At 45.4% G+C, this 236603-nt stretch overlaps 3 protein-coding genes across 3 annotated transcripts; 2 read left to right on the top strand and 1 right to left on the bottom strand.

Moving 5' to 3' along the window:
- The first annotated feature begins 23297 nt into the window (after positions 1–23297).
- On the top strand, positions 23298–36193 carry SQLE (squalene epoxidase). Its single transcript, XM_075270109.1, has 11 exons — positions 23298–23620; positions 26044–26296; positions 27429–27609; positions 28230–28326; positions 28726–28839; positions 31533–31704; positions 32016–32111; positions 32618–32760; positions 33477–33573; positions 34368–34455; positions 35739–36193. The coding sequence occupies exons 1-11, from the start codon at positions 23369–23371 to the stop codon at positions 35929–35931; spliced, it is 1686 nt and encodes a 561-aa protein (XP_075126210.1). The 5' UTR covers positions 23298–23368; the 3' UTR covers positions 35932–36193.
- Positions 36194–41646: 5453 nt separating this feature from the next.
- WASHC5 (WASH complex subunit 5) lies at positions 41647–62925 on the bottom strand. The gene is made up of 29 exons (XM_075270104.1): positions 62790–62925; positions 61454–61686; positions 60745–60890; positions 60520–60604; positions 59100–59200; positions 58704–58896; positions 57249–57401; positions 56537–56650; positions 55949–56120; positions 55703–55830; positions 54347–54476; positions 53721–53833; positions 52112–52278; positions 51537–51612; positions 51176–51286; positions 49678–49818; positions 49139–49219; positions 48732–48833; positions 48332–48511; positions 47603–47727; positions 46999–47161; positions 46774–46876; positions 46216–46295; positions 44556–44659; positions 43969–44098; positions 43772–43868; positions 43288–43441; positions 43124–43211; positions 41647–41962 (listed from the first exon to the last, which is right to left on the bottom strand). Exons 2-29 carry the CDS (start codon positions 61637–61639, stop codon positions 41906–41908), a joined length of 3480 nt encoding a protein of 1159 aa, XP_075126205.1. The 5' UTR covers positions 61640–61686; positions 62790–62925; the 3' UTR covers positions 41647–41905.
- An 81-nt stretch (positions 62926–63006) lies between these two features.
- On the top strand, positions 63007–208241 carry NSMCE2 (NSE2 SUMO ligase component of SMC5/6 complex). Its single transcript, XM_075270110.1, has 7 exons — positions 63007–63081; positions 66455–66607; positions 114615–114721; positions 128058–128211; positions 202546–202646; positions 206394–206500; positions 208012–208241. The coding sequence occupies exons 2-7, from the start codon at positions 66469–66471 to the stop codon at positions 208121–208123; spliced, it is 720 nt and encodes a 239-aa protein (XP_075126211.1). The 5' UTR covers positions 63007–63081; positions 66455–66468; the 3' UTR covers positions 208124–208241.
- Positions 208242–236603: the final 28362 nt, after the last annotated feature.

Here is a 236603-nt window from a genome sequence, read left to right as displayed (position 1 = left end):
TGAGCGGCGCGCTTACGCCGCGTGAAGGGGCCCTTACTGTGGACATGTGGGACTCTTTTACAGCCTGGGAACCCACCATCAGTGTTCGGGAGTATTTAAAATACAAGTAAATAAAATAGTATTTAAAATACTTGTCAGGTATTTGTATTTTGTAATTAAAATACTTTTTTTATTCAGTATTTTGTATTTCTAATTAAAATACTTTAGGAAGTATTTTAAGTATTTTAATTACTGTCTAAATTCAAAACAAATGTTGTAATTTAAATAACCCGCCTCACCGCACTTAAAAAAAAACCCAGCGCGAGTCAAATCATCACTCTCGTTTCTCGTATCTTGTGCGAGGTGTGACAAGAGGAGGGAAAATTCCAGTGCGTTCCAGCAATGCAAGTGCGCCTTGTAGTGAAGCGTGATTTAGTTTTAGTTTTTTATTCATCCCGATCGAGTCATCCATTCTGTAAAATTACTTCAAAAATGGAGGAAAATCGTAATACCAGTGAAGGGGAAGCAACCGACAATGATTCAGATCTCGCACACCCACATCTCCCTGCAATTTTGGATGTAATTTTTTTCAAAATTAATAAGACTAAGTCCGAAACGGGAGGGGCAGGACAAAAAGTGTCTGCTTACTGCAAGGCCAGTCCAAACAAGTTCATCACGGATCAAATAAACTCAACGTCCAACTTCCTTAAACACTTAAAGGGATTCTACCACTAAAACACTTTTTTTTCTAGTTACCACGTCGGAATAGCCTTTAAAAAGGCTATTCGTCTCTTACCTGTGGAAGTGCTCTCCGCCGCGCCGTTCGTTCAAAATACCGGTTTGTACCGGTATGCTAATTAGTTCCTCTCGCAGCGATGGGGGTGTCCCCATTGCAGCTCGAAAACCTACACCGCACTTTCGCGCATGCGCAGTACGTTCGGCAAGCTTCGCCGAACAGAGAGCATACTGCGCAGGCGTCCGACAGACGCTGAAGAGGCAAGGGGAGGACACCGAAGACCAGAGAGGCGGCGCTGCGGTCGGTTTTCGAGCTGCAATGGGGACGCCCCCATCGCTGCTCCTGCGATGGGGACGCCCCCATCGCTGTGAGAGAACTAATTAGCATACCGGTACAAACCGGTATTTTGAACGAACGGCGCGGCGGAGAGCACTTCCACAGGTAAGAGACGAATAGCCTTTTTAAAGGCTATTCCGACGTGGTAACTAGAAAAAAAAGTGTTTTAGTGGTAGAATCCCTTTAAGGGTAAGTTATTGAATTACATCATGGTTTGGTTTTTATTTTACAATCCCCAACCCCGAAGCAAATTTTTAAAACCAGACGTATGGTTTAGGGCTGCGTGAGTTGAAAGTGATAAAAACCTTTTCCTTTTTTTTTGGACGATTAATTTTTTTACCACATTATTAAAAATTTAAATAAAAAGCCAATTTAAAATTAAAAATTAAATATAATTATATAAAATATAAAAAAACTAAATTAATATCCTTTTGTAAAACAAGAAAAATACGTTCAAAGAATTTTCTCACGTGTTACGAGATTCAAGAGAATTGACGAGAATCTCGCCCATGCTGCGTTAACTTGTTAATTTATTAATGATAAAAATGAACAATTTCTACGTTTTTAACATGTTATTTACCGTATATACTCAAGTATAAGCCGACCCGAATATAAGCCGAGGTCCCTAATTTTACCACAAAAAACTGGGAAAACTTATTGACTCGAGTATAAGCCTAGGGGGGGAAATGCAGCAGCTACTGGAAAATTCAAAAATTAAAATGGTTGGAGTTTTTGGGTGCAGTAGGTGCTGGGGAAGGGGAGGGGGTGTTGTGGTTGTCTGTCTGCCCCTTCCCTGAGCTTGAGGACTGTTTTTTTTCCCCCCACTTGGAATTCAGCCTGGCTGTATATAGGGGATCTGCAGTGCTCCTATTAACCCCTTCCTGACGGAACAGGAGCACTGCAGATCCCCTATATTCAGTAGACCGGGCACTGTCAGACACAGGGATACCTAATGTGTTTGTGTGTCACAGTCATTTTCTACTTTTATATGTATTCTAGGGAAAGGAGGGATTTACAACTTTTATTTATTTTATTTTTTTATTATATTTTTTTAAATCTTCTTTTTTCCCCCACTATTTTATGGGAAATTCTATACATTACTATTGCGGCTGGTCATAGACCACCCCCACTCTTTCAAAAAAAAAAACATTTTTTTGGCTTGACTCAAGTATAAGCTGAGGGGGGCTTTTTCAGACAAAAACAGTGCTTAAAAATTTGGTTTATACTTGAGTATATACGGTACTTGTTTTTTAAAAAGTATCCGATCGGGAATATATTACTGTATGATTATGTCATGAAATACAGTAAATTAGCTTCTTTTGCATATTCTTCCCGCATATTTTTTTTTAGGTTTTTTGAATGCACATTTTGTCCTTTTCGGGAATCGGGATAGTGTTGCCAATACATTTCAATAAAAAAAAAATCTGTATTTTTCCCATAAAATGATTAGATTTTTAGTTGCATTTTTTTTTATTAAACAATGTTTTAAACCTATATATTACGCTTTTTGGTCTATGTTCAATTGTTCCATTTTTTGTTTTTAACAAATTTTTTTGTTTAAATTTTTCAAGTATTTTAGTATTTTTAAAATACCTTTGAAGTAGTATTTGTATTTAAAATACTTTTCCAAAGTATTTTCCTGAACACTGCCCACCTGCCCCATGAGTTTATGGAAGCTTGGCAAGAGAGCAGCACCCTGTCTACCTGGATGGCTTCAGACTTCTTTGGGCAGTAGAACACAGTGGTAAGAAGAAAGGAGGAGGAGGAGGGCTTGTGATGAAGGACATTTGGGGCATTTTTTGTGGTTAAGGGACAATAGCGCTGATGCAAGATACCGAACTATCAGCGGTGAGCAGGAGATCCCCATACCTACCAAAGGAAATCGTGATAGCTGCCTATGTCCCCACCTCTGCAAAAAAACGTTTCTGCCTGTTATATCTACATGCTGTGACCCCCCTCCTCGTGTCCTCCAACCACGGTCAGGCCGTATTATCAACATCACTTCACACAGAACTGGAAGGAACAAAAATTTGCTTTGAAAATGGAAATGTTATAAAAGTATCATCCTATAAAATGTAGGGATTATACATCGTGAAAAGCAAGTGAAACCCTAAACCCTATATATTTTTTTGAAATAGACAACCTGAAGATGATATGTGTCTCGATGGGTTATCAATAGTCATGTCCACCTTCATGTAACTTTGTGACAAACACAAATAATGCACTAAAACACAGATTTGCAAATAAAACTTACATTCAATGTTACATTCACACACAAAATACATATAAAATAATAGATGAAGGTGTAGACAATGTGTGTGTGTGTATATATATATATATATATATATATATATATATATATATATATATATCACATGTACCGCAAACATCAACTACATCAAGAGCTTGGACTCTTAAATACACTAATACAGAAGACAGGAAGGATTTTTCTATTATTCACTAATATGTTAAAAGCCTATACTGCACCTAGCAAACTGTGACTATGACAACAAAATCTAACTTTTTTGAGATTGCACAGCATGCCGTATATACAAACACAACTTGATATTTCATATACACAACCACCTTCACGCAACTTTGCAGCAAATTACAAGAAAAAATTGCACAAAAATTCAGTCTGCCACTAAAGTGTCAGCTGAAGCAATCCCTTTCTGCAAACAAAATGTACTGTCCAAACAACTGCAATATGTGAGGAGTTCATACATACCACACATGTATATATACACCCCACACTATATATGTATATACAGTACATACCACACATGTATATATTTACAGGGGACTTTACATAAAAAACATAACTCTCTATCCCCCTATAAAAATTTTAGCAAGTTATACGTTCATCTGAAGTGATAATCGTTACTACTATTATTTTAGCGTGTAATGGATATTGCTAGAGATGTATTTTATTTCCTAGTTATGTTCAGAGGGGTATTACATTATCCCTCTATGTGACAATCAGAGAGCAAAAGTACAGAATGCTCTCTGACTGATAGCAGAGGGGATAACATGGACAGAAGTCCCTGCTACCCTCTTGGGGTCACATACAGGTTATGCACAGATGATGATGATGATGATTTATCACCTCTGTGCAGTCTGCAGGGGTGCTCCTCCCCCTCCTTCCTCAGTTCTTAAGATGTTACCTGAGACGGGGGGGGACGACACTTTGGAGCCCTATATCTTAGGACTGGTTAGGGCTATGAAGATGATTTTGGATTCATTATAAAGATGGGAAATCGTAATTAAAATGACAGCACTTACAGATTTGGAGCAAATCACTGTTAAGAATTGAGATCTGTAATGGGAACTCAATGCCATAGCTTTTTCAACAGTGAATCGTTTCAGATCTGTAAGTGATATCATTTCAAAGATGAGATTCTCTTCCTTAAAATTAATCCAAAATCTTCTTCATAGCCCTAACCAGTCCTGAGATATCGGCATTAGTAGTAAGGACGTATTAGATACGTCCTCGGCTACAAAAATGCCACCCTGGGAGGACGTATAGATACGTTGCTGGAAGCCAAGCCACTCCTGGCTTTGGCTCAACAAACTGCAGCAAAATCTGCAACAAAAAAAGTAGCAACGTGCGGCCTCAGCTTTAAAATTAATTTTGAATCGGTGGCGTCTGATGGGGGTTAAAGTTAAGTTAAAGTAACTAGTTTTTCTCTGTAAATAGGATATCCGTATAAAAAACCACCCTGGTGCTGGAAAAGCCCCTCAAGGCCAGGGCATGACGTGGCGCAAATGCAGCAGTTTGGCTGAAAAAAACGCCACAGCAAAAATCGCAAAGTTTTACAGTGCCTGCAAAGTGTATGGGATTGTAGCAAATTCCATCAATACATTGCAGAAAAATATGCGCAATGGAAATGCAATTTCCAAAATTGTTGTATGTTGCAGGATAACAATTATACCTACAGAAATGCCGGCGATTTCCCTATAGGATATCAGGGGCCTTAGAGTAAAGCTGGTTGCACATGGCTGTGAATGAACCAACAGGCTGCGTGAAATTCCTCACTCTATGTATATCTATATATTTATTTATACTTCTAACGCCAGCGTGCGACCTGCAGCATCCCCCGGGAACACTACACTGCGCCCTTTAGCTAACAGTCCCACTACGAGCAATGTCCTGCAACTTTCTGTTATTTTCACTGTGTAGCAAAACTGACATTTTACTTTTATTCGTCTGGTTATTGCAATCCCAGCAAGTTGCGGAAAAGTTGCAAATTTTGCTTAATTTTTTTTGAGCCAAAGCCAAGATCAGCTTGGAAAGGGTGTTGGAAACTGAAACTATAAAACTAAGGACCCATAAAGCTAACTGCAACAAAAAATGCAGGAAAATGCATTGCGGTTTTTCCCCGCAGCATTTTTTATTGCATTTTTTTTTCTGCAGTTTTTCTTCCCTTATCAAAGAAGACCTTTCACGTTCTCACACATTGGCAGTATTATATATCACTAGTGTTTGCGGGATGACCTGTCATTTTTATTGGCTCCAATATGGGCTACATTAAATAAATAAACTGTATAACTATCAGAGAGACAAAAATACATCCAGAGATGCCATTGTAAAATATCTCCTAGGTAAGGAAGGTGCTCATTTATAAAAGCCTCTTACTTCCCAAACATCGGAGGGCGCTATGCCATATTGGCTATTTTGATATTTCTTGTATTCCCAGCAATAGAACTGTATATAAATCGGTGTTTTATATGGGTTGTTCAAACTGGCTTGTAAATAGCAAAGTTGGCCACTAGGTGGAGACATGCGCTGTGTAATAGATATTGTAGTATAATTTCATATATGGTAATCCACATTATAGCTAAATAAAGAGACATGATAGATACATGTATGCAGATGTATTATCTACTGGGTGTTATTTTATGCTTTTTTATAGTCGTGTCGGACATTGTCATTTAGAAGCCAAACACTCAGTTCTATCCTAAGAAACCCCTGACGGTAGTAATAACCTCATATGAACTACCTGGACACATAACAGAAAGGACATGCGTTGGGTTGAGTGGTTTGATAGGTATAAATGTCTGCTATGTAAAGGCTGATGTTCCCTGTGTTGTCACTGTAAGGCTATTGAACACTTGCTGCTTTTTGGCCTACAATTTGCAAATACTCGTCAAGGATCCCTATTGTCAGGGCATTTTTGTGAAAAGTTGCAAAATATGGCATATAGCATAGCATATTATATAGCATATTTGTGCAATAACTTCTGACTTTTCACTCCTGCTTCCTTTATTTTCTTTACTAGGGCTAGTAAACACGGGGATAGTTGGCAGCAGATTTTGATGACGAATCCGCCTCAAAATCCACTGCTCCCAGTGGCGTAACTACCGCCATAGCAGCAGAGGCTGCTGCCTCAGGGCCCGGGACATTAGGGGCCCGGTGACAGCCGCTACCGCTGCTATCATTATACTTTGCAGACCCCCAAGTATAATGATCGGCAGACCGGGAGAGGTAAGAAACATAAAAACCACTGTTACTTACTTCTCCACGATCCTGTCTGAAAAGACCCCAGAGTATAATAATTGTTTATGGATGTCCACAGTGGAGCATACTACTGAGTGCAGGGGCCACTATTGGGGATAATACTGTTTGCAGGGGCCACTTTTGGGGATAATACTGTGTGCAGGGGCCACTATGGGACATAATACTGAGTGCAGGGGCCACTAAGGGACATAATACTGAGTGCAGGGGCCACTAAGGGACATAATACTGAGTGCAGGGGCCACTAAGGGACATAATACTGAGTGCAGGGGCCACTAAGGGACATAATACTGAGTGCAGGGGCCACTATTGGGGATAATACTGTGTGCAGGGGCCACTATTGGGGATAATACTGTGTGCAGGGGCCACTATGGGGCATAATAGAACGCGCAGGAATGCGTAGGAGGGGGTCGGTCGAGGTCTTCGGCGTCGGTGTCGGGGGGCATGTCAAAAGTTCGCCACGGGGCCCCGCCATTCCTAGTTACGCCACTGACTGCTCCCATTGACTTCAATGGGTGCTGCTCATTTCTTTTTTTCTGCTAGCTTTTAGGATGTTTTTTCACAGTTTTTTGAAGTACAGTCATGTGAATGTAGACTAAAGTCTCCACCTAGGGCCTGGCATATCTACAGATTTGCAAATTCCAACATTCCTGTAGTTTATCATTTGCAGGTCTTAGTGCTACAGGGAGCTAAAATGAACTACTGAAATGAAACATCAGGATATATAAAATACACAGGTCTCCATCCGGACTGTTCCAACATTTACGCCACAGTTTCCTCATATACAAACCTATCTGGTATTCCTGAGAAGTGATTTATAAGACTAATAATCTGTGACATCACATACACTACAATAGATTGTATACCATATAGATTGCAAGAATGAAAGTAAAGGAAAAGGATTCTGGGTAGAGATTGCCTCGCACTATTTTGTGTCTAGTGTACGCATTATATTGATCATTAGGGAAAAATTTTGATCCCAACAATAATAGTTTATAAAGGGTCAATATAAACTAATGCAGAAACTGGAATCCACAGACTATAAGGCAACGTTCACACTGCAATGTTTTCCACTTGACCAAATTCTGCATCAACTTTCACGCTCACAAGGCAGAATTTTCTGCCTCCCGTTCACTTCAATGGGAATTCTCAGACGGAATCTGTCTGAAGATTAAGGCTGGTCTTACATGACCGTAGTGGTGTTTGCGGCCTGCAATTTGCTCAGCAACACTTTATTACACTCCACAAAGTCATTCCACAGACGTCCGTGTCCAGCTGCACGCGCCCATAGAGTTCTATAAGACAATCCGTGCCGTGCCATGAATTCCCAGCCTTTGTGGACCTGCGGTATACAGTGCGGACCTCAGTCACGGCACGGCAAACCACGAATAACATATCCGGTGGTGTAAGAGGCCGCACTGAATACAATGTGTCCACAAATCGAGAACCCACAATTGTGGACCATTTGCGGACTACACTTACTGTCGTGTAAGACCAGCTTAAGCATGTCACTTATTTTTTCTGCTAGTTAAAAAAAAAAAAATTGGTGTCTGCCTCCCTTTACTGATTTTGGGATTGAATCCGCTGTGTGAACCTACCCTAAGAGTCCTTACAAGGCTAAGGTCCCACATAGTGAGCCACTGCCAAAAAAATTATGTGGAAAAGACTGCAGCGGAAACGCATCACTTTTATTTTTACACATAGTTTTGGACAGAAAGTCTGCAGGGTTTTCATCTGCAGACTTTCTACGCTATTATACCTATACAGAAAACACCAGAATTTCTGTGGGCATAATTGACAAGCATTTTTGAAATCGCAGCACTTCCGCTACAGAATTTTTTTCTGCAATGTGAGAATTAGATTAGTCAGAATCCCATCCACTTTCCAGGTACTGTAATATGCAGCGTTTTTTTGCCAAAATGTTGTATGTTGGAAAAGTGGGGCCCTGGTCTAAAGCAGGATATAGATTTTGATAAAGTAGATTGAAACGGAAAATTGTAGTGTCTGTACTAAAGCCAGAAAAATAAATGGGATTCAGCTGCATCTGTGAGTTACATATTTCCTAGTCAATGGAAAGAGGGCAATAAGCAGCTGTCAGACATTTCTGGCAGCGCCCATAGATACTCCCTCACACCGACTGTCAGGCTGCCCCCATGTTTTTTCAAAGTTCTTTCACTGCAAAAAATTATATTAACCACAAAAGATGCAGAATAAAAGTCTAATGCAAGCCCTCACCGAAACCAGAAGGGACCCTGACCATTGCCATCCTTTAACCCCTTCCCGACATCCGCCGTAGTAGTATGGCGCATGCCGGGTGTTTACTGTTTTATACAGTAGACAACCAGCAATAATGTCCCCGGTCGGTGCCTGCACCGATCGGGGACATTAACCCTTCCAGAGCCTCGGTCAAAGCTGACCGAGATGCCATTTTCTCAGCGGCACTTAGGCGCCGCCATTTTCCTTGTGATCGCCAGCACCTGGAGTAAGCACCGGTACCATGCTGTTATGACAGCCGGGAGCCTTGTGAAGGCTCCCCGGCCTGTCATTCTTTTGCTTATATTGCAGGCTATGCTAGATAGCCTGCAATAGAAGCACTGGTATTTTGCAATGTATTGCAATGCATTAGCATTGTAATGCATTGCATTAGTGATTAGACCCCCTGGGGTTCAAGACCCCTAGGGGGTCTAACAAATGTACAAAAAAAAGTTTAAATTTTTTAAAAAAAAATTCTTAAAAATATAAAAAAATATTAAAAGTTCAAATCACCCCCCTTTCCCTAGAACACATATAAAAGTAGTTAAATACTGTGAAACACCTACATGTTAGGTATCCATGTGTCCGAAATTGCCCGCTGTACAAATCTATAAAAATATTTTTCCTGTTCGGTAGCAGGTAAAGCCGTAGCAGGACAAATAGTCAAAAGTGCCAAACCGCTGTTTTTTCACTGTTTTGCTTCTGATAACATTTTTTATAAAAAGTGATCAAAGCAATAGCAATTCCCAAAATGGTAGAACTAAAAAGTACACCCAGCCCCGCAAAAAAAGACGCCCTATACCCAATAAATCTCCGTACACAGACGTATAAAATAGTTACGGCTGTCAGAATATGGCGATTTTTAGAAAAAAAAATTTAACACAGTTTTGGATTTTTTTAAGGGGTTAAAATGTAAATAAAACCATATAAATTTGGTATCCCCGGAACCGTACCGAAACACAGAATACCGGGGACATGTCATTTTGGCTGCACGGTGAACGCCGTAAAACCAAGGCCCATAAGAAAGATGAAGAAATGCATTTTTTCTTCAAATTCGCCCCATTCTGAATTTTTTTTCCAGCTTCCCAGTACATTATACAGAATAATTAATGGAGGCATCATGAAGAAAAATTTGTCCCGCAAAGATTAAGAACTCATATGGCTCTGGGAGCGGAGAAATAAAAAAGTTATGGGGTTTAGAAGGAGGGGAGTCAAAAACGAAAATCGAAATATGCCAACGGCGGGAAGGGGTTAAAAAAAATGGACATCACGGGACCATTATTCATTGTCATAGCTTTAGTCTGTGTTCACATCTGAGTTTCTGTCACAGTGTCCGGCGGAAATCCCCAGATAAAAAAAAATCCGGCAAGGCCCAATTTTTTGTATAGAGATGTCTGTTAAAAAAATGAATCAATGGAGTCACTCAGAATCTGTTGATGGACCAAAGTTAGATCTGGTAATGTGAGGTGAGGTAAGACCCTCGTCTATGCCATTATAAGGCTACGTCACCCTGAAAGATCTTTGTGACGGGCACATGTGAAAAGAGGACATATAATATGGAAAATAAAAAAATAACTAACTGTCCTGCCAAACTGATAGATTCAGCCATCTTTGCTCCAATGTTTACCCTTGCTACTAACTGGAGAGGGTCAGAGGGGTAAAATGTAAAGCAATAGCTTGGACTTACGTGCGTCTTCAGCTGTCGGTGACTGTAGACACAGTCTGAGCAGGACAAGTCTAAGACCTGGATAATACTGAAGCGTCTATATTATGTAAGGAATGATAATATCCTAGAAGACATTACACCAATGAAGGGAGTTCACGAAACAAAGAGATTTCAGCTCTTTATGAGATGCCGTCAGGGGAGTAACCAAAATAGCCTAAACATGTTTTTCTTCTTTTGTGTTTTTTTTCTTATTCACAGTTAGAAATCCAAAGGATAAGTCATCGCAACAATTACAATCCGATTTTGTAGATACTGGTTTTATATACAAGTGTCACAACAAGTTTTTCACTGTCTGTAGTTAAAGGAATATTGGAAAGTTTATAAGGGGGCATTCACACGGAGTAAAGTGGCGCTGATTCTGCCACAATAACTCCCAGCAGAATCAGCGCTGATAAAAAGCCTCCCATTGACTTCAATGTGTTCCGCACGGAAAAACGAACCCATTGAAGTCAACGGGAATCTTTTTATCAGCGCTGATTCTGCCACGAGTTATCGTGGCAGAATCAGCGCCACTTTATTCCCTGTGAATGCCCCCTTACTCTGCTCTGACAACCCGACACTCCATGCACATGAAATATATTTTAATTACCATAATCATGAATTTAAAGGGCTAACCCAGTCTTTGAGACTGATAGTCCATCCTCAGGATAGGTCATTTATATTAGATCTGCAGCGGTCCAACACCCAGGACCCCTGCAGATCACTAGTACCGAGGCATTGCAGTCTATGGGGCAGTGCAGCAGTACCTACATTTGCTGCTACAACTTGGTCAGTGAGCAGCGCAGTTCTCCCATGCTGCTCCGGTACCAGTGATCTGCAGGGGACCCAGGTGTAGGACTCCCATAGATCTAATATGACCTATCCTGAGGCTAGACCATCAATCTCAAAGACTGGATAAGCCCTTTAATGCTGCAATTGTCCCAAAGATGAATGTCCACAGAACTGCTTGCTTCAACCATCTATCAGTCGCCTGTAGAGGCGGATATGTCCTTACCTGGAGGACGCCTACTTCTCCGCAGAACTGCAGTACTCTTCTTCATCTTCCCAGGATCAAGACAACACAATCTGTTTTTTTTTGGCAACCAAAATATAAAAAGATATGTATGATTTATAAATGTACTTCTGTATTTACAATTCAGTTGTGCAGTCTAAACTGAAAGGGGTTATCCACTTTCTATTATTGATAGTCTATCCTCAGGATATATCTGCGGGGGTCCAACACCTCGGACACAGGTCCTTATGGACCTACAGCAATGCTATCCGTGTACACATTAAATAAACAAAAGTAAAAAAAACACATAAAAGAATTTTATCTGCAAATTGCGCCCAAGGCCTAAGGCAGATACAACCTACACTGCATTTTACAGTACCTGCAAAAGTGAATCAGACACTGGTCCCCTATCCTGACACAGGATAAGTATCTACACTGGGAAAAACCCTTTAAGGCTGGTGTTCCACCACTGCGGAAACGGCGCAGTAAAGACTGAGGCATTTTATAGTCACTGTAAAGTGGATGAGATTCTAGCAAATTCCATCCACACAATACAGAAAAATAGGCATAGTGGAAATACTGCAATTTCCAAAACTGACCCCTTTTCATCTATATATCACTCCTCCCTCCTCCCACTTTACATATGTAAGACTCTTTAACATTTTGAAAGATTATATTATTATTATTGTTCATTTATATAGCACCATGGTGCTTTACATTTGGGGGTTTACATACAGTACACAAAACATACTAACAGATATAATACTAACAATGACCGACTGGCACAGTGGGATAGTATTAGTTAACAATGTGTACCGAGTTGCTTCCTATGTGAAAAACACAATATTTTAGACAACAAATTCCACCCTTTAACTAATAACAGACCCCCACACCACACTGCCATTGGTTGACACAAAAGCTGCTGGTGTTCGGGTGCATTTCAATATTACAAGTGATATCACACATAAGAAGATAATGTAAGGATGGACCAAGTTGCCGATTTTGCAGTTACAAATCCGGAACAAGAAGGACCCGCGCTGAATGGTTAGGTGAATAACGACTTTCTACTGAACAAACACACTACGCGTTTCGGGCATTCACTTTGCCCTTCCTCAGGTGCAATAGTTCTTTGCCGTCCAGCCGAGAAGCTCCGAGAAGTGGTTTTGTTCAATAAAAAAGTCGTTATTCACCTAACCATTCAGCGCGGGTCCTTCTTGTTCCGGATTTGTAACTGCAAAATCGGCAACTTGGTCCATCCTTACATTATCTATACACCCATGAGGTGTGAGGTACCTCGCAGCTGCACCCAACTTAGGATCCTTATCCAGTGATCCTGTTGCTTTGTAGAGTGTTGTATATCCACACAACCCTTAAAGGTGAGCCCAGATTTGTCTTTGCATCTAATCAGTAAGTTTACAGATCTACACTACGGTCTGCTCGGTGTCTCTCTCTTCTTTTCTTTCGAGACACATAAGAAGATGGGAATGTAACAATGGGGCAAACCATGAGCTAAATGGTCAAGCTAAGTGCACAACTTTGTAGTCACATGTTTATCAAATGTATCTTAGGCCCCCATTCTTGTCATAGAGAGCAAAAAGTATCCTGTTGCTAGGTTAGGCTAGTATACATGGTTTTTGCAGTATGGAATAGCATACTTGACTACATTAGACTATACATAGATAATGAGTAAAACAATATGTAACATAGGAGCCTATCAGACATGTATACTACTGTATGCCTATACAATGGCATCTGTCACAAGGACTTGTTATACTTGAGAAATCCTTCTGACGTACAGATATAGCAGGGCTGGTCCAAACGTCTGCAATGAAACTGCTGCACCTTGATATCTTATCACAGAAGACTACAAAAAGCAATGAAAAGATTTTTCAACAACTTGTCATTGTTTTTTTTTTCACGTACGGTGCAGCAGTTTAACAATGGTATATACAGAAGGTCTTACCAGTTGCATGTTGATCTCGGTGAGGTTAACTTATCTATGGAAGAAGAAAAATATTTGTTTAAGGGACTGGGGAGGAACTCCCAACATTAGAGGAATGCTTATTATGTCATCAGCTTGTGTGATGAGATTAAATACAAAAAGCAATGTATTCCTACCTGTTCAAAGTATTCTAGGAAAATGAATCAAAGCTTCTGTAGCCAGTAGTCACCATGTAATTGTAGAGGAGGAGTCCACTGGGCTTGTCTTTATAATACTTCTAGGGAAAAACATATTAGTTATGCAGAATCCAAAAGTACGTCAAAATTTTCTTAAAATTTTTATACAGAAACAACAGAAAAAATCTGTATGTCATGAAAGGCATATGGAATATTATGCAATACAGTATATATGTAAAGCTTTAAATAGGACCTCTCCTCTCTCCTGTGTGGCGTATTCAGATCAGTGCACCATGTAAAAGTCTTATGCTGGGTTCACACCAGCGCTTCATTTCCGTTTTCAGGTTTCTGTCTTCTGCAGACAGAAGACGGAAACCTGTCAGACAGTGTCCGGCCGTGAGCGTTTTGTGGTCTCCGCACAAGTCCTGTATGTCCGACTTTGTGTCCGGCTAAAAAAACCAAAAACCGGTTTCGCCGCGGAGAGCATAAAACGCTCAGGGGCGCTCACAGCGGGACACTTTTCAAACCCATTGGGTTTGAAAGATGCCGGCAGGTTTCCATTTCCTGCCCAAAACTGGGCATTTTTCAAACCTGCATAATGGAGACCCCAGGCGCAGATGTGAACGAGCCCTTAAAGGGATTTAATATTTAAATTGCTATTTTTTTGTCCCTAACACGTAGGAATAGAATTAAGTAAGGCTATTCTTCTCCTACTTTAGATGTCTTCTCCACGCCGCCGTTCAGTAGAAATCCTGGATTTCTTCTGTATGAAAATTAGTTCTCTCGCAGCACTGGGGGCGGTCCTCAGCGCTCAAACAGCAATGGGGGCGTCCCCAAAGTTGCGAGAGAGCTCTCCAGCGATGCCTCTATCTTCACCTTTGTAAAGGCTATGCAAGTATGTTCTTGGTTAAAAATGACTTTTCTCAATGATAGAGCCCCTTTAAGGCTATAGCAAACAAACAAAAGGTAAGTATGACACTTAATGACAAAAAGAGTAGAAACTAGACTGTAATAGAAATTTATCAAAAAATAGTTTTATTTAGTATATCAGCATCATTAGTAATATAAATAAAGGGACATACACAAAAGGGAATTACTTGCACAGTAACCACCGGTCAGTAGAGAGCCAAGATGGAATAAAACCCTGTCTATGCTATGACACACCATAAAAAATGGACTATGATTCTAATAAAATATAGTGCATCAGTACAGAGTCGATATAGTCCAAAGTGTTGTACCTCAAGGATATAAGTAATAGGAAGCATAAGTGCATGAACAGTTTCAACAACACAAAACATGGAGTACAGCTATGCTCAGATAAGGGTACCCAGTATCAGCATGTAAACATCCAAATAGGATATAGTAAAGCTTACCCATGTTAATGGTGTAACAAGCGCACTAAGCAGGGAGAGACACCTACTGCCCGGAAACCCGGACGCGTGTTTCGGCACACAGCCTTCGTCCGATGTTGATATACTAAATAAAACTATTTTTTGGTAAATTTCTATTACAGTCTAGTTTCTACTCTTTTTGTCATTAAGTGTCATACTTACTTTTTGTTTGTTTGCTATGGTTCCTCATATGGTAAGGACACAAACGCTGTTAGGGCTTGCCCAACTGGTTAGGTAACACTATTCAAAACAGCCGTTTCGAATAGCACGCTCCCATAGAAATGAATGGACGTAGCCGGCACGCGGGGGGTTAAGCGGCCGGCCACTGGCAAAGTCTGCATGCCGGCCGCTTCCATTCATTTCTATGGGAGAGTGCTATTCGAAACGGCTGTTTGGAATAGTGTTCGCTCATCTCTAATTCCTACGTGTTAGGAACAAAGAATAACATTTTAATGATTGAATCCCTTTAATAACCTTCCCCATTGCATTGTCTTCATCTCTGGCACATGTTTTAGGCTGGGTTCACACAAGAGTTTTTTGGTCAGGAATTTGAGGCGGAATACGCCCCATAATCCTCCTCCAAACAACGCCTCACAATAGAGTACTATGTAATCTGCTAGCTTTTTTTTTTACGCTAGCGGAAAAAAGAAGCGATATGACCTTTCTTCAGGTAGACTCCAGCTGAAAAAACCAACGGGCGTCAAAACTGCGTCATGGTTTTTGACACACACCGCTTTGAAAACCGATAGCGGTTTTTCATGGTCCACACACTGTGCTGGAGGAAAAAACAAAACAAAAACTAAAATGCCTAATGTCAAAAAACGCTTCAAAAAACCATTTACTAATTCCTGAAGCAGATTTTTTCCTAACCAAATTCCTAGACACCAAACAAAGTGTGAACTTAGCCTAAACGTTACTACCAGGTTTAGTTTTAGTGGCTATTTAATGGGTTTAGGGTCAGATGTTCATCTGACACCAAAACAGATGGAAGTCTGGGAAAGCTGGGTTAGGGCTACAATGACAATATTGGTTGTCTGGGAAAGTTGTGAGGGGGTTGTAATGGTGGCATCAATTTCCTCAACTTTACCTAGCTTCTGAATAGTAAATCTGGCTAATGTCATGTTCATACCCATGCCCCTAGAGCTGTGCTTGATCACTTTTGTGCTCAAGCTCTGCCTTAGTGTCGCTTTCCAGCAATTTTTTTTGTTGTCTGCGGTACAATTTGGCGTATGTGCTCGGGCATGGAGGGGGGGTGGGGGGTGGGGTGGGCGAGGGAGGTATGGACCTAGGTCCTGGATAAATGACTGACATTTATTTTTGCTTCTCCTTTTCCTCCTCCGTGGTTCCCTAGGAGAAAGGCATCTTCAAAACGGAAACACCTAGCATGCGGGATTCCGTTACCTGATGGGTACGAGTACCAGTGCTGCCGTGGTTGCAGAGGCCCCCCATCAGAAGACACACCCCTTCGGGATGTTGTTGGCTGGGTCAAGGATTTCATGGAGCAGTCTATGAGGGAGGTGAAAGAATCCATTACGCACCTAGTAAAAGACCGCAGGTAGAACCCCGCCAGGTGTCTCTCCCCCCTCTGGAGGAGCTCCGCATAGTGGACGAGGTTTCCTCGGAGGAAGAAACGGAAGAAGTTGAGAAACCAATCTTCCCAATTGAGAAAATGCCCAGGTTGATGAAAACCATCAGGTCTAAGGACCGTGACGGGGACGAGAGATCAGCGAGAAGATCCAAGTTCTTTAGAGCTAGTTCGGACTTGACCCGTAGGATGGAGGCTGAATGGAGACGCCCGGAGAAAGCATTCAACTCTTCCAGGTGGTTTAGGTCCCTTTTTCCCATCTCCGAGGATCAGCAGGGATCCTGGGGGTTTCCCCCTAAAGTGGACATGGCCGTGGCTAAATTGTCCAGGCGTACGGTGGTCCCTGCAGAAGACGGGTCCAATTTACAAGATCCGATGGACCGTCGCGTAGAGGGCTCGCTGAGAAGAGTTTATGCAACCTCCTCCGCCCAGGCTTCGGTAGGGATTGCTGCCAGTGAGGTGGTGGCAAGGCTCCGGGCTGACCTTTCTTCCCTGGAAAAGGACATCGACTCAGGAATTCCCCGGGATGACCTCCATGTCGGATATATCTTTGATGGTTGACTACCTGTCTGAGGCGTCCTTCTATCAGACAAAGTTGGCATCCAGGGCCATGGCGCTAGCTAACGCAGCCAGACGCCCGCTATGGCTAAAACCCTTGAGGGCGGATAACGCCTCCAAATTTAGTCTGTGAGCCCTTCCCTTTGAACCAGGGAAACTATTCGGAAGGGAATTAGACCGAATAATGGAGGGCCTCTCGGATTCGAAGAGCAAGAACCTCCCTCAGCCCTTCAGTGGCAGACAGAGATCTTCCTTTCGTGGCCGTGGATTTCCCAAAGGAAGCTCTCGAGGTCAAAGGCGCCCTGGCTCCCAGTCCAGAGGCGGAGGTCGTGGGTCCTCCCATGACCCTCAGAAGAGAACATTCTTCTGACTATACCGCCCCTTCCTCCAGCGTTCCGTCGGCGGCAGGTGGCCACGTCTCTCAACATATGTCCATCTGGTCCCGTCTCATCCAGGATCCCTGGGTCCTGCAAGTGATCCGAGACAGCTACAGAATAAGTTTTTCCTCACTACCACCAGGGAAGTACGTAACAACCCGCCCTTTTCAGGGCACCAGACAACTTCATCTAGAAAGATCCGTTCAGGAGTACGTCGACAAGGCCATTCAGAACTCGGTCAAGGGGTCTACTCGCCGATGTTCCTAGTACCCAAGCCATCGGGCGGATGGCGCATGATCATCGATCTCAGATACTTGAATCGATTCATCCACAAGGTACGATTCCGGATGGAGACCATGAGATCGGTCCTACCTTTTCTGCAGACTACTTTGTCACCTTGGATCTAAGGGACGCATATCTCCACGTACCTGTCTATCCTCCTCACAGAAGATTTCTAAGAATTGCTGTATACCTAAATGGAAAGCTGTCTCATTTCCAGTTTACGGTCCTCCCGTTCGGGATATCGTCGGCCCCCACACCTTCACAAAGGTAGTGGCTCCGGTTGCAGCCACCCTGCGCCTCCAGGGGATTTTCATAGTCCCGTACCTAGAGGACTGGCTCCTAAAAGCCCGGTAAAAGGAGGTCCTCGCCACACAGTTGGATTCCACAGTGGCTTTTCTAGGCGAGCTGGGCTGGCTAATAAACTAGCAGAAGTCAGTAGTGGTTCCATCTACCTGGATTCAATTCCTGGGATTTATTTTGGATTCTCTCAGCATGATGATCTCCCTGCCTCCTCCTCAGAAGGAGAAGATTGGTCGAGCGGCTCATCACCTGTCCATTACCCGGAAGGTTACTATCAGGACAGCCATGAAGGTCCTAGGTCTCATGTCCGCAGCCATCGAGGCAGTTCCATGGGCGTTATGGCACATGCGCCCCTTACAGTGCGAGATCCTGAGAGTTTGGAACCACAGTCCTTCGGGACTACAGAAGCCTATCCAGTTATCCATCAGAACCCGTCGATCACTGGCTTGGTGGTCCCATCTCCAAGACTGGAAGTCCACGATCCAGACCTCCTGGACTCTGTTGACCATAGATGCCTCCCTCACAGGATGGGGAGCGCATCTAGGGGAGACCCCGGTACGAGGTACCTGGAACCAGCTGTAGAGAGCGCACTCATCCAATTGGCGCAAGCTTACGGCAGTTCACTGTGTACTTCTGATGTTTGCATCCCACCTGCAGGGACAAGCCATGAGAGTAAGGACGGACAACCTAACAGCAGTCTAATACATCAACAAACAAGGGGGAACCAGATCCCCCGCTCTCCTGCAGGTAACCAACATGATATTTCCTGGGCAAAAAAGGAATCTGTCCCAGTTGTCTGCAGTTCACATTCTAGGTCGACTGAACAATCTCGCGGATCAGCTCAGCAGAGGCCTAGTGACGTCAGGCGAATGGTCCCTAAATCAGGACATCTTTCACCATCTCACCAGGATGTGGGGTCTCCCCGAGGTGGATCTGATGGCCACCCAGTACAACGCCAAAGTAGAGACATTTTTCTCCCTTTAACGGGAAGACAATGCTTTGGCGGTGGATGCCCTGTCAATACCTTGGAGGTTCAAACTAGCGTATGTTTTTCCTCCGATTCCTATGATTCCGAAGGTATTGGCGAAACTCAGGCAGGACCAGACTTCGGCAATAGTGGTGATGCCGTTCTGGTCAAAAAGGGCATGGTTTACCCACCTCATCCTAATGAGTCGAGGGACCTACTGGAGGCTTCCATCAGTCCAAAACCTGGTAACTCTAAACAGACAGCTCTACCAGGACCTGGACAGGTTCAATCTCACTGCCTGGAAGTTGACCGCGCCGTATGTGGAGATAGAGGATTTTCCCAGGGCGTGATAAAAACCTTAGCCCATTCCAGAGCAGAATCAACTAGCCGGAGTTATCAAAGGATCTCCCGAATATTTCAGAGTTGGTGTGTGGATAATCAGCGCAACTCTGACATAGAATCCGTCGTGGAATTCCTACAGAACGGCCTGGAGAAGGGGTTATCACCAGCTACCCTGAAGGTTCAAGTTTCAGCTCTTTCCGCTCTCCTGGGAACCCGGTTATCACAAGATCCTCTAATCAAGCAATTCCTCAGAGGGGCCGCCAGGCTCCGCCCCCAGGTACAGCCTCCGGTCCCGAAGTGGGACCTGGCTGCGGTTCTACAGGGACTTTGCTCTCCCCCATTGAACCCGTCTGAAGTGGATTGGAAATACCTGTCATACAAGGTTACCTTCCTGTTGGCAATAACCTCCGCCAAGAGGGTTGGAGAGTTACAGGCCCTAGCGGCCTCCAAACCCTTTATTACCTTTTTCCCAGACAGGGTACAACTGAGGTTCGTCCAGGGATTCTTACCAAAGGTACCTACCGTTCAGAATATCAATCAGGTAATTTCCTTACCGGCCTTTTTTCCCTCTCCCACTTCTGAGTGGGAGGAAAGGATGCACAAGCTGGACTTGGTCAGGGCACTACGGATTTACCTGGATCGCACAGCTTCTTTCTGAACGTCGGAGAATCTACTAGTCAAAGTTTTTGGCCATAACAGAGGCGTCAGCGCATCAAAGGTAACCCTGTCAAGATGGATCAGGAAAGCCATCATCTGCTCCCTTCATGCTCAGGACCTGCCTGTGCCGGAGTTCGTCCGTGCCCACACTACCAGAACGGTATCGACTTCCTGGGCAGAAAGACGTTTGCTTTCCTTGGAACAGATATGTGCCGCTGCCTCCTGGAGTTCGCAGCTGACCTTTGCCAGACACTATAGGTTAGACTGGCGCTCTGCGGACTCTGTAGCCTTTGGTCAGTCTGTCTTGGCATCGGCCTGCCAAGACCACCCACCCTAATAGAGGTGATACTTGCTAAATCCCCACCTTCTGCTGCTGTTGGGCGTAGGGGGAATGGAAGATTATGAAGATAATCTGTTTTCCCTTAGCATAAACAGCAGCACAAGGCTCCCTCCCATTAATTATTGTAAGATTGGGTTATTGTATATTTGTATACTTTTGGACTAACACAGGGGGGAGGAGGTCTCTCAGCCTCTTATAGGGGAAAAACTGTTCATTAATTAAAAATTCCACCTGTCCTAACAGCACACAGGGGCAGGAATACCCCATTTTGTGCTGCTGTTTGGGCTAAGGGAAAACTGATTATCTTCATATTCTTCCATTGTGAAAAAAACACAAACAGTTTTTTTTTACCTGCAGTGTTTTTTAGTTGCAGTTTGCTATGTGGGCTCTACTTTACAATAACAGCAAAGTGAATGAAATTTTTAGCTGCAATTCACTATGTGAGGTTTTATTCAGTCTTTTCAATACCATGAATTTCTATGGGACTGTGTTTTTTTTTTTAACAATTTGTAATGCAGAAAATTTCTCCTTCAGGAATTTCTTGAAAATTCTTTTGCGCTTGACAAAAACAGACTTACAATTTGGAAAAAAGGGCCAATGCATTTTGCTTTTCTTGGGCAGATCCCAATTCCAAGAGTGCGTTTTCTTGCAGAATTTGTCGCCTTCTACGCTGACGGTTGAAGGTGTATTTATAATATAATAATAAATTTGATTTATATAACGCCAACATATTCCGCAGCGCTGTACAATCTGTAGGTTTCAAATACAGACAGAAAGATACATTACAAAGAAAGTCATTTCACACAATGGGACTGAGGGCCCTGCTCGCAAGAGCTTACAATCTATGAGGTAGAGGGGGTGACACAAGAGGTAGCAGGGGCGGCATTGCTTATGCAGAGGTCAGACAATGTTGTAATAGAGGTGACTGTCATTACACAAACATAAAACTTTATGAGCCGTCACTAGTGGTGTCCTGTAACATGTGGATGGAGCTTGGACAGATAAAGATAAGCCTAAAAAGGCCTCATATCATGTGGGGAAATGTGGGAGCGGGGACAGAGGAGGGTTACATTTTGGGGATTCTAATTGTAGTATAGAAGGGTTTACGTTAGAAATTGTGATCGGCCTGTCTGATAAGATGCGTCTTTAGTTTGCACTTGAAGCTGTAGAAATTGGGAGTTAATCTGATCGGGGTAGAGCATTCTAGAGAAGTGGTGCAGCTCGGGAGAAGTCTTGTATACGAGCGTGGGAGGTTCTGATAATAGAGGATGTAAGTGTTAGGTCATTGAGTGAGCGGAGAACACGGGTTGGGCGGTAGACAGAGATGAGGGAGGAAATGTATGGAGGTGCGGCATTATGGAGAGCCTTGTGGATGAGAGTAATAACTTCACTTCTGATTCATCTCTAGGGGAGATTTCAGGCTAAATCCACTTGAGGCTAAGGCACCACATAGCGAGGTGCGTCAACAAAATGCTACGAAAAAATGTGGTGGAAACGCATCACATTTTTTTCCCGCAACGTTATTCACAGAAAATCCATGGATTCTTCCTCTGTGGACTTTCTGCTTCTATTATACCTATATGGAAAACGCCGGTATCTCCATAGGTGTAATTGACATGCTGTGATTTACAAAAACTCAACGTTTTTTTAAATCGCCGCCTTTCCGTTACGGATCTTTTTCCTCCAGTGTGCGGATGGGATTAGCCAGAATCTCCTCCATTTCGCAGGTACTGTAATACGCCACATTTTTATAGATTTCGGGTGGATTCCGCATCCAAGTTGTGAACAATTTTCTCTCTGACAAATCCGCGTCTGATTCTCGAACTTGATTACTTCTTAGTGGGGCTAATTCACGTGTCCTAACCGGCTGTGGGACCCCGTTGTACACAATAGGACATGAATTTCTTTAAGACCTTGCAAAATACATCTTGAAATGTGTAAGAAAAATATAATGTAAGTAAAGAAAGTCTGCTGCACCTCCTTATAAAGCGATCACGACGTCGATTTTTCCTCAGAAAACAAGTTTTTACCTCAGGAAACTTATGTAACCCTGGTCCCTACACGTACTATGTACTGCGCGTCCCTCCCACCGTGTCACGTCATGGCCGTAGAGACTACACAGCCCTCAGTCACATCACGGCCATTCTATTCCATACGTCTACTGTAAAAACCGTCTTCACCTCAGCGCCCTCCCATTCCCGCCTTCTCGTCAGGCCCCGCCCCTCCCCTCTCGTCACATCGCACTACAGCTCCGAGCGTAGAGTCCGATCTGGAGCGAAGCGCACGACCCCTCCCATTGGCTGATCCGTCCATAGCGTGAGCTCTGCTCACCTTAGCGACGGCTTCTCATTGGCTGTAAACGACGGTGGGCGGGACTCAGGAACTTGCGCGCTGAGTGGGCCAGGCCTTTCTAGGAATCGTAACCACGCCCTCTCGGGTGACGCGGTACTGGTTGCTGGGCAACCCCGGCCGCTGCTTGCTGCTGAGGCTGAGTTTTGGCTCCGCCCCAACGCCTTGCTCGTCCATCCTTTGATGCTGAGTATTGGAGCTTGGCAGAGGGATCCATCCCATAGAGGAGTGTGCAGGGGAGCTGGTGATGCAGAGTGACTGTGAGCACACCCCCTGCATGTAACTAGAGCCGGTGCCTGCAGGTGAGAGCTGTCACACTGCACCCTGTTCACACCTGAGTGCGGCTCTGCGCCTCTCCTATGCCGGATCCCTGCTGCCTCCTCTATTTATATTTTATTTGAAGATATTTTCGGGATTTTTTCATTATTTATTTTCTTGCATATTTATTTAATTTTTGAATATTTTTTGCAATTTTTTGAAACCATTTTTTGCAATATTCTAGTTTTGCTTTGTATCGCTGGAATCACTTTAGAGGGTTTGTCTATTCCTCCCGGGTCGTCTAGAAGATGTGGACCTTCCTTGGGGTGGCCACCTTTACCTATGTGTATAAGAAGTGTGATGAGCTCCTGAGCGCCCCCAGTGTGGACGTGCTGGTCACAGTCTTGGGGTGCTGCACTATAGGCTTGGTGCTATCTCTGCTTCGCTATCGGGGGCGACTCGGGGCCCAGAAACAGGGGAGTCCGGGGATTATTTCCAGGATACTCAACCTCCATGGGCCCAAAGAGCTGGGGAAGGCTGGTGTGAATGGGGTCAAACAGGTATGAAAATCCCGGGGTGTCATATATGCAATGTATAATATATATATATATATGTGCGTGTGTTTATATGTGTTAATGTGTGCGTGTATATATGTACGTGTGTGTGTGTAGAATATATTGATATGTATAATATAAGTGTCTATCTATCTATCTCCTATCTATCTCCTATCTATCTATCTACCTATCTATCTCCTATCTATCTATCTATCTATCTATCTATCTATCTATCTATCTATCTATCTCCTATCTATCTATCTATCTATCTATCTATCTATCTCCTGTCTATCTATCTATCTATCTATCTATCTATCTATCTATCTATCTATCTCCTATCTATCTATCTATCTCCTATCTATCTATCTATCTCCTATCTATCTATCTATCTATCTATCTATCTATCTATCTATCTATCTATCTCCTATCTATCTATCTATCTATCTATCTATCTATCTATCTCCTATCTATCTATCTATCTCCTATCTATCTATCTATCTATCTATCTCCTGTCTATCTATCTATCTATCTATCTATCTATCTATCTATCTCCTATCTATCTATCTATCTCCTATCTATCTATCTATCTATCTATCTCCTATCTATCTATCTATCTATCTATCTATTATCTATCTATCTATCTATCTATCTATCTATCTATCTCTCTCTCTCTCTCTCTCTCTATCTATCTATCTATCTATCTATCTATCTATCTATCTATCTATCTATGTGTGGTATATTTATATATCCCTATCTGTGTGTCTTTTTTGCACTAAACCACTCCGTAATGTTATAGCTGCCATTGTATCAGATACAGAAAGATCTAGAACAAATGGAAAGAAGTTTCCTTTTGCATTAGAAGGCAGTAGGTTACATTGTATCATATGCGGTTGTCACTGTTACATATATATGTTTATATAAGTATATAGATGAGTGTTGTCTGCGCCCTGATGTAACGTCATGTAGTCGGTGAGTTTCAATGAGACTTAAAGCGGATAATGTTCTCACAGCGAGGATTATTCTAGAAATCAGGAATCACCAGCGATTACTGGACTGAGCCGAGAGCGTCCACATCACCTATCTATGAGTGGGACTGCTGTCTGTCTGTATATGTAAATATGATCTAGTGTTTTCTATTTTATCTAAATATTGATCTATTTCTAATTTATCTATCCACCTAATGTAAGTCTGACTTATTTCTATCTGTCTGCATGTATCTATGAAAATAGATTTTGCTGCACACACTGTTTTGTGATCAAAGGAATATAGAGATTTATTTTACAATATAGTTAACGCCTTTTGACACAATGCAAAAAATTGGCATAGAAAGACAGGCTAGATCAATTAGATATGACGTTTCGGTCCTTAGACTTTCATCAGAAGCGATCTAGTGTGGTAGCGGGATCAGTATAAGCACTTTCCTCATGACTATCAGTCATGTCCCATCCGTACATATCAGCAGTATTTATATTTCCCTTTCCTCCTCTTTCTGGCCCAGACCACCATGACAACTCTCCACAACATGTCTGTCCATACAAGCGTCTTGTTATTCTCATACCCAGTTGTTGTTGCCCCCCCACATATTCACTGTACCCTCTTTTGAGTCGCATTCTCCTTCTCAGAATCCCTTCTTGACTATATTCTACTGACCAGCTGATACTTTTACCATGAAAGGGTTAATTTTTCCCTTTCTGACAGTGGAAGGCTGTGTATCATAAATCTCCTCACTCCAGTGCACCCTGGTAAATAAATTTACCATGCACAGATTACTGGACATCAAAGGAAATCAGAGATGATCAAGGGAGTTATCCCTGCCGTCTGGACCCGGTCACAGCTGCCACCATTATAGTTACTCCGGTCTATCCCGCTCCCTCCCGTTCTCTATATGTAGACCAGGATTTATATAACCTCCTTTGTTTCTGACACCACCCTATGTAGATACAGCTCTTGCAGAGTCTCGGTTTTGCCGCTTGTATTTCATCCTCCGGTGTAGACTTCCTGCGTATAATATGTCTTTACTATCCTTGGCAATAAATGTAGGAGTCACGCCATGATCTGCACACAAACCTGTACAGGACGACTCCACCCCCGGGCACTGTCAGCTGCTTTGTTGTAGGCGCTGCGCAGTGGGAGCGGGCGGTGGTGTATTGAGATTATTGATACTATACATATCTGACAGCTGGATTTTCGGCTACCACTGACCCCAGCCATTATTACTAGACACTGACTTGCAGCTCTACAGGAAAGTGGTGACCTCTTCAGGAATGGAGCGTAAGCCGGTGTGTAACGAGTCACATAGTAATGGGAATAAGACTTTCTAATTCTTTCACCCTGAGCCTTCCCTTTCCATAGGTTCCTGTGTCTGGAAGATTTTGTTATGAGGGGTCTGTGAATAAGATGCAAATTATTTTGTCTTTTTTTTTTTGCAGAGGAAAGGCGAGAACCATTTACGTGCCTCTACTGACAGTAACGGTGCCGCTGTTTCAGCGAGCAGAGATGGTGACGGCCCCGATGTCATCATTGTGGGGTCGGGTGTACTAGGCTCAGCGTTTGCTGCAGTCTTATCCAGAGATGGAAGGAGGGTTGCTGTCATTGAAAGGGATCTGAAGGAACCCGATCGTATTGTGGGGGAGCTACTGCAACCTGGAGGGTATCAAGCCCTGAAGGACCTTGGCCTTGGTGGTAAGTGATGGCGCTAGACGTTTGATTTTGGCGGGGTCAGATATGCTTCATGTACATTGCACTGGATTAATGGGGTTTCCAGGACTTACATATTAGAATAGGTCAACAATATCTGATCGGTGGGGTGTGACACCTAGTCCCCCACAGAACTATCATGGCAAGATAGAGAAGATTACATGCTGGTGCCAATCCATTCCAACCTTGAAGATAATGAATAGGCTACATAAACTCTAAGTATATACACTCTACACACTCTAAGTGTATACATCGAGTAAAAGAGATAAGATATATACAAATAGTCAGCTGCATCTTCAAAAGATGAGACCCTTGAGATAGACAAAGATAAGGATTCATCCACACAGCATTCCTTAACCACCCAAAAGGGCCTCTTGAACTTTAAACAGACATACGTATACAGTTTATATGAAAAAGGTTACAAGATGGCTCACAAAATACAAAGATGGAGGACTTAACTCTAACAATGGCGTTGTGCTTGGTATTCCGGAAGGAGACTCAACCAAACCCTACAGTCACTTCAATCAGCTGATCTGTAGAGGTCCTGGGGGGTCCTTTAACATAAAAACAGCACTTTGAAGTTAGGAGAATGCAGAATTCTTGTGTGCTGGTCTACAAAATATACAAACTACATGTTACAACGAAAAATTGGGGCCGGCCTGATACAATGCTCAGCCTGAAGAACAGCGCTCACCCAGAAGATGACATGATGTTTGGAGCCATCCAGGCCAGAAATTTCTGTCATCTTCTGGGTGAGTGCTGTTCTTCAGGCTGAGTATTGTATCAGGCCGGCCCCAATTTTTCGTTGTACGTTCCCGTTCGTGTAACGGTCCTGCAGCTGCTGCCCTCCACCTTATTCTACATACCCTGGATTTGCTTGCTCTCAAGGTTATTTGGGTTGTTGTGACCTCCTCACAACCCACCCAGGTGAGCAAGAACTTGTCTCTACATTTAAACCACATTTTCTTCCAGTGGTAATACACGAGGATCGGCTCGGTGTTGTTTGTTTTTTGCCTTACAAACTACATGTTGACTGTTTCCTGACAGTTCATGATGTAGCCACCTGTAAGTGACACTCCTCATTCCTGTAGACGCTTATATGTTGCTCTCTTTCCAGATGCAGTGGAAGGTCTGGATGCCCACGTGGTTCACGGATATGTTGTTCATGATATTGAAAGTAAAGCAGAAGTGGAGATCCCGTACCCTAAGAACAAGGAGGAGCAGCTGCAGTGCGGCAGGGCCTTCCATCATGGACGCTTTATCATGGGGCTCCGTAAGATGGCCATGGCAGAACCCAAGTAAGTGGACAAACCTCCGGAGCAAATAGTGTTGTCCTGTTTATTTTCTTATCTGAGGGTTTGGGTAGATGCCTTCATACGCGTTTCCACCCGGTTATGGGAGCAAGTAGGTCTTTTTGGAGATCGCATGTCTGTAGATCAAGTGTTTTTGGAGATCATGAGGGTTTGGGAATAAGCTGGTTTTGGCGATCACATACTATTGTGTGGAAATGAGGTGTTTTTGGAAATTATGAATCGGTATCTGAAAATAAGAATTTTTGGAAATTCCTATTCAGTGTCTGTACAATACATCAGACAGTTCCTAATCGGAAACCAACATGGTGGGCCAAGGGGCGGTTGAGGTGGCCCCTGCTACCATAGGACCTGGAGTAGATGCACCGTTGGCCCTAAGGTTAAAATGGCCGTGAGTGTGAGATGTTTTTGGAGATTACTTGGAAGGAACTACAATACCAGGTGTTTTTTTGTAGATCATAAGCGCGTTTCTGTCATTTAGGTGTTCCCACATACTCACCCGTGCATCCTAGGTTCAGGTGGATGTCCTGTTATCCCACATATTCCATCATAGACATCACTTTGTACCTTTGTGACCACATTCAGGACCAATGTTTCTTGTTTTGCAGCACGCAGTACATCGAGGGAACCGTTCAGCAGTTAATTGAAGAAAATGACACCGTCTTAGGAGTCCAGTACAGGGACAAGGAAACCGGGGACGTGAAGGTAGGATGAGGGGTCTGTCTATCTGCTATAGGCCCATTTAGATGGCCACATAAGCTGGATATATTTCCTGGGCCAACCACAACTTGTATGGACCAGGACACAGTATCCTAGTGATTTATGGTGCTGCGAGTCTCCAGATTACCAAGGGGCAGGTCTACTGTCCTGTACTCAGGGCATCAGTATGGCGGCCATTGGGGTACTCTTGGCATCACAAATCCCTGTCACCCTGTGAGATCAGTTCCGACAAGCCGCAGTCAGTCCGGGGAATGCGGCCGTCATACGGACTGTAGGTCTCAGACTGAACATGGCTGTGTGAATAGGTCCTTAATGGTTGTCATCTCAGACTTGTTCTTCCTTGTATTAAGACCAGCGCATTGATAGTTAATGTATGTTTTGTAGGAAATCCGCGCTCCTCTTACAGTCGTCGCTGATGGCGTTTTCTCCAAGTTTAGGAAGGATCTCATCTCAGGACAGGTCACAGTGTCCTCCCATTTTGTGGGTTGCATCTTAAAGGTAAGTCCTTCACGGTAATTCCAGTAGTAGTTATCTTCTGGCCTGTCATTGACATATGGTATTACGTATACTGTGTCAGGGATGTGGGGGCGCTCTGACCGCAAGAGGTTTTGGCCATGCTACTAAGCACCCTGGCTTGTTTATACAGTGGAGGACTTAGGCCTCGGGATAACATCCATGTCCTCTGGGTTAGGATTTCTAGTTATAAAGAAGTCTGCTGAGGGTCCTTGGGGTTAAGTATTGTGGTTTGGGTAAAAAATACTAAGACAGGGCTTACATATAGAAGCAAATTTGAAGAAAATCCAGCACTGCAGTCAGGTATCCGTATAAAATAAAACTTAACTTTTATTGACTTGTAGTTGCTACGTTAAAAAATCTGTGTGCAGCAATAGGAGTAGCAGAAGCCTACGCGTTTCGGGATAGACCCTTACTCATGGCATACAGAGCTGTAATATGCTGCAATCTTATATAAAAATAAAAGAGACACACATAAAATCCAGGCCCCTCCCATCTGCACATAGACAGGAAGTTAATTAATTAAGCAACATCTGTGATACATGCGATAAGATGCAAGTGAAGCAGGAAAGAAAGCAGACAAAGTTGGCTGATTGTAGTCAAAATAGTTCAAACAGGTTAAGGTAAATAAGTAAATAAATCATAATTTTTAGTGACATAGATAAAACGTGACATGACCAAGAGATGTAACATCTTCATTACATAGTTGTGGCACCATACTGAAGAAACATAATGACAACATCCCTTTCTATGGTGCATAATGCACCAGGAGGATAGATCCTCCTGGTGCATTATGCACCATAGAAAGGGATGTTGTCATTATGTTTCTTCAGTATGGTGCCACAACTATGTAATGAAGATGTTACATCTCTTGGTCATGTCACGTTTTATCTATGTCACTAAAAATTATGATTTATTTACTTATTTACCTTAACCTGTTTGAACTATTTTGACTACAATCAGCCAACTTTGTCTGCTTTCTTTCCTGCTTCACTTGCATCTTATCGCATGTATCACAGATGTTGCTTAATTAATTAACTTCCTGTCTATGTGCAGATGGGAGGGGCCTGGATTTTATGTGTGTCTCTTTTATTTTTATATAAGATTGCAGCATATTACAGCTCTGTATGCCATGAGTAAGGGTCTATCCCGAAACGCGTAGGCTTCTGCTACTCCTATTGCTGCACACAGATTTTTTAATGTAGCAACTACAAGTCAATAAAAGTTAAGTTTTATTTTATACGGATACCTGACTGCAGTGCTGGATTTTCTTCAAATTTGCTTCCATTTGACCTCATCTCAGCCGAGAGAGATTTCCTGGCACCGGTCTTGAGGTTCCACGATTTACAGCAACCAGCAAACGGACAGAGTGAGTGCACAAGGTTTTTTACCTATTTTTGAATTGTATGTCACTTTGGATGAGGGCTGTAGCTATTTTTCTAGTTTTGGACTTAGGGCTTACATATAGCCATAGAGGCTGCTGGTCTGGGGCCTGCCGTACCCTGTCCCATGGTACCATGTAGGGTATTATGTAGACTGTGTATAATAAGTGTATATGGCACTGTATAGCGGTATTATGTAGAATGTATATATGGCACTGTATAGTGGTATTATGTAGAATGTATATATGGCACTGTATAGTGGTATTATATAGAATATAGAACGTGTATATATGGCACTGTATAGCAGTATTATGTAGAATGTATATATGGCACTGTATAGTGGTATTATATAGAATATAGAACGTGTATATATGGCACTGTATAGCAGTATTATGTAGAATGTATATATGGCACTGTGTAGCAGTATTATGTAGAATGTGTATATGACACAGTACAGCAGTATTATGTAGAATGTATATATGACACAGTACAGCAGTATTATGTAGAATGTATATATGGCACTGTATAGCGGTATTATGTAGAATGTGTATATGACACAGTACAGCAGTATTATGTAGAATGTATATATGACACAGTACAGCAGTATTATGTAGAATGTATATATGGCACTGTATAGCGGTATTATGTAGAATGTATATATGGCACTGTATAGCGGTATTATGTAGAATGTATATATGGCACTGTATAGCGGTATTATGTAGAATGTATATATGGCACTGTATAGCGGTATTATGTAGAATGTATATATGACACAGTACAGCAGTATTATGTAGAATGTATATATGGCACTGTATAGCGGTATTATGTAGAATGTATATATGGCACTGTATAGCGGTATTATGTAGAATGTATATATGACACAGTACAGCAGTATTATGTAGAATGTATATATGGCACTGTATAGCGGTATTATGTAGAATGTGTATATGACAGTACAGCAGTATTATGTAGAATGTATATATGACACAGTACAGCAGTATTATGTAGAATGTATATATGGCACTGTATAGCGGTATTATGTAGAATGTATATATGGCACTGTATAGCGGTATTATGTAGAATGTATATATGGCACTGTATAGCGGTATTATGTAGAATGTATATACGGCACAGTACAGCGGTATTATGTAGAATGTATATATGGCACTGTATAGCAGCATTACGTAGAATGTGTATAGTAAATGTATAAGATACTGTATTGTAGTATTATGTAAGTTCTGTGTATGTACATATATTTGGCCAACCACACTTCACCATTTTTACTTCTGTTTTCAGGACTCCCCACAGTTTAAGGCCAATCATGCCGAGCTCGTCCTGGCCAATCCCAGTCCTGTCCTGATCTACCAGATATCGTCCAACGAGACCCGAGTCCTTGTCGACATCAGGGGAGAAATGCCAAAGAACCTTAAGGAGTATATGCTGGAGAAGATCCTGCCGCAACTTCCTGGTGAGGACCTTGGGTAGTCATAGTGGGACATGGCATGTGACCATCACCTGGTGCTCACAGCAAATGTGAAGCTGCCCATGCCTGATAGAAGAGTTCTGGTCTGATGATCTTTCCTATAAACTGCGCCACTCTTAATCATAGGCTGAGTCTGGTATTGCAGTTCAGCCTCATTCATTACAATACCAGACATAACCCAGCCTTCCAAAGTGACATCTACAGTTGTAAGACTAAGAATGTGCTCGGAGTAGTTGTCGCTTCCCATCCCGCTAGGTTGTGCTGGATTTCTGACATCTGTTCTGACTTTATTGCAGAGCACTTAAAAGATCCCTTCCACTACGCTGTTGAAAATGACCGTCTGAGGACAATGCCCGCCAGCTTCCTGCCACCCTCACCTGTCAACAAGAAGGGTAAGTACACATCAGGAGGCATGTATACCAGCTGGGGTCAGGATACTGCCCACATACAAGAATTGTCTCTCCCTAGTGAGAAGGATATCAATCTGTAGGCAATGAGCGCCCCCTAGTGAGAGGGGTATAAATCTGTAGACAATGAGCACCCCCTAGTGAGGGGGTATAAATATGTAGGCAATGAGCACCCCCTAGTGAGGGGGTATAAATCTATAGTCAATGAGCGCCCCCTAGTGAGAGGGGTATAAATCTGTAGACAATGAGCACCCCCTAGTGAGGGGGTATAAATTTGTAGGCAATGAGCGCCCCCTAGTGAGGGGGTATAAATCTATAGTCAATGAGCTCCCCCTAGTGAGAGGGGTATAAATCTGTAGGCATTGAGCTCCCCCTAGGGAGAGGGGTATGAATTGTTAGGCAATGAGCTCCCCCTAGTGCTGATTTCAGGTAGACACAATGATGCCACAAGGCTTATGAACCCGTTGTCTTCTGTGTTTTTTGGGGTGCAGGGGTCCTGCTCCTGGGCGATGCATACAACATGAGGCATCCGCTGACTGGCGGTGGAATGAGCGTCGTCCTGAATGATGTGAAAATTTGGAGGAATCTCCTTCAGGATCTGCCAGATCTGAGCGAACACTCACAAGTCCTGAAGGTAAGAAACATTTGTTTGGCGCTTGTGTAATTCTCTCTGCAGTGGGGTCTCCATTTATCTCCTGCAAAGGATGATGGTTAACCGAAAATCTTTATATACAGTCAGTCCTCAGATTATAACCGTACAGCATACAGAAACACAATGCAGGCTGGAACACGGTACAATAAATAACCTGCACATATGATGTACCACAGAAGCAAACATGGAGTAAAGGCAGGGTCCACTCGGGGGCATCGGGGGAGGGGGGGACAGGTTAATGTCTGTGAAGCCATGGGGGAGGGGGGGGGCAGGTTAACGTGTGATGGGCCATTATATTATATGGGGCCATTGCAGGGGCACTTTACTGTATGATGAGTCACTGAGGGTATTATATTGTATGGGGCCACTGAGGGGCCCATTATAATTTGGTTAGGGCGATGATGGATACGGTGCCGATTTATGAAACCTTTGCATGGAGCCCACCAATGTGTTAAAATTGATCTGGGCATGGGAAAAAGGGGAATCGTAGGCCCAAAAATGTATTGAAAGACAAACACCCCGAGGAGGAAGGAGAACCATCCTCTTTGTCATGGATGACCAGACTATCCATGAACAGTCTAAGCAGGCTGAGGACCTCTGCAGAGGATCGGGGGAACGTCACGAGGGCTCCCACAATCCTTCGGGAGACCAGAGATGTATGGGCTTATAGTGACGTCTTGTGTCTTCACGCTTCTCAGGCCAAGCAGCGGTTCTACTGGTTGAGGAAGAAGACGCACTCTTTCGTGGTGAATGTTCTGGCCCAGGCGCTGTACGAGCTCTTCGCCGCCACCGATGGTGAGTGGGAGGAATAGCGAGACTGGACGGGATTTATAAAGAGCGGTTTTGGCATGTTAATAATTCTGTCGCACTTTTGGAGGTTCTTTGTGACAGAATTGAAATTGACACTAGACAGGAGCTGCTAGAGATTTCTGGTACGATCTTGGACAGAGATGTCCCTGGCCTGCCTTGGCCCCCTGACAGACACAACGCCATTTGAACAAATTCTGGCCCAAATTCTGCACCTTCGTTCTTCCGCTAGCTTAAAAAAAATCACCTCCTACTTCCTATTGAGGTTAGTTTCAGGCAGAATTTGGAGCTGATTTTGAGGTGGAACCCTTGAATGCGTGAACAATACCCTAAGCTAGAAGTCGTGCACCTTTGCGCACACATGGCCTGCACCAACGTTGCATTACAATTATTTCTATCTACCCCTGTTTTCCATGAATAGTAAAATTCCACCACGGATATGATGGAGAAACAAACATAGGGGCTTAGCGTGCTAAAAAGGGGGCATGGGGTTGGATTGTGCCCAAATTTTCGGTGCAAAATTCTGGTGCAAACTAAGCCAACCAATAGGAAGCGTAAAGGTAGACTGGATAGTATAAAGATGTATCATCCAGCAATAGTAACTGTGATAAATCTGGTGCATTTGTAGACAGTCCAGGCTGAGTTTATGCTGTACAACTATTAGACCGGATGAGTAAATTGGCCCCCTGGGAGAAGCACAAAAATAAGAGTCAATTTGGTTATCTGGTCGACAATGTGTCATTTGATTTCGTACATCTGAATATGTTGCTGTCTCTTCCCAGATTCCCTGTACCAGCTCAGAAGAGCCTGCTTCCATTACTTCAGACTTGGAGGAGAATGTGTGGCCGGCCCCATAGGACTCTTATCTGTGTAAGTGACCAGATACAGATACAGCTCATTGATTTACTTAAAGGGGTTTTCCATAATAATTTAATATATGACCTATATTTAGGCTAGGCCTTTAATATCTTAAAGGTGGGGGTTTGATAACCCCATCAGCTGTTTGGAGCGTCTTCCATTCCTTGTACTATACAAATATGCAAATCTATTCTCCAGGATGTAATTAGGAGAACAGTGCCTCTGTATGCTGCCCTCTAGAGGGCAGCCTCCTTAACATCATGCATGACACAGTTAATAAGCCTACTAATATGATGTGGATTTAATTGCCAAATTAGTATTTCTATTCCAAAAGGAACAGATTCCCAGCTATGGACAGCGCTGTTTTGGTCTTTTGGACCTCCTCAGCATAGCGCAGGGATACTGATTTGGCAGAGTGAGAGACTATAGACCAGGGTCAGGGGATAATCATACACATTAGGGAGAGTGTGTGCCTACATAGGCAGTACGGAGACTTACAAGTATCCCCTGACCCTGGTCTATAGTCTCTCACTCTGCCAAATCAGTATCCCTGCACTATGCTGAGGAGGTCCAAAAGACCGAAACAGCGCTGTCCATAGCAGGGAATCTGTTCCTTTTGGAATAGAAATACTAATTTGGCAATTAAATCCGCATCATGTTAGTAGGCTTATTAACTGAGTCATGCGTGATGTTAAGGAGGCTGCCCTCTAGAGGGCGGCGTACAGAGTGCACTGTTCTCCTAATTACATCCTGGAGAATATATTTGCATATTTTTTACCCAGAATCCCCAGCGGAGCAGGAATGACTTGTAAGTCTCCGTACTTCCTATGTAGGCACACACTCTCCCTAATGTGTATGATTATCCCCTGACCCTGTACTATACAGTGCACAGAGACGGAAGAAGGTATAGCGCCGTGTCCTGCTCAGCTCCCACTGACCTCAGTACCCATTCCCAGTTACTATGTAGTGCACAGAGCTGTATGCCTCTGGCTCCGTCCACTGTATAGTACACAGACTGAACATACCTCTTATTCATTTGCATCCACTTGTTGGTCCCCACATCCAATATTTAAGGCTTTATGGACTTATTGGTGGTTGTAGTTTGATAGCAGTGTAAGAGTACCTCAGGACATGCTGGGAGTTGTAATCCCACAACTGTATGGAATGGAGAATATATAGGCACAGCACAAGAATATTGCCGGTGTATACCAGTGCGTATAATAGCATTCATGTTCCGTCTATTGTTATACTAGGATACATTTCTATGTTACTGACCTCAGTTCTTCTTCCTACAGCTTGTCCCCCAAGCCCATGCTCCTTATCGGACATTTCTTCGCTGTCGCCTTGTACGCTGTTTACATCTGCTTCAAGACCGAACCCTGGTTGACCAAACCCCGTGCCCTGATCAGAAGCAGCGCCGTCCTCTACCGAGCCTGTTCCGTCATCTTCCCTCTTATATACTCAGAAATGAAATACCTGGTCTATTGATTCCAGACACTGAACAGTTAACCCCACCACAGAGGGCATATTATAGATGAAGGGGCCCATCACGGGACCACCACAGACTCGGGGGCCCACCTGGTCCATAATGATCCTATACAAGAAGAATGATTGCAAAGTACGGCATGACGGCTCGCACCCTGGCCTGGGATCAGATCCATTCCGCAACTGTGCCGAAACACGTGATCTACTATGTGAATCTTTACAGAACCAGAAATGTGCATTAAGATATATATAAGAATCCGCTGCTGAGGAACAGACCAATGACTAGACATAGGCCAATGGAGAGAACTCTGGAGCCATCGTCCCTGGATATAGCATCATTATAGTATTAATTCATGTTAATGGATAATTCCTTATTAAAGCCTAAGCTGTGGACCGCATACTTGAGCTGGTATAATGGCTGTGGGTTCATTATGGCGCCCCCTATGGGAAGCAGCATCAACCAGCAGACTGAGCGAGTATTATAGACTCCACCCCCTACATGTAATATTTCTTGGTCGGTCTTCTATAACCACTGCTCCAACCTGGGGCCAAACACCTCCGACATGCCTGTAATATTCCCTCAAGTGTGTTTAATACAGGGTGTGCCTGGGCTACGTATCGCCCCCTTGTGCCAGTGTGGACTTACAGCCTTGCCCTCGGAAGGGGCCGAGTCCTGGACCGAGATGTAAATGATATTTCCATAGGTGACGTTGCACATTGTGTAATGTGAGTTTGGCCGCAGCAGAAATGGCAGATACCAATGGTCTATATGCAGATATTTTTGTACAGTATAATACACATGTATTGTGGAAGTTCTTTGTTTTTATATTTTATATTTTGGAGATTTTTATGCAAAAAGTCATCCTGGATTTAACGGAGTTGTTAATTTTACAAATTAAATTGGTTTTGTGAACGGTTTGTTAGTTGGTGTCATGATAAGAGACTACGACAAAGAGGAGACGGAGATTTACTAGAATGTGGGCGATGTAACACGTGGCCAGAAGACAACCCCGTGGCAGCACGTCCTCCTGCAGCTGATAGTGTGGGTTATGATGGAGGCGTTACTGCAGCATGGGGGCCATTCTTATATATGGTAATCCTGCCTCTCATGCCTATCTTCCCGTGGCTAACTCAGCCGCAGCGTCTGCACCGCGAGACTAAACTCTCGATGAGGCCCATTATTCGGGGCTAATCAGGAGCGGGATGCCGATGTGACTAGCCACGTACAAAGTTCACATGGAGGAAAAGGTTTCCGCCATGTGAACATGCCCTAGCTCTTCAGTGTCAGAAGAGTGTTTCTGACAGTCTGTCAAGAACACTTCTCTTGACTGTCAGATGGGGCGTTCCTTACCGCCCAGTGATGATGAACACCCCCTCCCCCTCCTGACAGTACTCGTCAATAGACCAGTACTGGGGGGCATCCTGGCTGGGCAGTTAGGAATGCCCCATCTGACAGTACAGCACTATGGACTCTACAGTCAGGAAACACTCTTCTGACACTGAAGAGCTATGGTAACAGCACCAATAGCTCTTCAGCAGGGGCACATAATAGGAAAGCCGATAGTGCGGTGAATTCAGCGCACTGTCGGCTTTCTAGAGGTATATAATACTGCATGTGCCCCAAACCATGAAAGGTCTTCTTAAAGGACTTGTCCTTTCTTGGATTCATTATAAGTCTGGGGGGAGGTTTCTATCGCAGCAATATCCCTCCCAGCCAGGGACAAATTAGTCTAAGTAACACCACTTTTTCTAAACTATACTCCACAGCTGCACTCACTATTCTGCTGGTGCAGTCACTCTGTACATACATTACATTACACACCTGTATTATACTCCAGAGCTGCGCTCACTATTCTGCTGGTGCAGTCACTCTGTACATACATTACATTACATACCTGTATTATACTCCAGAGCTGCACTCACTATTCTGCTGGTGCAGTCACTCTGTACATACATTACATTACATACCTGTATTATACTCCAGAGCTGCGCTCACTATTCTGCTGGTGCAATCACTGTGTACATACATTACATTACTTATCCTGTATTATACTCCAGAGCTGCGCTCACTATTCTGCTGGTACAGTCACTGTGTACATACATTACATTACTTATCCTGTATTATACTCCAGAGCTGCACTCACTATTCTGCTGGTGCAGTCACTCTGTACATACATTACATTACATACCTGTATTATACTCCAGAGCTGCGCTCACTATTCTGCTGGTGCAGTCACTCTGTACATACATTACATTACATACCTGTATTATACTCCAGAGCTGCGCTCACTATTCTGCTGGTGCAGTCACTGTGTACATACATTACATTACTTATCCTGTATTATACTCCAGAGCTGCGCTCACTATTCTGCTGGTGCAGTCACTGTGTACATACATTACATTACTTATCCTGTATTATACTCCAGAGCTGCGCTCACTATTCTGCTGGTGCAGTCACTGTGTACATACATTACATTACTTATCCTGTATTATACTCCAGAGCTGTGCTCACTATTCTGCTGGTGCAGTCACTGTGTACATACATTACATTACTTATCCTGTATTATACTCCAGAGCTGCGCTCACTATTCTGCTGGTGCAGTCACTGTGTACATACATTACATTACTTATCCTGTATTATACTCCAGAGCTGCGCTCAGTATTCTGCTGGTGCAGTCACTGTGTACATGCATTACATTACTTATCTTGTATTGATCCTAGGGTGGACTGATTCCATTGGTTACAATAGGGTCTGTGGATTGTCTGTTGTTTTTAAATTGAAATTGGTGGACAAAAAAAAAAGCCAGGCATACACGACCTTTTCATCCTCCGGTTGCAGGTGGATATTGCAGTGGAGTCTCTGATGTAAATGTGAATGTAACCTCAGAAATGTTTCTGTATTTTTGGATGCACTGGAGCTAATTCCTGCTCGTCGTGTGGTGGAAGGCTCTCTGAAACTATTTGGGTATGAATCCCTCCTTACAGATCGCATACACTTATACATGCTGTTTGTCTTCCATTGGTAGATGAAATCTTCCAGAAAGACAATGTCACATGGCTAGAAATTTCCATCAGTGGTTTGAAGAACAAGACTAAGACTTCCTCAGCCTTGGATTCCACAGACTTGAACCCAATTGAACATCTGCGAGACCACCCAGATAGTCATGGTATCCTTGTGATTTTTTTTTCCCCCCATGGACCCTCCTGCAAATGTGGGGTGCACTGCAGTTGGCCTGGCTCCAGATACCTGAGAAAACCTACCTGCACCTTATTGAGTCACTTCTGTCTGTCTTAACGCCTAAGAGCAATTGCCGAGCACCAGGAATCTAATGTATAAAACATGTATGCCTGGGCCACAGTAAGGGTGGAGGCCATGTTAATCTGATGTGCATGTGCGGGGTTGCGTATTGTGGTCCAGTGCCCGATTAGCACCATGTTAGTATATGGAAAGAATTGGCACAAATACTTTCGGGGACATTTTACATGGAGATGTTGCCCATAGAAACCAACTGATTATTGATTTTATTTTCCACCGGGGCATCGCTGGAACAAAACATGTTCCTTCTGGAACGGTCAGTCTGAGAAGACTCTCATGGTACCAGAGTTGTCTGCAGACAAGATGTTTCTAGAACCATCGTGGAACTCCAATGGACATCGATGAGCCCGGCCTGTACTGAGGAGTGAGGACTGCACGTTACAACTTGGAAGAACCTGGACACAGAACAGCAGGAAGTCTCAGCTATTGTGATCGCTGATGTACTAAAGATCTGGAGATGTCCAACCTGGAGAAGTGGTCATCTACGTGGCATCAACTGTGGCCTATTAGTACAGCCCAGAAGACTGGCACTACCATCCAGTGCACTGGCAGAAACAAATGTCCACAAACCTCAATGACATAAAGCAATGTTGTAAAGGAGAGTCAGACAAAATTCATCAAGATCAAGGTGATAAAGTCATCCAGAAACCAAGATTACAGGTTGTGGTTCTTCAAGCTATGATTCATGGGGGGCACTTACTTTTTCCATTTTGGCATCATTTTTTTTTTTGCCTACATAATCCCTGCTAATTCGCTGGTTGCTCCAGGACGGTTGCATTAATGGTCCCTGCTGAACTTTCAGTTGTCCTGCAGCAGAGATGTGCTGTACCCCTGCAATTCTGTCAGATAATACTCGTGTTCTTCCAGATAATGATTACAAGCACAAACTCTTTGGTAATATCTTCATTTATTTTGCTTGCAATGAAAAAACACAAAAGACAATGAAAAAAAAAGTCAAATCATTGATCATTTTACACAAAACTCCAAAACTGGTGCGGACAGAAGTATTGGCGCCCTCAGCCTAATACTTGGTAGCACAACCTTTAGACACAATAACTGCGTACAACCGCTTCCGCTAACCAGCAATGAGTTTCTTACAAGGCTCTGCTGGAATCTTAGACCCTTCTTCTTTGGCTCCTGCTCCAGGTCCCCCCTGAGATGTGAAGGGGGCCTTCTCCAAACTGCCACCAAGAGATCTCTCCCCCTCCCCCACAGGTGTTCTATGGGATTCAGGGCTGGACTCATTGCTGCCACTTTACAAGTCTCCAGGGCTTTCTCTCACCACCATTTTCTAGTGCTGACCTGAAGTGTGTTTTGGGTCCTTGTCCTGCTGGAAGAGCCCTGACCTCTGAGGGAGACCCCGCTTTCTCACACTGTCTCTGGGTAAGAAGTGGGGTCTTCCTGGGTCTCCTTCCATACAGTCCCTTCTCATTCAGACGCTGACACTGGATAGTACGGGGTGACACTGTTGTACCCTCGGACTGCAGGGCAGCTTGGACTTGTTTGGATGTTAGTCGAGGTTCTTTATCCGCCATCCGCACAATCTTGTGTTGAAATCTCTGGTCAATGTTTCTTTTGCGTCCACATCTAGGGAGGTTAGCCACAGTGCCATGGGCTTTACACTTCTTGATGACACTGCGCACGGTAGACACAGGAACATTCAGGTCTTTGGAGATGGACTTGTAGCCTTGAGATTGCTCATGCTTCCTCACAATTTTGCTTCTCAAGTCCTCAGACAGTTCTTTGGTCTTCTTTCATTTCTCCATGCTCAATGTGGTCACACAAGGACACAGGACAGAGGTGGAGTCAACTTTAATCCATTTCAACAGGCTGCAAGTGTGATTTAGTTATTGCCACCACCTGTTAGGTGCCTCATGTAAGAAACAGGTGCTGTTAATTACGCAAATTAGAGAAGCATCACATGACTTTTGTCCACCCCCTTTTTTATGTTTGCTGTGGAATTATATCCAATTTGGCTTTTTGACAATTCTTTTTGTGGTTTTCCATTGAAGACAAATTAAATGAAGATAATACCAAAGAATGTGTGATTGCAATCATTTTCTGGAAGAAAATGAGTATTATCTGACAGGATTGCAGGGGTGCCAATACTTTTGGCCAACACTGTAGGACAACCCCTGTAAAGCTGTCTAAACGCCTGAGCTGTCCCCACACAGAGCTCCGAGTCCTCTGCACAGACACAGATCCTAGAACACTTACTGCATACTGCTGCTGAGCACACAAAAAACAACCATCAGATCCTAGCTCCCTCTAGTGGTGGCTAAAAGTACTTTAGAACCATAACATGTTGGTCAAGTCTATGCAATAGATTTTTCCTTATCGAACCACTCATGTTCACCAGGACACACAGAAATTCTTGGAAGTAATCAGACACCACATCCGTATCATTTTAATATAAAACTGTGTTAGTTTATTGCCCAAAAGTCATTTTGAGATGAATATGTTTGTATAAGTGCTATGGATGAAATGTTCTTCTGTAGAGATGTTAGATCTGCGAGGGTTAGACGACCATCAATGTGACCAGTCACCAGCTCCGATCTCCACTATGACTAGTCATACTATACAAGTTGGTCGCTCACAGGCCTGGCCCGCTATGGCCGTCGGTCACAGGGATAGGTTGTAAGCTTCATAGCCGTCTCCTCTTCAAAGGATTGTCCTAAACTCATCGAAGATGAAGTTGGGCACATGAGCGTCCACCACCTGCAAGAGGAACAAACATGGTGTAGGACTCATTAGCACAGGTGTATGCAGAACCTTTAGCAGTAGATGGTCCTGGCCGCAGACCATGCTCCATCATCTAGGTGCCCTAGGCAAGGCTCCTGTGTATAGGATAGGAAATTTTAGCTCTGTATACACAATTACTGTGAAAGGGAGACAGAGTTCCCCCTAAGGAGCTCCCCTCTAGCTCCGCCATGTGCATGTCTGATGATGTCACACTGTCCCCGGAGCCTGGCTTCAGATGGGGTCAGTATAGTCAGTACTGTGTGCTTCTTTGCACCGCCGTTTGGTAAAAATCCTGGTTTTCTTCAGTATGCAAATGAGTTCTCTCGCAGCATTGGGGGTGGTCTCCAGCGCGCAAGCAGCACTGGGGGGGCGTCCCCAATGCTGCGAGAGAAATCACCAGCACCGCCTCTATCTTCTTCAGGAACGGCCTCTTCACGCGTCTTCTTCCAGCGCTGGTGGATAAACTTCTAGGCCTCGGGCAGAGCCGACTGCTCTTGCCTGGGCCACAAGAAAATGGGCACTTACACCAGCTTACTATGTAAGCATCCATTTTCTTGTGGCCCGGTATGCACAGTCGGCTTTGCTTGAGGCCTAGTAGATTGAAACCCAGGAAAGAAGAAGACACAGGGAGAGGGCGTTCCAGAAGAAGATGGAGACGGCGCTGAAGATTTCTCTCACAGCATTGGAGACGCCCCCGATGCTGTTTGAGTGCTGGGAACCACCCCCAGTGCTGCGAGAGAACTTATTTACATACCGAAGAAAACCCGGTTTTCTACCGAACGGCAGTGCGGAGAAGACATCTAAAGGTAGGAGAAGAATAGCTTTCTTAAGGCTATTCCTACGTGCTGGTCAGAAAAAAGTGTATCCAATGATAGGATCCCTTTAAAGGAATTTTCTATGTTTTATAATCTTTTAATTGAACCATTATATTAACTTTATTGTAACGGAGCATATAAATACTATCTATACCACAGTGCAGTGACTTACCTCTAGATGGCAGTACTAGATGATCTAATATGCAGGGGTATACTCACACAACACCCTCTCCCAGCCCTGGCTGCCTGTATAAGAGGGTGCGCTCCAACATATACAGTATACAGGTAGGCATGTATATACAGTACCTATGCACACACTTACCCTCCTAGGCAGCTTGGTGAAGTGAACATAATCCTCTAGGAACATGAGCGCACCGACCACATCTGCCGGCATCTCGGGAATCTTCTGACTGTAACCAAATGAGTTTTGGTGATAATGATGCTTTTGTTTGGCTGGTGTACAGACTATGGCTGTGGTCGTCTTACCTTGTGCTCTGCTCCATTGAAGAGCGGATGAATTGCCCAATAAGTGCCAAGAACTGCTCCGTGTATCGGGAATGGAACTGCTTCAGTAACGTCAGGAGGCCCAGTACCAATGGCGGCCAGTCGATGGCGTCTGCTGGCTTCCTGCACGTCATACCTGGTAATAAAGGACACATATAAGGATTATGTCTGGTTTCTGCGACTGGAGTCAGTGAAGAACAGACACATTTGCCTTTTTTTTTTTTTTTTTACAAAAATTATTTGAATAATCCAAACAATAAAAAAAAAAAAAAAAAAAAAAAAAAAAAAAAAAAAGTAAAAAAATATAATAAAAAAATTCCTGAAAATATGATTGTGAGGTGTGGCCAGTGATTAATGGGTGTGGTCAGACATGAGTAGTCTGTAACCTAATGAATGCCTCAAGGCTTGCTGGGACTTGTAGTTTCACAACCTTTGGACGGACTTAAGGACTATTCCCGTACATTACCTAGATTTTTGTTATACTGCAGCTTGGGTAACTGAGCGATCAGGAATAAGAAGTTGACGATGGGGAAGAAGGCGACCTGCTTTGTGGTGATGTAAATCTGGAAGAAGAGACATTAACAAGAGGTAGGATCAGTCCAGAGAGAACCAAAGGACATGAGCGAACAGAAGGAATAATGAGGGTGAGGGGAGCAGCGTCACCTTGTTTAGGGGGTTGTGGGTCCCCGCAGCTTCTAAGTAGGCAGTGATCTCATAGAGAAGGGTGTTGTCCTCCTTAGGGCAGGGCAAGGAGGGGTCCTTGTAATGTGCCTGTATGTCCGAGAGAATGGCACTGCAAAGGACAAGAGAAAAGAAGCCATAAGTAATAATATGGATTAACCCTCGCTATGTGCACCAGCTCCATTCATAGGACTCTCTCGTGGCTGCCGTGACGTGAAGCCATCGTGGCATTCTGCTATGGATTAGACCCAAATGAATGGGCCAGAGCCTCGCGCCGTGGGGATGGGCTCAAATACAACCTCATTCCCTTTGCTGCATTTCTGCAAAGGCACCAAAATGCTGCAACACGGCCTTAGCCTCCATATGGAAATTTTGATAGAAAATCTCTCTCCGTATGTCCTGTGCTGCCCTCATCTGGTATCTCAATCTTTACCACTAGGGGCCACTAGTGCAATAATTGTGCAAATACAATACCGTCACCCAATGGAACTATTCAGCCACTCATCATTTACAAGTCATGCGTCAGATAATGGCGTGACGCAGAGCAGATACCGCGTCCTCTCACTTACTCATTGAAGTTGTCCAGAGCTGCTGCCAAGTGTTTGGAATCAAATTTACAGGAATAATTTAACTCATTTGCAATTTGCTGCCGTAGAATCTGCATCTGCCCGACCTGCAAAAACAAAGTGGAACCATAACTTGTGTTGATCAGGAGAAGGAAATGGATGTACTTAGCATGTACTTTCACCACCTCCGAGTCCAGCTCTTTGCAACATTTAATAGTTTCAGTCCCCTGATTCCGGCACAGTTGGAATTTGCTCTCTAGCGCCCACCATTCCTGAGCTATCAGTGTTGTTGTTTAGTCTTTGTACTGTCAGGGCGGTGTCAGGGGTGTGATTCTGAGCTCTGACACTGTCTGCCTATGATTGGATATCTGAATCACACCTCCTGCCTGACATTACAGAGCTTAAATAGCATATCAGGCACCAAAACTACCTGCATAGCTTGCTCAGGAACGGTGGGGGTTAGAGAGAAAATCCCCCCCCCCCCCCATTAAAGACAAATTATTGCACACAACTGGAGCCCCCTTGTGGCCAAGAAGTGTGAGTAAAACATTAATATAGAGCAGCATAAACAGAGATGGCTATAAACTCTGGACAGGTGGATGAATTGCATCCTTGTACAGCTCATTACATGTTCAGCATCCCTACAGTGGATTATTTTATTACTTAAAGGGGTTGTCCAGGAATTTGACAAACCACTATGGAGGTCGGTGGAGGTGTAACATAAACAAAACATAAAACATACTCACCTGTCCCCAGTGCTCTGTTGTCTGCCGCCTGCATTTGTTAGGTTTCATGCCGCGCCATTGTCGCTGGATGTCCTAAACCCCACGTGACCGCTGGTGACTGTATGTGAGTGATGTCACCTGTTCCTTACCAGCAACGACTGGGGACACTGGTTGGTCTTAGAAGTCACATAGGGCGCAAGGCTTCCTTCAGCAAGGGCATGGCACGAGGACAGACAGCAGCAGCAGCAGAGTAGCAAAGACAGGACAGTGATCTTTTTTTCTAATATTACACAGCCCTTGGTCTTGGTTAACCCCTTTCAGATCTTGCCTGCAGGAGTTGGGGCATGCTGGGAGTTATAGTTTTGTTATAGCAAGAGCAGGAGCTGTAATATGGTCAAGGAAAACTGTAGTCAGCCATTTTAGCCTGCAGTGTCATCTGCTGGGCAAATGTGGTATTACATAGGTGGCCATTGAGATGTGAGAGTCCCTGCTCAATATCAGCTTTAACTGAAGCCCATAGAGGGGGTGTCCAAATAGAGGACCAGAGGTTTCCCTTTTAACATGTGCCACACCATAAGCCAAACACCATATTTAATAGCCAACTGGAAACCTGAGGACTATATGTACTATAAAGTGACATTACAGTTTCTAATCCAGGGATTTGCAGCGTGCACAGTCCTTCTAATCATGCTGCAAATTTCAGGGACACAGCATCATGGCTGCCCAAGTCTGGGCCTGGAATTAAAGTTCAGGACTAGCCTTGGTATGGCTGAACATAAATAGTCAAACCACACCCACATGTCGCAGTGCTTGGCATTGTGACTTGGTAAAGTGAATGGCCACTGGCCAAAGCTGCCAGGAGGGGTTTGGACCACATGCTGCATAGGTCACCCTTAAAGACACACAGCATACAGAAACATAAGACGCTCTTCACTCACCTTCATTATCGCCTCCAGATAAGGGCCCCAGATCTTCTGGGTTTTGGCAACGGCAGAAGAATAGATTTTGGCAGAATTGGCTGCAAAGAAACGGGAGACAAGAGCCTGAGTCCTGTATACTGTACCCAACATATATAAAATATCCATTGCCTTCATGGTCCAGAGACCCGCTGAATGGAAATCCTGAAAATATCCTCGATAAGATTTATTTAGGTTGTATGGGGCAAATAATCTGTGATCTATGTAAAAGGGCCACATCTACCATGTGCCACTGACAACACTGGTCCTCTTATGTGGCAAAGGGGTCCACGAACCATTTGGATATGGTTGACCTTGACATTTTTGGAAATTTCCTAACAAATCCGACTCTTTTATGAATTGTTTCACTCATCTGTAGTATGGTACATGTACAGTATGTCGTACGGTTGTGTCCAAACTCTCCCCAGGGGAAAAGAAGGATTGGGCATGTTGGATTTCAACGTGGCTGATCCTTTGCTTACTCCCCTCTCCCGTTTGAGAACACATGTACATGGGGTAGTCAGGGGTATCACCACTTACCTATTATTCCCTTAATTGGGCTGACGACTTTCTGCAGAGCTCTAAGGGTTTCTTGAGCCGTCTTGTCCTTCAGAATGACCCTCTGATATAACCGGAGGAAGTTCTGGAGAAGGAAAGAAATGATGCAGTGTTAGGCTCCATTCATTTACCAAATCTGGTGCAAAAAGGACGGCCATTCATGGGAGAGCAGACAGGAGATCAGTCACACCCGGGTCGTCTCCGTACCTGTAGCTCTTTCACAATCATGAAGCAGAGTAACCTGTCCAGACCATTCAACCCAAATGTCCCCAGGGAGTCCTGGATCTCGGAGAAGAGATGGTTATTGGTCACCTCCTGGTGAGTCCTCATGTCGTACCAGGTGTTCATCTGGTCTATGTAACAAGTCACCCTGAAAGGTACAGACAAGACTGGCTGAATACCAGAAGGACTACAGAAGCCGAGGGCATAGACATAAAGGGATACCCAGAAATAAAGCATCACTATGTAGTAAAAGCTTCTGCAACTTCCTCATACACTTTGTGTTCCAATTTCAGGATCTCTGCTTGCTGTAACTAAAAGGACACATTGATAATTTACATAAGGTGGCTGAAAATACATATCTGGCACTGTGGAGGATCCCACCATGTTATTCTTCATATTCCCTGTGGTGGTGCTGCAGGGAAACGGAACGCTTGTTAAATTCCCTGCAGATTACAGCTGAGCGCAGGGCGTCCTAATAACAGGATAACCTTATTGTCTGGGAGAGTTTTCTAACAGAAGGGATCATATTGAGAATCCCTATAAATAGGAAAGGGTCTGACTTTGGTTCTAGATCAGATATCGAACTTACTTGGGATCAGTTATCCTCAAGATTTCCCGACACAGCCGTCCAATGAACGTCACAGACTCATCTACGGGAGGAAACTTTGGAATGGGGATGTGTGTGGACTGGTACATGCTCTGCCAATCCTGAATCTGAAAGAAGCAACAGGTCCTATGGTTATATATGTGCACAGGACACTCTCTATGGGTATATATATATATATATATATATATATATATATATATATATATATATATACACACACACATTGTGTGTGTATGTTAATATACATACAAATACATACATACAGTGTATATAAGAGCGGGTTCACACCTGCACCCGGTTTCTGCTTTGCAGGTTTCAGTCTTCTGCCCAAGAAACTTGACAGGAGACGGAAACCGGCGGTCACTTTCACTTGAATGGGTTTGCAAGGTGTCTGTCCGTGAGCGTTTTGTGGTCTCTGCGGCAAAAGTGTTTTTTTTTTAACCGGACACAAAGTCCTGCATGTTCAGCTTTGTGTCCAGTAAAAAACCCCAAAAAAACGGTTTTGCCACAGAGACCAAAAAATGCTCACGGGCGGACACCTTACACACCCATTCAAGTGAATGGGTTTGAAAACTGAATGCCGGTTACCGTCTCCTGTCCAGTTTCTTGGGCAGAAGATGGAAACCTGAAAGCAGAGACCGGGGCACAGATGTGAACCCGCCGTAACATATGTTTTTATTACTTGGTCCCATAAAGCTGGGAATACTGAACCTTGGTGCGGAGGAAGTTATTACACTCTTGTTCCACATTATAGTTCACAATACGGGACACTTCTTCCTGCCAAATCTTCAGGCCATAAATGCTGACATAGTCCTGAATGTACTCAAAGGAGCGGTGGAAACCATCCATGGTGGCCGCCATATCCTTCAGCTTTGGAAGTAGCTCGCTGGGCTGGAGGGACAGAGAGGAGAAATAACATCATCTCGCCATCACACATCCACAGAGGGGTACAGAGCGACGATAATATTCTGCTATCACATCAACATCTCTGCTTGCATTAGAGAATAGAAACCTCTTGAGTGTCCCTTGTCCCTAGTCGTAGGATTCTCAGTTGACCATTTCACTGCAGTAAGGTGATGCAAGGCCACATACACTATTGTACAGTAAGTACCTTTGCTCTGGGGTTGAAGATGAGGCCTTTATGTAGTGCTAACGCCACGCGTTTCACCAGCTCCTTCCGGATCCCGTCTTCCAGGAGCTGCTTGGGATCCACCTGAGGGCATATAAATCTGCAGTTACTAAACCTGCAACGTGTGATTGTTTCTGGGAGTGAGAATGCTACATAATAGGAGACAGGACAGGGGGTAAGTGCAATGGGGACTCGAGAGCTGAATGGAGCTCTGGTGCACATGTATGGCCAACACTCTACTCAGTTTCATGGGGTTTCCAAAGTTTGCCCCCCTGACAGCACTATAGAAGTGAATGGAGTGCTGGTCATGCATACATGCCACTTGCTATGTCTGTACATTGCCAGGGTATAGTGTACCCACTGGACCTGTATACTGTATCTCTTCTCACCTTTATTATTCCAACCAGTGTGGTCTTCATCATGAGGATTCCTTCAGTGAATATGGAAATGGCGTGAGTCAGCCGGGCGACCTGCGGAGAAACACAAGATCAATGCCCTAAGCCCTGACTGCAGCGTCTTCTAGGAAGTCTCATGTCATATCATTTATTTCACAATCATACCCATAGAGCAAAAATGAAGCCTTGCATCTTACAAGAAGGATGTAGGTGTGTAGCAGGGCAGGTACCCTGACTATTTATGGCCAATGCCAAGAGAACCCCTTAAAGCTGGCCACGCACATTAGATGTGGATGACCCCTTAATATATATGGGAACCCCCAACTGCAGATGCAGGGAGGGAGAAGGGTCTGGTATATAGGATTCTAACATGCTTGATCCTTTTGGTCAGTGGCAGATAGACGGCCACATGGAGTCCGGCAGCAGCTTTCTCTCCTTCTGAGAACACATGGGCAGGTGTATATGGGCTGGGGGGGGGGGGGGGTGAGTTCTTTTTAATGTGTATGGACACCCAGGGTAGACTCACGACTCACCTCATATCTGGCCCCGAGCTGCGCGTAGTCTCTCAGTTTATCCTTGTCGAGGCGCGTGGGCACTTCTATTATATCATGGGTCTGAAGTTTGATAATTTTAGCTAGAGAGGTGAACATGCTCTCCGGAATGATCTGAAGAACCTGCGGAAATAATGCGACAGAATAAAAGATATTTAGGTGTTATAGTGAGGGACACTTATTTATTTAGTAGTTTAGATGTAACGGGGAGGAATTATTTTTTTAATTATTGAATTGATTTCTCCATTTAGATATCCCTTTACATCTAACCTATTAAGGGATTTGGGAAGGACCGCCGTTCACGAACCAAAGACTGGAGAGCAGTTACAAAGAGCGTCCCTTACTCTGGAGGACCGGTCCTGTGTTACACAGTCAACCCATTGATATGAATGGACACTGTGTAATGCTTTATTCCTCCAATGGTGGCGCTGCAGGAAAACTCATCACTTACTGCCATGTTATTGTCAAAGGATCTTTCCTACAAGTAGGGCCTGTTCAAAGCAAATAAAGGAACTCAGTGATCAGATGGGAAGTTATGTTTGGCCATTCTTTTATTCCGGCTATACATATGGATACCATGACATGGAATTTATTTCCCACCGGTGCAGAATTCTCTATAAGCTGGATGTCTTTATGACTCATATTCCATTAGAGCAGACCTGGGCAATGTCCGGCCCGGGGGCCACATCCAGCCCTCTGACTGCTTCTATCTGGCCCTCATATCTAGTGGAAGTTTGTTCAAGGACCTGTGATGATGTCATCACAGCCTATCACCAGGATAGGCTATGACTCGTTAGTGGGCGGAGCCACATGGGACTGTGTGCTTCCTGCAAGCTGCCGGCAATGGGAGCTGCTGGATGATAAAGAGAAAAGAGACCGCATGTGTGAGCAAGAGGGGGGGGGGACTAGGGGCAGATGTAGGGGGGCAGTTAAACTGAATGCACATGGAGAGGGGACATTAAACTAGGGGGCAGCTGGAGGATGATATTAAACCATGGGGGGTAGCTGGAGGGGAACATGTCTGCCTCTAGTTGCCACCAGTTTAATGTCCCCTCTAGTTTCTGCTAGTTTATACTGGGGCACCAGGAGAGGGACTTAATACTGTGGGACATTTGGAGGGAAACATTATAATGTGTGTGTGTATATATAATGTACGGGTGACTGTAGGAGGATTTTACTTTGTAGGGCACATGGGAAAAATTATTGACTGGGCGGAGTCAGTGGGGAAGTGGGTGGAGCTAAATTTGCCACGGCGCACATGGCCTTCTAGAACCGTTACAATTTCTCATGTGGCCCCATGGGAAAATGAATTGCCCACCCCTGCATTAGAGGGAATATGTAAAGCTACTGGCATGAGGAGACTGGGCCGTCATGGACTAATGTTATCACCAGTGGTGAAGTTACTGTGCACTGCGCCCATTAACCCAAAATGGAGGTTCCTCTGTCTGTGTGACATATAAGAACTGGAATGACAACTTACCTTCCTAACATAGGACACCAACTCTCCAGAGTAATATTGGGAGACACTAAGGAGATCAGGGCTGTTGGCCTGGTTGATGCGCAGTAATGGTAAGTCAAGGGCGGAGGCCAGCTGTAATGCAAGACAAGATGGGTAAGAATATCAGTCCGCACTTCACACATTGTAAAAGCCAAAACACAATTGTCCTAGGAGTATCTAGTAGAACAGCTGCTGGTCAAAGCAAAACTGCGGCCCTGCAGGAGTTACGTGGTTTTGGGTTACCATACCATAATCCATCAGCAAAATGGGTAACCAAGATTTACCATATTGTTAGGGGGGGTTCACTCTTATAGTAGGAGGAAAGGTGGAAATAGGTTCTTACCTTCAGGAACGTGGCTCTGAGCTTGGTGACCATGGATGGATTGGCTCTTATGCTCTCCTGCATTATTGATGTGAAACTAGAACAAATTACAAGGTAAATGCTCAATGACAAGCAGCGATGTAAGAGATAAAGGGGGTGCACTATGGTTTGACGTTCTCGTATAGAAAGGATAGGGAATAACTTCATAATCAGGGGGAGTCCTACCCCACCGATCCGGAACACTAGGTTGGATCCCTAGCCTCATGGGCTACCTCCAACATAGAGAATGAATGGAGCGGCAGGACACTCGGCCTGTCACATCATCAGGACAGGGAAGACAGAGGCCGCCCCAAGTGATGATCTAGGAACTTGTAACCTGTGAGTTTCCTATTCCTTACTGAATCATCCCATAGTGTAGTAATAGGATAACAAAATGCCATGATGTGAAGATACGAGCTAGATATAAGGAATCATTGCGGTCACCTCTCATCTGGCATTTCTGTGGATTTATAGCTTTTTGGAACAGATTATGAAATAGTATTTGGTAGCATCATATAATCTACACATTAGGTGCCGTCTTGTAGGGTGAGACCTACCTGTCAATCAGCTGCCAGGCGTAGGAAAGGTCCCCCACTATCTGCATGGTGATCAGGACTTCTTCTTTGATGTTTATTGTACGAATCATCTGATGCAGAAACTTCCTGGTGTCAGCGAGAAACTGGCAAACCTGGAGGTTGTTCTCTAGCTGATGAAATTCTTGTACCTGGAGAATAAGTCATAGTGTTTTATTGTAGGGAATATAGGGGGGGGGGGGGAGACCCTGCATACAGGGTTTTATATATATTATATATATAATATATATATCTACAAGAACTCTTTTAAATGTTACAATGGGAACCTGTGAGTCCTGCTCCCCTCCTCCATAGAGAAAGCCTGTGAGTCCTGCTCCCCCCCCACTCATAGAGAAAGCCTGTGAGTCCTGCTCCCCCCACTCATAGAGAAAGCCTGTGAGTCCTGCTCCCCCCACTCATAGAGAAAGCCTGTGAGTCCTGCTCCCCCCCCACTCATAGAGAAAGCCTGTGAGTCCTGCTCCCCCCCCCACTCATAGAGAAAGCCTGTGAGTCCTGCTCCCCCCACTCATAGAGAAAGCTTGTGAGTCCTGCTCCCCCCACTCATAGAGAAAGCTTGTGAGTCCTGCTCCCCCCCACTCATAGAGAAAGCCTGTGAGTCCTGCTCCCCCCCCCACTCATAGAGAAAGCCTGTGAGTCCTGCTCCCCCCCCACTCATAGAGAAAGCCTGTGAGTCCTGCTCCCCCCCCCACTCATAGAGAAAGCCTGTGAGTCCTGCTCCCCCCCACTCATAGAAAAAGCCTGTGAGTCCTGCTCCCCCCCACTCATAGAAAAAGCCTGTGAGTCCTGCTCCCCCCCACTCATAGAGAGCCTGTGAGTCCTGCTCCCCCCAACTCATAGAGAGAGCCTGTGAGTCCTACTCCCCCCACTCATAGAGAAAGCCTGTGAGGACTCACAGGCTTTCTCTATGAGTGGGGGGGAGCAGGACTCGTAGGCTTTCTCTATGAGTGGGGGGAGCAGGACTCGTAGGCTTTCTCTATGAGTGGGGGGAGCAGGACTCACAGGCTTTCTCTATGAGTGGGGGGGGGAGCAGGACTCACAGGCTTTCTCTATGAGTGGGGGGGAGCAGGACTCGTAGGCTTTGTCTATGAGTGGGGGGAGCAGGACTCGTAGGCTTTGTCTATGAGTGGGGGGAGCAGGACTCGTAGGCTTTGTCTATGAGTGGGGGGAGCAGGACTCGTAGGCTTTGTCTATGAGTGGGGGGAGCAGGACTCACAGGCTTTCTCTATGAGTGGGGGGGAGCAGGACTCACAGGCTTTCTCTATGAGTGGGGGGGGGAGCAGGACTCACAGGCTTTCTCTATGAGTGGGGGGGAGCAGGACTCGTAGGCTTTGTCTATGAGTGGGGGGAGCAGGACTCACAGGCTTTCTCTATGAGTGGGGGGGGGGGAGCAGGACTCACAGGCTTTCTCTATGAGTGGACATGGCTGCTTATTAGAACACACATAACATATTATAACCAAACACCGTAAACAAATGGCTCAGCCATGAACACCAAACCTCGCCGATCTAGCTGCCAGAAGAGAAAACACATTAAGTCATCAGTTGATGGAACAGAGAAATCAGACCGGTCTAACCTCTTCCAAGGCTTGTATTAGCTGTACAGTTTTCCTTCCAGCAGCCGTGGAATCATCATAATTCAAGGACTGGATCTGTTTGGAGATTTCCCGAAACCAGGCCTGCAGGTTTTCTGTGCATGAATGAAAGAACGTTAAAATGTGAGCTTTAAAACCAGCAGGGAATCCAGTAAATGCAAAGTACACCGCTTCATCCACCACTGACATCTGATATATAAAGGGGCTGTACCAAGTTTTAAATTTATCTCCTATTGGTAGGATTGGGGATATCTCCCACCGATCCCAAAAAAAGGGAGCCAGTTCCACTGTCCTGATGGCGTGGCAGGCCGACCATGCGCCTGGTGCGGTTTTCATTCTCTATAGGAACACTGTACTCAGCTATCTACACCATATGAATGGAGCCGCAGTGCGATTGCCATTCCATTACTAAAGCGGACACGGGACCCCTGTTGTCACGATCACGGGGGGTTCCAGTAGCCGCTCCCCTAGCAAACAGATCCTATGTAAAGGTGAAAACTTCTTCAGGTCTTCCCAAGCATGGACTTGAGTAATATAAGGTAGACCAGTTACTTCAGCCTGGCAGCCCCTTGTTATGCTCAGTATCAGTGACTTTAGCGCCATCATACCATTCTTCTCCACTCTGGTCAGAGGTTTAACTCCGGAAAAGACATCGGCCAGCTCGGTCATACGCTCAGAGCCTTCCTTCTTATAGTTCTCCCACTTGGTCTGCTTTTCTGACAACATTTGCTTGAACATCTACAATTAAAAGAGTCACATGAAGCCGTGTCCTGAAGAAGTGGGCACAGTGACCGTGTAAGGTCTGACCACACGGGCGTCCACCATAGATACAAGTGGGAGCTGCTTTTAGTTAGCGCCTCTAAACTCAGATTCATCGGCAGACAAGTGGGGAAGAATTAACCATAAGGGTTCGTTCACATCTGCGCCCGGTCTCCGTTCTGCAGGTTTCCGTTTCCTGCACAAAACAGAGGCAGGAGACGGAAACCTGCAGGACTCTCTCACCCATTTATTTGAGCTGTCCGGCCGTGAGCGGCGGTGAGCGTTTTATGCTCTCCGCCACGAAATCGGTTTTTTTAAAAATCCGGACACAGAGTTGGACATGCAGTACTCTGTTGTCCGGATTTTAAAAAAATGGTTTCGCGGCGGAGAGCATAAAATGCTCACCGCCACTCACAGCCGGACCCGGTCTGTGCTTTCCGTCTTCTTGCATGCAGAAGACGGAAAGCACAGAACAGAGACCCGAACGCAGGTGTGAACCTAGCGTCAGCAATAAAAAGCACAATGTTCTTATAGGGAACCTGTCGCGGCTATCTGGGGCATTCAAACATCCACAGTTCTTTACGGACCGATGGTTTAGTGTCCCATATAGTCCTATGCTAATGCTGTCAATGGCCCGATTCCTTCACTGAAGCTTGAGCAGAACATTTCGGCTTCAGCGGGCTAGGCCAGACTTCAGTAAGACCAGATGGACTTCCCCGACTTCAGTCAAGAACTGCGCAGGCACCAGGCTCATCCATTGTTAACAGTAGGTTGTCTGGGACACTACCTCACCAGTCCATAAGGACCTGTACGAGGCTTAGTGCCCCAAACAGCCCTGGAAGGTTCCTTTAAAGGGGCAGTTCACGAGTAGATATTGATGGCCTATCCTTAGAACAGATCATCAGTATCAGATCGGATGGGGTTTGACACTCGGCACCCCCATCGATCAGCTGATATCTGAATAGTGTATGGCGTGAACAGCACAGCATGGCCACTACAAAGTGTATAGAACAGTCTGCTTCTGGCTCTGTACAATATGTAGATATCAGGAGATACTCCACCAATCTATTATTGACGTGCACTAAAGACAAGTCATATATAATATATATACTGTATTTAATGAAGTGGATAAAGCATTGCAGGAAGGTTTACGGACTGGACATTGAACAGCTACAAATCACAGTATCACATAAGGACAACATTACCTCCTTCAATAAGAACTCAAACTGAGCCGTGTCTAGCAGCAACTGGAACAGGACCTTGGAGTTGTACTTGGACTCAGCCAGAACTTGGTCTTTAACCTGTCGGAGCCGCTTATTATTTGGATCATAAGCTGGAAAATGAAAAACGCATAGGTTATAGAAACGCTATCTGTTATAATGGCCTCAGTTATACAAGAAGACATGGATTTTAATATTCAGAGACTTTTATCTTTTGCGCTATTGTGTTACCTGAATCTGCAGTGTGCAGCATCAGCCAGCGGATGGCGACATTACAGTCTCTCAGGCAGTTCAGCAGCTTGGGAATATTATCCAGGACAAACTCCTCTCTCAGGAATCCCTCCTTAAGGAATTGCTGTACTTGAGGGTGAAGACGCTCCGTGATAGCAGCGTATCGGCAGGCCTGACCATCAAATAATAACATAAAATATTCATTAGATTTTATAGAAATGCAAAGGGCATAAAAGAATAGTGGTCAGCAATGGAGTCCAGTTTTCAATGGAGGTTTAAAAATCTTTGTTTTATGGGTTTCTGAGCTATGAGCTACTAGGAGAGCAAGGACAAGTGCACAGGATGCCCCATAGTGGTGATAGCACCGTAAGTTATTATTGTATCTGCCCCTTCAGGCATGGCCGTCCACCGCACTACGTCTACACTGACATGAGTATATATTAGACAATAGCACTGGTTAAAGGAGCTTTCCAGGCTGATTAATGGATGACCTATCCTTAGGATACGTCATCAGTTGAAAATCAGCAGGAGTTCAGCACCCCTATACATTTCTATACACTCTGAACTCAATTGGTGCCATTACTCTACCTGCTCCTTGATATTGGGCAAATCCAGGGTGTAGTTCAGAGCAGTCTTTGCAGCTTTGTAAGGTTCCCAAGCCTCCATAAGATTGACTGTGATCCCCATGTAAATACTGATGACCTGGAAGGAAAGAAGACAAACCTCAGAAAGTTACAATCCACATCACAGGTCACGTCACATAGGGTGCATTGATGCTGCACCCTTCAATATTTCTTATGTAGTAGACAGGAGCACCATGCAAGCCTTGTAAATGTGTTTTCCAGGGCTTACATATTGATAGCTCATCCTTGGGATAAGTCATCCCCATGTGATCTGTGGGGGGATAATTCCCAGGATGCCCACTGAGGTGCTGATACTAGAAGTAGCAGTGAGGGCTGTGGCTACTTGTATGTACTGATGCCATCAAATTCATGGGTCACAGGACACAGCAGCAGCTCATCCCTGTACAAATGAATAGGAATGAGCTGCAATACCAAGCACAGACACTATACAAAGTAAGGTGTTGAACCTGGCGTAATGCAGCCTCTTCCACCTGATCAGCGGGGTCTCTCGGATTCAAAACCCCCAATGATCACATATTGAGGACCTATCCTAAGGATAGGTAATTAATATATAAGTCCAAGCAAACCCCTTTAAAGGTTTGGGTTTCAATTATTCAGCACTGAAACCTGTGAGGAGTGAAGTTAATAGTCGCCTACTGTTCACACTGTGCACTCACCCAGTTATCAGGGAAGTATTTATCTACTATCTCCCTCATCTTGGCTTGGTGGATTTGTAGGGTGGAGGGGTGGAAGTACAGGATGACGTACAGCATGGCAGCTTGTGTGGCAAGAGCGGTGCTCCGGTGTTCTGGGAGAGGATAAGCCGAGACCTAGAAAAAAAAAATATCAAACTGTTAAACTGAAGAGCCCATAGAGGAAAGACCCCTTATACAGAGCAGTGATATGGAACTACTGTCACCCCGACAGACGGACCATGGAAATGTACAAGCGATCGCCAGGCAAATTGGCAGAAATGGATCATATTGTTAATGTAACATGAAATCTGCTAATGTAACACCATCACATTGTTCCCCATAAATAGGCAATGTGATTTATACAAATGTAAGCGGCACAGAGATGAAGGATTTGTTCATCCCCAAACAGAACCAATGACCTACTCCATGGAAGAGCAGTAAACCAGAAGGCAATACAATGGAGGTTGGAACAAAATATTCCTGAGTAACATCCATTCATTGCCAATAGGTCGGTCCAAAGGGACCATATTATGTAAAAATTATGACACATTGGAGTCCATAGAAAGAGGTTTACACCGAACATTACATTACTTATCCTGCACTGATCCTGAGTTACATCCTGTATTATACTCCAGAGCTGCGCTCACTACTCTGCTGGTACAGTCACTGTGTACATACATTACATTACTTATCCTGTATTATACTCCAGAGCTGCGCTCACTATTCTGCTGGTGCAGTCACTGTGTACATACATTACATTACTTATCCTGTATTATACTCCAGAGCTGCGCTCACTATTCTGCTGGTGCTGTCACTGTGTACATACATTACATTACTTATCCTGTATTATACTCCAGAGCTGCGCTCACTATTCTGCTGGTACAGTCACTGTGTACATACATTACTTATCCTGTATTATACTCCAGAGCTGCGCTCACTATTCTGCTGGTGCGGTCACTGTGTACATACATTACATTACTTATCCTGTATTATACTCCAGAGCTGCGCTCACTATTCTGCTGGTACAGTCACTGTGTACATACATTACATTACTTATCCTGTATTATACTCCAGAGCTGCGCTCACTATTCTGCTGGTACAGTCACTGTGTACATACATTACATTACTTATCCTGTATTATACCCCAGAGCTGCGCTCACTATTCTGCTGGTACAGTCACTGTGTACATACATTACATTACTTATCCTGTATTATACCCCAGAGCTGCGCTCACTATTCTGCTGGTGCAGTCACTGTGTACATACATTACATGACTTAGCCTGTATTATACTCCAGAGCTGCGCTCACTATTCTGCTGGAGATTCTTCTTGTATGTGGCATCAGAAAAACAGCTCATCCACAATAATACAAAAATCTAATGCTGCAACAAAACTGCACTGTGTGGCCTCACTCCTATGGCATGGTAGATTATCTCACCTGGTTATAGATATCATCAGATCGGAGTCTGCCGATCACCATACTGATGAAGGTCTCACTTATAGGTACTCGGCTGAAGTAGCTCTCTGGGTAGTTTGGAGGCCGCTTAGACCCTGGCTGGCTGGAATATCCCGTACTACGCAGTAGTTTGCAGATATCGTCCATATTGGAATCAGCTGAAGATCGAGCGGCACTGAACAGTCAAGAAGACATTGTTAGTATATGAAGACATTTATAGGGTAGATATAAGAAGAAAACTAATAACAGGAATACATTATACACAGGATGGATAGACGAATACTCTAGAATACAAAGTATATAATATATATCTCTACCCCACACAGGAGCTTTTACTTCTGTCATCCCTTGGGGTAAGTATGAAGCTATGTGACATACCTGTATCTGTAGTAGGAGACCAGCATCCTCTCCCGCACCTCTCCCTCAATCTTCTGATCGATCACCAGCAGCATCACCCCGTACAGGTACAAGGCTTCACACTGCGCACCAAGAATGGATGAGAAGGTTTTAGAATGTCTTAAAGAGGTTTTCTGGACCTGTAATACTGGTGAACTCTGCTTAGCATAAGTTATCAATAATAGATCGGTGGAGGTTCATCTCCTGGCACCCTCATGATCAGCCGTTGTTTAGCAGGCACAGTGCTGTACAAGTTCAGCCGCTATATGTGGTACTACAGCTTATGGAAATTTAGTCCCATGGAAATGACTGGGACAGGGCTATGGACTGAATATGCACAGCCACTATAGAATATACAGTGCTGATGTGGGAGTGAAGGGGCCATCGCCTTATTGTCTCTACAAGCAGCTGTTTAGTGAGAGTTGTGGGGGTCAGATCTCCTCCGATATTATATCAGTGACCTATGTAGAGGACAGGTCAACAGGATAAAAATCCTAGAACACTGTTAAAGGGATCACTCCACTAATGTTTACTCACAAGATAGGGAAAGGTGTCTGACTGCAGTGATCTCAAGCCTTTACTGTATTAGTGCATATACACAAAAAAATGGCACCATGTATCAGTGGAATAGGCCGGACTCATCATCTCTCCTCAGAGTCCTGCTAGGACTTACTCCTGATTTTCTTCAGAAATCCTACTCCAGTTCATATAACCCTATACATCACAGAGCTCAGCTTCTCTCCACTATCCTATACCCCTATATATCACACAACTCAGCTTCTCTCCCTCTATCATATAACCCTATATATCACAGAGCTCAGCTTCTCTCCTCTATCATATAACCCTATATATCACAGAGCTCAGCTTCTCTCCTCTATCATATAACCCTATATATCACACAGCTCAGCTTCTCTCCTCTATCATATAATCCTATATATCACAGAGCTCAGCTTCTCTCCTCTATCATATAACCCTATATATCACAGAGCTCAGCTTCTCTCCTCTATCATAACCCTATATATCACAGAGCTCAGCTTCTCTCCTCTATCATATAACCCTATGTATCACAGAGCTCAGCTTCTCTCCTCTATCCTATAACCCTATATATCACAGAGCTCAGCTTCTCTCCTCTATCCTATAACCCTATATATCACAGAGCTCAGCTTCTCTCCTCTATCATATAACCCTATATATCACAGAGATCAGCTTCTCTATTATATAACCCTATATATCACACAGCTCAGCTTCTCTCCTCTATCATATAACCCTATATATCACAGAGCTTAGCTTCTCTCCTCTATCATATCTTGCATTCAGGTTGGGCAGCAGAAATCGCCTGAGGTTCATGTTAATATAGAAGCATACATATATATGACAGGATCTGTGTGTCACTATTGCTCACCAGTAGCTGTTTTCCATCTTCATTGAGCAGTACGGTTTCCAGAGTTTGTTGAATATAAATTCCTTCATTAAGATCATCAAGATATCTAAGAAGAGGAAACATACAAACACCTACGTGTAGAGATCACCACAGGAAGAATAAACTCACTTTTCCGGATAAACCTTGAGATTATGTTTTTGTTTTGCTCCCCATGAGAATCACTGGCCATGGCCTTGCAGCACTTACCTGTTTAGATCTACAATGTACTTGTGGACACTTTCAAAGGCCAAATAAAACCTTGTGAGGATTTCTATGTTGTTTTCTCGGAATTCCTCATCCAGATCCTGAAGTTCTGGTTTGGCCTCGAGCCTTCCCTCACAGTTCTCAGGGCCCTGTAATACAGGATAGGTTAACGTGGATTAATGCAGAAAAGTTATATCAAGGTCCCTGTAATAAAGAATGACGACCTGCCATGGCTACTGGGGAGGGGGTGTTGTTCTGTTACTGCTGAGGAGGGAGACAGGGTTGCAGCTGAGATTACTGGAGAGGTCACTGGTGGACTGTTACTAATATTGGGAACTTTGGAGGGGTGAAGCTGTTTTGCCTTCTTAGGAATTGGCACTCTGCTCAGATTACTCAGATTAGATCGATGTGAGGAGATCTGGAGAATTTTTAAAACCAGAAAGGGAGGCCCTGAAGTAAATACTAAAGGGGGCTTTATTTTGGCTACTTTGTGGGCAAAACCTCAGTTTAGGTAACACTAGGCCAGTTGGTGTGTACATGAAACCTCCAAATCCCAAAGATTTGTAAAGGCTTCACTGGGTTTTCTCACCACAGACAAAAATGTAACATAAGTAGCGTCCCCTTCAGGTTCCTTGCCAGACAGTACAACTCCCAAACAAAACTACAGCCCCTGGTTCAGGTCTTAGCAGTGACCACCCTTCTGCTTGTATACCTTGAAATAACTGAAATCGAATATGATCTCGCCATATTTTTGCTGGTCCGCCTTGTCCTTTAGCCTGAAGACCCCAGGAACAAACTCGGAGAGTCTCAGCAGTTCAGCAATGATCGCATTGCCTCGGGAGACGATGCGCAGGACCGCCTGTCCACACAGATTGTTTTCGGCTAAAAAGTCCACCATGTTGGTTCAGGTCTTAGAAGCTGAGCTATGGAAGGCAAAAGCTGAACCTGTGTAAATGGCAAATAGGAAGAAGCACATTAATACACATTCAGTCGTCCTGAAAATAAGGGGAGGGGGAGACTGATTTCGGACTGGACCCTTTTCACTGCATTTCCCTGCACATTGGGCCACCTGTTTGCAGGACAAGTGCAGCACAGCTTTAGAGTGTATTGGGCACCGCAGCTGTAACTCATATCCTCCGCTATGAATGAATTAGTGAAACTTTGAGAAGTAAAAACATGGAGGGCACAAGGTGCCATAAAAATGCTAAAAAAAAAAAAAAAAAAAAAGAGTCATGGGAAAACCTGTGTGTGAATGTAGCCTTAAATAAGTTCTCCGGGACATATATACTAGTAGTGACCTAGCTTTAGTAAATATCATCAATAGGTGATTGGAGGGGGTGTGACACCCAGGACCCCTACAGATCAGCTGGCCATACAGGCTGCAGCATAGAGGTGAGCAATGCGACCTCTTCACTGAATACCAAACATAGTGCTGTACATAACGCAGGGCCTGTGCTCCTCTTATTCCAGCTCTGCCCCTTTCACTTAAATAGGACTGAGCTGCTGCTGCCATCTGGGTCACAGTCTTGTTTAATACACTCTGCAGCTGCTGAAGAACCTCTTGGCGTACTACAAGTCATCGATATCTGTGATAGATTCCGTACCGCAAGAGCAATAAACTTGTGTCTCCTGCACAATGAGATAAGCAGCGGTTGTGGCGCTCTGTGGCGTTGTGCTGCTCATCTCTATATAACTGTCAGCTTGTGACATCATCATGTGATGTTTATACCTAGATTATCTACAAGTGGGACAATGCAACATATCTACTTAGGTGCAATAGATCCCTAAATTTACCACAAATATACAAAATCCATGGAAACAGAGAATCAGAGCTATAGGTGCAAACAGATAGTATATGGAGCAATGCATTGTGGGAGATTATATATACAGGTAATGGTCATATAAAAGAATAAGCCAAACTCTGGCCCTAAAACCATCTGGAAACTATATCTCCCAGCATGCTCTGACAGCCTTGGAGCTACAGGGCATGCTGGGGGTTGTAATCTGACCAGAGCACGGTTCCAGTGTGTTATCCTCCTCCTCCATACCTGTAGTTCAGCAGCCCTGCTCCAGAGGTTATGGAGGCCCCTCTGCACCATACACAAGACTCAGAACAGCCCCCACATCCCAGGGACAAGAAGGAGCCCGCTGACAGCTCAGCCCCACATCACATGACCTGCTGCTTCCCTCCTGTCAGGTGACTGCGGCGCCTGCTGATGACGTCACGCCGGCGCTCTCGCTCCCATAGTAACCACTAGCCCAGGCCTGGGGGGCGTGGCTTGAAGAGAGAGAAAGCGGCGCGCTAGTGCGGGAAGTGACTGTAGTGGAGCTGCCGTGCAGGTATAGAGGAGGACTACAAGGCCCAGCATGGTCTCCAGGCCACTAGGTCTATAGGAGGGCTGCAGGGGCTTCTAGGAAAGCTGGGTGACATTGTAAGCGATGCTAAAGCGGCCTCAAGAATTGTCACCCAGCTTTCCTAAGATCCTGAGTGACAAGTCTGGCTAGCAATGCTATCATGGAACTATATATGTCTGCATTGGTTGTTACCCAGCTTTCTCAGGAACACATATACTGTAACGGAGAGAAGAGACTGGACTATGTTCACACTATGCAGTTTTTGTGCTATTTCTGCTATTGTTATACTTATATTAAGATTAGTCTCTGCCCGAGGCGTCGTCTGCGTGTTGTTGGCGTCGATGATCTGCCTATATTCAGCAAATTGCTGCCGTCGATGGTTTGCCTGCTCCGTCGTTTCGGCAGCGCTCAAGCTGTCCTGCTGCTGAACTCGTTCCTTGCGCCGTGCCTGTGATTGTTCTGGCATCTGAGCAGCTCGCTGGGACGCCATATAATGAGCATGTTGTTGTCTTCGATGATCCCCCTCAGCTCTGCTTGAGGAGAACTGTGTGACTTTTTATACTTGTGTTAAGACTAGCCTCTGCCTGCGACTTCGTCTGCGCATTGTTATTCAGCAAATTGCTGCTGTTGATGGTTTACCTGCTCCGGCATTTCGGCAGCTCTTAAGATTAACTCGATCCTTGCACTGTGCCCATGATTGTTCCGGCAGCTCACTGGGACACCATATAATGAATGTGTTGTTGGCGTCAATGATCCCCCTCAGCTCCGCTTGAGGAGAACTCTGTGGCTTCCTTCGTAGTTCTCGTTGTTTGAGAATTTTGCAACAAATTAGATTTTCTTTTTCCCGGCATGTTTGGAATGAGCAAACTACCAATTTGGATGAGAGGTGTTTTTCCATCCAGTGTGTCAGCGCTGCCTGGAGCAGATCAGATAATATGCAATTGCATATACAGAATGGACTGAGTATTGGATGTGTGTTTACATAGAGAGATAAGAGACCTGGGGTCTGAGATAAGCTGCTGCAGGAGCAGTGTAATATAGTATGTGAACATAAATTCATAACAGTCGTGAAGCCGTGTCATTTACCGGGATAAAAAGTAGCCTATAAGTTAATCAAAGTTACAATCTATCTATGTGCCAAATTTCATTCACATCCGTTCAGCCGTTTTTGTGTGATTGAGGAACAAACATCCGAACTTTCACATTTCTAATATCAGTAGGAGGATGTTGAGCCAGTTTCTGTATCTGCTATAGAGAGTGATGGTGGATGTTTGCTCATGAGCACCCCCTGCATCTGTCAGCGCTGTAACTGTTATGCGTTGTGACTACTATGTTGGCAAATTCAAGGCCCAATAGTCCTCAGAATGGTGTTGTCTAAGGCTGCACTAGCGATGGGCGACCATTCCGAGATCCCGTTCCCCATTTAGCTTAAAATATATGAGCAGGACATTTTTCTCTGCCAAAAGTCGGGTGGAAACCTGGTGGGGTCTGTGGGTAATCGTTTTTTAAGCAGATAGTCTCCAATTTTTGGTTCCCCAAGCAGATCCGAAGGATAGAAACCCCAACGCTAAAGTGAACCTAGTGTAAGCTAGGACTGAAAGAGCGACAGAACGCAAGTGCAAACTTAGTCCCACCCACTTCCACTTTGATCCCGCCCATTCCCATCCATTTCTTTTTGTGCCCCCACACAGTGTAACAGAGGCTGTGACCTGATTTGCCCCACAGTATAATAACCCCCCTCCTGCTCTTCCTATAGTATAAAGGCCTTCTCTAGGTGCGACCGCTCTAAACAGTCCCGTCCACTTCCCACCACATATTAATGTCGCTCTCCAGGATAAGAATTTTTTAACGTAGGCGGGAGAAGATTACAAAAAAACCCAAACCATACTCCCCTGTCCCCAGTGCTCCGGGGCCTCCCAGTGCAGTCCAGTCCTACCACAAGAAGTCCTCACTGTGATGTCCAGTGTCCCTTCCCTTAGGTCATGGGTGGAGAGGACTACTGCCAGAAAGAAACAGCAGGACTGGACTGCCCTGGGAGGTACCGGGGGGGCAGGTTTTTTTTTGGTTTTGTTTTTAAAAATGTTATCCTAGACAACTCCTTAAATGCCCCTCTCCAGTTGCCCCCACAGTATAATGCTGCTTATATTATTTTGCTGCTTTCACGAAATATAGGATCAAACCAAAAACACTCACAAGATCACTAACCCTCCCTTCTCCCTGTTCCCCGCCTCTGTCGCTGGTCCCCGAGGCTTCAGGGAGCTGCTGTTGTGATGTAAGTAATGTCCCCACATCATACCCACTACCTCCAAGACATCTGGTGTAGAGACAGCGGCTAAATGGTGAAGTGTTGAGTGGTCCGCTCCCTGCTTCACCATTGCATTATTATTATTATTATTATTATATTGTTTATATAGCGCCATTAGTTCCATGGTGCTGTACTTTATTATATTAATTCCATGGTGCTGTACTTTATTATATTAATTCCATGGTGCTTTATGTTTGGGGTTTACATACAATACACAAAATATACAGGTAGATATAATACTAACAATGGCTGACAGGCACGGTGGGGTAGAGGGCCCTGCATTGAACACATTTCCATCTAGAGGACTCGCCTTCTGCGTTGGGACCGTGACACTGAGACAGCACCCAGAATCTGGGAGGTCTGTCCTAGCCTACTGTCCTGGGAATAGGATGAGCTTTCCTTAGTAATGGTCATCCATATTAGAACGGTGGGCTCCAACACCCAGAACCTTCACAGATCAGCTGATCACACGATTTCTACTTCAAAGGCCACGTGACGTCACCCAGTCCCATTCAAGCACCATCACTATACACTATATGGTGCTTTTCTGGATAAGTAGTGAAGAGACTGCAGCGCTTGTCCGAACACTGAGGACTCTTAAAACTGCTGATCAGTGCAGGTGCCAAATCCTGACCCCTGACTCTCTAATATTGCTGAACTATCCTAAGGAAACGCACTGTGGAAAAAAGATGAGTCAGAGTTGGCGCTTTGGCCTACCGACTCTTCAGTATTAGCAATCTATAGCACCCCCGGACCCTCATAAGGAGGCAGTCACTGACTAATTCCAATATACGAGACTCAGATGAAGCGATTTATGGCAGTGTAAGCAGTGACTATGACTAGAATACAGCTATAGAAATCAGAAGAAGTCAGTGTGAACAGGTCTCTAACTGCAGCTTTGAAAAGTACAATGCTGCAGGAGCAAGTCATTTAACTCTTTAATGGGGAGGGGATTATAAATGCCCCAAACCATAAGTAAGAAGTGTCACATGATTCATTTATTAGAATTTGTTATATAATCTTATATCTGCTCTCTTATATTCGCTTTCATAGGTGACTGTCACAACATGGCCGCTCACGGCTCAGGAATAATCTCCAACTCTGCTGTGGAGAACTCGCTGTCATCCCTGAGGAGCTGCCAGGCCTATATCGACACGGGAATGGATATCACCACAGGAGTCGCCCTCGACCTCATACAGAACGGCTGTAAGAATTTCATATCTTTATTATTACATTACATAAGGGTACGTGCACACGATCAGGATTTTGATGTGTAAAATCGTCACCGAAATCTGCGTGTATGTAAATGGAAACCCCGTCATGGCTGCAACATGGTGCTGAGCAAGGAACCGAAAAATTTCTTTCCAGGCCTTTTTCATGAGTTAGATTTTTTTTTAAAAAATTCTGTTGAAGCGAAAAACAAAGTCTGACTTTCATTTGTTCATTTTCATAGAAATTTTATGTATTATTACTTTAGTCAGATTCCAGTTATTTCTGTGACCATTGTGGGGTTTTCTTTCATTAAATGAGGGTGACCAACAATATCGTCCACGTGTGCGCACACATCTCTCTAACAGTCAGACGCAAACGTACTTTAACCCCTTCCCGACATCCGCTGTAATAGTACGGCGAATGTTGGGTGTTTAACTATGGCGGCCGCCTGGGAGTCCGCCTGGTGTCTGCTGTATCATAGACACCATGCGCTAATGCCCACGGTCGATGCCCACACCAATCATGGGCATTAACCCTTCTGGCACCTCAGTCAAAGTTGACCGAGGTGCCATTTTCCTGGCAGCGCATGGGCGCCGCCATTTTGCTGCTGATCGCCAGCACCTAGAGCAAGCTCCAGAACTGACGTCACGTTGGCATGACAGCCAGGAGCCTTGTAAAGGCTCTCTGGCCTGTCTGCAGTGATTTCTTTTGCAGGCTGCTCTGTGCAGCCTGCAAAAGAAATGACGATTTTTTGAAATGTATTGCAAATCATTAGCATTGTAGTGATCAGACCCCTAGGGGGTCTAATGAATGCAAAAAAAAAAATTAATTCAAAAAAAGTAAAAAAAAATAAAAAAAATTAAAAGTATTAAAATTCAAATCACCCCCCTTTTCATAGAACACATATAAAAGTACCGGATATACTTGAGTATAAGCCGACCCGAATATAAGCCGAGGTCCCTAATTTTTGACTCGAGTATAAGCCGAGGGGGGAAATGCAGCAGCTACTGAAAAACGTCAAAAATTAAAATGGTTGGAGTTTTTGGGTGCAGTAGGTGCTGGGGAAGGGGAGGGGGTGTTTTGGTTGTCTGTCTGCCCCTTCCCTGAGCCTGAGGACTGTTTTTTTTCTTCCCCCACTTGGAATTCAGCCTGGCTATATATAGGGTATCTGCAGTGCTCCTATTAACCCCTTCCCGACGGAACAGGAGCACTGCAGATCCCCTATATTCAGTGGACCGGGCACTGTCAGACACAGGGATAACTAATGTGTTTGTGTGTCACAGTCATTTTCTACTTTTATATGTATTCTAGGGAAAGGAGGGATTTACAACTTTTATTTATTTTATTTTTTATTATATTTTTGTAAAACTTTTTTTTTTCACTATTTTATTGAAGATTCTATACATTACTATTGCGGCTTTTTTTTTTTGCTTGACTCAAGTATAAGCCGAGGGGGGCTTTTTCAGCACAAAGACTGTTCTGAAAAATTTGGCTTATACTCGAGTATATACGGTAGTTAAATACTGTGAAACACATACATGTTAGGTATCCCCGTGTCCAAAATCGTCCGCTCTACAAATCTATAAAAATATTTTTTCTGTACGGTAGCGCGTAGCGGGAAAAAAAGTCAAAAGTGCCAAACCGCCATTTTTTCACTGTTTTGCTTCTGATAAAAATTTGAATAAAAAGTGATCAAAGCCATTTCCCAAAACGATATAACTAAAAAGTACACCCGGCCCCGCAAAAAAAGACGCCCTATGCATCTCCATACATGGAAGTATAAAAAAGTTACAGGTGTCAGAATATGGCGACTTTTAGAAAAAAAAAATTTGGCACAGTTTTGGATTTTTGTTAAGGGGTTAAAATGTTAATAAAACCATATAAATTGGGTATCTCCAGAATCATACCGAAACACAGAATACAGGGAACATGTCATTTTGGCTGCACAGTGAACGCCATAAAAATGAAGCCCGTAAGAAAGTCGCCCAAATGCAGTTTTTCTTCAATTTCCAGCTTCCCAGTACATTGTACAGAATAAATAATGGCGACATTATGAAGAAAAATTTGTCCCGCACACATTAAGGGGGCATTCACACGGAGTAACGCCGGGCGTGTATCAGAGCCGTACACGCCGGCGTTACGGCAGACTGCCGAATACTTTCCATTCACTTCAATGGGAGCGCTCGTAACAGCGGCGTTTACGAGCGCTCCCATTGAAGTGAATGGGAAGTGTTTGGCAGTCTGCTGTAACGCCGGCGTGTACGGCTCTGATACACGCCCGGCGTTACTCCGTGTGAATGCCCCCTAAGACCTCATATGGCTCTGAGAGCGGAGAAGTACAAAAGTTAAGGGGTTTGGAAGGGAAGGGGGGGGGGGGGGGAGTCAAAAACGAAAATCCAAAAATGCCATTGACAGGAAGGGGTTAAAAAAGGTAATGAGTTCATAGAGCAAACACGAAGTAGCATTAAGTTTAACAACTTAGTGCCCAAAGAGTTCATTGTATATTTATATAGATGACCTCTGACTCTCCCACCCCCTGACATTACTTGTATACACACTTACCAATGTAATATACTGGTGACTGATGATATATCCGTGTAGAATGTTATTCAGTAATGTTACAGACACGAGTTCGCTCCTTTCATTACCGACACCCTCTACTAGATGTCCTGTGAGGACTCCCCAAGATACTGCTGTACTTTATGGAGGACTTGAGGACAATTGCAGGGCCATGAAGGGTTTCTATCACTGACTTGTTCCTCCATGCTTAGATTACTGTACATTTTGTCTAATATACATAATGACTTCTCGTTTCTGTTATCACATTTATAGCCGCTGTCGTTATATTAGATGGATATGATTTCCCCTCTGGCGGCCATTTATATATGATTTGCATCTAGTATGAATCTCGCTCACCGTGTTATTACTTCAGTGCTTGAGGCCTCTGTTCCAATATAAGAAGATCTCCAATATTATAGATCGCACATAGTAAGTGGGGGCCCCATTACAGATTTTGCACTGGGGTCCTCTGCTTCAGACATTATGTGCAGTTGCAGATCTTTATTAAAGGAATTTTCCGGGTCTTTTAAATTAATGATCTATCCATAGGCTTCAGGGAGACCGAGCTATGTCAGGGGATAAAAGGCGGCTTCTTATAGGACTTGAATAAAGAAGTTCTTTAAGCAGCTCAGACTGTGTGTCTGGTGTATGGATAGGGAGTGTTATTCCCTTGGGTGCACTTACTTTAATACAGTCTCCATCTTTATCTACAGAGTGTAAGATGAAGGAGGCCTTAAGCATAAAAGGGGCAGAACAGAAATCCGCCAACAACCCTGTGTCTCTCCCCAGGTACACAGATACTTGTCTATAGTGATGTATAACTCTCTCCAGTCCTGTGAATACACCACCGACATCTGTAATGGGAATAACCCTGCAGGAAAGCGTGGTACTATATTACCCGGGCGGCCACTTCTGCTTGCTTTTCATGCCACCCCTGCCTACCTGACGCCAATACCAAAAGGGTTTCTAGGGCTCAGTCCTGTAATAATAATAATAATAATAATAATAATGTTATTTATATAGTGCCAACATATCCCGAACAGACAATATTAGACATTACAGTGAGACAATAAATTAAAGGGGTTGGCCACTTTCAGACAAATATTGACAAACAAATGTACAATAAAAAGATATACAATTATCCAATATACTTTCTGTATCAATTCCTCACAGTTTTCTAAATTTCGGCTTGCTGACAGTCATTCTGTTACTTCTAGAAGATAAAACTCTTACCGTGGTCATGTGATTTACGGTCCATGTTCATGTGATTTACGGTCCATGGTCATGTGATTTACGGTCCATGGTCATGTGATGAGCACACAGGTGCCGCTCGTTATAATCACAGCACAATAATCAGACATCTGCCTGGTAATCAGCTGTGCACCTGTGTGCTCATCACATGACCATGGACCGTAAATCACATGACCATGGACCGTAAATCACATGACCATGGACCGTAAATCACATGACTATGGACCGTAAATCACATGACCATGGACCGTAAATCACATGAACATGGACCGTAAATCACATGACCATGGTCAGAGTTTTATCCTCTAGAAGGAACAGAATGAATGACAGCAAGCAGAGATCTAGAAAACCGTGAGGAATTGATACAGAAAGTATATTGGATAATTGTATATCTTTTTATTATACATTTGTTTGTCAATATTGGTCTGAAAGTGGCCAACCCCTTTAATGCATCAAGCAATAGTAGTGAGGGCCCTGCTCACAAGAGCTTACAATTGCCCTTTACTTATTTATGGGCTAAGAGATTACCGTAATAGGGATAACACAATTTTGACTCATTCACAATACAAAGTACATCCAATTCTCCTATAAGTTTGGCTAACTCGTCATAAGCTATAGCTATCTGTAACCACCTAAGGGAATTCGCTCTATAAGGTTCACAGTAAATGAGGAGTAAATACATTTCCTGCAGGAAATGTTAGACTGATGCGCACGCCGACCCTCCTATATAAGGTGGGAGATACTGACTGCGATAAACATAGTACTAAATGCATATATATATATATTTTATATAGATTGTTAGCCCCATATAGGGATCACAATGTACATTTTCCCCTAGCAGTATGTCTTTGTAGAATGGGAGGAAATCCACGCAAATACGGGGAGAACATACAGACTCCTTGCAGATGTTCTTGGCAGGATTCAAACCCAGGACTCCAGCGCTGCAAGGCTACAGTGCTAACTACTGAGCCACTGTGTTGCCCCCTAAATGCACATATACTGTATACACGTTGGTAGGTAAGGTGTAACTATACAGCTGTGGCTTGGGGATTATTATTGGCCGTCCCACTGAAGCACAGGACACCTATATCCTACATTTAATGGCCACCGTGCCCTAATAGTCACAAACAAAACCATGTCCAGTCATAAAAATAAATGATACGCCCTAGGGTCCGCTCTTAGGGCTAGTTCACACGGGGGTTCCATGTGTGCACTTTCTGTCGCAGCTGCCGCGTTGGGATGCCAGTGCAGTGCATCGGCATCCCGTTGCGGCTTTCTGCTACGGATTAGGTCCAAATGAATGGGTTCAGTCCGGAGGGTGCTGTCGCAGGGTGGATGCCGTGGCTGAATCAGCTGCGGAATCCGCTTGAAGAAAGGGCAGCTCGCTTCTTTTTTGCGCTAGCGGGACAAACTGCTAGCGGAAAAAAGAACCCTGCATAGACCTCTATTGTAAGCGGGCGGATTTTGAGGCGGATTGCACGTCTAAATCCGTCCCATGTGAACTAGCCCTTACTAAATAATTAGGCTCTCAACGCATTTTTCTTCCTCTCAGTATATCTCAAGGTCATCAGGAGATGATGTATAGTGAGATAAATGAGGAAGGGTGCGGTAAAAACCAAATTTCCCGGAGCCTTGAACGTCGGTACGTACAACATAGCCAACGATGACTGCTTGTAAACATCGCTATTATATAGAGCATTAACTCCACCCACCGCCACACCCCCATCCAGAAGCAGCCAATCACAGTCCGTGTACCAGCTTCCTATAAGGCCTAAAGAGTATTATGTTTTATTTCATTTATAATTTTTTTTGTATTTTATTCTGTATGTGCCGCCACCAGCCGGTATCTCTTAATATACAGATAGTAAGTGCAGAGAAACTTCTAGAGATAGAGGAGTCTGGATCTGAGGAAGAGAGTAGGAGGGATAGAATAGGATAAGAGATATTGGTGTAGTGTGCGGAGGTGGAGAACAATGTGGTAAGCCTAAACAGATGGGATTTTAGGGAATGTTTGAAGCTTCTGTAGTTGGGGATTAGTCTGACTGTCCGGGGTAAAGTGTTCCAGAGCACCGATGCAGCTCGAGAAAAGTCTTGCAGATGGGATGGCATGTTTTTAAAGGTGCAAGTGACTGAATATGTTGGGTGAAGGAGAAGTCTAAGTCGAGTCAAATACAACCCTGAGGTAGCGGGTATGTTACTTAGATATTATAGTAAGACCACAGATGTAAATAGAGATATAGGGGTTATGTTGTGTTTAGTAGATGGAGGGAACATGAGAAGTTCAGTTTTTGAAAGATTAAGTTTTAGCTAAAGAGAAGACCTGATGTTAGAGACAGCAGATACAGTCACTGGAGTTCAGTATTCGTACAGGGGTGATGTCACGGGATGAGGTATATAGCTGAGTGTCATCAGGATAAAGATAGTTTGGAAGCTGAATCTGCTGATGGTTTGTCCAATAGGGACTGTGTAGAGAGAAAAGAGGAGGAGTCTAGGACCGATCCCGGACGGCAACAGCAAATGATACACTAAATGAGTGGAAGAAAACCAAGAGAGATCACCGTGTCCCTGATAGAGCGGAGCATAGTGAGGAAGGGTCGGTGGTCTACAGTGTCATGTACTGCTGAGACATCCAGAAGAATAAGATGGGAATAGTTCCCTTTAGGAGATTGTTGGCGCCTTTGGTCCTGTCACTGCCCCGTGTATCTTCTGCAGAGCTGATGTCTGACTGCAGAGATTGGCATAGAGAGGTACATTGACGTGGACGAGAGCAGTGCAGGACCAAGGTGGAGATCAACATGGGTTTTTGGAAAATTGAAGTTGATATATTAGCAATAACCACAGTATGAGCTTCTGTGGGATTTGTGTGCCCGGCACATAGGTAAGTCACTAGGCCCGGGCTGGCACTGCTGTATAGTCTTGGGTTACTTATGGGCACAGTGAAGAGGTATAGTTTTCTTGGCATCCTTAGATTAGGTTTCCTATAACCCTAGTGTGTGTAACTTGCTAATACCGCAGGCTACCTCTGATATACAGGATCATTTGGTACATGAATATTAATGGTGAGCAGTAGCATTCAGTAAGTGTTTAGATTGGAAACAGAAGAGCCGAAGAGAGCAGGGAGTCGCTCTGGAGCGCAGGAGAGGTGAGTAACACTGGCTTTTAGTTTTCTTCTCCCTCATCACCCTTCGCTTATTATAATATGGGGTCTGAAGAGACCCCACAGTATAATAACAGCAATTTCTGCGTTCCCGAAATATCATATGATGTTTTGCTGGTGACGTCCGTGCGTCCTTGTCTTCTTACCACGTCCTCTCTGCAGCTCTTCCATCTTTCTGCACTGTGTGACTGTACTAGTATGTTCTGCACATGCGCGATCCATCTCAGTTATACAGGGAGGGGGATTATATAAGAGTCGTACCCCACAAATCTAAAATGACCTGCTTTGAGGATAGGCTGTGCATGTTTCTGTCTAGAAAACTTCTTCTATTTGCTGCTATTTTGTCATTTCACTAATGTTTTTTAAATTTTTTTGGGGCTGCAGTTCATACAGGCCTCCACTAGGTGGTGACAAAGCCTTAAGCACAGGCCATGAGACGTTCCTGTGCGGTATTATCAGGGCTCAGGTATTTCGCAGTAACCAGTCACTAGACTGTGGTAAGCCTAGGAGAAATGTGCTGAGCTGGTGAGACTCTTAGATGTTGTCTTAGCCGTGCCATGTCATGGATAATACACCTGCGGTCTCATAATTCAGAACATGTTGGGAAGGTTACATTCAGGAAGGTCCTGTCTCCTGTCTTGGCAGAAATGTGAGAGTTTCTGAATAGGCTCTCTACATCTTGGGCAATATTACATGTGGTTGGCATATGTGGCCCCGGGGACATTTCCAGCATGTAAGAATCACAGCCTATCAATAACCGCCACTGTTTGGTTTATGTAGAAAGTTTTGCAGCTCTTTTCTAGGAATCTGGGCTCATTTGGATATACTTGACATGGGTGCAGCACTCTGTTTCTTGGTTGGGGTATATTCACATGCAGCAGATTTGTTGCAAAAATATTCATGCAGTATATCTTTGCACAATCTTCAGGATTTTCTGCAAAAAAAATCTGCACACTTAAACCTACACTACAAGGCTGTTATCCACATTTTCCACAGCAGATTTTGCTCTTACGGTGCGTAGACAGGGTTCAGTTGCTTGCAGTAAACTTAGTTTCATTTCATTAGCAGGTGATTCTGGACCAAAATATAATGCACTTTAATCAAAACTGTGGCTGCTTTCTAAAGTTCCTGTCACTAGGTGTCTCCCTCCTAGCTAAGTTGCAGTTCACTCCCTGTTGCTAGCCAGGGTCTGTCTATGGATACAGGAGGTAAGCAAGACGGGATGACAGGAAAAGAGGAGGTGGGTTTGTTCTGTTTGGACCCAGTGAATGCAGATTGGAGGGGCTGGTTCTCCTCACAGCCTGCACACGCGTGTCTGCAAACTGCCTGCTCTGTGCAAAGGACTGAGCATTCTGCAAATCTTACAATGCAAGAAATGTCTCCTATATACCTGTTGCTTATTTTTTTTGGCAATATTTGGATAGGATTGGTTTCAGTCTTGTCCACTTTTCTAGTACTGTAAAATCCTGCATACTTTCCACCCGGCAATCTCGATGTACACCCTGCCGCTTATTCGTCTCATGTAGACGTACCCTTCTAATGCTTGTTTCCCCCTGCTCATGCTCAGTGTCCCCTTCACCATCTTGTATCTCTGTGTGTGTAGATGCACCTTGTCCCACAACAAGGCCTTTCTTCTGATGTCCTTTGCGTCTAGAGATTTAGATCTATTGATGTTGCTGGACTTGTATCCCATAGTCTCTTTTAAAGGGACTCTCCGACCAGAATTACCTCTGAGAGGTGCAGCCCTGACCGTGATCTGATCCCCGGGGTATTGCTGTTGTAGCACTACTTGTTTTTTGTTGCAGTCATGTCCACATTTCGGTTGCTGCGCTCGTCACAAGGCATATAACGCCCAACCATCATCTATTCCTCCCCACCCCTCATACACATGCATGCTCGACTCAGCCAAGTATGTACGTGTTTTCATTGGCAGCTTCAGGACAAAAGATCAGACATGTTGGATTTCAGTAGGCCTGACCCTTTATTCTCAAGACAGATAATCTTCCGCATTTGGGGAAGTTGGGATACCCCCATTGACATAAGGTGGTTGACCATTCCTGCGCAAATCTCCACTTTTGATCTGCGTTAAGTACCTTTAAAGTGGCTTTTTAGGGAACTAGAGGGCACCATTTAGTGGCTACCAGTGGGTGCATAGATTATAGGGGATAACTTGTATATTAGGAGGGGATGAACCGCTCAGACCTTCACTGATCAGGAGGACTTTTGTCCCCCATTCTGAATGAACGGTGGTTGGGCTATGTCCATTGCTCCCTTTGAAATTAATGGAGTGGTGTCTGACTCTTCTGCAAAGAGGTTCCCGTTCTGATGAGTGGTGTCTGAGCAGCGGGACCCCCCCCCCCCCTCCCCCAACTCATCTGCAGATTATTCCCCATCCTATAACTTGCTTTTGTGTTAGGGCGTTGTTAACATGCCCTCATCTAAAATGAGCTAGAGAGAACGTATCCATCACCAAGGAAGAAAGCTGACCACAGGCTTAACGGATTGTGCAAGATTAGAAAAACATCACTGCGTTTTTCTAGTAACTGCAGCGTACCTAACCATAGGATGGACGAAGCTGATTCTGCATTTCAGCACATTGACGTAAATGAGGCTTAGGGTGGGTTCACACCTGCACCCGGTCTCTGCTTTAGCCAATCATGCGGGTTTCCATCTTCTGCCCCGAGAAACTGGACAGGGGACGGAAACTCGGCGGTCAGCTTTCAAACCCATTCACCTGAGTGGGTTTGCAAAGTGTCCGCCTGTGAGCGTCTTCTGCCTTTCCCCGGCGAAATAGTTTTTTTTTTACCGGACACAACGTTGGACATGCAGGACTTTGTGTCCGGTAAAAAAAACCAAAACTGTTTAGCTGCGGACAAGCACAAAACGCTCATGGGCGGTCACTTTGCAAACCCATTCAAGTGAATGGGTTTGAAAACTGACCACCGTGTTTCCTGTCCCCTGTCCAGTTTCTCGGGGAAGAAGACGAAAACCCACAGGATTGGCTAAAGTGGAGACTGGGCGCAGGTGTGAGCCCGCCCTTAGTTATATTGCCACATGCAACCATAGACAGAGCCCAGTCAGTGGGCAGCAGGGAACCTTGGGTACCATGGACCAGAAATGGGGCAAGGTTTTTCTCTATATTGACTGGTCTGAGGTCTCAAGTCTATGGCCAATATGCAGAATATATAATGTACTAGAGAAAGTACCTGGCGTTGCCTGGGTATAAAGTGTGGGTGCAAAAGATACCACCGAAGTCATGTCAGATCATCCGCCAGCTATCACCCCTCTTCAAGAGTTGTGACTGAAATCTTCATATGTGCTGAAAAAGAATAATATGCTCCGGGGGTGGTTAAAGTAATACAAGGCTGCAGCCCATAACCAACTGAAAATGAAAGTACTAATCTGCCCCTGTACCTGCCCGTGTAGGATTATGTCGTAAAGTGTATGACCTGATACTGGCAGATAAAAAGGTAAAAAAAAAAAAATGAAAATCCTGGAGACTGTGCCAGGTGAAGGGGTACATGAGTACTGTCCTCTGATAATGGATTGTAAAAGAGTACAGTAGTGAGGGGGTGCTCTGATAATCCTCTGATAATGGTGTATGTCAGTGAGGCTATTAAGAATAAAGGATCTGCAAGCTTCTATTGGCTAATACAGGTCTTGTGAGTGCTGTTCTCCGATAATGGCTGATAACATAGAGCAATTGTGTGTGAGTGCTGCAGTCCTCTGATTATGGTGTATGTCAGTGAGGCTATAAAGAGTGAAGGACCTGCAAGCTTCTATTGGTTAATACAGGTCTTGTGAGTGCTGTTCTCCGATAATGGCTGATAACATAGAGCAACTGTGTGTGAGTGCTGCAGTCCTCTGATAATGGTGTATGCCAGTGAGGCTATAAAGAGTGAAGGACCTGCAAGCTTCTCTTGGCTAATACAGTTCTTGTGAGTGCTGTTCTCCGATAATGGCTGATAACATAGAGCAATTGTGTGTGAGTGCTGCAGTCCTCTAATAATGGTGTATGTCAGTGAGGCTATTAAGAGTAAAGGACCTGCAAGCTTCTATAGGCTAATATGGCTCATGTGATGTGGAGTCAGGTCCTTGGTGTAGTAGCCAGGGTTGCCATATTTGCTTTTGTGCATATTTTGGTCCCAAAGAGTTCTAAATATTTGGAAGCATGTGATTTATCTATGTGTCAGATTTGGTGCAGATTAGTCCAGACGACAGAGAGAGAAGTCGATGCTGTAGATGTCCGTGACATCGGTCACATGGTCTGTTCATAGGTCAGTCCCATTCAAGCAAATGGGACTGAGCTGCAATACCAAGCATAGCCAGTATACAATTCTTTGAAAGGACCACAACCTTCACCCGAACACTATAGTCTCTTCCAATACCTTATGTGGGGGGTCTCAAGTGTTGGACCCTCACCAATCTTAAAATGACCTAAGGATAGGATCTCAGTCTAGAAAACCCCTTTAAGACCTCCACTAAGTACTCTTGTATTAGGGCGATACTTCCTTGACATGACAGCCCTTTCCCCGTAGTTGCCGGTCCCTTCTGTGGCCGCGGGGTCTTCTTTGCTCACCTAGTGGTTATATCTACTCTAATTCTTATTCATACTTGTGATTCCCAAGATGAGAACGGAGGAGGGAAGTTATTCACGGCTGCACACGCCGTCTGACAGGAGATGTGCCGCCTTGTTAGACCTTTTTTTCGGGGGATGTGAGTCAGTTCCATAGAGCGATACTAGTAATGCTGATATTTTAAGGAAGTTCTAATGATTTATTGAGAATGTTCTGTACTTTAGAAAATGTCAGGGGCGCAATGTCATATGATAGATTTATTCATCGGCTGAGGTAATCTCTATCGCTTTACACCTCCGCACCGCGGCTACAAATTGACACTTTAGTTCCCGGCGTCATTGCCTCCTGTAGTGGAGGTGTCAGGTGTACCCGCAGGTGTGCCAAAACCGCCACATACATTAACATACTGATAGCAAACCTTGTATGCAGGATTTAGGGTCGTGGGGTTCGGATTCCTTAAAGCCTTCATTAAAGGGGCCCTCTGAATTATTTAAAGGGTACTTGCAATTCTAAAACCGCTTTCCGTAAATGAGTATAAGAAGCTTTGTAATATATTTTATTAAAGAAATCGGTTTCCTTCTCCACTTATCCATTTCTTTAGTCTATGGAGAGGGGAGGGGGAGGAGGAGGCTGTTAGTTGATGTATTGCCTCATTCAGCGCACTGGTGGAGTTTTCTGTAGAAGATGTAGCAGTGTCAGAAGAGCTCCTTGACTCACAGTGGAGCAGCTGCAGTTATTTGTGTGTTTCTTTCCAGTAGCCTTCTCCTCCCCACTCCCCTCTCCTTAGAGTTCTGTGTAAAAAGTAACTCAGATGTATAAATGGAGAAGGAAACAGATTTCTCTAATAAAATATATTATAAAGTTTCTTATATTCCCCCATATTATTCATTCCCATCTCTAGTGCCACTCCTCCTCTGGTCCCCATCGGTACCGGCTTCTTGGCCTGAAGCGATGATTCGGCATATACAGTACAGACCAAAAGTTTGGCCACACCTTCTCATTCAAAGAGTTTTCTGTATTTTCATGACTATGACAATTGTAGATTCACACTGAAGGCATCAAAACTATGAATTAACACGTGGAATTATATACTTAACAAAAAGTGTGAAACAACTGAAAATCTGTCTTATATTCTCGCTTCCTTTTGCTTTGATTCCTGCTTTGCACACTCTTGGCATTCTCTTGATGAGCTTCATGAGGTAGTCACCTGAAATGGTCTTCCAACAGTCTTGAAGGAGTTCCCAGAGATGCTTAGCACTTGTTGGCCCTTTTGCCTTCATTCTGCGGTCCAGCTCACCCCAAACCATCTGGATTGGGTTCAGGTCTGGTGACTGTGGAGGCCAGGTCATCTGGTGTAGCCCCCTATCACTCTCCTTCTTGGTCAGATAGCCCTTACACAGCCTGGAGGTGTTTGGGGTCATTGTCCTGTTGAAAAATATATGATGGTCCAACTAAACGCAAACCGGATGGAATAGCATGCCGCTGCAAGATGCTGTGGTAGCCATGCTGGTTCAGTAGGCCTTCAATTTTGAAAAAATCCCCAACAGTGTCCCCAGCTTGACCCCCTCACACCATCACCCCTCCTCCTCCATGCTTCACGGTGAGAACCAGGCATGTAGACTCAATCCGGTCACCTTTTCTGCATCGCACAAAGACACGGTGGTTGGAACCAAAGATCTCAAATTTGGACTCATCAGACCAAAGCACAGGTTTCCACTGGTCTAATGTCCATTCCTTGTGGTCTCTTCTGCTTGTTGCCGGTCCTTAGCAGTGGTTTTCTAGCAGCTATTTTACCATGAAGGCTGGCGGCTGCACAAAGTCTCCTCTTACCAGTTGTTGTAGAGATGTGTCTGCTGCTAGACCTCTGTGTGGCATTGACCTGCTCTATAATCTGAGCTGCTGTTAACCTGCGATTTCTGAGGCTGGTGACTTGGATGAACTTATCCTCCGCAGCAGAGGGGACTCTTGGTCTTCCTTTCCTGGTGCGGTCCTCATGTGAGCCAGTTTCTTTGTAGTGCTGGATGGTTTTTGCAACTGCAGTTGGGGACACTTTCAAAGTTTTCCCAATTTTTCGGACTGACTGACCTTTATTTCTTAAAGTAATGATGGCCGCTCGTTTTTCTTTACTTAGCTGCTTTTTCTTGCCATAATACAAATTCTAACAGTCTATTCAGTAGGACTATCAGCTGTGTATCCACCGGACTTCTGCACAACACAACTGATGGTCCCAACCCCATTTATAAGGCAAGAAATCCCACTTATTAAACCTGACAGGGCACACCTGTGAAGTGAAAACCATTTCAGGTGACTACCTCATGAAGCTCATCAAGAGAATGCAAAGAGTGTGCAAAGCAGGAATCAAAGCAAAAGGAAGCAAGAATATAAGACAGATTGTCAGTTGTGTCACACTTTTTGGTAAGTCTATAATTCCGCACGTGTTACTTCATAGTTTTGATGCCTTCAGTGCGAATCTTCAATTGTCATAGTCATGAGAATACAGAAAACTCTTTGGATGAGAAGGTGTGGCCAAACTTTTGTTCTGTACTGTATGTGACATCACCCCCGAGGCCAGTAGCATGACGTACATGTGTCAGTAATGATTGGCTGCAACAGTTATATATGCATGTATGTCATGTGATCACTGGAGGACCAGTAAGTGGGGCCCTTGTACACCTGTGTGAATTGTGCAGTACTTGCTCTGCGGCTCCGTTCATTATTCTGGGAATTTTGGATATAGCTGAATACACCAGTCAGATATATCTGCAGTACAGTCTATGTAATAATGCACTTCCCTGACCGACCGCAGGTTGTCAAAACTGACCTGCGGCCCATTGAAACGATGCTTTGTGCATAGTACAGTAATTAAAGGGTTTTTCCAGGCATTATTAAGTAAGTTAGAGATTGGCATGGCCGACACCTGGGCCCCCTCCCATCAGTTAGCTGTGAATGTATGACCGCTGCAAACACTTGAGAAAAATCCAAGCACAGCGCCTGCATTGTATAGTGGCTGTGCTTGGTATTGCAAGGGATGATCTGCCAACAGGCCGTGCGACTGATAAATATAATGCTTCATGCAGCTGATCTGCAGGGGTCCCGGTGGCAGACCCCCCTGATGTTCAGTTGATAACCTATGCTAAAAATCCTGGAAAACTCCTTTAAGGAACTCGTAGCATAAAAAATCAGTAGGTCAGACGATCGTGGGAGATCCGAGAAATGCGTCCGTCCTATAATGTATTCTTTGTCGGACTGAACACCTGTCTAAGTGGATCTTTCCATCTGATATGTTTTCACTTTATGATCGGTGGGAGTCTGACCCCCTGGACTTCACCAATCCTGGAAATAGGGGTGCTCAAGTGCAGCGTTGCTTTCCCTTCAGCCTTGGCCTCAGTCACTGGCACCCGACCCTCTCCTGCACCTGCCAGGTGACTGGGGGGGGGCGCTGCAGTCCAGGGAATGAGAGACCGCAGTGCTGTGCCCTTCTTTGCAATACACTGTCACTTTTAACCTGAGAGTTCCCCTTTAAGGAACGTTCTGTACTAGGAGACCTGAACCTGTTAGAGACAAGACACAAGTACTTTGAGGGTTCGGTACAGACAGAACAAAATCTGCACAGGATTCTATGACAGATGCGAGGAGAAGTGTTAGAAATGTGTCTGGCACAAACAGATGACAAAAACTTCCACGAAATCCTGGCTGTGTCTCCTCCTGCCATCTGCTGCCACAGCGCCAACTGTCTGAGCGCCATCAGGAAGCCATTGTTATTCATCCTCCGTGTCACTGAACGTTTCGTCTTATTACATTGGTGCTGTATACATTTATACACCGCAGTGGCCGGGTGTGTTTGGGGGAGATCGGACCTTTACTTTCTCATTGCATTGTATTTATTCCTGATTTTCAGCCGCCGTCACTTCAGTGTCTGAACCGCAGGCTCATCCGTAGGAATAGGACCTGTCCTGAGATTTGAGCCCATGCTGATCAATACGATTGTGTGTATGTAGCCATATAGGGGATATGTAGAAGTCGCTATTGATGGCCTAGCTTCAGGATAGGTCTTCAGTATCAGATTAGTGGGCACAGTGTACAGAAGCAGACAGCTCTGTATACTGTTCAGTGGCTATACACTATTGTAGCTCTACATTAATGGGACCTAAGTTGCCATGTCCGACACACCCTACTACAGAGCTGGCTACTTCTGGCTCCATACACTGTGCTTAGAACTGCTGATCTATGACAATCTATGACAGTGTTTAATGTTGGACCCCACCTAAGGATAGGACATCTGTATTCACTCTTGCAAACCCCTTTGACATGCTTTTCCCACCATGGTAAGTGATGTCCTGTTTCACACTGATGGACCCCTCACACTATTCTCTAGGACAGTGGTTCTTAACCTTGTTTGAGGTACCGAACCAATCCAGTTTCATCTGCACATTCACCGATCCCTTCTTTAGTGATAAATCAGATATGATTTTTTTCCAAATTCAAGACATAGGTATGTTTTTTTTACTGGTACACTGTGAGGATTGGAGTCAGGGTCAGGCAGTGCAAAGTGACACAGCTGGGAAAGCAACACTGTGCAACTAATGACAAAAGGGGTCGGAGGCCCTGCAGCTATAACTATGCTGTAATATCTGAGATGAGGCAGACCAATGCACTTCCTAATTGAAGTGCGCCTACCAAGGCTCCTGACACTTCTATCCGGCGGCTAGGATAAGGGGAGAGGAGGCCCTGAAAGTCCTAGGGACTGGAGTCACAGGGTTACACCTAAACAGAAAGCACAGTGTCAATGCAAAACAAAAGACTAAACAGCATGGAACCAGGGAGGACCACAAGTCCCAGCAAGACACAGAAGAGAAGGCGAGGTCAGACAAGCAAGAGGTCGAGCCAGGAGGTATAATAAAGGTACCAAATAAAAAGACAAGGGATAGTCAAAAATACAAGCCGGGCAGATAAACCAAGAAAACAGACCGAATATTAACAGACAGGGAATCAGACTGAGCAGAGGAACCAGGAACCACAAAGTGAATGGCTGGCAAGGATCCATGCCTGGGTGGGGTTTAAATAGCAGCAGAGAACACACCTGATGGCTAATGGCATGGAGACTGAAGGCAAGGAAAAGATTAACCCTTAATGACCTAAGCACACCCAATAGAACTCCTAACACGTCTCCCAGGGAGACGCCGCGCAGCAAGGAGACCGTGGCGACTCCGTATCCTGACATACACAAAATGAACCATGCATAGGGCATAGGGTTCGATCGAACCCTGGTTAAAAACCACTGCTCTAGCATAGATGGATGTAAGAGGAGGGAGAGAGATGTGAGAGTAGAAAGGTCGGAGAGCAGAGAGAGATGTGGGTATATAGGTGAGAGCAGAGAGAGATGTGAGTATATAGGTGAGAGCAGAGAGAGATGTGAGTATACAGGTGAGAGCAGAGAGAGATGTGAGTATACAGGTGAGAACAGTGAGAGATGTGGGTATACAGGTGAGAGCAGAGAGAGATGTGGGTATACAGGTGAGAGCAGAGAGAGATGTGGGTATACAGGTGAGAGCAGAGAGAGATGTGAGTATACAGGTGAGAGCAGAGAGAGATGTGAGTATACAGGTGAGAGCAGAGAGAGATGTGAGTATACAGGTGAGAGCAGAGAGAGATGTGAGTATACAGGTGAGAGCAGAGAGAGATGTGAGTATACAGGTGAGAGCAGAGAGAGATGTGAGTATACAGGTGAGAGCAGAGAGAGATGTGAGTATACAGGTGAGAGCAGAGAGAGATGTGGGTATACAGGTGAGAGCAGAGAGAGATGTGAGTATACAGGTGAGAGCAGAGAGAGATGTGAGTATACAGGTGAGAGCAGAGAGAGATGTGAGTATACAGGTGAGAGCAGAGAGAGATGTGAGTATACAGGTGAGAGCAGAGAGAGATGTGAGTATACAGGTGAGAGCAGAGAGAGATGTGAGTATACAGGTGAGAGCAGAGAGAGATGTGGGTATATAGGTGAGAGCAGAGAGAGATGTGAGTATACAGGTGAGAACAGTGAGAGATGTGGGTATACAGGTGAGAGCAGAGAGAGATGTGGGTATACAGGTGAGAGCAGAGAGATGTGAGTATACAGGTGAGAGCAGAGAGAGATGTGGGTATACAGGTGAGAACAGTGAGAGATGTGGGTATACAGGTGAGAGCAGAGAGAGATGTGAGTATACAGGTGAGAGCAGAGAGAGATGTGAGTATACAGGTGAGAGCAGAGAGAGATGTGAGTATACAGGTGAGAGCAGAGAGAGATGTGAGTATACAGGTGAGAGCAGAGAGAGATGTGAGTATACAGGTGAGAGCAGAGAGAGAATGATGATAGAGTAGGGAGAGATGTGGTGGGTAGAGAGAGGTAGTAGAGTAGAGAGAGAGATGTGGGAGACTGGAGAGATATGAGTAGAGAGGTGAGAGTAGAGAAACATGTGAGTAGATGGATGTAATGTAAGAGTAGAAAGAGATTGAGAAATGAGAGAGGTGAGAGAGTAGGAAGATGAATATTTGAGAACAGACACGTGACGAGATATAACACAGATATCTGATCATTGCATTTCACTCTGCCAGAATCTCTAGAAATCCAAGGAATGGGGTCCTAGTGTGCCCCGTGTGAGTATTGGTGACCCCCAGTGATCATCTCCTTATCCTTCTCCTGTCTCTAGTGGGACAATACACATCTGCAGCTGAAGTTTGCTGCCATTGTATATTTGGTGCCATCTGCACTTCTGTTACGATTGGACTGATTCTTGCCGTTTTCTTCCCCCTGACATACTGACCCTTGGCCCGAGCAGTGTTGAGTAGACCTTAGTGCCCCGGGATGGATCTGGCGGTATGTATACCTCTGTAGATAGTTGTGTGCACACATACCGCTTCGATCTGTGTGTTGACCGTTGTATTCTTCATATGTTTCACAACTTTCTAATTCCAGCTCAGAATGTGCTTGTGTTACTTTGTGATTCGGTGACTCATGAGCCTTGTATTGTTCAGACCCTGCTGTTCCATGGCAGAATAACAGGATGATTAACCGTAATAACAGAGCCGAGTGCAGGGCCCATCTGAATCACTGTTGTTCACTTCCTTACTGCGAGTCTTATGGCTCAACCAGATTTTCTGTAAACTACATTTTATCTCGATTTTCTCTGAAGTCTTCATTTCACAATGTGCATTGTGTCCGCTCAGTCTGAGAGGGGTCGTACATTCACTGCGAGGGGCTTCTTGGATGATCCCTTCTTGGGGACCAAGTAACTCTATTTCCTGCAAGAAATTGAAATAAAAAAAAACAAAAAACTATCAAGGTCCAATCAAATGTCTAAAATAAAGACGTGTCCTCTATGTCCCCTTTCAATGTCCAGCTACTTCAGCACATGCTCCGGTCCTGAGTGGTGACATCATGTGCATTGTTTGCAGGCCCTGGACTCCGTGGTCACATGTGCATGTATGACACGTGACTGCAACAGCTATTGATTGGCTGCAGCGATCACATGACATTATTGCTGCAGGACTAGGACAGCAGGACACTTACAGGGGTTATCCGTTTTCTAATATTGATGGACTATACTTCGGATAGGTTATGGCGCTCCATTCACTTGTGGTCCCCTTCTCTGTGTTTGGGCTCCCAGTGATCAGACACTTATCCCCTGTCCTGTCCGTAATGGCACAACTCATTTTTATCGATGACCTATCTTCAGAATGGGTCGTCAGACACCCAGTACGCCCCCATCAGCTGTTTGAAGGGGTTGGCACAGTTTCATAGTGGCCTTGTGTTGTAATTGCAGCTTTATCCCATTGACTGTGTCTTGTAGGTCATGACACTCCTATAACCCCGTGTATGATGTATCATTGGGCTCGTAGTTGTTGGAGTCCTACTAATCTCTTATTGATGACCTATTCAGGGTAGGTATGAAAAAAGAAAAGAAAACTCCTTTATCCCTGGTGCTTTATTGTACGGCCCTGTCCCTCCCGCGTCAGAATAGGACCAAAATGAGCCTGTCGCGGCTTGCCGCTCCAGAGTAGGTTCAAATGAATGGGCCTAGTCCAGAGGGTGCTGTTGCGAGCCGGACGCCGGGGCTGAATCAGCCGTGGAATCCGCCTGAAGAAAGGGCAGCTCGCTTCTTTTTTCCGTGAGCGGGAACAAACCGTTCACGGAAAAAAGGACGCTAGCGGTCTCCATAGACCTCTATTGTGAGGGAGAGGATTTTGAGGTGGATTTGGCGGTAAAATCTTACTCCGTGTGATCGAGCCCTTTCATGCAGTGTATTGTGAAGACCTGACAATATACTCCGGAGCTGAATTCACAATTCTGCTGGTCATTATTAAAATCAGGACATAAAATCCCACTGCAGAGGGTGAACCGTACCATCTGAAGTAATGACACGTACTGCATGATCAGGTCCTCACAAACCAGAAGATTCTGATATTGGGTAAACCTACAGTCTCCGTTTTCTCAGCATTCTGGCTATTTGGTTGCACAGGTTGGTCTTCACGTTGGATATGTGATGGAGGGATGGGCAGACGCCTTGTGTCAATCTTTTCTGAAGCCGCACTCCTCCTGGGTCCCTTTGATCCTCGCAGCTTCCCCTTTCCTTCGGTGTATAATTTACCTCGCCGCGCCACTTTTTGGGCCCGAGATGAAGGCCAGTAATGGATGGATGTATTTGTATCTACTTCCAGGCCTTGGTTTATAGGGCGTCTTGGAGATCATCTTCAGTCACTGAGTGTGTTTTATGGATAGTTTTCTCACACCCCTTTGAATTGATGTTCCCGACGGCGTCTACGTACAGGAAAGCGGTTCATTTAGCTGCAAACGAGGAATATTTTTGTTTATTGCGTTACACTTTGTGGAAAATTTCACTATTGTTTATGTATCAGAAATGATTTTGGTCTCGAAGAACGTTGGCAGAATCCTCGCTTTCTGTATAGCGCCGGCGACTGCCAAGAGTGAAACGGATCCTTCTAATTAGAGGCAAGAGTCAGCGGCAGGAGGTTGCAGCTCTGGATGTGTGCGATGGATGGATATGGCCTGTTACACAACCACACATTATACGTTGCTCAATTTTAGTGGAAATGTTTTTCTTTTGTTTACACTTTTTACTTTGTATAGGTCTGTGATATGGATCCTTAAAGGGGTTTTCTGGCCCTTAATGTATCTTTCATACTGATGATCTATCCATAGGGTAGGTTTAGGTCGTCAGTATCTGATCTGTGGGGGTTCGACACCTGGACCCCACACAGATCAGCTATTTGGCAGTCTCTGAGTTCCAGAAACTACTTCATTGGGCAGGGAGTGGATGCAGTCTGTTTACAGGCTTCCTCTATGAGTGTGGAGGGCGGGGATGGGGGGAGCAGGACTCACAGGCTTTCTCTATGAGTGGGGGGAGCAGGACTCACAGGCTTTCTCTATGAGTGGGGGGAGCAGGACTCACAGGCTTTCTCTATGAGTGGGGGGGTCAGGACTCACAGGCTTTCTCTATGAGTGGGGGGGAGCAGGACTCACAGGCTTTCTCTATGAGTGGGGGGAGCAGGACTCACAGGCTTTCTCTATGAGTGGGGGGAGCAGGACTCACAGGCTTTCTCTATGAGTGAGGGGGGAGCAGGACTCACAGGCTTTCTCTATGAGTGGGGGGGGGGGCAGGACTCACAGGCTTTCTCTATGAGTGGGGGGAGCAGGACTCACAGGCTTTCTCTATGAGTGGGGGGGGGGCAGGACTCACAGGCTTTCTCTGTGAGTGAGGGAGGCAGGACTCACAGGCTTTCTCTATGAGTGGGGGGGGGGAGCAGGACTCACAGGCTTTCTCTATGAGTGGGGGGAGCAGGACTCACAGGCTTTCTCTATGAGTGGGGGGGGGGGCAGGACTCACAGGCTTTCTCTGTGAGTGAGGGAGGCAGGACTCACAGGCTTTCTCTATGAGTGGGGGGAGCAGGACTCACAGGCTTTCTCTATGAGTGGGGGGAGCAGGACTCACAGGCTTTCTCTATGAGTGGGGGGAGCAGGACTCACAGGCTTTCTCTATGAGTGGGGGGAGCAGGACTCACAGGCTTTCTCTATGAGTGGGGGGAGCAGGACTCACAGGCTTTCTCTGTGAGTGAGGGAGGCAGGACTCACAGGCTTTCTCTGTGAGTGAGGGAGGCAGGACTCACAGGCTTTCTCTGTGAGTGGGGGGGAGCAGGACTCACAGGCTTTCTCTATGAGTGGGAGGTCAGGACTCACAGGCTTTCTCTCTGAGTGGGGGGAGCAGGACTCACAGGCTTTCTCTATGAGTGAGGGGGGAGCAGGACTCACAGGCTTTCTCTATGAGTGGGGGGGGGAGCAGGACTCACAGGCTTCCTCTATGAGTGTGGGGGGCGGGGATGGGGGGAGCAGGACTCACAGGCTTTCTCTATGAGTGGGGGGAGCAGGACTCACAGGCTTTCTCTATGAGTGGGGGGAGCAGGACTCACAGGCTTTCTCTATGAGTGGGGGGGTCAGGACTCACAGGCTTTCTCTATGAGTGGGGGGGAGCAGGACTCACAGGCTTTCTCTATGAGTGGGGGGAGCAGGACTCACAGGCTTTCTCTATGAGTGGGGGGAGCAGGACTCACAGGCTTTCTCTATGAGTGGGGGGAGCAGGACTCACAGGCTTTCTCTGTGAGTGAGGGAGGCAGGACTCACAGGCTTTCTCTATGAGTGGGGGGGGAGCAGGACTCACAGGCTTTCTCTGTGAGTGAGGGAGGCAGGACTCACAGGCTTTCTCTGTGAGTGGGGGGGAGCAGGACTCACAGGCTTTCTCTATGAGTGGGAGGTCAGGACTCACAGGCTTTCTCTCTGAGTGGGGGGAGCAGGACTCACAGGCTTTCTCTATGAGTGAGGGGGGAGCAGGACTCACAGGCTTTCTCTATGAGTGGGGGGGGGGCAGGACTCACAGGCTTTCTCTATGAGTGGGGGGAGCAGGACTCACAGGCTTTCTCTATGAGTGGGGGGGGGCAGGACTCACAGGCTTTCTCTGTGAGTGAGGGAGGCAGGACTCACAGGCTTTCTCTATGAGTGGGGGGGGGAGCAGGACTCACAGGCTTTCTCTATGAGTGGGGGGAGCAGGACTCACAGGCTTTCTCTATGAGTGGGGGGGGGGGGCAGGACTCACAGGCTTTCTCTGTGAGTGAGGGAGGCAGGACTCACAGGCTTTCTCTATGAGTGGGGGGAGCAGGACTCACAGGCTTTCTCTATGAGTGGGGGGAGCAGGACTCACAGGCTTTCTCTATGAGTGGGGGGAGCAGGACTCACAGGCTTTCTCTATGAGTGGGGGGAGCAGGACTCACAGGCTTTCTCTGTGAGTGAGGGAGGCAGGACTCACAGGCTTTCTGTATGAGTGAGGGAGGCAGGACTCACAGGCTTTCTGTATGAGTGGGGGGGAGCAGGACTCGCAGGCTTTCTCTATGAGTGGGGGGGGAGCAGGACTCACAGGCTTTCTCTATGAGTGGGGGGAGAAGGACTCGCAGGCTTTCTCTATGAGTGGTGGGGGGAGCAGGACTCACAGGCTTTCTCTATGAGTGGGGGGAGAAGGACTCGCAGGCTTTCTCTATAAGTAGGGGGGGGCAGGACTCACAGGCTTTTTCTATGAGTGGGGGGGGGAGCAGGACTCACAGGCTTTCTGTATGAGTGGGGGGAGCAGGACTCACAGGCTTTCTCTATGGAGGAGGGGAGCAGGACTCACAGGCTTTCTCTATGAGTGGGGGGGAGCAGGACGCACAGGCTTTCTCTATGAGTGGGGGGGGGGAGCAGGACTCACAGGCTTTCTCTATGGAGGAGGGGAGCAGGACTCACAGGCTTTCTCTATGAGTGGGGGGAGCAGGACTCACAGGCTTTCTCTATGAGTGGGGGGGGGGGGAAGGACTCACAGGCTTTCTCTATGAGTGGGGGGAGCAGGACTCACAGGCTTTCTCTATGAGTGGGGGGGGGGCAGGACTCACAGGCTTTCTCTATGAGTGGGGGGAGCAGGACTCACAGGCTTTCTCTATGAGTGGGGGAGCAGGACTCACAGGCTTTCTCTATGAGTGGGGGGGGAGCAGGACTCACAGGCTTTCTCTATGAGTGGGGGGGGGAGCAGGACTCACAGGCTTTCTCTATGAGTGGGGGGGGGAGCAGGACTCACAGGCTTTCTCTATGAGTGGGGGGGGGGGGTCAGGACTCACAGGCTTTCTCTATGAGTGGAGGGAGCAGGACTCACAGGCTTTCTCTATGAGTGGGGGGAGAAGGACTCGCAGGTTTTCTCTATAAGTAGGGGGGGGGCAGGACTCACAGGCTTTCTCTATGAGTGGGGGGTCAGGACTCACAGGCTTTCTCTATGAGTGGGGGGAGCAGGACTCACAGGCTTTCTGTATGAGTGGGGGGAGCAGGACTCACAGGCTTTCTCTATGGAGGAGGGGAGCAGGACGCACAGGCTTTCTCTATGAGTGGGGGGGAGCAGGACTCACAGGCTTTCTCTATGAGTGGGGGGTCAGGACTCACAGGCTTTCTCTATGAGTGGGGGGGGAGCAGGACTCACAGGCTTTCTCTATGAGTGGGGGGTCAGGACTCACAGGCTTTCTCTATGAGTGGGGGGAGCAGGACTCACAGGCTTTCTCTATGAGTGGGGGGAGCAGGACTCACAGGCTTTCTCTATGAGTGGGGGGGAGAAGGACTCACAGGCTTTCTCTATAAGTAGGGGGGGGGCAGGACTCACAGGCTTTCTGTATGGAGGAGGGGAGCAGGACTCACAGGCTTTCTCTATGAGTGGGGGGAGCAGGACGCACAGGCTTTCTGTATGAGTGGGGGGAGCAGGACTCACAGGCTTTCTCTATGGAGGAGGGGAGCAGGACTCACAGGCTTTCTCTATGAGTGGGGGGGAGCAGGACGCACAGGCTTTCTCTATGAGTGGAGGTAGCAGGACTCACAGGCTTTCTCTATGAGTGGGGGGGGGGAGCAGGACTCACAGGCTTTCTCTATGGAGGAGGGGAGCAGGACTCACAGGCTTTCTCTATGAGTGGAGGTAGCAGGACTCACAGGCTTTCTCTATGAGTGGAGGTAGCAGGACTCACAGGCTTTCTCTATGAGTGGGGGGAGCAGGACTCACAGGCTTTCTCTATAAGTAGGGGGGGAGCAGGACTCGCAGGCTTTCTCTATGAGTGTGGGGGGGGGGGGAGAGCAGGACTCACAGGCTTTCTCTATGGAGGAGGGGAGCAGGACTCGCAGGCTTTCTCTATGAGTGGGGGGGGGGAGAGCAGGACTCACAGGCTTTCTCTATGGAGGAGGGGAGCAGGACTCGCAGGCTTTCTCTATGAGTGGGGGGGGGAGCAGGACTCGCAGGCTTTCTCTATGAGTGGGGGGGGGGGAGCAGGACTCAGGCTTTCTCTATGAGTGGGGGGGGAGCAGGACTCACAGGCTTTCTCTATGAGTGGGGGTAGCAGGACTCACAGGCTTTCTTTAGAGTCCTACTCTATTTTGTATGTGTGTTTTAAACTTTTTTTTTTTAATACCAGCCTTGAGCATACTCCCACTTATAAAACATTTTATACAGAACAGTGCAGGTGAATATAAGAAACTTTGCGATATAACTAATTTATAAGTGGAGAAGTAACCCTATTTCTTTATGCTGCTCACCATCTTATCTTCACTCAGACTGTTCCTTTAGAATCCATCTCTGTATCCAGCTATGGAGAGGGGCGGGGGAGGAGGAGGATGTTAATTGATTAGAATATTGGTAGAGCTGCTGCCATGTTCTTACTATGTCTTGCATATAGGCACTTCTCCATACAGCGGCACTGGCTCCTCCACGCTCCGCACTTCTCTATAGGTGACACACTGCAGGCCTGGCGTCCATGCTTTATCTGTATTCCATCCCTTATATCCGTTGCTGCCATTATCCATTCTGCCTTCCCTCAGCTTCACTGTTATGACATTTCTGTAAATTTAAGCTCGACCAGACGGAGAGAATAATATTGGGTGAGTCACCTATTTGACAGTAATATGGTAAAATGCAGCCCGGACAGCGGCGTCTTACACTAACAGTGTCATTTATAGTCTAGAAGACCTTCTTAGAAGAAGCAGGAGACTTGTGATGAGTCTTGTAGACCAGGAAAGTGTAATGCAATCCTGGACAAGTGCAAAAGTCTGCACGCACCGAGGAACAATCCTCTCACTGACTCGTCTGCTGCCATCAGACCTTCTGCACGCCTTATATACTTATATGATTGGGGGGGGGGGGGGGGTTAGTAATATAGCGAGTATATCCTTTGTGTGTCCCAGGGAAATCTTACTGTTGAGCATATCAATTTTTAAGGTGTGTGGCAGTATTTGCTGGAGCACCTGTTTTTTGACCTGAGGTCACTACCGGGATCTTAAAGGGGTATTCCCATGTCGCATACTCACCAGTCTTCGTTGCTGTAAAATCTTCTGTCTTCCTGCTTTGTTGCGTCATTGGTGGGCGGGGTTACATATGCAAAGCCAGCGGCGAGATGCTGCTGGCCCTGCGTGCACGCTCATAGATGGTGAGACCAGTCTAGCCTTCACAATTCCAATACAGACCCGGCATCCACCTCTCTCTATTACAGCGGATGTCGAATCTGTATTCGCATTGTGAAGGCTAGACTGGTCTCGCCATCTATGAGCGTGCACGTAAGGCCAGCGGCATCTCGCCACTGGCTATGCATATGTGAATACAGACCCGGCATCCGCTGTAATAGAGAGGCGGATGCCGGGGACGGTTAGACTCCAGCACAGATGCGCAGATACCTGTGACATCGCTATGCTCCTGCCCTGCATGAAGCCAGCAGCGGCAGGAGCGATGCTGTTATTTGTTATTCTGTTCCTCCCTGGCTTCATGCAGGGCAGGAGCATAGCGATGTCACAGGTATCTGCGCATCTGTGCTGGAGTCTAACCGTCCCCGGCATCCGCCTCTCTATTACAGCGGATGCCGGGTCTGTATTGCCGGCCCCTTCCCCCCAAAGGGTAAACTCCCCCCCCCCCTCCAGGCTCGCTCCCGTACACTTAGCCCCTCCTCCCTCCCCCCAGCAGATACATCACTTGACTTATGACCAGATAAGTCAAGGGATGTGTCAAAAAAAACATGAATAAAGTAAGATAGTGGCCAAACAAAGCAGTTTTGCTGAAGCAGTGTATTTAGGAAAAGTCTTACATTCACATTAACAAGCAGTATAGATAGGATCCTTGTGATGGGACAACCCCTTTAATGTTGAGACCTGCGCTCAGTAAATATATCACATGTAAATCTCAAGAATTTTTGCCCGTTACAGTTTCCAACAGACCCTCAAATGTGTCTAGAGTGGGAGCAGGGTGGCATTTGGCGAATGAGTCTTAAGGTCAAGGAGTTGGGGCTTAGCATATGGGTCTGAGGGTGGAGGGAGTGGTACCTAGTGCATTTGTCTTGGGGTGAGGGGGTATGACTTGGGTATGAGCCAGGGTGGAGGAGGTAGAACTTAGCATATGGGTTTCAGGGTTAGAGGGGTAAGAGCTAGTGCATGGGTCTTGGGGTATGCTCACATGGCAGAGAATTTTTGCCGCTATCTAGCAGCAAGATTAAGCAAGACATTTCTTTTTTTTACGTCCTGCTTCTGAACTCTGACTCCCATTGAAAACAATAGGAGGCGGATTCCACAAGGAAGCTGCTCTGGATTCGGGGGTGAAATCCTCCGCCAAATCTGCGGCAAATCCTTCCATTTGAACATAGCCTCGGGGTGGAGAGGGTAGTACTCGGGCTATGAGTCTTATGGGGAAGAGGTAGGACTTAGCATATGGGGGATAGGACCTGGTGCATGGGTCTTAGGGTTGAGGGGATAGGACCCGGTGCATGGGTCTTAAGGTTGAGGGGATAGGACCTGGTGCATGGGTCTTAGGGTTGAGGGGATAGGACCTGGTGCATGGTCTTAGGGTTGAGTGGATAGCACCTGGTGCATGGGTCCTTAGGGGTGAGGGAATAGGACCTGGTGCATGGGTCTTAGGGTTGAGTGGATAGCACCTGGTGCATGGGTCTTAGGGGTGAGGGAATAGGACCTGGTGCATGGGTCTTAGGGTTGAGGGGATAGGACCTGGTGCATGGGTCTTAGGGTTGAGGGGATAGGACCTGGTGCATGGGTCTTAGGGTTGAGGGGATAGGACCTGGTGCATGGGTCTTAAGGTTGAGGGATAGGACCTGGTGCATGGGTCTTAGGGTTGAGGGGGATAGGACCTGGTGCATGGGTCTTAGGGTTGAGTGGATAGCACCTGGTGCATGGGTCTTAGGGGTGAGGGAATAGGACCTGGTGCAGGGTCTTAGGGTTGAGGGATAGGACCCGGTGCATGGGTCTTAGGGTTGAGGGAATAGGACCCGGTGCATGGGTCTTAGGGTTGAGGGGGTAGTACGCAGAGTGTGAGTCTTGGAGAGGGTGGATCTGGTGCATATATCTTAGGGTGGAGGGGTAGGACTTTGCATATGGGTCTTATGGAATGGTGGAGATGGTGAGATTTAGGGTTTGGATCTAATTGTGGAGATGGCTAGACTTTTTTATGGGCTTTGTGGTGGAGATGGTGGGACTTAGCATATGGGTCTTGGGGTAGGCTAAGTGAGACTGAAGCCCCCTGAAGAAGCAGGGGCGAAACGGTCCGTCGGGGCTCAGAGTGGAGGTCGCAGCTGGTGAGCAGTGGTTTATATATATATGCTTCACATTTTGTCCTATGTAGGTTGGCTTATGTAATACTGGCATGTGTGTGTAACTTTACATTGGTTCTGTTACCTGATATGCTCTTACTATATAGTGGTGATAGGGGTATGATTTTTGCAATGCTACAGATATTTTTCAATTAAGTGCCCTGATCTTGTGATATTGTGGGCAATAGGAGCCTATTTACATTTATATATATACAAAATACTGGGCCTCTCTATACACACATTTATTGTGGCTGTTCTCATCCCCTACACCACTAGCAGATTATACACCTGCTGGAGCTGCTCAGTCCAGTGCGACCTCCACTCTTGTTGTGTGTTTTTAAATGTTTTTATGTGTTTGTTTTCCTGATACCAATATTTTTTACAATTAAAAACATTTTTGTAACAAATTTAGATTTAAAATCAAAAGAATTTTTTGTGTTATTTATACATTGATACTTAGTTGGTGCTTTAAGTGAGACTTGGCGTATGGGTTGTCCTTCTCATTTTGGTAGTTTACAACTAGCAGGCAGCATTTCCATGAGCTGTCAGGTGACATGTCTGACAACAGGGAGAACCTAAGTGTTGTCTGTTCTCAGGAGAAACCGCTCTGGAGATATATATATATATATATATATATATATATATATATATATATATATATATAAAATGTATGTATGTATATGGGAATGAGGAAGAGAAGAATCCAGGATCAGTATACAGTCAGTAAGCCGTGTCCTAGTAATGTTACTCAACTTTCTGAACTGCGAAATGTTCTTGAATGTGAAATTACATTTTATCAGGCGGTTCCTTAATAAAACGTTATCAGAATCGGGCGAGCGCAGGGGAAATTGAATTGCTTGTGGTTTCCCAGAGCGTATCTGCTTCTGTTTGACAGGATCCTGTGGGTGCGGGGGGTGGATTTATACACAGGAGTCACTGACCACCCCGAATATGTACTGACATCCTCAGCTCCATGACTATACCGCTGTCAGCACTGAACATAACACATTGTGCTCGCATTCATTCCTACATTTTGGAGATACGAAGGAAATGTAATGTATATAATATGCGGCCCGTGGCCTCCACCCTGGTGCTGCCCATCAAGAAACAAACCCCAGACCTGGTGCTAAAGGTTCCTGATCTTGTAGGCCAAAGCTCACGGGTTCTTGAGTGTCCCGCTCTCCGTCCAGGTGTTGGGAGCCATCGGTCAGATCACAAACTTATTTCGACTGCTATGCTTATTGTGGCAGCTCATACAGCTGACACTCTATACTATTAGGCAATATGACTTGATAGATTGTGTCTGTGGTCGTCTAAGGGGTTGGACTCCTAATTTGGAGGGGCCCAGAGCACCGAATGGGATGTCAGAAGTAATGAATCTCCGAGGCTGAAGATCTCCAGCTCCGTTCTCGTGCTTCACCTTCATTGGAAACAGTGGGTGGAGAAGACGTGTAGAATGATGTCTGAGATTTCCAGACACAGGAGGAATGCGGGTGCGCTGTGTAACGTCGGGGGCCCCTCCAAGTTTGACAATCCCATTGAAATACCAGAGAATGATTTATGTGGATATCCCTTTAATACAGCTCTGGATGTAACTAGAGAAGATAATGATGCAACTCCAAATCACTTCATGTTAAGCACAGAAAAGTGTTTGCAAAATTACTCAACACTTTCTGTAGATTTACAGCCCGAGACGTTGCGAAAGTGGAGCTGACAAGGAACGGGAGCCATTCAGAAAGCTGAAGATGTGCTGCATCATGTCCAGGCCCCGGCGTACAGCTGCAGCACATTGCAGACATTTCCCCGTGCTGCTCATACTGTCACATGCGTGTCCTGTGACCGCACAGATGTGAAATGGCTTTGCACAATTGAATGATTCAGGATCTTTCCAGCACAATGAGACCTAATCCTCGAGGTAAAACTCCTCGGCGGTCACCATGAGGATCCGTCACTAGACCATACAGGTTGTATACAATGGACGTCAGCACCTAATGAACTCTGCATTAATGTGTATAGGGTCATAAAGTTGTACGACAGATTTGATTTGGGTACCGGACTAACAGGATGTTGGATTATCAGATGATCGAGTCATCTCAGATTTATAATCCAGGGTTTCGCTCATCCAGTAATGCGCCAGTCTTCTCGTACAGACATTTTATGGCGTATTACTAGTTACGATTGTAGGGTCCAGTCTGTGAGTTCCCCCCTGACCCTAAAGGTATGTTTACAAGCTGGAATTTGGAGAGAAATTTGAGGCAATCCATGGTGGAAAACCAGAGGCGAACCTTTTTTAAAGGGATTCTATCATTGGATACCCTTTTTTTTTTCTGACTGACACGTAGGAATAGCCTTAAGAAAGGCTATTCTTCTCCTACCTTTAGATGTCTTCTCTGCGCCGCCATTCGGTAGAGATCTGGGTTTTCTTCAGTATGCAAATAAGTTCTCTCGCAGCACTGGGGGCGTCCCCAATGCTGCGAGAGAACTCTCCAGCGCCGCCTCCATCTTCGTCTGGAATGGCCTCTCTGTGCGTCAACTTCCGTCCTGGGTTTCAATCTTCTAGGCCTCGGGCAGAGCCGACTTCGCATGCCAGCGCCCACAAGAAAATGGCCGCTTACTCAGTAAGCTGTGTAAGTGGCCATTTTCTTGTGGCCGCTTACACAGCTTACTGAGTAAGTGGCCATTTTTCTTATGGCCACGGGCATACGCAGTTGGCTCTGCCCGAGGCCCAAGGCCTAGAAGATTGAAACCCAGGACGGAAGAAGACACAGGGAGAGGCTGTTGCAGAGGAAGATGGAGGCGATGCTGGAGATTTCTCTTGAAGCATTGGGGACGCCCCCAGTGCTGTGAGAGAACTAATTTGCATATTGAAGAAAACCGAGATTTCTACCGAGCGGCGGCGCGGAGAAGAATAGCCTTTCTTAAGGCTATTCCTACGTGTTAGTCAGAAAAAAAGGGAATCCAATGATAGGACCCCTTTAAAGACGAACTGAAGGTTCAAACTTTTTATCCATGCACAGGATACCCGATAAGTGTCCAATTCCATTGACCCCCATCAATCATGGTAATAGGGGTCCTGTGTTCCCCTGGTAGTACCATGTGGATGGATTGAGGATACTCAGTTGCCACACAATATTCCCTCATGTTCTCATGATCAGGTGGCGTCTTAGCACTTGGCTTCTTAGCCACTGTCCTATGTATCTTGGAACAACCCCTTTAAGGCTACTTGATGGAGCGTATAAGTCACCAGATGATATGGGCCTACAGGCGCCAGGTCATATATGTTTGACCATGACTCCTGTTGTATGACCAAAGATCGCCATGTTGTACCGCGACTTCTTCACTAATGTAAGTGGATGGAGTTGCAGTATAACCTTGGGGTTGTCGGAACACGGCCAAGCAAAATAGGGCAGTGTTCACTTTTGTTTTGTGACTCCAAGTCACAGTCGCAACTCCCTCAGGTCTCCATTCACTTAGAGAAGCAAAGAAATCGCAGGGTTCCACGTCGGTCTTTAGTTATCTGACATGAGCCAAAGTTGCCACGTAGCCCTAGCCTAAAGCTATTCTATTTGGACTCCCTATGAATCCCACATCTGACGACCATTTTGTATCGTTCCTATGGTTAACTTTTTGGTGAGCCAGCACTGGCACCGAACAGTCTCCAATACCCAAAGTGGATTACCCAGTCTTTAGGTGTGTACAGGATTACTGTAGGGGCCTGCTTTCTTCCAAAAACAGCGCCACAGGGTGCCTACAGGTTGTTTCTGATATTGCAAGTCAACCCTACTCACTTCAGTGCAGAGAGCTGCAGTACCAGATACCGCCATGGACAGGTGCACTTCTGGGAAAAGTCTCCATGTTTGTCCAGTCCCTGGAGAACCCCTTTAAAGATCCGTTGACCCCCGTATCTCCTAGATCAGCAGCATAGAGCATTATACATGGATACTGATGCCTGCCAGACTCGCTGATCCTCCCTGGCTCCTACACATCCTTAACACATCCTACACGATTGCAACACAGCTGAAATAAAAGGGCTGACCCGCATTGCGTAAGTCAGGTTCCAGTTGCGTAACCCGAGTCTTTCATTTTGCTGCGTATGATAAATCTACCCCACGCTGTATTGGCTCATCTCATGGCCAGAACCTTCTCATAAACAAGCCCGTCCTATTTACACCGAGCTGACACTTACTTTAGTAATCCCTGGAAGAAATGTCATGCAAAAGAGTAATGTCTTACCAGTAATGTGTAAGGTAAGGAGCAGAAGTCACATGACTCGCCACTGAAGCTTGTTCGTTTGGGTTAAAATCTACTGCACCTGTTGGCGGGTGCTGGTACTGCTTGTGGAGAGCCAAGTGGAGTGTGGAAACCTGGGAAATAGTATGCAAATGAGGGGAAAACTGATGTCTGACCGATGTAAAGAACCTTGGAACTTGGGACCCTCTCGATTTCCACTGCGCTGATCGGACTCACATGAATGGGGCTGAACGACTGACGCCACGGGTTATTGGTTGTATCGGCACAGTAATCCACGGCAAGATCTGGGGCTAATTTGGAGGTGGAATCCTCCTCAAAATCGACGCCAAATTCCTAGTGTGAACTTCCTCTAAGGCCCCTTGCACACAACGTGGCCTTCCAGGGTTTTTCCCAGATAGCACCTTGACCCATTCATTTCTATTGGCCCATTGCACAGTGCATTACACGGTTTTGCGTGCGAACCGACAGTCTGGGTCGCAAAAGTCAGGACAGGTCCTATTCATTGTATGAAAGAGACTGCGGTAGCATGAGCAGCACACAGATGATGGCCGACAGCCCGCACATGGTTGTGTGCAATGGGCCTGGCTGTGCAAGCAAAGACGTGACTAGACTGGTGACTGCTATATACCTAAAGGGGTTGTCTCCTGTCCACAGCATTGCGGGGGGAGGCCTAAACTGGATTTAAAGATTGTACCATTATTAACACACAGGAGTCCCAACTATCAGGGGAATAGGGGCCCAAAAGTTTCCTTGAACTCTCCATGTGAATGAATAGCTGCGTGGCCAACGTTCCTTTACTGGCAGCTGCATGAAGTGTTCTGGCCAACCTTCAGGCCCCGTCTCCTGTTTGCTTGGGTCTGGCTGCTAGGACCCGTATGGATAGAGGGAAGTGTCATTAATGCTGCAACCACAAGTCCAGGTTTATTTTTCTCTGTTTATTCCTATGGAAAACAGAGTGCGGACACTGTTTATGGCAGTCTGTATTCAGCAGGTAGAAGTTGTATGGGAAGCGTTACTTTGTGTTCAAGGGTATGAAAGGTTTGACGTAAATCCTAATCGTCTTGCAGGGCCTGTTAACTTTTTGGACCTTGACTTTCAAGGGATGGTCCAGCTCCCAAAAGCGATCTGCAAATACATCCACAGCAGTGCTATAGTCTCACTCTTGCCTTGTGCACCCTTTGCTTGGCTTTATTTTACTTGCCGCTCCTTGTATCCCTGTTATTTACATGCAGAGGGTCTGTGGACAGACTACATTTCCCGTGATTCATCTGCCTTGGTCGCACTCTGTCTACTCCTCGCTTTTCCACTCTCCCCTGCAATGAAATCACAGGTAATAAATCACTCCCAGACCTGAGGTCACGTGCTGATGGGATGTTTTGTTCGCTGGCTGAACTGCTCACAGGGAGGGGTGCTGAAAGTAAATCAAATAAACTATGCTGAATTTGGAAAGAGTGCTAATTAGCATCAGTGGCGTAACTTCCGGGGAAGCAGCGGAGGCAGCTGCCACAGGGCCCGGGACATTAGGGGGCCCGGCGACAGCCACTACCGCTGCTTTTTTTTTTTTTTTTTTTTTTTAATAGGGCCCCACTTACTTACCGATCCTGGCAAGGGCCGGGATCGGTAAGTGACACCGCGGGCCCCACAAACATCATTATCATACTGAGGGGTCTTTTCAGACCCACGAGTATAATGATCGGAGGCCCGGGAGAGGTAAGGGAACATAACAAACAGTGTTACTTACCTTTCCACGCACCACGAAGGCTTCGGGGCCTACTTGTGTGATGTCTCAGATGTCACATGACCTGGGCCTGCGTCCTTATGCGACACAGGCCCCCGGTCACATGACATCCCTGAGGTCATTGAAGATAGCCGACAGCGGGGAGCGCAGGGAGAGGTAAGTAACAGTGTTTATGTTTGTATCCCCCCCTCTCGGTCTCCGATTATTATACTCTGGGGGTCTGAAAAGAACCCAGAGTATAATAATTGTTAATGGGCGTCCACAACGGGGCATAATAATGGGTGAAGGGGTCACTATGGGGGATAATACTGTGTGCAGGGGCCACTATGGGGCATAATACTGTGTGCAGGGGCCACTATGGGGCATAATACTGTGTGCAGGGGCCACTATGGGGCATAATACTGTGTGCAGGGGCCACTATGGGGGCATAATACTGTGTGCAGGGGCCACTATGGGGGGATAATACTGTGTGCAGGGGCCACTATGGGGCATAATACTGTGTGCAGGGGTCACTATGGGGCATAATACTGGGTGATGGGGCCACTATGGGGGATAATACTGTGTGCAGGGGCCACTATGGGGCATAATACTGGGTGATGGGGCCACTATGGGGCATAATACTGTGTGCAGGGGCCACTATGGGGTATAATACTGTGTGCAGGGGCCACTATGGGGCATAATAATGTGTGCAGGGGCCACTATGGGGCATAATACTGGGTGATGGGGCCACTATGGGACATAATACTGTGTGCAGGGGCCACTATGGGGCATAATACTGTGTGCAGGTGTCACTATGGGGCATAATACTGGGTGATGGGGCCACTATGGGGCATAATACTGGGTGATGGGGCCACTATGGGGCATAATACTGGGTGATAGGGCCACTATGGGGCATAATACTGAGTGAAGGGGCCGCTATGGGGCATAATACTGGGTGATGGGGCCACTATGGAGGATAATACTGTGTGGAGGGGCCACTATAAGGCATAATAGTGAGTGAAGGGGCCACTATAAGGCATAATAGTGAGTGAAGGGGCCACTATGGGGCATAATACTGTGTGCAGCGGCCACTATGGGGGATAATACTGTGTGCAGGGGCCACTATGGGGCATAATACTGTGTGCAGGGGCCACTATGGGGCATAATACTGGGTGATGGGGCCACTATGGGGGCATAATACTGTGTGCAGGGGCCACTATGGGGTATAATACTGTGCGCATGGGCCACTATGGGACATAATACTGTGTGCAGGGGCCACTATGGGGTATAATACTGTGTGCAGGGGCCACTATGGGGCATAATACTGTGTGCAGGGGCCACTATGGGGCATAATACTGTGTGCAGGGGCCACTATGGGGCATAATACTGGGTGATGGGGCCACTATGGGACATAATACTGTGCAGGGGCCACTATGGGACATTATACTGTGTGCAGGGGCCACTATGGGGTATAATACTGTGTGTAGGGGCCACTATGGGGCATAATACTGTGTGCAGGTGTCACTATGGGGCATAATACTGGGTGATGGGGCCACTATGGGGCATAATACTGTGTGTAGGGGCCACTATGGGACATAATACTGTGTGCAGGGGCCACTATGGGGCATAATACTGTGTGCAGGGGTCACTATGGGGCATAATACTGGGTGATGGGGCCACTATGGGACATAATACTGTGTGCAGGGGCCACTATGGGGGATAATACTGTGTGCAGGGGCCACTATGGGGGATAATACTGTGTGCAGGGGCCACTATGGGGCATAATACTGGGTGATGGGGCCACTATGGGGCATAATACTGTGTGCAGGGGCCACTATGGGGCATAATACTGTGTGCAGGGGCCACTATGGGGCATAATACTGGGTGATGGGGCCACTATGGGATATAATACTGTGTGCAGGGGCCACTATGGGGCATAATACTGTGTGCAGGTGTCACTATGGGGCATAATACTGGGTGATGGGGCCACTATGGGGCATAATACTGGGTGATGGGGCCGCTATGGGGCATAATACTGGGTGATGGGGCCGCTATGGAGGATAATACTGTGTGGAGGGGCCACTATAAGGCATAATAGTGAGTGAAGGGGCCACTATGGGGCATAATACTGTGTGCAGGGGCCACTATGGGGGGATAATACTGTGTGCAGGGGCCACTATGGGGCATAATACTGGGTGATGGGGCCACTATGGGGGCATAATACTGTGTGCAGGGGCCACTATGGGACATAATACTGTGTGCAGGGGCAACTGTGGGGCATGAATGGGGGGGGGTTGGGGTCTTCGGCGTCGGTCGGGGGGCGCCATTCCTAGTTACTGATTAGCATAACTTTTCCTCAAAGACACAATGCATGAGTGGCGCTGTTCCATGGAAGAAGTGGCCCTGATTACTAATCTCCCACAGCCTAGGTAAGCCGTCGTCTGTGGCTGCAGGGAGTCATTGTCCTCTGTCCATGTTGGCCTGTACTCGGCATAGACGGCAGGAATCTGTAATTTATGGAATATTATAGCATGTTATACATGGCCTCTAGTGCTGGGGATACTGGGAAAGGGGTTTCCAAGAACAGGATATTTTCTCTTCAGCAATGGCATGCACGTGTAAGCGTCTTCAAAGCAATGTTCTTCCCCCGGAGGAATGTACAGGCTCAGGTGCATCTCGCGGGAATCCTAACCCGTACCAGATGGGTATACAGACACATTCCATACTGAGACCTGCGCCATACATGACTCTGCTCCATATTTGACTCCTGCCTGCAGGGTGGAGGGCGTATTACACACAGTAAGCTGTCAGGAGTCCGAAAACTGGCGCCTTAGCTGTACTATAGGTCTGTGCTGTATACTGTGCTGGTCAGGGGTGCAGTGTGCTGTATACTGTGCTGGTCAGGGGTGCAGTGTGCTGTATACTGTGCTGGTCAGGGGTGCAGTGTGCTGTATACTGTTCTGGTTAGGGGTGCAGGGTGCAGTGTGCTGTATACTGTGCTGGTCAGGGGTGCAGTGTGCTGTATACTGTGCTGGTCAGGGGTGCAGGGTGCAGTGTGCTGTATACTGTGCTGGTCAGGGGAGCAGTGTGCTGTATACCGTGCTGGTCAGGGCTGCTGGGTGCAGGGTGCTGTATACTGTGCTGGTCAGGACTGCTGGGTACTGGGTGCTGTATACTGTGCTGGTCAGGACTGCTGGGTGCAGGGTGCTGTATACTGTGCTGGTCAGGGCTGCTGGGTGCTGTATACTGTGCTGGTTAGGGCTACTGAGTGTAGTGTGCTGTATACTGTGCTGGTCAGGGGAGCAGTGTGCTGTATACTGTGCTGGTCAGGGGTGCAGTGTGCTGTATACTGCGGTGGTCAGGGCTGCTGGGTGCAGTGTGCTGTATACTGTGCTGGTCAGGGGTGCAGTGTGCTGTATACTGCGGTGGTCAGGGCTGCTGGGTGCAGTGTGCTGTATACTGTGCTGGTCAGGGCTTCTGAGTACAGTGTGCTGTATATTGTGCTGGTCAGGGCTGCTGGGTGCAGTGTGCTGTATACTATGCTGGTCAGGGGTGCAGTGTGCTGTATACTGTGCTGGTCAGGGCTGCTGGGTGCAGTGTGCTGTATACTGTGCTGGTCAGGAGTGCAGGGTGCTGTATACTGTGCTGGTCAGGGGTGCAGTGTGCTGTATACTGTGCTGGTCAGGGGTGCAGTGTGCTGTATACTGTGCTGGTCAGGGCTGCTGGGTGCAGGGTGCTGTATACTGTGCTGGTCAGGGGTGCAGGGTGCTGTATACTGTGCTGGTCAGGGCTGCTGGGTGCAGGGTGCTGTATACTGTGCTGGTCAGGGGTGCAGTGTGCTGTATACTGTGCTGGTCAGGGGTGCAGTGTGCTGTATACTGTGCTGGTCAGGGCTTCTGAGTACAGTGTGCTGTATATTGTGCTGGTCAGGGGTGCAGTGTGCTGTATACTGTGCTGGTCGGGGCTTCTGAGTACAGTGTGCTGTATATTGTGCTGGTCAGGGGTGCAGGGTGCTGTATACTGTGCTGGTCAGGGCTGCTGGGTGCAGTGTGCTGTATACTATGCTGGTCAGGGGTGCAGTGTGCTGTATACTGTGCTGGTCAGGGCTGCTGGGTGCAGTGTGCTGTATATTGTGCTGGTCAGGGGTGCAGGGTGCTGTATACTGTGCTGGTCAGATTTGCTGGGTGCAGTGTGCTGTATACTATGCTGGTCAGGGGTGCAGGGTGCTGTATACTGTGCTGGTCAGGGCTGCTGGGTGCAGTGTGCTGTATATTGTGCTGGTCAGGGGTGCAGGGTGCTGTATACTATTCTGGTCAGGGCACACTTTTCTGAGGAAAGCCACAGGAGCCTAAGGGACAGGCTGCACCCCCTGATGTCTTTGCACCCCCCGATGCCTTTGCACCCCCCGATGCCTTTGTACCCTCTGTGCAGAGGTTGTCACCTGCAGCCCCCTCCCCACCAGGTCTCCAGATGCCTCCATATTTCGTACCTGCAGACATGGAGATTAGCACTGTCTGCAGAGAACATGACATGTACTTGTTTCCCAGAGACGTGGCAGGAATACAAGGCTCTGGTTTCCCCGCTAAGTGTCTGCTATCATTAATGTCAGCCTGCACTATTGGGGAACGTCTTGGAGACCATGTCACACATTGTTCTGCCCGGCCCCTGTAATGTCTTCGCCTTTTAGTGAATTCCAGAAAAGAAGATTTACAGCTTCTCCTTCCAGGTTGTCAAGAAATAGGAGAATGCTGGAGTCATTTGGAAAGAATGCAGCGAGTACAACCATTGTTTTGTCTCAAGAAAGTATTACTGCCGTCCATGGAAGGATGTCTGACGGCTTAACCCCTTAACTCCCGGAGCTGCATTCAGTCTAATGAATGTTGTCTAGGCCAAGGCCTGGCCAGAGCTCCCCTTGACCTCAGAGGGCCGAGACCTTAGTGCTCCATTCATTGCAGGGGGCAGAGATTACAGTCTGGTATCCCCTTAGCAATGTAATGGAGCACTTGTCATGCAAGCACACCGTTCACAAGGAAGCTTTAGGGGAACTTTTGGTACCCCATTCTCTGATCACAGGGGAACCCAGTGTTAGGGACCCTCCTGTGTGACCGGACACTTACTCTGTGGTCACACTCAGATGACGTTCCTTCATTTATAAGGGGGGGGGGGGGGGATATTCCCTGCTTATTCATAGACAATGGGCAGAGGCGTTGCGCTGAATGTAGGAGCACCGACCTGCCGCGCGCTATTTAATATGTCCTTCGCGTCATGTCTTACTTTCACTAGCTGTCAGTGTGTATCCGCATGTTACCGCCTTATAGTGATTGAACCAATCTTTCCCTTAAAGGGTCAGTGAACTTTTATTTTTCTATAGCGCTGGCGAACACAAACTTTGTAATGTTCCCTGCATTTGTCGTTGCGAGTGAAACAGGATCGGAGCAGGGTTTGGGATTGCTGGGAACAGGGGATGCTGGTTTCATACTAGTATCCGTTGTTCTGGTTCCGCAATGGAACAGGCGGACTGCTGTAATAGCGGTTACACACAGAGCCCAGCGGACCCCATTTACTTTCGGGTGTCCCTTGTTTCCGACGGAGTAAAAATGTGTATTCCTAGGCTATACAACCTGCATGACCTTCCCAAGGTATATTTACACTAAACAACCCCCCCCCTCCTCTATATGGAACAAGAGCTGCTGACAGACTCCTTGTATTCCAGCAGTATTAGGGGTAGAGTTACACCATTGGGCTGTGTGACCCCTGGCACTGGCTACCTGTGCCCCTGGCCGTCCCTCTATAATTACAGGGCTGATATTTCCGCCCGTCTTTTGTCTGCCTGTCTAAGCCAGCAGGAAGCTTCAAGGAAATGTGGGTTTGCGTGAGGAGAGAGGCTTCTTTCTAGGTTTTCTGCGGCAGTGGCGGGAGGACTCATGGCTCAGGAATGCCGTGCACGTGGCCGCCCGGATTGTGGCGTATACACAGACCTTGTGCTGTTTGTGCTCACTCTGCACTGTACTAGTGAGTGTTGAGTGACTGCTTAATGTTCCCTCAAGATGGAGCCGAAAGTCAGTGCTGTAGACTCTTCCTGTGGCTGAGAACCTGTCGCTGGATTCTTCTAGGTGCACTTTATAGAGACCATCTTGGTAGGATTACTCGCTCCTTCTCATCTGACAGGTCTATGATGGGGTGCAGCCGCTATCAGCTCAGCTCTCCGATGTAATTTACCACCATTACTTCTATCCCAGAGGTCTTTGTAGCTCCAGCTTGTAGCTAGTGAGCTTAGAGGGGTTGTCCAGGAATTACAGCTCTATGACAGAGGGCCATGGTGGATGCCCCCCCCCCCCAAATAAAAAACACGTGTTCCCAACGCTCCGGTGTCCTCTGTCCCGTCCAGCAGTATCTGGGGGTTTGTTCCTGGACCAGACTGAACACCAGAGCGCCGGGGACAGGTGAGTGTTTGTTTTTTTTGTTGTTTTTTTTTAAAGTTTTTATTATTTATTTTTTCCCACTTATTATTATTATTATTATTATTATTATTATTATTATTATTATTATTAGAGATGAGCGAGTACTGTTCGGATCAGCCGATCCGAACAGCACGCTCACATAGAAATGAATGGACGTAGCCGGCACGCGGGGGGTTAAGCGGCTGGGTGGCGTCAAAGCGGAAGTACCAGGTGCATCCATTCATTTCTATGGAGCATGCTGTTCGGATCGGCTGATCCCAACAGTACTCGCTCATCTCTAATTATTATTTATTATTATTATTATTTATTATTATTAATAATAATAATAATAATAATAATAATAATAATAATAATAATTAATAATTATTTTTCCACTTTCTCTGTCCTCCTGTCAGAGATCTGCAATTCCTGGACAACCCCTTTAAGGAACATTAAAAATATTGATGACCTATGCTAAAGATAGGTCACTAAGATGAGATCTGTTCTAAGCAGACAGCGCCGTTTTCTGCGTAGTGGCTGGACAGGGTCACTGCAGCTTAGGTCCTATTCAAATGAATGAGAGTTGATCTGCAGTACCGAGACTGGCCACTACACAGAGAACGGCGCTGTCTGCTTCCTGCTCCATTCTCTCTGTATCAAATGTTAAAAACAATTGATTAGTAGGAAGGCCATGAATCTGGTATTTATTACCTTTTCTTAGGATAGATCATCTATAGATTTATCCCAGAAAAAAACTTCCCGTCACTCCTGCCCCTCCCCCTTTGGTGATACATAGTAATGGGGCTCCATGTGGTGCATGAGGATTCATATTATGCAATTCTTAAAGGGAATGTGTCACCAGACATTGACCTATTTTTATACCTAGTTTTTATGTTAAACAGGTTATTAAAGCAGGATCGCAACTGAAGATAACGCCTCTATAGATAACACCACTGAGCCATCATGACTTCACTACTGACCATAGATGATGTCACAGCTTATCTTCTCCTCCTGATGATGTCATAGTTTATCTACTTCTCCCTGCAATGAGCATGTTTATAAAACTCCCTCATAGACCGCCGTAAGTCATCTCAGTCTACCTATGGCCATGACTGTGCTGTAAAGCATGTCACTAAGTGCTGTTAACAGAGCAGAGGAGCAGCTCAGGCAAGATGGCCGCCCCCATAATCATGGACAGAAGATAGAATGATAACCACAACCAATATATCCTTTTGAAAACTACATTTCCTGTGGGGTCTTCCCTTTGTTTCTGCTTGTAGTTTTGGAGGTGCAGTCCTGTATTAAACCATGGTCACGCCTGCGCCACAGTTCCCATTCTTCCATTTTAGGACCAGGTAAACACATAAAGGGTCTGTCTAATGACGGACAGCAACCAACCTCAAGGCACCCCCCTTGACTTTAATGGCGTCCATCAGATGTCTGGTATTTTTAAAGGAATCCTTTCATTAAAATGATATTTTTTTTCTCGATCACACGTAGGAATTGCCTTAAGAAAGTCTATTCTTCTTCTACCTTTAGATGTCTTCTCTGCACCACCTTTCGGTAGAAATCCCGATTTTCGCCTGTATGCAAATGAGTTCTCTCGCAGCAGTGGGGGCGGGCCTCAGTGCTCAAACAGCACTGGGGGCGTCCCCAATGCTGCGAGAGAACTCTCCAGCGCCGCCTCCATCTTCTTCATGAATGGCCTCTTCACGCGTCTTCTTCCGGCGCTGGGGTCAAACTTCTAGGCCTCAGGCAGAGCCGACTGTGCATGCCTGGGCCACAAGAAAAATAGCCGCTTACACAGTAAGTAAGCGGCCATTTTCTTGTGGCCTATGGGCATGCGCAGTCGGCTCTGCCCCAATAGACAAAGTGAGTAAAGGCGCACCCAGTATTACTTGTATCTGAATTAAGGGGGATGGGGAGGGTCCCTTTCAGGAACTATATCTATTAGCTTGGATAGGCTAGTTCTCCATCATTCGGGTCCGCCTGCTAAAATCGCGGTTACCTGCGGACACCATAGACTATAATGGGGTGTCCTTCGGGTTTCCGATGTTTTTATGCTGAAATTGGTGACGAGAAAGGTCCTCCATGCAGGACTTTCCTCTCTGACGATTTTCGTCGGTTTCAGTGACAGAGACTCCATTGCAGATTTTAACTTAATCCTAAAATTGGAAATCCGTGTGACAATGATGCAAGCTATGGGAATTGTAGGAAGGCCTCTTATCTTGGAAGCTATGCTCCCTGGTAAAAAATATGCACAGCGTCTCTCTAGTGCCCCCTATAGGTAGCCTCTCTATAAGGCAGTGTCCGCTGCAGTCTAGGACTTTGCAACATGACTATAGGGATATCAGCTGTAATGTGAAGCTACAGGAGGGGTCATGGATGAACTCGTAGATTTGGATTTGGAGTCAGGACACTGCCGCGCCGCTCCCGGTACTTGAGTAGGGGGCCCTGTATGTGTCGCCCACCTACTGTAGTGCCTGGAGGCTGCTGACACAGCTGATCTGTGTGCGTTTCGGGTGTCAGACCCCCTACAGATCAGATACCAGTAACCTATTCTGTGGATAGTCCTCAGTATGAAACACCCATCAGGCTCCTTTAAGCGCCGTTCACACAGTCTTGCTCCCTCCTTCCACATTGTTTCTTTTTCTCCTATTGTCTTTGTGTGTACTTTAGGTTTATGGAGCCTTCATTGACCTTTCTCGCTTTCCCTTCGCCCCATGCAGCGTTTGATTGACAGTCGTTCTTGCCGAAACCGGCCAAACAAAAGTTGTGCGCGCCATATCGTCAGCCGTGGCTTAGTGCGCGGACAAAAGTCGAGTGCTGGTTGTGCAAAGTCTCAGGTATTTGTAGACTTGTCATGGTGAACAGTCGGAGTAGTCACACAGGAAGGCTGCGCTGTTCTGTTTGTTCAGGTAGAGGGAAAGAGAAGTCGCCTCGATCAACAGAATATGCATGTAACCCTTTACAGCCTGACTCCCATTAAAGGGGTCTTCCCAGCTTTTTGTCTTCTTGGCTGAGACACATCAGGTGCTCATAGAAGAAAGTAGCCTAACCAAACCGCCCAACAATCCCGGATTCAGCAGGACGGTCACGGATTCAGGGATTATACTGTGGGAGGCAACTGAAGGGGGAATGTTGTAGGGACAAATGGAGGGGAACTATACTATATGGACAACTGGAGTGAGACTATGTACTATATGGACAGCTGGAGTGAGACTATATACTATATGGACAGCTGGAGTGAGACTATATACTATAGGGACAACTGGAGTGAGACTATATACTATATGGACAGCTGGAGTGAGACTATATACTATATGGACAGCTGGAGTGAGACTATATACTATAGGGACAACTGGAGTGAGACTATATACTATATGGACAACTGGAGTGAGACTATGTACTATATGGACAGCTGGAGTGAGACTATATACTATATGGACAGCTGGAGTGAGACTATATACTATAGGGACAACTGGAGTGAGACTATATACTATATGGACAGCTGGAGTGAGACTATATACTATATGGACAGCTGGAGTGAGACTATATACTATATGGACAACTAGAGTGAGACTATATACTATATGGACAACTAGAGGAGGAATGTATACTGTAGGGACAACTGGAGGGGAACTGTATACTATATGGACAGCTGGAGTGAGACTATATACTATAGGGACAACTGGAGTGAGACTATATACTATATGGACAGCTGGAGTGAGACTATATACTATATGGACAGCTGGAGTGAGACTATATACTATATGGACAACTGGAGTGAGACTATATACTATATGGACAGCTGGAGTGAGACTATATACTATATGGACAGCTGGAGTGAGACTATATACTATATGGACAGCTGGAGTGAGACTATATACTATATGGACAACTAGAGGAGGAATGTATACTGTAGGGACAACTGGAGGGGAACTGTATACTATATGGACAGCTGGAGTGAGACTATATACTATAGGGACAACTGGAGTGAGACTATATACTATATGGACAGCTGGAGTGAGACTATATACTATATGGACAACTAGAGGAGGAATGTATACTGTAGGGACAACTGGAGGGGGGCTGTATACTGTAAGGACAAGTGTAGGGGAACTGTATACTATATGGACAGCTGGAGTGAGACTATATACTATAGGGACAACTGGAGTGAGACTATATACTATATGGACAGCTGGAGTGAGACTATATACTATATGGACAACTGGAGGAGGAATGTATACTGTAGGGACAACTGGAAGGGAACTGTATACTGTAAGGAGAACTATATACTGTAGGGAAACTGTATGCGGTAGGGTCAACTGGAGGGGGACTGTATACTGTAGGGACAACTAGAAGGGAACTGTATACCGTAGGGACAACTGGAGGGGGACTGTATACTGTAGGGACAACTGGAGGGGGACTGTATACTGTAGGGACGACTGGAGGGGGACTGTATACTGTAGGGACAACTGGAGGCGGACTGTATACTGTAGGGGGCAACAAGAGGGGGACTGTATACTGCAGGGACAACTGCAGAGGGACTATAAACTGTAGGAACAACTGGAGGGGGGCGTTATACTGTAAGGACAACTGGATGGGGATTGTATACTGGAGGGGGACTATTGGATGGGACTGTATACTGTAGGAGGATAACAAACAAATTGTAGGGACAACTGGAGGAGGGCATTATAATTTGGTGGCATACCGTGTCAGGGCCACTATAGGGGCGTTATACTGTATGGGGGCACAGAGAGACATGGAAGAGTAGCTGGAGCTATAGTTGAAGTGGATGGGCCCATAGGTAGGTCTCACTATATGTAAAGTTGCCGCGGTGTGCATAACATATAACTATAGTTGGGATGTAGCCGTACAGTGATCCTCTATTCCATTCACCATGCACCATGGGCATCTAATAGACAATGAAGACGATGAGGGCTGTCCCTCCAGCGTGTGACCTCTCCCATCGCCCGTGTCCTCAGTCCACCCCGCCGCACATCCCTGGTGATTCACTGTATTGTTTACTCACCGATAGGCAAATCCAATGGCGTTTCACAATTGTCCGTCATCCTCTCCTTTTATGTGTTATGACCGGCCTGTCTTCCTACTTTGCAGATTTCGGGCGGTGACTCACATCATTAAAGATATTGCCTCATCGTAAGGTGTCGGTCACTGAAACTAAAAGTAAATAAAAATAAATGAAGGAAGCAGCCGAGCGAGCCGATCATTGCCCAAGACGGCCGCATTGCAAAACGCTCAGCTTTTTAAGGAACTTGGAAATCACCTACATTTCAGGGGCCGGGAGGTCTGATTTCATTCACAAAAGATAAAAACCATTTACAGGAAATAGGAGCGTGGATGTGAGCCGTGTGTACGAGAAGTGGCGAGCGCACAACTTAAACACAAAACTTCCATGGCTGTAGTTCCAGATCTTACAGGTAGATGGAGCTATAGGCAATGGATTGGGCTGTACAGGTGAGCTGAGTTACCTGGACAACTTTGTATAATGGTTATCAGACGCAGGCAAGGGTTAACTGAAGGAACGTGTAGGTGGTAGACTGAGGAAGACTGACGTATTGTATGCCAGTCTTAATAAGCTGACTGATAGGTGCAGCAAATGGTAGATTACTGATGAGTCTGCTGTCCCTGCGCCAAAATGGAAAGTCGCACAATGTGGCAAGTTTGCGCCTAAATATCATTCCTCTATGCCAACCTGAATCTGCCCCCTTGTATGCAGTGTCCCATATGAGCAGTCCCAGTTTCCCTGAATGGGGCTACGCGGCAGCTCAGTCTCATTGATTTTAATGGGTCTGAGCCATAGCGTGGTCATGTGACCAACGGACATGATGTTACTAGGTGACATGGCCGGCTCAGAGCTCAGTCCCATTCATAGGACAGGGCCGGCCACCAATCTTTAATTGATACCCTATCGTAAGGATGGGTCGCTTGGAAAATCCCTTTAAAGGGATCCTATCATTGGATGCCTTTTTTTCTGACTAACACCTAGGAATTGCCTTAAGAAAGGCTATTCTTCTCCTACCTTTAGATGTCTTCTCCGTATCGCCGTTCTGTAAAAATCCCAGTTTTCGTCGGTATGCAAATGAGTTCTCTCGCAGCACTGGGGGAGGTCTTCAGCGCTCAAACAGCACTGGGGGCGTCCCCAATGCTGCAAGAGAAATCTCCAGCACCACCTCCATCTTCTTCTGGAACGGGGTCTTCACGTGTCTTCTTCCGTCCTGGGTTTCAATCTTCTAGGCCTCGGGCAGAGCCGACTGCGCATGCCCGAGCCACAAGAAAATGGCCGTTTACACAGTAACCTGGTGTAAGTGTCCATTTTCTTGTGGCCCGGGCATGCGCAGTCGGCTCTGAGAGTGAAACCCAGGACGGAAGAAGACGCAGAGATAGACTATTCCAGAAGAAGATGGAGGCGTTGCTGGAGATTTCTCTCGCAGCATTGGGTACGCCCCCAGTGCTGTTTGAGTGCCTGGGACCGCCCCCAGTGCTGCGAGAGAACTCATCTGCATATCAAAGAAAACCAGGATTTCTACCGAATGGCGGCGTGGAGAAGACATCTAAAGGTAGGAGAAGAATAGCCTTTCTAAATGCTATTCCTACGTGTTAGGGAATCTGAAGCTGGAGAGGAGCAAACCCTTATCCGCACTATCTCTCTGCAGTCCCCAATCTGTTATCGCCCATGTGCAGGTCTTACTCCTGGGTATTCTTATGGCTCTTGCCTCATTCTCTGATCCTGTACAGAATTATACTGTACAAATATCCAGCATCCTTTGTAGAAGATTATAATTTGCACAAAATTGATATGTCAGGTGTTCAGTGTATTTTCCTAGTCTGCCCACTAGGGGCGCCGTTCTTCCACAATCCACAAATAGCATAAGAGCGAGGAGATGAAATAACTGAGATTCACAATGTCTGCTTGTAAGACTTTTGGATTCTATTGCAGAATTGCCAAAGATTTGCGCCTCAGTTATTCCTGCACTCCTGAGCTTTGCTTACTATTGCACCTTTGCAGGGATCCCGTAATAGGCTGCAGGTTTATATTTACTGTAATGTGCACAATACATAGGAAGGAGCCGGGTGATGAGTAGCTGTAATGTGTGCTAAAATTATTAAAGGGACCGTCCATTGACAAATAAAGATATTGTACTTGTTTGACCACTAGGAGGTGACTTAAGGTTGGATCTGTCCCTTGTGAGTTGCACCAAATTTATAATGCAAAATGCACCGTTTTAATATAAAAATCTGCTTCATTTAAAGTTCTTCATCGTGCGACAGAATTGCCAGATATCGTCACAGATAAAAATGGAATCATTCAAAGAATAAACCTGATGATCCTTGTATGTCTTCCCAGGTGACGCCGCAGAGGTGGACAGCATGGAGTCCATCATGGTGGAATACGCCGCCCTGAACAGGGACCTGAACCAGTATATCAGTGCAGTGGAGGAAACCATGCGGAAGGTAATGACCGGGACAAGATGCCTGCTGGTATACACGCTATGGCGGCCTTACTTATACCTTTATGTAGTGCATAGTCTGTGTGATCACCTGATGTAGCCTGTCAGAGACTGACCACATAGACGTAACCCTTAATACTTGTTGGGGGTTGGGGGTCCACTTGGGGATCCCCTGACCAGAAACCTAATGCTCTTAAAAAAGGCAGATTCGACTGTAATGGGATCTCTGTACTCCGTAAAGGGTGAGAAGTGCTCCGTATTTTAATTTGACACATGCACCAGGGGCGTTCCCAGGGTATACGTCTAATGGACACTGCAAACATCCCGCGCAAGAGACATTGCAAGGTATTATTATTCTTTGGATGATTTCCTGTGCATCTTTGAAAAGAATTCATTCAGCTGCAGTACCAGGCACAGCCACACTCGGAGGTACGGCGCTGTGTCTGTGTATACAAAGAATAAGCTGCAGGGCTGCATTGTGCTCATGATTGCAGGCCTATGGATACATGTAACCTACCGACCAGGACTTTTTCCAGTGCATTCAGTATATGGACACTGCACATGACCGATGCATAAAATTCTGTGGGCTTTGTTTATTTGCCTATGCAACTTTGAATAGGATTCAGCTGCAGTACCAGATGCAGCCACACTTAGATGTATGGCGCTGTGTATGCAAATTATGGGCTGCAGAGTCTCTATCAATCACACCTTCATCTACAAATAGGTAATTCCATTTCTTTTAGTCCTGAAAACCCCTTTAATTCACCCATTTTTCCATCCAGTGTCATGCCATCGGAACGGAGAATCCGTTCATTACCAAGATCTGTCTGGTTTTCCTATGTGACCTTCCACTTGCCTTCTGCCTTAGATTGTCAGCTCTTGCGCCCCAGCTCATATGACATCTGCGTCTCATTACATCTGATGTGTGTGCGTTACAATAGCCGTCATTGTGCAGCGTTGCGTAATATACACACTGGATAATCACATGCTCCACCTTCAGCTGTGAGTTTCTAAGAAATGCCCTGTGTGTACACAGGTAATGATGAGAAGCGGGCTGTCAGAGAACTTGCAAATGTCTGCTGTAAATGTTAGCGCTGCTTGAAAGAATCCGGTTCATCTTGATCGTTTCTCTTGGTGAACGTCGCTGCTCGCATTCAGATATATAGGTCACAATGGCATTCGGGAAGTTACTTCACCCACTTTTGTTGTGGACTCTCCCTTCATGTGTGAACTTCAAACTTCTCCATAGGCCGGGAGGCTGACATGTTGTATTACAGCCTGGTGTGACCTATATTTGATAGGAGCTTGTCTGAATGATGAGGATCTAACCCAGTGGTTCCAGCACTTTCTGAGCCCTCTTTTAGGCAGGATTTTCGTTTGGGATTCCCCATTACCATAATTGGTTTTATTCGAAAATAAGACAGCTATATTCGCCTCTGTCCTGCTTACTCTTCCTTCACACATGCCTGTTACACACACACACGGCTTTCCTACCTCCACATTTCTCCTACACACAACTCTGCTACCTTCATATTCCAAGCACAAGTCTGCTACCTCCATCTTCCCCTCACACACATCTCTGCTACATCCATCCTACACAAAGCTCTGCTACCTTCATATTCCAAGCACAAATCTGCCATCTTTTTTTTTTCTCTCCTCAAACACAGCTCTGCTACATCCACCTGCTTCCACTCTCAAACCTGCTACTTCCACATTTCCCTACACTTAGCACTGCTCTCTCCCTGTTCTTCCCCCTACAGGCAGCCTTGCACAGTTTCTACTATACACGGAGGTATTGTAGGAAGGCCTATGTCCTGGTTAGCTATATACTGCCTCTTTTCTGCTTATTCTTCCTTCACACCTGCCTTTTCCACACACAGCTCTGCTACCTCCATGTTCCAATCACAACTATACTACCTCCATCTTCTCCCTTCCCACAGCTCTGCATCCTACACCCTCTCCACACTTCTTGTACCTCCATCTTCTCCCACACTAAGATCTGCTACTCTCATATTTCCCCTCACACACTCAGCCCTGCTATATCCATGTTTCCCCACACTTATCTCTGCTACCTCCTTGTTCTTCCCCCTACAGGCAGCCGCAGCAAACGCCATCTTTTCCTGGAGTTACACAGTATCTAGTCAATAATAGTAATTTTTTCTGACAATGATGAGACTGATTGTCAGCTCTGCTGGGGGTAAGGACAGATGCCTAACGTGACCCCAGTATGGTTAGGTTGGAAGATGGGATGACGGATTCCTGATGAGTAGCATAAGAAGGGTGGAGGATTGTACAATGATTAAATAGCTGTCCTGTTGCTAAGAGTCATTGACTCTTGAATTCCTGTGTGTCATGTAGTATGACCTGTACGTGATGCTCTCCGGCTGCCGGTTACATCTGTGTTGTCGTACCCGTATACCAGTTGCAGATGTCTGGTTATCACGGCCCAGAGACGGGCATGGCCATGTGAGTAGCCTTGGGTGCAGCATTTTGCATTCTTGGGGCAGCCAAGTTCAGGATCCTTCTTAGACTTGAAAAGTGGAAATAAAGAGCAAGTCTAATTTTTCTAACAGGAAAATAGACTGTCAAAAGAAAAAACAGACGTGTGAATAGCCGCACTGTAGTAAGTGGATCATATTTGTTATTCCTTGTGTGACCGTTTTCTTGGGTGCGTCACATGAAAAGGCCCCAAATTTTTGCAACTTCTTTCGGCCTATGCAGGTCTGATTTATGAACACTGACGCCTGTGTACTGGCTCCAATAATTCCTAAAATCTACGCCATTGACCAGCAGGTGCACAGTCTGGCGGAGGTTGCTCAGGATTTATGAGAAGGTGCAAGTGATATAAAGACTGGCACCAAATCATCCATTGTGTGCACCAGGATTTTGGGTTCAACCGCACCGTTTCGGCCATGAAACAGATAGCAAAATTCTAACTAATAGTAGAGACCGAGATCAGGCTGACATCCACCATTTCCGTGCGTGCTACAACACGACCGGCTGAGATTTAGCAGCACTGCACAATCTATACAGCGTGGGGCTGTATAGCCTAAAGTTTACATTACACCTACAGAACCCATCCAGTGACCTATTGAAAGGCAGTGAGTCAGATGTAAGGGAGGGCGTCTAATATATTCTCCCAGAGATTTCTGCCAACACTTTGATCATTCTGGAGATTTGCCCTGATGTCATCTGTCACAATGTAAGGTCAGAGGGGTTTCTGGAAATGGTCACAGGCCAGTAAGTGCATTCCTGAGGGGTTACTAACAGGTGATCTGCTTACAAGGAAAGGATTACTGACATCATATGTCACTGGTACCCGCCTCATATACTGGTGGTGGGGTCCGGACTATTAGATGTGTCAGTATATCAAATCAAATCAGCTTTATTGGCACGTCCGAATAGATATCTGGCATTGCCAAAGCTAGTAAAGTGTGTGTGTGGGTGGGGGGTGTTGGATTCGGATAGGTGAGTGGTGGGTATGGTGGGGGTGGGGTGGGTGGTTTGGGGTATAACAGTCCGTGGAGTCTCATCTTCCTCTTAGTTGGTGACCGCTGTATGGGGGGGGTGGGGTGGGTGGTTTGGGGTATAACAGTCCGTGGAGTCTCATCTTCCTCTTGTTTGGTGACAGCTGGACACGTATTGGGCAGCGATCTCCACCGTGGCCTCTTCTTCTCCCAGTAGGATGTAGAGTTTCCTCTTCTCGTCTGCAGATATGAAGTCTGGGATGTGGGCAGAGAGTCTTTGGTAGTAGACGGCCCTCACAGCTGAGTATTTGGTGCAGTGTAGCAGGAAGTGGGTCTCGTCTTCTAGGGCCCCCTGGTCACAGTGCTGGCATAGTCTTCTCCCGTGGCTTGTACGTCTGCCTGTATCGCCCCATCTCTATCTCCAGGTTGTGGGCGCTCAGTCTGTACCGGCTCAGGGTCTGTCTGTGTTTGGGGTGGCGAACTATTAGATGTGTCCGTATATATCACTAGTACCAGTCTCATATACTAGTAGTGGGATCACTATTTGGACGGGTTCACACCTGCGCTCGTCGTCCAGCTTGTGCAATCCGGCTAGTTTCCGTCTTCTGCCCCGCGAAACTGGACAAGAGACGGAAACCTGGCGGTCAGTTTTCAAACCTTTGCAGAGGTGACCGCCTGTGAGCGTCTTCTGCCTGTCCACGGGGAAACCATTTTTTTTTTTTTTTTTTTTTTTTTTTAAACAAACGGTTTCCCCGCGGACAGGCAGAAGACGCTCACGGGCGGTCACCTCAAGTGAATGGGTTTGAAAACTGACCACCGGGTTTCCGTCTCCTGTCCGGTTTTGCAGAGCAGAAGACGGAAACCGGCGGCATTGTACAAACTGGACAACGAGCGCAGGTGTGAACCTACCCTTACATGTATCAGTATATATCACTAGTACCAGTCTCATATACTAGTAGTGTGATCACTATTAGATGTGTCAGTATACTGTATATCAGCAGTACCAGTCTCATATACTAGTAGTGGGATCACTATTACATGTGTCAGTATATATCACTAGTACCAGTCTCATATACTAGTAGTGGGATCCGGACTATTAGATGTGTCAGTATATATCACTAGTACCAGTCTCATATACTAGTAGTGGGATCACTATTAGATGTGTCAGTATACTGTATATCAGCAGTACCAGTCTCATATACTAGTAGTGGGATCACTATTACATGTGTCAGTATATATCACTAGTACCAGTCTCATATACTAGTAGTGGGATCACTATTAGATGTGTCAGTATATATCTCTAGTACCAGTCTCATATACTAGTAGTGGGATCCGGACTATTAGATGTGTCAGTATATATCTCTAGTACCAGTCTCATATACTAGTAGTGGGATCCGGACTATTAGATGTGTCAGTATATATCTCTAGTACCAGTCTCATATACTAGTAGTGGGATCCGGACTATTAGATGTGTCAGTATATATCTCTAGTACCAGTCTCCTATACTAGTAGTGGGATCCGGACTATTAGATGTGTCAGTATATATCTCTAGTACCAGTCTCATATACTAGTAGTGGGATCACTATTAGATGTGTCAGTATATATCTCTAGTACCAGTCTCATATACTAGTAGTGGGATCCGGACTATTAGATGTGTCAGTATATATCTCTAGTACCAGTCTCATATACTAGTAGTGGGATCCGGACTATTAGATGTGTCAGTATATATCTCTAGTACCAGTCTCATATACTAGTAGTGGGATCCGGACTATTAGATGTGTCAGTATATATCTCTAGTACCAGTCTCCTATACTAGTAGTGGGATCCGGACTATTAGATGTGTCAGTATATATCTCTAGTACCAGTCTCATATCCCTGTAGGATAACTTAGAGATCAGTGGGGGTCGTTCCTCTCCATTTAGTTCAATGGGAGCACTGGAGACAACTACAACATTCAGCTATTTCCAGCAATCCCATTGAACCCTTTAAAGTGTTTCCCACTTTTTGTGGAATTTCCGTGGGTCACCCATGGGATATGAATCTATCCTTGACACAACGTGTTTGGCAATATTATGGCCATGACATGGCAGGACCCATAGGACCCGTATCTATCCCACATTTCCATCCCTGTAGCCCAATATTTCCCAGGTTTCTGTCGTCACATTCCCCACTGAATAACTGAGGACCCCCATATCAGTAATGGACAACTATATAGGACTATTAGGAAACGGACACAAGGGGTGAATTCTGAGATTATTGTTATATTTATGGGGCTCTTACTATTTCCCATGGGACTGGATAAATGTCTGTCTAGTAACGCTGTGCGCCCCGCTGACGGTTTGTCTGTTAGGTTTATCTCGCACCCTAAGTAAGGATGTGGTGTGATCTACACATTATGTGACTGTACACACAAATAATCTGACATTCTCATCTCTCATGTTGTCCTTCCTGATGGGGTCTCTTGATCTGTTTTGATGCTGATAAGAGAAATTCCCCTACAATCCCCCCGTACGTATAGACTTCCTGCGCTGAGCGGATGAGATCTTCTCTTCATGCTTCAGATATTAGTCAGTAGTCAATATTCTGCGAGTTCACAGACCTACAGATAGGTGCGCCCCCTTAGCTCGAATTCGGATAAGGGCGCCCAATTTTTGATGATCCTAAATGATCTCGTGCCATGCTAGCAAAACCAATGACAGGCTGCAATTCACATCACAACCACTGGGTGGCCGCCTATAGACACATTTCGCATAGGATTAGCACAAAATCATGTTTATTTGAAAAGCTGGTCATCTTGTTGTGTGTATGGGTTAATTGGTTAAAGAAATCAGCACCATAAGCTTATAAACATTATCCCAAATATTGAAGGGATTGTCCACGTTCCAAAAACTATGACGCATCTGACGTGGCACTTCACCTCTATTGAAGTGAATGGGGCTGAGCTGCAGTACCCCATGCAACATGTAGACAGATGTGTCGCTGTTTTTGAAAGAAGGCAGATATGTTTTTGTAATCTTGCTCAGGTCAGGTTTGACCAGGAGAGGGGACGCGGTGCCCGGTCGGCGAACCAAGTCTTCACGTTCCATGTAAATTCACATCAGATGTCAGGTACAAATGAGCCGGAGCTAATGGGTGTCAAGGGCCGGGCGGCTGTCACGTTAATGGTCACGGTGCGGGGATTGGCTCAGGAAATCTGGGCCTTTCGGTTGCACATTTTCCTCCCTCGCCTGCAGTCAAGCTTGAATGTCAAGAGCGCTCCGTCTAAAGTCGCAACGGGAAAAACTTTCTCATAGCCTCCCTGGCAGGGAAACAGGAAACGTTTGCTTCCTCTTCGAGGCGATCATCTAAGCGGACCTCTCTGGTGTTATCGTCATAGCGCAGTGGGGGCAAACACAGAGGTCGCTCAGGACATCAGGAGCCCGGTGGTTATTTCTGGCTGCATGGGAAGACGTACAGCTTTATTTAAACGCCTTATTTCCATACAAAAGGGTTCAGAAGCCACAGACTTTGAACTTCCAAGGAAGGCTTCCTCTCGACAAGACATAGATCTGGAGGGAAAGTCGTGCCATGTAAACACCAGGAAGGGTGGGAATGTGCTTGCATCTGCGCTATTCCAAGCATCTAAGTAAATTCCCTGCATAACTCCTCCTGGCTGACGCGTTTAAGGAAGCAAGTGGCTCTCTATTCACCTGGCACAAGGTTCCCTCTTTAGGCAGCGGCAGAAAAGGTTAAAGGTGACGTCTTAGTGCACTTTAGGGTATATGGATGTTCTCTATGAGCCTGGACGGAGATGATCATAGAGGTACAAGCCCGTAATATGTCAAAAAGACGCTTTTTTTGGTAGTCGGATGCATGGGCACCTGAGAATACATTCTCTGTGATGAGAGCAGACTCTAACAATGAGTAGCTCTCATTCACACTGACGCTGTATTAAAGGGGTTATGTCACCAAGAATATTGATCCTGAATCGGTGGGTGTCTGACCACTAAATCTACCATCGTAAAGTACCAAGGGGATAGTCAGAGACGTGATCAAGAGACAGGCCGAGGTCAGGGCTGGCTGAGTTTGTGCAATATGAAGATCAGACAATAGGTCAGGACAGGCGGGGCAGGATTGGAGGTAAATGGCCAGAGATCAAACAGAACACGGAACAGTAAACGCTTTTGCAGAAACTTGGCAGTTAGGAACTAAATTGCTCAGCGGTCTTCGAGGGAGGAAGGCGCCTTATAGATCTGGCTGGCTATGGTGATTGGTCGTAGACCCTTTAAGAAGCCTCTATGGGAGCATGAAGCTGGCGGTAAAACCGTGCACTGGGTACAAGTTGAAGCAGCGCCAGTGACCACACACCGACCAAGATCATAGGGAGGCGCGACATGTAAGTCACTGACCCCGGCTTTATAACGGTGATTTCCATGGTTAAATAAGTTCTACAGAATTTCCCCCCACAAATCTATATATCAGTCTGCTCCGCTCCCCCTGCTCTACACGGTCCACCAAGAAGTATTTGGTCACCTGTGGTAGAACAGAAAAACAACATTTCTTCCTACACAATACTCCCGGATGCCTGGTGACACTCCTGGTGTATGTGAGCCATCGGTTGGGTGCGGTGTCTCTGGCCAGCACTCGTCGGTCTCTATCTCCCAGTTTTGGAGGTCTGCCGACTTGGGGCACATTCTGAAAATCACCGTTCACCTTCCACTTCGAAATCGAATAGGCTGATGTCGATTTTGGGTAATTCAATTCGCTTGCTATGTCCCTTAGGGATCGACCATTTCTGTGGTAAACCGCAATTACCCCTTTCTCGAAATCGGACGACTCTGCACTTCGTGGCATGTTGCATGCGACTAATGCCAATGCTGTTTCCTACACGATATTTAACGGCGGAAGGCGTGACACCGCAGATATCTTCATTTGCATGGGTGTCCAAATACTTATTGGTAGACCATGTATAACACACTGCCCATAGATTGGATCACATTTTCCATGTGACTGTTCCCTTTATATCCCCGCTGCCTTTTCTTCCCCATTACTCTTAGGCTGGTCTTACACGACCGTAATGATTCTACGGTCCGCATGTTGCTGATCAGCACTCCGCGGATGTCCGTGTCCTGCCGCACTCGCCCATAGAGTTCTATGGGCGACTCCGTGCAGTGCCGCAATTCACGGGCATTACGGACATGCTCTATAAATTGCGGACCACGGTTGCGGCCCGACCACACCACGGGTAAAATATCTGGTGGTGTAAGAGGCCGCATTGAGTATAATGTGTCTGCAAATGAAAACCCTCAATTGCAGACTTACATTACGGCTGTGTAAGACCAGCCTTATTTTTTTAAATTTCTGTCTTTGTTCCACATTGGAAATTCTGCAATTCAAGACTAAACTGGTTGCCGAACTGGCCGTCGTTTCCTTTGTTTGTCACTAGCCCCTGGTTTGCTTTCAATGTGCACTGTGCCTTATTACATGCAGGATTTTCCAGGTAAATCTAATGGATTTAGAGGAATGTGTGAATCAGCTCTCGGTACATTTAGTGTCTTGCCTGTTTCTGTGGAAATGTCCAGCCAGGCGTTACGTTACTTGCTGTCACCTTCAGTGTTCGCAGGTTTACTTTTCTGTTGATTTTTCTTGGAAGTGAAATGCTTAAGGTTTTCTGTGTAGTCCTTATTGCATCATCCTAGTTACTTGTCACACCAGGCACCGCTCTGTGTATGGCTATCACGTGACGTTACCTTCCCCAGCAGGTGTCACAGCCAATGGTAGTCCTCTGACAATCTGATACTGGTGGTCACCCCGAATATCGTAGTCCTGGAGAATAAGGGTATGTTCACACAGCGGAGTCAATCTCCACATCAAAATCAGATTCGGCCCTGATTCTTCCCCTATTGTTTTTAGTGGGAGACACAGAAGGATGGTGAACAGATTAGCGTCCTGCGCCATCTTGCCACACATTCCAACTCCGCTGTCCAACGCAGGAGGCCTGAGAGGAGGAAATTGAGACGAATTTGAGGCGGATGCATGTTTTTGAGGGCCAGAAGATAGACCTGCTTCTGGAGTCGGACTGTGTTATTCATCAAAAAAATAACCAAAACCAAACATCCGCTCAGATAACCTATGTGATTTTGTTTACGTCGGTTATTACAATATTTGTGAGATTCCACCTGCAGTTTTGTTCAGACTGAACTCGTCCAAATCGGAACGTCTGTTATTATAGTGTAGGGTTTCTATAGACCCCACAGTATGATAAGTAGAGGGCCAGGGGAGGTGAGGAAACATGAAAACCAGTGTTACTCACCTCTCCTGGGCTCCGGTGTGATTCCTTGCTGTCTTCTATCTAATGTCAGGGACTTCTGAGACCCGTGATTGGGCCTCGGTGAGTCACATGATGTTTCGACGCATAAACACAAGAGTCACAACACTGCATGACCCATGTGACCATTGGCCTGTGATTGGGAGTCACACCGGAGCCCAGGAGAGGTGAGTAACTCTGACTGTGATGTTGTCACGTCCCCTGGGCCTCCAATCATTATACTTTGCGGTCTGGAGAGACCCCACAGTATAATAGCAGTTTTGAAACCAATGGGGGAACCTCAAAAAAAACGAATCTTGTGAGGTTTACCCAAAACATACTCCTATAGTAAAAGGGTGTGGTCTAAAAGGGGTTTGACCTAAATAATCGCCATGAATCGTAATCGAGGTAAAATATCTGATTGATTGTGATTTAGACTTCGGTCATGATCGCCCAGCCCTGTCTTCTGTCTGATGTCAGGGTCTTCTGAGGCCTGTGTTTGGGCCTTGGTGGGTCACATGGTGTTGTGACGCATAGACACAAGAGTCGCGACACTTTATGACCCATGTGACCACTGAGGCTTGTGATTGGTCCCTGATGTCAAGCAGAAGACAGCAGGGAGTCACAATGGAGCCCAGGAGAGGTGAGTAACTCTGTCATTTATGTTGTCATGTCCCCTGGGCCTCGGATCATTATACTTTGCGGTCTGGAGAGAAACCAGTGGGGGAACCTCAAGAAACGAATCTCGCGAGGTTTACCCCAAACATACTCCTATAAAAGGGGCGTGGTCTAAAAGGGGTTTAACCTAAATAATCGCCATTAATCATAATTGAGGTGAAATATCTGATTGTGATTTAGACTTAGGTCATGATCGCCCAGCCCTATTCTGGAGACACTAAGGCCGGGTTCACACGGAGTATTCTGGCTGGTCATTTGGTACGTAGACGCCGCGGGAGGATTTGCGGGCCGTATTCGCTCCCATTGTTTTTAATGGGAGCCGGTACCATACACGCGGCGCTATTTTGCAGCCGTGATTTTGCGGCAGCCGCAAAATAGCGCCGCGTGTACGGTACCGGCTCCCATTGAAAACAATGGGAGCGTATACAGCCCACAAATCCTCCAAATAACGAGCCACAATACTCTGTGTGAACCCGGCCTAACACTGCGATGGCCGGTGCCGGCATCGCTCGGATCCCTCCCCTTAAATTTCAGTTCTTTGCTAGTCCCGTACACGCAGTGCCAGTAGGCAGAGCGCCTGCTGTACAGATTTCGGCATGACCCTTCTTTCCCCACATGTGATTTTATTTCTCTGCCTGTCACAGACTATTTTGCTAGCGTGATAAATGAAGGCCGCCCGTTGTAGATAGTCGTGAGCGGGCCGATTGGCTTTCCTGTCCATGAGCTGGTAATGGGATTGAATTCCTCTTAGTCGGGGACAAGTCCTGCAGGCTGCGCGCCTGGCGCCTCTGGCTCTCTCCACGCAATCCCTGCGGCTTCTGGTTGTTTATTAATTGGGCCGACATTTTCTTCCTTCCTCTGTCAGATAAAAGGAAGTCTCTTCCACAGGCCGGACCTGGTCGCCTGTTCTCAGCCTCTACAGCTCGGCCATGTCGGAAACCGGATTGTGTTGTTCTTATGATCTCATACAGCTCAGGCCCCGAGTACAAAAGGAACGGCTGTGAAAATAAAGTCCAATTTTGCTTTTGTGGGCCTCCATTTTTCTCCTTGTTTTTATTGTATTCATGTTTTAGGATATTCCGTAAACTTTAGTAAGTAAGGCTTGTGTGCTCAGTGATGTCATGTCTGTCCGGCGCTGTCGCAAGAGGGACAGTGGACCCCTCGGACTTACAATGGGGTCTGTCAGGTTTGCGTTGATCTTTCCATTATTGATTACTGAGGTCTGACCTCAGGGGAGGCTAGTGATAACGAAAACAGGGGTCAGCGGTTTGATATCTGTCCCTTGTGCGGGGAGCGCTGGTGATCCACATGCTTGGCCAATGCTTGATTCATTTCTGTCCCAGAAGTCTTAGAAAAGTGAATGGCGTGGTGGCCTAGCAAGCAGACCAATGTAAAGTACCTAATGGCGTCCATTCCCAGGGCCTCCTATTGATCTTATTGGTAGCCTTCCTCCCTAGGTCAGACTCAGACCGGTGCACGGTCCAGGCTCTGACTAACCAGACTACACACTAAACCTTCACGCGCTCCATGTACAATAACATACGTGTATCTGGAGGCCAAGGCCGTCACTTATTTGATATGAAAACACATTGTGTTATTCCTTGTTATCATCTGCGGTCTGGGGGTTTATTATCATATAAAACTAACATGTCATCAGTGAATGATTTCATCTGAACACAAGCCTGGAGGTAGCAGCTCAACTGGAACGGGTCATGTCTGCATGTGCCAAAACATATAGACAATAGCAGAGGCCGCGCCATGGCCGTGATAGGGGAGTTGTGTAATAAAGCAATCCCAGATGTGAATGTTTCATGGTGTCACCAGTTCAGGATTTTAGCAATGTTCTGTGTTGGAACAAGGCCCCTAAAATAAATAGACAGAGTGGAGCTCCATCCTCATAAGAGAGCATGGTAGGATGTACAATGGTAGGGAGCATGGGAGGGAGTATAATGGTAGGGAGCATGGTGAGAAGTACAATGGTAGGGAGCATGGGAGGGAGTATAATGGTAGGGGGCATGGGAGGAAGTATAATGGTAGGGGGCATGGGAGGGAGCATGGTAGGAAGTATAATGGTAGGGAGCATGGTGAGAAGTATAATGGTAGGGAGCATGGGAGGGAGTATAATGGTAGGGAACATGGGAGGAAGTATAATGGTAGGGAGCATGGGAGGGAGTATAATGGTAGGGAGCATGGGAGGGAGTATAATGGTAGGGAACATGGTAGGAGTACAATGGTAGGGAGCATGGTGAGAAGTATAATGGTAGGGAGCATGGGAGGAGGTATAATGGTAGGGAGCATGGTAGGAAGTATAATGATAGGGAGCATGGGAGGAAGTATAATGGTAGGGAGCATGGTGAGACGTATAATAGAAGTATAATGGTAGAATGCCTAGTAAGAAGAACTATATAAGGGAGCATGGTGGAAAATATAATAGTAGGAAGTAGTTTAATGATAGAGAGGCATGGTAGGAAATATAATGGTAGGGAGCATTGTAATTAGAATAATGTTAGAGAGGATGGTAGGGGGAGCATGGCGGGAAGTCTAATGGTAGGGAGCATGGGAGGAATGGATGGATCGATAGAGAGATATGAGAAAGCGAGAGATGGATGGATAGATAGCAGCCTCTGCACACAGCACGCGACATATAAATCCCATTACTGCTATTATTGGCACATATATAAATGAGGCAATATGATCTATAAACTACATATATAAATGGGAGGTTCTTGGTTATTCCTTTTAATCAAACAGTAAAAAGCCCTGCACCTGCCCCGACTGGGCGACCTCATTCAGATGGGACCCTACACTAAATAAACAGACCCAGGTAGATAGAAGATTATTAGATAGATAGGAGATAGCTTCTTCTAGTCTGTATCTCGGTCACTGTAGTCTTATTCTTTTCCCCGCAGGTCAGGAGAGAGGATCCCGATGAGGTCCCAGATTTGAGGCAGCTGGTACATAAGACCTACACTAGCCATCAGAGGAAGAACACGGATGAAGCCCTAAAGAAAACTGACCGATTCTTCGAGTTTAAAGAACAGCTCAGAGGCCTAAGGAAGCAAAGTAAGACAAGTGTCCTCCTTCTGTGTTGGGCACATTTTATCTTATATTTGTTAATAAATGGAATTGATCTATTTGCCTTCACACGTTTGGCAGTGCAGTTTTGCAAATAGGATTGATTTAAATAATCCTACCATTGTGTATGCAGATCCCATGCACGTTTCCAATGTTGACAGACTACACACATACCCTATGCAGTCATGGGTTACACCACTCCTTCAGGGGTTTATGATCAAATCCTATAATGTATCTATACAGTGATGTACCTATATGTGTCAGTTACCGTGGATTTGGTGGCATATTCCACCCCCGAATCTGGAGCAGATTCCTCCTGAATCCGACTCCCACTGTTTTCAATGGGAGACAAAGATCGCAGCAGGACACGGAAAAATAGAAGCGTATAGGAATGTCCTCTTCATTTTCCGCCATGGGAACTGACCCTTACCCATTGAGAGTGATTTACAGACGTGTTACCCTGCTCATTGTTCCTTTGTTGTATAGTCGTGACTTTTGCTACTATAACCCCTTTGATAGGTGAGGTATCTGCCCTCATGTGAACGTTTAATAGCTTTGCACATTGAGTTTACTGGGTGTTGCGACACTTCGGAGACCTTTGATTTGCCTGAAGAGCTGACGTATCGCTGGAAGATGTCTGTTTTTCTGGTTCTGTTTATTACATCTGAACGTGCACAACGGAGTGTGGTCATTTGTTAGACATGTGAGTGTTGTGTAACGATCACTAGGGCAAAGGCATAGTACTGTATATGAGTATATACTCTGATGTCCTACTGATGTCTATGGGCCCACATGGGACCTACTTCTGCACCCTACTTCTATGTCTGTATACTTTGAACCAGGGCCCATTCTGAGGTCGGTTATTGTGCCCCATGGTCACACATGCTGAAATCCAACAGCTTGACCCTACTTTTGCCCCTCATGTGCTTCAGGTGAGGATTGGGACAGTCCCATACACATTACATGGTCTCCCATTGCCTCTGGAATCAGCATGTTGCTCGCGAGTGCGGCAGCCCCTTCGCTGTGTCACATGACATTATGACAGCCCCTCCTCTGTGTCACATGACATTATGGCAGCCCCTCCTCTGTGTCACATGACATTATGGCAGCTCCTCCTCTGTGTCACATGACGTTACATACAGCAGTCACACGGTATAGCGCGAGTTTCGTCCTGTTCAAGTGGACGCCGCCGAGTTGCCATACAGACCTGCGCTTGTTATTCAGTGAAAGACCACAGAGCTCACCTGAACATTGCGGCCTCTTAAACCAGCTGACGTGGGGGATCTTGATTGTCGAATCTCCTCCGATCATACGTTGCTACCTTATTGTAAAGATAGGCCATCGATATAAGTCCTAGGAAAAATCCCTTTAAAGGGGGTCCTATGATTGGATACCCTTTTTTTCTGACTAACACGTCGGAATAGCCTTAAGAAAGGCTATTCTTCTCCTACCTTTAGATGTCTTCTCCGCGCCGCCGATCGGTATATAATCCGGTTTTTCTTCGGTATGCAAATGAGTTCTCTCACGGCACTGGGGGCGTCCCCAATGCTGCGAGAGAAATCTTCAGTGCCGCCTCTATCTTCTTCTGGAACGGCCTCTCCCTGTGTCTTCTTCTGTCTTGGGTTTCAATCTTCTAGGCCTCAGGCAGAGCCGACTGCGCATGCCCGGGCCACAAGAAAATGGCGGATTACACAGTAAGCTGTTGTAAGTGGCCATTTTCTTGTGGCCGCTTACACAGGAAGCTGGTGTAAGCAGCCATTTTCTTGTAGCTCGGGCATGTGCAAGCGGCTCTGCCTGAGGCCTAGAAGATTGAGACCCAGGATGGAAGAAGACGCAGAGAGAGGCCGTTCCAGAAGAAGATGGAGGCGTCACTGGAGAGTTCTCTCGCAGCATTGGGGACGCCCCCAGTGCTGCGAGAGAACTCAATTGCATACTGAAGAAAACCGGGATTTCTACCGATCCGCGACGCGGAGAAGACATGTAAAGGTAGGAGAAAAATAGTCTTTCTTAAGGCTATTCATACATGTTAGTCAGAAAAAAAAGGGTATCCAATGATAGGATCCCTTTAAGGCAAAAACAAAGTGTGACCTTAGCCCCCAAATTCTAACATTAATAAGTGCAACCCATCCCATAAAAAAACAAGACCTCATCCTGACATGTCAATGACCTACCTAGATTATAAAGAGGAAAAAACAAATGTCTGGTCCTTGAGGGGTTAATGCTGCCCATCCCGCAGCTCCAATAAGCGAGCCGGTGCTGTGCAGGGAGCGGGGCTGTTGTTACGCCCGGGCCAGGGACAATGTTTTATCTACTTCCTGAGATGTTTATTTTCTGAAACCCACGGAAATGTGAAAGGAACAAATGATATAAAGGAGGAAGCGAGCGATGTGCAACCATTAGGAGAAAACTGCGCGCTAAAAATAGAAACCGCACCGCGTTCAGAGAAGTCCCTCCTCGTGTGTAGGTTGTCGTGACTGCGGCGTACCTGCCATTATCACGCCACTTCCATCAACAAAGGAGAGATGTGTGAAGGTTACGGCGCAGACAGAGGAGTGCGGGGGCCGAGGACCACACCACCCAGCGGGCTCATCGAGAACAGGATAATGGGTGCTACACAAATAATAAGACGCTGATTATCCAGAGCGCGCCGCGCTGCGAGCCTCACTTGTCACCTACTCATAGCCGAGCCGATGTATTAATATTTACTACTTAAAGGGCACTTACACATTACTTACCGCTACTTGAGGAGGCCATCAACAATCTTACAAGTGTTTACCTAGCCGGTCTATTACACTGCCCGATCCAAGATGGAGGCGTCGATCGACCCTTTTTATTGAGCGACAAGTAATCTTAAAAGCATAAAAGGAGCGATCAGCCGTCATAGAATCGTTAGACGGGGCAATGTTCCCAATAATTAGGCCGTCTAATTGGCTCTTTAAGGCTGTGTTCACATGGTACGTTTGTACCGAAGAAAGTATGCATCTTTATATTAAACCACATGCTTTTTTTTTGTCAAACATACATTACATGAGCACAGCCTAAGGCCTTATTCACACATTAGTGATTGACATTAGTGATTGTGAGAGGAAATTATCACTGATACAAATCACTGACAAAATTACTGATGTGTGAATAAGGTCTAAAGATATTAATGATCCATCCTTAGTCTAGGCTATGAATAGCAGATCGGGGGAGATCCGACATCTGGCACCACCCACCAATCACATATTTGGCTCTATTGGACTCTATGGTACAGTCCAATGCACTGCTAGATCGTCTTAAAGGTTTCTATCATTAAAATCACATTTTTTTTCTCAATCACACGTAGGAATAGCCTTAAGAAAGTCCTACCTTTAGATGTCTTCTCCGCGCCGCCGTTCGGTAGAAATCCCGGTTTTCGTCTGTATGCAAATCAGTTCTCTCACAGCACTGGGGGCGGACCCCAGTGCACAAACAGCACTGGGGGCGTACCCAATGCTGTTAGAGAAATCTCCAGCGCCGCCTCCATCTTCTTCAGGAACGGTCTCTCTGTGCATCTTCTTCCGGAGCTGGGTTCAAACTTCTAGGCCTCGGGCAGAACAGACTGCGCATGCCCACAGGCCACAAGAAAAGTGGCTACTTACACAGTATTGTAAGCGGCCATTTTCTTGTGGCCTGTGGGCATGCGCAGGCCTAGAAGTTTGAACCCAGCTCCGGAAGAATATGCAGAGAGACCATTCCTGAAGAAGGTGAAACCACTAACACTAATCTCACTCTACATCACCCAGCTAGCCCCATGCGGAGCAGGATTGGTGCTGGGGAGCCATAGACCTGTGGTGCTTTGGAGACACCCCTATTGCACGTCCACTTAATTGAGACCACATTGGGAAAAAGACATATTTTTTGTTGCAGATTTTGCTGTATTTTTTTGGAGACAAGCCAAGAATGCCTACAAAAGGAATGGGAAATATATAGGACGCTCGTATACGTCTTCCTTCTGCTCAGTCCACTCCTGGTCTTGACTGAAAAAAATGCAGTGAAACCTGCGACAAAAAAACGCAACTTTTCCGCAATCTGTAACCTCAGCTTAATAGGTTTTGCACCAGTATTTGGGAGAGTTGTCAATGTTTGCTGACAGCCCCACTTGGCAATGTGATTTTTGTGGGGACGGCAATGCTCAGTGACAGGTTCCCTTTACACCCTCTCAAAGAGTTCACGTGTACTGTCACCTTATCTGTCCGTCTACTATTCCAAGCTGCCAGGAGATGTGTATCCAGTATGACAGGAGATGAACACAACACCATGAAAGTACAGAAAGTTTTCCAGTGTGTCGTGTACTGCAGAAGAATGCATATCGGAGAGTTACTCACAACCGGGGGCAACATTGTGAGACGCCCCGAGAGCGCAGATTACGTGACCACTCTCATGTTTCTGGCCATCAATTGAACATGTCCACTTGGAGACCAGTTGGGTCTACTTCCTTCAGATTGCAGATCTCTGAGACAGTCCAAGAGAGATTTCCCTGTCTGAGGACTCACTTAACCAGAAAATATAGGGGACGAGTTCTGTGTAATCGCTTGTGTCCCGAGAGAACATTACATGGGGTGCAGTAAAAGCAACGGAAACTAGTAATTGGTGCCAAAGCCAACCAAAGGTTAACTCAAAAGAGTTAAGATGGCTGGCATATAACTAAAAGAGCTGCTAGGGGCTGTGTCAATCACATGGTCAAGTATACCAGTATACCAGTTTCATGTTATACAGCCACTCTAACCTGGTGTCCAATGGCATTGCCCGAACAGGTAGTGCAGTGTAGTAGTCTTGAAAGTATATTATATGGCAGGGAGGTGCTACTAGACAGTCCGCCGTCACATGCCATCTAATGAAACAAGGTTACCTTATTGGATCCACTTCCCTCAAATAGGATGTACCGATTGGCTGTTCATTGATCTATTTGCCCCCAGCGTGGTCTGCTCATTGGCTGGTCAGATTGACTGGCTCTTCCACCCTACAGCGGATGCCCCAGATCGGCACTGCCTGCAGAATATTGGAACGTGGTTTATAGTTATAGACCGCTCCAGTTTTATAAGAAGACACAACCAAGGCAGTATTGTAGGACTTTGTTCTTGTAGAAACATTTCCCTATGAGTAAAAATCATTGTTGGGACTGAAGACAGTCCTGATGGGTCTACCTAGTAGAGTATTGTTTCAGCCATGATGCTCATTGTCTAATGTCTTCATCCCCCTCGTGTTGTAACATGGAGTGCCAACCTCTGGCACACTAGATGGTCTTACCACCATGGGCCAACCTATAGACGCTTAAGAGGAGCAGGGCTATGGACGATAGAGACCCGGCTTTTGGTGGACATCAGGTAGTTAGCACTCAGTCCAGCAGGGGAACTCACCAGACAGGCCAAGTATTGAAGCCTGGACGGCCAAGGTGGAGAAGTGAACATCAGTACCTTGGTTCCTAGTGAATGGACAGTGGAGTTCGTTTTCACAAGACCACAGATACCCTCGAGAGGGAGACTTCTCTTGCCCTGGCACCATGGCTGAAGAGGAGTAATAAGCAGCGCCAGTTAGTTAGCTCTTACTTTTCTTAGTAAGTTGAGTTATTCTCTAGTTGTCAAGTCAAGTAAAGAACCTTCAAAACCCAATCCAGTTGCCCTTTCTGTGTCCTTATTTCATTGCCATCAAAACAGTCAGATCCATTGAGGCACGGATACCATAAATCCTCTGAAGGTGTACTGTGTTATGTGTGTTGTTAAGTGGGCCCTCCATGGATCGAACTTACAGGAATAAGACTTATACACCCATGACCCTCACGTGGTTCACCAGCAACGACTTTATCCCGAGAACACCCCACAAGATCCCCATTGTCCAGCCTTGATAATTTGGCCTTTGTCAAATTTGCCTAAATCCTTACGCTTGGCCATTTTTTCTGCTTTCAATGCATCAACTTCAAGGACTGAGTGACCACTTGCCTAATGTATTCCACCCCTTGACATGCCCCGTATTTCTCTTCCCCTAGTGGCTACGAGCCTAGTTTTTAGGTTATTGGAGCCCCATGTCATCTAGGTAGACTTTCCGGTTCATCGCCACGTAGGGATACAAGACAATGGAATTTCTAAGCATAGACTGGTACGTCGTTGTGTATACAGGAGAATATAAACACAGCTTCCTTCCCAGACGTGTTTTCACGCGATGTACACAGGGGGAGGGGCTTCCGAGCACGCCATCATCATCCGAGCGTTCACAGGTGGGGGATCTTGTGTACAAAAGGAGCTGAGCTAAGAAAAAAACCTGCAAGATCACAACAAAAGCTTCATTCATCATCCTGACAATGCCGTAACGTAGGCAGAAAGTGACACCGCTGCACAAAACATCCGCAAACACCAGGCAACCGTGACACTGCGTCGTACGCCGGACCTACCTTTAAAAATCAATAATAACTATAGCAAAGGGGATGAGTGAAGTTCCACCAATACTCAGCCCGAGATGTTATTATGTAGGCTTTAAGTAGCAGAGGAAGTCAGGCGAGCCCGGCTTTTCATCACCGACGTGGGAAATTGTAAGGTTGTTTTGACAAGAAAATTAGCAAATACTCGAAGAGTCCTCCCTAAGACCCTTAAGAGGATTACCTGAGCAAGCAAAGAAGACTAAAGAAATTATGTCGAAGATCAGTACGGATGGGTTGGGGAGGGTTACGGCAAGTATCTGCATAGTTGTCATGCTTCCTAACATGCAATACATAGCTGAGGCTCAGCAGTGACCATAAACTCCATATATATGACGGGTTATTGCCTAAACAGCAGTTCCCTAAGGCCTCATTCACACAGGCCTATTGCACCTGTGATAATAAACAGTTATCAGACTCAGCATATGTTTCATGCTCTGTCTGTTTCTATTAGAACATTTCAATAACAAAAGTAAGGCAGGTGACGTAAAATCATAAAAACGTACGTCATGTGCATAGTGGTGGTGGAAAGGTAAAACACCGGCGAAGCTCACATCTGAGGAAATTGGAGTACAATAAGGAGACCATGAACGAAACCTAGTCATAGATAACTAGTTCTTTGGGTCACCATCAACCCGTAACAACATGCTACAAAAAGCAGAAGGAAGGAAGTAAAGGTCTAAAAAGAAAATGAAGGAAGCAAATGTCTAAAGAAAGTAAAGGTCTAAAGGAAGAAAAGCAGGAAGAAAGTAAAGGTCTAAAAAGAAAATGAAGGAAGCAAATGTGTAAAGAAAGTAAAGGTCCAAAGCAAGAAAAGCAGGAAGAAAGTAAAGGTCTAAAGATAGAAAAGAAGGAAGAAAATAAGGCCTAAAGCAAGAAATGTTGGAAGAAAGTAAAGGTCTAAAGAAAGAAAAGCAGGAAAAAAGTAAAGGTCTAAAGCAAGAAATGTAGGAAGAAAGTAAAGGTCTAAAGATAGAAAAGAAGGAAGAAAATAAGGCCTAAAGATAGAAAAGAAGGAAGAAAATAAGGCCTAAAGCAAGAAATGTAGGAAGAAAGTAAAGGTCTAAAGCAAGAAATGTAGGAAGAAAGTAAAGGTCTAAAGATAGAAAAGAAGGAAGAAAATAAGGCCTAAAGCAAGAAATGTAGGAAGAAAGTAAAGGTCTAAAGAAAGAAAAGAAGGAAGAAAGTAAAGGTCTAAAGCAAGAAATGTAGGAAGAAAGTAAAGGTCTAAAGATAGAAAAGAAGGAAGAAAGTAAAGGTCTAAAGCAAGAAATGTAGGAAGAAAGTAAAGGTCTAAAGCAAGAAACTTAGGAAGAAAGTAAAGGTCTAAGAAAAGAAGGAAGGAAGCAAAGCTCTAAAGAAAGAAAATGAAGAAAAATAAGCCTTGAAATCTCCAAAGGTTCCCTGTAAAAATGGCAGCTATGCAGGAAAGAAACAAATTAAATTTAGGTGGATAGTCTCTGTACAGGAGCGCAGTGTCACCTATTACACAGTAGACTCTTTAGGATGACTTTTGGAGTTGTATCGTATGATTTGAGGCCTAGATGTCATAACCTCATCTTACCAGTCCCAGAATAATAGGCAGTTCCATAAAAGTGAATGGGGCGATGGCCATGTATGTGCACCACCATTTTATGACTCTGGGGAACGCTCATGTGATATCTGGTGGTCCCAAAAGCCAGACCCCTGATGATAACACACTTGGGGGATAAGTGTCTGAGGCAAGACAGTCCCTTTAAGGGGTTATTCCCGTCTGTTTTGACCCCACAATAATGCGACTATTCCTGGAGCGTCTCAGGCCTGGGCACGTGAGGCTGTGGGTATTATCGGTGACTATATCGCTGTCAATCTATCCGTACAGCTGATGGTATCTGCCCGCTATTCTCAAGGTCTGCACCCTGTGCGGGCTCTGCTGTATCTCTGAGAACATGGGATACAGCCGGATATTCCAGGGCTCTTCCGTATACACAGGACAGGAATAGAAGTAAAATAATCAATGTCAGGATCTTTAGTGAGGAACGTCAGAGCCCGCACATGGAAAACTATTAATACAGCTGCTGAGAAAGCAAACAGCCCCCGGCCCAAAGGCCCCGTATCATAGATTGATCGTTAGGAAGGTCACACAGGGGATTAGAACTCCCAGACTGAAGTCTAACAGTGGGGACAATACAGAAAATTAAAGGCGCTCTCCACTTTTTAAAATTTCCTTGATATTAAGCTGATCTTAAAGTGTCTCCCTGCTGGGACCCCTAGCGATCAGCTGTAATCTGTGGGAAAACTGGCAGTGTTTCCCTGCAGCACCTCCACAGGCGAAATTAAGTATTACACAGTGTATATCCAAAGCAATGGGATGTCTGTAGGATAAGGATCCTGAGCACAGGGCACTCCCCTCTCTTAACTCTGGATTTCCTAATATGGTATACGGAAATGGACTTTGTAAACCGAATGGCTCTTTGTTGGGGTTTTCTCAACACATAAGTCATTAAAGGGGTTGTCCAGCTGTATTGGGACGCTTCCAGTACCCGCGGGGCCAGAATCTGAAAGCTCCATCCCCTTTATAGTGAAGTCAATGGAAGCTGAGCTACAATGATGGCGCTGGGAAGCTATATAGGGGATGGGGCTTTCAGCTTCTGGCCCTGTATAGTGTATAGGGCAGGCGGTGGAAATACCCCTATACAGCCGATCAACTGGGGGCTAGCTGTCAGTCTGGCTGCCGGACCTTGATGACTTATAGGAAATATTTAAAGGGTTTGTCCAAGACCATGATACTGAGCTCCACTCCCTTTTCTGAGGCCAGTGACATCACGTCCATTGATCATATGCTGCAGTTCAGGCCCATTCAAACGAATAGGATTGCGCCGCAGTACCAAGCACAACCACTATACAATGTATGGCGCTATGGCTGGTACGGTAAGTAGTGAAGAGCCCATAGCCATCAGTATAGTCCAGGATATGATATCATAGGATAAGAGCACACGGTCCTATAACCCGTGCGGGAACTTAACAGCGCCTCCGCAGGACTAAAGAAGCATTGCACAGCTGTGATATATATGTGTGTGGGTCCTCCTCTTTATCGACCCTCCTTTCCCCCGCTATTTCACCCCTATAAGACTATATAGAGGATGTTTTTGACTTTTGGGTGTGTTTTTGTGTTCTGTCTGCACTGGGCGAGCCGCACAGGAACATCCGAGCCAGTATAGCGCGATCTGCGTACACCCGTAACACCACCTAGACTGGTCAGCTTCAGCGCCGGCACATTGTTAGGACTGTGTTTGTGTTTCCAGGTGCCCGCTTTCCCGGCAGTGCCAGTCACTGGAGCCGCTGTCAGACGTAATCGGGGAGTGATGACATAACGTGCAGTGTTTAGCTTTGCTCATACCACATCTGTTTCCACTTCTAACACCACATAATGGGAGGACTGTTACGCGTTCCTGCTCCACACCTTTTGTCTTTGGCAGCGGGACAACAGCGTCCGATGATGAATGGAACAATTGAGCACAATAGACTTGTTCTGCTGCCATAATAGCGTCCTATGTTTACTCCATGGGCAGCCATCACAGGTGCAGCGAGCCGACAGGTGTAAGCTCTGACAGCTCCGCTGCCCTTTGTTGTGTATACACTGTATACCAGGGGCTGCATCACTATCCGAATGTGTGTTACGCAGATGCAGCAAGGGGCAGGGGTTAAAAAAAAAATGGCTTCTTTCTTTCTGAACAGCGCCATACCTGTCTACAGGTTGTGTATGGTATTGCAGCTCAGCTGCGTTGACGTATGGAGTTCGATTTTGTAACAGTACGCATGAAAAATATGGTGCAGGAAAGGGGTTTTCAGTGACCAAGACCTCCACCAAACAGAATGGTCCAAATGGCTGGGTCAAGGAATGCAGTGAACCAATTTCCATGAACGGTGCGGTGTTGCATTTCCTGATATACTGGTATTGACTTGTTACTACCGCTGTTTAGGGCCGTGGAACAGCATCCGTCCCCCCATTCTGCCGATCAATGGGGGTGTTTTTTCCAGGACTCAGATGTAGACGGCCTGGGACCCCTGACGATCAGCTGTTCAGGAGTCACGGTGACGTGGTACAGCAGCTCTGTTCCATTCAAGTGTGACTGAGCTGCAGTACCAAGCACAGCCACTATGATATGTATGGCGCAGTTCTCATCCCAATCCTGCAGCATCTTCATCTGGCTGATCAGTGGGGGGTCATGGGCATCAGACCTTAATATGAAATCCCAGGAAGCCCCTCTAGCAATGGGGTTACATACAGACAGAATTTCCCAACCTATATTTTTCCTTAGATGATCTTACAACCATCACAGCAGTTTATCTTGATCTTTGTTTTGCAGCATGGGGAGGGTGCTTTGCTGTAATTTCACTATTTTACCACCTTGATTTCTTATCAGCGAGGGTCCTGCAACCAAAACTGACATTTAGCGGATGAGTAAAGGGGCCTGAGCACATTTAGCCATGACTGTATATACCTGAACACTTGCCTGGGTGCCGGATATATCACTTGTATTGATTATAGTCGGATGCAGTTTCTATGTAATGGTTACCGGCTAGTTTCCTTGTCAGCAAAACCTCTCTCACTTAGAAATGGGATCGTGCAGGACATATACAGAGAAGTACTGACATGTACCCATGTGAGTAATGTACTGGAATGGACCAACAGGACCAATAGATGGGGGTCCTATGGATATCTCATAGGTGTGTGCACGCCAGATTTTATTAGATTTGTGTTATAATAGGTGGCTTTTGTTTTTATCCCTCATGGTTTGCACGTTAGTGAGAACACACATGTTAATGTGCGGGTTATTGGATCCTGACATATTTTTCAATTGGAAACATCATAAGAAATCCATATGGAATTACCAGACCATGGATGTTTATTTCCAAGCCTCTACAAATCTGCAGAAAGAATGTTGTTTTCCTGACATTTTTGAAGAGGGAGAGGCTTTTGTGAATGCGGGAAGCCTCGCCCCGCTCTGCAGGACATTGATGTGATATGTGTGTCATGTCATCAACTTCATGATTAAGATGGTCATTGGAAGAACATGTAATCCAAGGCTAGGTTCACCTCTGAGCCAGAGACTCTGTTGGAGACACCATCGCAGTGTTCGCCTGAAAATCGACAGACACTCGACAAACCCCATTATGGTCAATGTGGTCCGTCGGAGTCTGTGTGTAAATTTTTTTTTATGGTCTGCCCGTCCATTGTTCTGATCCTGCAATGGATGGCGACATTAGTGTGTACCCAGAATGTGCCTACACACTGTATCTGCAAGTTCTGTGCTTCAAAAAAATGGAATAAAAATTAAATTAATTCACTAAAATTTAATGTGCCTAAGACTTTTTCTTGCACTCGGTGACATCGGCCCTACATGGACAGCAGATGCTGCCACACCATCAGGAGCTAACACCATAGCAGCGGAGTCTTTGCTATACTAAACAGCAGAGACCCGGCAGCAGTGCCCGTGTCAGAGACCTCTGTGATCACAGGCACCTCACCCCTCAGACGCTGTGGTCAGATTCACCATGATACCTTAGGTGTTTCAATTACATTCAGTTTGTTGTAACAAATAATACAGGCGGCTCCCTGGCCTTCTATAGGAATATTACTATTGAGCTCCACCGACGGTAGGCCTCAATAGTAACACAGGGATTTTACCATAGACTGCAAATACAGTAGTAGTTCTTCCTATCCTAATTCTTCACAGATTACACCATGATAGCCATTAATATAATATCCCAGAAAACCTCTTGAGGTAGTTGTAATCACAAAAACTTATTGGAAGTCGACAGAGACGGGCCTTTATCTTGTAAAAATATGGATGACCCATCCTTGGGATGGAGGGGAGACTGACACCTGCACCAGTCAGCTGCTCCCTGGGAGCTGATCTGCGGTACCAGGTCTGACCAATAAAAATAACTCTACTGATAAACCTTCCCTGTATTTTAAGGGTGGTTTCCACTTTGTACCGTTCCTTAGGAAGGTCCTCTGACAATGAGCCGATCACAAAGTGTCTGTTTGGACAACCAGTGATTGACTGTGATCTATGAGAACGATTGTTATTAGGTGTTCACTTTATCTGCACTGCCTCCGCAGGTGAAATTGAGCATTACAGTGTCCATTCCATTCAATGGGTTTCTTGTATAATGCAGGACAGGACAGGTCCTCCAGAGTGAGAATAAAGGACCTGTGCCCTTCTGTATTCACTACGGGTAGGTTGATATTGAGTTTTTTTACAGGCAGATGTCCATATTAGAAGCAACTGAGAGATTGTAAATGTCATATTAAACCCTCAGTGAAAGTGTAACATGAAGACGCCTTGTATAGCATCACTCACATCTTACTACAGTAATGCACACAAGCTGGCGGCAGCAGCTGTGACCCCATGACGGGCGAGCACATGTGTTCTTTATTGCTTTCATATGATTGTGCTGATGAGTAATTGCATTTGATGCTCATTATTATAGAAAGCAGATAAAGCGATGCACATGTCTCCTTCCATCGCCGCTAATCCGGGGGACATACCCAGGTACTCGCACAATAGCAGATTAATGTGATTATAGCACGCAGTGACTTGATCTCTGAGGCATGCAATTACTCCTAGTAACCTGCGGGGAGCGAGACCTCCAGATGGCCACAACATGCTTTGTATAATCCCGCTAAACATGTGTTTTTGCTCACTTTGGCATGTACAGGGATTGTACAGAATCTTGGACATGTATCGGAGATCTGTACGGAGATAACAAATATCTCTAATCTTTCCATCTATGTTTCCCTACAAGGGTTTTCCAGTTATAGGAAAGCCCTATTCGCTGCTGAGGTTTTGTTACCATTATATCCAGTCTAGACAAACCTCTGTGAGCTAAATGCAACTGGAGCCAAATCCTCGCTGCTGGCGGAGTGTGTCGGAGCAGGTTAAAAGCGTTTGTACAGACGCCATCTTGATGAACTATGCAATAAAGTTAAGGCTATGTTCTCATCTACGTTGGAGTCTTTGGTGCAGAATCTGTCAGAAATCCCAGACGAAACAGTTCTGTAATGCTTCGTTCACACTTGCACCCCTGTCCAATGTTTGCCATTCCCCCGTGTTTCCGTCCCCAGCCCCGGCAAAACTGGACAGAGGACAGAAACCTGGTGGTCAGCTTTAATACCCATTCTCTTGTGGCCTGTTTATGGGATACGTTTTTTTTATAGCCATGGACACCGGCGGTCAACTTTACAAACCCATTCCAGTGAATGGTTTTAAAGCTGACCACTGGGTTTTCCGCCCCCTGTCCAGTTTCACCAGCGCTGAGGACGGAAACCTGGTGGAATGGCAAAGACTGGACAGGGGCCTGCAAGTGTGAACCCCCCCTAAGGCAGACTTTAAAAAAAAAAAAAACAAAACCAGACACCCTTTATAGCCAATGAGGTCCATCAGGTGATGCCTTTTTACATCTGTGCTTTTGTGTCTGTTGTTCTGGTCTGTTGGAGGACCAGAAGAATAGATGCATGGACCACTAAAACAGCAGACACCATTGCACCCTATTGACTATACTGGGCTTCGTTGGGTGTTGGCACTTTTTGGCCCAGCAAATTTTGACTGTCACTGCGACTGATTCTCCAAATGGAGACCCCATTGCCAGTGTGAACCCAGCCGGAGCTTAAAATTAATGAAATTTTATCATTATGTACCTGGTACCATTAAAAATTGCCGCCCATCCTGCAAGAAACAAGTCCTCAAAGGCCATGTCAGAAATATAAGAAAGTTGGGGTCTCTGAATGCAGCAACACTAAAGTACCCAAAAGTACTTTCCACTTTTTTTTTCTTTAATTTTTGGTATCACTTTATTTCTATGAAATTGTGAAAGTTTAAATTTTATATTTGTTTTTTTTCCTCATGTACCCCCCAAAATTTATAAAAGCCAATAAAATTATATGTGTCCCTAAATCGTGTCCCTGAAAAGAACTTGCCAAGGAAAATGCAACCATCACACAGGTAAATTACTGAAAATATCAAAAATTGCTTGGTCCTTAAAGGAAATGTGTCAGCAGAACCCAGAATATCAACCCGACCACATAGGTAGATAGGTTACCATCATCTGAATCAAACTTTGTTTGCCCCTTGTGAATTGCTGCCTCTATTGCTGATTTATTGCTGTTTTTGTAAAATATGCAAATTAGTTATTTGGAGCAATGAGCGTGTTGCCGCTACTTGGAGCAATGACAACACCCGCGTTGCTCCAAAGAGCTTGTTTGCATGTTGACAGAAACAGTGATATCAGCAATTGAGGCAGCGCTTCACAAGGGGAGAACATTGTATGATTCAGGGGACCCTAACCTATCTATCTGCAGGGCTGGGGGTGGCATGTTGGTCAGGTGTCACTAATCTATCTGTCTGCAGGGCTGGGGTGATATGCTGGTTCTGGTGACAGTAACCTATCTATCTGCAGGGCTGGGGTGATATGCTGGTTCTGGTGACAGTAACCTATCTATCTGCAGGGCTGGGGTGATATACTGGTTCTGGTGACAGTAACCTATCTATCTGCAGGGCTGGGGTGATATGCTGGTTCTGGTGACACTAACCTATCTATCTGCAGGACTGGGGTGATATGCTGGGTCTGGTGACACTAACCTATCTATCTGCAGGGCTGGGGTGATATGCTGGGTCTGGTGACACTAACCTATCTATCTGCAGGACTGGGGTGATATGCTGGGTCTGGTGACACTAACCTATCTATCTGCAGGGCTGGGGTGATATGCTGGGTCTGGTGACACTAACCTATCTATCTGCAGGACTGGGGTGATATGCTGGGTCTGGTGACACTAACCTATCTATCTGCAGGGCTGGGGTGATATCCTTGGTCTGGTGACACTAACCTATCTATCTGCAGGTCTGGGGTGATATGCTGGTTCTGCTGACAGTAACCTATCTATCTGCAGGACTGGGGTGATATGCTGGTTCTGGTGACACTAACCTATCTATCTGCAGGGCTGGGTGATATGCTGGTTCTGCTGACAGTAACCTATCTATCTGCAGGGCTGAGGTGATATGTTGGTTCTGGTGACAGTAACCTATCTATCTGCAGGGCTGGGGTGATCTGCTGGTTCTGGTGACAGTAACCTATCTATCTGCAGGGCTGGGGGGATATGCTGGTTCTGGTGACACTAACCTATCTATCTGCAGGGCTGGGGTGATATGCTGGTTCTGGTGACACTAACCTATCTATCTGCAGGGCTGGGGTGATATGCTGTACTGGTGACAGTAACCTATCTATCTGCAGGACTGGGGTGATATGCTGTACTGGTGACAGTAACCTATCTATCTGCAGGGCTGGGGTGATATGCTGGGTCTGGTGACAGTAACCTATCTATCTGCAGGGCTGGGGTGATATGCTGGTTCTGGTGACAGTAACCTATCTATCTGCAGGGCTGGGGTGATATGCTGGGTCTGGTGACACTAACCTATCTATCTGCAGGGCTGGGGTGATATGCTGGGTCTGGTGACACTAACCTATCTATCTGCAGGGCTGGGGTGATATGCTGGGTCTGGTGACACTAACCTATCTATCTGCAGGGCTGGGGTGATATCCTTGGTCTGGTGACACTAACCTATCTATCTGCAGGTCTGGGGTGATATGCTGGTTCTGCTGACAGTAACCTATCTATCTGCAGGACTGGGGTGATATGCTGGTTCTGGTGACACTAACCTATCTATCTGCAGGGCTGGGTGATATGCTGGTTCTGCTGACAGTAACCTATCTATCTGCAGGGCTGAGGTGATATGTTGGTTCTGGTGACAGTAACCTATCTATCTGCAGGGCTGGGGTGATCTGCTGGTTCTGGTGACAGTAACCTATCTATCTGCAGGGCTGGGGGGATATGCTGGTTCTGGTGACACTAACCTATCTATCTGCAGGGCTGGGGTGATATGCTGGTTCTGGTGACACTAACCTATCTATCTGCAGGGCTGGGGTGATATGCTGTACTGGTGACAGTAACCTATCTATCTGCAGGACTGGGGTGATATGCTGTACTGGTGACAGTAACCTATCTATCTGCAGGGCTGGGGTGATATGCTGGGTCTGGTGACAGTAACCTATCTATCTGCAGGGCTGGGGTGATATGCTGGTTCTGGTGACAGTAACCTATCTATCTGCAGGGCTGGGGTGATATGCTGGGTCTGGTGACACTAACCTATCTATCTGCAGGGCTGGGGTGATATGCTGGGTCTGGTGACACTAACCTATCTATCTGCAGGGCTGGGGTGATATGCTTGTGCCGTCCTTGTGTTACACAGAGGTCCATTCATTTTGGTGGGGGTTATGGCTGACTTGCCGGTAGAAAACAACCCCTTTAAGACCCAAACTAGTATAACTAGTGGCTGTTTTCCAGCGTGACCTCAGTTGGCTTTGATGCTGGTGTTCTGTGCTATGGTCAGATTTGGTAACGTTTTTGTTCCTGACTCATTCCAAGTTTATCCACAATGTTCTGCACCGTAATGTTTGTCCGGAGATCCAAAACTTTTGGCAGATTGTTCAGGCAAGTCCTAACATGTACTGCGAAAATAAAATGTTAACACTTGGAGGCATTGCTAACCTTCAGGTCTGCTACATGTATATCTCTACTTCTTCGAAATTCTCACCTCTTTCCCATATCATGGGTTTCAATGTGGCAGCGAAAGGTCGCGTCATCTGGTTATGAAGGAAAAGTTTGCAGGCTTGGATGATTTCCAAGAACATTGGCCACCCAGTCCATTGGTCTCATCCCTTCTAGGGTAATAGAGGGTTAAATGGTGACTTTCCTAATGATCTAGGACAGTGGAGTGGTCAAGGTTTAGTCTGGGGTAGTGAGGGGATTAATATGCACTTTCCCGGTAGTCCAAGGGGTTCATGTACTGGCACAAGCCATGAAGAAATATGCAAAAATGTTGACCTTATTGAATTTTGCACCCCATACGCCCATGTCCTCAAAAGAGTGTGTGCCAGAGCCATCGACCCCTCAGATTTATCTTCATCTACACCAGTTTTTGGCGTTTTTTTGAACATAAGTAATGCCAGAAATCGGAGATTTCTACTTAGACCCCACTTATTACAAGCTGTGCACCTCATCATAAGTTAGGTGCAAACCCCAACAGGGCAGGGATTATGACGACCCCTGGGGTCCTGTGATTTTCTCACTTCCATGAGGTCCAGTCGTATCTCTAATATTCCATTTCTCATTGTGTTCAGTTTCCTTCATTATATCCTCCACCGATAATACAGATCAAGAGTAAAGAGAGAACTATGCAGCCATTAAGAGCCTCACAGTTCTCTCTATGACGATGGATATGGCATCAGGAATGCTCTGCCTAGTCTTTAAAGGGGTTTTCCAAGATTAAGATGTTGATGACCAATTTTTTGGATAGGTCATCAAACTGGAATCAGTTGGGGTCCAAAACCCAGTACCCCCACTGAACAGCTGATAACAGTGGCTGCCGAACTAGTCAGCTGTAACACTGTGCGTGACATGTGGAGGCAATGACAGGGGCGCCGCCACCTGGGTAGTGCGAAACCATAAAAACATTGCAGAAGACAAAAACTTAGTCACATCCCGGACGTCAACCTCTGCACCTATGACATCATCATTATTGGGATTCCTATTTAAGACTGATACAATATTTGGAACGCCTCTTTAAAGAGGACCTGTCACCCTGAAAATCCCAAAGAAACTGTGAGAATTTTGGCATTTTGTTTATCCACATCCATTCGGCCATTCCAAAGGTATAAGCCCTTGATGTAATTTGGGGGCCGCTAGCCAAGTGGTCAGTAACACTGCTTGACACACAGCACACAGAGTCCCCGCCCCCAGACAAACCACAGTGTCACCGCCTACTCGTCTAGTAGACCCTAATTTACATCAAGGGCTTATATCTTTGGAATAGCTGAACGGATTTGGATACAAATGACACCAAAACGCTCAGGGTGACCGCGCCGATCAGATGAGCTATAACATTGGGCTTTTCAGACCTGGTGATGGGTCCTCTTTAAAGGGGCATTGTATGAGGTTTAAAGAGGAATCTGATGATGTCATAGGTGCTGATGTTGAAGCCTGCAGACAAGGTGAGAGGTCCCCTTTAAGCATTATATGGGAAACCTTATCAGATTGCCATAGAATGGAAAAAAAACCCCAGAAGAGTACACATTAAAAAACATCAAGCACAATTTGTGGTTTCGTCGCGTTTCCCCAGTAGATGTTGCGCCCTCTCCGTCCTCCCCTCCTGCCTCCTCCATTCTTTCCAGGAATCCAGGTCCCGTAAACAAGCATGTGTGATGATGAAACCCGGCTCGTTCTCGCTGCGCGTTGCCTATATTTGGTGGCAAAGTTTAACAGAGCCTGTTTGCTTAAGAGAGGCTAAAAATAAGTGCACAGTGTGGCGGTGGTGTTTATAGCTGCCCATAGTCATGTTTTTTCCCTAAAATACCACGCACAGTAAAGATGGCGGCCACTACGTTACCGTTCCACCAGTGGCATTAGGTTGACCATCCTTCGCCTTTCACCTCCCCCAACGTATCTACTTTAGCAAACAGCGCCCCCCTTGTCTCTGGGCTGTATTCGGTACTGCAGCTCAGCCAGGTAGACAGGAATGTGGTTTCTTAAAGAAAAACACAAAAAAATCCCAGTTTTGTGAACTCCTTCAACCCTGGAACACAATGAAGGTTGGTGCAGGTCAGTTCAGGCTGGGAAAGTGTGACTTGTCAGTATGAGGGAAGAGGAGAGCAATGTCTGAGTGTACACCAGGGAGGAACAGGGTGCGGGTGGGGTGCGGAGCAGGGCTTGTGGCACGAAAAAAGGGGCTTGCACTAAATGTGACCTCAATATCATCCTTCTACACTAGAAAACTGGCAACTTGTTTCATTTGTTTCATGCCAGAAACTGGAGTAAAATCTGTGATCTCTCCCCGATCTCGCTGTCTGCACCAGTCCCCACCTCTCGGAGAGCTTCTGCTCCTTTGTGTCAGTAATTGGTGGGGTCTCGGTACCTGCATTATTGCATCACTGGTAATGCAAAGGGATATTTTACTGTTGACCTCAGGGCCACATCCAACCTAGCTAAGGGCCACATCCAACCTAGCTGTGGGCCACATCCAACCTAGCTGTGGGCCACATCCAACCTAGCTGTGGGCCACATCCAACCTAGCTGTGGGCCACATCCATCCTAGCTATAGTCCACATCCATCCTAGTTATGGGCCACATCCAGCCTAGCTATGGGCCACATCCAGCCTAGCTATGTGCCACATCCAGCCTAGCTATGGGCCACATCCACCCTAGCTATGGGCCACATCCACCCTAGCTATGGGCCACATCCACCCTAGCTATGGGCCACATCCAGCCTAGCTATGGGCCACATCCAGCCTAGCTATGGACCACCTGCAGCCTAGCTATGGGCCACCTGCAGCCTAGCTATGGGCCACATTCAGCCTAGCTATGGGCCACATTCAGCCTAGCTATGGGCCACATCCAGCCTAGCTATGGGCCACATCCAGCCTTGCTATGGGCCACATCCAGCCTAGCTATGGGCCACATTCAGCCTAGCTATGGGCCACATCCAGCCTTGCTATGGGCCACATCCAGCCTAGCTATGGGCCACATCCAGCCTAGCTATGTGCCACATCCAGCCTAGCTATGGGCCACATCCAGCCTAGCTATGGACCACCTGCAGCCTAGCTATGGGCCACCTGCAGCCTAGCTATGGGCCACATTCAGCCTAGCTATGGGCCACATTCAGCCTAGCTATGGGCCACATCCAGCCTTGCTATGGGCCACATCCAGCCTTGCTATGGGCCACATCCAGCCTAGCTATGGGCCACATCCAGCCTTGCTATGGGCCACATCCAGCCTAGCTATGGGCCACATTCAGCCTAGCTATGGGCCACATCCAGCCTAACTATGGGCCACATCCAACCTAGCTATGGGCCACTTCCAGCCCAGCTATGGGCCACATCCGGCCTAGCTATGGGCCACATCTAACTTAGCTATGGGCCACCTGCAGCCTAGCTATGGGCCACATCCAGCTTAGCTATGGGCCACCTGCAACCTAGCTATGGGCCACCTGCAGCCTAGCTATGGGCCACCTGCAGCCTAGCTATGGGCCACATCCAGCCTAGCTATGGGCCACATCCAGCCTAGCTATGGGCCACATCCAGCCTAGCTATGGGCCACCTGCAGCCTAGCTATGGGCCACCTGCAGCCTAGCTATGGGCCACATCCAGCCTAGCTATGGGCCACATCCCCCATTCTTCTGGAATCTTCCACTGTAATAGCCTGTACTTGTTTGTACATGAGCAGATCCAGCAGTATGAGGTATATATGACACCAGCCCTTCAGACCGTATACTGACAGGGCTGTGAGGTCACTTCCTGCATATAATACTGTATTACACCCCGCATTACATTGTTCCTCCTGGCAGAGTTTCACACTGTAATTAGTCAGTGACAGGTGGATTGCATATACAGTTACAGGGAGACACTTCATCTGCCTCTTGTGCAATCTATAGATCTGTGAATGAATGTGATGGTGGGATGATGTGTATAATGGGAGGAGTAGTGCTGACACCAGGAATGTTTCATTAAATCTTACAAATGGTAAGAAATTGAGCCATCCACTTCATCATTACCTCTTAGGCCTCTTGCACACGACTGTAGTGATCTTACTGTCTGCAGATACTGAGCCACAATGTGCAAAAACACACGTCTGCAGTCACAGATTCTGTAGGATTCCCTCCACCTCTCTGTGCCGCAAATGTGGCCAAAAATCGGACATGCTTCCTAATTTGTGGTCCTTGAGTATTGCACGGACACAGGGCTACAAAAATTGCAGTCATGTGACTGGGCCCATAAAAATGAAGGGGACTGTATTTTAGATCCGCGATTGTCATGCGCATGAGGCCTTAAAGGGGTTGTCACAGGTTTGAGGTCTGATTGGTCAGGGTCTGACTACTGGGATCCCCAACAATCATGAGAACAGGGTCCCCTTTCCCCCTATTTGACTGGTGCACATGCACATTGCGGCTCCAGCCAGCTCTATGGAAGTAACAGAAAGGAGCAGAGCACAGCTAGACCGATATCCTAAATTCAGCAGGACAGTCCCAGAGTTCGGCTACTGTTCCGGACGGCAGGCAGTAAGGCTTGGTGTGGACTGTATTTGTGTCCTCTGGATGCAGATACAGCTAGGATTGAGTACAATGGTGAAGCAGGGAGCTGTCAGGGCTAAAATCACCATTCAGCCCCTAGCTCTGCTGCTGGGGTCTTAAACGCAGTGACATCACTAGATTGTCCCTGCCGCTAAGAGGCCGGAGTGAACCCTGAGGGGTGAGCTTAGGTGAGTATAAGTACAAGTACAAGGGAACATTATACTGTGTGGGGGATACAAGGGAACATTATACTGTGTGGGGGATACAAGCGAACATTATACTGGTCTGGGGGATACAAGCAGACATTATACTGGTGTGGGGGATAGAAGGGAATGTTATACTGTGTAGGGGATACAAGGGAACGTTATACTGTGTGTGGGATACAAGGGAACGGTATACTGTGTGGGGGGATACAAGGGAACATTATACTGTGTGGGGGGGATACAAGGGAACATACTGTGTGGGGGATACAAGGGGACATTATACTGTGTGTGGGATACAAGCGGACATTATACTGTGTGGGGGATACAAGCGGACATATATTGTGTGGGGGATACAAGAGAACATTATACTGTGTGGGGGATACAAGGGAACATTCTACTGTGTGTGGGATACAAGGGAACATTATACTGTGTGGGGGATACAAGGGGACATTATACTGTGTGTGGGATACAAGCGGACATATATTGTGTGGGGGATACAAGAGAACATTATACTGTGTGGGGGATACAAGGGAACATTATACTGTGTGTGGGATACAAGGGAACATTATACTGTGTGGGGGATACAAGGGGACATTATACTGTGTGTGGGATACAAGCGGACATATATTGTGTGGGGGATACAAGAGAACATTATACTGTGTGGGGGATACAAGGGAACATTATACTGTGTGTGGGATACAAGGGAACATTATACTGTGTGGGGGATACAAGGGAACATTATACTGTGTGGGGGATACAAGGGAACATTATACTGTGTGGGGGATACAAGAGAACATTATACTGTGTGGGGGATACAAGGGAACATTATACTGTGTGTGGGATACAAGAGAACATTATACTGTGTGGGGGATACAAGGGAACATTATACTGTGTGTGGGATACAAGGGAACATTATACTGTGTGTGGGATACAAGGGAACATTATACTGTGTGGGGGATACAAGCGGACATTATACTGTGTGGGGGATACAAGCGGACATATATTGTGTGGGGGATACAAGAGAACATTATACTGTGTGGGGGATACAAGAGAACATTATACTGTGTGGGGGATACAAGGGAACATTATACTGTGTGTGGGATACAAGGGAACATTATACTGTGCGGAAGATACAAGCAGACATTATACTGTGCGGGGGATACAAAGGAACATTATACTGTGTGGGGGATACAAGTGGACATATTATATTGTGTGGGGGATACAAGGGGGCATTATACATTGTGGAACCGGAAAGGTACTGAAACGGGATTAAAGGGGGGCATGGGCGAGTCACAGATTTTGCCCCTCTTTTTGTCCTGTTGGGAGGTGGACATGAGCTGACCGGTGTTCCCCACTTCAGACTATCCTCTTTGTTGGAAAGCTCCCTGAGCGATAAGTTGATTATAGGACATCTCACTGTGACCCCAGCCATCAGCTCTGCAGCACCACTACAGGCAGAATGGAGCATTACACAGCTCCTTTGAAAATCACTGGTCATCTAACATAGAAATGTGCCGGGTCCTCCCAAGTAAGAGCTGCTTTTTATAGTCCGTCTCACTAATAGAATTCTTGAAGATGGTTTATCTGCAGACATCCCCTTTAAATCAACCCGTAGACACCCCATTACAAGGGATCGATCATTTCTGTACACGTGTGTATTACCCCGTGTAGTCTGCATCGGTCTTTGTGCAGGTGAACATGTAATATTGCTGGTTATATAAAGGTTACTGGACCTGGGGGTCTATGTAGGTATCTGTAATGTAATGCTCCATGTAACACAAGTACCCCCCTATGCAGGGTATGGGGCGTGTGTGTGCTCCTCTTGTAGTGTAATGTTGATATTATGTAAGAGAATTCCAGCTATTAGGACACCAAACACATGGACGCCTTCCAAGTCTTCGGCCTGCGGGTTCACCCTGCCCGTGTCAGCGGATCACAACGTAGGAAAATTCCTTTAATTCACAGGCCCAGTGCTCCGGACATGAAGCATTGTATACATTATATCTACCTGGAACGCCCATACAAAAGGATACGATCAAGGTTAAGTGAACTCTCGTTTTTATTTAACCCCCCCCCCCCCCCCCCCAAAACCTGTCCCTGATACGCCGGGGTCCCCCTAGCGCGGACAACCCCTTTAAGGCTCTGTTCAGATGACGTTTGCTATAGACATTGTAATAACTTTATTACAATGATAGCAAATGGCGCAATAAATAATCCAGGAGGTGCGGGAAGGACGGCGGCGGAGTGATGGACTCGGTGCTTGTTCTCCTCTCCCTCCTGTCGGCGCCTCCTATCTGATGCGATTATTAATACCACATTACATAAGTTGGGCCGCTGCCGGCAGACAGCTGGAATTGTGATTGTGGTTTTGTGCATTTCGACAAACCTTAGGGCAGGACTAAATGTCAGAATACACGTCAGGTTACTGCAGGGCACAGAAATGCAATCTCATACGGGGACTGACTGGAAGCCGAGACATTAGGAGTTACTGAGTGGATGTAGCAGAGCTCAAGTTGCCATTGAGATTGATAAAACACTGAGCTGGAGGCGTTGTCCGGCCACAGGGTGGGTTTATTTTACACAGATACCCTATAAACAGGAGAGGTGTCTGCATCAATGGGTGGGAGGCTGACACCCCGATCCCACACCAGTCAGATGATTTGGCTTATTTATGTAATAGCCACTGCAGCCCCACTTACTGTGTAGTGGTGGTGCTGGGTACTACAGCTCTGCTCCTATTCCAGTAATAGGCGCTGCAGCCCCACTTACTGTGTAGTGGAGGCGTTGGGTACTACAGCTCTGCTCCTATTCCAGTATCAGGCGCTGCAGCCCCTCTTACTGTGTAGTGGTGGTGCTGGGTACTGCAGCTCTACTCCTAATGCAGCGGCCAGGCTCATCTATCAGGCTAGACACTACAGCGATGCCTCTGGTCTGTGCCAGTCACTACACTGGCTGCCTATTCATTATAGAATAAAATATAAAGTTATCACCCTCATCCACAAGGCTCTCCATAATGCCGCACCTCCCTACATTTCTTCCCTCATCTCTGTCTACCGCCCAATCCATGCTCTCCGCTCACTCAATGACCTAACACATCCTCTATTATCAGAACCTCCCCCGCTCGTATACAAGACTTCTCCCGAGCTGCACCACTTCTCTGGAATGCTCTACCCCGGACAATCAGATTAACTCCCAACTTCTACAGTTTCAAACGCAAACTAAAGACACATCTTTTCAGACAAGCCTATCACAATTCCTAATGCTAACCCTTCCGTTCTTGATGCCTTTTCAGCCTAACATAGTTGTCCAAGCTCTATCCACATGTTAAAGGACACGACTAGTGACGGCTCACAAAGTTTTGTTTGTGTAATGACTGTAACCTCTATTACAAAATTGTCTGACCCCTGTATAAGCAATGCCGCCCCTGCTACCTCTTGTGCCACCCCCTCTACCTCTTAGATTGTAAGCTCTTTTGAGCAGGGCCCTCAGTCCCATTGTGTGAAATGACGTTCTTTGTTATGTATGTCTGTATCTGAACCCTATGAATTGTACAGTGCTGCGGAATATGTTGGCGCTATATAAATAAAATGTATTATTATTATTATTATTATTATTATTATTATTATTCCAGTAACAGGTGCTGCAGCTCTGCTTACTGTGTAGTGGTGGCGCTGGGTACTACAGCTCTGCTCCTATTCCAGTAACAGGTGCTGCAGCTCTGCTTACTGTGTAGTGGTGGCGCTGGGTACTACAGCTCTACTCTTATTCCAGTAACAGGTGCTGCAGCTCTGCTTACTGTGTAGTGGTGGCGCTGGGTACTACAGCTCTACTCTTATTCCAATAACAGGTGCTGCAGCTCTGCTTACTGTGTAGTGGTGGCGCTGGGTACTACAGCTCTACTCCTATTCCAGTAACAGGTGCTGTAGTCCCTCTTACTGTGTAGTGGTGGCACAGGGTACTGCAGCTGTACTCCTATTCCAGTAATAGCCTCTGCAGCCCCTCTTACTTATAGTGGTGACGTTGGGTACTGCAGTTCTGCGCCTATTAATTGAATTGGAGCAGCTCCGCCCACAGCACTAGCTTCACCTGATTGGTGCATGTTTTGGGTGTGAAGCCCCACCCACCATGTATCCTGGTGACTTATCCTACATATAAGTTAGTAATAGAATTAATAACCCCTTTAAAGGGGACCTCTCACCTCTCCTGACATGTCTGCTATAGTAAATGCTTATATTTCCCATGAAATAACAAGTTTGGAGCATCTTTCCTTATAATTCTGTGTTGTGTCATTCCTCTGTTGTTCCTCCTGAATTTTTTATTAACAAATTGACAACGGGGTGTTACAATTCCCTTGTAAAAGAGGTGCCAGGGGTGCTGTTAGCACTTGGATAGTGTATAGGGGCACTCCCCGTGCTAGGAACACACTGTTGTTAATGTACGCCTATATTTACAGGAAGATTAACAGAGGAACACCACAAAAGAGCTCTAAGAAAGAGGCTACGGAATGATAAGCACTTGTCAGGAGAAGTGATGGGTGTTATACTTGGAGATTGGTGGGGGGCCGACCGCTGAAGGATGTCCTATGTTGTGAATGGAGTGGTGGTCGAGCGAGTGGTGCACTCCCAATAACACTAATAGATAGGTGCACATGCTGCCTGACCAGTATGTGACCACTGCTTCATATGGATCGGGGGATAAAAGTCCCCTATTCCCCCTATCAGTGCGGGGTCTCAGTGGACGGACACATATGCAAGTTATTGATAACTTTAAATTTAAAGGCGTTGTCCAGGAGTTGAATACCATTGCTGATTTCCTTCCAAAACAGCACCACTCCTGTCTAGAGGTTGTGTTTGGTATTGCACCCCAGCCATATTTAATACAGGGAATCTGAATTGCAATTCCAGACACATCCCATGGTCAGGTGTGGTGCGGTTTCTGGAAGAAGTAATACATTGTTTTATAATTCCCTGGAAGTCATCAATGTTGTTAATGCGGAGCCGTCCAGACTGCTCTGACTTCTCCAGGAGCGCATTACGGTATTTCCTGTATGTCATGGCAATGATCTCAAGGTGCCTAATAGAGTTACAGGCGTCGGGTTGATTCATCTCTCAGGAAGAGCAAGCCTTGGCACGAGAGATGCCGGATCCTTTATGTATCAGAGAAGGAGATGAGAGAATGAAATCTACGAGGGACAGAACATGGAGGTCCGTGATTCAGAATGTAACACCACGCTGTGAGACTTTTATCACTTTGCAGGTATTTGTGCGAGTCTGCCAGGACTTGTGGCCTCCTGAAGAAGACACATCTGTAGAGGAAGTCCGAATACATTACAGGGCGTGTAGGAACACCTCGGAGTATATTTAGATAAAACCCCGTGTCAAGTGGGGATTTTGTAGGACATTCTCCTATAGAAAATATCTGGCATGCTAGAGCCCTGCTAGGACCTTACCAAAGTATATATGTGTGTGTGTATATATATATATATATATATATATACAGTCCTATGAAAAAGTTTGGGCACCCCTATTAATCTTAATCATTTTTAGTTCTAAATATTTTGGTATTTGCAACAGCCATTTCAGTTTGATATATCTAATAACTGATGGACACAGTAATATTTCAGGATTGAAATGAGGTTTATTGTACTAACAGAAAATGTGCAATATGCATTAAACCAAAATTTGACCGGTGCAAAAGTATGGGCACCTCAACAGAAAAGTGACATTAATATTTAGTACATCCTCCTTTTGCAAAGATAACAGCCTCTAGTCGCTTCCTGTAGCTTTTAATCAGTTCCTGGATCCTGGATGAAGGTATTTTGGACCATTTCTTTCTACAAAACAATTCAAGTTCAGTTAAGTTTGATGGTCGCCGAGCATGGACAGCCCACTCTCAAATGATCTGAAAACAAAGATTGTTCAACATAGTTGTTCAGGGGAAGGATACAAAACGTTGTCTCAGAGATTTAACCTGTCAGTTTCCACTGTGAGGAACATAGTAAGTAGAGATGAGCGAACAGTGTTCTATCGAACACATGTTCGATCGGATATCAGGGTGTTCGCCATGTTCGAATCGAATCGAACACCGCGTGGTAAAGTGCGCCAAAATTCGATTCCCCTCCCACCTTCCCTGGCGCCTTTTTTGCACCAATAACAGCACAGGGGAGGTGGGACAGGAACTACGACACCGGGGGCATTGAAAAAAATTGGAAAAAGTCATTGGCTGCCGAAATCAGGTGACCTCCATTTTAGACGAATAGTGGATTTCAAATCCGGGTCATATGAGAATGTGAACTTTGTGACTAAGAGACAGGGATAGCTGTACAGGCAGGGATAGCTAGGGATAACCTTTATTTAGGGGGGAATGTTATTAAAAATAACTTTTTGGGGCTCTATCGGGTGTGTAATTGTGATTTTTGTGAGATAAACTTTTTCCCATAGGGATGCATTGGCCAGCGCTGATTGGCCGAATTCCGTACTCTGGCCAATCAGCGCTGGCCAATGCATTCTATTAGCTTGATGAAGCAGAGTGTGCACAAGGGTTCAAGCGCACCCTCGGCTCTGATGTAGCAGAGCCGAGGCTGCACAAGGGTTCAAGCGCACCCTCGGCTCTGATGTAGGAGAGCCGAGGGTGCACTTGAACCCTTGTGCACCCTCAGCTCTGCTACATCAGAGCCGAGGGTGCGCTTGAACCCTTGTGCACACTCTGCTTCATCAAGCTAATAGAATGCATTGGCCAGCGCTGATTGGCCGAATTCCGTACTCTGGCCAATCAGCACTGGCCAATGCATTCTATTAGCCCGATGAAGTAGAGCTGAATGTGTGTGCTAAGCACACACATTCAGCACTGCTTCATCACGCCAATACAATGCATTAGCCAGTGCTGATTGGCCAGAGTACGGAATTCGGCCAATCAGCGCTGGCTCTGCCGGAGGAGAGCTTCATCAAGCTAATAGAATGCATTAGCCAGCGCTGATTGGCCGAATTCCGTACTCTGGCCAATCAGCACTGGCTAATGCATTGTATTGGCGTGATGAAGCAGTGCTGAATGTGTGTGCTTAGCACACACATTCAGCTCTACTTCATCGGGCTAATAGAATGCATTGGCCAGCGCTGATTGGCCAGAGTACGGAATTCGGCCAATCAGCGCTGGCTCTGCTGGAGGAGGCGGAGTCTAAGGTCGGACCTGAATGGAGACTGGTGTGGAGCGATCTTAGACTCCGCCTCCTCCAGCAGAGCCAGCGCTGATTGGTGGAGTTCCGTACTCTGGCCAATCAGCACTGGCCAATGCATTTCTATGGGGAAAAGTTAGCTTGCGAAAATCGCAAACTGACAGGGATTTCCATGAAATAAAGTGACTTTTATGCCCCCAGACATGCTTCCCCTGCTGTCCCAGTGTCATTCCAGGGTGTTGGTATCATTTCCTGGGGTGTCATAGTGGACTTGGTGACCCTCCAGACACGAATTTGTGTTTCCCCCTTAACGAGTTTATGTTCCACATAGACTATAATGGGGTTCGAAACCCATTCGAACACTCGAACAGTGAGCGGCTGTTCGAATCGAATTTCGAGCCTCGAACATTTTAGTGTTCGCTCATCTCTAATAGTAAGGAAATGGAAGAGCACAGGGACAGTTCTTGTTAAGCCCAGAAGTGGCAGGCCAAGAAAAATATCAGAAAGGCAGAGAAGAAGAATGGTGAGAACAGTCAAGGACAATCCACAGACCACCTCCAAAGAGCTGCAGCATCATCTTGCTGCAGATGGTGTCACTGTGCATCGGTCAACTATACAGCGCACTTTGCACAAATAGAAGCTGTATGGGAACGGTTCAAGTCCTTTGGTCACAAGATTGAGGGTCCTCTGTCCTCTGTATAAATGGTATTGTGGGGTTCCCAGTAATCAGGCACGTATCACTTATCCAATGGGTAGATGATACGTTCCTTTCTTGAAAAACATCTTCAATAGCAGTACGTTCCTAATATGAATATGTCATAGTACAGTAGGTGCTCGCAGGTGACTCGTCCTTACTCAGCAGGGGGCGACAGTGAGCATCAGAATAAAGAGAACCTGACACGTGCTCTACCCTGATACATGATAGGAGTGACAGTATAACGTCTATATATAGGATACGTTTTATTTCTGTTATGTCTTTACTCTGTTCCCATAAATTGTAACCGGAATTTCTCCTTAGGATCATTGCTGTAAGAACCAGTTTAGTACGCCCAAATGTGCCCATGCCAAAAAAAATAACATCAGCACAACCCAGGTGCCCATGAATAATAAAACGTACCAAGGACATTGATGACTTTATTATATTATACCATAACTAACTGGTTTGCCCTGCAGGGGGTGCTGCTGATGGATGAGGGCCTGCATCCTAGGAAGAGATGCAGCGTTCCGGCTCTTACCTTCCGCACTGCATCAAGGTGTCTTGTTTTTTTAGGCACGTGATGTTTACAGTGCATACTGGCACGGCGAGGTGTTTTTATATTGACTGCGAGCCCAGTCTCTGCGCCGGGATTTCTCAACACATCATTTAGATTTCAGCGCCTGTGATTTGTGGTTGTGGACGTGACTCGATGGGGGTTAATAATTCATCAGATGTAACGTATTGCACTCACACAACAATGCACAAGGTGATTCTCATGGAAAGTGGAGAATTTTAAGCTATTTCCTAATAGGGTCATATACCTTCTTCAGGATTACACGGGGCGCTGCAATAAAGGAACGCTAAACCTGCAAGTAAATAATATATGTAGGACTTTCTGCAGGTTTCTGAAGCAGTCCTGTAAAAATCCTTTAGAAACGCTAAGGGTTAAACTCCTACCATATTTGACTGGGAACTAGCTGAAAGGGTGGGGTTTAGTAAAGGGGAGGGGATTAAAGGGGTGTTCCAAGGATAGATCATCAGTATCTGATTGGTGGGGGTCAAGACATAAATCTTACACCGGTCTGGGTGCTGGAAGCTGTATATAATATAACAGTTGTAACCCTGAGTCCGGTGAGACTATATTGCCCCGGTTTTGTTTGTGTGGCTGGAAGTAAGCCCCACGTATACTTAGGTTATCAGTTCGGCTTAGTTGCTCAGACGAGCAGGTTTTTATTTTGTTTTTGCTGTTACGGCTGGATTTTGTTTTGCTCATTTTGTGCCTGACGTCAAGATTTATTTATTTTCCTATTTTTTCTAAATAAACCAGTTTGCTTCATTTTGTTTCCCCGTTTTGACTGTTCGGGTCCGCACCCCTGCTTCTACCGAGCTAACTTCCCCACACAATGTATACAGACGAAAGCAGCTAGCTAGTAAATGAGAGCAGAATTCAGTTCCCAAGTGCTACCGCTATAGTGTACAAGGTCTTAGACAAATAGACAGGGTAAAGGGGGGAGGCTCCTGCTGCAGACACAGCATAGTAAGGAGGAGGAAAAGGACATGGCTGATCACCTGGGCCATATAGAGATAATTTCATTATATATTTCTCAGCTATAATTGCAAATGGGATAGATCAGATCAGATGAAAGGAGGGATTGCTACATTACTATTAAGCATTTGTCAAACCTAAAGCGACCAGTCCCCAGAATATTGATCTAGCCCCACATATAGCTAGGCTAGGGTCATCTGAATCAGACCATGTTTTCCCCTTGTGAATTGGAGCCTCCATTGCTGAGATATCACAGTTTTTATCAATATGCCAGTGAGGTCTTAGGAGCAATGAGGGCGTGGCCATTAGTCCAAAGAGGTAAGCAACAACACCCTCATTGGTCCAAATAGCTCATTTACATATTGACAAAAACAGTGATGTGTCGGCTATGGAGGCAGCAATTCACATGCAAGGCTGGGTGGATATTCCTCCTTCTGATGACAGTCCCTTTATAAAAACCGGGTGATCACTTTTTATTGCCTGGGAAAATTGCAGCAGTTTATACAGTACATATGAGGATATACTGTATGTACCAACTTCAGGGGCATTTAAGACAGTTTGGGGAAAGAGTTTACTCTGCTGCAGACAGGGTAAAGGGGGGAGAGGCTCCTGCTGCAGACAGGGTAAAGGGGGGGGGGAGGCTCCTGCTGCAGACAGTAAAGGAAGGAGAGGCTCCTGCTGCAGACAGTAAAGGAAGGAGAGGCTCCTGCTGCAGACAGGTAAAGGGAGGAGAGGCTCCTGCTGCAGATGGTAAAAGGAGGAGAGGCTCCTGCTGCAGACAGGTAAAGGGAGGAGAGGCTCCTGCTGCAAACAGGTAAAGAGAGGAGAGGCTCCTGCTACAGACAGGGAAAGGGAGGAGAGGCTCCAGCTGCAAACAGGTAAAGGGAGGAGAGGCTCCTGCTGCAGACAAGTAAAGGGAGGAGAGGTTCTTGCTGCAGACAAGTAAAGGGAGGAGAGGATCCTGCTACAGACAGGTAAAGGGAGGAGAGTATCCTGCTACAGACAAGGTAAAGGGAGGAGAAGCTCCTGCTGCAGACGGTCAAAGGAGAGGCTCCAGCTGCAGACGGTCAAAGGAGAGGTTCCTGCTGCAGACAGGGTAAAGGGGGTGGAGGTTCCTGCTGCAGGTACAGCATAGAAGGAAGTGGACGTGACTGATCTCCTGTAACACACAGAGAAGACTTCATTGTATATTTTGCAGTTTTAATTGTAAATGAGACACAGTGGATTATTTCGGCTGAGACAAGCCAAATATGCTGGGAATGTCCCTGTAAAATTTGGACAATCCTAGTAATTTTGGGACTTTTGATGAGTACTTAGGGGAAATGTAATATTACATTCTAACTATTAAAATGAATGGCGAGCCATGTCATAGATGGTTGGGTTAAGACCTCCAGAGAAAGTCCAACCCCTCACTAATAAAGAATATTTCCGCTGCAGTGTAAATCAAGAGGGATGACCATAGAAGCAGCCTGAGTCTGTATTGAGATGAGTTATTTTCAGACTACCACAGGGCTCCAACAGGCTACGTAGCTAGTTTAGCGTCAATCATATAGCTATGTCCTAACTGAACAGAGTGGCCCCCTCTGCTCCAATCCCCAAGTGCAGCCGCCACTTCTGCAGCCCTATAGCTTCAGCCATGAGTACACTTGTCGTCTAAGATGTGAGAGTATTAGTGAATCTGATGTAACCAGGCAGTAAAGATCTTACGTCGGCTCCCACTATCTATAGGGTGTGCTCAGCACCTGTCATCACCCGCACTGACAGCTGCATTCCTGGCCTGGGATTATATAAGTTTATATAGAGGTCGAAAAGTCCACCAAGTTCCCCGATCAAATTCCCCTCATCCCGAAGGGGAAAACCCTTGTGAGTTCATTGCAAATTTGTGCAAATTTGTTCTCATGGAAAGGGAAAAATATTCCTTCCTTGTTCCTTAGATGAAATATTAAATCCTTGGATCAATCATCCTTGCAAAATAAATGCTACATGCTCCTCATTGGGATCGGTTTGGGTTTTCATGACCTCGTTCCCAGTTTCCCAGTTGTTCTACCTTGCACCACTATTGCTAGATATTAACCACAAACCCCCCACTTTCTTGTTTGGTGGTATTCTGGCCCAGTCATCGCCATCAGAATTTGGCCCTTGGCAAGTTCACTCAGATCCCTACGCTTGCGCGTTTATAGCGTCTTCATGAACTGACTGTTCCCTCCCCCCACTTGAGGCGCTATTATCATACATATACTGTCTGCATTTCATTTTTTAAGTGTTACGGCACAGCCACGGGAGTCAATGCACTTGCTGGTTCCCACAGCTTCCATAGAGTGGGGACTGGCCTCTTCTCTCTATGTCTCAGAATGTATTCTTCCCCTTATCTTCACTGAGCAAACACTGATACTCCCATCATATTACATGCAATCAACATATAGCACTGTATTTCACATGTTATTTTTAGTAGAATGGACTACGTGTCTCGTGATTGATCGTTCCTGATATTTGGTTATGGAGGTGATTTATATGACAAACGATATCCAGTCCCAGCAAGGTTTGCTACAATAATTATGAGTTTTCTGCTGTACTGTATGTGGGGCCAGCGGAGAGCATTATACTTTGTGAAGAGGCCACTTGGGAGCATTATACTGTGTGTGGGGCCACTGGAGATTATACTAGGTGGGATGCCACTGATGAATATTATACGGTGTGGGGCCACTAGGAGTATTGTACTGCAGGGAAACCATTGGAGAATATTCTACTGTATGTAGGACTTCTGGGTAGCATTATAATGTCTGTGTTGCAACTAGAGAGCATTTTACTATATGGGTCGCCACTAATGAATATTATACTGTGAGCATTATACTGAGTGGGAGGCCATTGGAGAATATTCTACTGTGTGTGGGGCCTCTGGGGAGGACTATACTGTATGGGAGGCCACAGGAGAGTATAATACTGTGTGTGTGACCATTGCAGAGTTTTATACTGTGAGGTCACTGGGAAGTATTATACTGTGTGGCCACTGGAGAATATTATATTGTGTGTACGGCCACTGGGGAGCATTATACTGTGTGTGGTGCAACTAGAGAGCATTATACTACGTGGGATGCCACTGATGAATATTATACTGTGGGGGGCCACTGTAGAACATTATATTGTGTGGGAAACCATTATATTATGTTAGAGGCAACTGGACAACATTATGTTGTGTGAGAGGCCATTGGAGAGCATTATACTGTGTGGGAATCACTGGGGAGCAATATACTGTGTGGGAATCACTAGGGAGGATTATACTGTGTGGGAATCACTGGGGAGCATAATACTATGTGGGAATCACTGGGGAGCATTATACTGTACAGGAGATCACTGGTGAATATTATACTGTGTGTGGGGCCAGAATCACTAGGGAGCATTATACTGTGTAGGAATCACTAGGGAGCATTATACTGTGTAGGAATCACTAGGGAGCATTATACTGTGTAGGAATTACTAGGGAGCATTATACTGTGTGGGAATCACTGGGGAGCATAATACTATGTGGGAATCACTGGGGAGCATTATACTATGTGGGAATCACTGGGGAGCATTATACTGTTTGGGAATCACTGGGGAGCATTATACTGTGTGGGAATCACTGGGGAGCATTATGCTATGTGGGAATCACTGGGGAGAATTATACTGTGTGGGAATCAATAGGGAGCATTATACTGTGTGGGAATCACTGGGGAGCATTATACTATGTGGGAATCACTGGGGAGCATTATACTATGTGGGAATCACTGGGGAGCATTATACTATGTGGGAATCACTGGAGAGCATTATACTATGTGGGAATCACTGGGGAGCATTATACTGTGTGGGAATCACTGGGGAGCATTATACTATGTGGGAATCACTGGGGAGCATTATACTATGTGGGAATCACTGGGGAGCATTATACTGTGTGGAAGGACAATAGAGCTGCAGGAACTCCTAGCATTATAGATCACTATGATGGCTGGATCCCAAGTCTTCGGACCATAGTCAGTTTGGGAAATGTGGATTTTCCAGGCCATTTTTGCCCATGTGCAGGAGGCCTCGCTCCATCTTGAAGTGCTGTGCGTGGCAGCGCGGACAAACCGTGCGCTATCCTTGAGCAATACTCTCGATCTGCTACCGTGAACCGAAACTAAACTTATATGGACCTTGAGTAATAAACATGATGAGCCAAACACTTTCCCACCATTTAGCGCAGCGAATTCCTTCCGCCGATTACTGTCTATAGCATAAATATTATTCACCCGCTGTCATGGTAACAGTTGTTTTCCCGGTTTGCTAAATTTACTCTTGAGTTGAATATTAACGTAGTGACTGGCAGTACATGAAAAGCGAAAAATAACTTAAGCGTGACTCACCGTGACTCATCCCCAGTGAGTTTGCTGCTCGGCTTTAGACACTGACATCTGACCAGCTGGAAGGCAGTCTTGATGCATTTTTTTTTCTAGGAAAACACTCAATACATTTCATTCTTGCAAAGCCTCTTGTGCAATAGTTGGAGCCCCTTCCATGCCAAAGGATGAATAATCGAGAACAAAATGCCCCTATAAATGCACTTGTATATAGAGGTGGGTGGTAGGTGAATAGAACTCCCTTCATTTTTGCTTCCTATTGATTTTTTATTTCCAGCTCCATAGCTTTTTTTTTTTCTCCCTGCAGCTCTTCGGGGGCGGGCAGTATGTATAATCAGGGGTGTGGCTATAGGCGGTACAGAGATGGCGGTCACACCCTGAGGAGCCTTCCTGAATTGTTAATGCCATATTATAGGCAGTAGGGCTGTTTTTCGACTACAATTCCACAAGCCCGGTGGGTGAGGGTTTCTCTCTGTTTGGGTTTATTTACACATTGTAGATTTCTGAAGTTTTGCTTTTGTTGAAAAAAATTGCAATTAATATTGAAACATCTATGGAAACCGTGAGGGTGCGTGCAAAACTTTGCTGTGATTTTTTTTTTTGGTTCCGTTTTATAATCTTACAGGTGAAGCATGGTAAATACATTTTTTATATTGTAAAATTTAGAGACTGCAAAAAATAACAATGTGCATGCACCCTTACAGATTGGAGCTTCACCCGTGTTTTTGTTCACTGATTTGCCGTGCATGCCAAGGAGCCTATCCATATGGGCACGCTTGCCATCCGTTAAGCTATGCTGGGGCCCTCGCTTAGGTAAGGGGTTTCCTCACTAAAGCGGTTGACAGCATATGTCTGAACGATGGAGAGCCAACCTGTGAGCTGTACCTCGCCAGATATAAGTGTCAGTGGCATTCATAAAGCTCTGTACCACTTCCAGAGGCCACTAGCCCATCCGTTATAGCCAGTGGCCAGCCTTGTCCTCTGCGGAAAAAGCCAAGTGGAGACAAATCTGCATTTTGTGTGGGTCACAGAGATTGAACACCCACCAAATGGATATGGATGACCTGTCCAAGCGATAGGTCAGACCTTACCCGTATCCCTCTTAGAAGATATACACAGTCCAGTCCTATTAATGTGACCACCGCCTACTTTTGACGTCAATCACAGAAGGCACGTGTCATCAGCCATCTGGGTGCACTCATCGTTGTGGAAGGCACAATGGATCAACACAAGTATGCATCTATCCTTGCGGACCATGTTCACCCCTACATGTGAAATGTTTTTCCTCAGGATGATGGCATCTACCAGCAGGACAATGCGACGTGTCATAAAGCTCACAGTGTACGTGCGTGGTTCATGGAGCACCAGGATGAGAATCTGTGGGACGATCTCGATCGAGTTGTTTGCGCCATGGATGCTCAACCGCGTAACCTAGCGCAGCTGGACACGGCACTGGAGTCGGCATGGCTCCACATCCCAGTGACCATCATCACAACATCCCCTCTCTTCTGCACATCTCGCAGGGGTCCGCTCTGCCTAAGTTGGTTATTCTGGATTTTGACAGGTGGTCACATTAATGGGACTATCCTGTGTAGCTTCTCTAGAGGAGCAACCATTAATAAACCCATTACTTCTATGGGATGGCGATGCTGATACATGCACCGCTCCATAGAACATCAATCGTATAGATCGATTGACATACCGGAGGACAGCTTTGTGTCCTTAATGGATTTGCCACCACCGGCCGCCCACTTTTTCCATTACAGATAGCGGTGTGTGTGAAGTGCGTTGTGTGGTCACCAGCTCCGGTCATGTGACGTAGACAGATTACGGATCTCATTACTATTATCGGTATTACTTGTCACGTCTTTTATAGATCGCTCCTATAAACCACATCGCAGTTCCTGCTCTAAACAATCCGTGTACTCTTTGAGTCACATCAAATAAAAGACTTGCGCTGGGTGATGCCAGACTGCCGGGGTTGGGGACGGGCAGAGTTTGCAGAAAGCCAGTCACGTCCCTTATCTCCGTCCTGTCCCATGGACTTAGATCTAGACTGCAGAGGTCGGTGGCATTTCCCAGGAAGATACAGAGTCCTACTTGGCATAACATCTAAGTTTCTAGGGACCTGGTTCACGTCCACAGGATGTTTGTTTTTACTCTTATTTTTTAGGGGAACTTACCCCTTTGTTTCCTAGTAAATCTGCAGGCTGCATTCTCATGAAATTCAGTTTAGCTGCATCTTCCATTCAGTCCTTAAATTCTATATAACTAAGGAGCTATATTGTAGGATACATTCTTTATTGGGTTTGTTTCCCCCATAAATAGTCATTAGGGGTAAGTGACTACTTTTAGTAAACTTGCACTGACCTCGGTCTGGAGGTGTATCGTAAAGGTACTGGGTTCAGTGCAAAGTCTGTAAGACCCCAATCTACCTCATACTATTTACCGTATTTTTCGGACTATAAGACGCACTTTTTTTCCCCCAAATTTGGGGGGAAAAGAAGGGTGCGTCTTATAGTCCGAATGTGGCGCCTGGCATCCGCTGTAATAGAGAGGCGGGTGCCGGCAAGGGATAGACGCCGGGGCCTGAGACATCACTGCGCTCCTCTGCCCTGCATGAAGCCAGCAGCGGGAGGAGTGATGCTATTCCGCTCCTCCATCCCCCCGCCGCTGGCTTCATGCAGGGCAGAGGAGCGCAGCGATGTCTCAGGCCCCGGCACCTGTAATGGCGTCTATCTCTCACCGGCATCCGCCTCTCTAGTACAGCGGATGCCGGGACAGTATCGGTGGCCCCTTCTCCCCCGGGGCCGGTCCCCACCGGCCCCGTACCTGTGATATCGTACCTGCGATATTGCAAGAGCCGACCTGTTCGGGTGACAGCCGGGAGCCTAATGAGGCTTCCAGGCCTGTCACTGCTATATATTAGTATTGCGGCTGGGTCTATGACCAGCCGTAATACTAATACACAGAATGTCCCATAGACGGCAATACAGTTGTATTGCCGTCTATGGGACTTGCAATCAAGTGACCGCAGGTTCAAGCCCCAGGGGGGAATAAAATAGTAAAAAAAAAAAAAAAAAAAAAAAAAGCTTTAAAAATATATAATAAAAAAAATTAAATAAGTAAAAGTTCTAAATCACCTCCTGATCTAAGCAATAGATAGTCCCCAAAATGGTATAACTAAAAAGTACTTCTGGCCCCGCAAAAAAAAACGCTCTATGTATCCCCGTACAGCTGCAGGGTCACCTGTCAATGTGGCCTTGCAGCTGTTGCAAAACTACAACTCCCGTATATTAAATATTTTACCATTTTTTGCTTCCAATTTTTTTTTCCCTATTTTCCTCCTCTAAAACCTAGGTGCGTCTTATAGTCCGAAAAATACGGTAGTATAGTGGCCTCTTCAGGGTCCAGGGCCCGTAGCGATTGCTACCTCTGCACCCCCTTACAGCTACGCATCTGCCTGGGTCTGCCAATCTCTGGGGCCTGGCCGCCAAGTCTCTCAGCAACGGGGGACCAATTCACGGCACTCTATTAACATCTATGGGGCTGAAACCCCGCAGAAATAAACGGAGCACTGGTCCCACAAGCGCACTGCCATTCCATTCACAAGTCCCCTATTCTCCTGATTCCTTCCCCTGCCCCCCTAGCAATTGGACACTTATTCCCTTCATTGTGATTAGGGTAAGTGTCCTTAATGGCACAAACCCTTTAAGACACACCTTATAGTGCCCACCTCTATGTAAGGATACAGGATAGGTTCTCAGTATTGGATCGGTGGGGGTCCAACACCTATTGAAGTGAATGGGAGCAGAGTTGCAGATCCCCAGCAGCACCGAATCTGTAGGCGGTGTACAGAGACGTACTCTGCAGCAGCGGCGCAAGGGGAACTGCAGCTCTGCTCCCATTCACCAGTATATGCAGAGCTTCTTCCATATGTTTACCTTGTAAGGGGTCCAGCGGCCGAATCATCGCCCCCCTTCCCCCTCTGATCTGATACTGATGACCTGAATAGTGAGTGATGGTTAAATCTGTGTTTGCCCCTTCAGGCGCTCTGGGCCCTGGCACCTGCTCAGGTTTGGTGGGTGCTGGCACTGTCCTTGCCACTACTGATCACAGTAATAGTGGTCTTTCGTTATCCCTTTATTGGAGCCACAGTCACATATATCCACTTGCACTTCATTCATCTCCACAGGACGACTGCTAGGACCCCAGCCATGGGCACAGTGAGGTCCCATGTCCCCCCAGCCTCAAGACGGGAATCTTAAATGGAGCAGAGGTCACACATGCGTTGCTGCTTGCTCTGTGGATTTGTCGAAGAGGAGCCGTATACGTTGCTAGACTATCCCGGCAGTCCCATACAGGTGAAGGGAGTCCGGGGGAAGAGCTCTTGGTGGAATTATCTTTTGGCAGACATCTTTTGGCATGTACAGCCTGCTTTACTGATAATCTTGTTCAAGGTTTTAAAGCGGTTCTTACTGATGAACTATCCACAGTACGTGATCCGTGGGGGTCTGACACCCGGACCCCACACAGATAAGGTGCTTGTGGACAGGCCGTATGTATACAAGTAATAGTAGAAGTACAGCAGCCCCATCCAGTACATAGCGGCATTTCCAGGAAACTGCAGCGCCGCTCTATTACTTCCATAGGTGTGATGCTATGCGTGCCGCTCATTCACTAGCAGCTTCTGCCACTTGTGGACTGCAGCAACAGCTGATCTGTGCAGGATCTGGATGTAGGACCCCCACAGATCACATACTGGTGACCTAACCTGTGGATAAATCATCAGTATGAGATTGCAATTTCGGTACGGGAAACCTCTTTCAGTCTGGGGTCTTGTGGTTTTTTCAGGTGCGGACTTCATCTTCCAGCATGTGCTGACCGCCGAGGAGTGGAGAAGTTGTGTTTCTGCAACCCATAGAGAGCAGACTTATCTTTAGCACTATATTATCGTCTTTTATATGGCATACCGTATAATAGGGCACTTAAACTGTGCGTGAATGATGCTAGATTAATGTTAGCGTACTATAGGTGATATAGGATGAGTAACTGGGTGCAGTGCATTATAGGGAAGTTGTAGAATAGATTTTACAGCCTTTATCTGCAGCGTGCTATGGGCTTTATCTCCTTGGTACGTCATTGGAGCCATTGTTTAATCAGCGAGAGAACACGAGGGCCAAACCGCCAAGATCTGCTGAGGCTAATAAATATACAGTATATATACCTGCTGACTGACCGTGACATTGACATCACTGCATCTGTATACCTGCAACCATTTCTTACTGACTGGGCAATAGGTGAGTCAGTAATAAAAGGCGAGACCCCGGAGTTCTTCACCAGAGCTCCTGATGGTGGAGTTGGACTTGGTAAAAGTCCGAGGTCCAGATCCGCAACTGTCCAGAGAGCGCGGCACACCCAGCGAACCCCAAGTAGGAGGACCGAGAAACCCGAGCACTAATCTTAGAGTGTAGTCCCAGAGAACCAGATGGTCTTGAGTAGTAGATGAACAGGAGGGTAATCCAGGGAATTCACGTAGATACCCAAGGAGCAGATTTGTGGTCGGGCAGGCCGAGTCGATAACTGCAGCTCACATGGTAGCAGAAGGCAGAGGTAGCTGGATCATACACAGGAGGTAAATGGAGCAGCCAAATCAGGATCCAAAAGGGAGGTCAGGTGGAAGCCAAAGGTCATGCACAAGAGGTCAGGAAGGTGCCAAATCGGAACAGGAGGGGAGCTGATACCGCAAGACAATGAATAACCGGCAACGGACCGAAACCAAAATGAGGCCTAAGTAGCCCCAGGCCTGCCGCTGACCCCGGAAGTACCAGTCTCGGTGCTAGAGGAAAAATTGAACCTCCGCACACTCAAGCGGAGGCTTCCGGCCTACCCCAGCACCAAAACAGGCCGACACTCCGGCACCTCCACGCAGCACATCGGAGGCCCCGGCCTATCCTAACAGAGGGAACTCATCAGCCCTACACCAGTTTTCTGACTTAGAGTTATAGTATGGCCCTTTCTTGTGCCAAACATGTGCCACAAACCCGTTCTGCGCTTGCTCGCCAAATTTTGTGAGCAGAGTCACCTTGGCCAGACACATTTATTAGAACTCCAGTTTTTTTTTACTGTGCATTATAATGGAAATTTTCGCTAGTTCCTTACTGGCTTAGGTTCCCATCCTGGCTCAATCTTCTTCATAAATCAGACTGTACCTGTCGAGACCTTTATTAAGCCTGGCTTACGAAACACCGGTCTTAATAAATCTTCCCCATTGTGCCGCATGGGTGAACGTAGCCGGGAGATTTTTTTAAAAAATTTTTTTTGCTACATTTTCATTGGAACCAGTACACAGAATGTGTATTATGTTTAGGACTCTAGTATCTAATAGGAGATATTGATGAAGGAATCGTTTGTATTACAATTTATATCCGAACCAAATAAAGGATTAAAAATTAAAATTAAAGATTCCTAAAATTCTTTTTCATTAAGCAAGTAAGAAAAAAAAAAAGTTTCGACTTCCTGTAAGTGAACCGTAACCAGATTTGTGTGTCAGCGTCTTGCATAACCCTTCAGCTGTATTTATATAAGAAGTTTGGGAGAACTGGCCGCTCTGCATAGAAGTCCATGTTACCAATAATCTCCACCGTGCTTCCTGTCCTTTATCAGGGCTCGTGTCCGCGCTTCGTCATACACAATTTCCGTTATTAAATTATGTCGAAATTGATGTAAACCTAAGAATGTTATTACCAAAAGTTCAGCTCTAGTTTCCTGCAGGGCAATTAATTGGAAGAAACGACTAAAAATAGTAAGTGGATGCCGGAACGTTTAAAGAGAACCTGACATGTCTGTATTTGTAATACAGTAATGTATGTATATATCACCAAACGGTGACATAAAATATGGCAAGACCAGGGGCGTAACTACCGGGGTAGTACGGGTAGCGTCTGCCACAGGGCCCAGGACAATTAGGGGTCCAGGGACAGCCGCTACCTCTGCGTATTTTGTTTCTTTCTTAATAGGCTGTTACCCTCGGGAGTTACTCCAGCCGGTAACGGGCCCTACTTACTTACAGGATCGGTAAGTGACTCCGCTGGCCCAACAAGCACTATCATACTTGGGGGTCTGAAAAGATCGGAGGCCCAGAAGAGGTAACGGAACTTAAAAAACAGTGTTACTTACCTCTCCGGACTCCGTGCAGGCTTTGGGCCTACTTGTGTGGCATCACATCACTGGGACCTCCGTCCAAATGCGTCGTGAATCAGACCCCACAGTCACATGACGTCCCAGACGTCATTGAAGATGGCCGTCAGTGGCGGAGAGTGAAGTGGAGCCAGGAATAGGTAAGTAACAGTGTTTTTTTTTAATGTTTTTATACCCCTGGGTCTCCGATTATTATACTCTGGGGCCACTATGGGGCATAATACTCTGTACAGGGGCCACTATGGGGCATAATAGCGTGTGCAGAAATGCGGGGTGGAGGGCTGCGGTTGGTCGAGGTCTTTGGCCTCGTGGGGGGGGGGAAGGGGCCCATGTCAAAAGCGCCGCCATTCCTAGTTACGCCACTGGGCAAGACCTAATACAGTACATCTACGTGAAAATAAGTTATATGGAGACAGAAAGAAATCAAGTTTTATATGTTTAGCTTTTTTTTTTTTTTTTTACAATTTTATTTTTAAAATTTAATTTCATATGGTCTCTCGTTTCATCAAAAATTTGTGAAATCATTAATACAGATGACTACAAGTAACTTTGAAAAGTCTCTTATTAGAGAAAAATGCTCCTTTCTCCCTTTAGGCTGTCTTACTTCTCCCCTTTTCTGCCAAATTTGTATCACAGCCCAAGTTGTTTATTAACATGAATACTGGTCAGTCCGTGATATGTATACATGTGACGCAGGATCTCACTTTGGCCACTAAACCCTATAATAAAAGAACACTTCCTTTTCTGTAGAAATCACTTTAAGGGAAGCAGCACTAAACAGATACAGTCTTTACCCCAGGTGTGACATATGAGCCATGTAGTTTGCTTTTTCTCTTCACTAGATATCACTAAAACCTTGACTAATGGCAGCCGTGTCCCTATGATGTCCCTTCTTTTGAGGACATTCATCACTTCCTGACACCTCCAACTCAAGACCTTTATCAAATCTGATCTTTCCTCACACCTGAGATTGCAAAATCATCTCCTGCTCAGACTACTACAACCCTTCTATTTCCAAAATTGTAGAAGCTTTTAGTTGCCTACAAATTTTATTTGTGGTTATGTTTATGGGAATACCCCTTTAAGGTGGCCATAAACCTTCCGGTCACAAGCTGTTCTTTCCGACCCCCATCAGGAAAGGGAAATAATCCACCGCTAGGCACCTCTGGTGGCGTCTTAAGTCCTGTGAAAGCAGAGGATTGGGTATGTTAAAATTCCACATGCTCAATCCTACTTTTCACCCAACGTCTGCCATCAGGAACCAGCGAGATACCCCATACACATGAGCTGGTCAGCTGGTCCCATTGATATTGGTGAGTTCAGCTCAGGCTAGGTTCACATCTGCGTTAGAGTCTCCTGCACGGAGGACTTTTCCCCCATATGGGTCTCCATGCGGATCCGAATGATGGAGATCAAGACTAGTGGGACCTGGTGTTGTGTGTATGGTCAGAATGAGCAATTGTAAAGGTCTTTCATCTGCATCATAAATATGGCATACGCCATCTGGAAGAGATTTCTTGACCTTCTAATTCCATTTTTAACTCTTGACCCATTAACACCCCAGGCACAAGTTGTTTTTCCTTCCGAGGTCTTCTTTAAGACATCTTGTTTAGATCTTTCCTCAGGGTTGTCTCTGTATATCCAGAGTGCCGTCTGCCAAGACATCCTTGTGTTTATACCTGCAATCTCCGAGTCTTTTTTGCTCTTCCGCCACTTCCTTCCAAGCTTGTTCCTGTATCCGATCTTCGCTCTCTTATATTTTTAATTGACTGGAAGTAAAAGAAAGAAAAACAAAACTTTGACGAGAAAAGAAGCTCGCTGGAGAAGAACGGGTCTGTGTTCTTAAGCGAAGGCTTCCCAACCTCATTACCAAGTAGGTTTGTGTCGTAATCTGGAGGATTAATGTAACTGAGAGCTGTGTAAGTCTGTGGCGACCTGCTTTTTACGAGGACATCCTATACTTTAATGTAACCAAGGTGACTGTGCCACTTACCGAGAGATCTTTCACCAGAATGAGGACAAGTTTTCTGGGTCAGACGACCATTTTATATAATGAAGGCAGATCACCTTATATTACTTCGGAGCAGGTTTGGTAATACGTAGGGTGCTCCAGATTTCATCCTTTTATGGCATCTTCACAATTGGAGCAAGAATTATAAGAACTGGAGTCCTTAAGATCAGTGACAACCATGGTGTCCACCATTAGACCCCCATGGACACACTGGTGGAAAACCGGACAGATGGCATCCTTGTACAGGCCAAATCAATAGAATAGATGAGACACAATGAGATACAAAAACAGGACCTGCTCCTGGATCCTCTACCTGCACATGATCCATAAAAACTATGACCACTTGCATGGGACATAGAAATGGAGAGGTCCGCCATCTTGGATTGCACATACGGTTCTGTGCATGAGGCCTTTCACCTCCCAGGGGTAAGCGTCACCCCTTCACGTTGTATCACGCTTACCATTCCAGATTTGAGTTAGAGATCACCTAGTAGTATATACATTATGGGACAGGAGAGACAAGGGGAGTATAGATTACTGGCGTCCAGGTATCAGGACCACGTTCAGTTCGGGAAATGCGGACAATACACAGTCTAGATTTCTGGCCCGTATCTGCTTGGGGCTTTAAGGGTATGTTCACATACTCGACAGAAAAATCCAACAAGTGTCTTGACGCTGGAACCCATGGCCAAGACTGGAGAGTGGCTATTCTTCTATGGGTCTGCAAGATGATCTGCCCCAGTCAGTGGGACCACCTACCACCATGGCCGCAAGATAGGACTATGACTAGTTTTCTGACAAGTCCCAGGCCATAGAAAGCTTCTGCATTGATGGTCATATCCATTGACAACTGATGAACCTTACAGGCTACCTACTGCCTTACACTAAATATTACAAGACAATCTTTGGATGAATTTTGCAAAACCAGTGGGAACTGGCGGACATTTTTAGTTTGTAGATAAAAACCCAGGCCTTCTCCTTTTGCAGCACACCAGAAAAACAGGGCCAACTATTGTCCGGAGTCCGTCTGGTGTTACAGCTCACCCACATTTAAGTGAATGGTGCAATACCAGGCACAGTCTATGAACAAGAGGTGGTGCTGTTTCTGGGAACAAAAGCTAATTTTGTTTTCCAACTCCAGATAAACATGACAGTGCATCTCCAGTGAGATTCATACAACTAGACCCCTGATATATGACACTGCCATCATCTATTACCCCTATACATATTAAGTACTGACCAGTATTCATGTTAATAAACAACTTGGGCTGTGACAGAAAATGTTTATTTAGCCTCTGTCTCCCCTCCCATAGCTCCTGCTCAACCTCCCCCCCCATAGATTTCTATAGATATGTGTAATCTGGTACAGCAGAGACTGCAGAGTGAAAGTCAGTTTGGCAGAAATAGATGAAACAGAGGGGTCTTCTACTCCACCCATAGTATTTTATTTTTTTTTGTTCCCACCATCTTCACTTCTTGACAACGGGGTTAACTATAGGGGGTGCAATGGTACTGGTTACTACTGGGCCCTGGAGGCTGAGGGGGCCCAAAGGCCTCTATACAACATAATAGGACACCAATATTATATATAGACCATGGCAAGTGCTGCCGTTACAAATTTTGCACTGGGGCTCATGAGCATCTAGTCACATCTGTAACGTTCCCCATTCCCTACGCGCCTTTGTGGGCTGTTTTTCGGTTACCTATGTTACCCATCCTGAACGAAGAGCGGGGCATTTACTATCGGGCCATATTCACACAACCCAAGGCTCTTCCATGGAGGGGTTCCTTATGCCCCGCTCTGTTCTGATGTCCTATCCTGAACCCTACAATGGAGGTCGGAAGACACTCGGATGGCCTCCTTGGTCGGGTACATGAGGCCTAAGTGTTGTGTTGCAGATTTCTAGCTTGTGGTATATGTGAGATAACGTATGAGCTCAGGCCGGGCGGGCACAGTCAGAAATAGGTCAATAACTGTTTATTCAGCACAATGGCATAAAACCAGTTACGTGACCTGCCGGGTGATGGATGGGCCCAATACAGATCTGCAGAGCGTCTCACAGCCGCTGCAGCCGAGCGATGCTGTAATGGTCTTTATATAAGAGTCTTATGCAATACTTTGTTTATTGTAAGTGAAGAAACTTGTCCTTGATTCCCGGGTGTCTGTTTTTGTTCCATGAAGGACATTTGGACACGGTTACGCCATTCTTGCTCACTTCTTTTTGTTTTTCAAGAGGTTCCAAAACTTAATACAGCATCGGCGCACCTCATATGGAAAACTAAAGACAAAAAGTGATGGATCTCGGAGGAATTTACTTTGTCTGTCTATAGTAATAGTATTCTCATTGTCTGACGCAAATATACAATGTGTGCAAGTGACGACAAACTTCACAATGTCTTAAAGGAGCATTTCCACTTTATACACTCGATCCCTTCCATCCTAAACCTTAGTAAGCGGAAGACTCGAAAGTCAACCAAATTATCATTATGTCTCTAAGCTAAACTTAAAAATAGTCAACCCTTTTTTTCGTCAATAGGGCTCAAAACTGGGCATTAATATTTGATTTTGCAAGGGTGTTTCTTAAAGGGGATGTGTCATCTGAAATTAACCTGTTCTGTTGTTAAGCTTTTTTTTCTTCTAATTTTTATGGCTTTTTTTTCTCATGTTACTATACATATGTTTGTGTATACAAATATATACATATATAATAATAATATTATATATTACTATTATTATTTATTTTTATTATTTTATTTATTATTATTATTATTATTATTATTATTTTATTTTTATTTTTTTTATTTATTTATTTTAACCTGCAATTTTCTCTATGGTCTCTAACCCAAATAATAAACTGAAAGGGTTTTCTTTATAGCAATCACCTCATTGCAGGATAATATTACAATAGATGATAACACCTCTATAGATAACACCACTGAGCCATCATTACATTACCACTGACAATAGACGGTGTCGCACCTTATTCCCTCCCCCGGGACAGAACATGTATAGAAACCTCTCCCATAGACCTCCATCAGTTAGCTCCACACTATTGCTGTCTAGGGTTATGACTGTGCTGTAAAGCAGATCACTAAATGCTGTTAACAGAGCAGAAGAGAAGCTCCAGCAACATGGCCGCCCCAATAATGATGATTTTAGGGTTTAAATAAATAATGAAAAAATGGAAATATAAGGTAAATATACCATATGTGCTCGAGTATAAGCCGAATTTTTCAGCACAGTTTTTGTGCTGAAAAAGCCCCCCTCGGCTTATACTGGAGTCAGCAAAAAAATATAATTTTTTTTTAGGGGGGGGGGGGGGTAGGTCTATGACCAGCAGCAATATCAATGTATAGAATCTCCCATAAAGTAGAGGAAAAAAAAAAAAAGAAGCAAACACATTAGGTATCCATGTGTCTGAAAGTGCCCAGTCTACTGTATATAGGGGATCTGCAGTGCTCCTGTTCTGTCAGGAAGGGGTTAATAGGAGCACTGCAGATCCCCTATATTCAGCCAGGCCGAATTCCAAGTGGGGAAAAAAAAAGCAGTCCTCAAGCTCAGGGAAGGGGCAGACAGACAACCAAAACACCCCCTCTCCTTCCCCAGCAACTACTGCACCCAAAAACTCCGACCATTTTAATTTGTGAAATTTTCCAGCAGCTGCTGCATCTGCTCCCCCCCCCCCCCAGCTTATACTCGAGTCAATAGGTTTCCCAGTTTTTTGTGGTAAAATTAGGGGCCTCAGCTTATATTCGGGTCGGCTTATACTCGAGGATATACGGTATGTATATATACACACAGACACTTTAATATATTAGAGAGGGTCATTCAGGTGTCCCCATCTGCCGATAAGTCGATGACTGACTATTTCTCACGCTTTAGTAAACAGCTTTATAGTGAATAAGGTAAAGGTGCTACGTGCAGTAAAGTGGCTCGTGATCGTTCACATTACACCTTCACACTTACCTTGACGTTAACAGTGTCAAAGATCAATAGCCAAAAAATCTCCATGTGCCTAAAGCTAGGCATGCACAATAAATGAATGTGGGCCACACCTGCTGCTTCCAATGGGCCAGCAGATCCTCTAATGTGTCTTCCCATTGTATGTACCATACATGATCCCAGGGGTCTCCGGGGAGGTGTATGGCCGTAGGCTACTTTCCCCTCCTCTTAGGAACACATGCATGCTCAGCCTAGTCATGTGTGTGCACTATCTGGAGGAATAGCCATGCTGTCGGACAACCAAACATCCACTCACTGATATCTCACCAATGTAAGAATCAGAACTAGACGACGTGCACTGGACTGTCGGTGGTAAAATGGCCTATAGATGAGCCTTTGTGCCTCCATGGACCCAGTCACTTCATCTAGTGGACAGAAATAGGAGCGGTCCTGAGCTTTGCTCTGAGCTCACTGCCACATTCACAGCCTGTAATAGGGAACAGTATGGGGCTATAGATGAGCGGGCTCGCTGTGTGCACATGGACATCTGCATAGAGCCCAACGCTGTGAGCAGGAGGCTTTACAGAGGAGCACAGGCCTGGTCTCCATGTATTATGGAGTCTCTTGCACAGATATCACATTGTACCGCAGCAGGTTTATTTTATGGCTAATATAATTTATTTAATTTGTTTTCCAATGTGTTAGTCAAGTAACTGGGGAACATGTGCCGAAACGTCAGTGAGATGTGAGAGGAGACGGACTGTTCTACATCCTGATATAGATATACGGTATATATATATATATATATATATATATATATATATATATATATATATTTGTGTGTGCAGGCCTCATGTAACACACAGGAGGCAGCACTTATTGTGTTATTGCAATACGCAGCTGCCGAAACTTTTTATCCTCCTGTCCCGGTCGCCCTCCACTGCCCCCAACGCCGAAGAACCCCGGGATGCTGTATGCAGTGTCTCAGCGTTCATCACTTATTCTAGGGGGATGTGTTTAGTAAAACGGTAAGACCACCGCAGGGGTAAATAAGTATTGCCCAATTCCTCCGACCTTGATTTTCCATGTCAATTTTTTTTTACAGCCATGGACGGGGATTTTCCGCTCTTTACGCAGGACTTCCTAACCCAGAAAAGTAAGAGGTTGTGCAACTTATTAATCTCTTACGTTATTTACCTTTCACTCTTCCAGATTTCTTTTTGGATTTCCAGCCTGTTTGTCTTCAAGATTCTGAGACTTGTAGCCATTATGCTTGTAGGAGATGCCAACTTCAGCTAGCCACACCAAGGCTTCTCTTAGGGTTTGTTCACACGGGGCAAGACCTACAATTGAGATCTATGTAGACCGCTAGTGGTCTTTTTCTGCTAACGGTCTGTTCCCGCTCACGAAAATAAAGAGGCGAGCTGCCCTTTCTTGAGCCAGACACCATGGCGCGTCAAGACAATCCCCCGGACTAAGTCCCTTCATTTGGGCCTACTCTGGAGTGGGAAGCCGCGTTTGGCGCATTGTGGTCCTGATTCTGACACGCTTCCTGCGTCCAAATCAGGACCAAAATACATGGTCTCTAGCCCCAGGTGAACTAGCCCTTACCCTTATAGGCCATATCTATACTTGACAATTTTTTTTTATTTCTCAAGTTATATTAAGTTTTACAATTTTAGAAAGTTAAGAAGTTATAAATTGCGTCATCCAGAGAGGTAATAGTCAAAGTACGGTAAAGCTCACCTTAAGACAATTCGCAGACAATGGAGTTCCTGAGATCCATCATCTGCGGAGAAGAAAGAGAACGTCTAAGGCGGAAACATAATAGTGTGCGGAATGGGAAGAGCAAGCACATAGAATACTGGCAAAGATTTATGAAGACTGGTTTATTCAACGCCAGCCTTCATATCTCCTGAACGGCGAGCTGCCATATCTTCTCGAAAATCCATCCTCAACCGGGGCCATGTGCCTGTCCACCAAGGTCTATGGAATTTTCTGTTTGATGTTCTCATTGATGTGACCATTGGGTAGATTGCATTTGATGGAGGTTTTGTCCCCATTAGCTTGTAGTCGTGTTTGGGTGACCTTATTGGATGGTGTAGGGTGTCCTAATGGAAAAGGGGAGCAGAAGTCTTCTTTTTATCCATATTTGGAGAAAGCTGTTGACATCTTGGTTGTATTTTTATTGAACAAACTTGACAACTTCAGGTAGATTCAGCATAGTGTCTTACGGAGCGTGTGATAAATGGTGGCATGCATGTCCCACCCATTTACACAGGAGACCCCTCTCAACTTATGGCATTTGACCCTTTCATCATACACCAAAATTAATAGATGTCCTAAATAAATGCAGAGCCCCTTGACAAACAGAGACCTCATAATGAATACAGACCCCAGACTGACCTTAAATAACAGAGACCTCATACTGAATACAGACCCCAGACTGACCCTTAAAGGGGTATTCCCACCTCACATACTCAGCAGTCTTCACTCTTGTAAAATCTTCTTTCTTCCTGGTTTCTTGCATCATTTGGTGGGCGGGGTTTCACATGCAACCTGCCGTTTAGCTCCGCCCCCAAATTCACGTGTAGCTCTGCCCACCCACATTGGACTATGAAATACAGGCAGCAGCAACTCCATTCTGTGTTACATCCAGAGACTGCCGGTCTCTGCCATAATGAACACAATTGAATTAGCTAGCCTGATAACTGGGAGAACAGAAGAAATGAAAGCAGCTCCTCTATCTGAGTGCAGGACCTAGGTCACGTGGTGTAGACACAGGAATAGCTAGATACACAGGCTCGCTCCCTGCACTTAGCCCCTCCTCCCTCCCCCCTCAGAGCAGCAGATACATCATTTGACTCAGGAGCAGCTAAGTCAGGGCTGTGGCCACAAAGAATTGAATAAAGTAATATAGTGGACAAACAAAGCAGCTTTGCTGAAGCAGTGTATTTAGGAAAAGTCTTACATCCACATTAACCAGCAGTATAGATAGCATCCTTGTGATGGGACAACCCCTTTAAATAACTATACACCCGGGACTACCAACCCAAACTCCTGCCTTCAACAACCTAACTCCTATTATAAAGACCCCCGACCAGAACCCTCATTTTTACAAACCCCAGGTTAGAACTTCCCATTTATATATACATACCCCAAACCAGCCTCTCCTCATAACCCCCCCTGACCAAATCTCCTATTTATTCAGACCTATTTATACGAACCCTACACTACATCCCCCATTATTACTGATCCAAAACCCCAATTTCTAAGTAGCCCCCATTTATACAGACCCTCAGTCTATACAAACCCATTATTACAGGCCCAATTATTAAGACCCCCTTTATACACCCCAGACCTGACCTCTCATGTATACAGACCCTCCATTTATACAAATCCTACACTAGATCTCCCATTAATACAGACCTTGTGGTAGATCCCTTCCTATATACAGACCCTACAAATCCCACTCTTGATCTCTCGGTGGCTTCAAACTTCTAGGCCTAGGGCAAAGCCGACTGCGCATGCCCGCCGGCTACAGGAAAACGGCCACTTACACAGTATTGTAAACGGCCATTTTCTTGTGGCCGGCATGCATGTGCAGTCGGCTTCCCGAGGCCTAGAAGTTTGAAGCCACCGCTAGAAGAAGACGCAAAGAAGACCAGTTCCTGAAGAAGATGGAGGCGGATTATATACCCAGCGGCGGCCCGGAGAAGACCTCTAAAGGTAGGAGAAGAATAGCCTTTCTTAAGGCTATTCCAAAGTGGTAGGCAGAAAAAATTGAGTTTTAATGATAGAATCCCTTTAAGGGTGAAGGGGACTTTAGAAAGACACCCTTTACTTCCAAGACTCTTGGAGATCCCTCCTTTTTCCGGGACTCTCAGCCCGTAGTTGCCACTTTTTGAGCCCGCACCCCGGACTGTTATGGTGGCCTAGGCTTCGGTGACTGCACTATCCCAACCACTGTACAGCTCAGATATTTTTCTATTGTCGTCACAACGTAACCTGAACGTTTGACTTCCCAAATCTTTATATAGTAGCGTAGACCTCTCAGGAATACAATGGAAGTTAACGTGTCATTGTAAAGCGTCCCTCCAGCTTCAGTCCCTGTGTAACATCTCTCCGTAAACTTTCATCCCTACTTGTCACCCAGATTTATGTAACCGATAAATATTGTTATGGGAAACAATCAGCAGTAACCATGGAAACAGTTATTTGATCTTGCAATAATTAGCGAAGTGTTCGCTTGCACAACTCTTTTGCAATAACCCTGCAACCGGCCTGTTACATAGAAGTAGCTTTTTGTTTGCAGAGTGATGTCATGCAGGGCTTACTCAGTGTCACCGTGTGGAAATCACTTGTTGTTTAGTCGACATGTATCATCCAGTCATTATATTAATCATAATGTGCCGGGCTCCAGCAAACACTGATACACTGTGCTATGCCTAGTGCGGGGCTGGAAGGGGCGGGGCATGACGTCTAAGGTGCCCTATGAATACCTGTCATACTCCGCCCCCGTCCCCCCCCTCTTCTGCCCCTTGTATCCATTTTGGAGTTTTCTGTTAATGCTTCTTAATGGAAATAATCACTCCGCTGCTTGGCATATACGACTCCTGAAAGAACACTTGACAATATGGCCGCCATGACTATGCCCTTGGTAAGGCAGATACGTCTCCTGCCATTGTATCAATGTATGTGTAGATATAAACGTTCAATATCTTGTATACGTTCACCTCTATTCCTATGCTATGTCTTCAAATTGGATTAGGTGTACACTAAATATCTCACATTTATGGCATCCGTTTTGGATGTTATTGTTCCTAAACTGTAGCTTCACGCAACCACTGTTCGGTAATTGGGTAGCTTTTTCTTATTCACAGCATAGGGGAAAAGTTGACAATCCTGTGCATAGGGAGAAAGCTGTCAATCCTGTGCATAGGGAGAAAGCTGTCAATCATGTACATAGGGAGAAAGCTGTCAATCGCTAGCGAGAGGCTGTGAGGAGCCACAGGTTATAAATACCAAGCACTACACTGTACACACAACATAGGAAGAAAGCTCTTAATCCTTTGCATAGGGACAAGGCTGTCAATCAGTGGCAGGATGGAGTGAGGAGTCACATTGTATGAAGAACACGGACTACTCTGTAAATGGCAAGAGGAAGTTCAGAGCATAGAGAGAAAGCTAAAGATGTCAATCCTGTGCACAGGGAGAAATCACTGGCGAGAGGGAGTGAGGAGCCACAGCTTATAAATACCAAGGACCACACTGTATGTACACCACAGACAAAATGCGGGCAATCCTATGCATAGGGACAATCGGAGGCAGAATGAAGGAGTCACAGGTTATGAATGTCATGGACTACACTGTAAGTGGCAATAGGGAGTGCACATCATAGAGAGAAAGCTGTCAATTTGGTGCATAGGGAGAATGCTGTCAGCCACTGGTGAGAAAGCGAGAGGAACCACAACTTATGAATGCCAAGATCGACACTGCTTGCATCACATAGAGAGAAAACTGTCAAACCTGTGCATAGGGACGAAGCTGTCAATCCTGTGCGCAGGGACGAAGCTGTCAATCCTGTGCATAGGGACGAAGCTGTCAATCCTGTGCATAGGGACGAAGCTGTCAATCCTGGGCATAGGGACGAAGCGGTCAATCCTGTGCGCAGGGACAAAGCTGTCACTCAGTGGCAGGAGGGAGTGGGGAATTACAGCTTATGAACACCAGGGACTAAACCATAAGTGATTAGAGGGAGTGCACAGCATAGAGAGAAAGCTGTCAGCTCTGTGCATAGAAATAAAGCTGTCAACCACAGGTGCGAGGGAGTAAGGAACCACAGCTTATGAATGCCAAGATCCACACAGCTTGCATAGCATAGGGAGAATGCTGTCAATTAGCAACGAGAGAGAATGAGGAGCCATTGGAGCAGCGGAGGTGTCCTGTTTCCCATTATCCAGGCATTGATACCAGCTGGAGCTGCAGGAACCAGGAGCAAGATCACCAAAGTAAAAGAGTAGTCAAATTTTTTTTATACAGTGTGGGCTAGACACTACCTGTTGGGACTACCACTACCAATCTCCACTTAGCCCATAGACAGTCTGCAGCAGCTCATACACAACCACAAGACTCCTATAGGGACTCTACATGTTTATTGCTATTGCTCCACCTCATGGCTTTGTGGACACTTTGCAACAACCCTGGAATTTTTAAAGATTTTTTGCACCATTTTGATCCTTATAGATCCCTCTCTCCATATAAAGAACATGCGACTTCCCAGACCTTTGGCCAGCTGTGTTACCAAGATCGTCACAAGTCTATTACTCTCATTACTCACAATGCAAACGAATGGCCTGGAATTAAATGGAAATGTAGTCATGCTGAATCAGGTGACATCGTCCATCCAGCCGGCCTCCGTCTTACAAGTATTTCTGGCTCTAGGCAAACTATGGCATATGATTCACGGACATGGAATCCATGCTGTCACTGGTTTCTTCTCTCCGCTCTCTGCCTGGCAGTCTTGTGTCTTTTTCACTTTTACTAATTAAAAAATTTCGCTAAATTTTTTTAAAAAATTTTTTAATTAAAACCAGAAATCTATCCTTTTTTTTTTTTTTTTTTTTTTTTGGTGTAGATTTTTTTATTGAATTTCTGGGTCCGCCATATTGCCTGAGCTTCTCTTCTGTTCTGCGTTTAGTGATCTGCTTTACAGCACAATTATAGCCATAGGTAGCAATAGACTGGAGCCGACTCATTGAGGTCTGTGGGAAAGGTTTCTAGACACGCCCAGTATAGGGAGAGGGAGGAGATAAGCTGTGACATCAACGGTAGTGATGTAAGGAAGGCTTAGTGGTGTTATCTATAGAGGGGTTATCTTCTGTATGTGATGTAAATTAGGCTTAGTGGGTGAGGTGAAAATTGCAGGATTTTGTACTCTCCCCCCCTCCCAAATATAAATACCTGATATGAAAAATTGAAAAATATATTTAGCATAAAAACTTTCTTTATGATGTGACACCTTCCCTTTAAGAATGGAATTACATGCCCATAATACGGACCATATTACAGCTGCAAATACCATCCTGACCACTGTTGTAGTGACCTGAAGTTACAGCATCTTATCCAGGACAGGCTCTGCGACTAATATAGTCATGTTATGGTAATGTGAATCCATCCTAAAAACACTTGTCCCAAATCACAGGGTTAGAATGGAAAATTAAAGGGGTCATCCAGTTTCCAAAATGATCCACAAATACATCCACAGCAGTGCTATATTCTCACTCTTCCCTTGTGCACCCTTTGCCTGGCTTTATTTTACTTGCCGCTCCTTGTATCTCTGTTATTTACATGCCGTGAATCTGTGGACAAACTACATTTCCCATGATTCATCTGCCTGCTCTCACTCTCTGTGTACCCCTCTCCCCTGCAATGAAATCACAGGTAGAAAACACTCCCAAATCCGAGGTCAAATGCTGCGGTGATGTTTCATTTACCAGCTGCACCGCTCACAGGGAGGGGTAGTGAGCTTGCAAACAAAACGTCACAGTTGAGGCCAGTGATCTGAAAATAAATCAGATAAATGGTGCTGAATTTAAACAGGATCTATATTAGGAAGTGTTTTGTATTGATGCCCATATTTTTTAAGAAAAACTGGATAGGAAGTTTTAGGAAATGATCAGTGGGGATTCTGCAGACTGTAGCGGACAGTCGTTGTGGTCCTTGGTTTCAGAAGACATGGTAGACATGTTTTTCTATACGGTAAAGAAAAGTGGACCAATGTGTACCAGCCTGATGGAGACCAGAGGGGGCGCTCATTATGGTTCGCTATGCGTACATATGGCTCAGACATGATGAGTATGACGCCTAATATCCCATCACCATCCTCCGCCATCCCTCACCTATGTAAAATACTTCCATTATTGCCTATTATAAGGCTGAAGGCTTTGACATCTCCTTCAACCTTTATCCATGTCTGTCCCACCACGCTAATGTGTAACGTAAGGCCCATGTCCAGGTCAGCCAAGGTTATGGAGCTGTCAAGTCCGGATGCATGGAGAGATGGAAGCATCATCAATTATCCAGGACTGAACTACTTACAATCTGCTTCATTAGCACAACCCGCTCTATTTATACCCCTGCCAGGTCCTTGGGTGCTGCCGTAGTTAATAACTGCACCTGGCACACGTGATGATGGGCCGCGGGCATTCATTTGTTAATGTTTCATCATGTTCTGACCTAGATGATCTCGTCCTCAGCACTTTTTGCTGCTGCTTTCCGTCCAACTCCATCCGGCCTTTTCCTAATGATCGGCTCCCATGTGACTTTCCTTGGGTTGCAGGCTGAGTATATATGGATTATCACATTGGCCTAAGGGCCCAAAATACAATGCAAATACACCACTAGAAATGTAGCTTTTGTTTGTTAACATAGACATACAGAGATGGAGCCACCTGACCCTTATTTTTAAGAAATGAAGTTACGGCTATGTTTTGAGCAACAAAGATTTGGTGTAAAACTCACTTGGGATGCTAGTGTCATGACTTCAGTCCATAATGGTGCCGAGACCGTTCATCTATTCCATTCTGACATGGAAACCAATGAATGGCGATGGATCCCGTTGACTTATTGTAGAGTCCCTAAGGTTTCTGCCAAAAATGATGCTGCAGAGTAAAAAATTCCAGAAAATGGTAATGCGATAAGAGCCTAAATAGTAGACCAGGCAGATGAGATCATTGTCAGACTCCCCCCCCCCTGTATCCAGAATGTGAATTTTGGATTTCACAATGTCTGATCATTTTGCTTTTTAGGGGTCTTGGGTCTTTGGATTGATTTCGACTTTAGAGCGGAAACCAGCACCCGACTCAACCCACATCCTGGATCCTTCTCTCCGTGTTCACCTAGTAGTAACTAGAGATGAGCGAACAGTAAAATGTTCGAGGTTCGATATTCGTTTCGAGTAGCTCCTCAATATTCGACTACTCGAATCGAATATCGAACCCCATTATAGTCTATGGGGGGAAATGCTGGTTTCAGGGGTAGGCAATGTTCGATCAAATTATACTTACCAAGTCCACGAGTGAGGGTCGGGCTGGATCCTCCCTGCAGTCTTCTCCGTGCAGCGTCCCCGCAGCATCTTCCGGCTCTGAATTCACTCTGCCAGGCATCGGGCCTGGGCAGAGCTGACTGCGCGTGTCCGCTCTACAAGCAAACATGCGCAGTCCGCTCTGCCCAGACCCGATGCCTGGCAGAGTGAATTCACAACCGGAAGACGCCGCGGGGTCGCTGCACGGAGAAGACTTCTAAAGGTAGGAGAAGAACCAGCGTTGATTGGCCGACTGTATAGCATTCGGCCAATCAATGCTGGTTCTGCATCAAACTTTTCCATTCGAATAGCGAGTGGTACTCGATCGAGTATGAGTATTTCGAATACCGTAGTATTCCATCGAATACCTACTCGATCGAATACTACTCGCTCATCTCTAGTAGTAACTACCAGTGAACATGGAAGACAGGAGGCGGATTGACTCAGGTACTGGTGACCCAAAGTTGGAACCAGCCCAGTAACCCGAGGTGGAAGTAAAATATGAAAGAGTCCCTGGATAACCCCTTTAAAGAGAACCTTTTACCACCTCCACCAACTCCAATGTATTAGAAGAAAAGAGGGAGAGACACCGAGCGCACTAAGTGTAGTATTAAACTTGATGATATTGAGATATCTTGAATGCAGTTGTAGTACCAGATGGCCTCTCACCTTGTGGGGTTGTGTCGGTCACAACAACCTACAATGGATGTGGATATCAAGGTGAGGGTTTGATCTGTTCACACTGAGAGTCAGAGAGAACAATGCAAAGCAACAACATGGACCTAGGTCCGCACCAGGGAGTCCGCAGTCACTGGTAGGTAGAAGAAAAGCCAGGTTGACCAATCCAAGTTAGACAAAAACCTTTTATTGGGATGAATGAAAACAGAAAATCACAACGCGTTTCGGGCCACCTAAAAGCCCTTTCTCAAGTGCTAAATAAATATGGTGGCTGCTCAGGAGCTGAGTGTCAGGATCTTGAAATCAACCACCCTGCCGCCAATAATACATGACCCTACAACCTCTTCCAACGCTGGGAATATAAACCATTGACGCCGCCATCTTCTAAAGACTGTGGAGTCCCATTTCCAAACTATGTAAATAGATGAAATACACAATACCGTACAAAATTGATGCATCCCCATAGACATAGTTCTCACGTATATATCACTTGTCTGCCTGAGGTGGACGCCAGGTCAGACATCAGTCCGGCTCACGGTGGCATCTGACGTCACAACTCATGTTACCAGATGCTATTCTCATAGGAAACCATGGGATCAGTTGTGTCATCGGTTTCCCTTTGACCTCTTTGTGCTGTACCAGAGTGAATGATGATGGTAGGGCCGGACGTGCTCTATGTGAAGGGGCCGAGCAGATATTTCCCAAGATAAGAACAGTTTTTCCCGTGGAGATACATTTGTATCATGGGAAATATCGCCTTCCCTTTGCCATATCCACACACATTTTCTTGAATGATTATTAGGTAAATTAATAAGAGAATAAATTGGTGCAAGAAGAATCCGTGACCCCGGGGGCCAGATGCCATCTCTACCAGGATCCTATTTACACCATAGTCTAATAGAGGCTGTATCATAAAGGATTCCTGTAGTTGGGTGGGGAGGATGAGCGGCGTCTTCTAGCATTCCTCTATATACAGCTCACCAGGATTAGGGATTTATCAGCCTCATTAGATCACCATTACCTGTCCTCTGGTCTTAGGAAAGTGCGGGGTAATGCTGTAAAGGATAAAACAGATCATGTTATCCCAAGAGGGTGAACAAAAATAGAGAATAAAAGCTGAAATTAAAAAAAGACTATGTTCTGTTTTTGGTGGGCAGCACATGGTCATGGAACAGGGTTCATATCCAGTACAGAGTGTGCTTTTTATTTATACCCTTCGGGATGGGAGTGGGGGTTCTGACTTTTGATTGCTTTTTATTCAATGGTGGTGCCCGTGCTTGACCGAGGCATCTAAAGGGTTAATGCCCTCGATGAGAGAAGACGTTGATTATGGACATTGCAGCAGGGTCTCTGCTGCGTAATACAGGGGAGTCCTGGCCGTTATGGTGCCCACTCAGCTCCTGAGCAGGTGCCATGTTTAAAGTGCCAACATAATAGTACAGCAGATGTCAATAAGGAGTTAATGTTTCCCATCTGAGCTGCTTATTATTTGAGAATGGAGATGTTTTTCTCCCCAGTCTGAATGGAGTGTTGGTTGGGAAGGCGCATCTCCACCCTATTCATTTCAGTGGGACCGTTGGAAAGGCGCACCCCTAATCATTTCAGTAGGACCATTGGAAAGGCGCATCTCCACCCTATTCATTTCAGTAGGACCATTGGAAAGGCACACCCCTAATCATTTCAGAAGGACCATTGGAAAGGCGCTCCTCCACCCCATTAATTTCAGTAGGACCATTGGGAAGGCGCATCTCCACCATATTCATTTCAGTAGGACCATTGGAAAGGCACACCTCCACCCCATTCATTTATTTGGGACCGTTGGAAAGCCGCACCTCCACCCTAATCATTTCAGTAGGACCGTTGGCAAGACGCACCTCTACTCTATTCATTTCAGTGGGACCGTTGGAAAGGTGTGTCTCCACCCTATCCATTTCAGTAGGGCTGTTGGAAAGGCACACCTCCACCCTATATAGAAAATTTGCAGCAAATATGTCGTGTACTCGTAGTCATCTGAATGCTCAGCTGCACATAGCGCCTCCTAGCTGTGGAGCTTGGCACTGGCGTAATCCATTAGTCAACTTGCCCGCTTGTAGAGCCGCTGATGTACAATGAAGCTGACATTTTTCTTGTCCTTGAAAGCAGAATGAGAAAACAATAAGAAGAATGTGCAGTTACTATTTACATAGCGCCATTGTTATTACGGTATGTGTGGGTATACGGACTAGCTAGTAGGCCTATTAATAGGGATGGCTTATTGAGTGGTTTCCTTCCTCGCTCACTTCCTTCCATTCCTTCAAGAAAAATTTCAGGCCCTCGCCAGAATTCTGCAATGTAAAGTAAATTTACTGTCAAATCAACTTAAAGGGGTTTTCTAGCGCTTTTCTTTTTTTATTGATAACCAACGTAAACTTAGAATAAATCATCAACTGAAGATCCATAACGGTCCGGCACCCTGGAACCCTCGCAGATCAGCTGTTAGAAGCAGCAGCAGCATTCCTCGCATCCAGCGATCACATACCCTTATCGTCAAGGGTCTGGCTTCTGAATAATTACCTGTTTCAAGAGGCTGCAACATTTGTGTTAGTGCTACAGCACAGTGCACGTCTTTGCTTGGTATCACAGCTCACTAAAATGGGACTGAGCTACAATGCCTACAATAGTTACAGAGTAGACAGGGAAGCAGTACTATCTGTACCTACAATAGTTACGGGGTAGACAGGGAAGCAGTACTATCTGTACCTACAATAATTACAGGTTAGACAGAGAAGCAGTACTATCTGTACCTACAATAGTTACGGGGTAGACAGGGAAGCAGTACTATCTGAACCTACAATAGTTACGGGGTAGACAGGGAAGCAGTACTATCTGTACCTACAATAATTACAGGTTAGACAGGGAAGCAGTACTATCTGTACCTACAATAGTTATAGGGTAGACAGGGAAGCAGTACTATCTGCACCTACAATAATTACAGGTTAGACAGAGAAGCAGTACTATCTGTACCTACAATAGTTATAGGGGGATATTGTCACTCCTTAGGGAGAGACCACCATATAGGTGTGTGGAGACTTGTTAAGCCTTTAGCACTCCACTTTGCAAGGAACTATGGGAAGAATATGCAAATCTGCCTTCCATGATGTAATTAGGAAGACAGTTGCTGCCTCATTGTTGCAAACCAATAGAGGGCGCTCACTGGAATGTGCAAGCCCGTCTTAAGACAGGATTCCAGTGAAACAACCCAATAATGGCTGCTCCCTTTAGCCTCATGCCCGACCTTCCAAGAGGCCTTTGTTTAGCAATGACGCTGGGATTAGTACCAGGTATAGTCTCTCAATCGAGGACAGCTGTTTCGATCTGGTTGGATCTCATCAGCCCAATGTAGAGAGGACTATAACCTGGTATACAATAGTTATAGGGTAGACAGGGAAGCAGTACTATCTGCACCTACAATAGTTACAGAGTAGACAGGGAAGCAGTACTATCTGTACCTACAATAGTTACAGAGTAGACAGGGAAGCAGTACTATCTGTACCTACAATAGTTACAGAGTAGACAGGGAAGCAGTACTATCTGTGCCTACAGTAGTTACAGGGTAGACAGAGAAGCAGTACTATCTGCACCTACAATAATTACAGGTTAGACAGAGAAGCAGTACTATCTGTACCTACAATAGTTATAGGGTAGACAGGGAAGCAGTACTATCTGCACCTACAATAGTTACAGAGTAGACAGGGAAGCAGTACTATCTGCACCTACAATAGTTACAGGTGAGACAGGGAGGCAGTACTATCTGTGATAAGGTCAGAGGCCGTGTTGATGACCAATTGACCAATAATCCTGGGTAACTGTCCTGGTCCTAATTAATTAGGCTGAGTGCCGGCAGTAAGGAAATGACACCACACACACAAGGTTGGTATTCGTTCCTCTCTCAGCCGAGAGAACGTGCACTGACGCACTTTTATTAAAACAACGTGGGGTTAAATAGCAACAGAGAAAGGAAGAGAGATAACAACAAGAGTCCTCATATATATATATATATATATATATATATATATATATATATACACAAAACCAAAACTATATAAGACTGTTTACTGTATAACCTTGACCTGAGCAGTAAATCTGAAGACAAGTTCCCTTTATCTCTCTGATTATGTAGAGAATTTACAGCACTATATGATTTGTTGCTGACGTGACTATCTGCAGTGTCTAAACTCATCTCTAGGAACAACTTTCTATTAACTCTTGAATTTATTTATTTTTTCCATACAAGGCGGTTTTTACTTATTAAAGGTCACTTTTTTTATTTTGGATACCCACATTTGTGGTTATGGTCACGCCCTGGGGGGGCTACATGGAAGCTAGATTGTGGTTAGCTACGTAAAGTGGGTAGGATCTATCAATATTTAATCCTCATACACACACATAGAGCGGGGCCTATCCTACTCCATAATATTAGAATAGAAGGCAAATCCCAATTGAAGTAAATGAAGGATACAAGTCAATGTCATCATAGTGTCATCCAAGTGCATTTCATTTAAAGGGATTCTATCACTAAAATGCAATTTTTTTCTCATGTCGGAATAGCCTTAAGAAAGGCTAGTCTTCTCCTACCTTTAGATGTGTTCTCTGCGACAAGCGTTCGGTTGAAATCATAGTTTTCTTCGGTATGCAAATAAGTTCTCTCGCAGCACTGGGGGCGGTCCCCAGCACTCAAACAGCACTAGAGGTGTCCCCAATGCTGCAAGAGAACTCTCCAGCACCGCCTCCATCTTCTTCAGGAACGGCCTCTTCTTCCGGCACTGGGGTCAAACTTCTACGCATGCGCAAGTCGGCTCTGCCATCGGGCCTCCATTTTTTTGTGGCCGCTTACGTGAGCATGTGCAGTACGCTCTTGTAGTTGAAACTACTACGCATGCGCAAGTCGGCTCTGCCATCGGGCCTCCTTTTTTTTTGTGGCCGCTTACGTGAGCATGTGCAGTACGCTCCTGTAGTTCAAATTTCTACGCATACGCAAGTCGGCTCTGCCATCGGGCAGCCATTTTTTTGTGGCCTCTTACGTGAGCATGTGCAGTACGCTCCTATACTTCATCAAGAAGACATCTAAAGGTAGGAGAAGAATAGCCTTTCTTAAGGCTATTCCTATGTTACCCGAGAAAAAAATTGCATTTTTATGATAGGATCCTTTTAAAAAATCGTCTCTCTTCAGCCTGTATACTCAGTTGTGTACATGAGACCTGAAATGCGGATCCATACTGTTCTTCTTTTGCCTCTTGCATGTAAGAGCTGACAATGAGTAACCTGAAGCTTAGACCTCCTGCACATGACCATAGTGGTTTATACTGATCCACTATGCGCAAAAAAACATATCCACATGTCATCCACAATCTCGAGTCTACAAAAAGACTTGTATGATCACCTAAACTTGTCTGTGCCACAAATACGGGTAAAAATAAGACACACTTCATAATATGCGGCGCATGATGACAATAGACAAGACTATACCTGGGAAGATTTGTTTGCAGTGAATGTTTGCCATTTTTTATACAAGCCTTTCTTTGTCTCTTTATGGTCTCTTGGCATTGTTCATTGTGTTATTTTTTTGTAAATGATTTGTGAGTTCCAAATTGTGTGGCTGCAATGGTCTAACAAAGCCAATTTTTTTGATATGGTTCATTTTCTTCCTAAATGCAAAGTTAGGCAGTTTTCCCGAATAGTCTTCATTAAACATTTCCTCCCATTTTGCTGTTGTAAAGCCTGTGCAACTCCTGCACCTAGCTGGCTGTCCTGTTGCTTCTGACATAGATTCTGGCTATATCTGCTCTCTCACTCCTTTGGGATGGTAGGGCTCTTATGGCAGCCAGATAATGTACAGCCAGACACAAGTCTGGTCTAAGGTTTGTACAAAAAGTAGGAGAAAAATGGCTGACCTTCAGAGTACAAGATATGTCGGACCGTTTTAATGAGGAAGGATAGTATTCCATTTTGCAAGTTTTTCAGCCATGACCTCCCTTAAAGGGATCTTATCACTGATTACCTTTTTATTCTGACTAACACGTAGGAATAGCATTAAGAAAGGCTATTCTTCTCCTACCTTTAGATGTCTTCTCCACACCGCTGTTCGGTACAAATCTGGGTTTTCTTCGGTATGCAAATGAATTCTCTCAAAGCACTAGGGGGCGGGCCCCAGCGCTCAAAAAGCACTGGGGGCGTCCCCAATGCTGCCAGAGAAGTCTCCAGCGACACCTTCATCTTCTTCAGGAACGCCCTCTCCCTGTGTTTTGTTCCGTCCTGGGTTTCAATCTTCTAGGCCTCGGGCGCGGCCACAAGAAAATGGCCGCTTACACCAACTTACTGTATAAGTGGCCATTTTCTTGTAGCTCGGGCATGCACAGTCGGCTCTGCCTGAGGCCTAGAAGATTGAAACCCAGCTCTGGAAGAAGACACGCAGAGAGACCGTTCCAGAAGAAGATGAAAGTGGTGCTGGAGAGTTCTCTGGCAGCATTGGGGACACCCCCAGTGCTGTTTGAGCGCTGAGGACCGCCCCCCAGTGCTGTGAGAGAACTCATTTGCATACCAAAGAGAACCCGGATTTCTACTGAATGGTGGCGCGGAGAAGACATCTAAAGATAGAAGAAGAATAGCGTTTCTTAAGACTATTCCTACGTGTTAGTCAGAAAAAAAGGGAATCCAATGATAGAATCCCTTTAATGTGTGAGAGGAAAACTGGTTGAAGCTTGTGTACACTGTCCAGCTCAAGGACCATTTCCATGCATAATGTGATCCATAACCTGTGCATTGGCTTTAGATTTGACCTACAAGAAGACAAGGGGTATACCTTTAGGTCACTGAAACTTTTGGGGTTTACAGCAGTCCAAAACTCCAAGCACTGCTGACTTTTTAGTTTTGGCTCGGAGTTGCACTTTGTCAGTTTTAACCACTTTGTCAATTGCGTGTCTGCAGTTATATAAGTGCTTGTAACAGCTGTACAGTCAGATCTTGTCGCTGCAGGGTCTGGGCTCGGATCCAACTACACAAAGCAATTTATCAAATGCATTTATTTCCGTACAATTTTGCCGGAATTTACCGCAGCTTTCTATTATACAGGAGGTTACAGATAAACAGCACCTTGTACAGTCATAACAAGTAGACTGTTTTTTCTGCAAAGACTCGGTGATCAGCATATAAGAGTGATGAGAATGTTTTCTATTATAATCACTGTCGGAGATAATGTAAGCTAACCATTAGGGAGGTATGTGATCACTGCTGCAGAACCGTACTGTTATCTCACACAACATAGTATTACTGCAGTCCCAACCAATATATAGCTGACATACAGGATTAATCTCCACCAAAAAGATGAGACACCTTGTAAATGTAACCACAATCAATATTCTGGAGTCACAGTATACTTATATTACATTACATATCCTGAGTTACATCCTGGATTATACTCCAGAGCTGCGCTCACTATTCTGCTGGTACAGTCACTGTGTACATACATTACATTACTTATCCTGTATTATACTCCAGAGCTGCGCTCACTATTCTGCTGATACAGTCACTGTGTAGATACATTACATTACTTATCCTGTATTATACTCCAGAGCTGCGCTCACTATTCTGCTGGTACAGTCACTGTGTACATACATTACATTACTTATCCTGTATTATACCCCAGAGCTGCGCTCACTATTCTGCTGATACAGTCACTGTGTAGATACATTACATTACTTATCCTGTATTATACTCCAGAGCTGCGCTCACTATTCTGCTGATACAGTCACTGTGTACATACATTACATTACTTATCCTGTATTATACTCCAGAGCTGCGCTCACTATTCTGCTGGTACAGTCACTGTGTACATACATTACATTACTTATCCTGTATTATACTCCAGAGCTGCGCTCACTATTCTGCTGGTACAGTCACTGTGTACATACATTATATTACTTATCCTGTATTATACTCCAGAGCTGCGCTCACTATTCTGCTGGTGCAGTCACTGTGTACATACATTACATTACTTATCCTGTATTATACTCCAGAGCTGCGCTCACTATTCTGCTGGTACAGTCACTGTGTACTTACATTACATTACTTATCCTGTATTATACTCCAGAGCTGCGCTCACTATTCTGCTGGTGCAGTCACTGTGTACATACATTACATTACTTATCCTGTACTATACTCCAGAGTTGCGCTCACTATTCTGCTGGTGCAGTCACTGTGTACATACATTACATTACTTATCCTGTATTATACTCCAGAGCTGCGCTCACTATTCTGCTGGTACAGTCACTGTGTACATACATTACATTACTTATCCTGTATTATACTCCAGAGCTGCGCTCACTATTCTGCTGGTGCAGTCACTGTGTACATACATTACATTACTTATCCTGTATTATACTCCAGAGCTGCGCTCACTATTCTGCTGGTACAGTCACTGTGTACATACATTACATTACTTATCCTGTATTATACTCCAGAGCTGCGCTCACTATTCTGCTGGTACAGTCACTGTGTACATACATTACATTACTTATCCTGTATTATACTCCAGAGCTGCGCTCACTATTCTGCTGGTACAGTCACTGTGTACATACATTACATTACTTATCCTGTATTATACTCCAGAGCTGCGCTCACTATTCTGCTGGTGCAGTCACTGTGTACATACATTACATTACTTATCCTGTATTATACTCCAGAGCTGCGCTCACTATTCTGCTGGTGCAGTCACTGTGTACATACATTACATTACTTATCCTGTATTATACTGCAGAGCTGCGATCACTATTCTGCTGGTACAGTCACTGTGTACATACATTACATTACTTATCCTGTATTATACTCCAGAGCTGCGCTCACTATTCTGCTGGTGCAGTCACTGTGTACATACATTACATTACTTATCCTGTATTATACTCCAGAGCTGCGATCACTATTCTGCTGGTACAGTCACTGTGTACATACATTACATTACTTATCCTGTATTATACTCCAGAGCTGCGCTCACTATTCTGCTGGTGCAGTCACTGTGTACATACATTACATTACTTATCCTGTGTTATACTCCAGAGGTGCGCTCACTATTCTGCTGGTGCAGTCACTGTGTACATACATTACATTACTTATCCTGTATTGTACTTCAGAGCTGCGCTCACTATTCTGCTGGTGCAGTCACTGTGTACATACATTACTTATCCTGTATTATACTCCAGAGCTGCGCTCACTATTCTGCTGGTACAGTCACTGTGTACATACATTACATTACTTATCCTGTATTATACTCCAGAGCTGCGCTCACTATTCTGCTGGTGCAGTCACTGTGTACATACATTACATTACTTATCCTGTATTATACTCCAGAGCTGCGCTCACTATTCTGCTGGTGCAGTCACTGTGTACATACATTACATTACTTATCCTGTATTATACTGCAGAGCTGCGATCACTATTCTGCTGGTACAGTCACTGTGTACATACATTACATTACTTATCCTGTATTATACTCCAGAGCTGCGCTCACTATTCTGCTGGTGCAGTCACTGTGTACATACATTACATTACTTATCCTGTATTATACTCCAGAGCTGCGATCACTATTCTGCTGGTACAGTCACTGTGTACATACATTACATTACTTATCCTGTATTATACTCCAGAGCTGCGCTCACTATTCTGCTGGTGCAGTCACTGTGTACATACATTACATTACTTATCCTGTGTTATACTCCAGAGGTGCGCTCACTATTCTGCTGGTGCAGTCACTGTGTACATACATTACATTACTTATCCTGTATTGTACTTCAGAGCTGCGCTCACTATTCTGCTGGTGCAGTCACTGTGTACATACATTACTTATCCTGTATTATACTCCAGAGCTGCGCTCACTATTCTGCTGGTACAGTCACTGTGTACATACATTACATTACTTATCCTGTATTATACTCCAGAGCTGCACTTACTATTCTGCTGGTACAGTCACTGTGTACATACATTACATTACTTATCCTGTATTATACTCCAGAGCTGCACTCACTATTCTGCTGGTGCAGTCACTGTGTACATACATTACATTACTTATCCTGTATTATACTCCAGAGCTGCGCTCACTATTCTGCTGGTACAGTCACTGTGTACATACATTATATTACTTATCCTGTATTATACTCCAGAGCTGCGCTCACTATTCTGCTGGTGCAGTCACTGTGTACATACATTACATTACTTATCCTGTATTATACTCCAGAGCTGCGCTCACTATTCTGCTGGTACAGTCACTGTGTACTTACATTACATTACTTATCCTGTATTATACTCCAGAGCTGCGCTCACTATTCTGCTGGTGCAGTCACTGTGTACATACATTACATTACTTATCCTGTATTATACTCCAGAGTTGCGCTCACTATTCTGCTAGTGCAGTCACTGTGTACATACATTACATTACTTATCCTGTATTATACTCCAGAGCTGCGCTCACTATTCTGCTGGTACAGTCACTGTGTACATACATTACATTACTTATCCTGTATTATACTCCAGAGCTGCGCTCACTATTCTGCTGGTACAGTCACTGTGTACATACATTACATTACTTATCCTGTATTATACTCCAGAGCTGCGCTCACTATTCTGCTGGTACAGTCACTGTGTACATACATTACATTACTTATCCTGTATTATACTCCAGAGCTGCGCTCACTATTCTGCTGGTGCAGTCACTGTGTGCATACTTTACATTACTTATCCTGTATTATACTCCAGAGCTGCGCTCACTATTCTGCTGGTGCAGTCACTGTGTACATACATTACATTACTTATCCTGTATTATACTCCAGAGCTGCGCTCACTATTCTGCTGGTGCAGTCACTGTGTACATACATTACATTACTTATCCTGTATTATACTGCAGAGCTGCGATCACTATTCTGCTGGTACAGTCACTGTGTACATACATTACATTACTTATCCTGTATTATACTCCAGAGCTGCGCTCACTATTCTGCTGGTGCAGTCACTGTGTACATACATTACATTACTTATCCTGTATTATACTCCAGAGCTGCGCTCACTATTCTGCTGGTGCAGTCACTGTGTACATACATTACATTACTTATCCTGTATTATACTGTAGAGCTGCGATCACTATTCTGCTGGTACAGTCACTGTGTACATACATTACATTACTTATCCTGTATTATACTCCAGAGCTGCGCTCACTATTCTGCTGGTGCAGTCACTGTGTACATACATTACATTACTTATCCTGTATTATACTCCAGAGCTGCGCTCACTATTCTGCTGGTGCAGTCACTGTGTACATACATTACTTATCCTGTATTATACTCCAGAGCTGCGCTCACTATTCTGCTGGTGCAGTCACTGTGTACATACATTACATTACTTATCCTGTATTATACTCCAGAGCTGCGCTCACTATTCTGCTGGTGCAGTCACTGTGTACATACATTACATTACTTATCCTGTATTATACTCCAGAGCTGCGCTCACTATTCTGCTGGTGCAGTCACTGTGTACATACATTACTTATCCTGTATTATACTCCAGAGCTGCGCTCACTATTCTGCTGGTGCAGTCACTGTGTACATACATTACATTACTTATCCTGTATTATACTCCAGAGCTGCGCTCACTATTCTGCTGGTGCAGTCACTGTGTACATACATTACATTACTTATCCTGTATTATACTCCAGAGCTGCGCTCACTATTCTGCTGGTGCAGTCACTGTGTACATACATTACATTACTTATCCTGTATTGTACTCCAGAGCTGCGCTCACTATTCTGCTGGTGCAGTCACTGTGTACATACATTACATTACTTATCCTGTAAATGTCCGCCAATCTCTTAGTAATCTCCACCAATTACTTTCCTGACAAATAGCAGAAGTTGTAATATGGTGAGAAATGAATATAATGCTGTAGAACTTTTCATTGCACAATTTTTATGGTTTATTTTCCTTACCTGGAGAACTCCTTGAACACGGTTAGCGGTATTTGTGTTTTATTCTACGCGGTGTTATCATTATTATTTCTAAGGGGTTCGGGATATTGATACTTTACGCCTTGACATGTAGACTATACAGAAGACGCCAAGTTTTCAGGGACTTTCCTGCTCCAGAACTTCACAAGGCCGTTACAGGTCATGATCAATGTAAAGGGAAGGGAGGGGGCGGTATTTTATTTGCTGCATAGAGAAACCATCTTACTCATCCCACATCAGCGGTGTGTTATTCACCCCCCTGCTGTTCTGTAGAATTTTTGGATTATTTTATTGATGTATTCATCTATCATGCATGTGCAGGCGGGGACCTCAGACCTGTCAGAGCAAGTGAGGCTTTTATTGGCCTCTACCACTCACCATGTTATGGCCTATCAGATATATTTGATACAACCAGGTTTTGTCTCAAAGGTTAACAAAAATTATAGGTTGGGTTTTCCCAAGGTTGACGTCTACAATGTATCAGTTTGGTGGCACTCCGACTACAGCGACCTCCACAGTTACAAGAATGGAGATGCTTTATTCCTGGATAGGATGGGCCTGTACTTTTATACTTATGGAGGTGACTTCAATGAGGATTCATTGCATGCACAGTATTTTTTTAGTTGTATACTCCACCTCCTAATATAGGCCACTCCCACAAAAATAGCCAGGAACCACCCAAACATCATAAGTGGTACGTGAGTCACATTGTTCTATTCTAGCAGTACCCAGTGGACCCCCAGCATCATTCAACAGACCATTGCCATCTTAAGCATCCTTCCGCAGGCTTCAGCCACCCTTCAGCTGAACCCCATCACATTTCAGCATCCCTCAGCAAATCCCCTGAAGACTTTAGCACCCATCAGCAGAACCGCACTTCAGAATCCTATAGACTTGAGCACGTTTCATTGGACCTCTATAGACTTCAGCAAAACCCTATGGATTTCAGCACCCTACCACAGAACGTTGCAGACTTCAACACCCTTCAGCAGAAACCTATAAACCCCAGCACCTTTCAGCAGAACTCTATAGACTTCAGCACCCTTCAGATTACCTCTATAACAGTGATGGCCAACCTTTTAGTGACTGAGTGCCCAAACTGCAACCTAAAACCTACTAATTTATCACAGAGTGACAACACGGCAATTTAACTTTAATAATGTGCGGATCCACAATTGCACACAATTACAGACCTGCAAAACATGGTCATACGAATGGTGCTATATAGAGCTTTCTGCACCACTGTGACCCTCACACAGTCCAATTTGCTTCACAGTGACCCCCACACAGTACAATCTGCTCCACAGAGGCCCCCACACAGTACAATCTGCTGCACAGTGGTCCCCACACAGTATAATCTGCTGCACAGTGGTCCCCACACAGTACAGTTTGCTCCATGGTGGCCCCCACACAGTATAATCTGTTCTCTGCCCAAAGAGAGGGCTCTGAGTGCCACCACTGACACCCGTGCCATAGGTTCGCCATCACGGCTCTATAGTCTTCAACACTATCCTTCTACACAACTCTATAGATTTCAGTATACTTCCACAGAACGTTGCAAACTTCAATACCCTTCAGCAGAAACCTATAAACCCCAGCACCTTTTAGTAGAATTCTATAGACTTCAGCACACTTTGGTGGTCCTGTATAGGCCCCAGCACCCTTTAAATTACCTCTATGGTCTTCAGCACTACCATCATGCAAAAACCTATAGATTTCAGTATCCTTCCACAGAACATTGCAGACTTCAACACCTTTCAACAGAATTCTTCAGACCCCAGCACCCTTCAGCAGAACTCTATAGGCTTCAGCATCCTTTGGTGGACTTGTTTAGACCCCAGCAACTTTCAGCAGAACTCTATAGACTTCAGCACCCTTTCGTGGAAAGTTTTGACCACAGCACCCTTCAGCAGAACTCTATAGACTTCAGCACCCTTTGACAGACAGGCTTCTGTAGACCTTGGCACTCTTCAGTAGACCTTTATAGACTTCAGCACTCTTCCTCAGACCCTTGCAGACTTCAGCACCTATTCTGCAGACCCTACCACCTGCAAACTGTAGTCAGATCTTCTGTAGCCTGAGCTGATCCCAAGCAGTTATGTCTGCATCTAGTTGTTTAGATAAGTCTCTCCTCGCTTCTTACCCCCAAATCTTCTTCCTTGCCTGCTGCTTTTGACTGACCACACTACTTACTGCTGTCTGCCATGTTGGCCTATCAGCATAGAGAGGACTGTGCAGCTCCACTTTTTTTGCAGGAGTCTCCTGGGCCCATCCGAGAACATAACCAGGCGTAAGGGTGGCCATGTTTGTCTGTGATATCTACAATATGTATACCTCTTTCCACATCAGATCATCGTGACTATTTCAAATGTTTCTGAACAATTATTTTTCCTTGAGGCAAAATTTGAATTCAAAATTTTTTTTAAAACCAAAAATAAATAAGTTTACGAGAAATACCATTGGACTGGAAAGGAATGTCGTGCGGCAGGAGCAGAATATGTCCCCAGTGACACAGCTCAGGATGACAGGGCAAAGCCAGTTGCTTAACTTTTCCCAGAGAAGAATTTCTAAGCTATACATTATCTAGAGCGAATTCTTCCAGGAAATAGGCCAATAATTCCCAAGCACTGAACTCGCTTGCTTGTTTTGAAGACACGTTATCAGTCATTGCTGGTTGAGCAAGCACTTTTCACAGAAGCCGGTAATATAGGTCACTTACCTATTATACAGGGACCGACAGGCTTAAAGGGCAGCTCCATGATAAGTCACGCTGACTGTAATGGTGCAACAAGTGTTCCTAAGGTGAACTGTGAAAACTTTTTTAAAGATATTTGGTGCTATATAGCTTTAAAGGGATTCTACCATTACAATCAAATTTTTTGTCGGTCACACGTAGAAACAGCCTTAAGAAAGACTTCTCCTACCTTTAGATGTGTTCTCCGCGCCGCCGTTCCGTAGAAATCCCAATTTTTATCAGTATGCAAATGAGTTCTCTTGCAGCACTGGGGGGCGGTCCCCAATGCTGTGAGACAACGCTCTAGCGCCGCCTCCATCTTCTTCAGGAATGGCCTCTTCACGCGTCTTCTTCCGGAACTGAGGGTCAAACTTCTAGGCCTCAGGCAGTAAGTAAGTGGCCATTTTGTTGTGGCCATGGGCATGCGCAGTCAGCTCTGCCCGAGGCCTAGAAGTTTGACCCCCAGTGCCGGAAGGAGACGCGTGAAGAGGCCGTTCCTGAAGAAGATGGAGGCGTCGCTGGAGTTTTCTCTCGCAGCATTGGGGACACCCCCAGTGCTGTTTGAGCGCTGGGGTCCGCCCCCAGTGCTGCGAGATAACTCATTTGCATACCGACGAGAACTGGGATTTCTACAGAACGGCAGCGCAGGGAAGGCATCTAAAGGTAGGAGAAGAATAGCCTTTCTTAAGGCTATTCCTAAGTGTGATCGACAAAAAATTAGATTTTAAAGGTAGAATCCCTTTAATTTTACTCTTATTGTCTCTCTGAAAATGCATCAGGATGAAGCGGATTTAAAGTGGGAGGGGCTTTCTCCTGTGTGATTGTTGTCCCCTGTCACCAAATCATGGGGGCCCCAAAAGTAGAAAAAACAAGAGCATGAATAGAAGATAACCCGCTCCACTGACATGAATGGCCACTTCAGACACAGCATATAATCCAGTATATTTGATAATCTGACCCCCATATTGACAGATTAAAGGACCTTTCTACCTTATTTAGCAGACGCACCAGAGGAGTAGAGGGTTATGTGTCTAATGTTATTGTTCTTCCTCTTTTGTCCCCTAGTGGGCGTTTCTCAAGAGTCAGCAGATCAAGCTTCGGAGGATGATGATGAAGAGATTGCCGTCACGCAGAGCATTGCTAATTTCACCTGCCCCATAACACAGGTATGGTACTTACTGAGTGAAGGCATCACCAAAATAATAACATAGTTTGAAAACATATTTTTTAATAATTAAAAAAAGTATAAAATTGTGCAATTTTCACTCTAGCCACTTTTTTTGTATTTATATTTACCTAAAGTACTATGTCCTACAATTTTAACTCTAACCACTAAGCCTAATAATAGGATGGTAATTTCCAAATTTGTAGGGGGTATCTTTGCAGCGGTCAACTCACTAAGATCACAGACAGGATTACAATAGAAGATAACACCTCTATATGTAATACCACTAACCTATCATTACATCCAATATTGGCAATAGATGATGTCACAGTTTATCTCCTCCCACTCCCTGCACAGAGCAAGTCTAGAAGACTCTCCCAATGAGTCAATTCTGGTCTATTGCTGTCTGTGGTCATGACTATGCTATACAACAGGGGTAGGGAACCGTCGGCTCTCCGGCTGCTGTGAAACTACAACTCCCATCATGCTCCATTCACTTCCATGGGAGTTCCAAGAACAGCAGAGCGAGTATGCATGCTGGGAGTTGTAGTTTTGCAACAGCTGGAGAGCCGTACGTTCCCTACCCCTGCTATACAGCATTTAGTGGGGAGAGGGGACCTTTAAACAGGGGAGAGGACCACTTGGGCTCCCAGAGATAAGGAGAGTTTCCTTGAATACCAGCACTCCATTGACTTCTTGGAGGAATGACAATCTCCATCACCCCAATAGAAATGAAGTGTCCTCTCCGGGTCCAAGATATCTGATGCCTATCCATTATCCTGTTAATAGGAGATAAGTGTTATTAGTGGCACAAACCCTTTAAGGGGGTTTCCTGGGCTTGCATATCAATGGCCTATCCATAGGATTGTGAGGGTCCAATAACCAGGACCCCCAATGGTCAGCGGGTTGCAGAGGTTCTTTCCCTCTGCCAAGTGCATTATATTCATTGGTCACATGGTACAACAGCGGCTCAGTCCTATTCAATTGAATGGGGCTATGTTGCTTTGTTTTCATTGAAGAAGCTGCAGAGCTCAATTTTCGGGGGTCCTGGGTATCACAAATCGAAGACCCATCCTAAGGATCCTATGCTTCTTTTATTGTAACCCAAATGGAGCTTGCCTTTCCCTGCGGAGCTTTCCAGACATTGCGACCCTCAGTCCCTGCACCCACATATACTTATATGATCGCACCCACTAACATGCTGCATTTCCGTCCCCCATTACACAACGTACTTGGGTTCATTGACCTCCAGAGCTGCGCTCACAGTGCCCTACTATGTGGCTGCTGAGCCAATGGTCTACCAAGTTTCCGCACAATCTATAGAAGACGACAGAGCTGCGTTATGTGCAGGACATCTCGCTCCAGCTTCATCACCACTCTCTTTTTAGAAACCATCATTTGCATAGTTATCTAATATAAAAGAGACAGCTGTCAGTCATCTCTTCACGATCTGCTCATCTTCGGTAATGTTATGGTGATGAAGCGGTGATGCCAGGAATTAACATCCTCATTGATTAAAATTGAATCCCCCCCCCCTCCCTCCCCCGCCAAATGTGCTTGACAAATGTTGTGTAGTTATTGCTTTTCGCACTCACTCGGTTGTGAAGGAGGTTAAAAGCTGAGAGTGGTCACTATGATATAATGGACTAGTGCGAGGGTAGGTATTCGAGAAACCCCAAATCTACATCTATGATGGGGATAGAAGTCCTATAATACATACACAGCACCTTTTTCGTGCATACACTGCCCACCCCTCTGATTTGTAGCTCCCTGGTATTCCAGCATGATGCATTTAATACCCATAGACTTTATATAGAGGGGTAGATACTTCCTACAAAATGTAGAGCTGGTCTTATTCCTGTCTGTACAGACTCACAGATATAGGGTCTACTCGGGTAGGGTCCAACCCAGTGACGTAACTACCGCCGTAGCAGCAGAGGCAGCTGCCACAGGGCCCGGGACATTAGGGGCCCGGTGACAGCCGCTACCGCTGCTATCATTTTACTCGGGGGTCTTTTCGGACCCCAGAGTATAATGATTGGTGGACCGGGAGAGGTAAGAAACATAAAAAACACTGATACTTACCTCTACACGATCCGGGCAGGCTTCAGCCTAGTCGTCTGACATCTCATGACCCTGGCCTGCGTCCCGGGTCATGTGACGTCTGACGTCATTGAAGATGGAGTACTTCGGAGGCCGACAGCCTAGGAGTCGGGAGATAGGTGAGTAACAGAGGGTTGTTTTTTTATGTTTTTCTCCCCCTGGGTCTCAGATTATTATACTCTGGGGTCTGAAAAGACACTATGGGGCATAATAATGTATGTAGGGGCCACTATGGGGCATAATACTGTGTGCAGGGGCCACTATGGGGCATAATACTGTGTTCAGGGGCCACTATGGGGCATAATAATGTGTGCAGGGGCCACTATGGGGCATAATACTGTGTGCAGGGACCACTATGGGGGATAATACTGTGTGCAGGGGCCACTATGGGGCATAATAATGTGTGCAGGGGCCACTATGGGGCATAATAATGTGTGCAGGGGCCACTATGGGGCATAATAATGTGTGCAGGGGCCACTATGGGGCATAATAATGTGTGCAGGGGCCACTATGGGGCATAATAATGTGTGCAGGGGCCACTATGGGGCATAATAATGTGTGCAGGGGCCACTATGGGGCATAATAATGTGTGCAGGGACCACTATGGGACATAATACTGTGTACAGGGGCCACTATGGGGCATAATACTGTGTGCAGGGGCCACTATGGGGCATAATAATGTGTGCAGGGGCCACTATGGGGCATAATAATGTGTGCAGGGGCCACTATGGGGCATAATAATGTGTGCAGGGACCACTATGGGACATAATACTGTGTGCAGGGGCCACTATGGGGCATAATACTGTGTGCAGGGGACACTATGGGGCATAATACTGTGTGCAGGGGCCACTATGGGGCATAATACTGTGTGCAGGGGCCACTATGGGGATAATACTGTGTGCAGGGGCCACTATGGGGCATAATAATGTGTGCAGGGACCACTATGGGGGATAATACTGTGTGCAGGGGCCACTATGGGGCATAATACTGTGTGCAGGGGCCACTATGGGGCATAATACTGTGTGCAGGGGCCACTATGGGGCATAATACTGTGTTCAGGGGCCACTATGGGGTATAATACTGTGTGCAGGGGCCACTATGGGGCATAATACTGTGTGCAGGGGCCACTATGGGGCATAATAATGTGTGCAGGGGCCACTATGGGGCATAATAATGTGTGCAGGGGCCACTATGGGGCATAATACTTTGTGCAGGGGCCAGTAAGGGACATAATACTGTGGGCAGGGGCCACTATGCGGCATAATACTGTGTGCAGGTCAAAAGTTCGCCATGGGGCCCCGCCATTCCTAGTTACGCCACTGGTCCAACCACTACCCCACTTGGGCAAAGAAAAAACTCCGTAAGCGCAGCCACAACCTATGGAGGCGGATCTATTCAATTAATGGAATATTTGTGGGTGTGTCCATCTTAATTATGGGTGTGGTTATGCACATAGGGACTTATGGTACGGTATTGGGTGATATTTAACGCTCTATGATCAGGCTTGTTCTGCTCATATATATAAAACTGTGGGGTTGTTCCCATTGGGGCACACAGCGCCAAACTCTATGCAAGTTTGCAGAGGGTCCCGGACACCAACAGAGCAAATCCAGGGCAACAGCATTAACCCTTTGCTTTATCGTAGGTGGAGATGGTGAACCCAGTGAAAAACAAAGTGTGCGGTCACACGTACGAGAGAGATGCCATTGAAAAGATGATTCAGGGCAGGCACCAGAAGAATAAAAATGCCAGGTGGGTTCCCAAAAATCATTTTTTGTTCTCGATATTATATGGAAAAGCTGTGTTTGCATATCACCCCAGTCCTGCAGGTAGATGGGTGATATGCTGGTTCTGGTGACAGTAACCCATCTATCTGCAGGGCTGGGGTGATATGCTGGTTCTGGTGACACTAAGTAACCTATCTGCAGGGCTGGGGTGATATGCTGGTTCTGGTGACACTAACCTATCTATCTGCAGGACTGGGGTGATATGCTGGTTCTGGTGACAGTAACCTATCTATCTGCAGGGCTGGGGTGATATGCTGGTTCTGGTGACAGTAACCTATCTATCTGCAGGGCTGGGGTGATATGCTGGGTCTGGTGACACTAACCTATCTATCTGCAGGGCTGGGGTGATATGCTGGGTCTGGTGACACTAACCTATCTATCTGCATGGCTGGGGTGATATACTGGTTCTGGTGACAGTAACCTATCTATCTGCAGGACTGGGGTGATATGCTGGGTCTGGTGACACTAACCTATCTATCTGCATGGCTGGGGTGATATGCTGGGTCTGGTGACACTAACCTATCTATCTGCAGGGCTGGGGTGATATGCTGGTTCTGGTGACACTAACCTATCTATCTGCAGGGCTGGGGTGATATGCTGGGTCTGGTGACACTAACCTATCTATCTGCAGGGCTGGGGTGATATGCTGGTACTGGTGACAGTAACCTATCTATCTGCAGGGCTGGGGTGATATACTGGGTCTGGTGACAGTAACCTATCTATCTGCAGGGCTGGGGTGATATACTGGGTCTGGTGACACTAACCTATCTATCTGCAGGGCTGGGGTGATATGCTGGTTCTGGTGACACTAACCTATCTATCTGCAGGGCTGGGGTGATATGCTGGTTCTGGTGACACTAACCTATCTATCTGCAGGGCTGGGGTGATATGCTGGTTCTGGTGACAGTAACCTATCTATCTGCAGGGCTGGGGTGATATACTGGTTCTGGTGACAGTAACCTATCTATCTGCAGGGCTGGGGTGATATACTGGTTCTGGTGACAGTAACCTATCTATCTGCAGGGCTGGGGTGATATGCTGGGTCTGGTGACACTAACCTATCTATCTGCAGGGCTGGGGTGATATGCTGGTTCTGGTGACACTAACCTATCTATCTGCAGGGCTGGGGTGATATGCTGGGGTCTGGTGACAGTAACCTATCTATCTGCAGGGCTGGGGTGATATGCTGGGTCTGGTGACAGTAACCTATCTATCTGCAGGGCTGGGGTGATATGCTGGTTCTGGTGACAGTAACCTATCTATCTGCAGGGCTGGGGTGATATACTGGGTCTGGTGACACTAACCTATCTATCTGCAGGGCTGGGGTGATATGCTGGTTCTGGTGACAGTAACCTATCTATCTGCAGGGCTGGGGTGATATGCTGGTACTGGTGACAGTAACCTATCTATCTGCTGTTCCTTTTGGTTTTCCAGTATGGATGATGTAAGTGGTTTACAATATATTCTGTCTCATAGGTGTCCAAAAATCGGCTGTGATGTCTCCGACATGAACGTATCAGATCTTGTTCTGGACATTGCACTCAAAAGAGCCATCGACGTACACAAGAAGCAAAGCCAAAATAAGTAAAGAATTCAGAAAATAAAGATCTACAAAGTCGCAATTTGCAAAAGTTTCAGAACATACAGACTACTCTGACTCACTCTGTTTCAGAATATTTTTGTTAATAAAGTTGTTTGATCAGCTTTGCAGTGCCGGTTCGGAGGTTGCATTTGCGTTCCTCCTTTATATCAGCTCCTGTTACAGGGAAAAGCAGCCAAAAAAAAGGTGATGTTAAAATGCCCCCCAAAGGTCTGTTATTAACTTATGGGGGGGCACAATGAAAAAATCCATATATCCAACGACGGTGGTGGTCCTCTACAAAACCAGGCGCAGGTAGAGAATACCTGCCTATTCAAATAGCGCCCCCTATGCAGGATAGGGACCCCCTTCTAGTGTGGGAAACAGATTACTAATGGGCTCACTCAGACATTCATTACAGTATTCTGATTTCACCCACATGATCAGGTTTCTGTGGAACATATTTGTTGCTCAAGCTGAAAGTGACTTATGTAGTTCCTGCAAACCCTGTGTGACAGCGGAGAGCGAAGCAGGTGGAGGAGCCGTGTAATGCAGCCTATGATTCAGAACCTGACAGAAGTGGGGGCGCTACCACAACGTACAGGAAATCACCACAAAACTGTAGTGAAAGTTCTATTTATACCTTTACTTATAATAGATATCAAGTATGTCACCAGCTGCCAACAGCTTCACACTGACAGCGCTGCGGGAATGGTTAACCCTTCATCATCCACCGAGAGCTAGGCCTTTATATGTAGTGTCAATACTTATACCAAGACGTACTTGTGAGACTTAAGAGCTGTCTGTCTTAGTGCTTTATGTTAAGTAACTTTGTAAATACATTACTTATCCTGTACTGATCCTGAGTTACATCCTGTATTATACTCCAGAGCTGTGCTCACTATTCTGCTGGTGCAGTCACTGTGTACATACGTTACATTACTTATCCTGTATTATACTCCAGAGCTGCGCTCACTATTCTGCTGGTGCAGTCACTGTGTACATACATTACATTACTTATCCTGTATTATACTCCAGAGCTGCGCTCACTATTCTGCTGGTACAGTCACTGTGTACATACGTTACATTACTTATCCTGTATTATACTCCAGAGCTGCGCTCACTATTCTGATGGTGCAGTCACTGTGTACATACGTTACATTACTTATCCTGTATTATACTCCAGAGCTGCGCTCACTATTCTGCTGGTACAGTCACTGTGTACATACGTTACATTACTTATCCTGTATTATACTCCAGAGCTGCGCTCACTATTCTGCTGGTGCAGTCACTGTGTACATACGTTACATTACTTATCCTGTATTATACTCCAGAGCTGCGCTCACTCTTCTGCTGGTACAGTCACTGTGTACATACATTACATTACTTATCCTGTATTATACTCCAGAGCTGCGCTCACTATTCTGCTGGTACAGTCACTGTGTACATACATTACATTACTTATCCTGTATTATACTCCAGAGCTGCGCTCACTATTCTGCTGATACAGTCACTGTGTACATACATTACATTTCTTATCCTGTATTATACTCCAGAGCTGCGCTCACTATTCTGCTGGTACAGTCACTGTGTACATACATTACATTACTTATCCTGTATTATACTCCAGAGCTGCGCTCACTATTCTGCTGGTGCAGTCACTGTGTACATACATTACATTACTTATCCTGTATTATACTTCAGAGCTGCGCTCACTATTCTGATGGTACAGTCACTGTGTACATACATTACATTACTTATCCTGTATTATACTTCAGAGCTGCGCTCACTATTCTGCTGGTACAGTCACTGTGTACATACATTACATTACTTATCCTGTATTATACTCCAGAGCTGCGCTCACTATTCTGCTGGTGCAGTCACTGTGTACATACATTACATTACTTATCCTGTATTATACTCCAGAGCTGCGCTCACTATTCTGCTGGTGCAGTCACTGTGTACATACATTACATTACTTATCCTGTATTATACTCCAGAGCTGCGCTCACTATTCTGCTGGTACAGTCACTGTGTACATGCATTACATTACTTATAATGTATTATACTCCAGAGCTGCACTCACTATTCTGCTGGTGCAGTCACTGTGTACATACATTACATTACTTATCCTGTATTATACTCCAGAGCTGCACTCACTATTCTGCTGGTACAGTCACTGTGTACATACATTATATTACTTATCCTGTATTATACTCCAGAGCTGCGCTCAGTATTCTGCTGGTGCAGTCACTGTGTACATACATTACATTACTTAGGCTGTATTATACTCCAGAGCTGCGCTCACTATTCTGCTGGTACAGTCACTGTGTACATACATTACATTACTTATCCTGTATTATACTCCAGAGCTGCGCTCACTATTCTGCTGGTGCAGTCACTGTGTACATACATTACATTACTTATCCTGTATTATACACCAGAGCTGCGCTCACTATTCTGCTGGTGCAGTCACTGTGTACATACATTACATTACTTATCCTGTATTATACTCCAGAGCTGCGCTCACTATTCTGCTGGTACAGTCACTGTGTACATACATTATATTACTTATCCTGTATTATACTCCAGAGCTGCGCTCAGTATTCTGCTGGTGCAGTCACTGTGTACATACATTACATTACTTAGGCTGTATTATACTCCAGAGCTGCGCTCACTATTCTGCTGGTACAGTCACTGTGTACATACATTACATTACTTATCCTGTATTATACTCCAGAGCTGCGCTCACTATTCTGCTGGTGCAGTCACTGTGTACATACATTACATTACTTATCCTGTATTATACACCAGAGCTGCGCTCACTATTCTGCTGGTGCAGTCACTGTGTACATACATTACATTACTTATCCTGTATTATACACCAGAGCTGCGCTCACTATTCTGCTACACTTAATCCTCCAATAATCTTTGGGTTATAGGGTTATCACGACATTCTTAAAGTGTCACATTGATAGATTTCAGCTCTGAAGCCATAATTCTGAATACATTGGTAGAATCTTTGTAATCTGGAATTGTAGAGGAATGAGCACATGTAACATGTTGGGTTTTAGAGGAATTGTTCAGACCATTGCTTCTCTGTTTAGGCCTCACCCATGTGTTAGTGATGTGCAACTAGGTAGGCATTTTTTTTATACACTAGTAATATTGTGAGCTGCTCAGGCGTTCCTCTTCCTGCGAGATTCTCATGTTTAGTACCATACTTAACCCCTTCCCACCCACCCAATGTAAATTGAACGACTAAAAGCTCAGGTTTACTGTGATAGGGATCTGAAAAATTCAGTTGGAAGGGAACTCCCTGATGTCAGTGATGATGTCATCAGGATTTCCTGTGCAGGGGTGGCGAGGAGACATACAGAGAAGATGCTGAGCTGTTTCCATTAGATCATCATTATCAGTGATCTGTATATGAGGACATCAGGAGATACAGAGATCACACTTTCCCTGTGCCCCTACTAAATTAAAGAAAAAATAATTAATATGCGAAAATGTATTTAAAAATGTAATAAATAAGGAAGATTATAAAGGCCCCTCCCATAAGACATAGTGATGCAGTTGTTAAATCGCTGAACCTCTCGCCTGGTGGTCCGTCATTTTCCATTTTCATATCCCTGCAGTCTTTAGCTCAGACTCCATCTTGGATTTTATATTTGTCTTTGCTCATCTATGACTCCCATGATGCATCAGTACAGCATCACATGAGCAGCTAGAGCCTGTACCATATCTACCTGCTGGGGGAAGTGTGAATAATCTAAGAGACAGCTCCTTCATTATAACTGTGTGACAGCAGCTGTTTGTTCATCGGTAGTTATTGTCACAAGTTTCTGTCTCCCCCTATGGAGCGCCAATATGGATCGGTCCATCATGGAGGAATTCAGGGACCTCTGCCTTAAGTCCTGGTCAGACTGAGAGTCTTATGACTTATCAAAATAGTTTTCAGATAGAAAGGAATAACTAAATTAGGGGACAGCCTCTGAATTTGGGGACATGGCTCTCCTTTGTTATAGGATCAGAGCAATGAACATCAACAGCAAAAAGAGTGACGGATGCTGATGGGAGCCCCTAGGGTCCATGTCCATTCACTCCAGTGTAAATGAAAAAACGTGGCGCAAGCTTTCTCTGTTACATTGCACAACTTTTTCTTCTGTAAGAAAAACAACAGACATGATGGAAGAAAGCAATGGATATCAATAATGGTAGTGTGAACTCACCCGAAGATAATACTGGCTGACATTTGTAATGTTTCCGGTGCGTTCGACCATAGATGGTGGCTTGTTTTGGATTGTGAGGCCTAAAAAGTGGAGAATCTCTGGCTTTACAATTCTAAAAGTTTGGAATGGGGAAGAAAAATTGAGAAAATAGGGACAGCCTGAGAGAAGTCACCAAGAGCAGAAGGCTATGGAGAGTAAAGAGGAGCATAGACGCTGGTTTGGGTAGTATCTTAGGGGTGAGAAGTCTAATACATATGAGAAAATGTATCGAATTAGATGTGAAGACTATCCTTCCCCACATCTACATGTACCAGTATTAGACAGCCTGTGACATAGTTGTCTCTTCCATGGATGAAATGAAAAGGTTTACTGAAATTTTTTTCAATTTTGTTTTGTTTTTGTAAAATTTTAAATTTTGGCAACGAGGGCAAGCGTAGATGGGGGCTTGTTTTGGCTTAAATTTTTGGCTTGGAAGGTCGGGAAGATTGGGGCAGCTTGTTGGAAGCCATGTAGAGTAGAAGACTATGGAGAGAAGGAAGGAGCATAGATGTTGGGTTTAGGTAGTATTGAGGGGCTTAATAAAGGAGTGAGGAGCGTATAAGCCTAGTTGGGGAGAGTCCGGGCTGTAGTCTATTGCTGGGGTTGAGCCGATCTTGAGATTTCAGGATCGATTTTAAAATCAGATTTCCCATCATTTTCCAGCCAATTGTTATCGTGAAATTTGCTTGATCGCCGATCGCTCAACCCTAGTCAATCCTTCTCTATGGGAAAAGTCACTTTTAGGGTTGAGCTGATCTTGAGATTTCAAAATCTGATTTCCGATCATTTTCCAGCCAATTGTGATCGTGAAATTTGCTTGATCGCCAGTCGGGATCTGATCTTTCCCAATCACTCAACCCTAGTCAATGCTTCTTTATGAGAAAAGTCACTTTGTGGGTTGAGCTGATCTTGAGATTTCAAAATCCAATATCCGAACATTTTCCAGCCGATCGCGATCGTGAAATTTGCTCGATCGCCAATCAGGATCCGATCTTTTCCAAACCCGATTGCTCAATCCGATCTATTGCATTATTCTCAGGCCATCATTTGGGGCTCCTTGGTGGGACTATATTTGGAAAGTTTGGACCTCTGTTACATGCACATAAGCCTGGCCATGTTACTAATTGAAGGAAATATCTGACATGGGAGTGTAGATCGCAGGCGCGGATCATTCTTTGAAACATGTGTCATGCACTGCTCTGATTTTTCACAGAAACTTGCTTCAGCTCACGTATTTCACCGAAAATATCCTCACCTTGACATGCACATAGTCTCTAGGTTTGCTGTTTGTGTTACATATGTATTGGTGTAGGTGTCGTAACTCTTGCAGATAGCTAGTCCTGCCTTTTCTCTTCTTTGAACTTTCGAATTCTTGGTTAAAAGTCAATCCCTTCAGATATTGCATAAGAAGCTTCGGGTCAAGTCAGCGCATTATTCACTACTCTGACTATATGGCCCTGAGCGCAGTGAGATCACCCCACTATACTATATCCTTGTTACCAGGTTGTTGCGTCAGGTTGTTTGGCGTACACAGCCTAGAGTCGTTGAACTTGGCTATGATATTCTTGTTATTTTTCTTCTGTAAATATACATATGCTGCAGAACTGAATAAGTCATTCACGTCTTTGGGGTGGTTTATACTTGTGTATCATTGTGACAAACAGAAGGTTGAGGACCCACCATGGCACTCAACCAGTCTGACTTTAGTATTGTCTAAATAGCTTTCCCGATATTCCCTTCATCTCACATAGAGGGATCTGAACTTCAAGGCAGAGTCTACCAGGCCACTACCACTCGGAGTGGTCCCAGTATAGGTGACAGCTGGCTGAAGGCTGGTGAGATACTGGTGTGTAGCATCGGAGATCAATCCAGAGTAGTCAAATACAAGCCATGTTTGAGGCCACACTGATATCGATCAGGGTTGTAGCAGGTTGTGGATCAGGGCAGGCAGCGCAGGTTCAGTAGTCAGAGGCAAGGCAAGGTCGGTAACAGGAATCAGGCAGAGCAGGATGAACAGGCAACTGCAAAATTATGAAACAAGCTGGAGGTCCATAAACAGGAAAACCGTGAGAGCGCAGAATGAAACAGCAGGAACAAGCTAAACTGTAATTCTATTTTGCTCGGGCACAGAAAGACTTAACATTGGATAGAATGGTGGTTCGCGAAGGCAAACCTGGAGTGTGAACTGGCTCTTTAAGACAACAGGAGGACAGGAAAGTGTCCTACAGGCTCCAAGGAAGGAGGAAGACAGCTGACATGGACAGTGAAGATCATGGTCGGGGTGAGATCCAGTGGCTGCGACCATCATGGCGGTCACAGAGCACTAGCACTACAACCACTGAATATTTTTGCACTTTACAAAGCCCGAATTTGAAGATAGTTTTAATTCAGTTAAATTTGAATTAATTGATAAATTCGTCCATTGTGATGTAATGATGAGATGAACAAAATGACAAGAAATTCGCAACACCGTGAGAACCTTAAAGGGGATATCCATGGTAAGAACATGGCTGCAATACCCCATACAGCATGCCCACAGTCTCTGCAACCCCGCAAGACTCCTTTAAGCAATGGATTCGAAGATGAGGAAAAAGTGTCTAAAGCAAATGCTGCATCCTGGAATGTGGATGATCAATCATGAGGAACCAAGTGGAGACTTTCCATTAAGGGGTCTTGGATTCGGGGAGCTTTGTTTGCTACCCTCACTTTAATCCCTGCACTAATGCAAAGATACAAATTGTTCAGCCAGTATGTATCGTAGAATCCAAGTTCTACTGAGAGCTCTGCTTGTGGTCACCATCAATGTTTCAGTGATTAGGTTGGAAACCAAGTAAAGAGATTGGAAGAACTCTTGTACTGAGAAAGTGATAGTGATCACCATCAAAGTAAGTCACTGTATGTATCTTTGACACCAAACAACAATAGCAAGAACTCTAGGACTGAGATAGTGATGGTGGTGGCCATCTCACTTCCCATGATAGAAACCAAAGAGACAACTAAGAACTCTAGGACTAAGAAGGTTATGGTGGTCACCTTAACTAGACATTGGACTAAACAGTAATAGAAGGAATTACCAAGGAGAACATTGGTTACCTACAAAATGGTGGACCTTGATAAAAAGTTAACACCATAGTATTCAGGAACTTGGAAGAAAAACCACTATAAGTCAGTCTAGCTGGAGGTGGAAGGGGTGTTGCAATTTCACCAGACTGAGGAAGTGGTAGGCATAGGTAATTTTTTAGTAAATACAAGTAATAATATTGAGGAAGGTAAGAATTATTTATATAGGTGGAAAAACAATCAGATTAGTAAGAACCAGAGTATGAAAGGAGAACCATGAACTGGAGAAACATCACCTGATTCTAGCAGCCGGAGTGGAAAACCACAAAGTAGCTGCAGATCAGTGGGAACCGAGAAGGACCAAAGTCAAAACAAGTAACTGCTATTCTTCATGTAACATGACAAATATCGAACATCTGGAACTTGAGGCAAACGGATCTAAGGTTTACCAAAGTGAACAGTCTTTTATTATTGTTTGGCAACAGACTGGCTCTCTCTGCTCTATTGGTCCACTGGGCTGGACAGTCGAAGAGTTGGCTTTATCACCTCTACCTTAGTGGAGGTTCAACAGAACAAATTGGGCTATACCACTTCCCAGGAGCTGACCCTTCACCGGTCTTACATTAGTCATATACGAGGGCAGTCTGAAAAGTTTCTGACCTCCATATGTAGATAACAACACTCGTCAACCAAAGTTGGGCAATGTGTTCGTGCATGCGTTTGAATGTACTCACAAAAATTTCATCCATTTTGCACCAGTGCTTTTTCTTTGACAGTCGTTGTAGTGAGTCGATGCGAGTGATTTTGTGAAAATGGATAGAATCGAATATCGAGCTGTCATTAGATATATTTTTGAAAGGCAATACGCCTTCGCAAATTAAAGATGATTTGGACGCTGTGTACGAGGACTCCGCACCATCATGTACCCCCGTCAAATTTTGGGCAACTGAATTTAAACGTGTCCGTACCAGCTTGGTTGACGATGAACGTTCGGGACAGCCAAAAAATGCAACCATGAACAAAAACATTGCGCAAGTTCACCAAATGGTGCTTAAGATTCTCTGCTATCTCTCTAACCTTCATTCGACAATTCTCTAGCACCATTTGGTGAACTTGAGCAACTTGAATTTTTGGCCGCGAACACATTACCCAACTTTGGTTGACGAGTGTTGTCATCTACTTTTGGAGGTCGGAAACTTTTCACACTACCCACGTATGTTGCTTAGATATAAATGAAAGGGTCTACCAGGAGAACTTTTTGGCGGGTTTGGTGTTCCCCCAACTTTTTATGGTTGTTATACATATCGATCAGCATTCCATGTAGATAGAAGACATGGGCTACACAAGACCCGTGAAGGAATATCTGACACCGAAATGTTGGCAGTAAATCCTTTCAAGTCCTGTAGGTCGTGAGCTGCAGCCTCCACGGACCAGACTTATTTTTCTGGGACTTCAATCAGACTGGGATTGGGGGAATTTGGAGACCAAGTCATCACCTTGAACTCTGTAAAGTTCCTGCACAATTTTTGCAGTTTGGCAGGATATATTGGCCCAAATTCATTATAAAAATGGCACATTGTCAATTCTCCAACTGCTGCTCCAAAATGAGTGGTGCAGGGTATCAAGGGAGATTTGGGACTGGACCTATAGAAATGAATGGGTTGTGTGAAGTAGGCCTTAGATGGTGTCCACTCAAAGGTTATTCTGAGGACTTTTTAAGATAGATCCAAGGGAACCCAACACCCTGGACCACCGTGGATCACTTGAAATGACAGCAGTGCTCCTGTTTCAGCTTCACAAACCATATGACGTCACATTCATCAGTGACATGGCCATATCACTGCTCAAATCAAATCAAAAATGCTTTATTGGCACGTCCGAATAGGTATTTGGCATTGCCAAAGCTAGTAAAGTGGGGGGGGGGGAGTTGGGTTGGGTGGGTGGTGGGTATGGGGGGGGGTTTTGGGTTATAACAGTCCATGGAGTCTCATCTTCCTCTTCGTTGGTGACTGCTATATGGGGGGGGGTTGGAGGTGGGGCGGGGCGGTTGGTTTGGGGTATAACCGTCCGTGGAGTCTCATCTTCCTCTTCGTTGGTGACTGCTATATGGGGGGGTGGGGGGGGTGTTTTGGGATAAATATAACAGTCCATGGAGTCTCATCTTCCTCTTGTTTGGTGACAGCTGGACACGTATTGGGCAGCGATCTCCACAGTGGCCTCTTCTTCTCCCAGTAGGATGTAGAGTTTCCTCTTCTTGTCTGCAGATATGAAGTCTGGGATGTGGGCAGAGAGTCTTTGGTAGTAGACGGCCCGCACAGCTAAGTATTTGGTGCAGTGTAACCTCACTGCCATAGAGAAGGATCGGGGAGATGACTGCGTCAAGTATCTTCAGCCAGACCCTCACCGGTGGTTTGAGGTGGTACAGTTGTCTTCTGATGGCGTAGAAGGTTCTGCAGGCTTTTGCTTTCAGGGTTTCTTTTGCTGCTTTGAAGCTTCCTGATTGGCTGAGCTCCAGCCCCAGGTAGGTGTAGCTGTTGGTTTTCTCCAGTGTGGAGCCATTCAGTGTGAATTGTGGGGTGGTGGAGGCTTTATTTTGGCCCTTCTTCTGAAATACCATGATTTTGGTCTTCTTCTGGTTGATGGGTAGGGCCCATGTAGTGCTGAATTTTTCCAGCACTGACAGGCTTTCTTGGAGGTCTTTCTCGGTGGGGGCCAGGAGTAGGAGGTCATCGGCATACAGCAGGAACTTCACCTCTCGATTGTTCAGGGTGAGGCCTGGGGTTGGTGAGGCCTCCAGGGCTGTAGCCAGTTCATTGATATAGATGTTGAAGAGCGTTGGGCTCAGGCTACAGCCTTGTCTGACCCCTCGGGCCTGTTGGAAGTATGCGGTCCTTTTCCCATTCACCTTCACACTGCACTGGTTTCCGGTGTAGGAGCTCTTGATGACGTCGTACGTTCTTCCTCCTATTCCACTCTCTAGGAGTTTTAGAAGCAGGCCTGGGTGCCATACTGAATCAAACGCCTTCTTAAAGTCCACGAAGCAGGCGAATATCTTGCCTCTTCTGGTGTTGTGGACGTGCGTCTTGATGAGGCTGTGCAGGGTGTAGATATGGTCTGTGGTGCGGTGGTTTGGCATGAACCCTGCTTGGCTCTTGCTGAGGACCCCGTGTTGTGTGAGGAAGGTGAGGATTCTGTTATTGATGATGCTGTTGAACAGTTTCCCTAGCGTGCTGCTGACGCAGATCCCTCTGTAGTTGTTGGGGTCATATTGGTCCCCATTCTTGTAGATGGGGGTTATGAGCCCTTTGTTCCAGTCTTCGGGGAAGTGTCCAGCATTGAGCACGAGGGTGAATAGCTTTGCCAGTGCTGCGTGTATTGCTGGAGGGCTGTATTTGATCATCTCTGGTAGGATGCCGTCAGGGCCACTGGCCTTTTTGCCTTTCAGCAGGGCAATTCTTTCCTGTATATCTTTTATGGTGATTGGCGAGTCCAGAGGGTTCTGGAAGTCTTTGATGACTTTCTCCATGTCCCTCAGTTTGGTGATTATCTGTTGCTGTTCTGGAGTTAGTTCTTCTTCTGGGATGTTTTTGTAGAGACCTCTGAAGTAGTTGAGCCAGATATTGCCATTTTGGATGTGGAGAGAGTTTTTCTTGGGCTTTGTGCCCATGTGGTGCCAGGTCTCCCAGAATGAGCTGTCCTGGAGGGAGTCCTCTAGTTGCTCTATTTTGTGGGAGAGGTATCTCTGTTTCTTCTCTCTGAGGGTGCCCTTGTATTGCTTGCATAGATTGTGGTAGGCTTCCCTCACCTCCTTGTTGTTGGGGTCCCTGTGTTTTTGGTTGGAGGCTGTTCTTAGGGTATGGCGTAGTGCTCTGCAGTCGCTGTCGAACCATTTGTGGGACTGTTTGTTGGTTTGTCTTATTGGTTTGGTTGGTTTCAGGCCTGCTAGTTCTGCTGTGGTCTGTAGGATGTACTTGAGATCCTTCACAGCTCTGGTGACTCCCTGTTGGTCTGGCTGATAGGTGTTTGTATGGAAGTTTGTGAGCAGTGTCTTGATTTCGGGTCGGTTGGTTGCGTTGCTATATTCTATGGCCTGGTGGTTGGCCCATTTGAAATGTCTTGGTAGGTTGTAGAGGCCGGACTGTTGGGGCTCATGTGTGGGTGTTTTGTTCCTGGTTCTCATGTATAGTAGGTCTGGTTGTGGTCTGATAGATGGGAGTCAGGTGCGATTGTGAAGTCTTCAATGTCTGACAGGTCTGCGTCTGTAATGGCATAGTCCAGCACGCTGTTGCCCACTTGAGAGTTTAGTATGAAGTGTCCTCTGGGATCGCCTGTGGTACGTCCGTTTATTATGTACAGTCCTAGGCTTCGGCACATGTTCAGCAGTTGTCTCCCACTCTTGTTGACAATTCTGTCTTGGCTGTTTCTTCTTGTCTATGTGGGTTCTGGGTGGTGGATCTCACTACCATGCGTATGTGGGTTGTCGTCAGGAGGCAGGTAGTCTAACTCTGTGCCTGTCCTTGCATTCAGGTCTCCGCATATTAGTACTCTGCCTTTGGGTTGGAAGTGGACAGCTTCCCTTTGTAGGACCTCGTAGGTGTCGGGGTCGTGGTAGGGAGACCCTGGTGGGGGCATATATACTGCACAGAGATAGATGTCCTGCTGGCTGCTGAGGATGGAGCTGCTTATTTTTATCCATATGTGATTGGTTCCACGTTTGGTAGCTTTTACGTGTTCTTTGAGTTCCTCCTTGTACCATATTAGTATGCCTCCTGAGTGGCGGCCATGTTTGGTGGTCTTATTTTTCTGGGCGGGCACTGAGAGTTCCTTGTAGCCCATGGGACTCGTCATCTGCCCGGGTCCATGTCTCTAGGAGGATTTGAATGTCTATGTTTTTTAGTCTGTCTATGAAGTCTGGATCTTTTGATTTAGATCCAAAGGCTGAGGCGTTCAGCCCTTGTATGTTCCAACTACTAATAGTTAGAGATTTCATCTTCAGTGTGTAAACCTTGTAATGAGCTGTCCTGCAGAGGACGGGCTGGGTTCTTGGTTGGTAGCAGTGTGGCCAGGTATTGGTTTATGTGCATTGCTGTTGTGGCCATTGTAGTGACCGCATGCTCTATTCTCTTTATTGTCTCTATGTTGGTGCTCTGGGTTGCTCTGGTTGGCTTTTTCTTGATAGGTGGCATCTTTGGGGGGTTCTGTCTTGGATATTGGCGGTTGTCGGGTATTATTTCCATGACTCTTTGTTTTGTTTGTTGTCTAGGCCCGGGGGCTCTGTTGAGCACTAAGTCTTTGAATTCCTTCGCTAGGAGGCTGACGCCATGTTTATTGAGGTGTTTGTCATCATATAGGTGACGCTTATCTATGGAGGGGTGTTGTGCCAGGGTGATGCCTGGTGTTTGTCTGATTCTGGTCGCCAGCTCTTTGTTGATCCCCATGATGATGTCTTCAGAGATGCCGTCTCGTGGGAGCAGAGAAGACAGGATGATACTACTGTCTGGGAACTGTTGCTTTGCTTTCTCTGCTAGTTGGACCAGTTGGCCGGTTTGTCTGTTGGGGCTGGTCTGAGAGATCTTCTGTGCCTGTGTGTATGACAATGTGTTTCGGGGTAGTGAAGAAAGGCTTGCTCAGTCCCATTCAAGCTACAATACCAAGGACAGCCACTGCACAAACATACGGTACTGCGCTAAGTAAGCACTGAAGAGGCTGCAGCATCCGCGCAAGCGCCGCAGCCTTGTCAATCCGCAGGTCGACCAAGGGCCGAGGAAATCCATTACCAAGTCTTTAAGTAAGGAGGGTCCTCAAGATCTGCATCTCTTGGCCAACCTGACAATGGATTTTCTAAACCCTTTAACCAAAAATGGTTATATTGACAGTTGGTCACTTTTCCGTTGGAAAACCCCATACATTGCAAACGATGTACATGCAACGCACCACCCACATACGGGATGTCCTCCAGGTCCTGAGCGGACAACATTCCCACCACTCTGTGACAAGGACTTTCCCAGCTTGCAGTATGCTGTAGAGTCCTTGGTACTTGCCAGGTCCCTGCAGGGTAAACATGAGAATAGCTCCTCAGTTCTATTTTCACGGTTGTCATCCCCCCGCAGGGTACATACGAGATGAAGTTGTCGTCTCCATTTTCAGAATTCTCTTCCTTCCCGTTACTAGAATGACGTAAACATACAAGCAGCACAATGCACAATAGATACATCGCTGGAAGGGTTCACATACTATTGCACATGTCCATGTGACTCTTCTCTTGTGACTTCCTAATGACCAGGCTCGCCGGGCCCCGTGAAATATCCAGCTCTACATTCTACCCGTGTCAGCAAATGTGAATTTCCTTCCTAAGAAGAATGAATATTTTGTATAATAAGAGGATTCTGACATCCAGGGAAAGGATGCGCCGCTGTACAAACACCCACATGACCCGGGACAGGATTTTCCTCTCTTTTACGTCATTGGCTTCATTCTGGAGACATATTCCATGATTCGGCCAGAATTCACATCGTGTTCCAGGTTCCAGTAGTTGGGATAGTCTGTAACCAAGTCCAGGAGGTCTCCAAAAGATTGATGCTATCGATTGCTCTGCTGTATTATAGACTGATATATTGTAAAATACTAGACATCTGTGGCCTGAGCACTGTAAATACCACAAGCTCACCAGGGATATGGTCTAATATTTACGTCCGAGTCCCAAAAGATAGGATGTCCTCGAGATTATTTCCATGTATTCCTCTGTTTTATCTCAGACTGATACATTAGACATCACCGGGATTTATGGATTGAGCACAGTAAACACCACTAGGTCACCAGGGACATTGTCTAACATTTACCTCCATGACAAGGAGATTACCTCAATGTATTCCTCTGTATCACCATGGCCTGATATATTACATATCACTGGGCCTCTATGTACCAAGTACAGTATATACCACTAGGTCACCTAGGCCTAACATTTACCTACAAGTACATACAGGCTGACTGGCCATGAGATTGCCTATATTTATACATTACCGACCAAAGGGCCTGAATGGATTGAGGACAACATATGGCATTGGGTAACCAGGAACAAGACCTTACCTTTACCTCCAAGTCATAACAAGCCAATAGACCGGGAGGGTGAATATTTTTTGTTCACCACTGACTGATACATTATATACAACAGGGCCATCGTGGAAAATAGAACATCTGCTGATCTTTTATCACAAAACTATAGATTATCTATCGCTGGGTTGTTCTAATCTGGGGAGAATATACACCACTGGGTCACCAGGGATGATATATAACATTCTCAAGGAAATTGCTATATAAAGATCAGGGTCACCAAGAGACTGGAAACTACCTAATTCTCTCTTTAACCACAAATTGATGTATATTGTTGGGTCACTGAGAGTCACATATACCACTGAGGTACCAGGAGCTAGATACAAATGCTTGTGTCACGAGTTAAGAACTTATCAGGTAAACCACTAGACCACCAGGAAATGACCACCTGGAATCGGGGACTGAAGACAACTGGCTGTACCTCAAATTAAGAACTTAATATCTCGTACACCACTCAACCACATGGGGTGAGGAACTGGCATCAGGTACTAAATACAACTGGTTGTTACCACGTACACCACTAAACCACCAGGGATTGACCACCTGGAGTGAGGAACTGGCATCAGGTACTAGATACAACTGGTTGTTACCACATACACCACTAGACCACCAGGGATTGACCACCTGAAGTCATGAGCAGGCATCAGGTACTAGATACAACTGGTTGTTACCATGTACACCACTAGACCACCAGGAATTGACCACCTGGAGTGAGGAACTGGCATCAGGTACTAGATACAACTGGTTGTTACCACGTACACCACTAGACCACCAGGAATTGACCACCTGGAGTGAGGAACTGGCATCAGGTACTAGATACAACTGGTTGTTACCACATACACCACTAGACCACCAGGGATTCACCACCTGGAGTGAGGAACTGGCATCAGGTACTAGATGCAACTGCTTGTTACCACGTACACCACTAGACCACCAGGGATTGACCACCTAAAGTGAGGAACTGGCATCAGGTACTAGATACAACTGGTTGTTACCATGTACACCACTAGGCCACCAGGGATTGACCACCTGGAGTGAGGAACTGGCATCAGGTACTAGATACAACTGGTTGTTACCACATAGACCACCAGGGATTCACCACCTGAAGTCACAAGCTGGCATCAGGGGTTGGACAGTCCATATCCTTAGGGACTCCAGGTTGGGGACTTTGTACATCAAACTTACCTGGATAATTGGAGGAAGTAATGTGAAACTTTGGTAATGTATATATAGTACCTCTCACTGCACATTTCCTGGAAATTTAGGGAATACTAGGACCTGTGGCCCATATTAATAGACACCACAGACAATCATATTAGGTAGTGCCACAGTATACAACAGTGTATTACACATTACATAGGTCCCTGTAGAACCTATGATCACCCTAATGTCAGACATACTGTATAGACTGGGATCCTTTGGGCGTTCAGGCCCAGAAATCAGGGACCCCACTAGGAGTGGATAAACTTCTTTGATCTCCTTTCTGATTTCCTACAATGCCTGGCATTATAATTCAATTCCCCCTGCCCTCTGGTACACTGGAGTGAGGAGATTTATAATACACAGCCTTCCACTGTCAGAAAGGAGAGCATTAACAGTTTTATAGCAAGCAAATAGGAGCATATAGTCAAGGAGGGATTATGTGGGGGAGGCTGTGACACAAAAGGTGGTCATGATTACTATGTGGACAGGTGATGGGATAGCTACACTCCTATAAGGTCCCCTGTTGCAGGATAGGATGACATGACGTTCTAGGATCTTTAATATTTCAGTACATCCTGTAGTGAAATCCATAGACAGGGGCTGAGATTTACAAGGTGTGGGGTTAGCAGACACAAGGTGCCAGTACCATGTAGCAAGACACTACCATCATAAATGGAACATGATAGTGGGGCCTGGTGTAGATGTTACATCTGGGCCCCGGGGCTTTAGGGTAGGTCTCTGTACATAGCGCTGATGTCTCATCAGGTACATCACTGCATGATTTGTGACAACCAAGAACTGCAGGAGGTGCAAACCCTGGGAAACTATAAGATGACACAAAGCTTGCGGAAGCTTCACACTCCTCACTACATCTCTGTAAGGCAGCAATGTTTAGGCAGAAGCTGAGAGCCGTGTCACATGATGTGAATGTGTCATATACATTATATATATATATATATATATATATATATATATACTGCACCATGCAACAGTTTTAGGTAGATGAGTCAATGATCAAAATGAAGTGAATGAAGAATAGAGAAATATAAATCCCATCAATAGTTGGTGTGACTTTGCCCTTTGCCCTCCGCCAGTTCTTCTCGGTACTTGCAGACAATTTTTGGCAGAACTCTGCAGGGAGGTTGTTCCTGCCGCCATCTTGGAGAACCAAGCACAGATCTTCTGTGGATGTAGGCTTGCTCCAATCCGTCTGTCTCTTTATGTCATCCCAGACAGAGTGGACAATGCTGAGATAACTTGTTGAATAAATTACTTTTGTTACGCTTCCTCATTCTAAGCATTTGTCCCGTCCATCAGGGAAGTCCAGCACCTTGTTCTCCTGCAAGCCTCTGCAGCAACCACCAGGAATGAGTATTTTATAGCTGAGGCTTATATCGCTGCAGATCCCCACAGTGTTCACCCTATGTAAGCTGTAACCCACAGCAATAATTGGCATCACGAGGGTTTAAGGCCTGGAGCAGCGGTCACTTGCACTGCGGGATTTAGTCTCAGCATGTGGATGAGATATGTAGAAATACGATGCGTTATGTAATTATTCTAGATGACAGTATATTAGTCACCAACACTCTTCTACTACACTGTGAACCTTCCTGTAGATCCTCAGCCAGTAAGGACTTTTTTTTTTTTTTTGCTGGATGAGCTGTAGTTTACATTGGTATTACATTGGTACTATATATTGGTACTATGGTATTATATTGGTACATAGGACTTATTGACCACTGCTCCATGCTCACATCCGTGTGCTTTGTCATCCATGTTTTTCTCGACTAGCACACGGACCCCTTATATTCTATGACCCCATACACACCTGTTTATATGACTGTGGCTTTGACTCCAGGTCCGTTTCCTGCGACCAGAGATCACTGAACAATATTAATGGGTCTTTACAGGCCTGGGCATCACAAAGACATCATCCATGTGCCATTCAACCACAAACCCGCCATATACACGCACATTTTATTATATTTTTATAATGTTTACCATGCAGTTTGCAGATACCAATTCCGCATATTCTCTAACACTTTTACGTAATAAAACCACTTTATAGAATGAAGGTTATTGGCATACATCCAAGGCCCTGAGCTACCCATTGGCAACTGACAATGGATGATGGGGCCCTCGCCAGCCCCGTCAGATCACTGCAATGCTGTAGTTACTTTCGGTCATGGCCGGCTCAGGGGACCCCTTCCTAAACAATCAGAATGACGTACATGTACGGCTAGGGTCACCTACATCATACAGTGTTTGCACTTGGTGAATAGCTGCCCCCATTGCTGAGATATTGCTGGTTTTGTCAATAGGCAAATGAGCCTCTTCCAAATTTTCTGGACCATATTTGCCCATGTGCATAGGGTCTTATATAAGTCCGTTATCCCCCCCAAGTGATTATTTGTGCACCTTCCAGCTTCTATATACCCAGTACATGACACCGACCTCCGCCCCGATGACATTTAGCTGTCTTGTACATGGTGAGAAGTCGCCGCACCACATGTGAGCTTTGTATTTTCTCTCTTTTTTTATGAACAGGAAAGACTTGAGCGCTGCTCTGCAGACATGTAGGAGGATTTATCAAGTCACTTCTAAAGGGATGTGGGAGGACTGAGAAGAGAAGATGTAGGAAACATTTAAGAATGAACAGGATGACTGTGCACGGTACGGGTCTATATATATACCGCTATATGTCTGCTGGCCTTGAGGAGTAGTCAGTGATTCCACCAAGTCATAGCTCAGGCTGTATAACACTATATATAGACATAATCTGTACTCACTATATATAGACACAATATACATAGCGAAAGTTCTTTCATCTGCCATTCCAGAAAGTGACAGTCCGGCACAGAGGTCTGGAGGCGCCTCACCTGTACATGTGAAATTCTACATATATGTCCGTGGCCGTCTAATAATTCTGAACGTCTGATATGTTGCATTGATGCCAGATTATAAGGGGTTTTACAGGATTTATTAATTGATGTCCTGTCCTTCAGATTGGTCAAGGGGTCCAATTCACAGGCACCCTACAGATCAGCAGTTTAAAGCAGCACTGACCACATGATGTCATGTTCATCAGTCCCATTCAAGTCACTTGGTGGTTAGCCTTACAGCGCTGGAGTCTTAGGTTTGAATCCAGCCAAGGACAACGTCTGCAAGGAGTTTATATGTTCTCTCCTGATTTGGTGGATTTTACCTACTCCAAAGATATAATATTAGGGAATATAGAGCCCTATATGGGACAGTGACAAGCACAGACACTATACAACACTCTGTGCTCTTCACACCAGCACTGCAGCCACTTAAGACCCTGGTCAGCTTTCAGTTTATGGCCCATCCTAAGGATAAGTCATGAATTATTAGACCTAGAAAGCCCCTTTATTGGAATGTTTGCAGTGGGATTTATATAATGGGTACATTTTTGGATATATGGATATGATACAACTGGACCACAAAGGTTTCACATATCTTCTGATGGTTGCAAAAATTCCAAATGGGTGGCTGTTTTGTGGCTGCATTTTAAAAGGAACACTAAATGTAGCTTCTCCCGCTACCTTTGTAGTAGGACTAGTTGTAGCAGGAGCCTCCCCCCTCTACAATGTTGGCAGTAGGACTAGTTGCAGCAGAAGCCTCCCCCTCTACCATGTTTGCAGTAGGACTAGTTGCAGAAGAAGCCTCCCCCTCTACCATGTTTGTAGTAGGACTAGTTGCAGCAGAAGCCTCCCCCTCTATCATGTTGCAGTAGGATTAGTTGCAGCAGGAGCCTCCCCCTCTACCATGTTTGTAGTAGGACTAGTTGCAGCAGAAGCCCCCCCCCCCTCTATCATGTTGCAGTAGGACTAGTTGCAGCAGGAGCCTCACCCTCTACCATGTTTTCAGTGGGGGTGGTTGCAGCAGAAGCCTACACCCTCTACTATGTTTGCAGCAGGATTGGTTGCAGCAGGAGCCTCCCCCTCTATCATGTTGCAGTAGGACCAGTTGCAGCAGTAGCCTCTACCCTCTGCCCTGTATACCATGATAAAAGACTATTAACCTTGCCTTTGTCTAAACCCCCACCCTCTCATCCATGCCCTAGCTGATAATTGAACAGGTTACCATAAAATTAAACCCTGTGTTTTCTGCATATTTGCTACAAGGTTGTTTGTGACATGCAGAAAATCCTGCAGATTGGTAAACAACGGGGGACAATATTATCTCCAATTTACTTTGATCATATAAATTTAAAGCGTAACTCCCATTTTATTGTTTTGCTATTGTTTTGGGGGGTTGTTTAGTGAACATGTATGTAATATACTCAACAATTAACCTAACTTCCTTTTATAAGAAAACAGGCTGTAAAACTTTTTAGCAACTCTCTAAACTGAGCTGTAACTAGGAAAATCTGTATATATTTGTATTGCCAGTGTGTACAGATGTAGCATTTGCAAAAGGTAGGGGATGGTCATTTCAAATAGCTGTATCTCTGGTTTTATACCAACTATGGAAATGCTGGTATTGTATCAAAGTGGTAAGAAACCAAAGATACAGACATATGAAGAGACCATGTGTGCAGATAGATTCTCCCTGGTCATGCTTAGAGCATTGCTAGTGAGAAGTTTACAGCCTGCCATATATACCGCCGGCCTCCAAGGATTATATTTTGCATTGCTTTAATAAAGATTCCTGGAGAAAAGCTTTCCATGCTTGATCACCTGATGTTGTCTCTCTGTGTATGTAGCTCTCTGGATTCTGCGCTGTGCATTACGATTACTGCTGATAATAACACACTTGAATTTGAGGTTTTCTGTAAATCCTACAAGAGGGAGATTGTGATGTCTGCAATGAGATGTGTTAATTAGATAAGTCCGGCTCCTCCAGACCTAGACAGTAACATCACCAAAGGAACCGCTTATCTCACCATGATGACATCAGACTCTGCAGAGGACGAGAACAGCAGATCTCACATAAACAGATGAGAAGATCTGATAGAAACCCAGAACTGCAAAAATAAGTCGCACAACATCACCCCGAAAATACTAAGAACACAGGAAAAAATCAGTCACAGATTTATATATCAACAGTCAATGTTATTTCAAAAAGTTTGGAGATGAATATTATTATAATACAGGAATATATCTGCGGTAATATAATTACTATAATACTACAGTAATGTACAAGAGTATAACTACTATAATACTAAAGTTATGTACAAGAATATAACTACTACAATACTACTCCTATTTACAAGAATATAACCACTATAATACTGCTCCTATGTACAAGAATATAACTACTATAATACTACTCCTATGTACAAGAATATAACTACTATAATACTGCTCCTATGTACAAGAATATAACTACTATAATACTACTCCTATGTACAAGAATATAACTACAATAATACTACTCCTATGTACAGGAATATAACTACTATAATACTGCTCATATGTACAAGAATATAACTACTATAATACTACTCCTATATACAAGAATATAACTACTATAATACTGCCCCTATGTACAAGAATATAACTACTATAATACTACCTCCTATGTACAAGAATATAACTACTATAATACTGCTCCTATGTACAAGAATATAATTACTATGATACTACTCCTATGTACAAGAATATAACTACTATAATACTGCTCCTATGTACAAGAATATAACTACTATAATACTACTTCTATGTACAAGAATATAACTACTATAATACTACCTCCTATGTGCAAGAATATAACTACTATAATACTACCTCCTATGTACAAGAATATAACTACTATAATACTACTGCTGTGTACAAGAATATAACCACTATAATACTGCTCCTATGTGCAAGAATATAACTACTATAATACTGCTCCTATGTACAAGAATATAACTACTATAATACTGCCCCTATGTACAAGAATATAACTACTATAATACTACCTCCTATGTACAAGAATATAACTACTATAATACTACTCCTATGTACAAGAATATAACTACTATAATACTACCTCCTATGTGCAAGAATATAACTACTATAATACTGCTCCTATGTACGAGAATATAATTACTATAATACTGCTCCTATGTACAGGAATATAACTACTATAATACTGCCCCTATGTACAAGAATATAACTACTATAATACTACCTCCTATGTACAAGAATATAACTACTATAATACTGCTCCTATGTACAAGAATATAATTACTATGATACAAATCAAATCAAATCAAAAAATGCTTTATTGGCACGTCCGAATAGGTATTTGGCATTGCCAAAGCTAGTAAAGTGGGTGGGTGGGGGGGGGGAGTTGGGTTGGGTGGGTGGTGGGTGGGTGGTGGGTATGGGGGGGGGGGGTTCGGTTATAACAGTCCATGGAGTCTCATCTTCCTCTTCGTTGGTGACTGCTATATGGGGAGGTGGGGGTGGGGGTGGGGTGGGTGTTTTGGGATAAATATAACAGTCCATGGAGTCTCATCTTCCTCTTGTTTGGTGACAGCTGGACACGTATTGGGCAGCGATCTCCACAGTGGCCTCTTCTTCTCCCAGTAGGATGTAGAGTTTCCTCTTCTCGTCTGCAGATATGAAGTCTGGGATGTGGGCAGAGAGTCTTTGGTAGTAGACGGCCCTCATAGCTGAGTATTTGGTGCAGTGTAGCAGGAAGTGGGTCTCGTCTTCTAGGGCCCCCTGGTCACAGTGCTGGCACAGTCTCTTCTCCCGTGGCTTGTACGTCTGCCTGTATCGCCCCGTCTCTATCTCTAGGTTGTAGGCGCTCAGTCTGTACCGGCTCAGGGTTTGTCTGTGTTTGGGGTGGCGTATTCTCTCCAGGTAGGTGGCCATGGTGTAGTCCCTTTGTAGGGATTGGTACACGGTGAGTTTCTTGGAGTTATTTATTTCGTTTCTCCATTCTTCAATGTACCGCTCTCTGTTTGCCTCTGTGGTCGCCTTTATTTCGGCCTTGGTTATCATCTGTTGGAGTTTTTGGTTTGGTGGTTGGCTGCTGTTTGGTTGTTGAATGTCTGGTTTGCTCAGGTGGCTTAGCCATGCTTGGTGGTGGTAGGAGTCAGGCTTACTCCCCTGGATGTGTGCCTGGAAAGCTAGCGCCCTCTTCTGTATGGTGAGCCATAGGGGGAGTCTGCCTAGCTCTGCCCTGCAGGCTATGTTGGTGGTGTTGCGATGGACATGTAGCAGGTATTTGCAGAACTCCAGGTGGAAGTTCTCTGTTGGGCTGGAATCCCACCTTGACTGGTCTGGGTAGGGGGCTGGGCCCCAAACCTCACTGCCATAGAGAAGGATCGGGGAGATGACAGCGTCAAATATCTTCATCCAGACCCTCACCGGTGGTTTGAGGTGGTACAGTTGTCTTCTGATGGCGTAGAAGGTTCTGCAGGCTTTTGCTTTCAGGGTTTCTATTGCTGCTTTGAAGCTTCCTGATTGGCTGAGCTCCAGCCCCAGGTAGGTGTAGCTGTTGGTTTTCTCCAGTGTGGAGCCGTTCAGTGTGAATTGTGAGGTGGAGGCTTTATTGTGGCCCTTCTTCTGGAATACCATGACTTTGGTCTTCTTCTGGTTGATGGGTAGGGGCCATGTGGTGCTGAATTTTTCCAGCACTGACAGGCTTTCTTGGAGGTCTTTCTCGGTGGGGGCCAGGAGTAGGAGGTCATCGGCATACAGCAGGAACTTCACCTCTCGATTGTTCAGGGTGAGGCCTGGGGTTGGTGAGGCCTCCAGGGCTGTAGCCAGTTCATTGATATAGATGTTGAAGAGCGTTGGGCTCAGGCTACAGCCTTGTCTGACCCCTCGGGCCTGTTGGAAGTATGCTGTCCTTTTCCCATTCACCTTCACACTGCACTGGTTTCCGGTGTAGGAGCTCTTGATGACGTCGTACGTTCTTCCTCCTATTCCACTCTCTAGGAGTTTTAGAAGTAGGCCTGGGTGCCATACTGAATCAAACGCCTTCTTAAAGTCCACGAAGCAGGCGAATATCTTGCCTCTTCTGGTGTTGTGGACGTGCGTCTTGATGAGGCTGTGCAGGGTGTAGATATGGTCTGTGGTGCGGTGGTTTGGCATGAACCCTGCTTGGCTCTTGCTGAGGACCCCGTGTTGTGTGAGGAAGGTGAGGATTCTGTTATTGATGATGCTGTTGAACAGTTTCCCTAGCGTGCTGCTGACGCAGATCCCTCTGTAGTTGTTGGGGTCATATTGGTCCCCATTCTTGTAGATGGGGGTTATGAGCCCTTTGTTCCAGTCTTCGGGGAAGTGTCCAGCATTGAGCACGAGGGTGAATAGCTTTGCCAGTGCCGCGTGTATTGCTGGAGGGCTGTATTTGATCATCTCTGGTAGGATGCCGTCAGGGCCACTGGCCTTTTTGCCTTTCAGCACGGCAATTCTTTCCTGTATATCTTTTATGGTGATTGGCGAGTCCAGAGGGTTCTGGAAGTCTTTGATGACTTTCTCCATGTCCCTCAGTTTGGTGATTATCTGTTGCTGTTCTGGAGTTAGTTCTTCTTCTGGGATGTTTTTGTAGAGACCTCTGAAGTAGTTGAGCCAGATATTGCCATTTTGGATGTGGAGAGAGTTTTTCTTGGGCTTTGTGCCCATGTGGTGCCAGGTCTCCCAGAATGAGCTGTCCTGGAGGGAGTCCTCTAGTTGCTCAATTTTGTGGGAGAGGTATCTCTGTTTCTTCTCTCTGAGGGTGCCCTTGTATTGCTTGCATAGATTGCTGTAGGCTTCCCTCACCTCCTTGTTGTTGGGGTCCCTGTGTTTTTGGTTGGAGGCTGTTCTTAGGGTATGGCGTAGTGCTTTGCAGTCGCTGTCGAACCATTTGTGGGACTGTTTGTTGGTTTGTCTTATGGGTTTGGTTCGTTTCAGGCCTGCTAGTTCTGCTGTGGTCTGTAGGATGTACTTGAGATCCTTCACAGCTCTGGTGACTCCCTGTTGGTCTGGCTGATAGTTGTTTGTATGGAAGTTTGTGAGCAGTGTCTTGATTTCGGGTCGGTTGGTTGCGTTGGTATATTCTATGGCCTGGTGGTTGGCCCATTTGAAATGTCTTGGTAGGTTGTAGAGACCGGACTGTTGGGGCTCATGTGTGGGTGTTTTGTTCCTGGTTCTCATGTATAGTAGGATCTGGTTGTGGTCTGATAGATGGGAGTCAGGTGCGATTGTGAAGTCTTCAATGTCTGACAGGTCTGCGTCTGTAATGGCATAGTCCACCACGCTGTTGCCCACTTGAGAGTTTAGTGTGAAGCGTCCTCTGGGATCGCCTGTGGTACGTCCGTTTATTATGTACAGTCCTAGGCTTCGGCACATGTTCAGCAGTTGTCTCCCACTCTTGTTGACAATTCTGTCTTGGCTGTTTCTTCTTGTCTGTGTGGGTTCTGGGTGGTGGATCTCACTACCGTGCGTATGTGGGTTGTCGTCAGGGGGCAGGTAGTCTAACTCTGTGCCTGTCCTTGCATTCAGGTCTCCGCATATTAGTACTCTGCCTTTGGGTTGGAAGTGGACAGCTTCCCTTTGTAGGACCTCGTAAGTGTCGGGGTCGTGGTAGGGGGACCCTGGTGGGGGCATATATACTGCACAGAGATAGATGTCCTGCTGGCCGCTGAGGATGGAGCTGCTTATTTTTATCCATGTGTGATTAGTTCCACGTTTGGTAGCTTTTACGTGTTCTTTGAGCTCCTCCTTGTACCATATTAGTATGCCTCCTGAGTGGCGGCCATGTTTGGTGGTCTTATTTTTCTGGGCGGGCACTGAGAGTTCCTTGTAGCCCATGGGTGATAGGGACTCGTCATCTGCCCGGGTCCATGTCTCTAGGAGGATTTGAATGTCTATGTTTTTTAGTCTGTCTATGAAGTCTGGATCTTTTGATTTAGATCCAAAGGCTGAGGCGTTCAGCCCTTGTATGTTCCAACTACTGATAGTTAGTGATTTCATCTTCAGTGTGTAAACCTTGTAATGAGCTGTCCTGCAGAGGACGGGCTGGGTTCTTGGTTGGTAGCAGTGTGGCCAGGTATTGGTTTATGTGCATTGCTGTTGTGGCCATTGTAGTGACCGCATGCTCTATTCTCTTTATTGTCTCTATGTTGGTGCTCTGGGTTGCTCTGGTTGGCTTTTTCTTGATAGGTGACATCTTTGGGGGGTTCTGTCTTGGATATTGGCGGTTGTCGGGTATTATTTCCATGGTTCTTTGTCTTGTTTGTTGTCTAGGCCCGGGGGCTCTGTTGAGCACTAAGTCTTTGAATTCTTTCGCTAGGAGGCTGACGCCATGTTTATTGAGGTGTTTGTCATCATATAGGTGACGCTTATCTATGGAGGGGTGTTGTGCCAGGGTGATGCCTGATGTTTGTCTGATTCTGGTCGCCAGCTCTTTGTTGATCCCCATGATGATGTCTTCAGAGATGCCGTCTCGTGGGAGCAGAGAAGACAGGATGATACTACTGTCTGGGAACTGTTGCTTTGCTTTCTCTGCTAGTTGGACCAGTTGGCCGGCTGTCTGTTGGGGCTGGTCAGAGAGATCTTCTGTGCCTGTGTGTATGACAATGTGTTTCGGGGTAGTGAAGAAAGGCTTGCAAATGACGGTATTGGCTTTTTCAATGGTTGGGCTGTGGATTTTCTTGACTCTTTGCCGTGGGAAGAGCTTTCTTGTATTAATGTACTTGCCATTGGAGTCTATGATCAGGACTATATCTGGGTTTGAGGTTCTCGTTGTTTGGGTTCTCTCTGGCTCTATGTCTGGGGTGATGGGCAGTTCTGGGCTTTCTTGTGATGTGTGAGGCATTTCTGGCTTATTGATACCTTGATCAGAGACTGTTGTGTTTTCCTCCCCCTCTTCCTTAGATCTTATCTCTTGTGTCTGTAGTTTCAGGCCTGATAACTCTTCCTTTAGTTCTGTGATTTCTTGTAGGCACTGTGTCATTTTATCCCACAGCTTGACATTCTCTTGCTGGCAGGCTGCTATCTCTTTTCTCAGATTTGTGTTTTCCTGGATAAGTTTGTGGATGGCTTTTGTGTCGCCATTTGTGCTGGACAGTTCGTTGACATTACAGTTTCTGTTATAATTGTGTTTATAGATAGTAAAATCTCTCTCCAGCCGGGATACAATCTCTGTGAGGGACTCTACTGAGAGGTGTGAGGAGTCGGGGGAGGGCTTGCTGGCTTGTGTACTGGCAGTGTTGGGGGATGTCACGGGTAATTCACCTGAGTCAGTGGGTGATCCTGTGTCTGTGCCCCTTTTTAGTTGTGCCTGATTCTTGATTTCTGGGAATTTTTCTATATATTGGTGAAGCCTATCTTCTCTTCCTTGAATCATTAAAGTCCCATTATTAAAAATGGTTGTTGTGAGAATCACTTCGCCGGCCCCTTGTGGGTTTTTTATTCTGATTGTTATTTTGCCTGTATCCGCCTCTTCTGTTGTTGTACTCTTGTAGCAGTCACTACAAGACATACAAGAATATAACTACTATAATACTGCTCCTATGTACAATAATATAACTACTATAATACTGCTCCTATGTACAAGAATATAACTACTATAATACTGCTCCTATGTACAAGAATATAATTACTATGATACTACTCCTATGTACAAGAATATAACTACTATAATACTGCTCCTATGTACAAGAATATAATTACTATGATACTACTCCTATGTACAAGAATATAACTACTATAATACTACCTCCTATGTACAAGAATATAACTACTATAATACTGCTCCTATGTACAAGAATATAACTACTATAATACTGCTCCTATGTACAAGAATATAATTACTATGATACTACTCCTATGTACAAGAATATAACTACTATAATACTGCTCCTATGTACAAGAATATAACTACTATAATACTACTTCTATGTACAAGAATATAACTACTATAATACTACTCCTATGTACAAGAATATAACCACTATAATACTACCTCCTATGTACAAGAATATAACTACTATAATACTACTCCTATGTACAAGAATATAACTACTATAATACTGCCCCTATGTACAAGAATATAACTACTATAATACTACTCCTATGTACAAGAATATAACTACTATAATACTACTCCTATGTACAAGAATATAACTACTATAATACTACTGCTGTGTACAAGAATATAACTACTATAATACTACTCCTATGTACAAGAATATAACCACTATAATACTACTCCTATGTACAAGAATATAACTACTGTAATACTACTCCTATGTACAAGAATATAACTACTATAATACTACTCCTATGTACAAGAATATAACTACTATAATACTACTGCTGTGTACAAGAATATAACTACTATAATACTACTCCTATGTACAAGAATATAACTACTATAATACTACTGCTATGTACAAGAATATAACTACTATAATACTACTCCTATGTACAATAATATAACTACTATAATAATACCTCCTATGTACAAGAATATAACTACTATAATACTGTTCCTATGTACAAGAGTATAACTACTATAATACTGCTCCTATGTACAAGAATATAATTACTATGATACTACTCCTATGTACAAGAATATAACTACTATAATACTGCTCCTATGTACAATAATATAACTACTATAATACTACCTCCTATGTACAAGAATATAACTACTATAATACTGCTCCTATATACAAGAATATAACTACTATAATACTACCTCTTATGTACAAGAATATAACTATTATAATACTGCTCCTATGTACAAGAATATAACTACTATAATACTGCTCCTATGTACAAGAATATAATTACTATGATACTACTCCTATGTACAAGAATATAACTACTATAATACTGCTCCTATGTACAAGAATATAACTACTATAATACTGCTCCTATGTACAAGAATAT

This window comes from Leptodactylus fuscus, chromosome 4 (genome assembly GCF_031893055.1).
Source record: "Leptodactylus fuscus isolate aLepFus1 chromosome 4, aLepFus1.hap2, whole genome shotgun sequence".
In the NCBI taxonomy this organism is placed as follows: Eukaryota; Metazoa; Chordata; class Amphibia; order Anura; family Leptodactylidae; genus Leptodactylus; species Leptodactylus fuscus.
This window is presented reverse-complemented; position numbering and strand designations above follow the sequence as displayed.

Bases quoted from the DNA above. Each gene is read 5' to 3' on its own strand.
- SQLE (XM_075270109.1), top strand. From the start codon at position 23,369: ATGTGGACCTTCCTTGGGGTGGCCACCTTTACCTATGTGTATAAGAAG. The intron at 28,840-31,532 runs GTAAGTCCTTCA...TTCTGTTTTCAG, and splicing joins TTGTGGGTTGCATCTTAAAG to GACTCCCCACAGTTTAAGGC. The intron at 32,761-33,476 runs GTAAGAAACATT...CACGCTTCTCAG, and splicing joins AACACTCACAAGTCCTGAAG to GCCAAGCAGCGGTTCTACTG.
- WASHC5 (XM_075270104.1), bottom strand. From the start codon at position 61,639: ATGGTGGACTTTTTAGCCGAAAACAATCTGTGTGGACAGGCGGTCCTG. The intron at 57,402-58,703 runs GTGAGATAATCT...TTTTTTTTCTAG, and splicing joins CTGATGATATCTATAACCAG to GTCTCGGCTTATCCTCTCCC. The intron at 56,651-57,248 runs GTGAGTGCACAG...CTTTCCTTCCAG, and splicing joins AATACTTCCCTGATAACTGG to GTCATCAGTATTTACATGGG.
- NSMCE2 (XM_075270110.1), top strand. From the start codon at position 66,469: ATGGCCGCTCACGGCTCAGGAATAATCTCCAACTCTGCTGTGGAGAAC. The intron at 66,608-114,614 runs GTAAGAATTTCA...ATGTCTTCCCAG, and splicing joins CGACCTCATACAGAACGGCT to GTGACGCCGCAGAGGTGGAC. The intron at 128,212-202,545 runs GTAAGACAAGTG...TTTGTCCCCTAG, and splicing joins CAGAGGCCTAAGGAAGCAAA to TGGGCGTTTCTCAAGAGTCA.